This window comes from Loxodonta africana, chromosome X (assembly GCF_030014295.1).
Source record: "Loxodonta africana isolate mLoxAfr1 chromosome X, mLoxAfr1.hap2, whole genome shotgun sequence".
NCBI lineage: Eukaryota > Metazoa > Chordata > Mammalia > Proboscidea > Elephantidae > Loxodonta > Loxodonta africana.
Window position 1 is genome coordinate 154,175,014 of NC_087369.1, and position 288,358 is coordinate 154,463,371.

The 288,358-nt window shown below is 40.0% G+C and overlaps 3 protein-coding genes across 4 annotated transcripts; 1 reads left to right on the forward strand and 2 right to left on the reverse strand.

Annotated features, from left to right (window-relative positions):
• Positions 1 to 108,828: 108,828 nt before the first annotated feature.
• STK26 (serine/threonine kinase 26) lies at positions 108,829 to 132,302 on the forward strand. The gene is made up of 10 exons (XM_010600416.3): positions 108,829 to 108,938; positions 118,378 to 118,434; positions 124,147 to 124,255; positions 124,340 to 124,497; positions 125,344 to 125,529; positions 126,594 to 126,742; positions 128,320 to 128,413; positions 129,356 to 129,418; positions 129,500 to 129,636; positions 130,723 to 132,302. Exons 2-10 carry the CDS (start codon positions 118,399 to 118,401, stop codon positions 130,745 to 130,747), a joined length of 957 nt encoding a protein of 318 aa, XP_010598718.2. The 5' UTR covers positions 108,829 to 108,938; positions 118,378 to 118,398; the 3' UTR covers positions 130,748 to 132,302.
• Positions 132,303 to 133,291: 989 nt separating this feature from the next.
• FRMD7 (FERM domain containing 7) lies at positions 133,292 to 208,794 on the reverse strand. Its single transcript, XM_064278480.1, has 13 exons — positions 208,642 to 208,794; positions 204,268 to 204,372; positions 170,065 to 170,169; positions 169,247 to 169,289; positions 166,815 to 166,893; positions 164,294 to 164,391; positions 146,710 to 146,824; positions 146,047 to 146,194; positions 143,032 to 143,127; positions 138,283 to 138,446; positions 136,651 to 136,719; positions 136,457 to 136,532; positions 133,292 to 135,201 (listed from the first exon to the last, which is right to left on the reverse strand). Exons 1-13 carry the CDS (start codon positions 208,792 to 208,794, stop codon positions 134,116 to 134,118), a joined length of 2,337 nt encoding a protein of 778 aa, XP_064134550.1. The 3' UTR covers positions 133,292 to 134,115.
• A 69,661-nt stretch (positions 208,795 to 278,455) lies between these two features.
• Positions 278,456 to 281,965, reverse strand: RAP2C (RAP2C, member of RAS oncogene family). 2 transcript variants are annotated; one of them, XM_023539946.2, is made up of 3 exons: positions 281,586 to 281,954; positions 281,304 to 281,464; positions 278,456 to 278,768 (listed from the first exon to the last, which is right to left on the reverse strand). In XM_023539946.2, the coding sequence occupies exons 2-3, from the start codon at positions 281,376 to 281,378 to the stop codon at positions 278,490 to 278,492; spliced, it is 354 nt and encodes a 117-aa protein (XP_023395714.1). In that variant the 5' UTR covers positions 281,379 to 281,464; positions 281,586 to 281,954; the 3' UTR covers positions 278,456 to 278,489. The 2 variants fall into 2 exon arrangements, with proteins under 2 accessions (XP_023395714.1, XP_003420889.1); XM_003420841.4 differs by having other exon boundaries at positions 281,304 to 281,965.
• Positions 281,966 to 288,358: the final 6,393 nt, after the last annotated feature.

The following is a 288,358-nucleotide window of genomic DNA, read 5'->3' on the forward strand; positions in this document are numbered from 1 at the left end:
AAAGTCCTACACCCATTCTTGATAAAAACTCTTAATAAAATATGTATAGAAGGGTAATTACTGAACATAATGAAGGGCATCTATACAAAACCAACAGCCAACATCATTCTTAATGGAGAACGGCTGAAAACATTCCCCTTGAGAACAGGAACAAGATAAGAATGCCCTTTACCACCATTCCTATTTAGCATTGTGCTGGAAGTCCTAGCTAAAGCAATAAGGCAAGAAAAAGAAATAAAGGCCATCCAAATTGGTAGGGAAGACATAAAACTGTCCCCATTTGTCGATTATATAATACTCCACATAGAAAACCCGAAAGACTCCATGATTAAACTACTGGAACTAATAGAAAGATTCAGCAGAGTAGCAGGATATAAGATAAGCATACAAAAATCAGTTGGATTCTTAAACTCCAATAAAAAGAATGATGAAAAGGAAATCATGAAACAATACCATATTTAATAACCCATAAAAAATAAAATGTTTGGGAATAAATCTAACCAGAGACATAAAAGACCTATAGAAAGAAAACTACAAAACCCTACTGCAAGAACACAAAAGAAATCTACATAAATGGAAAAATATACCATGCTCATGGATAGGTAAACTCAACATTGTGAAAATGACAATTCTACCCAAAGCAATTTACAAATACAATGCAATTCCAATCCAAATACCAACAACATTCTTTAAGGAGATGGAAAAACTAATCATTAACTTTTATGGAAAGTCAAAAAGCCCTGAATAAGTAAAGCAATATTGAAGAAGAATAAAGTACTTCCAAATTCATTCTATGAAGCCAGCATAACCCTGATACTAAAACCAGGCACAGACACCACACACACACAAATTACAGACCAATATATCTTATGAATGTAGATGCAAAAATTCTCACCAAAATTCTAGCCAATAGAATCCAGCATCATTTCAAAAAAATAATACACCACGACCAAGTACGATTCATAGCAGGAGGGCTTGCAGTGCCTGACGTCAGAACCCACTATAGATCTATGATAGTAGAAACAGCCTGGTAGTGGTACAACAATAGATACATTGACCAATGGAACCAAGTTGAGAACCCAGATGTAAATCCATCCACCTATAGTCACCTGATCCTCGACAAGGGCCCAAAGTCCATCAAATGGGGAAAAGACAGTCTTTTTAACAAATGATGCTGGCAAAACTGGATGTCCATCTGCAAATGAAATGAAACAGGATCCATACTTCACACCATACACAAAAACTAATTTAAAATGGATCAAAGACCTAAATATCAAGCCAAAAATTATAAAGTTCGTAGAAGAAAAAACAGGATCAATGCTAGAGGCCCTAATACAATGCATTAACAGGATACAAACCATAACCAACAACACACACGCTCCAGAGGATAAGCTAGATAACTGGGATCTTCTAAGAATTAAACACTTATGCTCACCATAAAACTTCCCCAAAACATAACATAGTTTATAAAGAATATGTTTTACATTCTACTTTGGTGAGTAGCATCTGGGGTCTGAAAAGCCATCAAGGATACTTCACTGGTCTCACCCCTTCAGGAGCAAAGAAGAATGAAGAAAACTAAAGACACAAGGGAAAGACTAGTCCAAAGGACTAAGGGACCACAACTACCACAGCCTCCACCAGACTGAGTCCAGCACAACTAGATGGAGCCCAGCTACCACCACTGACTGCCCTGACAGGGATCACAATAGAGGGTCCCAGACCAAGCTGGAGAAAAATGTAGAACAAAATTCTAACTCAAAAAGAAAGACCAGGCTTGTTGGCCTGACAGAGACTGGAGAAACCCTGAGACTATGGCCTCCGGACACCCTTTCAGCTCAGTAATGAGATCGCTTCTGAGGTTCACCCTTCAGCCAAAGACTGAATAGGCCCATGGAACAAAACAAGACTAAAGGGGCACACTAGCCCTGGGGCAGGGACTGGAAGGCAGGAGGGAACAGGAAAGCTGGTAATAGGGAACCCAGGGTTGAGACGAGAGAGTGTTGATATGTCATGGGGTTGTTAACCAATTTCATGGAACAACGTGTGTACTGTTTGATGAGAAACTAGTTTGTTTTGTAAACTTTCATCTAAAGTACAATATAAAAAAATAAATAGATAAAAGAATTCACCAAAAGAGTAAAAAGAGAACCTACACACTGGGGAAAAAAAATTGGCTATTACAAATCAGACAAAGGTCTAATCTCTAAAATCTACAGGAAAATACAACACGTCTCAAACAAAAAGACAAATAATCTAATTTAAAAATGGGCAAAGAAAATGAACAGACACTTCACCAAAGTAGACATTCAAGCGGCTACCAGACACATGATGAAATGCTGGAGATCACTAGCCGTTAGAGAAATGCAAATCAAAACCACAATGAGAAACCATCTCACCCTGGCATTACTGGCACTAATCAAAAAAAAAAAAAAACAAACAGAAAATAACAAATGTTGGAGAGGCTGTGGTGAGATCAGAACTCTTATGCACTGCTGGTGGGAATGCAAAATGATACAACCATTTTGGAGAACGATATGGCACTTCCTTAAAAAGCTAGAAATAGAAATAGCATATGATCCAGCAATCCCACTCCTAGGAATACATCCTAGAGAAATAAGAGTCATCACAAGAATAGACATATGCACATCCATGTTCATTGCAGCAGTGTTCACAATAGTAAAAAGATGGAAACAACCCAGGTGCCCACCAACAGATGAATGGATAAACAAACTATGGTACATACACACAGTGGGGTATTACTCAATGATAAAGAACAGTGATGAATCTGTGAAGCATCCCATAACATGGACAAATCTGGAGGGCATCATGCTGAGTGAAATCAGTCAGTCACAATAGGACAAATATTGTATAAGACTACTAGTATATAAATTCACGGAAAGGTTTACACACAAAAAGAAATAATCTTTGATGGCTACAAGGGAGAAGAGCGGTGGGGATGGAAAAACACCAAATAGACAATAGATAAGTGGAAACTTTGGTGAAGGGTAAGACAGTACACAATACTGGGGAAGCCAGCACAACTTGTACAAGGCAAGGTCATAGAGGCTCTATAGACACATCCAAACTCCCTGAGGGACTGAATTGCTGGGCTGAGGGCTGTGGGGACTATGGTCTCTAGGAACATCTAGCTCAGCTCGTATAACATAGTTTATAAAGAAAATGTTCTACATTCTACTTTGGTGAGTAGTGTCTGGGGTCTTAAAAGCTTGTGAGCAGCCATCTAAGATACTGAACTGGTCTCACCCTTTTGGGAGCAAGGGAGGATGAAGAAAACTAAAGATACAAAGGAAAGGTTAGTTCAAAGGAGTAATGGGCCACATCTACCACAGCCTCCACCACATTGAGTCCAGTACAGCTAGAGGGTGCCCTGCTACCACCACCGATCGCTCTGACAGGGATCACAATAGAGGGTCCTGGACAGAGCCGGAGATAAATGTAGAACAAAATTCTAACTCACAAAAAAAGACCAGACTTACTGGCCTGACAGAGACTGTAGAAAACCTCGAGAGTATGGCCCCCAGACACTGTTTTAGATCAGTAATGAAGTCACTCCCGGTGTTCATCCTTCAGCCAAAGATTAGACAGGCCCATAAAACAAAACAAGACAAAAGGGGCACGCCAGCCCAGGGGCAAGGACTAGAAGGCAGGCAGGGACAGGAAAGCTAGTAAATAGGGAAATCAAGGCCAGAGAGTGTTGACATGTCATGGGGTTGTTAACCAATGTCATAAAACAATATGTGTACTAACTGTTCAATGAGAAGCTAGTTTGTTCTGTTAACCTTCATCTAAAGTAAAATAAAAAAGTGTCTTCTCTGACCACAACAGAATGAAACCACAGCCAATAACTGAAGGAAAGCTGAAAAACTCACAAATATGTGGAAATTAAACACACTCTTAAACAATCGATGTGTCAAACCACAAGGAAAATTACAGAATACTTACAGAAGAATGAAAAGGAAAATGACATACCAGAACTCATGCAGCAAAAGCAATGGTCAGAGGGGAATTTATTGCTGTAAACACATGTATCAAAAAAGAAGATCTCAAATAAATAACAACTTAACACCTTAAAGAACTAGAAAAAGAAGAGCAAACCAAACCCAAAGAAGCTGGAGGAAGGAAATAATAAAGGTTACAATAGAGGTAAATGAAATAGAAATTATAAAGACAACAGAGGAAATCAACAAAAATAAATGTTGATTCTTTAAAAACATCAACAACAACAAAAAAAACCTTCATGCAAAACTGCATACCCAACTGCTTATAGCAGCTTTATTCATAACAGCAAAAAATTGGAAACAAAACAAATGTCCTAAAGTGGGTGAGTGGAAGAAAACACTGTGCTACAACTAGGCCATGGAATACTACACAGCTATAAAAGGGACAAGCTATTGATACGCACACCAAGCTATTGATACACACAACATCTTGGATGAGACTCAAATGTATTATGCTGAGTGCAAGAAGCCAGTCTCAAATGATTATATACTTTGTGATTCCATTTATATGAAATTCTGAAAAAGGCAAAAGTATGTTGTTGTTGCTTGCTGTTGAACCAATTCTGACTCATAGTGACCCTATAAGACCCAGTAGAACTGCCCCGTACAGTTTGCAAGGAGCGGCTGGCTGGTGGATTCGAACTGCCGACCTTTTGGTTAGGAGCCTGAGCTCTTAACCACTTCACCACCAGGGCTCCCAGCAAAAGTGTAGGGGTAGAGAATAGATGAATTTTTTTCCAGTGGTTAGGGGTGAAGGAAGAGTGTGAATATAAAGGGATAGTATCGAGGGAGGTTTTTGAAGTATCTTGATCATAGTTGTGGCTACACAAATCTATATATGCATTAAAACTCTTATAACTTTGCACTACAAATGTCAATTTCACTGTATGATAATTCACGAACAAATGTAATTAAATTAAGAAAAACAACAAATAAAAAAGGTCTGTGCCTGGAATATTCTATCTGCAGAAATCAATTTTACTTGGGAAAGCAGTGAATGAGGACCTAGCATGGTCTGAACTATATGCTTCAGTCTTAAAATCAAAACAGGAATAAGAGAAGAATGGAAGACAAATAGGACAGGCTGATTAAGCTAAAGGACAAGAGAAACATCTGTAAGAGAAAGGTTGAGACCTTAGAAGATGGACTAGATATACATGAGGGAGAAAATGGGATGTTTATAAAGGAAAAAGGATAAGCACCCACGTGTAACTAATAAGTCCATAGTGGAAGAGAGATAAATCTTTGCTTTCTAAAGACACAAGGGTTCCCTTCCACCATCTCCCTTCCCTGGGAAAGTGAACTGGTTCTGAGGGGTTGAGCCAGTTTATGGGGAGACCTGGAAGCCTCTGCTGCATGACATCTGCAGGATTGTTATTCAGACTCCCTAGTTGAACCCCAGAGGTTCCTCAAAAATGCTTCCTGGATGAAGAAGTCCCTTTGTTACATCAAAAAAGAAAGAAAACAAACATTTCTTTTGGATGTAGATGGTAGTGATGGTGACAAAATATGGTGAATGTAATTTATATCATTGGGTCGTACACTTAGAAATGGTTACAATGTCAAACTTTTTGTTATATATATTATTGTCGCTGTTAGGTGCCATCGAGTTGGTTCCAACTCATAGCGACCCTATGCACAACAGAACGAAACACTGCCCGGTACTGCGCCATCCTTACAATCGTTGTTATGCTTGAGCTCATTGTTGCAGCCACTGTGTCAGTCCACCTCATTAAGAGTCTTCCTCTTTTCCGCTGACCCTGTATTCTGCCAAGCATGATGTCCTTCTCCAGGGACTGATCCCTCCTGACAACATGTCCAAAGTATGTAAGACGCAGTCTCGCCATACTTGCTTCTAAGGAGCATTCCGGCTGCACTTCTTCCAAGACAGATTTGTTCGCTCTTTTGGCAGTCCATGGTATATTCAATATTTTCCGCCAACACCACAATTCAAAGGCGTCGACTCTTCTTCGGTCTTCCTTATTCATTGTCCAGCTTTCACATGCATATGATGCTTGGGTTTTTTTTTTATGATATTATACGTATATATATATTATACCATTAAAAAAATCTGTTTTATCCAAGCCTATAAAATAAGGAGCCTTGAGGATGCAGTGATTAAGTGCTTGGCTGCTAATTGAAAGGTCAGTGGTTAGAACCCACCAGCCACTCTGTGGGAGAAAGATGTGGCAGTCTGCTTCTGTAAAGATTACAGCCTTGGAAATTCTATGGGGCAGTTCTACCGTGTCCTGTAGAGTTGCTATGAGTAGGAATGGACTCGACGGCAATGGATTTGGGTCATTGCCTCACTTTCTTCTGAATCCTCTATCCAGTCACAGTTTCAAAACCACTTCCATATTTAAGGTACCCGTTAGAGCAGCACCCTGCTCTCTTGGTATCAAATTCTGTCGTGGTCATCTAGTGCTGCTATAACAGAAATACCACAGTGGCTTTAGCAAAGGGAAATTTATTTTCTCAGTCTAGTTTTTTTTAGTAGGCTAGAAGTCCAAATTCAGGGCATCAGCTCCAGGGGAAGGCTTTCTGTCTGTGTCAGCTCTGCAGGAAGGTCCCTGTCATCAATCTTTCCCTGGACTGGTAGCTTCTTCATGCAAGGACCCTGGGTCCAAAGGACACGCTCTGCTCCTGGCACTACTTTCTTGGTGGTATGAGGTCCCCCTCTCTGCTTGCTTCCCTTTCATTTTATCTCTTGTAAGATAAAAGTGTTGCAGGCATACTCCAAGGAAACTCCCTTTGCATTGAATCAGGGATGTGACCTTAGTAAGGGTGCTACATCCTACCCTAATCCAGTTTAACGTAAAATTACAACCACAAAATGGAGGACAACCCCACAATACTGGGAATCATGGCCTAACCAAGTTGAGATATATTTTGGGGAGACACAATTCAACCCATGACAGTTGGTTTTATAAATTTATATTTTTTAAAAAACAGTGAAAGTAGGCTTCTCTCTATTACCACCTGTCAGCTCTTGCATGCCCAAGAACATCCTTCAATGAAATTAATATTCCATAGTTATGGAGACCCTGAGGGTACTGTGAGCTCTGCTACTTTTAGTGTAAGTTATTCTCAATAAATCCTATCACAGCTTCAATGTGTGTTGCTAGCACTGTAGATCAACATGCAACTTACATGACAATAATAAAAAAAAATTGGAAAACACCTTTGAAGAGAATGGCAGTTGTAGAAAGTGATTTCAGAAAATTAGGACTGAATTGAGATAAAAAGGTAGGAGGATTACCATTATATATTCCAAGAATTACTGGGTAAATTTCAAGATGACATGGCATTTGTAAACAGCAAGAAGTATCCTAAAGAATATACTAACAAAATGTATGGAACTAGGGCTCTAAGAAGAGGCACATCAACATGAGCCACATTAAAGGGAATCCAGCCACGGCTGGTCCTTAGTTAAATGTTTTGATGGGGAAATATCTCCTGAGTGAGACTACAGTTTAGGAAGGTGAAAGTAGACAAGATTTCTCTGAATAGTGGATGATTTTGGAAGAACCACAACTTAATGTTTTCATATCTCTCACTAAGGAAGACTTCACAAGACAGAATCTACAGCAGCATGTTAGAAAAACAAATGTCTAAGCCAGAAAGCAAAGTGAAAGTAAAAGGAAGGAAGGCACTCAGCCCCAGCCTCAGCACACAGAGAAAAAGAGGGAAAAGGAAGATGGAACTGTCAGAAACTTAGCTGAGCCTTTCTCAAAGGACTAGCAAGGGTGTTGCAACACTTGAAGCATATTCCACTAGTGCAGAAAAACATATAGCAATTCAAACCCTGGACTTTCAAACTGTGACGTAAAAATAGTACTGCAACTAACATTGTCATGGGAAATTTCTTCCTATTAAGTTTAAAGAACCTTACAATGGTACTCATTTATCTCCTCCTGGCCTTTGTGCTATTGTCATACATTTTACTTCTACATATGTTATAAATCTCATATGATATTGTTATTATTTTGTTTAAGCAGTCAATTATGTTTTAAGGAAATTTAAATAATAAGAAAACAAAAGAATCTTGTATTTACCCACTTAGTTACATTTCTGGTGCTAATCGTTCCTTTGTGTAGACCCATATTTCCACCTGGTATCATTTTTCCTTCTGCCTGAAGGAAATCCTTTAACATTTCTTGTGGTATCAGTTCTGGGTTAGTTCTGATTGATTCTTTTTCTCTCATTAATGGTTTGTATTTTCTTGCTTCTTTGCACACCTGGTAATTTTTTATTGGATGCCAGACATTGTGAATTTCACCTTCTTGAGTGCTGTATATTTTTGTATTCCTATAAATATTCCTGAACTTTGTTCTGGGACACAGTTAAATTACTTGGAAACACTTTGATCTTTTTGGGTTTTGCTTTCATGATGTGTTGGGCGGGTCCAGAGCAGTGTTTAGTCTAGGCCTAAGTCTTGCCCACTATTGAGGTAAGACCCTTCTAAGTACTCTACCCAATGTTCTGTGAATTATGAAGTTTTCTAGTCTGCCTGGTTGGAAACAGGCACTATCTTGGCCCTGTATAAGTGCCAAACACTGTTACTTTTAATTATTTCAGGAGGTTATTTTCATGGTCTCAGTTATTTTTCTCACACACGTCCTGATCTACACTCTACTGAGTACTTGATGGGACCCTCTGGAGACCTGCAGGGTTCTTTCTCTCTGTAGCTCTCCTCTCTCCAGTACTCTACCTTGCAAACTCTAGCCACCTTGGTCTCCCACGACTTTAGGTTCCATTTCTTCATCTCAGGGAGTCCACTAGGCTCCAGTTGTGTTCCCTCTCATGGACCTTCCTGGAAACTCAAGGCAGTGAACTGGGAAAATCATAGGGTTCACCTCACTTTTTTCCTGTCTCTCAGGGATCACTGTCCTTTGTTGACTGATGCCCAGTGTCATGAAAACAATTGCTTCATATATCTTGTTCAGTCTTTCACTTATTTCAGGTAGGAGGGACCCTTTTAGTCCATTTTGGCCAGAAGTGGACATCCCAACTGAGTTTATGTTTACAGGTCATGGAACTCTCATTTCTTTTGACTTTAACTGACAAAAGCAAATGAATTTGACCTCCAATTCTATGTCTTCTAAAGTACTTTTCTTGTACTTTAACAAGCATGTTTACTTTTTAGGCTTTCCTTTTTCCTAGAATCTTCAAAATGAAAGGAGATTTGTACTCCAATTTGGAGCATCTCTACACTGTTTGGTTCTCTATTTGGATGTTTAATCTCATTGCAGAGACTCTGATGAACTATATTGTTTAACATGTGTGGACATATTTTTAGGAGAAATAGAACAAGTAATGATGTTTAAGCTTTGAGGTTATTCATAAGACATATATTTATTAACTATCTACTATTTGCCATGTACTGGAGATAAAGCAGTGAAGAAACGGACAAAAATCCCTGTCCTCATTCTCAAGTAGCTATATTTTGGGAGAAGTGGGCAGAGAATGTTAATACACAAGATAAAGAAGTAAAATATATAGTGAGGTAGATTGTAATAAGTGTAAAGCAGAAATAAGGAATGCAGAAAAACAGTGGTTGCATTTTAGGTATTGTGATCAAGAGATACCTCATCAAGTAGGTGACACTTGAACAAAGATCTAAAGGAGATAAAGTAAGCCATGCTCACAAAACAGTGTGTATAAATTTTTAAATGAGAAATTAACTTGAGCTGTAAGCTTTTACCTAAAGCACAATAAAATAAAAAGAAAGTAAACCATGTAGATATCTGGAAGAAGAGTGTCCCAGTCAGAAGGAATAAGTGCAAAGGCACTGAGGTAAGTAATAGGAAGTTTGAAGAACAGCAAGTTGACTTGTGTGGCTGGACAGGAGTGAGCACGGGAAGGAGCAATAGAAAATGAGGGCCAAGAGGTAACAGGGAATCAGATAATACAGGCCCTCAGGTAGAGAGAGAGCTTTGTCTTTTACTCTGAAAGAGATGGAAAGCCATTGGAGGATTTGAGCAGAGGAGTGACATGACATACTTAAGTTTTAGTAAGATCACTATGGCTGCTATGTGGAGAATAAACTCTGGGGCAGGGTGAAGGGTAAGAGAGAAAGCATAAAGTCCAGTTAAGAGGCTATTGCAATAATCTAGGAGAGAAACGATGGTAGCTTTGACCAGGGTAGAAGCAGTAGAGGTGGCGCAAAATGATTAGAGTATGGATATATTTTGAAGTTGGTGCCAACTGAATTTGCTGGTGAACTGTTTGTAGATTATAATAGAAAATAGGACTCAAGGATAACTCCAAGGTATATAGGGCTTGAGCAACTGAAAGAATGGAGTTTCTATTACTGAGATAGAGAAGTCTAGGAAAAGCAGTTCTTAGGGGACTAGATCAGAAGTTCTAGACATGTTAAGTTTGAGTTGTCACTTAGACATCCAAGTGGAGATATCTAATAGGTGGCTGGATATATGAATCTGGAGTTCTGCAGAGAGGTCTGGGTTGGAGATATAAATGTCAGCATTATCAGTGTGATCAATGGTACTTACAAAAGAGAAGTCCCAGGATGGAGCCCTGTGGAATGACAACGTTTAGGGATCAGGAAGATAAGGCAGAAGTAGCAAAGGAGTTTGAGAAAGAACAACCAGAGGCAGAAGCAAAACAAGTAGAACATAGCATCCTGGAGGCCGAGTGAAGAGAAAGTTCAAGCATTTTGTCAAATGCTGCTGATGGGTCAAATAAGATCAGAACTGAGACTCAATCACTGGATTTGCCAATGAGGAGGTCATTCACCGATGGCTTTGTTAAGTGCAGTTTTGGTGGAGGTGTTAGGGCAAAAGACTGATTGAAAAGGGCTCACAAGAGAACAGAGGAGTGGAATTGGAGATAGAGAATATAGATAAATAATTCTTCTGATAAGAAAAATTGGGCAGTACTTAGAGTTGTTGTTGTTGTTAGGTGCCGTCGAGTCAGTTCTGATGCATAGTGACCCTATGCACAACAGAACGAAACACTGCCCGGTCCTGAGCCATCCTTACAATTGTTGTTATTCTTGAGCTCATTGTTGCAGCCACTGTGTCAATCCACCTCGTTGAGGGTCTTCCTCTTTTCTGCTGACCCTGTATTCTGCCAAACATGATGTCCTTCTCCAGGGACTGATCCCTCCTGATACCATGTCCAAAGTATGTAAGATGCAGTCTCGCCATACTTGCTTCTAAGGAGCATTCCGGCTGCACTTCTTCCAAGACAGATTTGTTCGCTCTTTTGGCAGTCCATGGTATATTCAATATTCTCCGTCAACACCACAATTCAAAGGCGTCGACTCTTCTTCGGTCTTCCTTATTCATTGTCCAGCTTTCACATGCATATGATGTGATTGAAAATACCATGGCTTGGGTAAGGCGCACCTTAGTTTTCAGGGTGATATCTTTGCTCTTCAACACTTTGAAGAGGTCCTTTGCAGAAGATTTACCCAATGTGATGCGTCTTTTGATTTCTTGACTGCTGCTTCCATGGCTGTTGATTGTGAATCCAAGTAAAATGAAATCCTTGACAACTTCAACTTTTTCTCCATTTATCATGATGTTGCTCACTGGTCCACTTGTGAGGATTTTTTTTATGTTGAGGTGCAATCCATACTGAAGGCTGTGGTCTTTGATCTTCATCAGTAAGTGCTTCAAGTCCTCTTCACTTTCAGCAAGCAAAGTTGTGTCATCTGCATAACGCAGGTTGTTAATGAGTCTTCCCCCAATCCTGATGCCCGGTTCTTCTTAATATAGTCCAGCTTCTCTTATTATTTGTTCAGCTTACATATTAAATAGGTATGGTGAAAGAATACAACCCTGACGCACATCTTTCCTGACTTTAAACCAATCAGCAACCCCTTGTTCTGTCCCAACAACTGCCTCTTGATCTATGTAAAGGTTCCTTATGAGCACAATTAAGTGTTCTGGAATTCCCATTCTTCACAGTGTTATCCATAGTTTGTTATGATCCACACAGTCGAATGCCTTTGCATTGTCAATAAAACACAGGTAAACATCCTTCTGGTATTCTCTGCTTTCAGCCAGGATCCATCTGACATCAGCAATGACATCCCTGGTTCCACGTCCTCTTCTGAAACCAGCCTGAATTTCTGGCAGCTTCCTGTTGATATACTGCTGCAGCCACTTTTGAATGATCTTCAGCAAAATTTTGTTTTCCTGTGATATTAATCATATTGTTCTATAATTTCCACATTCGGTTGGATCGCCTTTCATGGGAATAGGCATAAATATGGATCTCTTCCAGTCAGTTGGCTGTCTTCCATATTTCTTGGTATAGACGAGTGAGCACCTCCAGCGCTGCATCTGTTTGTTGAAACATCTCAATTGATATCCCATCAATTCCTGAAGCCTTGTTTTTCACCAATGCCTTCAAAGCAGCTTGGACTTCTTCCTTCAGTACCATCGGTTCCTGATCATATACCACCTCTTGAAATGGTTGAATATCGGCTAAAAAAAAAAAAAAAGCAAGAGGTCACTGAAAAGACAGGAAGGAAAAGACCAAGATGGATGTCAGAGGAGACTCTGAAACTTGCTCTTGAGTGTCAAGCAGCTAAAGCAAAAGGAAGAATTGATGAAGTAAAAGAACTGGACAGAAGATTTCAAAGGGCCTCTCGAGAAGACAAAGTAAAGTATTATGATGACATGTGCAAAGAGCTGGAGGGAAGAACACGCTCGGCATTTCTCAAGCTGAAAGAACTGCAGAAAAAATTCAAGCCTCGAGTTGCAATAGTGAAGGATTCCATGGGGAAAATATTAAACGATGCAGGAAGCATCAAAAGAAGATGAAAGGAATACACAGAGTCATTACACCAAAAAAAGAATTAGTACTTAGAGGGAGGAAGTTAAAAGAAGATTTTTGCTTTGTTATATTTACAGGATAAATGAAATGTTTGAATATGGAAAGCTCCAGTAAAGACAGAAGAATTGATGATGTAGGCGAGAGAGTGAAGAATTGATAGAGTGAAGAGGGGAGGGGATATTGGCTCTAATGTGCAGTGAGAGGGCATTTGCTAGGAGCAGGGGAAGTTCTTTCATAGTAACAGGAAAGAAGGCAAGGTATAACAGGCACAGACGCCAATAGGTGGGTCAATGTACTGAGACGAGCTTACGAAAAATCTTTTCTGAGTGCTTCTATTTTCTCAGGAAAACAGCAGGCAAGACTATCAGCAGAGAGTGAGACTGGAAAGACAATGTTGGAGTTTGAGGAAAGAGGAGAAGGTATGAAATAATTGTCTAGGGGAGTGGAAAAGTGAATGGACTAGTGAAATGTATTATGATTGGCAGCAGCATTAAGAACCCACTTGAGGTCCATTGCCATGAATATAAAGTGAGATAATTCCCCAGGTCTGTGTGTTTTTCTGCAGCCATGTTCACCCAGGTCTCAGGCTTCATATAATTAATGCGAGGTTCTTAAACATTTCAGAGAACTTCAAGAGGCAAAAAAGCTGCATTGCCCACCAGCATTCCCAGTAGGATACCCCACTGAGAAGTATTGGGAGAGTAGCCTCATGAAGGAGAGAACCTCAATAGCTTGTTGATCTTTCCCAAAGGGGAGAGTCATGCCCCGGTTGACCACATACTTAATGGTTAAGAGGGAAAAAATATCCTTCATAAATCCATGTGGGGAGATTTCTTAATCATTTCTGGCCTCTTTCCTCATCTCTTAATCATTGCTCCTCGTTGGAGAAGTAACTTAATTAATTGGTGAACTTGGATGAATAACCTGGGTATCATTGTCTTGGCCTCCTCCTCTCCTCTTTTGGGGATCTGAAAATATCATGACTTGGATCAGGCGCACCTTGGTCCTCAAAGTGACATCTCTGATTTTCAACACTTTAAAGAGGTCTTATGCAGCAGTTTTGCCCAGTGTAATACGTCGTTTGGTTTCTTGACTGCTGCTTCCATGAGTGTTGATTGTGGATCCAAGTCAAATGAAATCCTTGACAACTTCAATTTCTTCTCTGTTTATCATAATGTTGCTTATTGGATCAGTTGTGAAGATTTTTGTGTTCTTTATGTTGAGGTGTAACCTATACTGAAGGTTGTAGTCTTTGATCTTCGTCAGTAAGTGCTTCAAGTCCTCTTCACTTTCAGCAAACAAGGTTGTGTCTTCTGCATAACACAGGTTGCTTATGAGTTGTCCTCCAATCCTGATACCCCGTTCTTCTTCATATAGTCCAGCTTCTTGGAATATTTGCTCAGCATACAGACTGAATACTCATGGTGAAAGGATACAACCCTGACGTACACCTTTCCTGATTTTAAACCACGACGTATCCCCTTGTTCTGTTCGAAAAACTGCCTCTTGGTCTATGTACAGGTTCCTCATGAGCACAATTAAGTGTTCTGGAATTCCCATTTTTTGCAATGTTATCCATAATTTGTTATGATCCACATAGTCGAAGGCCTTTGCATAGTCAATAAAACACAGGTAAACATTTTTCTGGTATTCTCTGCTTTCAGCCAAGATCCATCTGACATCAGCAATAACATCCCTCACTCCACATCCTCTTCTGAATCCAGCTTGAATTCTTGGCAGCTTCCTGTCAAAGTACTGCTGTAACCATTTTTGAATGATCTTTAGCAAAATTTTACTTGCATGTGATAGTAATGATATTGTTTGATAATTTCTGCATTCTGTTGGATCACCTTTCTTTGGAATGGGCATGAATATAGATCTCTTCCAATCAGTTGGCCAGATAGCTGTCTTCCAAATTACTTGACATAGATGAGTGAGCATCTCCAGTGCTGCATCTGTTTGTTGAAACATCTCAACTGGTATTCCGTCAATTCCTGGAGCCTTGTTTTTCATTATGGCCTTCAGTGCAGCTTGGACTTCTTCTTTCAATACCATCGGTTCTTGATCATATGCTACCTTCTGTAATGGTTGAATTTTGACAAATTTTTTTTACACAGTGACTCTGTGTATTCCTTCCATCTTCTTTTGATTCTTCCTGCATCATTCAATATTTTGCCCATAGGATCCTTCAAAATTGTAACTCGAAGCTTGAATTTTTTCTTCAGTTCTTTCAACTTGAGAAATGCCAAGTGTGTTCTTCCCTTTTGGTTTTCTAACTCCAGGTCTTTACACATTTCATTATGATACTTTACTTTGTCTTCATGAGCCACCCTTTGAAATCTTCTGTGTAGCTCTTTACCTTTGTCATTGGCTTTAGCTACTCTACATTCAAGAACAAGTGCCCTATTACCCGTCAGTTTTTCATACTGTGGTGGCTTGCATGTTGCTGTGGTGGAAGCTATGCCACCAATATTTCAAATACAAGCAGGCCCCCCATGGTGGAGGGGTTTTAGTGGAACTTCCAGATTAAGACAGAGTAAGAAGAAAGGCCTCAAAATCTACTTCCAAAAATTAGCCAGTGAAAACCAGATGGATGGCAGAATATTGTCTGAGACTTCAACTTGCTTACCTTGGCTGCCTCATCAGGAGGGACCAATCACTGAAGAAGGACATCATGTTTGGTAAAGTGGAGGGCCAGCTAAGGAAATGGAAATCCTCAATGAGATGGAGTGACACAATGGCCACAACAATGGACTCAAATATACCAATAATCATGACGATGGTGCAAGAGTGGGTAATGTTTCGTTTTGTCATACATGGGGTTGCCATGAGTCAGAGCTGACTTGAGAGCAACTAACAGCAACAACTGCACTGTGAGAGGTGTTTTATTTTATGCTCTTTCATTTAATGAATTATATTTTAGCTCCCATTTCCAGATAAAGAAACTGAGGCTGGGGAATGTAATTGATTTGCTTGGCGTCACACAGCCACCAAGGAACAGAAATGTGAATGAAATCTGTTTATCTGTTTCAAAGCCTGTAAGTTCTACATAGTGTCTCTTTGAAGGAGCCTGAGAATTTAATTGGTGTAACCCTCTTATTTTAAAAATGAGGCAGCTAAGGCCCAGAAAGTGAATCACTTTGTCCAAGATCACAATTTTCACTAACTTTCCTGTGGGTATACACTAGGAAGCAGAATGAGGACCCTGCCAATCCCAGCATGGTCCTATGCAGTAAAAAACTGTGTTGTCCCCTTTAGAGGGCACACATCACCCTCCCTGACCCCTGGGGTAGAGTGGAAAGAACAGCAGTAGCTGGACGCCCAGTGGAAATATTTTTTCACAGCCTTATGATGAGCACTTTCCACATATGACTCACAGGCTGGTATTATTTTCTCATTTTCTGAAAAGAAAAAGACACTGTGTGGCTTGAGTCAAATTGTAACTAGACAGTCCTATTTAAACTAAATTCCAATCTGTGGGCAACCCTGAAAGACCAGGTTATGGAGGTCTAAGCTGGCCTTTTCTCTCAGACTGGGAAAGACAAGAATGAAAATGGAAGAGTGCCCCTTCTCCTTTCTCACCCCATTTGAAGTCAAGCTGTTTCTTTCTAATGCTTGGCACAGACCTTGTCAAAATATTCCTTGGGACTCGTGAGACTCTCTAGACATGGATCAAAGGCATCGATTTTGTGAATCAAGGTCATGAGATTTTTAGGCCACTGGGAAGAACCAGGATGGGTTCCAAACACCAGTGTTGATTAGTATCTATGGATCTGCATAGAAAATTCTAGGATTCCATAGGTATTCAGGGACCAAGAAGATACCACGGTCCCCATTACATTTGATTGTAAATGGAAAGGTGGACTTCATGGAGAGTGAGCCAGTCAGTGATTTAAAAAATGTTTATTGAGTGCCCACTTGGTGCCGTGATCTGGGCTAGTAGGTTCAGGTTGTGTGACAGTGAATACCATAGTTGTGTCCCCATCCTATGGAACTCCCTGTGTGGCATGATCATCACCAGTAAGCAAATTGAGATGACCCCTGCTTTGGAGTATGATGGGAATAAGATGACTGAATTCAACGGAGACAACGCTAGAGAGAAAAAAATGCTGTGCAGAGAAACTGAGGTCAGAGAACATGATCAAGGACTTGATTCAGGCTGAAATGACTGGGGGAAGCAGTGAGCTAGAAATCAGTTCAGAAAGACCTGAGGAGAGGAAGTAGCTGCTGGAGGCAACTCTAGCAGTCTAAGAGGTGTTGGCAGAAGCTTTGGAGGGATACAGCCAAGGGGTTGAGTTTAGTTGCCTGTCTAATCAACAGTCTTGGCCTGAAACTCAAGGGTTATGGCTGAGGCCTAAGAAGAAAGGATGGAGAGTTCACTAAATTGGCTATATGGTAGCAAGAGTTACCAAAGAAAGCCTGAGTCTGCTGGTACTAGACTTGATGTTCCTGAACATTTTTGATTGGAAACTCAAAGTGGACTCCACTTAGAGGCTGCAATAACTTGGGAGAAGAAATGCATCATGATTTGATCCTTCCTCTCTCTGGGATCCAGTTTGCCTATATGTGAAGTGAAAGCAGTCCAGAGCAATGATTCTCAACAGGGATGGTACTACCCACTAGAAGAGGTTTTTCAAATTTATGAGGGCATGTTTTTCTTCCACATAGTTGTACCCAAGCTTTTGTATATAGAAATATTGTTTTATAATAAATTAATTTTCTTTTATTCCTCCTTTATATCACAGGGCATTATATTTTTAAAATAGAATACATGCATGGGTAGGTTGAATCACCTATGATTTCTATTTCAGGATAATGGAAGGGTGTCATGGATTGAATTGTGTCCCCCCCCCAAAATATCTGTCAACTTGACAAGGCCGTGATTCCCAGTATTGTGTGATTGTCCACCATTTTGTCACCTGATATGATTTTCCTATGTGTTGTAAGTCCTACCTCCATGATGTTAATGAGCTCAGCTACTAACCAAAAGTCTGGCAGTTGGAATCCAGTAGCCACTCTTGGAAACCCTGTGGGGAAGTTCTACTCTTTCCTATAGGGTTGCTCTGAGTCTGAATTGACTCAATGGCACACAACAACAATATGATGTTAATGAGGCAAGACTCAATCTACAAGATTAGGTTGTATCTTAAGCCAAACTCTTTTGAGATATAAAAGGGAGACTTGAGCAGAGAGACATGGGAGCCTTCTACCACCAAGAATGCAGAACCAGGAAGGGAGCACGTCCTTTGGATCTAAGGTCCCTGCACTGAGAAGCTCCTAGGATGGGGGAAAATTGATGACAAGGACCTTCCCCCAGCTGACAGAGAGAGAAAGCCTTCCCCGGATCTGGCACTGTGAATTTGGACTTCTAGCCTGCTAAAATGTGAAAGAATAAATTTCTCTGTGTTAAAGCCATCCACTTGTGGTATTTCTGTTACAGCTTTTTTTTTTTTTTTTTACCACTAGATAACTAAGACAAAGTGTTACTTTTTTTTTTTTTAAAATAAAAGAGGCATTCAGCCACGGTCCCCTGATGTTTTGATAGCCCAAGATTGGAACCATTCCCAAAACCAACTCTCCAGACAGGAATTGGCCTGGACTATAAGATAGACAATGATGCTGGTGGGGAGTGAACTTGATGGCTCAAGTAGACACATGAGACTATGTGGGTGACTCCTGTCTGGTGGCCAGATGAGAAGGAAGAGGGGTACAGAAGCTGGTTGAATGGACACAGGGAATACAGGGTAGAGAGGAGGAATGTGCTTTCTCATTAAGGGGAGAGTAGCTGGGAGTGCACGGTGGGGTGTGTATGGCTTTTTGTATGAGAGACTGACTTTATTTGTAAACTTTCACCTAAAGCATAATAAATAAATTAAAAGAAAAAAAGAGGCCTTCAGTTGAGAGCCACTGTACCAGAAGGTTTATAAAAAAAACCCTCTGGTTTTGATAGTTTATGGTTCAAAATCAGTCACAGGGCAAGTGAAACAATGCCCAGTATCAGAAGTATTGGGATGACCTGAGAGTTGAGGACTGCCTTCCTGACACAGATGTACTCAGATTGCCTACACCCTTGGCACTCCACAGCTAAGGTTCACATGCCACTGTTTAAGGGTCAAGGAGTTTCTCTACAAAAGACTACAAAGTTTGGCCTTTGGCCTTTCTTTTTCTCTCCAGTACTAGGCTCTGTCTGCATCACGAGGCTAGAGGGAGGACAAGACTCTTTGCTACTCTAGGCAAGAGAGATGGATAACAGAGGAAATCCATTAAAGGAAGTTCCAGGTGTATCTTCTGACTCCCCTCAGGTTAACTCAGGTCACACTGATTAGGCAGATGTTCTGTTCTACTCATCTAGTTCCATCCCTCCCACCCATGCTGACAGGCTGTTCCTTACTCCTAATTCAGTAGATTCTCCATCTTTTCTTCTTAGGCCCCAGGAATTTCAGGCCAAGATTGTTGATTAGTCAGGCAGCTAAACTCAACTCTCTCTCTCTCTCTCTCTTTCTATATATATATATATTTAAAGGAATTGGCTCATGCAATTGACTGTAAGGGATAAGAAGTACAAAACCTGTAGGCCAGGTGGCAGGATGGAAACTCCAGCAGTCTTGAGTCTGAAATTCATAGGCCAGGCAGGATGGAAACTCTGGCAGGAATTTGTGTTACAGTCTTCAGACAAAACCCCTTCTCTCTGGCAAACCTCAAGTTTTACTCTTAAGGCCTTCAACTGATGGGATGAGGCCCACCTGCATTACTGAGCGTAATCTCCTTTATTTAGAGTCAACTGATTGCAAGTATTAATCACATCAACAAAATATCTTCACAGCAGCATCTAAACTGGTGTTTGACTAAACATTTGGGTACCATAGCCTAGCCAAGTTGACATATAAAATTAACCATCACACATAGTAAGCCCCAAGAAGTGGTTGACATTACTGTTACTATTTCTGCCACACTGCAGCTTTTAGCACTTTTTCGAGGCAATTGTCACCACTCCATTGCTGCTCTTGCTGCCACCACAACTGCTACAGGAGCCCCCAGTGGGAGCATCTCTTCCCTTCAGTGAGTACTGCTCTTTTGGCCACCCTAATGTGGTCTCTTTTCATATGCGTATTCTTCTTTACTAGAAAATGTGCCTTGGCTATTTTGATTTTGTTCTTTTCTTTGCTGTGGAATAATGTTCTAGAAATCAGGCCAAGGGCATATGAGGGTCGCCATCCAAGGTCCCATCAAGTGCATTTCTCAATGCCTCAACTGTTGTCACAGGAAGGAGCCCAAGGACCCCAGTTCACTCCCACTTTCAAGTGAGTTCTTGTCACCTGCTGATGTTGGAATACCTTTGCCTCCCTTCCTTGGTTCACGTTTTTAATCCTGCTATCCTGACAGCCTTCTCTATTTGTCCCAGGAATCCTCTGTGTCCTTATGTAAATAAGACTCCTGGTAGCCTAACCTTCTTGTTGTAAAGTCGCCAAGATAAGCAATTAGATTTTGGCCCCCACTGTGGCCCTTGTCTCAGTAATTTAGATAAAGTAACCCTATGGTTCCTTTCAACAATAATGAACCTCAGCTTTGGGGCTTAATCAGCCTGCAAGCCAGCCAGGCTCATTCTCACCAGTCTGGAGTCTCAAATCAGTGGCAGTGGAGGTGGGGGTGGCAGGGTGGGAATGGGGAGTTGGTGGGAAGGTACAGTTGGATATATGTAGGGGTCCTGGCCCTTGGCAAACAACCAAATCCCAAAAGCAAGTATGACTCTCACATAGCTGTTTAGACACCTGAATGTATACTCTTTCTCCTCCAACCCTTTCTGCCCCTCACGTGAAAGCACATTTTCCCGAACAACCAATGTAAACAAGGGGTCCTGGGAAGTGTTTGTAAGGAGTGTGTGGGGGAAGGGTACTATGGCTTATCCTTTCCACTTTTTGCTAAGGTTAGATACCTGAGAAATTTTTTTATCCGTCAGTATTATTATACCCCCTAAGGCCCAAGAAGATTAAAAACATTTTTTTCAACATTATTTCTCAAGTTTCTTTTCTCACAACTTGAAGAATATCACACTACTGGTAGCCCTCAGGGTATCTGCCAGCTTCCTGCTGGGGCTGATCTGTGATGTTTCAATCATGACAAAGCATGGGGGACAGCGTGCACATGCACAAATGCACACACACACACACACAGGCAAACGCAGACATATGCAAACACACACATAAAACCCAGTATAAGACCATAGGTCGCATGCCTACACCCAAAAGCAGCTTTTTTAAAGCCTTAGAAACTCTCAGACAAAAGAATCTCAAAAGTCCCTTGTATATGTTTGAGATACGCAAATCACCACCATTATTAGGACCTCTCAGGCATGGAATATCACACATATTTGAGCTGAGCATTCTAGAATATAATTTCCCTGTCAATACCAAAAAAAAAAAAAAAAACCAAACCCATTGCCGTCGAATCGATTCCGACTCATAGCGACCATATAGGACAGAGTACAACTGCCCCATACGGTTTCCAATGAGTGCCTGGTGGATTTGAACTGCTGACCTTTTGGTTAGCAGCCGTAGCTCTTAACCACTATGCTACCAGGGTTTCCTTCCCCGTCAACAGAGATATATAAAACCAAAGAGTAGTAAGCTGGGACACACTATGCAAGCATGTGTATATGCATGGGTACACACACACATCCCAAATTATTAGCCAAAGTTTGTCCCAAGAGAACTCAGAAGTGTATGGAAGAATGTTTAAAAATGGAGAATTAAATTTAATGTATATAGTACTTTCATTTTACTTGGATCCACAGTCAACTCCCATGGAAGCAGCAATCAGGAAATCAAACGTATTGCACTGGGTAAACCTGCTGTGAAAGATGTTTTTTAAAGTGTTAAAAAGCAAAGATGTCACTTTGAGGACTAAGGTGCCACTGACCCAAGCCATGGTATTTTCAGTCACCTCATATGCAAAAGGTGGGCAATGAATAAGGAAGACCAAAGAATTGATGCCTTTGAATTGTGGTGGTGTACTTATATCGTACTTGAGTGAGCAGGAGAAGAACAAAACTGTGAAATCAAGACTCCAGGGGTTTTGTAAAATTGGGAAGTCAACAGGAATCTTGAAAAAGATAATGGCAGGAGGTGGGGGAACTGGCTTCCTTTAGTCCACATAAGCCACAGAACAGCACACGCACACCCCGGACATCGTCAACACAAGACTCTGGGCCACTGTGGACTCAGCATTCCCATCTCTAATCATATCATTCTTCCATGCTGTTTCCATCACTCCTCATAGCTACCGAACCAGTTCTTCACCCTCCCTGCAACATCTAATCACTCAGCACCTCCCATTTCATCTGAATAATGACCACATGATTTGGCCAAAGCAGCTTCCCTTCCCAGGTCACATGCTGTGGTTAGCTAATTTAATGGTGCCCTCCTCACTACCTTGGACTCTGTTCTGTTCATGAATTTCAGCTAAGCTCATTCCAACAATTCGAAATCCTGGCTATGGGAACCAGCAGCCCAGCATGATAGTAAAGGGCTCAGACTTTGGAATCAGATAGAACTGGATTTGAAGCCTATTTGTTGGCCCTATGACCTTTGGCAAGTTGGTTAACTTCTCTAAGTCTCAGTTTCCTTTTCTGAAAAATAAGATAACAATAGTACTTAGTTCACAGGGTTGTTGTAAGGATAAATCATATCACCTCTGTGAAGCACCTGGCCTATTGCAAGTATTTAGTAAATGTTAGCCATTATTATTATTATTTGTGCTTCCAGTGTGATGAAACTGTCCAGATGATCCTTATGCAGAAAGCTCCTACTGTTTAAATCTAGAACGTTCCATTTCTACATCCATGGAAGAAGCTTCTTCTTTTTACTCTCAGATTCTAAAGCTATAGATTCATTTCAGCTACTATTCTACTCCCTAAGTCTTCCATAGCTGTACAAATCAATTCCCAAATTTTCCTGGCAATTAGATGCCTGCCCCATGTGGATAGCAAGGTTCGGACCCTTCGTGATAAGTGTAATGAAAAGTAGGCACTGCCTCCTACTAAGACCACATGAAATTGGAGATTGGGGTACTATTAGGAACGAGGACTTCAATGCAGGATAGCCAAAACTAGGGCAAATGTCTACTACACCTGGGAATACAGTGTAGAAACAATTCATATAGACCTTAAGAAGGCAACAACAAAAAAAAACAACCAAAGCTTTAATAAATGTTGGCCAACTTCTCCTTTCCCCCACTCCATCCACACTGAAGAAGAGGAGCCTAAGATGGAGTCAGCACAGTCCAGGACGCTGTATAGGTTCATAGAGCTAGGACTCAAGAGTCTGCCTCTCCCTTGGGATCTCCCCTTGTGGCAGTCTCTCTCGCTCCCATGAGGCTGAACAGGTATTAGCACTGTTTCTCTTTGTCTCCCACCTCTCACTCTTTTGAATTGATTCCTTCCATGGCTTAAGAACAAACAAATCTGTCTTGGAAGAAGTACAACCAGAATGCTGCTTAGAAGCAAGGATGGCGAGACTGCGTCTCACATACTTTGGACACGTTGTCAGGAGAGATCAGTCTCTGGAAAAGGACATCATGCTTGGTAGAATACAGGGTCAGTGGAAAAGAGGAAGACCCTCAACGAGGTGGGTTGACACAGTGGCTGCAACAATGAGCTCAAGCATAACAATGATTGTAAGGATGGCTCAGGACCGGGCAGTGTTTCATTCAGTTGTGCATAGGGTGGCTATGAGTCAGAACTGACTCGATTGCGCCTAACAACAACAATGACTTAAGAAGATAAAATGAGGCCAGGGGTACAGAATAACCGGGACTAGTGGTTCTAGGAATAGGGAAAAACACCCTTGTTCTGATTCCCTGAGACTCTGTTTTTTGTTTTCGACCCTAAAGTAATCCTCAATTGCTAGCTCTTACTATTCTGGTGGCAAGAAAAGGCATGTCAGACAGTGAAGAGCAGACTAAAAGATTAACTTAAGGCAACAGTGTAAGAGAGCCAGAGTCAGAGTCAGGGCCAGAGCCTTGGGCCCAAAGCTTCGCCCACTAGCCCCTGCATTCTGTGGAAGAAAAGCTCGTTCGAGCTTCTCTTGCTATAACAGATACTATTCGAGCTCCACCCATATCCCTTGGACCTTTCCATGTGTTCAGGCTGACTTCCAGCTTCCAATATCTGCATTACTGCTCAAGGGCTCTTCTCCCAGAACTGCAGAGCCCTGTGTTGTCTGTATGTGCAGCAATATAAAAATGCCAGCAGACCAGCACCCTCCTCGCAGCAGTGAGATGTGGCTCATGAGTTGATATGTAAATACTCCAGCTCCCTTGTCCCTTGGGTGGCATAATTATGAAGGGTGTTTTTTACACCATTTTCCAGAGTTTTCTCGTAGGACTAAGTGTCAGTCCTCCACTGTGGTAGCTGGCTTAATATCACACTCTTTATTGACTGCCTTTGTTTCCTTTATAACATCCCCACTCCCTCACAAGTGTTACCTACAATACTCAAGCAAACCACTTTCATTGGAATCCTTGTCTCGGGGCCTGCTTCCTGGAGAACCCAACCTAAGACTTCGTGATTATCCTTGAATCACTTGATAAAGATCCCTGAATAAGATGGAATCTTTTTGAAAGTGTTTTTGTCATTTTGTCTTACAATAATCTATACAATGAACCTTGGGTTCTTAAATCATAACCTAATGAGGACTTACTAGCCAAGTGGGATATGAGAATAACCATAGATCAGAGACAGTGGAATATACCTAAATAATTTTCCCTTGTGAATTTCAATCTTCTAAATGTAAGGGATGTGAAAAATCATCCTTTCACCATGGAGTAGGGATGTTGAGATCAAGGGTCATTTGCACAAATTGACAAATTAGGAGGATTAGGAAAAGATACTCCTAATCGTTGAAAATATAAACTTTCCCCAGATAATCCAAATGAATACTCAAATGCTTGCCAAGTGCTGTTTGAAAAAGTTCTTTGAAAAAATTAGGGATAAAATTTCTGGAACAAGCTGAATACATTTAAAAAGAAAGTATAAATGGAACAATATCCTATGAGCTTCAACAATAGATGAATGACAAGATGAACAACACAAATAATGCTGCCATTTGAAGGCTTACTTAAGTAAAGAGAGTATGCTATATGTTTTATGCACATTATTTTATTTAATCCTTACAATAATTCTTGGAAGGTGCTATTTTTATCCCCATTTTACACATGAGGAAATTGAGGCATAGAAAGGTTGAGTAACACTTCCAGAATCACACAGCTAGTAAGTGGTAGACACAGGATTTGAACTCATGTTTTTCTGACTTCCAAGCTTATGTTCTTTCTACTTGACATCGTTGCTTCTCACTCATACACATTTTTCATTCCTGTATTTTGCTTTTTCTCTTCATGTATGTTTATTACTTTCAATAAAGATCATTTGTTAAATGTAGAACTAAATGTGATTTAATGTTTAAACCTTAAAATAATTTGCAATAATTGTATGTAAATAAAGTCAGCTATGAGAAAAAAAACCTTAGATTATGTGTCTGATCTGGGATTCATAAAATATAGTTGTTATATCCATAATGGGTTGACAGCACATCGTATGTTCAATCAGGTCTGTAGATTCCATACACTTGGCTTTTTGACAGAATCAAATCTGGCATGATTTACACTCTAGGTATGGCTTTTTAGTTTCAAATTGTCACATTCCTGTTCTGGAACCTAGCAGAGAGCCTTGTGCATTGTAGACCCTCAAACAATGATTGTTGTATTGAATTGAGTCCCAAGTTTTCTTCTGAATGATTTCCAGGCCCAAGCCCCTCATTTCGGCTTGAAACTGTAATCAACCCAGTCACCAGGATTTAAGGTAATTACTTCTCTTCTTAAGCCAATGAGGAGAACCTCTTTCCTTGACCCCCCCAACCCCCGCCCCAGCCCTGGACAATTTTCAAGGCGTTCTTCTTCCGGGTCTTGAAGCTTGATTTCTAGGCCCTCAGGTTTTTCTCTCCTCCTATGCTCCTGAGGACTGACAATATAGACTCCTTCCTTAGATGTGCTCCATGCCTTCCTGCTTCTTTGCCTTTGTTCACAGTATTCCCTTGGTCTGGGATGCCCCCCCTCCCCCACGTCTTGGCTTCTGCCTGGCTCTTGTCTCAGATTCCTGAACCTTGCCTGAACCAGGTGCAGATGTAATTCCAGCCCCAGTCTCCAGTCCCTGCTCTCCAGACCAGCTGGGAGTACTTATTTCAGCCTACTGGGGTCTCCAGCCTTGACCTGGCCCCTCAGATCTGGTGGCTGGCCAGTGTGAGCCTGATAAGGAGGCAGAGAGCCCTGAGAGGTCGTCACCAGTCTGTGTCGGCTGGAGATCTGGTTTCCAACATGTGGCTGCAAATATCTAACTTATTTATTCATCCTGCTTTTTGTTTGAATCCTTTGAACACAGCAGGTTCCCCCCAAATGATTTCAGATGGCATGGAAAGAACCCTGCCCTCATCAGTCCCTGAGTGAAGTGGTGAGTCAGGACTGCAAATAGGATGCTGGCCTTCTCTGTGGCTCCACTGCCGGTAGAGATAGGCAGCCCTGGAGTACACCCCCACAGAGACGCAAGGCCTGGGACTGGAGGTGGGAAGATGAGGACATGATTTGTGCCCCTCTAGATATGTGATTCAATTTGAAAGGGAAACTAGACTCTTGGTGAGGGTCCTGTTGACTTCATCAAGGACGGCAGTGATGTGATGTAACAGGGGCCCTGTTACATCTGTGATTATTTAGAAAATCCAGTCAATTGACCAGAACCATGCCAGCCCTCAGCATACATTGTAAACAGTTTTCCCCACTTTCACTTTCTTCTTTTATTGTCTTCAAAAAATTAAGTATACTTTATATGTACTTCCAGAATATAAAAAAAAAATTACTTCTCTGTTTGCCTGAGGTACGTTTTCACCCATGGTTGATGAAAGAAGAGTCTGAGACCCCCTTCTTGCTGTGCTTGCACCTTCAGCTGGAAATTAGAGCTCCAGGTGGTTGCAATCCTAAGACTCCCTGTAAATGCGCTGGCCTAGCCCAGCATAGGGGCTCCTTCCAATTATTGTGCCCTTGCAGAAACACATGTCATCACTTGCCTGGATGCTTGGGTTTTTTAATTGCCTGACCCTGACCATCATCCTTTCCCCTACTCACTCTACTCTTCAGCCCCCTGCAATCCTCATCATGGTCCGTACTTCCACCGATGCTATTTAAAATGACTATAGCTCATATATGACGGTTGCTTTGGGGGCTATAGAAAACATATCTACAAGTAAAATGAAAATTTGCCTGTTGGTTTCTTTCATTTCCAGCATGCTGGCACTTTTATCCAATACAGTCAAATCCCATTTGTTAATGATACATTATTGATTGGGAATACCAAGGGGGCCATGTTCTCTAAAGCATCCTTTCATACAGTAAAGGACAAATCAAATTGAATTAGTTGATTTAGTAACAGTGTCAGCTCTTCCCAGACACCAGTGCCTCCGAGATAACCCCTTCCATTTAAGTAACAGTTCTTATGAAAGTTTAGATCCCTTTGAATAATCTGAGATGTGTGAAATAAGGTTAGTCACAGGATTTCCTGCCACCAGAGCTCACAAACAAACTTTCCTCACTTCCTCTTTTTTAAAGTTCAATTTAGTCTCACTGATCTAGTTGCTTTTGCTTTAGTGGTTAAAGTCTCCACCCTGTTACCAATGGTTAAAAGGGTTGACAGAATCTCAAATGCTCGCTCACACATGCACTCGCTTTCTCGCCTCTCCTCTCCCCCTTCCCTTCTTTCCTTTCTTTCTTCCCCTCCTCCTACCCTACCTCTTTCTCTCTCTCAGATACACCAGAGGCATTATACTGAAACCATGTAAGGATTCAGAAAACTTAGTTGACTCCAATTTTGACTTCTCCCTCTCTCCTCCTAATTTACTTTATTTGTCTTCTGATCTACAGAGTTTATTATCCTTACACCCTAGCCCTTCTCTTGTCACCTTCCCCAGGTGCTTAGGTCCTTAAATTGTCATCCCCCCACAGAGCTCCAAACTCTGAACTTTACTTAGCCTCTGGCAAATTCTATCCCTCTCTACCACCTTTCCCCATTCCACTTACACTTCCTCATAAGATGAATTTTCCTATACCATCCTCCCCTAAGGCCCTAGACTCAGCTAAACTGTGAACTTCTTGAGAGCAGGGATTATGTTTTATTCATATTCCCTAGCACAGTGCCAGAAACCCTAGTGGCACAGTGGTTAAGAGCTACAGCTGCTAACCAAAAGGTCAAAGTTCAAATCCACCAGGTGCTCCTTGGAAACTGTATGGGGGCAGTTCTATTCTGTCCTATAGGGTCTCTATGAGTCAGAATCGACTCGATGGCAATGGGTTAGCACAATGCCAGGCTCTCAATGTTTGTCGAAAGAATGGAGACAAAGCTAACAAATCAGATAAAATGTTACTCCTTCCAGGTAACAATATCTTAGTTCAACTAAAATGTCTGTTTCTACAAGACTATGAAAGATAGACTCTAATGGTGGGAATTTCAGATCTTGAAGCATGGTTTCCCCAAGCTGATATAGCTCAGGTTCCTAAGAAGCTATGTGTGATGGGGTTGGAGATTTCTTTATTCAGAGCTCTAGTTTCCCCATTTACATCAGACTGTCTGAGGCATCCCTAGCATACCATCGCCCTCCACTTTGTCCACTGAGGGCCAGCATAACAAGTAATTTAAACTTATAAATAAACCTCCTTGAAATACATAGAAACTCCAGGCTATGTACTATATGCTACTAAGTTTCTCTCAGGTATAGTTTATGTGACTTACTTGGCATGACTTAAGCCCTGGGTGGATTCTATTCAGGGTCCATCTGCTGGCATTCTTTTCTAATCCGCAGGCTTTTCTTTAGAGTCATGGTGCTTCAGGTTGGTTCACTTTATTTCCATTTTCCAGTCCAGAGTGGAGCTATTATCTTTGGTTCTCATTCTGGTCCCTAGAAGAGTAAGGTTGTCTTTGTTTGAACTCTAGACAGAACACTGCACTTCTGGTGGAATCCATTTTTGACTATGCAGCCTGCAGCTTTATCAACACAACATCCTGACTACACTGCTTCATGAATTTTGCTTTTTTTTAACCTCCCTGGCCCAGATCATTACACAGGCCTTGCTCTCTACAGGAAAAATTTCCTACATTTCTTGTACTTTCCTGTCTTAGGCAGCTTTGCTCAGCCTTATCCATCGCTGGGCATCTAGGATTCTCCATTTTGGATCTTCCTTTTTTCCTTTCTTAGCTCTTCAGCCAACTTCTGTCTTCCAGCCTACATGTTCCTATCATAGCGTATCTGTTCTGTTAGTTTTCTTAAAATGCCTCAATTAATTCTTCATAATGTACCAACTGAGGACTAATTTCACACCTCCTCCCCGCAACCTGATTGAATTGAGGGATCTCTCTTCTACCTAAATAAACAATTTAAGAACAAGGACCATGCATTATACTTTGTGGTGTCCCACACATTGATAAGCACAGGGCTTTACATACATCCAATACTCAATGAAGATTTGTTAATTTGGTTTTCTTGAGTAATACCCCGTTTGGAGCTTGACAATGCAATCTGTGTTTTAAAGACAGTTCTGATTTACTACAACTTTACAGGGAAAATGCTTCAAGACCCATATTTATATTTGAAAACAACTACTTCCAACCCTCTGTCAGGGTGGTTGAGGGGAATGTTCACAATAACGTCCCAGTTAGTTAACTGCTAGTGGAGGATAAAAGTTCTACAGGTTGTGCTATATTCTTAGACAGGGTGCATGTCAGGAGCAAGAAGCCATTGGAGTCACATTGTAAGTACAGATTTGAGCGTAAGTAGAGATTTGACAGTGCTGGCCTGGGAAAGGCAGCCCACAATGGGTAAGTAGAGATTCTGAGTGTAAGTAGAGATTTGGCAGTGCTGACCTGGGAAAGACAGCTCAATGGGCAGCACAAAATGTCCACACTGATTTATTCATACTTTGACTGGTTAATGAAAAGCAAGTGTTCTTCTATATAATGATTAAAGGGGTAATATACCAAGAAGATATATTAAATATTTATGCACCCAATGACAGGGTTGCAAGATACATAAAACAAACCCTATCAGCATTGAAAAGTGAGATAGACAGCTCCACAATAATAGTAGGAGGCTTCAACACACCACTTTCGGTGAAGGACAGGACATCCAGAAAGAAGCTCAATAAAGACACGGAAGATATAAATGCCACAATAAACCAACTTGACCTCGTAGACATATATAGAACACTACACCCAACAGCAACCAAGTATATTTTTTTTCTAGTGCACATGGGACATTCTCTAGAATAGACCACATATTAGGTTATAAAGCAAGCCTTAGCAGAAGTCAAAACATTGAAATATTACAAAGCATCTTCTCTGACCATAAGGCCATAAAAGTGGAAATCAATAACAGAAAAAACAGGGAAAAGAAATCAAACACTTGGGAACTGAACAATACCCTGCTCAAAAAAGACTGGATTATAGAAGACATTAAGGATGAAATAAAGAAATTCATAGAATCCAAGGAGAATGAAAACACTTCCTATCAGAACCTTTGGGACACAGTGAAAGCAGTGCTCAGAGGTCAATTTATATCAATAAATGCACACATACAAAAAGAAGAAAGGGCCCAAATCAAAGAATTATCCCTACAACTTGAACAAATAGGAAGAGAACAACAAAAGAAACCCTCAGGCACCAGAAGAAAACAAAAAGCAAGTGTTCTTTCTTCTCAATGAAAATAGTGGATATGAGTCCCCTTAATGAAGATATACCAACATAACAATATATCCAGGCCAGGTAGAATTCTGCGTTCCAACACTAGGAGGCATTTAGTTTCAGATTCTAAGTACTTTCCTTGAGTTTGTCTCCTGGGGGGTGATATTTCTCCCTAAATAACGCAAAACACCTTCACCTTTAACAGGACTTGGGTTTATTAAGTCTGATTTACAATGAGTACTGTGACAGTTGCCAGATGGCAAATATTCAATTGCTATTGGCCCTTCTTAAGTAATCATGGTTGCTAAAGGAAAGAAGTGCCTTCCCAGTTTCAAATCTTCTTCTGAACTGCTACAGACTTGCAGTCAGTACCACACAATCTCTCAATTACAAAATGTCTAATGTTGGTATTAAGCAATGTGGGTTGCATAATTCTCCTCTTTTCAGTAAGGCTTGAACCTAGTACCTCACTACATGTCATTCAACTGGGCATATAAAAAAAAAACTATAGACAGTAATTAATCAATGCTCTTATGAATGTGATATAATACATAGTTTTTACTCCCTACTATGTTCCTAAACAAGGAGCCCTAGTGACAAAATGGTTAAGCTCTCAGCTTCACCAAAAGGTTGGCAGTTTGAACCAACCAGACGTTCTATAGGAGAAAAGACCTGGAAATATGCTCCAGTAAAGAATACTGCCTAGGAAACCCCATGGGGAAGTTCTACTCTGTCCTATAAGTTTGGTATGAGTCAGAATCAACTCGATGGCATACAACAACATGTTCCAAACACTGTGCTAGGCAAAAAGGCTGGGTATAACTGTTCATAAGAAATATCTTGGGCCCTTAGCTCAGAGTCTGGTGGGTCAGACACACAGGTAAAATGATAATTACGACTTAACTTGTTAAGTGCCATAACTGGAGTTTATATGAAGATCAATGAGAGCACTACCTCAGGGTGAGAAAAACGTTACTGAAGGCATTTGTTATAGGCTGTTACTACATAATAAAGTTGATACCAGTAGGAAGACAATTTCCCAATATAAGGAAAAACATGTATGAAAATCACAGAAACTAGAAAGGCCATAGGATGCTCAGGGAAGAGAGGAGAGCTAATTCTAGCCAAAGCACAGGGTATGTAGGAAGGAGAAGGGAAAGTGATGAGGCAGGGTCATGCTGAGGAATTTGGATTTAATTCTGAAGGTGCTGGAAAACTACCAAAGAGTTTTAAACACTCAGATTTGTATTTTTAAGCAGCCCACTCTAGTAGCAACATTGAGGACAAATTGGAAGATTACAGGCTAACCAATTAGGAGATTATTGTAGCAATACAGATGAAAAGCAAGGGTGGCCTAAGCTATGGTCATAGCAGTAGAGATGGAAAGTTCAATAGTGGGTAGATTTGAGAAGCATTATAGATATGAAAAAACATCACCTCACAACTAGTAGAAGAAAAGGTTGAAAGCAGAGGTCAGACATAAGGATTCTAGATTGGGAGCCCTGGTAGATGAGGATAGTGTTCATCAAGATTGTTGTTGTTGTTAGGTGCTGTTGAGTTGGTTCTGACCCACAGTGAACCTATGAGCGATAGAACAAAACACTGCCCAGTCCTGTGCCACTCTCACAATTGTTGCTATGTTTGAGCCCTCATTAAGATTAGGCAATAGAAAACAAAATAACTGGGACCTCATAAAAGTTAAATACTTATGTTTATCAAAAGACTTTATCAAAAGAGTAAAGGGACAACTTATGGACTGGAAAAAATCCCTGGGAACAATATAAAGGATAAGAGTCTAATATCTAAAATATATAGAAAACTTCTACAACTTAACAACAAAAAGACAAATAACCCAATCAAAACCTGGGCAAAGGACATAAACAGATACTTTACCAAGGAGGATATTCAAATGGTCAACAGACACATGAAAAGATACTCAACATCATTACCCATCAGATAAATGCAAATCGAAACCACACCACAATGAGATACCACTTCACTTCCATTAAGGTGGCTAAGATTAAAATAATAATAATAATAATAATAATAATAATAATAATAATAATAATAATAATAATAACAAGTGTTGGAGGGGATGTGGGTGGACATATTGGGACCCTTATCTATTGTGGTGGGGATGCAAAATGGTACAGCTGTTGTGGAAAACAGTGTGGCGGTTCCTCAAGAAAAAGGTAGAGCTGCCATATGATCCAGCAATTTCTACTGCTAGGTATATAATATAGGGATCTAATAGAAGTGACACAAACAGACGTATGTGCACCTATGTTCATCACAGCACGATTCACAACAGCAAAAAGATGAAAACAACCTAAGTGCCCATCAAGGGATGAAAGGATAAGTAAAAAGTGGTAGATACATACAATGGAATACTACTCAGCGATAAAGAAAAATAAGCTCCTAAAGCATCTTGGAACGTGAATGAACCTGGAGGACATTATGTTGAGTGAAATAAGTCAATCACAGAAAAACAAATATTCTATGTCTCACTTTTTTTTTTATTAACTTTTATTAAGCTTCAAGTGAACGTTTACGAATCCAGTCTGTCACATATAAGTTTGCATACATCTTACTCCGTACTCCCACCTGCTCTTCCCCTATTGAGTCAGCCCTTCCAGTCTCTCCTTTTGTGACAATTTTGCCAGCTTCCCTCTCTCTCTATCCTCCCATCCCCCCTCCAGACAAGAGCTGCCAACACAATCTCAAGTGTCCACCTGATATAATTAGCTCACTCTTCATCAGCATCTCTCCCCCACCCGCTGACCAGTCCCTTTCATGTCTGATGAGTTGTCTTCGGGGATGTTCCTGTCCTGGGCCGACAGAAGGTCTGGGGAGCATGGCCGCCGGGATTCCTCTAGTCTCAGTCAGACCATTAAGTTTGGTCTTTTTATGAGAATTTGGGGTCTGCATCCCACTGATCTCCTGCTCTCTCAGGGGTTCTCTGCTGTGCTCCCTGTCAGGGCAGTCATCGATTGTGGCCGGGCACCAACTAGTTCTTCTGGTCTCAGGATGATGTAGGTCTCTGGTTCATGTGGCCCTTTCTGTCTCTTGGGCTCTTAGTTGTCGTGTGACCTTGGTGTTCTTCATTTTCCTTTGCTCCAGGTGGGTTGAGACCAATTGATGCATCTTAGATGGCCGCTTGTTAGCATTTAAGACCCCAGACGCCACATTTCAAAGTGGGATGCAGAATGTTTTCATAATAGAATTATTTTGCCAATTGACTTAGAAGTCCCCTCAAACCATGTTCCCCAGACCCCCGCCCCTGCTCCGCTGACCTTTGAAGCATTCATTTTATCCCGGAAACTTCTTTGCTTTTGGTCCAGTCCAATTGGGCTGACCTTCCATGTATTGAGTGTTGTCTTTCCCTTCACCCAAAGCAGTTCTTATCTACTGATTAATCAATAAAAAAACCTCTCCCTCCCTCCCTCCCTCCCCCCTTCGTAACCACAAAAGTATGTGTTCTTCTCAGTTTTTACTATTTCTCAAGATCTTATAATAGTGGTCTTATACAATATTTGTCCTTTTGCCTCTGACTAATTTCACCCAGCATAATGCCTTCCAGGTTCCTCCATGTTATGAAATGTTTCACAGATTCATCACTGTTCTTTATCGATGCGTAGTATTCCATTGTGTGAATATACCACAATTTATTTACCCATTCATCCGTTGATGGACACCTTGGTTGCTTCCAGCTTTTTGCTATTGTAAACAGAGCTGCAATAAACATGGGTGTGCATATATCTGTTTGTGTGAAGGCTCTTGTATCTCTAGGGTATATTCCGAGGAGTGGGATTTCTGGGTTGTATGGTAGTTCTATTTCTAACTGTTTAAGATAACGCCAGATAGATTTCCAAAGTGGTTGTACCATTTTACATTCCCACCAGCAGTGTGTAAGAGTTCCAATCTCTCCGCAGCCTCTCCAACATTTATTCTTTTGTGTTTTTTGGATTAATGCCAGCCTTGTTGGTGTGAGATGGAATCTCATCAGAGTTTTAATTTGCATTTCTCTAATGGCTAATGATCGAGAGCATTTTCTCATGTATCTGTTGGCTGCCTGAATATCTTCTTTAGTGAAGTGTGTGTTCATATCCTTTGCCCACTTCTTGATTGGGTTGTTTGTCTTTTTGTGGTTGAGTTTTGACAGAATCATATAGATTTTAGAAATCAGGCGCTGGTCTGAGATGTCATAGCTGAAAATTCTTTCCCAGTCTGTAGGTGGTCTTTTTACTCCTTTGGTGAAGTCTTTAGATGAGCATAGGTGTTTGATTTTTAGGAGCTCCCAGTTATCGGGTTTCTCTTCGTCATTTTTGGTAATGTTTTGTATTCTGTTTATGCCTTGTATTAGGGCTCCTAGGGTTGTCCCTATTTTTTCTTCCATGATCTTTATCGTTTTAGTCTTTATGTTTAGGTCTTTGATCCACTTGGAGTTAGTTTTTGTGCATGGTGTGAGGTATGGGTCCTGTTTCATTCTTTTGCAAATGGATATCCAGTTATGCCAGCACCATTTGTTAAAAAGACTATCTTTTCCCCAATTTACTGACACTGGTCCTTTGTCAAATATCAGCTGCTCATACGTGGATGGATTTATATCTGGGTTCTCAGTTCTGTTCCATTGATCTATGTGCCTGTTGTTGTACCAGTACCAGGCTGTTTTGACTACTGTGGCTGTATAATAGGTTCTGAAATCAGGTAGAGGTCTCACTTTTTTTTAATTGTGCTTTATGTGAAAGTTTACAAATCAAGTCAGTATCTCATACAAAAATTTATATACACCTTGGCACTGGGTTTTCGGTTATATACTCCTGGTTGCTATCCCTCTAATAAGACAGCACACTCCTCCCCTCCACTCTCTAATTTCATGTCTGTTTGGCCGGCTTCTGACCCCCTCTGCCCCTCATCTCTCCTTCAGACAGGAAATACCAGCATAGTCTCATGTGTCTACTTGATCCAAGAAGCTCATTCTTCACCAGTATCATTTTCTATCCCATAGTCCAGTCTGAAGAGTTGGCTTTGGGAATGGTGCCCATCTTCAGCTAACAGCAGGTCTGGGGACCATGACCTCTGGGGTCCTCCTAGTCTCAGTCAGACCATTAAGTCTGGTCTTTTTATGAGAATTTGGGGTCTGCATCCCACTGCTCTCCTGCTCCCTCAGGGGTTCTCTGTGGTGTTCCCTGTCAGGCTAGTCCTTGGCTATAGCCGGGCACCATCTAGTTCTTCTGGTCTCAGGCTGACGTAGTCTCTGGTTTATATGGCCCTTTCTGTCTCTTGCGCTCATAATTACCTTGTGTCTTTGATGGTCTTCATTCTCCTTTGCTCCAGGTGGGTTGAGACCAATTGTTGCATCTTAGATGGTCACTTGCTAGCGTTTAAGACCCCAGATGCCACTTTTCAAAGTGGGATTCAGAGTGTCTTCTTAATAGATTTTATTATGCCAATTGACTTAGATGTCCCCTGAAACCATGGTTCCCAAACCCCCACCCCTGCTACACTGGCCTTCAAAGCCTTCAGTTTATTCAGGAAACTTCTTTGCTTTTAGTTTAGTCCAGTTGCGCTGACCTCTCATGTATTGTGTGTTGTCTTTCCCTTCACCTAAAATAGTTCTTATCTAAGTTTGGTTTACTATCAAATTACTGAATATCCTTCTCCCTCCTTCCTGCCCTCCCCCCTCTCATATCCATTAGGAATATTTTCTTCTCTGTTTAAACTATTTCTTGAGTTCTTATAATAGTGGTCTTATACAGTATTTGTCCTTTTGCAACTGATTTATATCACTCAGCATAATGCCCTCCAGATTCCTCCATGTTATGAAATGTTTCACAGATTCATCGCTGTTCTTTTTCTATGCATAGTATTCCATTGTGTGAATATACCATAATTTATCTATTCATTCATCTCATTGATGGACACCTTGGTTGCTTCCATCTTTTTGCTATTGTAAACAGTGCTGCAATGAACATGGGTGTGCATATATCTGTTCGTGTAAAGGCTCTTATTTCTCTAGGATATATTCCCAGGAGTGGGATTGTTGGACTGTATGGTAGTTCTATTTTGTAAGGAAGTGCCAAATTGATTTCCAAAGTGGTTGTACCATTTTACATTCCTATCAGCAGTGTATAAGTGTTTGAGACTCTCCACAACCTCTCCAACATTTATTATTTTGTGTTTTTTGGATTAATGCCAGCCTTGTTCGAGTGAGATGGAATTTTATCGCAGTTTTGATTTGCATTTCTCTAATGGCTAATGATTGTGAGCGTTTCCTCACGTGTCTGTAAGCTACCTGAATGTCTTCTTTAATGAAGTGCCTGTTCATATATTTTGCCCATTTTTCAATTGGGTTATTTTTCCTTTTGTAGTTGAGTTTTTGCTGTATCATGTAGATTTTAGAGATTAGAAGCTAATCGGAAATGTCATAGCTAAAAACTTTTTCCCAGTCTGTAGGTAATCTTTTCACTCTTTTGGTGAACTATTCAGATGAGCAGAGGTGTTTGATTTTTAGGAGCTCCCAGGTATCTAGTTTTTCTTCTGGATTGTTAGTAATGTTTTGTATACTGTTTTGTATGCCATGTATTAGGGCTCCTAACTTTGTCCCTATTTTTTCTTCCATGATCTTTATCTTTTTAGATTTTATATTTAGGTCTGTGATCCATTTTGAGTTCGTTTTTGTGCATGGTGTGAGGTATGGGTCTTGGTTTATTTTTTTGCAGATGGATATCCAGTTATGCCGGCACCATTTGTTAAAAAGACTGTCTTTTCCCCATTTAACTGATTTGGGGCCTTTGTCAAATATCAAGTGCTCATATGTGGATGGATTTATGTCTGGATTCTCAATTCCGTTCCATTGGTCTACGTATCTGTTGTTATACCAGTACTAGGCTGTTTTGACTACTGTGGCAGTATAATAGGTTCTCAAATTAGGTAGAGGGAGCTCTCCCACTTTGTTGTACTTTTTCAGTAATGCTTTACTTATCCGGGGCCTCTTTCCCTTCCATATGAAGTTGGTGACTTGTGTCTCCATCTCATTAAAAAATGTTGGGATTTAGATCGGAATTGCATTGTATCGATAGATCGCTTTTGGTAGAATACAAATTTTTACAACGTTAAGTCTTCCTATCCATGAGCAAGGTATGTTTTTCCACTTATGTAGATCTCTTTTGGTTTCTTGCAGTAGCGTTTTGTAGTTTTCTTTGTATAGGTCTTTCACATCTCTGGTAAGATTTATTCCTAAGTATTTTATCTTCTTGGGGGCTACTGTAAATGGTATTCATTTGGTGATTTCCTCCTCAATGTTCTTTTTGTTGGTGTAGAGGAATCCAACTGATTTTTGTATGTTTATCTTGTATCCTGATAATCTGCTGAACTCTTCTATTAGTTTCAGTAGTTTTCTTGAGGATTCTTTAGGTTTTTCTGTGTATAAGATCATGTCATCTGCGAATAGAGATACTTGTACTTCTTCCTTACCAATCTGGATGCCCTTTATTTCTTTATCTAGCCTAATTGCTCTGGCTAGGACCTCCAGCACCATGTTGAATAAAAGCGGTGATAAAGGGCATCCTTGTCCAGTTACTGATCTCAAGGGGAATGCTTTCAGACTCTCCATTTAGGATGATGTTGGCTATATGCTTTGTATAAATGCCCTTTAATATGTTGAGAAATTTTCCTTCTATTCCTATTTTGCTGAGAGTTTTTATCATGAATGTCTGTTGAACTTTGTCAAATGCCTATTCTGCATCAATCAATAAAATCATGTGTTTCCTGTCTTTTGTTTTATTTATATGATGGATTACATTAATTGTTTTTCTAATGTTGAACCATCCCTGCATACCTGGTATGAATCCCTCTTGGTCATGGTGAATTATTTTTTTGATATGTCATTGAATTCTATTGGCTAGAATTTTTTTGAGGATTTTTGCATCTAAGTTCATGAGGGATATACGGCTGTAATTTTCTTGTTTTTTGGTGTGTTTACCTGGTTTTGGTATCAGAGATATGCTGGCTTCATAGAATGAGTTTGGTTGTATTCCATCCTTTTCTGTCCTCTGAAATGCCTTTAGTAATACTAGTGTTAACTCTTCTCTGAAAGTTTGGTAGAACTCTGCAGTGAAGCCGTCTGGGCCAGGGTTTGTTGTTGTTGTTGTTGTTGGGAGTTTTTTTTATTTCCTTTTCAATCTCTTCTTTTGTTATGGGTCTATTTAGTTGTTCTACCTCTGTTTGTGTTAGTTTAGGTAGGTAGTGTTTTTCTAGAAAGTCATCCATTTCTTCTAGGTTTTCAAATTTGTTAGAGTAGAATTTTTCATAGTAATCTGATATGATTCTTTTAATTTCAGTTGGGTCTGTTGTAATATCATCCATCTCATTTCTTATTTGGGTTATTTCCTTCCTCGCCTGTTTTTTTTTTTTTTTTTTTGTCATTTTGGCCCTTGGTTTATCAATTTTGTTAATTTTTTGAAAGAACCAGCTTTTGGTCTTGTTAACTCTTTCAATTGTTTTTCTATTTCATTTAATTCTGCTCTAATTTTTATTATTTGCTTTTTTCTAGTGCCTGAGGTTTCTTTTATTGCTCTCCTTCTATTTGTTCAAGTTGTAGGGATAATTCTTTGATTTGGGCCCTTTCTTCTTTTTGGATGTGTGCATTTATTGATATAAATCGACCTGTGAGCACTGCTTTCGCTGTGTCCCAAAGGTTCTGATAGTGTTTTCATTCTCCTTGGATTCTATGAATTTCTTTATTCCATCCTTAATTTCTTCTATAACCCAGTCTTTTCTGAGCAGGGTATTCTTCAGTTTCAAAGTGTTTGATTTCTTTTCCTTGTTTTTTCTGTTACTGATTTCTACTTTTATGGCCTTATGGTCAGAGAAGATGTTTTGTAATATTTCAATGTTTTGGCTTCTGCTAAGGCTTGCTTTATGACCTAATATGTGGTCTATTCTAGAGAATGTTCCATGTGCACTAGAAAAGAAAGTATACTTGACCGCTGTTGGGTGGAGTGTTCTGTATATGTCTATGAGGTCAAATTGGTTTATTGTGGTATTTATATCTTCCGTGTCTTTATTGAGCTTCTTTCTGGATGTCCTGTCCTTCACCGAAAGTGGTGTGTTGAAGTCTCCTACTATTATTGTGGAGCTGTCTATCTCACTTTTCAATGCTGATAGAGTTTGTTTTATGTATCTTGCAACCCTGTCATTGGGTGCATAAATATTTAGTATGGTTATATCCTCCTGGTATATTATCCCTTTAATCATTATATAGTGTCCTTCCTTATCCTTTGGGGTGGTTTTAACTTTAAAATCTATTTTGTCAGAAATTAATATTGCCACTCCTGCTCTTTTTTGATTGTTGTTTGCATGATATAATTTTTTCCATGCTTTGAGTTTTAGTTTGTTTGTGTCTCTAAGCCTAAGGTGTGTCTCCTGTAGGCAGCATATAGATGGATCCTGTTTTGTTATTCATTCTGCCACTCTCTGTCTCTTTATTGGAGCATTTAGTCCATTTACATTCAGCATAATTATGGACAGGTATGAGTTTAGTGATCATTTTTATGTCTTTGTTTTTGTGTTGTTGACAGTTTCTTTTTCCCACTTAATTTTTTGTGCTGAGTAGTTTATCTTTATATATTGTCTTCTTATGCGTTGTTGTTGATTTTTTTTCTGTGGAGCCTCTATTTTTTTCTTGTATTTTATTTTGATGAGTAGGGTTGTTAGTCTTTTTTGTAATTACCTTAATATTTACCCCTATTTTTCTAAGTTTAAACCTAACTTTTATTTTTTTATATCGCCTTGTTGTCCTGTCCATATGGAAGATATATGGCTACATTTCCTAGTCCCTCTTTATTGTTTTAATGTTGCCTTCTTTTACATAATAACATTGCTGTTTTCCTGTTTTGAGCATTTTTAAAATCTTGAACTGTTTTTGTGATTTCTCTGTTTGGTTTGACATCGATTACTCTAGCCAGTGTTCTAATCTTGGGTTGATACCTGATATTATTGATTTTCTAACCGAAGAACTCCCTTTAGTGTTTCTTGTAGTTTTGGTTTGGTTTTTACAAATTCCCTAAACTTCTCTTTATCTGGAAATGTCCTAATTTTACCTTCATATTTGAGAGACAGTTTTGCTGGATATATGATTCGTGGCTGGCAATTTTTCTCTTTCAGTACTTTATATAAGTTATTCCATTGCCTTCTTTCCTGTATGGTTTCTACCGAGTAGTCCAAGCTTATTCTTATTGGCTGTCCTTTGTAGGTGACTTTTAATTTATCCCTAGCTGCTCTTAAAATTCTTCTTCTTTGGTTTTGGCAAGTTTGATTATAACATGTCTTGGTGACTTTCTTTTAAGATCTACCTTATGTGGAGATCGATGAGCATATTGGATAGATGTCTTCTTATCTTTCATGATATCAGGGAAGTTTTCTGCCAACAAATCTTCAACAATTCTCTCTGTATTTTCTGTTATCCCTCCCTGTTCTGGTACTCCAATCACTCATAGGTTATTTCTCCTGATAGAGTTCACATGATTCTTAAGTTTTCTTCATTTTTATAAAAATTCTTTTATCTGATTTTTCTTCAAATATATTGCTGCCAAGTGCTTTATCTTCAAGCTCACCAGTTCTGCCTTCCACTTGCTCAATTCTGCTCCTCTGACTTTCTATTGAGTTGTCTAATTCTGTAATTTTATTGTTAATATTCTGAATTTCTGATTGGTCTCTCTCTATGGACTCTTGCAGCTTTTTAAATTTTTCATTATATTCTTGACTAACCTTTTTAATTTCTTCAATTGCTTTATCTGTGTGTTCCTTGGTTTGTTCTGCATATTCCCTGATCTCCTTCCTGATGTCTTAAAGTGCTCTGCATGTTAATCTTTTGTATTTTGCATCCAGTCATTCCAGGAAGCTATCTTCATCCAGAAGATCCCTGAATTCTTTGTTTTGAGAGCTTGTTGAAGTGATCATGGTCTGCTTCTTTATGAGATTATTACTGACAGTTGTCTTTGGCCATCTGTAAGTTATTCTATTTGTTTATGTTCGCTTACTAAATCCTAGCTTCTTGCTTTGTTTTGTTTTGATATGTCCACATAGGTTGCTTGAGTGAGCTAGCTTTATTATTTTCACCTTTGAAGCTCTAACTCCCTGTCACCAGAAGGCTAGAACTGTTACCAGGTGTTACAGCCTAGGAGTCTATTCACATTCCTTGTATGAATTCAGCTCAGGTGTCCAGGTAGTTGGTCATTAAGTGTGTGGTAAGTCTGTCCTACAGTCTTAGAGGAGCAGGGGGGATTGGTGTAGGTACCGGTATCTGGTTGCAGCAGGAGGTCACACTCTGAGCAAGACAGGGGTCTGACAACCATCTCCCTAGTGTCTGTGAGGAAAGCGTGTCCCTGTTGCCTAGAGCACACAGGTGGGTGAGTTCTTCAGATGGACCTTGGGCACCCAGTGCTTTTTGTTGTAAGGACTGGGAGGTACCAGTTATCCTTGTACCCCTGTCACAGGTGGGTGGGTGACCTGAGTGGAGCCACCAGTCCTTAGGCCTCTGATGTGAGTAGGTAGGGACGCTGTTTAATAGGCAAAGCAGTGTCAAACATCAAACACCCTCCTCTCCACCCCAGAGCTGAAACAGATTGCAGTCTGCCAGCAAGGGCCTATTCTCCTGAATTAGGCCTACACAGGTCCATGCAGAGGGGAAAGCTATTCAAAGTCCGCAGACTGTTTATGCCTAGACAGGAGCCGCTTCTGTCCAAGCTCCCCAGGTTAGTGGAGCTGGCAGATTATCTTTTCCCCCAGATGTGAATTTATTCCTTCTCCAAGGCTGGGACAATGGCTCAGAGAATGCAACCGGACCTATCTCTGGCCCAGGGAAATGGACACCCATTGAAGCCGGCTTCAGGGCTGGGGGCATGGTAAAATATACTCAAGTGCTCAGCTTTTACCGAGAGTGCCATTCTTCTCTGGTTCTGGAGGTGTGAGTAGGCTGTGCAGCTGGCTGTTTCTCCCTGAAGAAACTGCGGCCGAATGTTACCACCATCTGCCGTAGCCACTCCCAGGAATGGTGCCTAAGGGATCCTGGAGATTCAGGTCCAGTAATTCCTCTCTGTTTCTGAACCATCTCTCCCTCCCCCTGCTGCTCAGTCCATTTTCTAACTTTGTCTTGATGTTCAGGGTTTCTAGCTTGTCATAAATGTAATCATTTCACTTGTTTTTTCGGGTTTTTGTTGTAGAAGGGTTCACTGGAACCGTCTGACTTCTCCACCATCTTGGCCCTGCCTCTGTTTGTCTCACTTTTACGAAAAGACGTGAACAAGTAAATATACAGAAACTAATGTTCATTGGTCATTACCCTTGATGGGGTGGGGAAGAAGGGGGTTCACTCTCTCTAAATAGTAGATACTTGCTATTTATGGTGATGAGGGTGCAGTGTACACAACTTGACAAAGGTAAATGATGTCATTAAAAAGTACACACAAAAAAGGATCTGTTGATAATTACTATGGCATATATGGTTTTGAAACAACAGCAAAAACAAAAAAATATATATATGTGGTCAATACAGGGCAAGTCAGCACAACTGGACCAAAGCAAAAGCAAAGAAGATTCCTAGGCACATCCAAACACCTTGAGGGACAGAGTAGCTGGGGTTGGGGCCTGTGGACCATAGTTTTGGGGAACATATAGGTCAATTGGCATAGGAGTTTATAAAGAAAATGTTCTACATTCCACTTTGGGCATCTATGATACATCTATTGGACCCATCCCACTTGGAACAAAGGGGAATGAAGAACCCTAAAGACACAAGGAAAATATAAGCCCAAGAGACAAAAGGGCCACATAAACCAGAGACTCCATCAGCCTGAGACCAGAAGAATTAGATGGTGTCTGGCTATCACCAATGACTGCCCTGACATGGAACCCAACAGAGAGACCTGGACAGAGCAGAAGAAAAATGTGGAACAGGATTCAAATTCACAGACAAAGACCAGACTTAATGGTCTGACAGAGACTATAGGAACACCTGAAACTATGGCCTCCAGATGCTCTATTAACCTGGAACTGAAACCATTCCCAAAGCCCACTTTTCAGACAAAAATTAGACAGGCCAATAAAACAATAAATAATATACATGAGGAAAGTGCTTCTTAGTTCAATCAAATATACAAGACCAAATGGGCAGCTGCTGTCCCAAAGCAGAATAAGAAGGTGGAAAGGGGGAGTGTGCTGTCACATTGTAAGGATTGCAACCAATGTCACAAAACAGTTTACGTATACATTTTTGAACATGAAATTAACTTGAGCTGTATACTTTAACCTAAAGCACAATAAAATAAATAAATACATGTGTGGGTATATATGTGTGTATGTAGGCATATACGTATGTATGTGTGTGTATTTATATAGTTTTTTTTATGCATATATATATGCCTCTATGTTTGTTTTTTTTTTATGTAACACATAGGGAGCATAGTTATGGATATTCTTAGACATGACCAAACACCTTGTGGGTTTGGAATTCTGGTTTGAAGTATCAGGACCATAGCCTCATGGGACATCTTGGTAAATTGGCATAATATGCCATATTTTTATGCAAATAACACACGCCTTCTACATTTAATTGTCAACCGATCCCTGCCCATGTGAAGTATTTTCATAAGCACCAATATGCCAATTTTTCTTTACAATTTGCTATTTAAAATAAATAAATAAATTAGCATAGAGTGCTTATGAAAATACCTTGCAGAGGGATGGGGAGGAAGCAATTGGCAAACAAACACAGACAGTGTGTTATTTGCATAAAAATATGGTAGTTCATAAAGTTATGTTCTACAGCCTAGTTTGGTGAATAGTGTCTGGGGTCTTAAAAACTTACCAGTGGCCATCTGAGATACAACTATTGGCCTCTACTTGTCTGGAGCAAAAGAGAAAGTAGAGAATCAAAGATTCAAAGAAGAAACTAGTCTACAGGACAAATAGTCTACATGAACCATGACCTCATCTACCTTGAGATCAGAAGAACTAGATGATGCTGACTGTTCTGATCAGGGCCACAATGCATAGACCCTGACAGAATCAGAAAAAATGTGGAACAGAACCTCAAATTCCTAAAAAAATAAAACAAAAAACCTACTGGACTGGTTGAGACTGAAGGACTTCCCGAGACTATCGCCCTGAGATATTCTTCAAACCTTGAACCAAAACTAACCCCTGAGGTCACCTTGTAGCTAAATAACAAATTGGCTGAAAAAATAATGAATATCACCCGTAAGTACTGTGCTCCTTTAAAAAATCACCTATATGAGACCAAATGGTCAATAATTACTTTTACACAAAGTTAAGAATGTAAGGGGACAGGGAAACTAGATTAATGAAAATGGAACAATCAGAATGTAAATGAGAATGTTTATGCATTGTGAAGAATGTAACCAATGTCACTGAAAAACTCGTGTAGAAATTGCTGAATGGGAACCTAAACTGCACCTTCACCAAAATACACAACAAAATATTATTTAAAAAAAATTGGAGCGAGAGCTAAAATGTTCATCGCTTATCAGCTATGAGGTTTGGGGCAAGTCTTTTCACCCCTCGAATCTCAGTTTCCTCACAAATACCTACAACTTAACTCACAGCTCTGTTGTGGGAATTCAATGAGATCATGCGTGCAGGCATTGCTTTATGTGATTGGAGGTGTGTGTTGTATATAACAAATGTTAATCATTATTCTGTTAACTTGGAAACTCACATTGCTTGAATCTAGAGGAGCCAGACCATGACCTTGTTCCTTAGGACAATTTTCTGACACCGTGTCTCTCATAATTAAAGAAAACGTTGCTTGTGCAGGGCAAGTAGGCAGAAGGGATTATTCAAGTCATAATGACGAGTCAAGATGACAAGTCAATCACCCACACTCTCCAGCCCGCTCCCCTATGCTGCCAAGCAGGAAATGGCTGTCAGAAGTTATTGTGCAGGTGACAGTTAACAGCCATACTTTAACATTCCATCAAACCTTGTGCTTTGGCCTGCTTTTAGTCACATGGGTAAGGACTCATTGTTTATGTCCTTAAAAAGCAACAGTTGTAACTCAGTGCTTTGAGATTTGTTTATACTTGCTAATCAGTGGATTCTGAACAACAACAACAAAAAAATGTCCTCAGGTCCAAGGAGGACACAAACACAAATGTCATGTTCTCTGAAGGGTCAATAAAAATTCCACATAAATAACCATAAACATGACCTTTGAATTGGTCATCAGTGATGTCCTGCCAACTATACACATTTGATTAGACCTCACCTTCCCAAACTATGGTTTTCAGGTGTCCATAGGAACAAAGGGACCCTTCCATCCTCATGCATTTCTTGTGTATTTCTTTTTTGTTATTTTAGCCAGGTTTATTTCTTTCCAACATCAAAGAAATTTATTGGAGTGTTTATTTTAAGATGGCATAAATCTGACTCTACTAAGGCAGTCTTCCACCCAGTCATTTGAGAATTATATTTACTAGAGAATAAGCGACTTTAAATTTTTATTTCTATAAATTTATATTTCTTTTTATCTATATAAGAATAGCTAACATTTCTTGCCCCCTTACTATGTACCAGGCTAAGTGCTTCACATGAACTATCCCATTTAATTCTCAAGACAGCCCTGCGGAATAGGTATTATTATTACCCTATTTTAAAGTTCAGCAAACCAAGGCTCAGAGAGATGAAGAAACATGCTTAAGGCTGCACAGTTAGAGAGTGGCAGAGCTAGAATTTGAGCTGAGGTCTGTCTGATGCCACATTTTGGTTTCTTAACCATTACGTGATGCTGTTGATGTAAGCCCATTTCATGTGTTCTCATTGCTGCTGGCTCAAAGCAAAACAGGGATATATGAGAAGCTTGTCTCCTGGTACTGTTGTGCTTCTCTCTTCTAGGAACAGCCCTACTTCATCCCCATGTATCCATTCCTTTATAGTGTCCTCTCATGAGCCAGGATCCCATTTAAGTGTCTTCTTTGAGAATATAAAACTTTGTACTTCATTATCTTCCCGTTAAAATATACCAGTCAGGCGTCTTCCATAAGGTACCTCTTTTAGTTAAGTGTTAGGTGGAATGGATCTGATAAATTAATTCATACCTAGGTACTAATGATTGATAATGATTTATTACTCCTTTCAGGTGTATTTTCATATTCACAATGGACTCCTGCCTTAAACCAAAATAAACAGGAAAAAATCTGAAAAGTTTAAGTCAAGGTTCTTCCTGGTGCTGCCACATAGGCAACTTGCAATACCGTTTGCAAGAAGGTTGAGCCTGATGCTCAGCACATCTCTGTGACCACTTACTATTTACCAGGCTAGACGAGGTACACCTAAAGAAAATTCCAACTTTCAGTTCCAGAGAATGAATTTGTTAAGTATGAAATATTTTAATCAGTATGGTGAAACATTTCATTATTCATTTGAGAATGCAGAAATGAATAAGTGGCAATACTACATGATTTATCTAAAGTTACATTAGTGATTGTTACCTAAGTCATGGGTAGAGATGAAACTAGCATTATTAGACTAGAATTGTGTAATTAGAAAACTACTATAAAAAGAGATACTAATGGAGCATTATTTAGGGTCCCAAAAGTGCCAATTTGAAGACCCATACTGTCTGTTTGTGTAGAAGATTGTTACTAAACATTTCTTCATATTACTGCATATACATAAACCTATACAACATTTTTTGTTGTTTTGTTTTGGCTATAGCATCATGGATCTATCACGATATTTGCATTTTCAAGTAACAGGGATGGAATCATGGTATAGATTTATCCATATTCTCTCATCCAGGTCCAGTTGGGACTTGAAATTGTAAAAGAGTTGACTGAGGTTAGGGTTACAGGCTACGTCCATGAAACTGAACGAGGCTAACTGAAACAAATGAAAATTGAACCACCAACTTTGACCTCAGTAATTGCATGCTCTAAACAACTGAGATGTACCAGCCTCAGAATAATACTTAACAAATTCATTCTCTGGAACCGAAAGTTGGAATTTTCTTTAGGTGTACCTCATCTATTCAACCAAATAGGTCCCATAGATACTTAATTTTTAATATACCCACCTCATACTATGTACCATTTACCACACGTAAAAGGTATACTCTCTCTTCAAATATAGAGATGAAATAATACCTAATCATAAAGTTCTTGTAAAAAAATTATATAATAGCTATAAAAACATTCTAAAGCAAAATACAAATGTAATAGATCAAGATTATTGTCATAATCAGAAGAAACTACCTGATGGTGCAATGATTAAGTGCTCCGCTGCTAACTGAAAGGCTGGCAGTTTGAACCAGCAGCTCCACAGAAGACCTGGCGATCTGCTCCTGTAAAGATTACAGCCTAGGAAAGCCTAGGAGCAGATCTACACTGTTACATGGGGTCGCTATGAGTCGGAATTAACTTGATGGCACCCAAAAACAGCAACATCTTCTAGAAAACCAGAATCATTCATATATATAGTATCACTGTGATATATATATATATAATAACAATCAGATACATAGGAATTAAAAGTGTTAAGAAGGGGAGTATCATGATCAGCTCTGTGTTTTAAGAAATATTACTCTGGCAACAGTGTGGACAATGGATTGGCAGGGATGGAGGTATGGAGGAGTGAGATGGGGGGAGGAAGAGACACTGGTGGCAGGAAGTCCAGTTATTAGGATACTACTGCAAATAGGGAAACCCTGGTGGCATAGCGGTTAAGTGCTGCAGCTGTGAACCAAAGGGTCAGCAGTTCAAATCCACCAGGTCCTCCTTGGAAACTCTGGTGGACAGTTCTACTCTGTCCTATAGGGTCACTATGAGTCGGAATCAACTAGACGGCACTGGGTTTTTGTTTTTTTTTTTGGTACTGCAAATAGCTCAGGCAAGAGATGATGGCTTCAAAAGACATGGAGGTAGAATCAACAAGCCTTGGCAATCAATCAGATGGAAGGGCTGTTGCAGGGAGGTGGATATGAAGGACAAGAAGAAACAAACAGTAATTCTTCAAATCTGAGAAGTAAGAACTACTAATAGTATAGACGATAAATCCATCACTTTTTTTCCCCATGTGATTTAAACAGTATAGAAATTCAGTTGGCTCTTCCGTATGTAGTGATTAGGCAATCAAATTCTTTCCATTTGCTTTCTGTTCCTTCTGAGAGCAGTATCAAGGAGTCACAAAGCTATTTGAGTCTGAGTTCTGCTCCCAGGATTGTCTATACTGGGCAGTGGTGCTTTCTATACGGTCTGTGTGAAAGTATTAGGTCCCAGACACCAGATTGATCCCAGTGGGGTACTCGCCCATGGCTGCTAACAGCAGTGTAGCCAAGTGAGGAATCTGAGTATTGGCCAAAAAGGACTGCAAAAAGTTCAAGTTGGAGAGGTAATACCAAGTGCCAGCCAGGGCCTAGGGTGAGGCAAAGCGGGAAAAGGAAAAATGAGTCATGAGGTCAGAAATTGGAACAGACTGAGGAAGAGTTAGAAATTGGAGTATGAGATAAGCTGGGATGAATGGTTCAGGATAGAAGCCATGAATTCTGAAAGAATGAGGGAGGCCCGTTTTCATGTAGTGTGGGCAGGTTAATACAGGCAAATACCTGATAGCTAAATGGCACTGAACAGGCCCAGACACCCTACATGGAATCCCTAAGCCAAAGTATCTCTGCTTTGAGAGCCTAAGAAACTTACATTCTTATAATCATAGAAGATTTTCATATTTGTGTTTCGGTTTCTTAAGATTTGCAGTATAAATATATATTCTCATTAATAAATTATTTTTGAAACTCATGGGGTAGATGACTTTTAATCCAGAAGTCTAAATACAAGGCTATCTAACTTTTCTCATTCTGTTGGGTTACTATTTTCAAAGACAAATCCCCTAATTTATAAACACAGACAGCTTCATTAAACTGTGTTTAACAGGTAGCAGAGGCTTAGTTACTGACAACTGCCAGGCGGTACCTTGGAACACAGCCATTGGTTTTCAAATTTGCTGAAACATGATTCAGCGCATGGAGAACATATTTTACATCAAGAGATATGTCTAATTTGGGGCAACTTTTTTCTCAGGTTGCCATAATCTGTGGCTTGCTGCTCTAGGTTCTCCAAGGAGTTCGTACTGGCCTTGTGGTTGACAAAAAAAAGTAAAATAGGGGAGTGGGAAAAGTGCAAAAAGAAAATATAGTGAATCCGTCCCCCACCCCCAAAATATAGTATTAGTGAGAAAGGGATAAGAAGTTCAAGCGAGGGAAAACCCAAGTTTGGAAAGCCTCAGTAATCACAGCTGTCTCTGAGTCTTTCCTGTCTGAGTTTTGACTTTTGTTCTGCTCTAAGGCCTCTCTCCAGCCTTCCAGCTGGGGCAGTCACTGCTACCACCACCATCCCTAGTTTCCCGCAACCTCTGATTGTCCTAGTTCTCCTGGTCCAGGTATGGACAGCTCCCTTTGTTCTCTCAAAACAAAGCTGGCATTTTCCAAGTGGACTTTTACTAAGAAGGAAAGAGAAGAAAAAAGCAAGGAAAGAAAACAAATGCATGTTCCAGATGCCTGGAACAGGATAGGACTACAGCCCCGGGATTTTTTTTTTTATCTTAATGCAGTGGCTCTCAAAGTGGGGTCCCTAGACCAGAAGCATCAGCATCAGCTGGGAACTCATTAGAAATGCAAATTATCAGGCCCCTACTTAGACCTACTGAATCAGAAACTTTTGAAGTGGGGCCCAGCCATCTGGCTTTTGACACACCCTCCTCCAGGTGATTCGGATGCACATGCAAGTTTGAGAACCACTATTCTAAGGAAATTGCATCCCAGCCCTGGGTAGCCTTGACTGGCTCAGCCTGCAGAGCACACAGCCTCCTCTTTCTTTCCTTGCACCAACCATGTTTGGTTCTGTTTGCCTGTGGCCTAGTCACCACTGGCTAGCTCTACTTTTGGGCCTGTGGACTCCATGTTCTGGGCTAACATAAATCAAAAAACCAAGCCTGTTGCCCTCAATCAATTCCAACTCATGGCAACCCCATGTGTATCAGAGAGGGAACTGCATTCCATAGTGTTTTCAATGGCTGTAATCTTAGGAAGGAGCCCTGATGGTGCAGTGATTAAGAGCTTGGCTGCTGAACCAAACAGTCGGCAGTTCAATTCCACCAGCCACTCCTTAGAAACCCTACGGAGCAGTTCTGCTCTCTCCTGTAGGGTCACTACGAGTTGGAACCGACTGGACAGCAACAGCTTTGGTTTGGTTTGGTTTTAATCCTATGCAAGTAGATTGCCAGGCTTTTTCTTCCATGGTACTTTTGGTGGATTTGAATTACCAACCTTTTGGTTAGTAGCTGAGCACAAACTATTTGCACCACCCAGGCACCTGTCTGGGCAAGCATATGCACCAAGTATTACTGCTACTAACAATTCCAGTAGGTTCCACATCTCTTGCCCAATTCCCATGTGCTCTGCACTGCACTAATCACTTTTAAGGTTTCAAACCAGTTTGTTCTGGTTCAAACCCCTGCTGAGAATTTGCATTTCTAACAAGTCCCCAGGTGATGCTAATGCTGCTGGTTAGGGACCAATTCTGAGAACCACTAGTAGAATACCAAAAAAACAAAAAACCCATTGCCATCAAGCTGATTCCGACTCATAGCGACCCTATAGTACAGAGTAGAACCACCCCATAGGGTTTCCAAGGAGTGCCTGGTGGATTCAAACTGCCAACTTTTTGGTTAGCAGCCAAATGCTTAACCACTGCACCACCAGGGCTCCACTAGTAGAGTAGTGGTTCTTGTAATTTATTATACTTAAGAATCACCTAGGGATCTTGTTAAAATGTAGATACTGATTCAGTATATCTGAGGTGGAAATGCAAATTCTCAGCAGAGGTTCAAACCAGAACGACTGGTTCAAAGCCCTGAGCACATGGCAGCCACTGTTTCATGTAATCCTCACAACAGGTTGCTGAGGTAGGCATTGCTATCCCCATTTTCCAAGTGAGGAAGTGTAGACTAAGAAAAGGTGACTTGCCCAAGAAACACCAGGAGTTAAGGGGCAGAGTCAGGATTCATACCTAGGTTTCTGTGACTTCGAAACCCATGCTGATAACCTTGATTCCATACTGCCCCTATACAGCTACATGGCTTTTGTGCTGGACACCATTGTCCTGAGAGCTTCTTTTTCTTTTTTAGCTTTAACAAAGAGAATTTTATTTTCTCATAGTCTGGGAAGCTAGAAGTCTGAATTCAGGGTGCCAGCTCCAGGGGGAGGCTTTCTCTCTCCGTCAGCTCTGGGGGAAGGTCCTTACCATCAGTCTAGGAACTTCTGGGGCACAGGGATTATGGGTCCAAAGGACTTGTTCTACTCCCAGTGGTGCTTCCTTGGTGGTAGGAGGTCCCATCCAACTCTCTGCTCGCTTCTCTTCTATATCTCAGAAGAGATTGACTTAAAACAAAACCTAATCCTGTAGATTGGGTCCTGACTCATTAATATAACTGCCACTAATCTCATCTCATTAACATCATAGAGACAGGATTCACAACACATAGGAAAATCACATCAGATGACAAAATGGTGGACAATCACACAACACTGGGAATCATGGCCTAGCCAAGTTGACTTACATTTTTGGGGGACACAATTCAATCCATAACAGTACATGAGATGAAGTCTGGGAGCTTCTTTAATTGCATGTCAACTTCCTGTCTTGGCTAGCTGACTCTTCTCCTTTTGTACAGGCCCTTCCACATAATATTCCAGGACAATTTACTTAACCTCACTGAGCTTCCGTTCCCTTGTCTGTAAAATAGGAGTTATAATCCTTACTTCAAGGAGCTCTGGTGGTGCAATGGTTAAGCACTCAGCTAATTGAAAGGTTGACTGTTCGAACCCTCCCAGTGGCTCCATGGGAAAAGACCTGGGAATGTGCTCCAGTAAAGTTATCGCCTAGAAACCCCCATGGGGGCAGTTCTACTCTGTCACATGGGGCCGCTATGAGTCAAAAATCAACTCAATGGCTTCTAACAAAAACAACAATCCTTACCTCAGAAAGGTGGCTGTGAGGATCAAATGTTAATGTATGTGGAAGTGTTAAAACTGTAATAGAAATGAAAGGTATTATCTCCATTTTATGGTTGAGGAAACAAGTTCAGAATGGTTACCTGACTTAGACAAAAACAGTTTGGCTTTCTACCTAATGTTTTCTGAGGGTGTGAGAAGGCCTCTCTCTACTCCCAAAGTATCTCCATTTACAACTAGAAATGGGGAGCCACAATTTAATAAGTATTAATGTAGTCTCTATTAAGATGAAAATGTTCTCAGGCCAGTATAACAAAAAGTGCAGAACACAGATACATTTTGATCCAGGGAGGTAAGAATCAGGGCACTGCCTGGAGGAGTACTGGATTAGATGCTATTGCAGAGATGGGCTTTGGGCAGCCAAAGAGAACAGGGTCAAGGTGAGGTGTATGAGGGGAGAACAGAGACTCTGCTATGAGAAGGAAGTAGGTGAGTTCAAAGGATTGCCCGCATCACCATTTTGTTTATGGCCCAACTATCCATATTATTGTTTAAAATCATTTAGTCCTATTTCTTTTTAAAAACAATTTTTTCAATGGGAGTCTAATATACTTACAGAACAATCATATCTTTTCACTTGTCCCCTTCCCCTTCTCCTACTTCTCAGCAATCCATTTTTTAACATTTTTCTTTTCATACTTCCTCCCCACAGATAAGGCTAGTTCTCTGTGAACTAGATGTTCATTCCCAGTCTTTCTTCCATTCTCTGTTACTTTTTCATGGTATGCTCAGAGAACATACAGTGTTTCAATTAGAATAGAGGTCATCGAGCCAACGGAAGGTGCTGGTGCATTTTGTGCAAACCAGCAGTGGTACATCAGTAAGACTGAAGACGCTCCGAGCAACCCCGGACGGGCCTATCCTTGGGTTTTGTGAGGACTGAGAAGGTGCTATGTAAGTTTTCATGGCGGGGGAGGGGGCATCCAGTTTAAGGTTTTACACAGGGATTCTCTTTCCAGCTAATTTCCTGCATTGCCTTGCATGAAAATGTATTTTCTATGAAATGTAATTTCTCAAAGAAATATGGGCATGAAATAACCCGAAATCAATGCTCACTAAATGATGGCCACTAAAGGGAAAATCCTCTGGTGGTTGGTTGCCTTTGTGGCAATCCATTGCTCTGTAGGTTATTTTTAAAGAAAAGACTCCATTTCCAGAGAGTATAAAGCTCTGCTGTAAATAGGATTCTGTGTAATTTAGGTTAACAATTAAAAGAGATTCAAGCATAGTATAAATTACAACCATCTTGGAATACTCACAAGGAATTCACAGGCTGTTCTTCTACTTATGTCATAATTAAAAAAGGAAGAGCCACACTGGGCCAAATTTCTGGTCCATCCAGCCCAGAATTTTTATAGGGGGACTCAGAGACATGTTGGCAGCGGGAGTAGAGCAGTTGTGGCTGTTCTGCTTAATGATAACCTCAAAGGTTAAAGACACTTAAGATTCTCTTGGGAAGATACCTTGGTTTTATCTTCCACAAATGTGGTCTAAATTCTTCTTGAATCTCTTTACAGCTCAACTTGTACTGCTACTTGAGGTGGTGAGTTCTATAGGTTTTACTGGCCACTGTGCAAAGTCTTGCTTCTTTTTGTTTATCTTGGATTTGACATTTTTGGGTTTTAAGATCTGTGCTGAGTTTAAGCAAGTAAATAGCTTTGATCACTATTTACTCTGTCCACACCCTTTATGATTGCTTTTATAATGAGGATAATTGCTTAAACCTGTGCAGGGCACAGAACGAGTACTAAATAAATGATGATTATTATTGGTTGTAGGATTCGTTTTAACTTTGGTCGTTGCCTCTGTCTTTGTCTTTTTTAGGGTTAAAGAATCCTAATTTTTTTTTTACTCTCTCTCAGTATAGCTGCTCATTTCTTCATTTTCTACACCACCTTCAGCTCCATTTTACCTTTCTTGATTTGTGGCTTCTAGAATTAAATACTATATTCCAGATATAGCTGCACCCAGGATTTTGTGTGTGTGTGTTTTACGTGAAAGTTTACAGTGCAAATTATTTTCTCATTAAAAAATGTATACACAAATTGTTTGGTGACATTGGTTGCAGCCTCCACAGTGTATCAGCACCCTCTGCCTTTCCCTTTGCGCCCCGAGTTCCCAGTGTCCATTTGTCCAGATTTCCTGTCCCTTCCTGCCTTCTCATCGCTGCTTTTGGGCAGGTGTTGCCCATTAGGTCTCGTATACTTGATTGAACTAAGAAGCACATTCCTCACGCGTGTTATTGTTGGTTTTATAGTTGGTTTTATAGACTTGTCTGATCTTTGGCTGAACGGTGAACTTTGGGAATGGCTTTAGTTCTGAGTTAGCAGGGTGTCCAGGGGCCATAGTTTTGGAGCCTCTCCAGTTTCTGTCAGACCAAAAAGTCTAGTCTTTTTGGGTGAATTTGAATTTTGTTCAACATTTTTCCCCCACTGTGTCCAGAACCGACTACTGCAATCCCTGTTAGAGTGGTCAGTTGTGGTAGCTGGGCACCATTTATTTCTTCTGGGCCCAGGCTGGTGGAGGCTGTGGATCATGTGGTTTTAGTCCTTTGGACTGATATTTTCCTTGTGTCTTTGATTTTCTTCATTCTCCTTTGCTGTGAACGTGATGGGACCAATAGACGTATTTAAGATGGCTGCTCGCCAGCTTTTAAGGCCCCAGATGATACCAAAGTAGGATGTAGAACATTTTCTTTATGATCTATGTTATGCCAATTGACCTAGATGTCCCCTGAGACCATAGTCCCCAGCCCTTAGCTCCAGTAACTCTGTCCCTTAAGGTGTTTGGATGTGTTTAAGAAGTTTCTATGGCTTTGCTTTGGCCAAGATGTGCTGACTTCCCCAATATTGTGTGTTGTCTTTCCTTTCACCAAAGTTGACACTTGCCTACTATCTAGTTAGTGATTTCCCCTCCTCATCCCTCCCCTCCCTCGTAACCATCAAAGATCGTTTTTTTCTGTACGTAAACCTTTTCTTGAGTTTTTATAATTGTGGTCTTGTACAATATTTGTCCTTTTGTGATTGACTTATTTCATTCAGCATGATGCCCTCCAGATTCATTAATGTTGTGAGATGTTTTGCGGATTCATCATTGTTCTTTATCCCTGGGTTCCATTATATGTATGTACCATAATTTGTTTATCCATTTGGCTGTTGATGGTTACTTAGGTTATTTCCATCTTTTTGCTATTGTGAATAATGCTGCGATAAGCGTGGGTATGCATAGGTGTATTCATGTCACGGCTCTTATTTCTCTAGGATGCACCCAGTTATTTCTTTTTTTCAAAAATAAGATAATGTGTTATTTTGTTCCTAGTCTGTTTTCTATCAATGCACAGCATTTTGTTGCCTTTCTGGCCAAAATGGCACAGTGAGCTAAAATTGTTCCAGAAATAATCTACAACTCCTAGATCCCTTTCCAGGGTCATACGTAACAACAGAGCTTATTATTACATTTGTATAGTTTGTATATTTTTCTGTAAATGCTTTACCTTGCTGAGATGATCTATTGTTCCCTTCCTGCCTGCTCCCCCAGTTTTGAGAGATTTGCTTGCCATTTAACCTTATGTCAGCCTGGTATTTCACTACTGAGAAGAGCTTAATGGCAGCTACAAACACTGAAGTACCACTGTATATACCTTCTTTTCTTTATACCACTTATAACACTTAACTAAGCATGAGACCATGCAAACATTAATGCTAACACTTCATCCAGAGAAGCACCCACTTTTGCCTATCCTCTATTTTATATTGTAAGTTAGCTCTCCTCCTATGACAAAATGTTTCCCCAAGTCTCATAGGGACTCATTTACCAACAACAAAAAGTCAACAGTATGGAGGCTTGTCAAAACGTTTTTCAAATGTCTATGTAAATCCTGTTCCCTGGTTCCTCCTTGTCCATATGTTATTTACTCTCTTAAGGAACACTAGTAGATTAGTCAGACATGATTTTCCCTCACAAAAACCCTGCTGCCTTCCCTCTGAAAGGTCATGTTTGACTGTGACTCTAGATTTATTATTTGGCTATAAAACAATGGTTCCAGATGTCCCGATTTTACTTTTTAAGAATTTTTTTCATTGAATCCTTAAATGTTGGTGCTGGAAAAAGCCTTAGAGATGGTGTAATTCTTATCATTTTATAATGAGGAAACTGAGGCCTAAAAGGGTTTCTGCCAAATTCATTTTTCATCTATTAGTCTTTTAACAATTTGAGTTTAATTTGGATTGTGCTGAAATGTTTGGGCATACGATGTCTCTGATGTCTCAAATGGAATGTATGTTTCTTACCATGGGACAGACCATAGATACAGTTTATGGAAGAAAAATGCTTTTAAGAACTCTAAGGTTTTTTAAAAATAATCTTGTTACTTTTAACTTTATTGTCATATGCTTTATCTTATACGCTTCCTTTATTTTATTATTCTTATCAAGAATTCTGCCCCCAACAAGGTCATGGAAGCTTCATAGACACATCCAAACTCCCTGAGGGACCGAATTACTGGGCTGAGGGGCTGGGGACCATGTTCGCTGGGGACATCTAGCTCAATTGGCATAACATAGTTTATAAAGAAAATGTTCTATATCCCACTTTGGTAAGTAGTGTCTAGGGTCTTAAAAGCTTGTGAGCAGCCATCTAAGATAGACCACTGGTTCCACCTCATCTAGAGGAAGGGAAAATGAAGAAAACCAGAGACACAAGGGAAACATTAGTCCAAAAGGACTAATGGACCACAACTACCACAGCTTCCACCAGACTGAGTCCAGCACAACTAGATGGCGCGCAGCTACTACCACCAACTGCTCTGACAGGGATTACAACAGAGGGTCCCAGATAGAGCTGGAGATAAATGTAGAACAAAATTCTAACTCACAAAAAAAGACCAGACTTACTGGTCTGACGGAGACTGGAGAAATCCCAAGAATATGGCCCCCAGATACCCTTTTAACTCAGTACTGAAGTCACTCCTGAGGTTCACCCTTCAGCCAAAGGTTAGACAGGACTGCCCATAAAACAAAAAGAGACTAAGTGGGCACACCAACCTAGGGGCAAGGATGAGAAGGCAGGAGAGGGGCAGGAAAGCTGATAATGGGAACCCAAGGTTGAGGAGGGAGAGTGTTGACATACCATAGGGTTGGCAACCAATGTCACAAAAAAACATGTGTATTAATTGTTTAATGAGAAACTAATTTGCTCTGTAAACCTTCATCTAAAGCACAATTTTTTAAAAAAACATTCTGCCCCCCCCAAAATAACTGCTTTTTTATTATTATTGTTAAAATCATATTGTCAAGCTTATACAGTTTTTACTACATGCCAGGCACTGTTCTATGCACTTTATATATGTCCTCATTTAGAGTTCAAAGATAGATAATAAGAATCTATGGTTGTTGTTGTATGCCATTGAGCCTATTCTGACTCATTATAGTGACTCCATGTGACAGAGTAGAACCACCCCATAGGGTTTCCTAGGCTGTAATCTTTACGGAATCAGATCACCAGGTCTTTTCTCCAATGCAGCTGCTGGAGGGTTCAAACTTCCAACCTTTTGGTTAGCATCTGAGTGCTTAACAATTGCTCCACCAGGGCTCCTTAAATATGAATCTACAAAGTTCGAAGACTAAGAAGTGGCTATCTTTGGGCTGAGGGAGGTACTGACTGGATGAGGGCATCAGGATGACTTCTGGGGTCCAGGTAATGTTCCGTTTCTTGATTTGGGTACTGGATACATGACTGTGTTAACTTTGTGAAAATTCATTGAGCTTTTGTACTTGTGATTTGTGCAGTTTTTGGTTTTGTACTTGTGATTTGTGCAGTTTTTGGTGTATGTATGTCATACTTTAATAAAAGCTTAAGGAAAAAAACAACACTCAAGCCCTTAAATCAACTTGAGTAGGAAGTTAATTTCATTACCCCCATTTGACAGATGAGGAAACTAAGGTAAAGAGAAACTAAATACCTTGCTGTAAAGTCACAACACTAACATATAGACAAAACTGGGATTTGAACCTAAGTTGTCTGATTATGCAAGTGATCCACATTCATGTGGATAATAACAAATTATGGATAACATTGTGAAGAATCAGAATTCCAGAACACTTAATTGTGCTCATGAGGAACTACACATATCAAGAGGCAGTCTTTGGAAAAAAACAAGAATACTGCATGGTTTAAAGTCAGGAAAGGTGTATGTCCGGGTTGTATTCTTTCACCATACCTATTTAATCTGTATGCTGAACAAATAATCCTAGAAACAGGACTATATGAAGAAGAGCAGGGCATCAGGATTGAAGGAAGACTCATTAACAACCTGCGTTATGCAGATGACACAACCTTGCTTGCTGAAAGTGAAGAGGACTTGAAGCACTTTGTAATGAAGATCAAAGACCACAGCCTTCAGTATGGATTGCACCTCAACATAAAGAAAACAAAAATCCTCACAACTGGACCAGTGAGCAACATCATGATAAATGGAGAAAAGATTGAAGTTGCCAAGGATTTCATTTTACTTGGATCCACAATCAACTCCCGTGGAAACAGGAGTCAGGAAATCAAATGACATATTGCACTGGGCAAATCTGCTACAAAAGACCTCTTTAAAGTGTTGAGAAGTCAAAATGTCACCTTGAAGACTAAGGTGCACCTGACCTAAGTCATGGTGTTTTCAATTGCCTCATATACATCTGAAAGCTGGACAATGAATAAGGAAGACCAAAGAAGAATTGATGCCTTTGAATTATGGTGTTGGTGAAGAATATTGAACATTCCATGGACTGGCAGAAAAATGAACAAGTCTGTCTTGGGAGAAGTACAGCCAGAATGTTCCTTAGAAGCAAGGATGGCAAGATTACATGTCACATACTTTGGACTTGTTATCGGGAGGGATCAGTCTCCAGAGAAGGACATCATGCTTGGTAAAGTAGAGGGTCAGGGAAAAAGAGAAAGACTCTCAATGAGATGGATTGACACAGTGGCTACAACAATGGGCTCAAGCATAATAACGATCATGAGGATGGCACAGGGCTGGACGGTATTTTATTCTCCTGTACATAGGGTTGTTATGAGTCAGAACAGACTCAACGGCACCTAACAACAGCAAGTCTAACTCCACAGTCCATGTTCTTAACTAGTACACCATACACCACCTCTCAGAATTATTTTTTTTCAGCAGCAAATTTATTTGCATTCTAATCTTAGGATGACTTTGTATTTGGCCCTAAGTGCATTTACTTTTGTTTTCCTATCATATATCAGCACCCCCTGCTCCAATGAGTGTGCACGTGTGCACGAACACACACACACGCACTTAGAGGATAAAAAAAAACAACACTTTAATGGCATCATTTCCCTGACCATGCCATATCTTTTTAAGTCTCCGTGTCCTTCAGAGATGTCCATGTTGAACTGGGACCCATCTTCCCCATGAAATGAACGTCTATAAACCCCAACCAGAAACGCTAAGAACATTCTCTGTAAAATAAATAAGCTATCCTAAAAATTCTTGCGACTAATCTCTAAGAGCAGAAATCATACTGTAGTCTTTTGTTCTAACCTAAGCATTTTAGGGATTCAGAAAATCAGAGAAGGAAGGAAAACATTTTAGGTACTCCGGATTCCAATGGACTCTACCCCTGGTTGCTGTGTAACTTCTGGGCAAATCAAAATGCTTTCGTAAATGAGGGTCAGATTTTCAAAGATTCATGACGACTGCTGAAGGTAGTGGAGACTTAGAGGAAGGGGCGACTGAAGAGGAGAAAGGACTATCACCATTTGTGAAGGGTCTATTCTGAGCCAGATATCCTCACAACCACTATTTGAAATAGCTATTAATCCCCATTTTGCTGATGAGGAAAATGAGGCTCAGAGGTCAAGTTCACATAGCTAATAAATTCTACATGGCTCCAAAACCCACGATTTTTCTATTAAATCACATTACCTTCTAGGAAGTAGATTCCCTGTTTCCTGTTTTAGAGTAAAAATATCAAACGAAAGAACAGAAAATTATATGAGTAAATATATTTTTTCTTTTCAAACACCTTTTACTTAAAAAAGCTCTTACTCTTTATAAATAACACAAAACTTCTCTGGAAACGAAGAGAAAGATATTTTGGAATCTTGATCAGTTAATTCCACTCTTTAGTCATTATAGTGAATCACACTCTTTAAACTCTCCTTGGAAAGCACTGAAGGAAAAATTAGTTTAAAAATGTTATAGATCTTATCACTTTTAGAACAAAAATTCTCACTAAAAATACTGTGATCAACTGATATTAACAGTTAGAGCAAATAAAAATAAATCCAAGCTTATCATAGAACTCTGATCCTGCCCATGACATTTATCCATTAGTCATGATTTTTTCAATATTTTACATGTAGGTAATGAAATGCTTTACCCTCCATTCCTTACAATCAGTATAATAGTTAAAAGCAGGAATGCTGATGCTATACTCTCTGGGTTCAAATTCTAGCTCTACCCTTTAATAACTGTATGATCTCGGCTTGTAGGGTTGACATATTTAGCAAATAAAAATACAGGATAGCCAGCTAAATTTGAATTTCAGTTAAACATAAGTTTTTTTTAATGTAAGAATGCCTTGAGCAAATTGATTACTTATTTATATGAAATTTTAATTTAACTGGGCTTTCTGTATTTTATCTGGCAACCCTTACCTTGGATGAGTTACTTCTCTGTGCTTCAGTTTCATTATCTGTAAAATGGGAATAGCAATAATAATAATAGTAACTAGCTCATGGAGTTGTGGTGAGGATTAAATGGGAACATACTTTATAAATGATAACTATTATAATCAGCTAATTCCTCTATTTACATAAGTAAAAGTTTGGCTTGGACTTCTGCTTTAAAAAGGCAAATGGAAGAATTACTTTATACCTCATTAACTATGTACAGAACCAAAGTAGATAAGTGATACTGGAGTGTATTGTTATGTATACTCATTTTGAATACCTTACGTTTTTACTAGGAAACATTTTCAATAACCCAGTATCCTATAACCCAGACACAGTTTCTTCTGGTATTGTTCATATCAATGACATTTCCATACAGAAATAGCTTTTTTATCTTTTTAGAGTCTGGAAAAAAGAAAAAAATTCTGTTTTTTTTTAAGCATATATTTCCATCCTTTACAGCATAATAAGCACCCATTCTCTAGATTTGCATAACAGGAACCTGTATATTGTCAGATGCAAAAGTAACATTCAAATTTAAGAGCTGGTATATTTCAGTTTCTTGTAACACCTGAGTAAACCCCAAACACATAATAAAATGCATTGTCAAAACATTTAAAATATAATCTATTTTTATCTGCTTTCATGATCGCAGATTGTAAATGTCTACCACAATTTTCACAATTTATATGACAAGCATGATTTATCTATGTTAATTTCATCTTGGCATTTAGCCATTTGAATGCTTCCCTTCACATATGGTAAACTATAGGGATGTGTGAAATTTCATAAAAGGTCAATGGCACAGAAAGAATGGAAGAACCAGAACGGTATGAATGATTCTGAAAAACTGGAGAAATATTAACTAAAGTTGTTATGCACTTTGACAGCAGGCAAATATCATGGCTTTGCCAATAATCTGTGCTTTAGATTGCAATAAATTGTTCCTGTTTTTCTTTCCATTGTAGAAGACACTAACTTGGCTTCATGACACCAGGCATGCATGTCATCTCCCACCTCATTTTCTTTTGCGTGTAGGAGGGGAAATATAATACAAACTGTTCTGGCACACAATAATCTATTTTACAGTTTCATGCAAGAAAACCATTCCAGAAAACCTGGCACCATAGCATTCAGATCTCTCCACATCATTTCTGTCTCTTATTCCATTCCTTTCTTTACTGTCATTATCATTCATTCAAAGGGCAATATATGTATGCAGGAACGCAACAGAAATATTTAGTAGTACAATCTTACGGACATGAGATTACTAATCATTACTTTGAAGAAAATGGTACACTTTCTGCAAGCAGATATGATGTCAGTAGGCACAGGCAGCATTTGACTGGCCTACAACATAGGACAATTATTCAAGAAGTCATTTCCTAAATGGAAGTGGAGAGTTCCAAATTGGTTTCTATTTTTTCTATCCTTCATTGACACCTTCCCATGAGGTAACAAAGGATTTCTCTCTGCAATTCCCAAATCTATATTTACAATCTGACCTCTTGCTATTTTCAGCTGCCTTCTGGATGGCCTATGGGCTTTTCAAACTCAGTGTGCCAAAACTGAACTCCTTATCTCTTCTCCAAACCTGGTCTTCCTCCTATAGTCCCTGGCTCAATTGCAGACATCAGCATTTACCAAGTTCCCTAAGCTAGATGTCTCCGGCATTTTAACCCTCTCCCTCTGGTCCTGTCCATAACCAATCAATTGAGTGCAGTTGATTCTACCTCCAAATTGTTTCTGAAATCTATTCGCTCCTTTTCATTCTCACAGCCATTAAGTTACTTCAGTCACTTTCCTGTACTTTTATAATGGCCTCCTAAACCAAAACCCGTTGCCATCGAGTAGTTTCTGACTCATAGCGACTCTATAGGACAGAGTGGAACTGCCCCATAGGGTTTCCAAGGCTGTAATCGTTACGGAAGCAGACTGCCACATCTTTCTTCCGTGGAGTGACTGGTGCACTCGAACTGCTGATCTTCCGGTTAGCAGCCGAGTGCTTTAACCACTGTGCCACCAGGGACCCTTGCCTCCTAATGACCTCTTAATGTGTCCCTCTGCTTCCATTCTCTCCCATATGCAATCTATCCTTTATGCACTAAGTGGTGTTTTCTTTTGAAAATACAAATCTGGATCAAATTTTCTCTTTCTAAAACCCCTAAGGACTCTGAGAAGCCTATGGGATCAAGCCCAAACTCCTTAGCATGGCCTACAAGGCTCACAGTCTGGCTCTAACTTATCCTTCCAGCCTCATTCCTGAGATGCCTCATGTGCTCTTTGTTCCTGCTGTTAAAACAAACTATTAGCTAGTCCTCAAAAAAAAAGAATAATCTGTCATTTCTCTAAGCTAGTGGTTCTAAACCAAGAGTACACATCACAATCACCTGGGGAGTATTTTTTGAAAATAAACAAGAAATAAACTTTCTCTACCTCAGACCTATAGAATCAGAATTTCTGGAAGTGGAGTCCAGATTCTGTATTTTAATCAGCTCATTGTGGGGTAGGGGATGTACATGCCTGGTTTAGGCATTTGTTCACGCTGTTCCCTCTGTCCAGGTTCATTCTCTACCTGGCTAGCTCCTACTCATTCTTGAAGGCCCAGCTCAAATGCTACCTCCTCTGGGAAGCCTTCCAGGATCTACACAGAACAAATTATTTGCTGTTGCCTATTGCTGTAGCAATTTTTTATAATCTTACTATAATCATTTATTCCTTTGAAATGCTCCTGGTTTTTTATGGAGTCCTCCTATGAGACAGCAAACAAACTCCTTCTATTTCTTTGTATTCCCAGCACTTAGCACAGTGTTTGCCATGTGCTTATGAAATATGTGAGAAAGTAAAGGGAAGAGAAAGAAGAGGAAAAAGGGAAAGACGGCATGGCCTAGACTGCATCTGGGGCCAAAGAGAAAGTATAGTAAGGCATACTGCCTTCTATTTCTCAGCAAAAAGTCCCTGTGACAGTCTACAGTTGGACCCTTGTGGTGGACCTCATGGTATAACAAACTGAATTTTAACTAATCTTAAAATATTGATTTGGTACAGGAAAAAAAATGAGTAGGATGGGGGCTTTGCTTATCTACAATGTTGAGTTTCTGCCACAGAAACGTCTGGTAGTTCCTGATAACGGTGCTGCGAGGGGTGCCTGTTATTCTCTGACCCTGCTCATGTTCTCTTGAGTACAGCAGTAACAAGACTATGGAAGCTTTTACCACAGGGTGACAGAACTTCCACTAAGCAAGTTGAAGGGTGGTAATTTTACACAACCGCCTTTCTTAGAGGTCCTGGCAACAACTTCCTTTTCCTCAGTGTGAGCTGATGGCATAGTCACTTCCTATTTGGTCTCAACTGCCAGTTTTTTTCCTGTTTTTAACTGCCACCTTTGACTAGAACTGTTTTCTTGAGAAGCCTACAAATTAAAGAACAAGTGGTCAATTGAATACATTTTAAAAAGTTGATTCAGAGGGGGAAAAAAATCAGCCAAAATGGGTGCTTAGCATCATTTCATGGTAAAACATGAAGCATTCCCCTATGACTAAAAAAATACACACTGGAGAGCATAAAGAAGTTACCTGACCTCATTACAAAGAGCCCAGTCTCCCAAAGGATCTCTTCTAAGAAACTCCCCTCTCTTCATGTACCCATATGGCAACACGAAACTGTCATTCCAGGATGACTGGTGCAGCCAGCAGTGGTTCTCACTTCACTGAGGGGACCCAGAATGAGCACAGGCAGGCTTCTGAGGGCCTTCATCTTGAGGCCCAGGCATCTAAGGTCTACCGGGTGATTCAGTAAGGGAGAGTTTAGGCAGGCAGCAAAAGTAGAACAAAGAAGGGAGCTCTTAACAGCCCACCTTCTGACTATTACCTCTACATATCAATGAAGCTGTCAGGACCACCTTTACCTCTCTCAGTTCTGTAACTGGTTGGTGAAGGCAACAAGTTGTGACCTCGATTCTTTTGATACCTGAGTGCTAATATTTCAAAGTGAGTAAGCATATATGTAAAGAAATGTAAGAAGCAGGAAACCGCTTAAGCAGTATCTGCTTCCACCCACCTCCTCTCTTGCTCTAGTCCCCTCAGTAGTATCAGGAAGCAAAGCACCAGAAAATTCAGCTGCGCTGTTTTAGATATTATAGGTTTTGTTTTAACTGATACTATGTTTATGTAGATGACACAATCTTGCTTGCTGAAAGTAAAGAGGACTTGAAGCACTTACTGATGAAGATCAGTATGGATCATACCTCGACATAAAGAAAACAAAATCCCTCACAACTGGACCAATAAGCAACATCGTGGTAAGTGGGGAAAAATTGAAGTTGTCAAGGATTTCATTTTACTTGGAGCCACAATCAACATCTACGGAAGCAACATTCAAGAAATTAAAAGATGCATTGCATTGGGGAAACCTGCTGCAAAAGACCTCTTTAAAGTGTTAAAAAGCAAAGATGTCACTCTGAGTACTAAGGTGCGCCTGACCTAAACCATGATATTTTCAATCGCCTCATATGCATGTGAAAGACAATTAATAAGGAAGACCAAAGAAGAATTGACACCTTTGAATTGTGGTGTCTGCAAAGACTCTTGAAATATACTATGGTCTGCCAGAAGCATGAACAAGTCTGTCTTGGACGAAGTACAGCCAGAATGTTCCTTAGCAGCGAGGATGGTGAGACTTCTCTCACATACTTTGGACATGCTATCAGGAGGGGCATCATGCTTAGTAAAGTAGAGGGACAGCAAAAAACAGGAAGACCCTCAACGAGATGGATTGACACAATTGCTGTAATAAAGGACCCAAGCATAGCAACAGTTGTGAGGATGGTGCAGGACTGGGCAGTGACTTATTCTGTTGTAGATAGGGTTGCTATGAGTCAGAACAGACCCAATGGCACCTAACAACAACATATAGATTATTGTGCAAGCCCCAAAAAGTGCAAGGTTATTTATCAATTACACAGGTTTAATGTTCCTTGGCCAAGAATTGACCCAATAGATTTTTTTTTTCAGGATGCTTTGCTGGAATAATAACAAGGATAAAATACGTGCAAGAACTGTTACATCATGGTTTCCAATTTGATACCCACAGAGAATAAAGAGGAGATTTGAGGTATCACATATGCTTATACACACACACACACACACACACACACACGCACACACACACATATATATATTTGAAGCCCTGTGGCACAGTAGTTAAGCGCTCGTCTGCTAACTGAAAGGTTGGTGATTTGAACCCACCAGCCGCTCCGTGGGAGAAAAGAGCTGGCGATCTGCTCCTGTAAGATTACCCAAAGCCAAACCTATTGCCATCCAATAGATTCCAACTCATAGCGGCCCTATAGGACAGAGTAGATCTGCCCTGTAGGGTGCTTCCACATCTTCTGGTAGATTTGAATCATCCACCCTTCAGTTAGCAGCCGAGTGTTTAACCACTGTGCCACCAGAACTCTGTAACCTCGTAAAGATTACAGCCTAGGAAACCTATGGGGTAATTCTATTCTGTAACACATAGGGTTGGTATGAGTAGGAATCTACTCAAGGGCAGTGGGTATATACATATATATACCTCTGCATGTAGTACTTACAAACATCAGTACAGAGTCTAGAAATCTGAATCAAAATATTCCTACATTTGGTGGTGAGCTCCTAGAATTACCCGGATAATTTCCTTCAATTTCAAATATTCAGATAATTGGAAGAAATTAAGATGGTTATATCAATTAGCCATTATACTTTATACATTTACATATTTAAACATGGGCTCAAAATGTGAAAGTCCAAAATGTAGAACCCTACCTTTAAATTTTGTAAAATGGATTAAGAGGTCAAATTTAATTTGATGAGGTATCATATTGGAAGGTTCATAGGTACATTACAGTATGTTCAGTGATTATAAATTTGTTTTTAAAATCAAATCATTACTTTTTTCTTAAAGTAATTCTCTATTCAATATTATTTTTTCATTAAGTAGTATTCACTTTGTGGGGACCAATGAACAATGGTTTAGTACGAAGGTAACATCAGAATACTGCTTTGTTTCCAGTGCCCATTAATGAGGTCCAATATCTTGTGGGTCTTTTTTTTTTTTTTTTTTGGCCCCAGACACCACATTGAACTGAAATCCTCAGGGGACAATTCTGTTTATTGGCTGGCAACCCCTAATGCATAGAGTGTAGAGTAGGGTTTCTCAAACTCAACACCATTGACATTTTGGGTCAGTTAATCCTTTTTGTGGGGGAGGCTGTCCTATGCATTGTATTTAGCAGCATCCCTGATCTCTGCCCACTAGATGCCAGTAGCATCCCTGCCTCCCAAGTGACAATCAAAAATGTCTCCAAACAAACAAAAAAAAAAACAAAAAATCTTTTGCTGTTGAGTTGATTCCATCTCATAGTGACCTTATAGGACAGAGTAGAACTGCCCCATAGGGTTTCCAAGGAGTGGCTCGTGGATTCGAACTGTCAGCCTTTTGGTTAATAGCTGTAGTTTTTAACCACTAGGACTCCAAAAACATCTCCAGACATTGCCAAATGTCCCCTGGGGGCAAAATCTCCTCTGGTTGAGAATCATGGCCCAAATGGGTTACCTCACTGTTGCCCACATTAAAGTATGACCATTTCCGTCCATCTACACTTTAGCTATGAACCAGCCCATTCAATAAATATTTATGAACATGGGTAAAGTTAAATATTTAATATTGAGGGTATGACAAATGTCTGGAAATTGAAACCACAAATGCTAAATTTAAATCATTGAGTTTTGTTGGGCTCAGGGACACCAACTTGGAATTCACTGACTTTACTTAATCTGTGCATAATCTTACTTTAGTTATATGGTTAATTAAGTATCAGATGTGGGACACTGTTACCCTCTATAGGGCTACATGAGAGCAAATAGTGTGGTGTCCCCCTCAAACAGCTTTGTGTATCAAACTGTGGGAATACATTGTAATATATTATTAGACTCAGGGCTGACATTTTCAAGTAAAATACTGGAGTGTGCTTTTTTAGGGGGGGGGTAACAAAAGCATGCTTGAATTTTTTGTCTTTTATTTAAATTAAGAATTTGAGTAGTAATGCAGTCCAAGGGGGAAAAAGTTCCTGGAGCTCATAAAATCTGAATTGTTTTCAAATGTTGACACCGTTACCAAGAGTATATATAAAATATATATATATGTATATATATATATATAAAATATATAAAATAGCAAAAGCATAAGCAAACCCACAGGGAACCCTACGTAAAAACTCAAGTGATTTCTATTAATAGTAACAACCACAGATGGTTTATTTAATAGCAGTAGGCCTAAATAAAGGCGAACATTTTACTAAGGTCTCCAAAGCAGTGGCTTTTAGGAAATGTCTCCATAGTCCAGATCCCAAATTCATCATCCTTTCATTCTACCTGAATAATTCCAGTGTAAGAGAAGTTTACTTTGTTCTCAATGGCTTAACAGCTCTGTTGGGCAGACAAAACAAATGAGATACCTGAAATAAGAAGGCAGAATTACACTGTGAGTACTGCATCTATGTTACCTTTGCACTAAACCATGGACATACAATAGGAGGAGTTGAAAGGAGGGCTTGGAACACCTAGGAAGGCTCAGTGGAAATGAGACTTGGGATGAGTCTTAAAGGGTGGGGCTTGATTCATACCCTCCCTACTCAAAGTCTGGTGTGAGGACCGGCAGTATAGGCACCACCTGTGGTTGGTGCTGTGAGTCGGAATTGACTACTCAAAGGCAAAGCGTTTGGTTTTGGGTTTGGAAGCTTGTTAGCAATGCAGAATCTTGGGCCCACCCCAGACTCGCTGAATCAAAATGTGCATTTTTTAAAAAGAACCCCTGATGATTTTTTTCTATGCACATTAAAGTTTGGATGATCCTGCAGGTTTCTGGGCAGTCTGGCATTGTCAAGTGTGAGCTGGGCTGGTGGGAAAAGGAGACTGGAGTGGGGTGCACCGCCAGGTTAGAAGTAGTGATGGCCTGGCAGTGAGGAACCAAGAGTAAGGGAAAGTAATTATATAATTTACCGTCCCTCTAAGTGGACACAAACCATAGAGGTAGTAGTAAGCTTATCACCCATCACAAGGACCTGGGTTTGAATTCCCAGTTGTACCACTTCTTAACTGCGTGATATTGGGGACAAATTATTTTCTCATGTTGAGCCTTTTCCTTCTTCTGTAAAATGGGTGGTGGTGCAGGGAAACCGGTCCTACCTCAGAGGACCCATGTACAGATCCATAAGGTAATGCATATAAAGCACTTAGTCCCTGGCACAAAGAAAATGGCATCCATTAATATGAATAATACTGATGATATTAATAATAATATGCTATCCTTTGAGAAGGATTTAAAAAAATAAGAGAAACATTTACTGTGTGTCTTCTGGAGCTTCCCCCCCCCCCCTGCAAAGTAGGGAACTTCATCCTCAATTTAAACTGGCGCTTGACTAATACTTTTCTTTTTTTTAAATGTAATTACCCTCTACTGTGTTCCCAAGGGAGCTCTGGTAGCACAGTGGTTAGGAAGCTCGGCTGCTAACCAAAAGGTAGGTGGGCAGTTCGAATCCACCAGCCACTCCGTGTTCCCAAAGGTGCCTTCATAATGATATTCCTGTCATAGTTGTTACTATCATTGTTACTGTTGCTATTTTTGTTAGGAACCCCTCAAAAGAGCTTATCTCCCCCCTGGAGTGGAACTTAAAATGGGGCAGGGGCGGGGAGACAGTTGCCTAAACCACTACTGTGTGGATGCTGAATTCAAGAGTATGTCCTGCCAATGATCCGATCTCATTTCCCACGCCTCTGATATCCTCATTCATTTCTCTGTTGATGTCCCATCTGTTTTCCAATTTCCCTCTCTCTTGCACGTGCAGAACTTGTGGTGAACAGAAGCCCCAGCCAGGCAGTCCTCCACTAACTACTTGCCGAGTCAGAAGGGTGGCTTCAGGTTTAAGTCCCCTGAAGCATGTCTAGGGGCGGGGAATCCGGCAAGCAGGAGAGTGGCGACAGACACGCCCAGGGGCGCGGCCCCAAGCTGGGGTACCGGACGGCGGGAGGGTGCCGGAGTCTAAGGCTTGGCGGCTCCCTGTCGCCCTACCCTCGGCCAGGTCAGGGAGCTTAGAGACGTCTACCACTCCTCAAATTGCAACTCCAGAAATCGCGGGGGCTGCGGGGGCCCCAGCCTCGCCAGCCAGCCCGCCTGCAACGTGGCCGCGTCCGGGACGCTGTCGGACCCCGGAGTCTCCCAAACTCTCCCATTCTCTCTCCAGGCCGGACAAGGTCCCAGGTCGTGCCGTTCCCGGCTTCTCCTCTCCGCGCGTCGCCAGAGCCGCCCCCCGCCCCGGCTTCAGCAGGGCGCCCCGAGCCCCCCCGTCGCCGGCCGGCTGCGGGCCGGGGGCCGGGCTACCGGGGGAACCTCCCTCGCCCGCCTCCCAGGCTGGCCGCGCGAGCGGGTGGCTGGGCCGCCTCCACCTCCTCTTCCTAAAGCGGCGAGGCGCCGAAGAGCCGCATCACTCGAGCCCAGGTCCCAGCCACCGCCACACACAGCGGCCTGCGTACAGGAGGAGGAGCAGCAGCAGCGGCGGCGGCGGCGGCCCCAGCCGCGGGCGGGCGCCAGAAAGGTAGACTGAGTCCGGGAGCCGTCCGCGCACCTCCCGCCCCGGCTGTGCGCCCCCAGCCCAGTGACCCCACTTGTGTGTGTCCTTTCAGGCCCTGGTCGAAAAGCCTGGGAAGGCTGCCCAACTACCCCCGGGGGAGGAGCCATTCGGAGCCCCAGGAGCCGCGGCCCCAAGAACAGTGCGGAGCAGCCGTCGCCTCCATGGCCCACTCACCGGTGGCTGTCCAAGTGCCTGGGATGCAGGTGAGAACACCCAGGCCGCTGCCGCCGCCCACGTAACTGCCCCGAAGTCTGGGGTGCACTCCGCACCGGGCACCGGCGACCAGAGGCGGCCCTGGGGCTCCCCTGATGGCAGGGCCGGCGCTGGGGCCAGGTGACGGGAGAGTCCGGCTCGAGGTGTTTCCTGGCGTCTGGGCTAGGTGGTGCTCTGCGCTGGGAAGGCGGGGAGGGACTGGGGCGCGCGACCAGATGGGGATGGGGGGATAAAAATAGTGGGGGACACCTGCACCTACGGGGCGGTCCGTGGTTAGGGACTGGGGAGTGGGGGCTTAACCCAGGAGAGAGAGAGGCGCCTCGGAATTTGTGGGCTAAAACGTGTGTCTTGCCCTCCCCCGAGTTGGGGCGGGGCATGACAGAGGTGACGGTGGCGTCGGCACTGAATTGGGCTCTTCCTGTGTGTGTAGAGTGAGGTGACTTCTATTCCCCTTTTGGTGTTGCTTCTTCGGGGAGAAGTTGCATTTAGCTGTCCCACCTGGTCCAGCCCTTAGTGTGGTGTGAGACCTGCTGGGTCCTATTCAGAGTCGTCTAGGTGATGGCTCCCCAGCCCCCTCCCCCTGCCTTTCCACAAGATGACTGTTGAATGTGGTTATAGGAAGCTTTTTGTCCTGGACAGGCGACCACTGCGTGGGACCCAACTTTTTACTGCAGGTCTACCAGGCCCCTCCCCCAACTGTATTTTCATTTTATTAAAGAAGGAAAGGTTAGGTCGAGAAACTTTTTAGGCGGTTATGTTTTTACATCGGTGCATTTCAGACTATCTAACTCTACTGTCTTTTTCAACCATTCTTTGCATTTTATTTTTCCCCCTTTTTTTTTTTTTTTTTTTTTTGCCAGATAGCCTAAACAACCCATTTAGAAATAGGTCAGAGGCTATATACATTGAGGCCTCAGTTGCTTCTAAAAATGTGAAAGCAAACCTTTTTTTTTTTTCAAGTTCGGGGAAAAAAAATTTTGGAGTAGTAAATAGACAGCTTATGTTTCTAGTAGAAATCAAAGCATTGTGGATTCAGGGCCTCAATTTGCTTGTTGATGCATGGAATTCATCTTTTTCTAGCTGTTGTTCTCATTTTATGCACGGTCACCAAAAAAAAAAAAAGATTTTATAAGTCCTTCCAAAGAAAAGGTCGTCTGTGTTGGCTATATACCTAAGGTAGAACTGCCATGTGCCCCAAGCATCAGGTCTTTCAGCTGTATTTTAGGGCAAGTCTGCACTGAGTCCCAGAAGTTGGTGTGCATTTAATAAACAAGAGAGAAAGAAAGAAGAAAAGGAAATGGGAAATATTCGGGCTTTTTAAAGGTTAATCCATTCAAGCTTGACAAAATGCCTCAAACTTTCTTCTTCTCAGCCTGTCTTCCCCCTCTTTTCCCCCTTCCACTCCATTCATTCAGTGCTGCCTTTGACTGTAGCAAGAGAATTAGTAGTTTGCAATACTAAGTACAGTTTTGTTTTGCCTGATCTGGAAGAAAGTGCGAAAATCTTCCCACCTTTCTCTCCTCTCCATTCTGAGGGGAGTAGAAAGTTACAGATGTGAAGTTTGTCTCTGAGAGTCTCCATGCTTCTCTCTTCATTGCATGCACATGCCTGCATGCGTGTGTGTGCGTGTGTGTGCGTGTATGTGTGTGTGCACGTGTGTGAATCTGCAGAGTATTGCCTCCTGTTCATCAAGTTTGTGATTAAAGGGAACTCTGTGTGCTGAGGAGAAAATGGTTTCTGGTCTTTATTTGATTTGTCTTGACTTTATTTGATTTATATGGTTTCTGGTCTTTATTTGATTTGTCTTGACTTTAATTTACATGGTTTAGGACCTGCTGGCTGTTCAGCATTTCTTATTGCTATCTGCCTTGTTTAATTATCTCAGTTGCCTATCACTTGAAGTACTAAATCTTAATTATGGTGGTTTCCAATGTGAATCACATATTTTAAATTACAAATTCTGCGTCTCACTTTTTGCCCTCCAAACATTGTGATTACTTTGTCCAACTTAACTTAGGTAGGGCAATCATCTCAATATTAAGCAAGAAGAGAGGATTATTTGCCATTGTCTTAATGACATGATAAATTCTTAACTTCTTATTTACATTTATTTCTAGATGTGGTTGGTAAGCACTTGGTGGAACACACAAAGGTTTTGCATAGTTAAATCATACAGTACCCTAAAAATAAATTAGACGACATTCAATGTAATTCTTAGCCTAGACTACTCTTACTATTCTTTTCTGCAAAAATATAGCAGGTGAGATGCAGAAATATATTACGAGCTTGTAAAAGTCTCCTAGAGTTTTGTGAGTTAGGAGCAACTTTTAGACCTTTAGAGTAGCAGGAAAACTTGAGTTTGCCATGTGTTCTTGAAATTAATGTATAGTATTTCCACAAATCAGGGTGAAGTGGTTGACCAGCCTATAACTTTTTAACAGTTTATTTTAGAGAATTATGAAGATTGGTGGAAAAAATGATTTTTCCAGAAACAAAAACAGAATTACTTTATCCACAGTGTTTTTCTCCCTCTGAGGAGAGACGTGAAGTAGAAACCAAGCTACCTGTTCTATCACTTAAGACTTCCAGCATTCCTTACTTTCAAACAAAGAAATTTCTGTTGCCACTGGTTTAAAATAGAAAAGAAACTTGGAGTGATGAAAGAAAACTCGGGATTTAGTCCAGTTCAAACTCTTCCTTATGAATTAGTTATTCAAACCCATATTGTTGATATTTCTTAATATTGTGGTAATGAATGTTTTTGCCATATTACGCCAGATGTTGAGGGTATGATTTTTTTTTGTTGTTCTTAATTTTTGCTTACTTCTTTAGTGTGTAACTAAAGGAATTTTCCATACCAGGAACTGAACTCTTGAAAAATATTTAAAGCACCACTTAAAAAAAAAATAAACCAATAAACCTGTTTCTTTCCACTCAAATATTTACTCTTTAATGATTTAAAACATGTTTTTCCTTTGAAGTTTTAGGTTATAAATCATACTTAAGATATCTCCCTTTAGAATCTACATTAATATTTATGCACGGATATTCTAGATTGGGAAACCCTGGTGGCCTAGTGGTTAATTGCTGCTGCTGCGAACCAAAGGGTTGCCAGTTTGAATCCGCCAGGTGTTCTTGGAGACTCTATGGGCCAGTTCTACTCTGTCCTATAGGGTCACTATGAGTCGGAATCAACTCGACCGCACTGGGTTTGGTTTGGTTTGGTATTCTAAATTGACTTTTAAAAAACCTTTCATATAGTTAGAATAAAGTTACATATTGAATTCATTTTGAGCACTGAACATTATTATGTATTATGCTTTATGCTATGCCTATTGTTTAACTTCAAATGCGCCAGGCGCTCCTTGGAAACTCTATGGGGCAGTTCTACTCTGTCCTATAGGGTCGCTAGGAGTCGGAATCGACTCGACAGCACTGGGTTTTTGTTTTTTTTATTGTTTAACAGTTTTCAAAAATTCATGCTAAAGAGTTTAAAAATAAGCCTTCATGTATCTTCAAATATGATCAAAGTGGTACATTTTAAAAATGGTCGTTATTTGAGATGTGAAAAGGACATGAAGTTTAAGGATCAATCAACACTTTATTGAGGACTTTTATCTAAGAGATGGAAACATCACCTTGCATTGGTGAACCTAAGTACTGGGTTTTGGAAAGGACACAGAAGTATACTACATGATCTCTGCCCTTAAAGATTTTAAAATTTTGTTGGGGAGGTAAAACTAATGCATAATGCAAAATCTATGACATTTACTATAAGTATAATAAAGTTTATAACTGTTAGGGGTTGAAGGCTTCCAGAAGGTAAGACTTGAGCTGGACCCAAAGGATGGTTAGAATCCAGATTGAGGAGAACATTGCCAAGCAGGAAAATATTCTAAGCAAAGGTATAAAGTATAAAAGCAGGGAAGTGCACACGCACACGTGCACACGCAGGTGTGCGTGCACACACACACTCACACTGAGAGGAGGATAAATAAGATCACTTGGGTTTTAGTGAAAAATTCACCTGGGGAAATAATAGGAGATAAGATAGGAAAACTGGATTGGTTCTTGATTATAGTGGTCCTTGAATGCTAAGAAAGGATTTTGGCCTTTAAACATTTCTGAGCAAGGGACGCTTAATGAACAAAGTTATATACAGTAAGAGTAATCTCAAGATTGGATGCGTGAATAAACTGGAGGGTTGAAAGAAGTAAGGCAGTTTGATCTCCAGAGGCTATTTCAATGGGACGATCATAGCTCTCCCGATGTTATGGACCTTGCATTGCCTTCTATAGGCATAGTACTGTGAAGAAAAAAGAAATTACCAGACTTAATAATTAGCTGGTCACAGAAGGAGGAGTAAGAGCCTTTGTGGTGTTGAAAATGGGGAACTGGGAGAATTATGGCATATCTGAAATTGGAAAGTCAGAGCGAAAAGCCAGATATGGTAGGAAGGAAATGATTTCCATTCTAGACTTGTGAAGTTTGAGGCAACAATGGGATGACAAAGTAGAAATGTCCAACAAGCATTTGGAGATATAGAACTGGAATGTTAGGCACTCATCAGATGTTTACTGAGTGAGCATCTACTCTATCCGAGGGACTTTACTTGAAAGTAAAGTACAGGAGCCACCAAGGAGGGAGAGGTTCATAATGCCAGAGAGACTATGTGGAAGTGAGGACCCTCATGAGACAGAAAGCATAGGTGGAAGATAAGCTTGTAAGAAAAAGGTGGCTTTAAGATGCATGGGAAGATGAGAAAATGTGTCAAGATAAATTAACTGGGGGAGTTCTTTATTTAACTCTCATTGTGAAATGTAAATTGGTAAAGGAATTCAGTTTGATGCCAAAATCCAGTATGGGGCACTTATCTCCCTTATATCTTCTAAAGGGACTAATCAAATTTGCAACCTTAGAGGTGAAAACTGTTGCATTGATGAACCCAAAGCTTTGTTTTTATTCATGAGTGGTTGATACAGAGATGTTGAATCTGCTAATTATAATGGCAGAAGACCAGCAGAACAGAATTAATCAAAGCCAAAAAAAAAAAAAAACTGAGAGAGTTGGAGGTAGTTGAAAGGTTTGGGATTAGGGGGTGGGCTGTAGGGAGAGTAAACAGGAATTGAGCATGGTAGCACATGTGCTTTGAACAGTAATGACGGCCTAGAAATGACACTTGAGTATAAGGTCTAGCACGTAACTCCCTTGTTTGAGTCATAGGAAATGAGAGAATATAATTTAGCTGGTACTTAGGAATCGTTGAACATTGTGATATTGTTTCCTTTTTTTACTTTGCCTTTCATTTATTCAGTGACCTTGAGCAAATTATCTGCAAAATGAGAACTAATAAAAGCTGCATTTCCTTTACCTCAATGAGATGTTATTAGGATGAATTAACTATCATCTGTGGGGTATATTTTGAGCTCTTTTATAAAAGGTGTTATATATGGGCAGTTCATCCTGCAAAACAATGCTAGGTTAATCATGTGAAAACACTGCCATTATCTCATCTTTCTCCTGCTTGGTAACCTACATTTTTCTAATGAAACCCAATTACCCACCCCACCTGCCCCCCCCCCTACAATTAGATCCAACCATGGCAGTTACAATTCAGCAATCATTGGTTGACCAAATTCTACCTTGACTTTCAAGGTCTCCGTCCTGCCTTCTCCATGAACTTCCTCTGAATGTTGCAGGCTATAGAGAGCTCCCTTTTCCAAGCGCCTATTATGTCTCTTGTCAGTAGCAGACAGCCCAGTCCTTGATTTATATGCTGCCTGTGATTTTCTCTGTGTATATTATGTATGCTATTCTTATCTCCCAACTAGGTTGTAAATTGCCTTTTTGTGCATTTTATTAATGCAATAAAAATTAATTTTATTGTTGTTGAGAATATACACAACAAAACATATTCTGATTCAACAATTTCTACATGTACAATTCAGTAACACTGAGTACATTCTTCAAGTTGTGTGGCCATTCTCACCCTTCTTTTCTGAGTTGTTCCTTCCCCACTGACATAAGTTCACTGCCCCCTAAGGTTCCTATCTAATCTTTCAAGTCACTGTTATCACTTTGATCCCATATAGATAGTTGTTAAAAGAGCATAATGCTCAAGACAGACATTTTTACTAACTAAGCTAAAGTATTGTTTGGTTTTAAGAAGACTTCAGGGGATATATATATATATTTAATTTTTATGGTGCTTTAAGTGAAAATTTACGAATCAAGTCGATCTCTCATACAAAAATTTATATACACCTTGCTATATACTCCTAATTGCTCTCCCCCTAATGAGACAGCACACTCCTTCCCTCCACTCTCTCTTTTTGTGTCCATTCGGCCAGCTTCTGACCCCCTCTGCCCTCTCATCTCCCCTCCAGACAGGAGATGCCAACATAGTCTCATGTGTCTACTTGATCCAAGAATCTCATTCTTCACAAATATCATTTTCTATCCCACTGTCCAGTCCAATCCCTGTCTGAAGAGTGGGCTTTGGGAATGGTTCCTGTCTTGGGCTAACAGAAGGTCTGGGGACCGTGACCTCCGGGGCTCTTCTAGTCTCAGTCAGACCATTAAGTCTGATCTTTTTACGAGAACTTGGGGTCTGCATCCCACTGCTCTCCTACTCCCTCAGGGGTTCTCTGTTGTGTTCCCTGTCAGGGCAGTCTTTGGTTGTAGCCAGACACCATCTAGTTCTTCTGGTCTCAGGCTGATGTGGTCTCTGGTTTATGTGGCCCTTTCTGTCTCTTGGGTTCATAATTACCTTGTGTCTTTGGTGTTCTTCATTCTCCTTCCGTCCAGGTCAGTTGAGACGAATTGATGCATCTTAGATGGCCGCTGGCTAGCATTTAAGAACCCAGGTACCATTCTCCAAAGTGGGATGCAGAATGTTTTCTTAATAGTTTTTATTATCCCAATTGAGTTAGATGTCCTTCAGGGGATTTTGGTTTACGGTTTAAAGATTACCTCAGGGCAGTTGTTTCAGGGGTTCATCCAACCCTCTTGGTTCTAGAAAGTCTGGAGCCCATAAGAATTTGAAATTCTGTTTTGCAATGTTGTTGTATATTTCTTGAAGAAAGGGACCCTGTCTTTTCTTTATACCATTAGGTGTAAATTACATTAAAAAGTGTTGGTTAATGAGCTTACTATAGACCAGACTTCTCTAATTTTTTCAATTCGCATCCTTAAAGAAAAGTATGTCATATAAACATGAACTCTTGTGTATCATGAAGGCTAATTTATGTGTGTTCAGTGTTCTTTCTATACTTATTTAAATGATCTTAATGCATTATATATGTCTAGCAAAATATACTTGTAATTAATCAGCTGTTCCTCCACGGAAACTTTCATTTTTTGCCTTCTAAGGCCTTCGAGAGAAAAATGAGCCTCATCAATTTCCTAGTAACCAGTACTGATTTTAGACAAATTTGTGTCTTTGGGAGAAATAACCTCCTCTCTTTTCCGTCTTCCTTCCTTCTAGTTCTAGTTTCCCATGACTCTTCAGGGTTCTCTCCCTGGTGATTAAGACATACTTCTTGTCCCTTTTTTCTGCCTGCCCCAAACAGACAAATAAATAAAACAAACTTACTTCCCTGTCCCAACTGTCAGTTTAGAAAGAATCTGGTCATTTCACTCATTTTAAAAATTTGACTAATGGTACAGGGTATGGCCTGTCCCATGGATGTTGACATTTCACAGGGAATAATGCCTTAGAGAAATGGAAACCTAGTAGTAGAATTTCAGACATCTTGATAATAGTTATTGACTGAGTTGTGTCTTTCTTCTGGAAGAGTGATAGTTTTACTAGTTTTATTCATTGTCAGGAAAAAGAGTTTGGAGACCAAAGGTTAACATTGTTATTGGATGTGATGCAACAAACCCATTGTCATTTTTCATAATTAAGACCCAAAGAATTTCCACCACAGGTACATATGAAACAATGCATCTAAAGGAATGCCATGTAGTAACCAGCCTTAAAAAGAACAAAAAATCAACAAAATACATAGAACCAAAATTTTGACTCCATCTTATGTACAGTTCTTGTTTAGTTATCTGTTTTAGATGGTAGGGACCACATCGCTGAATGAATGTTTGTGTAGAAATTCAACACTTGTTAACAATAATAACTAATTCCACTCAATAATACTATGAAATAAGAAGAATGATTCTGTAGGAAAATAGCCTTAGAATTTGGATTTAAAAATAACCTGGCAGCACATTGCTAGCCAGCTCTACCCATAATCCTCTTTGCTGTCTCTTCCCAAACCCCACATGACTCAGGTGAAACACCTGAGGTGCATTTTCAGAGAAATCTGGAAATCTATGTGTAGATTTACTAGAAAAAAAAATGTAGACAGCTTGGCTGAAAGAGTTGAAAATATTCTAATTATGTTTTTTTAAGTGCCCACTTTTACCCTTTTTGCTCAAGTAACTTCAAAAAAGTGCAGCTAAGGAAATACAAAGCATGGTGTTTTTTGTCTTTTTCTCATGAAACAAGTTTGCAGAAAAACTTTTCAACTTTTCTTCGTGATCCTTGTAACACAGATTGTGTGTTTTTAGTCTTACGTTTGTTTCTTTCTTCCCCTTTCTTATGTTAAAAAAAATAGCAGGTACAAGAAATCTGTAAAAACATTATTCATTTAAAATGCAAAGAGCCAAAGAAAAGTGGAATTCAAATCAGCCAATGTTGGAGTTTTCAATATGTTTATTACAGAGCAATGGGGTATCTAGCTGAAAAATATCAGCTTTGAATTATAGAAACAGCTTGCCAGTATCTTAATTTTTACTGGATTTCAAATACATACCTCACTAGATGTGTTAGAAAATTTCTAAGCATCCTAGTGAATTACTCAGCCAGGTTTCAGTAGTGCCTGGTAACACAATCCTAGGAGTAAATTTTTGGCAGGTGGAAGAAATACTTCAAGGACATCTAGAAGCATCCAGAATTTTCTTTGAAAATACATTTTTATTTCCTCTGTTAGTGCCTTTTTATCCCCCTCCCCACCTTGCCCTCTGCAGCCCTCACTTTCCATTAAAACATTGACTTTGGGCCATATCACTTTACAGTATGTTATATTAGGCTAGGGCTGAACTGCGTGATGCAGCATAGAATACATAACAGAGCAGTGGGTGGTGGGGGACGGATGGGCAACAGACAATCAGGTGGGGCATAAGTTGCTATTAATGCAAGACAGTTTTGGAGATCTGAGCCAATAGAAACCATAAGGTCATAATTTCTTCCCCAAAACCTCTGTCTCATCATTATTGCTACCCACTAGATCTGGGAAAGTTTCTAGACTCCCTGGTCTCAATTTCCGGCTGCCTTTCTTAACTTTAAGCAGAAGCACAAAAGAAACCAATCAGCTAAGCAGGCACACATGCTACTAAGTGTGGTGATATAAAATAGAACTTTGACCTCTTGTGGTTAAGGACACTAGAGCTAGTGTGTCTGGCAGCTTCAAGGAAAGAAGCATGTTTCAAACGTGTGCTTTCTAAGTACTACTGACCCTATGAGAAGAACAGTTAGCAAACTCATTCATTAGGGTCGTGTCTGCTTCTCTAGTTCAAATCCTTTGTTTGAACTTAGCTCTGAGTCTTCTATGTGCCTGTCAGTTAATGGTGATACATTGGACTTTCCCAAGTTGGACACTGGTGACTCAGATTTAATATTTTTACACACTTAGTCTTCATGAAACGAATGATTAGCAGCAAAGATTGGAAGGCCTACTTTGTATAGGACATAGTGCTTGATGCCATCTGTGAGATACAAAAAGTAAAAGAGAGTCCTGACCTCAGGAATTTCATACTCTAACTGGAGAGATTAGACACCTACACATTTAGAAATCTAACACTGCAGAGCAATAATGATGAATCCCAAATGAGGAGGTAACTGATAATAGAAAGCATGTTGTTAGAGGCATTCCTAGGAGGACTGGAATAAGGAAAGGAAAGACATTTATATAGTACACTTTATGCTAAACAAAAAAAAAAAACATGCTGCCATTGAGTAGATTCTGACTCATAGCGACCCTATAGGATAGAGTAGAACTACCCCATAGGGTTTCCAAGAGGTGCCGATGAATTCAAACTGCTGACCTTTTGGTTAGCAGCCTGATCTCTTAAGCACTACACTACCAGGGCTCCACCCTTTATGCTAGGCACTCTATATATATGTTTTTTCATTTAATCCTTACAACAAGCTTGTTATGGTTGTTAGTTGCCATCGACCCCATGTGCAACAGAACAAAACATTGCCCAGTGCTGTGCCATCTTCATCGTGGTTGGTATGTTTGGAAGAGGACTTGGTATCGTGGAGGCTTGTGTGCAGAGCTTGGTATGTTGGCCTTTCAAAAGCCCTATGGATCAGGACAACAACCTTAGAAGGCATCATTTTATACATGATGAAAATGAGACTTAGAGAGATTGTGATGTGTTTAAAATAAAAAAAAGACAAAAGTAAGACTAGGACTGAGATCCAAATTCTCTTCCAAAACTCTCACTTTTGCCACTGCATTAGGTGGCTTCCTGGCAGGGGAGTATTACCAGCAGAGGTGACCTTCCACAGACCCTTAAAGGAGAGATGGGATTAGGATGGTTAGGAGAGCATTTCTGGTGGAAGATGGACAGGAGAAAAGGCACAAAGGTGCACACACAAGTGTCCTTATACAACAGAGGATTGAAGTGGGTGCAAATTGACATGAACTATGTAAAGGACAGATTTTAAAAGGCCCTGAATGCCAGACTGAGGCATTTATTCTTAAACTCAGTCCACAATAAGGAGTTTTTCAACTGAAGAGTGAAATAATGGAAGCCATGTTTTTTTGTTTTAGTTTTTTGAAAGATTGCATCAGGCTTTCAAACCAAAGGGCTGAGCTGGAGATAAGGGGAGTCTGGATATAGTAGACTGATATTGTAATAGTCCAGGCTTTAGTTGATAGGAGTTTGAACTAGAACAGTGATTCTCAAACTCGTGCATGCATCAGAACCACATGGCTTGTCCAAACACAAATTACTGGGCCTCACCCTCACAATTTATGATTCAGTAGGTCTGGGGTGGTGCCTAAGAATTTGCATTTCTAACAAATTCCCAGGAGGCGCTGATGCTGCTGGTCTGAAGACCACACTTTGAGAACCACTCATGGAAGATTTTTAACAGGACTTAGTGACTAATTAAGGGTGTCAGTGGTAGTTCGTTGGTAGAATTCTCGCCTTCCCTGTTAGAGACCCAGGTTTGATTCCTGCCCAACGCACCTCATGCTCATGGAGGCTTGTGTACAGAGCTTCCAGACTAAGATGGACTAGGAAGAAAGGCCTGGTGCTCTACTTCCAAAAATCAACCTGTGAAAACCATATGGATCACAACAGTCCCATGCTGTTGTGCATGGGGTCACCATGAGTCAGGGGCTGATTGAAGGGCATCTAATGACAACAACAAAGAATAATTGAACATGGAATGAGGAAAAACATGAGGGAGAGGGAAGAGTCAAAGATATGATTGAGTTTGGGAGAAGACAGGCTCATTTTTATATATGCTGAATTTGGAGTATTGGCCATACATCTAAGCAGAAGCAATTAGAACATTGACCTGGAAAGTGATAGCAGGAGGAGGGAGCAGTGGTTAAGGAGTGAAGATGGAGACTGGAGACTCCTATATGGATGAGAGCCCTGGTGGTACAGTGGTTAAGGGTTAGGTTGCTAACCAAAAGGTCGGCAGTTCAAATTCACCGGGTGCTCCTTGGAAACCCTATGGGGCAATTCTACTCTGTCCTATAGGGTCACTATGAGTTGGAATTGCCTCCAGGGCAATAGGTTTTTGTTTTTATAGATGTATTTAGAAGATGAAATTGTGAGAGATTCACAAAATATACTTCCTGCACAATGTACAAGGTCCTTCCAAGAACCTCTGATTATCAGCTGAACTCAACTTTGTGTTAAGTTCTACAGCTTCCAAAATCTCTCCGTCATCCATGACTTTTTTTTTCCTTGATTGAGTTGGGTTCACAACTCAAGACAGCAAATCTTCACCCATTATTATATATTTATCTTTGACCTATTTATGCTGTAAGCGCATCAGTGTTTATTGATTGATTTAATATTTTAACTTTGTTATATCTACTTTTAAACTTCTCTGTTTGTATGAGCCCCTTAGCAAGTTCTTGCAGATAGAAATTTTGTATGGAATTCTGTTACAGTGCTCTGTGTGGTTAGGCATATGCTGTAGTAAATGGCTCGTTAAATGCTTTTACTTTCAAATGCAAATATTTTATTAAGAACATGAAGTCTGTTTATGCTCATAGTTGTGAAAATGCAACTTGACTAAAGTGAAATAAAATGCCAGCATCCTAAATGCCAGAAAGAGGTGATGTTTCCCCCAAAGCTAGAAAATTTCAGACTTTTTCTAATTTTGATACATCTCACCCATTTCATTGTCCAGAATACCTTCCTCTCCCGGTATTGCTCCCCCACACCCAAAAAAAACTATTCTCAATTGACATTCCAAAGCCAACTTGTGTTTACGTATATAAATTCCTGGAGGAGAGGAGAAGCTACTTCTGAATCATTAAGGAAAAACCAAACCACTTCTTGAATGGCCTCTCTGACTCTAGCCTCTTCTCCCTAAAGTATTCTCTATATGTGTCAGATTAATATATTACCACGTGCCAACAGGTACCATGTAGGAAACCTTAAAGCCTAGTTCAAACAAAGGTTTGGGTCCAAAAAAATAAAAGAAGCAAATAGGGTATATTTAATGAATTTCCCAACACCAAACAATGTGAGCAAACTTGATTGCATACCTCTTTCACCAGCCCTTGGACCTACATCACCTTTCAGTTTCTGAAATGAACATACAACCAACAAAAACCAAACTATCCTTCAGAATCAAAGATTTGCCATCATTGAGGATTTTCAAAAGCATGAGTTATGGACAGTTTTAGAAATATACCTCCAAAAATACTTTAAGCAGTATTTAGTCATCATTAGAATAAATCCATAGAGTCCCTGGGTAACTTTTTGTCCCTCTGGGGAATAAAATTTGTTTGGATTAAAAATTCTGATATGTTTACATTATACCTCATACCCCTTATGTGGTAGCTATCCCTTTTTCCAGCAAAGTTTACTTAACTGTGACTGAGTTTTTCATTATTCTGGATGAAAGGTTAATTTTTTCTTGGGGGAAATAGATATATAGATACATAGATAATGTGGGTGTATATTTTTTATACATATACACATATGCATACACAATGTATATTGTGCATGGAGTATATTTTATACTTGAAAACACTTTTAACGCATTCAAGAAAATGAAGTGCAACATAAAAAGTAGTGTTTTTAATCAACTGTGCCAATTGTAGACACCTAACTATTTTTAAAAGAAACGCTGGTGGTGCAGTGGTTGAGCACACGTCTCCTAACTAAAAGGTCAGCAGTTTGAACCCACCAGTGGCCCCACAGGAGAAAAGCCCTGGAGATATGTTCCCATAAAGATTATAGCCTAGGGAATCCCCGCAGGGCAATTCTGTTCTGTCCTATTAGGTCACTACGAGTCAGAATTGACTTGATGGTACATAAGAACAATTTTTAAAAAGTAGAAAAGAGCATTGTGGAAATAAAAATGGCATAAAGATGGGATGTTCACTAAGTTCAGAATCAGAAAAATAAGATTCAACAATGTTGTTTAAGAAGGTTTACATATAAAAAAAATTGAGTAAAATTGTATTATGATATCCATAGATTTAATAAATATTTTGACTGTGAAAGCGATACAGAAAATACATAGACTTCTTTAAAAAATATATATACCTCATTTAAAAATATTTACTCTGTATTTACTGAGGAAAAATATTTACTCTAAGGTATTATTATTTTTTATTTTTTGTCTAAAGACATAATAGGGTTATCAAGATTGTACACATGTTGCATTTTTATCATGGCTAGTTCTTGCTGCCTTAAATATTTAAACTTATTATTCTTGAAGAAATTGGACTCACAGCAGTCTCTTCCATACAGGGTCCAGATCATGAGAAATGACTTTCGATGAAATTCAATACCTGTGTTAAGCTGTTTTAGTGAATTAGAATTAAATTGAACATTACATAGGATTATATTTTTTCAAAATTTCAATTCTCTGCTCAATTTCTCTTGTAGAATAGTCTAACAGCGAATCATTGCATCAAAGGAAGTACTTGTGATAAATAGAAATCTGTTGACCTCTTAGTAATATCAGAGGCAAGTATAGAAACGTCTTCTAGTTAACAGAAAGGAGATAGGGAACGGAGGGGACCGAGCATTGGATTCTGTCTCAGTGACAAAGAAAATCTTGTACCTGGAGAGCTGCCTTTTCTTCCTCTTTCTTTCTCTCTTTAACTATTTATCTCTTCAGGAAAAACGGTGACTGTCACTGAAAGATCATTATTGCTCTGTCACAAGCTCCCCAAAGGGCACATAAAATGAAAATGTGGGATTTGACTAGTTAAATAATGAATCAATTTTGAGGTTTTATCATAGGTGACACCTCCATGGTCGTCCTTTTGGACTGTGATTTCTGGTAATAGCAAGTGAAAAAAAAAAGTATTACTGCTGTGGCTATAGATGTTCCATCTGCTCCGGTTCAGGCATCGTCTTTGGAGGCTGCAGTGGAAAGCCTGCCTGGGGAAGGTAGAATTTCATAATACCAGAGGATTACTGCTGCCTCAGGAGCAGACAGAAAATGTAGGTGAGAGAAAAGGTGTCGGGCTCTGGAAGAACAGAGAGACAGTATTTTCAAGGAAATGGAAGAGTAGTTCTTTGCTTTGAAGATAGAGAATTCTCTCTCTTTTTTTTTTAATAGAATGGGAAATTTCTCTACTTTCTGCAGAGAGGAGAAAAAGCTAACAGAACAGGAAATTGGGGAGGTAATGGTAATTCATTTCTTTCTTGTTGCGTATGACTTCTCCGATAAAAGATGTATTTAAATAATTAATGTATTATGGCAAGGAAATGTCTGTAAAGAGTCTTTTTGGTTGGTAGAATGCTTGTGAAAGATCGGGGGGAAGAACTGACATCATTAGGGCGGTGATTTCAGCTGCTTTTCTATTTAAGATGTGCAATTTTGGCGACGTCTGTTCTGGGCCAATAAATTGTTTCTTGACACTTAGAGTCATTTTGGGTGGCCTTTTGTTCCTCTGTAGCCAAAATGAATACTTTTCATTAACAAGGAAAAATGCCGGGATATCACTGGATTATATTTGGCTAATTTGGACTGTTATTTTTGGGGGAGAGGAGCCTAAGGAGAACGAGTCTCGCTTTCAAATGACTGGACTTGATATCATTGTTACTTTTCCAGCAGGTTCTGGCCTTAAGGTCTCCCTCAGGGAATGATTAAAACAGTTCTTTGGATCTGTCGAGTAGCATCTCAGATATACTTTAAAATAAGTTTGCCAAATGACTTTCTTGAGCCACTTGATTTATGTTTTGGCTGGGATTAAGACTTTTAAGCAGTAGTAATAGTCCAATCACTTTTTTTCTAAGTACACTGTGGATACTGAATACTGTATTATTTCTAATGCTGACTTTTAACTTTCTGATAGTTTCAAAGATATGAATTTCCTCATACTTAAACAAAAAAACTAAAAACAATAGCACTGTTATCTGCCCAGCAATTCCAGCCCTCCCTCTGCATTCCAGTACACAGCTAGAGATAGTACTCTCCTATTGTCAACCCACATAACTGGGCTCTTCTCTGGGAGAGTCAACCTGTATAACTAGAAGTGTTTTAACTTGATTACTGTTTCTTTTTTTTTTTATGACAGTAAGTCATGCAGTTATAGTATAGAGGTGATCCTGATTGAAAGATAAAGCATAGTTTTGAACTTTTTTTTTTAAAAAAACTCCTTTAACTGAAAAGATCATCTGTTCGTTGTGAAAGACTATTCCTGGTTAATATGACCAAGCAGCTCCAGAGCTTAAGAACTGAATTTATTTTTTTTCTTGGTAGAACACGAAATTGTTTCTTTCCTCTTAACTGCTAGAATGAAGAGGGCAATGTTGCCTGTTCCATTGTACTCTGATCTAATGCTTCATGCATCTTCTCAAATGTAAGGTGAAGGGATTGCATAGGTGACCCTTAAGGTCTAAAACTGAGTTTTGGAGGTTTTACTCATGAGCCTGGACTGGGTTATTGTTTATAAAAGATAAGGCACACACGACTATTTATATACAGAAAGGCTCAGGTACCCATTCCAAGCAAATTTTGAATTCATTTTCTACTGAGGATATTAATGGGTAATTTTCTACTAAGAGGTTGTTGTTAGCTGGCGTAGAGTCTACTCCAATGCATGGTGACCCCACGCACAACAGAACGAAATACTGCCCAGCCCTACACCAGTGAGGCTATAATATTTGGCTTATGCTTTGGACAAAAAGAAGCTCCTTAAATTTTGGATTTTAAATCCTCCCTAGTTTTTTTAGTATATATTTTGGAATGCCTGCATTTTGGGTAATAATAATGACCCACCTTCTTTCAGTAGTAAAACAGTACTATTGTTGATCTAGAGGAGCCCTGGTGGCACAGTAGTTAAGCACTCATCTGCTAACTGAAAAGTTGGTGGTTTGAACCCATCAGCCGCTCCATGGGAGAAAGATGTGGCAGTCCGCTTCCGTAAAGATTTACAGCCTTGGAAACCCTATGGGGCAGTTCTACTCAGTCCTATAGAGTTGATCTGAGTCGGAATCGACTCGATGGCAATGGATTTGTTTGTTTTTGTGGATCTAACACAGCCTTTCTCAACCAGGATTCTTCTTCTGAAGCACTGAACATAGAAAATTATTTCAGTGGCTGTTTTCCCAATTCTCCCAAGAATGACACATAACTAAGACCATTCTAGATACCTAGAGAGGAGTTAACTTATCATATACAGAGGATTCCTTAGGGCAGGGGGCAGGGACAGCCTAAGGGCCAATTCCTGGCTGCACCTGTTTTTGTGAGACTTGTGAGCAAAAATATTAAGAATTGTTTAAAAAAAGAACATGCAGTTGTGTGGTGCTTGGGGTCTTAAAAGCTTGCAATTCACCTAAATAACAAAAAGTGTTCAAAAAGTAAATAAATGCAAAACTAGACCTTCATATATGCTTGCATATGGATAAAATATTTCTAGAAAAGACACATAGGAAATGCATAGTGATTACCTATGGAGAGAAAAACTGGTGGCTGGGAACAGAGACTGGGTGCCAGGGGTAATATATATTCCCATGTATACATTTTGCTTTTGGAATGAAATAAATTTTTTTAATTAAAAAAATACAATTAAAACAAAACATTGGTTTAAAAAAAAGTAAAGCTTTCAAGTGGCCATCCAAGTCACAACAATTGGTCTCTATTGACCTGAAGCAACAAAGGAAGAAGAGTCAGGAACAGAAGGAGGATATGGAACATGTGGCTAACTGCCTCCATGAATAACTGCCTCCTTTGCATGAGACCAGAAGAACTGGATGGTGCCTGGCTACCACTACTGAACATTTTGATCAAAGATTCTTTAGAAGATTCCTGATCAAAATACAGAACAGAATTTCAAATTCTCATGGACTCCAGATTTTATGGAGCCATGGAGGCTGGATGAACCCCTGAAACTATTGCCCTGAGATAATCTTTAAACCTTAAACCAAAAATATCTCCTGAAGTCTTCTTAAAACCCAATAGTTTAGCTTAACTAGTGAAAAAGTCTGCGTTGAGCATTGTGCTCTTTTAAGAACTATCTATAGGAGATCAGATGGACAACAGCGACTTGCAAGATTAGATAGGAATCTTAGGGGGCAGAGAGTTTATGTTAATGGGGGAGGAACAACTGAGAAAAGGAGGGTGAGAATGGTTGCACAACTTGAAGAATGTAATCAGCGTCACTAACTGGTACATGTAGAAACTTGAATTGGTGTATGTTTTGCTGTGTATATTCTCAACAACAACAACAAAATATAAAAAAAAAGAATATAGAACAGAAATCACAGGCTGTGTCTAGCCTGAAAGGCCTCAAATATTTAATATCTGGGCCCTTGGGGGAAAAGTTTGCTGACCCCTGCAAGGGATCCTGTTCAGAAAGGCCAGTCTAAGGAAAGGAAGCATTTTATAGTATTTTCTCTAAGGTTGGGATACAGTATGAGAATAGAAAGATTTTTCTTATTACTAAGGTTACTGACTTGTATTATGGGCCCATTAATTATAATGTTTCATTCAAGGAAATATTCAAGATTATATTAGACAGGTTTATTTTTTATTTCCTAGATATAAATTTTAACCACTGAATTATATGGAAAGCTGTACTTTTCTGTAGTTGGTAATAATAATGAATGACAAATTATATGTGTGTGGGTTTGTGTGTACAGATACATTTGAATATTTTTCTTAGTTTCTAGAGCAAGAAAATAAAAGTGGGAAAATTTTATAAAGAAATATGAGAGAAGATATGAACAGCATTAATTGCTTTTATCAATATTTTAAATTAAATGGCCATATCTATTAGAGAAGGAAAGTGAATAGCGAGTGTTAAGTGTCAGATATAATCACATTTGTTTCCTTCTTGTACTGAGTAAGTGTCTTTCACCCTACAATTAACATCTCAGGTACTCTGTCAGCAGTAAGGAGAATAGTACTTAATCAAAAATGCATTAACATTATTAGATCATAGCATATGAAATAATCAGGCTCTACCAAATGCCACTTAACTACTTGATTTAGTGGGGGAGATGCCATTGGCCATAAAACATGTATTGGTAAATCACAAAATAATCGGGGGAAAAAGATCAGTAGGCATTATTTGTAGTTTGCTGCAAATGTCCTTTATGTCTCTATGCCATTAACCTTAGAGTTCTATCAGCGATTTTTTGGAAAAATGGCAGGTATCAGCCCCTTCTTTTATCATGCCATTCTGGCCTTTGTCACAAAGTAGAGTCGAGGCTCCGTGCAGACATGATGGAGCTACCTGAAACCCAGCCTTTTATTGTCACTCATCTGCTGGCAGTTTTCAGTGGCTGCCTACTAGCTTTACCAGAAATTCCGAGGGAAGATGAGTCAAGCCAGGCTGAGATGGTCAGGAAACTCATCACTGAGTAGATGAGCTGGCTTTAAGACTTGGTGGAAAAAAGGGAAAGAGAGTAACCCTGGGAGAGAAATAAAATTAACCAGGGCAAGAAGGGACAGCGGGAGTTCGAAGGTTATATTTTTCAAAATGGTTTATGGGTCTTTTTGGGGTGGGCAGTGAGGATTTGTTTGGTGAATGGTACTTTCTCTCGGGTTAGGACTGTAAAATGATAGGGTACAAGTCAGCTCAAGTTGTAGATCACAGATCTCTTTGGGTAGCATGCTGTTCAAAGCATTTTAATTAGTTTGAATTGCTCCCCAAGCTTATTTTGGCTGTGGCAATTCAAGAACAAATTAGGGAACTTTGTCATTTGTCTTCATACTGAGGTCGCTTGCCCACCTCACTCCCCCACCCAACTAGAAATCACTCATAAAAAAAAAAGAAAAACCAAGTATTTTATAAGGACCACTTCCAGTTCTAAAATATTATGACCCTTTAAAATTCCTAAACAGACTACAAATGTTTTGGAGGAAAAATGACCGATTTTGTAATTTTATTCAAATTCAGTGCTCGATGTTGATTATCCTAATTAGAGACTCACAGTTTTGTTAAATTGCTTGCTAAATAGACAAGGACTATAAATTGCAACTAATAAAATGCTTTGTATTCACACTGGTATATATTATCCTATTCACATTTGTGTCAGGAAAATGAAAGCAGCCTTTTGTTTATAATGGTACTTATTAAAAATTAAAAGATTTAGCACATTGGAATAAATATCCTATAATTTCAGCAGTGTTTCCTACTTTATTTAAACATTTGATTTGTCAAACTTTGTGCTTTGGTAACATGAACAGATCTCAGCACTGTGAGCACAGATCAATGGGGTAGAGACTGGTGGATCTGTCATCTGTTGGGTTAGGGAATATGATACTCACAAGTGCTATTGGCAATGGGCAGAGATGGGTAGAGATAAGTTTGAGAAATTTCAGTTCAGGAAAAGTTGGTTAACTTGGAGAGATTAATTCACAGCAAAACGTTGAAGAGTTCTCTAATCTGGAATTCTTATAGATAACGGAAATGTTTACAATATTTAGGGCTAATTTTTATGAATAAATGGTGCTCCATGTGCAAGGGAAAGTGAATAAGGAGAATAAAAACATCATCAGTGAGAACACTGAAATCCAGGCCTTGTCTTATTTATGTAAGCTACCTGCTTATATATGTTGGGGGCATCATGGTGTTTAGCACAGAGCTTTTATGCTCATTTGTAGTAATTCTTTGGTTTTCAGATATGGGCTATCTCTCTCTCTCTCTCACACACACACACACACACACCATTTTACTTGGTTTCTGAGCATATTCTTATTTATTAATAAACTGCTCCAAAAAAGTTGATAGGGTATATAAAAACTAACAATGAGCGTTCTTTAGTCCCTGCATACACGCACACACAGGTTTATATGCACTCTGATGATATTTTTCACTTTGGGGAAATGAGAAGTAGATTGTTGGAAACCTTAGAGTCTATTCTTTTAGATTATCCTATAATCTTCTCTCCTTTCTTAATGTTTATCAAAATTAAAATTGATTGCTATAGACGCTATTAGGCACCAGTATCATTTTCTTGGGATCATCGAATGTTAAAGCTGGCAGGACCCAAGAGATAATTTTCCTTAGTTCTAAGATTTCGTTGAGTAATTCCTTGCAATACGGTTTGATTCAATTTGTTCAGAGTATAGATTTGATTAAAGAGGAAAAATGTTAGAGGGAAATTATTCTGCAGCCACTTTCTCATTAAGAATGAAAAGGTAAGTCTGTGTAAAATCCCACTTTTTCAATCAGTGTTAATTTTCTAAAAGAGCTCATGGTGTTAATAATTTAGTGCTGTGCTTACAAGCTTCAAACCTATTGATTTTAATTGGAGTTCTGCCTCTAATAGGAAGATAGGCAGTGCGCAAATCAATTTCATATTAATCCAATGCATTTTAATACGTGTTCTGAAGATTCGCCATAACATTACCCATGATAGTTCGATATTTGCTATAAGGGACCACTGCCTTAGATTCTATCCAAAGGTGTTTATTTCTGAAAGTACTAGAATGACATCCTTTTACTTTACCTCTAATATGGATAGCATTCGAGTGAGGCTCTCGGTGTCCATCAGTTGAAAGTACCCTGTGTGGATTTCATTAAATAATGGCCTGAATAAATTAGGATACCTGTTGTATCATTGATGTATTAGCAGATTCTTAGCCTTCCTCTCATTGTATGGCCTTTCCCCCCTTTCCAAATGAATATTTTATAGTCAGGGCTTGTTATCAGTCCCAGGCCTCATTTATGTAACATCTTTTCTAGTCGGTAATAATCCGTTTAATTTTAACATTATTGCTTATGGTTAAACCAAACCCCTGATTGAATTTTGTATTTCTATATGTATTTAGCCCAACTAAATTCAAAGAAGTGTACGGCAGAGTGATACTTAGACTCCGTGGCTCTTTGAGGCCTCTAATCTTTGCATTAGAATATGAAATCACCCTAGACTCTCCAGGACATACAGTAGCCATGTGGCTCTAGTTAATAGTGATTGCAAATGTGGCTCCAGGCTCAGATTTGTATACGCCACTGATATGTACACTTGTTATGTGGCCACTTCCAACTCTTCCATTCGGTATTCGGTATAGCTCCATAGTATTTCAAGAGCTGCTACTTTGCAACTTGAAAAGCTCTCCAGCAGAAAGCAAAAAAATTCCAAGTTGTCACTTTGGAAAGTTTTTATTATGTTAATCTCATGTGTAAATAGGGATTGATTTAGAATTTCATACCTATTTTAACATCATTTAGCTTATTGAATATAATCCCCCTTGCACCAAAAGTCAGAAATCAAACTGCAGAAGAAAGGATAACCTCGTGCCAAAGATGTCATCTTAGGAAGTAAACACACTGCAAACATCTGAGGGCTACAGTGTACAAAGCACTGTAGTAAAAATCCCCATCCTTAAAGGAGTTTACAGTCAAAAATAGAAAAGTCATGGCAATGAAAGAGAATACAAGGATAATAAAATTTGTACTCTAATGGAGGCACAAGCAAAGAGCTGTGGGAGGGCAGAAGGTAAAGCAATGGATTCCTCTGAGGGGTTGGAAAGATTGTATTTTTTTTTCAATTAAATTTGCTGGGATTTTCAGAAATGGAGGAGAGGCAGGGTATTGTAGATTGAGAGAATAGCCTGAGTCAAAGCCTTAGAAGTGAGAGAGTCTTTCCCAATGGGAGCATTGCATTTACGTTTGGGTGTCTAAGCTACTACCCACTGACGCATTGAACTTAAGATATGGTAAGCTATCCATGAAATTTTCCCGCTGGGCACTTAGTTTTGTTGCATGTTGAAGGTCTATTTATGCTCTACCAGGTGCTCCTTGGAAACCCTATGGGGCAGTTCTACTGTGTCCTATAGGGTCGCTATGAGTCAAAATCAACTCGACGCCAACGGGTTTGGTTTTTGGTTTTTTTCTGAGTGAACTTACAATTAAAGGAGAGAAAGACTAATAGACTAAGATCCTGTGTGAGCTGAACTCCTGGCTCATCTTGACTTCCTTTGGGCAGTCTCTCATACACAATGGGGCATGGTCAGTGTAAGGACTGAGAAGTCAGTCTGGACAGGGACTCACTCTGATACTCTTTATTCATCCTTGGCTTCTGGGTCTGTCTTGTTGTAGTGTCAGAGAGTTGGAACTTAAATGCAGTTTACCAGTGATTCTGAAACTCTTAATGGAATAATGAGATACCATATGCTTTTCATTTAAGCCATTGCGTACCACTATAGGGTTGGCCTGTGGCCAGTGCCAGTTCATCCTTTACCTTAATGATGGCTTCAATACTAGGGTTGGCAACTGTGAGCGGTGAGGTAGGGGTGGGGGAGGAGAGGGGCTGGCTTCCAGTATTTCATAGATTCACAGCATGTCAGAACAATAAGGAATTTAGAGATCATTGAGTCCACCTCTTTCATTATGCAGATGCTAAAGCTGATATTTAATTGCTGATTTCTTGTAATTTCCAGGATAAGGAAATTAAGCCAATTTTGCCTGACCTATCTGCTCTCCCTACCCCTCTAATACTGATGAAAAACCAGATCTCCTTCCAGGTTTCCTTTGGAATGATTTTCAGGTCAGAGAGAAATGACCTAAATGATGCAACGGAATTTACATCCCCAAATCAAACAATGTATTGCAATGGGCAAACCTGCTGCACAAGACCTCTTTAAAGTGATAAAAAGCAAAGATGTCAACTTGAGGACTAAGGTGCACTTGACCCAAGCCCATGGTATTTTCAGTCGCCTCATATGCATGCGAAAGATGGACAATGAATAAGAAAGACCGAAGAAGAACCAATGCCTTTGAATTACGGTGTTGGTGAAGAATATTGAATATACCATGGACTGCAAGAAGAATTAACAAATCTGTCTTGGAAGAAGTACAGCCAGAATGCTCCTTAGGAGCAAGGATGGCGAGACTTTGCCTCCTGTGCTTTGGACATGTTATCAGAAGGAAAAAGTCCCTGGAGAAGGACATCATGCTTGGGAAAATAGAGGGTCAGTGAAAAAGAAGAAGACCCTCAATGAGATGGGTTGACACAGTGGCTGCAACAATGGGCTCAAGCATAGCAACAATTGTGAGCATGGAGCAGGAACAGGCAGTGTTTCATTCTATTGTACCTGGGGTCCCTGTGAGTCAGAACCAAATCAACAGCACCAAACAATAACAACAACATTTATTATAATAGCCATGACTTTTAGTTTATTGAGAGAAGAATGTGATTGTTTGCAGAATATTCTCTCCTCCTTTGTTGTTATTACAAGCATAATGTCCTTCTCCAGGGACTGGCCCCTCCTGATAACACATTCAAAGTATGTGAGACGAAGGCTCGCCATCCTTACTTCCAAGGAGCACTCTGGCTGCACTTCTCCCAAAACAGACTTGTTCATTTTTCTGCCAGTCCATGGAATGTTCAATATTCTTCACCAACACCGTAATTTAAAGACATCAATTCTTCTTCAGTCTTCCTTATTCATTGTACAGCTTTCCCATGCATATGAGGTGATTGAAAATATCATGATGGCTTGGGTCAGGTGCAGCTTAGTCCTCAAAGTAATATCTTTGCCTTTCAACACTTTAAAGAGGTCCTTTGCAGCAGATTTGCCCAATGCAATATGTTGTTTGATTTTTTGACTGCTGCTTCCGTGGATGTTGATTGTGGATCCAAGTAAAATGAAATCCTTGACAACTTCAGTCTCTTCTCCGTTTATCATGACTTTGCTCATTGGTCCAGTTGTGAGGATTTTTGTTTTCTTTATGTTGAGGTGCAATCCATACTGAAGGCTGTGGTCTTTGATCTTCACCAGTAAGTGCTTCAAGTCCTCTTCACTTTCAGCAAGCAAGGTTGTGTCATCTGCATAAACAGGTTGTTAATGAGTCTTCCTCCAATCCTGATGCTGCATTCTTCTTCATGTAGTCCAACTTCTCAGATTATTTGCTCAGCATACAGATTGAATAAGTATGGTGAAAGGATACAACCCTGACACATGCCTTTCCTGATTTTAAACCATGAAGTATCCCCTCGTCCTGTTCGAACGACTGCCTCTTGCTCTAAGTACGGGTTCCTCATGAGCACAAGTAAGTGTTCTGGAATTCCCATTCTTTGCAATGTTATCCATAATTTGTTATGATCCACACATTCGAATGTCTTTGCATAGTCAATAAAACACAGGTAAACATCTTTCTGGTATTCTCTACTTTCAACCAAGACCTGTCTCACATCAGCAAATGATATCCCTCATTGCACATCCTCTTCTGAATCTGGCGTGAATTTCTGGCAGTTCTCTGTCAAGGTACTGCTGCAATTGTTTTTGAATTATCTTCATCAGAATTTTACTTGGGTGTGATATTAATGATCTCATTTAATAATTTCCACATTCTGTTGAATCACCTTTCTTTGGAATGGGCATAAATATGGATCTCTTCCAGTTGGTTGGCCAGGTAGCTGTCTTCCAAATTTTTTGGCATAGATGGGTGAGCACCTCCAGCACTGCATCAGTTTGTTGGAACATCTCAATTGATATTTCATCAATTCCTGGAGCCTTGCATTGCCAATGTCTTCAGTGCAGCTTGGATTTCTTCTTTCTTCTTTTTTTTTTTTTAAATATTTTTAAATAATTTTTATTGTGCTTTAAGTGAAAGTTTACAAATCAAGTCAGTCCGTCACATGTAAGCTTATATACACCTTACTACATACTCCCATTTACTCTCCCCCTAATGAGTCAGCCCGCTCCCTTCATCCAGTCTCTCCTTTCGTGACCCTTTTGCCAGTTTCTAACCCTCTCTACCCTCCCATCTCCTCTCCAGACAGGAGATGCCAATACAGTCTCCAGTGTCCACCTGATACAAGTAGCTCACTCTTCATCAGCATCTCTCTCCAGCCCATTGCCCAGTCCCTTCCATGTCTGATGAGTAGTCTTTAGGAATGGTTCCTGTCCTGGGCCAACAGAAGGTTTGGGGACCATGACGGATTTCTTCTTTCAATACCATTGGTTCTTGATCACATGCTACCTTCTGAAATGGTTGAACATTGACCAGTTCTTTTTTGGTACAGTGACTTTGTGTATTTCTTGCATCTTCTTTTGATGTTTCCTCCGTTGTGCAATATTTTGCCCATAGAGCCCTTCAAAATTGCAACTCAAGGCTTGAAATTTTTCTTCATTTCTTTCAAGCTTAAGAAATGCCGACTATATTCTTCCCTTTTCGTTTTCTAACTCCAGGTCTTTGCACTTTTTATTACAATACTTTGTCTTGAACTGCCCTTTGAAAATTTGTGTTCAGCTCTTTTACTTCATCATCTCCATTTGCTTTAGGTACTCTACATTCAAGGGCAAGTTTTAGAGTCTTTTCTGATGTCCTTTTTGGGTTTTTCTGACCTCTTGCTTTCTTCATGTATGCTGTCCTTGATGTCATTCCACAACTAGTCTGGTCTTCAGTCATTAGTGTTCAGTGCATCAAATCTGTTCTTGATATAATTTCTAAATTCATGTGGGATATACTCAAGCTCATATTTTAGCTCTTGTGGACTTGTTCTAATTTTCATCATCTTCAACCTGAACTTGCATATGAGAAATTGATGGTCTGTTCTGTAGTTGCCCCGTGACCTTGTTCTAACTGATGATGTTGAGCTTTTCCATCATTTTTTTCCACAGATGTAGTGGATTTGATTCATGTGTTTTCTTCCTGGTGAGATCCACGTGTATAGTTGCCAGGTATGTTGTTGAAAAAAAGGTATTTGCAATGAAGAAGTCATCAGTCTTGCAAAATTCTACCATTTGATCTTCAGCATCGTTTCTATCACCAAGGGCATGTTTTCTAACTACAGGTCTTTTTTGTTTGTTTGTTTCCAACTTTCACATTCCAATCTCTAGGAATTATCAATGCATTTTGATCGCATGTTTGATCAACTTCAGACTGCAGAAGTTGGTTAAAATCTTCAATTTCTTCATCTTTGGCATTAGTGATTGATGGGCAAATTTGAATGATAGTCATATAAGTGGTCTTCCTTGTAGGCATATGGATATTATCCTATCACTGACAGTGTTGTACTTCAGGATAGATCTTGAAATGTTCTTTTTTGACAATTAATGCAATGCCATTCCTCTTCAATTTGTCATTCTTGTCATAATAGACCATATGGTTGATTCAAAATGGCCAACACCAGACCATTTTAGCTCCCTAATGCCTAGAATGTTGATCTTTATGTGTGCCATTTCATTTTTGATGACTTCCAATTTTCTTAGATTCATAACTCATACATTCCACATTCCAATTATTAATGGATGTGTGCAACTGTTTCTTCTCATTTTGAGTCTTGCCACTTCAGCAAATGAAGGTCCTGAAAGCTTGACTCCATCCACATCATTGAGGTCGACTCTACTTTGAGGAGGAAGCTCTTCCCCAGTTGTGTTTTGAGTGCCTTCCAACCTGAGGGTCTCATCTTCTGGCACTTTATTAGACAATGTTCTGCTATATCCATAAGGTTTTCACTGCCCAGTTATTTTAGAAGTAGATCATCAGGTCCTTCTTCCCAGTCTGTCTTAGTCTGGAAGCTCTGCTGAAACTTGCCCACCATGGGCACCCCTGCTGGTATTTGAAATACCTGTGGCATAGCTTCGAGCATCAGAGCAACACGCAAGCCACCACAGTACAACAAACTGACAGATGCTTGGTGGTCCTTCCCCTTTAATGTAATTAAAAGGTTTAAGGGAACTTCAGATTCCAAAGAGTTAGTAATATAGATAAAATTAGTTATTTCCTTTAAGAAACCTTAGGTCTGAAGGGAAACCCTAGTGGCATAGTGGTTAAGTGCTACAGCTGTTAACCAAAATGTTGGCAGTTCAAATCCACCAGGCACTCCTTAGAGACCCTATAGGGCAGTTCTACTCTGTCCTGTAAGGTCACTATGAGTCAGAATTGACCCGTCGGCAAGGGATTTGGGGTTTTTTGGTTTTGGTTTAGATCCAAAGATGATTTACCTAGCTGAACAAAATAATCTGACTTTTCTACTCTTGATTAAAACGCGGGAATTTAAAGTCATCCATATCTGGGGAATGGAGCTAACAAAAGTGATGCCTGTTGTGACTTTGGTTTTTACTAGAGGATTTCTTACGTGGGAGAAATTATGGTTATATTTCTTCTAATTCTTCCTTTATTTCCTTTTTCTTTTACAGTATGCAGTAAAGTGACAATAGAATCAAACGAATGTCTCTTTGTTCTTTACCAAACCAAACCTGTCACCATCAAGTTGTTTCTGACTCATAGCGACCATATAGAACAAAGTGGAACTTACCCATAGGGTTTGCAAAGCTGTAATCTTTACAGAAGCATACTGCGATATCTTTTTCCTGAGGAGTGGCTGGTGGGTTCGAACTGCTGACCTTTTAGTTAGCAGCTGAGCGCTTTAACCACTGCTCCATCAGGTCTTCTCCCAATATAGTACTACAATGTTACTATTATAACATATAGTAATATGGTATTACTATGAAAAACAAAAAAACCAAAAGCATTGCCATCGAGTCAATTCCAACTCATAGCGACCCTACAGGACAAGTAGAACTGTGCGATAGTGTTTCCAAGGTGTGGCTGGTGGATTTGAACTGCCAACCTTCCAGTTAGTAGCCAAGCACTTAAGCACTGCACCACCAGGGCTCCTTCCCTTTCTTCTTTACCTGATTGTAAATGGAACTGTCTTACACACGTAAGTAATGAACTGCATTCTTCACATCCCAGAGTGTGTCCCACTTGCTTCGTTGTTCTTTTGCTCTGATCCTTGCTTGGGTTAAGAGAAGAATGCAAGTTAGGAGGCGGAAGAAGCTCTTCTCCTGTCTTGAGTAGGAGGAATTAAGATGAAGGAATATTATCAATTATTCTTTTGTTCTTAAAGATGAAGTCGACTCAAGATTATTAATCAGGAGCAATTCCTCAAACTGCTATGTTATTCATTCAGCTATGTCAAAACCTTTTGTAATAATTTCAGCGAAGTTACCCTTTACTAAAATATTTGCATTCTAAGTATTTGTGCTAATGAGGCACGTTTAAAAATAGAAATAATAAAATGAAGCGGAGATGAAAAATACTTATGAATTTAATTTTATTTCTGCCTTATGAGCACATTTTTCTTGTTGCTATGCAGAACACTGCTGAAAGTTTAAACTGTTTCCATAAGAGTACAGAATAATACTGGGTGAGACATTTGACTTCATGCTTTGCTAGTAAGACCCAGGCTGCAGTGCCGCTCCTTCATCTATCTTGAAACTGGATGAGTAAAGTCAGGGACTCGACTGTGAGTTGATAAAATGCTGTCTGGTGACCACAAGGAAGCCCGGGGTGGTTGTAACTACATTTCTGACTACATTTTATGTATCTCGTTTTATGTACATAAAAATCTGACAATTTGACTTCTACTTTATGTTGGAAAGATGAGTTATAGTAACCTTTGAGAGAGATGTAAAAGTATATGAGTACTCCATACAAATTGGTAAACCAAGAACATTTTCTTTATGCAGTTAGATAAATATTTTGAGCTCTCATAAACATGGAAATACAAACTCAAATGACTGACCACCTAAAGAAATTTGACCTCTAGCCCAATTCTTCATGTTTAACAGGAAACATATACAGACATACTTAATTTTTATCTTAGTTCTAAGTTTGTCATATATAACATATATTGAAGCTAAGTATTTTACCACAGAAATATAAATCACAGAGGTCTCTTAAGAACCCCATAAGATTTTATCAGATACTTGTAATATGAACCTGGGGTTGTGCAAAGTAGAGAAATTCTCTGCTAACATCACATTCTTAAAAAGTTATGAAAAATTTATGGGGAGTTTGTTTTATCCTTCTCATTATTAAAGTAATACGAGCACTCACACAGTAGTTTGAACAATTGCATGCCCTACATGAAACCTAGCAGAAAATTAACAATAAGCACTAAATGTTGTTTTTATTCTTGCACAGTTTCATCAATTTGAGGGTCTTTTTTTTACAAGCAGACCTGAAAACCTTAGTGTTAAGGGTTACTGAAGTCTATAATAAATCACTGATAAAGCTGGAATTGGAGCTGTTGGCTTCCTGACATTGGATCCTATGGGAATTGTGATATGGAATACCACCACGGCCTTGCCTCCCACACTCTAGAGGCCAGCCCATTTCTAGTCCAGTTAGTGCCATGGGAAAAAAATGGGCTGAGTATAGGAACCTTGCCAGAAAGTCAAGATTACTTACAGTCATTTCTCTTTAAGATTATCGTATGAACTATTTGGTAGTTGTGTGTGTGTCTGTCAATCAGTTGCATAGTGGTTCAAGAAGTGTAAGAAATTATATCATTCAGAGAACAGGAAACTCCTGTTTAAGGTTTTGGAATTATTTAGATATATGGATATTATAGACATTAGACAATTGTGTGATGTGTTCCTGATGAAAATGAATTTTTACTTTATAGCAAAGGAGAGTATAGTTTAAGTCACAAATAGTAGCCAAACTGTAGTGAAAGAACCTTAGACTTACGAGGCAGGGTTCAAGTGTAACACTTTGCCACTGACTACATTATGTCCTTGAACAATTCATGAACTCTCTAGGCTACAGTTTTCTTCCTGTAAAAATAAATTGTGGATCAGATGTTTGCTAAGTTCCTGTGTAACCCAAAGATTCTATGATTCTTTTAATTCCAGGATTTCTGTTTTCCTTCTTAACTTCTCCCTATGCCTACCATCCTTTTGACATGGATGGACTTAAGTTTTATAGCTTCCATTGGGTGGTATTAGCCTAGGACACAGTAGGCATGGTTGTTGCTGATGGTGGTGGTGAAGAGTTGGATTAAGTGACCTATATGTTTCCTTCCAGCTTTAAAAGCCTTTACTACTATAGTTCTGTCCAGGGAGAAGTCAATTGTGCTTGGATCATATCTGTTATTGTTGTTGTTAGTTGTCGTTGAGTCAGTTCCAACTCGTGGTGACTCTATTTGTGCAGAGTAGAACTTCTCCATAGGATTTTCGAGGCTGTGACCTTTCGGAAGCAGATTGCCAGGCCTGTCTTCTGAGGTGCCTCTGTGTAGGTTCAAGTGCTTAGCCATTTGCACCACCCAGGGACTCCAAGGTTCATATCTGGCACTTTAAAAGATAGCGTCCTGTGATCCTGAACTCAAGCAGTGCTAAGAAGTATGTGGTTGTTGATTTTAAATCTTATTTTTTTTCTTCTGGCAGTAATTTCACTAGGAATATTTTCTTTTTTTCTTCTGGCAGTATCTTCACTAGGAAATACTCAACAAACTTTTTAGGCAATAGTAGTCATAGGGCAAATGCGAAATCTTAATATAGGCGATCGTACTAAAACAGTAATTTAAGGCTCATGAAACCACAAGAGAATGACTTTTATTTATATGTACTCTGCTTATTAGATAACAGGTAATAGTAGTAATCCAGAAAAGTATTTCATCTTTGGAAAAAAACCCAAAAAACCTGTTGCTATCGAGTCGATTCTGACTTATAGCAAACCTGTAGGACAGAGCAGAACTGCCCCATAAGGTTTCCAAGGCTGTCATGTTTACAGAAGCAGACTGCCACATCTTTGTCCCGTGGAGTGGCTGGTGGTGGGTCCGAACTGCCGATTTTTCGGTTAGCAGCTGACCACTTAACCACTGCACCACCAGGGCTCCTTTCATCTCTAGCTTGGAAGAGTTAATCTGCACAATTTAAATAGGTAGCTGACTAGGTGTAGCTCTCGTTAGTTTTTAGTACATTTTGTTAGGCTAAAGTTTTTAGTTACTGCCTGCGATTAATTGTAAGGATAGCCTGGGTTCACTACTGGTCACTCCTGCTACTTCTACTTGAGGATTTGAAGGGGGTAGGAAGTCTTCCTTTCTAAGCCTTGATACCAATAGCACATTCTTTGCTAATCATTTCCTGCATACCCTCCTTATCAGTGAGTAGGCAAAAACACTGGCTAGTCCTTGAAAAGTGTAAAAGTATCTTATAGCTGAAAGCATTCATAGTACGGACTTTATAGGACAGGGAGGAAGGTACAAAACATAATCTGAGTTTAGCCTTGCTCAGCTTGATTCCAATTCTTGAAGGTTCTTTCAGGCCACCTGCGCTCAACGCTTCCTGGTCAAATTCTCTGAGAAGTCTACCTTCTCTTCCCTAAATCTATTATGCTTTCATTCTCAGTCCCAGACAAGTGGTCTTATTTAGCTCCCCCAGATTCAAAGAAATTAGATTCTGTGTCTTTGGGTATTTCTCACCTTTGGCTCTCCAGGTCTTCATTCTGGTAGAATCCCAAAGTTAATTCTAACTCTTCCTGCAGTCTTCTTATTTCTCCTGATCACTTATTCTTTTTTTTTTTAAAGTATTTTCTTGCTATTGTTGAGAATATACACAGCAAAACATACACCAATTCAACAGTTTCTAGATGTACCATCTAGTGGTACATCCTACCCCTGGTAACCACTAATAAACTTTGTTCTCTATACATTTGCCTTTTCTTGTCTTTTTATATAAGTGAGATCATACAATATTTGTCTTTCTATGATTGACTTATTTCACTCAGCATAATGCCCCCTCAACAAGTTGGACTCCTTTTCTATTAACTGACTAGATCTAAAATTTTACTCTTTGTCAGTGTTGGATGTTACCTTAAAACTCTGTCACCAGTCACAATATACCCTACTATTACATGGACTATATTGGGTAAAAAGATGTTCAAGAACACATACACGGAGTTGCTTGTGTTTTGGTAAAGATTATGTTTCTAGTCTTATTTAAGGTTAAATAGTAATTCTAGACATGAATACTTAGAAGAAGTACTAAAGGCTTAAATTTTTAAGTACTGGTTTTTTTGGGGTTATATATTTTTTATGTATATAGGAAATCCTGGTGGCATAGTGGTTAAGAGCTACAGTTGTTAACCAAAAGGTCAGCAGTTTGAATCCACCAAGTGCTCCTTGGAAACCCTATGGGGCAGTTCTACTCTGTCCTCTAGGGTTGCTATGAGTTGGAATTGGCAACAGGTTTTTTTTGGGGAGGGGAGCGGGGGGATGATATGTATATATACCAAAGTTCTCTTGGTTTTGTTTTAATCTCCAAGTTGTTCATGTCTAGTGTACAGGGTTAGAAGAGAGCTGTGTGCTTGCCTAAGAAAAAGAGGGTAATTAGTTTCCTTTTAATCCTGGATACAAATTTCAGATCTGTCTGGTCAGTGGTTCCCAAAGGCTGATCTCAACACTGATACCAAAACGACTGTGTAAGAATCATTTGGTGTGCTTTAAAAAAAAAATGCTGATTTTTGGGCTTCAATCTCAGAGATTCTCAATCAGTAGGTTTGGAGTGGGGCCTAGGTATGTACATCTTTTTAAAAAAAACTGTATAGGTAATTTCAATGTGCAGCCAGGATTGGCAAGCACTAGAGAACCTTTAAGAGTTCTTCTAGCCCTCTGTTTCTATGAGTGAGTAGGCAAGAGGCCTTCTCCCATCTGCTGCTGATTTTCCACAGGCAACGGGCAAGATGACCGCTTTTCATTTTTTCCTTTGGGGCTTCCAAAGAGTATTCCCATACTGATTAGTAGTAGTCGTTGTTGTTGCTTAATGGTATTAATACCTTCTGTCTATGACTTACTGGATTCCTGGTGGGCTGGTGGTTAAGCATTAGGCTGCTAACCCAAAAGGTCAGCAGTTCAAATCCACCAAGCACTCCTTGGAAACCCTATGAGGCAGTTCTACTTTGTCCTTTAGGGTCGCTATGAGTCAGAACCAGCTCGATGGCACCTAACAACAAGAACATGCAAGGGCTGGGTTGGGCCTATGACTTAAATTTGTAACAGTCTACTTACAGTTGAAGTCTCCAAATCCATACCAAAGGACCAGTAAAGAAGGTCCAGGAATAATGTGAATGCCCTAAGGTGGATCTCAGAGGCTTTCATTTTCATAAATCCATTTTTGCAGGGCATATACAAATCATACACCATTTGTTGTAAATTAATATGAGGTTAATTTAGCGGTTCCTACTATTTGCTACAGAATTTAGAGCTCCTTTCTGGGCTACTGCTTCCAGAAGGCAATGCAAACACAGATGCAATAGTAACCGTTAATTATGCATAAAAAGGTTTAGAAATTTTAATATTCGTAAAAGAATATTTGATTTAGGTATGTAGAGAGCTGACTTGATTTTCTTCGAGAGCTGTCTTGATTTTCTTCCAGGCTCTGAAGAGTAGTGTGAATGATTGAGCAAACCAGTTTCTTTATACAGATGGTCTTTTAATTGCATTCTTTGGGATTTTTACAAGTTATTTACTTGAATTTTGCCCTTTCCCTAAAAAAAAGAAAGGAAATCTGTCTTAATAACTACTTAGGATACCTTGATTTAATAAGCCAGTGAGATGGTGAACAGGAAATTAGATCTTTGGGATTATCTGTGAAAGATTTGGAGTCTCTGGGTGGTACAAATGGTTAACATGCTCAGCTCCTAACAGGAAGGCTGAAGGTTCAAATCCATTTGTAGATGCCTTGAAGAAAGGCCTGGCAATCTACTTCCGAAAAATCAGCCATTGAAAACTATGGAGCACCGTTCTACGCTGAGACACATGGAGTTACTATGAGTCAGAATCGACTAAATGGCAACTGTTTTGTTTTTTAAATCAGGGATATAAAACAAAACAAAATCCATTGCTGTTGAGTCAGTTCTGATGCATAGCGACCCTATGGGACAGACTAGAACTTCCCCAGAGAGTTAGGAATTGATAAATAGGACAGGGACCTGTATCCCTCAGGGAGATGAGGAGTGGGAAGTGCAAACGTTTCTGTCTCCAACTTGGTATTCCTTGATTGAAAATCTTTAACTATATTGATGAGTTGGGATTCACTTCAGAGCTTCTTTAAAACGCAAAATGTGACTTGGTTTTTAAGTCTTTGATCTACACACTTTCAGGAACTCGTTTAGTACAGAAAGCAAGGAACAGCTTTATCCCCCCTGGAGCTGATTGTTTTAGTCATAGCCTTTTAAAACACTAATTAGGAAGATTGGGATTTAATCTTTGTTTTTTGCAACAGATGATTTTTTTTCTTTTAATTTTTTTATTGTGCTTTAGGTGAAAATACAACTGACAATTCTTGTTATAAGTTAATGAATATACTTCTCAATCCAGAATGTGTTATCCATTTCTGTTTTAGAAAGTACATATATATTTTTAACAGTGACTTATTTCCAAATTTTAGACTAGCTTTGCAGCTGCATCAGGACAACTGAAAGATTATTTCTTTTTATTTTTCAAAGCCCACTGAATTTAGGAAGTTATAGGGAGGCAAACCCATCACTAAGATATTTGGTGGGTATTTTTGCCACAAGGTACTAGAAAGGCAACAACCATCACCAGAAGTAGAAAGAGGTAACTGTGAGTTAACCACTGTGTAATAGTAATCAGCATGAAGTACAATGTCATGGTAAGAGAGAGAATGCCAAGGAAATTAATAATGATGGTACTCAAGTTTTTGAGAATGTATTATAACAAAATATGAGCGTTAAAGAGGCATTTGCAACCTACTGGAAGTCTAAACTAGTTTTAAATGGATATATGGGAAACTCAAGATATATTTACTCCGTGTGGGACTAGAGGTGGGTAGGAATACACAAGTAGCTTGCAACATCAGAGACTGCTACGTGGAAAGGGCATCTTTCAGAAAAGAACAAAATCCAATCAAGGAGAATGGGGAAGCTTATAACGTAAGCAGGTCGTGTGCAAACTGTACTTTAAGCAGACTGAAAAAAGAAAAATTGGTGAAATTCTTTAAAAGCAGTCATAAGTCTTCAAGTTACCTCAAAAGGAGGCAGCTCACTGGAGTAGCAGTGGATCTATTTGGTAATCATGGCACCAAGAACTTGATCAGAGACAAATAATAAATTTTAATGGCCTATTTGTCTAGTAAAGGAAGATACCTTTGTTGTTGTTAGGTGCCGTCAAGTCAGTTCCAACTCATAGCGACCCTATAGGGCAGAGTAGAACTGCCCCACAGGGTTTCCAAGGAGCTGCTGGTGGATTCGAACTGCTGACCATTTGGTTAGTGGCTGAGCTCTTAACCACTACACCACCAGGGTCCAAGGAAGATATTAGGAATGTGCTAACTCTATAATTATCTCTTGAAACTGATGGCTAAGTAAAATGGTGGTAAATGAACAGATATTCTAGGCCTGATTGGCAAATTAAATATAGACAGCTCACCAGAGCTAGATAGAATCCTCCTATATTTTGAAGGTACTCAAAGTAAAATTTTAGATATAAACTAATAAAGCACTTAAGTATAATTTATTAAACTGTCTTTTCGGTGGGGGAGGGAGACTCAATCCTGAGTTTCTACTTGGTCAGTAGTGTATCTTCAATATGAGTTAACGTAAAGATATAAAGATTGTTTCGTCCAAGTGAAATTTTAATTCAAAATTGTATATTACAACATAAAGGATATAGTTTCTGAATCAGAAAAGAATATCAAATGTATAAATCTAAGTCATGCCTGTACATTTGTTAACCTAGAAACCTATGCTTGAGTTCAGGTTTTATCGCAGCAAAGTGTCGACTTCTGTATTCTCACTGTGAGATGAGTTGTGAAAGGAATTGTGACAAAGGAATAATAGCGTCTTATTTCAGCCTTGGACTAGACCAGTACGTGCCGATAGGATCCTGAGTTTTTGTTTCTGTTTTTTTTTTTTTTTCCTTAAGTTTAAATTCTTGAATCTATTGTGTTCTGTGTCGTTTGGATGGTGGTTTGGAAGTATATGGGGAATGATTGAGATGTGTGAGTTGGGGAATAAATTACCACAAACTAGGTGGCTTTAAAACAGATATTTATTCTCTCACAGTTATGGAGGCCAGAAGTCTGAAATCAAGGTGTCAGCACGGTTGGTTCCCTCGGAGGCTCTCAGAGTCCATTCCATACCTGTCTCCTAGCTTCGGGCGATGGTTGCTGGCAATCCTTGGTATTCCTTGGCTTGTAGGTGCATCACTCCAGCCTCTGCCTCTGACTTCTCCCCTATATGCGTCTCTACCTCAAATCTCTCTCTGCCTTTCTCTTATATGAACACCTACCATTGGACTTTGGCACAATACTTAAGTGCTCAGTTGCTAACTGAACAGTAGGCGGTTCGAACCCACCAGCCTCTCTGTGGGAGAAAAATGTGGCAGTCTGCTTTCGTAAAGATTACAGCCTCGGAAACCCTAGGAGGCAGTTCTGCTTTGTCCTACATGGTTGCTGTACATTAGAATCGACTCAGCGGCAGTGGGTTTGGGTTTGGATCATTGGATTTAGGGCCCCCCCAGAAAATCTAGGATGATCTCATCTCGAGATCCTAACTTAATTACCTCTGCAAAGGCCCTTTTCCCAAATAAGGTCACATTCAGAACTTTGTGGGGGTTAGGATTTGGGCATATCTTTTGGGGGGCCACTATTCAACCCACTACACTTAATTTAGCTGTTCTCTCACCATTGCTACCCTTCTATTAAAGTGTAAACTGAATATGACCAGCTGCTGATTCTAAGAAGTGCTTGATCCTTTGGCAGGGAGCTCAGACAACATTTGCTGTATGGGATTGTTTGTGGTAGGAAGATCAGCTAATCCCAGTTAGTGTGAATGATTCAATAGAATATAGACTAGTGGATCATTGAGGATTACAATTGTTCTAACAAAGCACATGCGGCAAGTCAAAGGACTTCTTTTTATGCTTTTAAAAAATGTGTTACTGTCTTATGTGATTTATTTTTCTTCATTTAAAAACATTTGATTCAAAGCACTTGTCTTTTTTTTTTCCCTCTTTATCTCTTTTCCCCCTTAGAATAATATAGCCGATCCAGAAGAACTGTTCACAAAATTAGAGCGCATTGGGAAAGGCTCCTTTGGAGAAGTTTTCAAAGGCATTGATAACCGTACCCAGCAAGTGGTTGCTATTAAAATCATAGACCTAGAGGAAGCCGAAGATGAAATTGAAGACATTCAGCAAGAGATAACTGTTTTGAGTCAGTGTGACAGCTCATACGTAACGAAATACTATGGGTCATATTTAAAGGTAATATGTGTGCTATATTATTTAAGTCATAAGGTATTTTCATTATAAGTTTAACGTATTATTATTTCTTTTGTTTCTTTTTAACTTAATGTTTTTTTTAATTCATTTTTTTTTGAAAGGTAATGTCTTAAATTAAGATTTGGCAGCCTTTGTCCCCCAGGCAGACCCCAGCTCCATTTATAGTGCCAAATAGACTGTTGTTACATTTAGCAGCTGTATCCTGAGTGCATCCCAGTTCTCAGCTGCACCCTTTTTCCACACCTCAACTTTTGGTGGGATGAAGGAGCAGAAATGCAGCTGGACCTTCAGATGTATCCTTTGTCAGGAAAGAGCTATACCCCTGGGCTTTCACACATGACTCTCCATGGTTCTGCCTGTCTCAACCTCAGAACTGATGGAAAACGTAAGCATATCGCTTACTTACTTCATTGAGTTACGGGTGGTTATTTACATACCTGTCTTTCCCGCCAGGTTGTGAGCTCTTTGATGGCGGAGATTTTTGCTTAACCGTTCTTGATTTTTGTATCACTTAGCACAGGACCTGGCACATCTTAAGCTCATGATAAATATTTGCTGAGATGAAATTAAATGGAATAATATCTGCCCCCACCCCCCCCAAAAAAAAATAAGTTGAATTTTTACTGGTTCCAGGATCATGGAGTTAGCAGACACCTAAAGTTCCAGCAGATGGAGATGTTACTGCACAATAGAAAACTCTTTAGTTAGTAAAACCCAAGAGTTCTTGGGTTCCAGAGTTAAAAGTCAGGATTTGTGTCTATTGAAATGTGAAGTATAAATAGCTGAAAAACATCTAGCTTAGGCTAGAGTTTAACTTCTCTTAAAATTAAAATTGTTATCTCTGTGTTGAATTTTTTTTAAAAAACACAGTATTAGTTAGATCTTTGTCTTTCAGGGATTATAAGAAGAAGGTTATTTTTCCCTCCTTTTTTTTTTTTTTGTTTGCTTGTTTGTTTTTTTCTTGTTCAGCTATCCGTAGGCCAAAAGGGATATATATATAACTCATTAAGCTGTTGACATACATAAAAATTAATGCCATCTTTTTAAGCTCTGCAGACCAAATAAACCCTAGGGTAGTTATTGATCTACATCTGTATTAGTTAATCCTGATACAGAAATTCATCATCAGTTACACTGCCTTTTTTTTACTAAAGCCTGATTTATGCCACATTATTATTTACATTATGTTGTTACATGAATTAGATGAATGTGGATTGAATGCAGAGTAGAATGAATCATTAAACAGCCAGTATGTGCCATACAAGGAGCCCTCATGGTGTAGTGGTTAAGCACTTGGCTGCTAACCAAAAGATCGGGGGTTCAAATTCACCAGCCATTCTGTGGAAGAAAGATGAGGCAGTCTGCTTCCGTAAAGATTACAGCCTTGGAAACCCTATGGGGCAGTTCTACTCAGTCCTGTACAGCCGCGGTAAGTTGGAATTGACTGGATGGCAATGGGAAAAAATGTGTCATACACTGTACTAGGTCCTAGAGAAATAAAAATGAGTAACTTACTCTTGCCTTCAAGGAGCTAACTGTCCAGAGGTACACTAAAATGGTGTGAATTTTATGATTAAAGTGTATGCAAGGTATGGTTGGCGCACAAATAAGCAAGTAGTTATTTTTGTCCTTTTCTTCAGGGATAGAGTGAAGAAAAGGCTCCAGGAGGTGATAATGCCGATAATTTCTATCCACTTTCAGCATTTACATCTAAGTGTTAGCTGTTACTATATTTTACTATACATATAATTATTTGGTTCTTTGTGGCATAATTTAGCTTTCATATTCTTTCCTTAAAAGCTAATTTAAGAAATCAGATTCTTTTTTAGAAATTCTATGAGTGATCACTCAGTCTAAATAGTTCTAGGTTCCCCTCCTAATTCCCTTAGCAGGCTTGGTTGTAGGCAGTCCTAGGAATTCGTTGCGGGGAGTGTTTGTGTATGTGTGTGTTTGCGTTTGCTAATTCTGGTTAACTCTTTCTGGATTGGATCCTGGTAATTCCAGACCCACTCTAGAGCAAACCTGAACCCTTGCTATTTTTAGGCAGCTGTAACAGATAAGCTATTTTTGGTGACTGACTTAAAATATTAATTAAGGCCTATTTAAAATCGGCTATCTCATATTTTTTTTATCTCATATTATATTGAAAATGGGTACTGAAATGGTGTTGACTGTGTTTTATTGGTTCCTCATAGCCTTTGTTTATTCACATTCAGTACTCTCATGGACAATGAGTTCTAGCGCTGTTTAAATTTTTTATTCCTAAGATTTCAAGTTTTTTTTTAATTCTTCTCAAAGCCTAATACAGTAGTATACCTGTACTAGTCACCCAGTAAATAGTGTTTAAATACACAAATACCCACCCAGTGCCATCAAGTCGATCCCGACTAAACTTATCTGTTCATTTTATCCAAATCTTGATTGTGGAATGTTCTCAGACCAATCAGTGATATAAAACCATCATTCAAGATGTCTTTTTAAAGGACTACGTTCAATTATTCTCATTTCCTTTGTTATGTTGTTGTTAGATGCTGTCAAGTCGGTTCTGACTCATAGCTACCCTAAGTACAACAGAACAAAACACGGCCCGGTCCTGTACTATCGTCACCATCTTTGCTATGTATGAGCCCGTTGTAGCCGCTGTGTCAATCCATCTCTCTGAGGGTCTTCCTCTTTTGCACTGTCCCTCTACTTTACCAAGCATGATGTCCTTCTCCAGTGACTGGTCCCTTTTGATAACATGTCCACTCTGGCTGTACTTCTTCCAAGACTGCTTTGAAGAACATGTTGCTTCATGATAAAATCATAGAAATTCACAGCTGGAAGATATTATTTGTAGCCTGAATCTGTTTACATTAAAGTAAATTAATGTGTGTGTGTGTATGTGTGTGTGAGTGAGCAAGTAACTTCCTTTCTCGGCTCCTCAGGTTCTTCATCTATAAATGGAGATAATAATTCCTTCCTTTCAAAGGCACTGGGAAACTTAAAAGAGAAAATGTATATAAACACAGTATCTGGCACATAGCAGGCATGCAATATTACAGTGAAACCCCTGAGAGCCAGAACTCAAAGGGACTGCCTTGTTTTTCCGGGTCTTAAAAGTTTCCCACCTTTGATAGGGTGCAGTCTTACCCCTTTCCTTTGCTCTCTATTAGTGGAAAATATTTGAGTTTTCCTCCTCTGACGGGTTTCCACCTTACACAAGTTCTGGCTTTTGCAGGTTGTATGTATCTAGGTATGTAATTTCTATACAGATGTATGTGTGTACACACAGAGACAGAGAAATATCCTTCTACGATTCTAATTGATTTATGATTTTATTTATATTATCTAATCATTCTTTCTAGGCTGACCAACTTCTTGTTTTCCATTTATATTATAGTGTGTCTATTTGGGCTTGCATTTAAAAAAAATTAACATCACATAAAATATAACAGGGTTCTGTTTAGTGCAGTTGACATAACACAAGGCCACATCCTCTTAGTACCATCACGGGAACTGCATTCTTCATTTCAAATGGCATTGGGGGATTTTGGGAGTCCAGTTAACTGAGTCAAATAGGATATGGATTTTTCTCAGGTTGTCCCTATACAGGATATTGTACATAACCAAGACCTCACTGTAAGTGGGAGAAAAAAGTTATTACATTTGAGAGAAAATTGCATGCTCTCTGAAACTGTACGCAGTTGTAGTAATTTCCTTGAGACATGCAAAAATGTAGTAGGTATTCATTTTGACTGAGCTTACTGTATAACTTCATTCTTAAAAACAAGGGTAAAAGCCAAACAAACACATCAATATGACCACAGTGTTTTCCTTTCATTTTAGTTCACTGCAGATTTTCTTGACAGACAAAGTTAGTCTTTATGAAGAGTGCTAAAATAAGCAAGCTCTTCCCTTCTGATCTCATAATATTGGAAGAATCTTTTATAATCTTTAAATATTTTTCTAGTTCAATGTAAATCTTAAAGTGAAGCTCGCTCTCGCGTTGAATAGAATTTGAATCATGCCTTTATTTGCTGCTGAAAATTGCCATTAGATTTCTGTTTTTGTTAAGGAAATATCTTCCCCCTACATACCACAACCACCAGCAATATTTATAAAAATAAAAAAGGAAAGAACTGAATGATTGAAGTAAAATATTCCAGAACAGTTTGTATAGTTTTGTGGCCTTCTCATTATTTTTCTCTGAAATTTTGTGCGTTATGTGTGTGTGTATGCACGCTTACTTCCAGGGTATGATGAATATCTCTGGAATATTCTTTTTTTGTTTTTAATTATTTTGGAACTTACAAAACTTGAGGGAAATGTTTTCTCTCTTTTTAACAATCTTCTTATCTCAAAATAAGAATGCCTTTAAGTTTAATGTAACACACCTCTAGGACACCTCACGTAAGACTAAATTCAACAGGCATTTGTTGAGTGCCTACTATATGTACTCCTCTCATTCTGCATATTAGTTCTGGTCAATCTCATCCCCTCCTATGCTTACAAATTCTAAATTCATGTCTCTGGTTCTAGCCTCTCTCCTCAGTTCCAGACATATATTTCCAACTTGCCTAATACCAAAAAACCAACCAAACCCACTGACATTGAGTCAATTCTGACTCATAGTGAGCGACCCTATAGGACAGAGTAGAACTGCCCCATAGGGTTTCCAAGGAGCACCTGGTGGATTTGAACTGCCAATCTTTTGGTTAGGAGCCATAGCTCTTAAGCACTGCACCACCCAGCACTCCAACTTGCCTAATATAACCCTGTTACCTGTAGGGACATCAAGTGCAATGACCCTAAGATTGGACAGGTAGCATTTGAACTAGGTCTTGAGTATGATTTGGGGGCTGGGATGTGAGGGTGAGGAATGGATAAGGCATTCCAGAGTAGGAGTAAAATGGTTCGGAGGTGATAAAGTATCTGCCATGTTCTGGGCAAAATGATCTCTATTGTTCCTTTCAGTACTGTAAAATTTTACATGTAGGTTTTTGTGGTCAGTGTTATAATTGGTTATTAGATTCCCAGATCAGTGGCCAAAATCTATTTAATTCAACATGTACTTAATATATAGTACGAATAATGCTCTTTCAAACACATATAACAAGCACCTTACATTTTTTTTTCCAGTAGACAAATGAATTCCAAGTTCCCATTTGGAACAAAAGCAGCATTTCTACTCCCTTGGGCCAAGTGTCTGCTTTAGCAGCAAACATTGTGGTTCAAAGGCCTTATCACCATTGGGTGACTCCTGGACATCAGTAATTTGTTAACACTAGGCTCCTATTTCTCCCCAGTTAGCAGTAGGACTCGAGATATTACTTTCTGTCATTATTATTGTTAGCTGCTGAAGAGTCGGCCCCAAACTCATGGTGACCCCATACACAATGGGATTGAACTGTTGAGATCCATAGGATTTTCAGTGACTGATTTTTCAGAAGTAGGTCTCCAGGCCATTCTTCCTAGTCTGTCTAAGCCTGAATGCTCCCTTGAAACCTGTTGAACATCATAGCAACACACAGGCCTCCACTGACAGATGGGTGGTGGCTGTGCTTGAGACTCGTTGGCTGGGAATTGGTCTCTTGCATGGAAGGCAAGAATCCTACCACTGAGCCAGTATTCTGTATTTGGGAATAAAGAACAATTTCCTAATACCCAGCTCCCCCACCCCCACACCCCATGTTGATGAAGGGCTTTAAACTTACTCTTTCAACCCATTGTTCATATAAGTGTGTTCTTATATAAGTGGAGTTTTACCTTCAGGGACGTGTTATGTTTAAATGTGATGGGTATATGATTATAGTTTACAGTCACTTGGCTCTTTTGGAATTGTGAGCCAGTATGTACATATCATCTTAGCCTTTTAAGATATTTAAAAAAAACAAACCAAACATACTTATTGCATTCTCCCGCACTAAAGTCTTTTACCAGAAATCAAAGGTTGAAGTTGTAGTCCCCCAAAAGAATAGAGTCATAGTGTCTAGGTTTTTTTTTTTTTTTTTACTTTGTTTTGTTTGGTTGGTATTTTAATTCAGTCATTGAGACCTGCTGTGGACAAGGAGTCAGTAAGAAGAGCCTCTGTGGATCCAATTTCCTAAAGCAGGGAGGAGCCCTGCCAGCTCACCATTCCCACCTTTCTCACTGTCTTAGTCATCTAGTGCTACTGTAACAGAAATACCACAAGTGGATGGCTTTAACAAAGAGAAGCTTATTCTCACAGTCCAGTAGGCTAGAAATCTGAATTCAGGGCACCAACTCTAGGGGAAGGTTTTCTCTCTCTGTCGGCTCTGGAGAAAGGTCCTCATCATCTGCCTTCCCTTGTGGGAGCATCTCAGCGCAGGAACCTCAAGTCCAAAGGATGTGCTCTGCTCCCAGTGCTGTTTTCTTGGTGGTTTGAGGTTTCCATATCTCTCTGCTCACTTCTCTCTTTTATATCTCAAAAGAGATTGGCTCAAGACACTATCTAATCTGGTAGACCATATCAATATAAAAAAAACTGCCACTAATCCATCTTATTACATCACAGTGATGGAATTTACAACATATTGGCAAATCACATCAGATGATAAAGTGGTAGACAATCATAAAAGGGAATCATGACCTAACCAAGTTGACAGATATTTTAGGGGGACACAATTCAATCTGTGACACCCACTCAGGCCTTGCTTCAGTCCCATGCCTGCATAGCAATCTTCTGAATGTCCAGACCTATGGCCATCCCCCAGTGAGGTTTGCCTCCGCGAGTGGCAGTCAGAAGGAGGCAGCCAGAGAAGCTATCAGGTACCTCTGGTCCCCTCCCTGTTACAGAGGAGTCCTAGTTCTGCTGAACAGCTCACTTGCTGGTTGGTGTCGATGTTAGCTGCCATCAAGTTGGCTCTCAACTCATGGCAACCCCATGTACAACGGGATCAGACTATTGTAATCCATACAGTTTTCACTGGTTGATTTTCAGAAGTAGATCGCCAGGCCTTTCTTCCTAGTTTGTCTTAGTCTGGAAGCTCCACTGAAATCTGTTCAGCGTCATAACAACACAAAAGCTTCCAGCGAGATGGGTAGTGGCAGTGCATGAGGCACATTGGCCAGGAATCATACTCAGGTCTCCTGTATGGAAGACGAGAATTCTACCACTGAGCTACCACTGCCCCCTGACTTGCTAGTAGGAAGCCTTATTCTCAGATTTGGAAGTTGCTTCATTGTCATTTTAATAACTCAGCAGTATATACTGTGTCGTAAAGTCACATTGCAAGCTTTCTATGAATACTTTTTAGTAAGAAACAGACGGATAGTAAGTTTCCATTTTGAATTGGTGCAAAAAGAAAAAAAAGGACTTACACTGTTTTTAACTTGGAAAACAAGTGCTTTCATTCATGCAGAACTGCAAAACAGCTAAATATGTATTATTATTTTAAATGTCAGGTAAAGAAATGGGAATCATTCTGAAGTCATAAGCCAGTGAAGATGAAGTATTAGTAGGCTGTGTGATTTTAATTCTAGCCTCTAGATACAGTATGGAGCCCTGGTGACCGCAGTGGTTAAGAGCTCGGCTGCTAACCAAAAGGTCAGCACTGTGAATCCACCAGCTGCTCCTTGGAAACAGTATAGGGCAGTTCGACTCTGTCCTGTAAGGCCTCTATGAGGCAGAATCGATTCGACAGCAACAGGTTTGAGTTTTTGGAGGCACAGTATAGCACTTGTTAGACACAGACATGTGGCAAAAGAAAAAAATTCTCATGCTCTAAACCGTTGTGAAAAAAGTATAAAGATGCCTCAGATCCCCAGTTCTCAGGTTCTGGATGCCAAATTTCTATACATAAATATAAGCTACATGAACTGCTCTTAGAACTCCCTTTCCCTCCCTACTGTTGTGGGGGACTTATTTCCTCTCTTTCCTACTGTAATCACTGCTGCTAACAAGGATTCTCAGCTCCAGGTGCCATCTTTCTTTCTTGAGTTCAGGCCCGCCTGCTATGGCAGGACAAGGTGGATGTGAAGATTATTGGAGAGAGGGTAGGGGAAACATTGCATCTTTTCTGACACAGTCACCATAGTGTCAACATCAAGAAAGAAGGGAGGGATGTTTTTATCTTAATTTGACTCATCCTGTCCTCTCAGTGCCTGTCCCGAGGCTGATTCTTCAACTCTGTACTCTTACCTAAGCACTCCTCATCACATCACTAGAGTCCATTCTCTGCCTTGATAAATCCCCAGCCCCATGGAGATACTTAGGGATTTTGAATGGAACTTCTGAGGTCTTCCCAGGGATTTTAGGGTTTGTAGGGCTACCAGCAGTAGCATGAGATCAGCCTCCTACAGCTGGGACTGTAAAAGTAAGAAATGTATTCCTGGCATTGCAGTTGAAGCACAACACTGCATGTATTTTTCCCATAGAAACGTTGTGGTATAAATAGTAGTTAGTTTCTCTGGTGCTCTTCATGCTGTACTACAGATACATTTGCATTAAATTCTCTTTTAGGGCGACTACTCCAGGAGCCTAGACATCATTATGGGAAAATACTTTCTTTTTAAAATTCTCAACATCTTACTTAGAAATGAACTTCTGGAACACAGTCCATTCACAACTTGTCGGCTGCCAGTATAGTAAAAGCACACGTAACACTTCCAGTCAACTCCGTGGTCCCACAAGACATTCAGAGAATACTACTCATGAAATGGTATAGGACAATAGAGCTGAAATAAAACAAGGGTTTAATGGTTTATTTCAATTTTTAACTGATAAAACTGAATGGTGTGTGTGTGTGTATACATTTGTTTTGGAATACATATATATGTGTTCTCTGTGAGTTCCATTTCCTCTTGTATAACTCACAGTAAAGTTAATTCTACCTGGAGTTATCATAGTAATCACATACTTTTAAAGCTACACATTCCCTTTTTCTTACCCGTTTATCCCAAAGGGAAAAAAACCCAATATTATTTCTAGGTTCTGTATATAAAAAAAAAAAATGCCCATTAACTATGGCTGGTAAAAATTATGCACTACATTATAACAAATAAAGGCCAATAACTGAAATAAGAAATATATCCAGTGTCCTCAAACTCTAAAATCCTGTAGGAAGTACCCAGAAGCCCCATTCAAAATTTCTGCACATCTCCATTTACCTCCTTATTCTTTAATGTAACTGTCTTTTCAATATCACCATTCGAGGTAATCATTTAAAGATACAGTTTGTTTTTCTGGGTTTTTAAAAAATTGCTAATATTTCAACAGCTCTTCTTTGTTATATTTTTATCATAGGACAAATAATTAGTTTGGGGAACCAAGGTTCAGAAGTTGCTTTTTGGTCATTCTGGGTTCTAAACAATTGATTATAAACAAATATTTTAGTATCAGTGCATTGGTATATCCAATTTTATAACAATATGTTATTTGTTTCAGATTTATAATTAAATTGTTTCATGGCTTTTACAGGGTTCAAAGTTATGGATAATAATGGAATACCTGGGTGGTGGTTCGGCACTGGATCTTGTAAGTATTTTTAAATAATCACACACGCATCCATTCAAACTTTAACTTTTTTCTTTTAATCGAAGTATGCAATGGCTTTAGGGCAAGCTATAGGGTCACTATGAGTTGGAATTGACTCAACAACAAGGGGTGACTGGTCGTTTTAGTTAATATGTTCAAATTAAACTCTCTCTTCAGGACCACTACTCTTATGTAGACCCAGCTGTATTGCAGGATTGAGCATGGTGCTGACATGCCAAGTATGTAAGAAATGCAAGTAGCTTTATAAAATGAAGCCCCTAAATTAGGAGTATGTATGTGACAATTGCTGTCAGTTTAGAGTTTGACTTGGCAAGCTTATCTCTGAATAGACTGTTTCTTCTTAGATTAAAAAAAAAAATGTTTGGTGCAGGTAGCTGTCCCCAAGTGCTGCTTGGCTTCTAAGTAGGCCTACAGACCCAGTGGAGTCCTCTCTGCCCCTCTGTAGGTCATCTGGCAACATGACAGCATCTTTGGTTATCACAAGGACTTAAATGGGCTACTGCCATTTTAGTGAGCAGGGACCAGGATGCTAAACACCCTTCAGTGGGCAGGAAAAGGTCCACCTAACAAAACAGTCACACACAAAATGCCTTTGAGAAACACTGTTTTCCCCTCAAGTTTAGTGTGGACGTATCAATTTTTTTTTCTCTTTAAAATCTTTATTGATGTGACAGCATATCATGTTAGAGATAACTTTGTGTAGTAGAAAGATGACTGTGATGACCTATGGGAGTTCAGGGTTATAAGGCTGGCTCTACTTATGATTACATCTGTATCTAAGAACCAGACACACAAACTCCCTGGTCTTGGTGTCCTATAAAACAAAGAAGTTGTGCCAAGTTATTTCTAAGTTCTCTTCCATCTTTAACATTAGGTGACTTAGAGTTCATTGGCATGCTTCTGCCTTTGAAATTATAGAGAATACTCTAAGAAGAAAGTCTTTAATGATTAAGATCATCAAGTAATATTTTAATTCCTTTTTTTTAAGCAGGGATGAATTTTTCTACTTGAAAGTGATTGATTTTTTTAAAAAAGGTTTTAACCCTGATTGCCAATGACTCAAAGTTTCAAATAGTCCTATGAATAGAAATGACCATTAGAGATTTTCTTCCCATTAGGCAAAACCAAACTTAAACCATTCTAAAGAAATTGTAGTTAACCTTGCTGGAGAGCCTTATCTACTTCTAGGAATTCATCTCGGTTTTAATCAATTTCAAGTTAGGTAATCCTTCCTGGAGTCTAATCTAATTCTTACATCCTAAAGCTCGAGTTTATTTTTTTCTTACTTTCTCCTCTCTAGTGAGAGAACACCACTGCTGTTTATATAATAATCTTTCATGCCTATGAAGTCAGACCTCGTTCTCCTCTTGAAATTAAATGATCTTATTTCTATTTGTCTTGTCACGTAGTCTTATTATACAACAGTTTGTTCATTAACTCCAACGAGAACCCTCTCAATTGTCCCATGATCTCTCTTCCATGTTTTAAATATCAGGAGCTATCTTAGTTATCTAGTGCTGCTATAACAAAAATGCCACAGATGGGTGGCTTTAACAAACAGAATTTATTTTCTCACAGTTTAGGAGACTGTAAGTCTGAATTCAGGGTGCCAGCTCTAGGGGAAGGCTTTCTCTCTCTGTCGGCTCTGGAAGAAGGTCCTTGCCTCTTCTGAGCTTCTGCTCCTGGGCTGTCTTCTTGTGGATTGACACCTGTCTTCACTCATCTCTCTCTCTCTCTCTGATTACTCATTTAACCTCTTTTTATATCTCTAAAGAGATTGACTCAAGATACACATTACACTAATCCTGTCTCATTAACATAACGAAGACTACCCATTCCCAAGTGGGCTTGTAACCACAGGTATAGAGGTTAGGACTTACAACACATATATGGGGGGGCATAATTCAATCCTTAATAAGAGACCTTTCCAAATATATCACAGTTACTTCCTCTGGTCCCCCAACATGCTCTCGACATCTCTCACCATTTTGTAGACATTTGCAAAACTAGTCCACTTCGTTCCTCAGGATCACTGATGACAATGTTAAGCATTGCACACTGGCCCAACCTTAACTAACACAACCTATATCCTCCAATAGTGGTTTGGTCAGTTTTATGAAATCTGCCTGTAAAATGATTGTGCATTCTTCATCTCATAGCGCCATTCTGATCTGTGCCTAGTAAAATACCAATTAGTATAAATTTAACCGATTTACAATGTTGTTAGAACTGTATTTGCCAAGAATCAAGAAACCTAGGTACTAGTCTTGGTTTTGCCACTCACTTCCTGACTAATATTTGGCAAGCCATTTAACCTCTTTGTGCCTTAGTTTTCTCAAATGTAAAATGAAGAAATAGGATTTGTACTCTCCCTAGTTTTGTTTTTCTAGCTCTAAAATTCAATAATATTGCAACTTAATTATAAACCTCACTTAACTGTAGTTTATAGACAGTAAAGCAAAGGACGAGAAAATGTGCCATTCCTTCTCTATGTATAGCCCTCTACAAAAGAATGCTATCATTTAGGGAGCCTAAGAAAGGATTTGGAAACCCTGGTGGTGTAGTGGTTAAGTGCTATGCCTGCTAACTAAAGGGTCAGCAGTTCAAACCCACCAGGTGCTCCTTGGAAACTCTATGGGGCAGTTCTACTCTGTCCTATAGGGTCGCTATGAGTTTGAATTGACCTGACGGCAATGGATTTTTTAAGAAAAGATTAGACTTAGTGGAGGGCCCTGCGACTGGAAATAAGAGAAAACAAGAAGGATGTTGAACAGAGTGTTTATGACCTTAAGCTGGTATCCAACTAATGGAATTACATGAGATTATGAACTTGTAACTTATGTCTATTATACAGTCTGTATGTCAAGATTGGGTGTGTTATTTTATTGAATTTTTTATACTCCATTTCTTTCCAAAAAGAATTGCAGTAACTTTCAAAAAAACACATATAATAAGGTGAATGGAATTAAACATGAGCACCAAGAAAAAAATGTTGGAAACAATATGCTAACATAAGAGAAGGCATGGCATAGTGTAACATAACCACGTGGCTGGAAGTTAAAGGAGTATGGGGAAAATGCACAGACCCACAAGTGTACAATCTTTGGATGAGCTTATCCTCAGTTGACAACAGCAGTAAATTACACAAGGCTAGGACACTGGCTGTGTACCTGTTAGGGACATGGCAAGGTCTTCAGTCATTGAAGAGAAGTTCAATTAGGCACTCCAAGGTTGCATTGGAAATAAAAAACAAAGCTCTGTTTCATCTCCTCTACCTTCCTTCTCATCTCAACTCCCTATTTTTTCCTTTTCTAATCATTACTATCATGTCTAAGGAAACATTCTGATCATAGGTTTGGGACAGTCTTCTGGCTAACAGATAATGAACCAGATAAAACCACCAGCTCCACCACCCAATGTCCATTTCCCTGCCACAGTTTCTTCTTTCATCCTCCAGCCTCTAGCACCCAGTTAATTGAGATTTTACTTTTACAGCATTTTAACCTGACCCTAAATATAGCAGATAAGCTAATGTGTCTTTAACTTTAACCTAGCCTAACCAGTTACCATTTAATCAACTCTGACTTATGGTGACCGACCCCATGTGTGTCAGAGTAGAACTGTGCACCAAAGGGTTTTCAATGGCTGATTTTTCTGAAGTAGATCAGCAGGTCTTTCTTCCAAAACATCTCTGGGTAGACCTGATCCTCCAACCTTTTCTTTAGCAGCTAAGTGTGTAAACAGTTTGCCCCAGTTTTTGTTTGCTTTTACTTAATTTTTTTTTTAATTCTGTGTCAGGTGGTACATTGACTCATCCAGGTCACTTTTAGAAGTCCTTCAGAAATGATAGCCACATGGACCTTGGTCAATTTCTTAAGTTGTTGTTAGTTGCCACTGAGTTGATTCCAATTCATAGTCGCCTCATGTGTGACAGAGTAGAACTGTGCTCTATAGGCTATGACCCTTCCAAAGCAGATTGCCAGGCATGTCTTCTGAGGTACCTCTGGGTGGGTTCGAACTGCCAACACTTTGGCTAGTAGAACAGCAAGTGTATATATATGTATATGTATATGCATATGCATATGTATATGTATATGTATATGTATATGCATATGCATATGCATATGTATATATAAACTTACTGCCGTCGAGTCAATTCCAACTCATAGCGACCCTACAGGACAGAGTAGAACTGCCTGATAGAGTTTCCAAGGAGCACCCGGTGGATTCAAACTGCCAACCTCTTGGTTAGCAGCCATAGCGCTTAACCACTACGCCACCAGGGTCCAGCCACCATTTTATGATCAGTGATACTGAGTACCAATCTTAAATAGTATAACATTTGTCCTTTAACTATTTGGTAGCACTTGAGTATTTCATTGCTACTAATCATTAAAATAATGTGCCATTTTCACCTTTTAGAATGACTTTAATCACAACTGTTTAAATAGAAACATTTGCGGGTGGAAGTGGGTAGATTTGAAAGTAAATAGATAATATTACCTAGGAAAGGGACCTATTGAACTACAGAAGTCTCTGGAGTATACTATATACACAGCCCACAGTTAATACTAAATGGTGAGGCCAAAATATGGGTTCTATTTTAAGCTGTTAAATTTCCACATGAGAGTGTCCTTTATTCAGCATAAATATGGCATTCATGTAAGATGAAATGCACAAGGTGCCAAAGAGCTGTGAATCCCTCCCAGTGTGTGGCAGAGCCGGCCTAGCATTTGATTTTCACTACGTCTTCCCTCCTACCGGCAAACAGAACTCTCCCTCAGCTCTGACTAGATTCCCACCCTTTCCTGTAATAATATTGTACAGTCCAGTGTTTGTGTTTTATGAGGTACCAGAATTTTAAAAGAACCATGTATTTTCAAGAGAGATTTTCAGATATTCCATTACAAATTCTCCTGAAACCTAATCATTGCTTTCCTTGTATTCCAGTTGGAACGATTGGCTTTGGTGCAGGGATGGGGAAAGAAAGAGAAATGTGTTACATGTATTTGAAAAACCTTATCCCTCCACGGTTTGATCTTTTTTTTTTTCCTCTTTTTTTTTTTTGTCAACAATGAAAGTCTGAACAGTGTAATTATTATATTCCTGGCTAAACTTTAAATTTGAGTCTCCAAAAGGTTCTGTGCTTTGCCATATTATTGAAAGATGTAAATGCTGAGAATTGTGCTACAGCTGATTCATATGATCAAGTTGGGTTGCTGCAAAATGTTACGTACTGTCTGATCTAAGCATCAGTTTAGTGTAAATATTTCATAACTTTTTTTTACAGAAAATGCCAAAATTGAAGTAGTTGGTTTCCTTTTTTCCCGTCTGAAAACAAAAAGAAAAGCATAGCTTGTTCTGTCATCCTTTAAGCATGTTTGTTGACTCTTTCATGTAAAATTTATATTCAGGAACCTCAGAATTTGAAGCTAGCTTTTTGTTTTTATAGGTAAAAGTGCTTATATTTTCTGTCAAGATTAAATGTAATCATTTAAAAACCTATTCAGCCCTTGGCTTAACTCTTTTGCTCTCTTCCTCCACAATTTAGACATTTTTTCCTCATTTGTTTAATAAACAGAACTACTTCATATATTTAAGTGATTCCATTATTCAAAGATAATATCAATTTTGAATTGTATTTTTTCCACACTTTTATGTACCTGTGTGTGTGTGTGTTTTTCCCCCAAGCTGCGAGCTGGTCCGTTTGATGAGTTCCAGATTGCTACCATGCTAAAGGAAATTTTGAAAGGTCTGGACTATCTGCATTCCGAAAAGAAAATTCACCGGGACATAAAAGGTATACAAAAGTCTTATATGAACCAGAGAAAAATAGATGCATTCTGAGGAAGCTGAGTTTTACCATTCCTTTTGTTCCTCCTAGCTGCCAATGTCTTGCTCTCAGAACAAGGAGATGTTAAACTTGCTGACTTTGGAGTTGCTGGCCAGCTGACAGATACACAAATTAAAAGAAATACCTTTGTAGGAACTCCATTTTGGATGGCTCCTGAAGTTATTCAGCAGTCGGCTTATGACTCAAAAGTAAGGGGTTACCAGAGCAAACTGTTTTGTTTGTAATAATAATATTTAAGTGCTGCACTATCCTATTTAATAAACTGCCTTGGTTTTCATTTCTTTTCAAGCGTCAAACTCTGCTGCTTAAATTTCCTTGATGCTAGTAACATTTGAGGTCTATTCCCTTCAATGGCTTTCCATCCCACTTAGAATAAAATCCAAGGTATCCTTACTATGATATATAAGGCTGTCCATGATTGGGCCCTTAGCTACCTCTCCAGCCTCATCTTTTACCACTCTCCTCTGAACTCTGTCAGCTCCGGCCACAGTGGCTTCGTTGTTGTTCCTCAAGCATACCAAGTACACTCCGGCCTCAGGACCTTTGCACTTGCTCTTTCGTCTGTTTTGAATAACCTTCCTTGCAATATGGTCTCTATTTAAATATTACCCAAAGAGAAAAGCTCTCCTGGCCATCCTGTATAAATATGCAATGCCTTAGCCCCGTTAGTCATTGTTCTCTTGCCCTGCTTTATTATTTTCTTCATAGAATTTAGCACCCATCTGTCATTGTATTATTGATTTATTTATCTGTCCCCCCTACTAGAATGCAAGCCCCTTGAGAGGAGGGATTTTTGTCTGTCTTATTCACAGCTTGAATCCTTACTGCCTAGGATGATGCCTGGCACATAGTAAGGAATTCAATAATTGTCTTTATTTTTCAGTAAATGAAGTCTATTAGTCAAAATGTATTAACACCACATTTCTTGAGACACATTGATACTGTATGACCATTCAATTCCACAGGCTGTTTGTTTGAACAGTGTGTTGCAGTGGAGTCTTGAGATGATATTTCTTTTCTTTCTCTTACCTTAGGCTGACATTTGGTCATTGGGAATTACTGCTATTGAACTAGCCAAAGGAGAGCCACCTAACTCCGACATGCATCCAATGAGAGTTCTGTTTCTTATTCCAAAGAACAATCCTCCAACTCTTGTTGGAGACTTTACTAAATCCTTTAAGGAGTTCATTGATGCTTGCTTGAACAAAGATCCATCATTTGTGAGTATATATTGCTATTACTACTATTTGTTTTCTGTTAATAGATCTACATACAGCGAAGGTGGCTTTCCCTACAGTGGGGGGTACAATGCATGTGAAAATTGTCAACGGTCCATCCAGGAACCTGGTTCTTCCTTCTGTATTGCTAATTCTATTCAATTCTTAACCAGACCCGTAGTTCCTTTTCTCCTTCACCTGCACCTTTTTCTTGGTCCCCACCTTCCTCTTTATTTTATTGATCATTTCCTATTTCAAGGGGAAAGAAGTTTAAGAAGAATAACTTATCTTAGATGATGTCCATTTTTAAAGTATATGTGTAAATCTTCACAATGTTTTTTATTAGACTATATTTTTGTTTTTCATGAGAAGTTGTTTAACTACTTTTCTTTAATGTTTAGAAATTCCAGCATGAAGTCATATAATTTTTCTAAAGTGTAGGGGGTTCCTCTCATTTTTTTTTTGATGAATTTGAGTACAGTTGTTTCACTTTTTAAAAAGAAAGTTGCCTAAAAATAAATAAATAAATAATGTTGCCTTATGGCTTCTGGAGACTAGAAATATACAAGAATTGTCTAAGCTTGATATAACTATTTTTTAAGTTCATAATGAACATTCTGTTATTAATAAAATACTGGGGGGATATACCCTACAGAATTGGTATTTTGTATTGATGCTTGATGGAGAACCATTGTGTAGATTTCATCAGTTTTTCAATTTACAATAAATGTAATCAAAGTATCTTAAAGCTCTATTTTGAAATGTTTTTAAATTTTTACTTTACTGTATAATCCTGCCATGTGTTTCTCTGATTTTGAGAAGACCCTGCCTGCTGATTTGCTGATAGGGAGACCGTGTCTTGCCTATTGGGCTTAACAGATGGGTACCAAAGTAGTGGATTTAATTTGGTTGTTTGAACCACTTTAAAACTAGAATCAGCTATTATGCTACAGTATTTTAGTTGTCCTCATGACCACACCTTTCAGCTCAATAATTTAAATGATTTCTTACCACCCCTTGCAATCATCAAGAGCCTAGCAACATTCATATACTCTTTTTTTCCTTAGCGTCCTACTGCTAAAGAACTTCTGAAACACAAATTCATTGTAAAAAATTCAAAGAAGACTTCTTATTTGACTGAACTGATAGATCGATTTAAGAGATGGAAAGCAGAAGGACACAGTGATGATGAATCGGATTCTGAGGGCTCGGATTCGTATGTTCAAATTATTTAGTTTTTATGTAGGCAGCTCATGTTAATATTGCTTACCTTTAGCTATTATCCAGTATGCTTGCTCTAGCATAAAATATAAACCCTATTCTAAGGTTTTGCCTAAGTGACTATGAATATCTTTTAAAATCAGAGTTTGTGGAGTACAATGAATTTGGAAGCATGTTTTTTCTTGGAAGTGAATAGCTCTGGTTTTAAGTGGTCTTGGTGTAACCCCTAGTGGATACTTGAGTATATTACAAAATTTGGGAACAGGATTAGATTAAAGAAGCTATTTCAGTTTGCTCAAAGTAATAATGGGCAATGTCTTCTCATACTTTTGTGGCATCCGGCACAATTCCTCTGCAGAAGTGACCTCCAGGTCTTTTCCTACCTCTTGGCCACATACCAAATCATCACCAGATTGGTACATTTAAATATTCTTTTGTATATGATCTTTACTCCCACAAAAATAAGTTAGTGTTTTGTAATTGCAGCATTTACATTAACAGTTCAGCGTCTAAGACCTTAACTTAATTTAGACTAAGAAAGTCTGTAGGCTACACCAGAATTTACTCCTCCAAAGGCAACACCAAATTTCTTTAGATAATATTCTCAGATTCCTGCATCAGTACGAAATTGTCAGACTCAAAATACTTGAAGGCAGGAAGTGCAAACAAGCCTGTACACCAATGTTCATTGCAGAACTATTCACAATAACAAAAGGTAGAAACAACCAAAATGTCTGTCAACACATGAATGGATAAACAAAATGTGGTGTATGCATACAATGGAATATTATTCAGCCATAAAGAGAAATGAAGTCCAGGTGCATGCCACAGCATGGATGAACCTTGAAAACATCATGCTGAGTGAAATAAGTCAGTCACAAAGGAACAAATACTATATGATCTCACTTATTTGAAATAGGCAAATATATTGAAACCAAAGCTTATTAGTGGTTACCAGGGGTGGGAAGGAGACGAAAAAGGGGGGTTACTATTTAGGGGCACAGACATTCTGTTAATGGCGACAAAATAAGTTGGAAAAGGATGGTAATAATGGTTGTACAACATGAAGAGTGTAATCAATATCACTGAATTATACACATAAAAAAGTGTTGAATTAGCAAATATATGTACCACACTTTTTAAAAAATTACCCAGATTTTGAAGGGGATAAAAAAAATACCAGAGCATTTTTATACCCTGTTCCAGTGGTGGCTGGCCTTTGCCACCCATGAGAGTCACCCATGGAGCTATGAAAAAAAATCGCAAGCCCCACTACTGGAGATGCTGATTCAGTCAGCTGGAGGAGGTCAGGGAAGAGGTCAGGGAGCAAGCATCTATATGTTAAGAGGTCACCACAGGTGATTCTGATGTACACTTAGAGTTGAGAACCGCTGCTACCCCTTACTAAAAGTAATATCTACCTGAAACTGAGACCTGGTGCTTTTACTGTACTGTGCTTTTTTTTAAGCAGCAGGTCAATTATCTCTTCAGCTTCTGGCTGTGGTGATTTGGTATTTTCATCAAGATGAATTATTTACCAACTTATCAAGGTATCTTTGGCAATCTGTTTAGGGAATCCACCAGCAGGGAAAGCAATACTCATCCTGAATGGAGCTTTACTACGGTGCGGAAGAAGCCTGATCCAAAGAAACTACAGAATGGGGCGGTAAGTACATGGAGATGACCGCTGCCTCTTGAGAGACTTTCTCAAGCTCTGTAGTGAGATTATGATGGCCAAAAATGTTAGCATTTAATACTCCTAAATGCCTGTCTATGTCACTGTGGTGGATACTATGCTTCATTTGTGCTTAGTTTTGAGCTAATTAAGAAAAGGTAATAGAAGTCATTTTAAGTGGCCATTGGTACCTTTTTCTCTGAAGTTCACGTAGAGATACATAAACACAGTGGATTTACTGCTCTCTGTTGAAGCCCTGGTGGCACAGTAATTAGGAGCTCAGCTGCTAACCAAAAGGTCAGCAGTTCGAATCCATCAGCCGCTCCTTGGAAACCCTGTGGGGCAGTTCTACTCTGTCCTATAGGGTTACTATGAGTCAGAATTGACTCAACAGCAACGGGTTTGGTCAGTTTTGGTATTGTAATCATGAGGCATTGGTGGTTCAGTGGAAGAATTCTCATCTTCCGTGTGGGGGACTGGGGTTCAATTCCTGATCAGTGCACCTCTTGCACAGCCACCACCCATCTGTCAGTGGAAACTGAGTGTTGCTATGATGCTGAACAGATTTCAGCGGAGCTTCCAGACTAAGATGGACTAGGAAGAAAGGCCTGGCCATCTACTTCTAAAAATCAGCCAATGAAAATTTTATGGGGATGATACAGGGCTGGGCAGCATTTTGTTCCTTTGTGCATGGGGTTGTCATGACTTGACAGCAGCTAACAACAACAACAACATTGTAATCCTAGAGGTGACAGACTATCTGGTTATGGGTGGGAATTAGTGATGAGAAGAAGCATTGGGACTTGTGTTTTACCAGCTCATTTGGGGGAATGGAGGGAATTAAATTAGTGTACATTTGGTATAAAAGAACTAAGAAAAACCTGAATGACTATTTTCTTTTTCATGTGCATAATCTATATTATTTATTCAAAGGAGCAAGATTTTGTGCAAACCCTGAGCTGTTTGTCTATGTTAATCACACCTGTGTTTGCTGAGGTAAGTGCAGGTTTATTAGCTTTGGACATTTATATTAAGTAGTATAGTATTTTGAATGTTATGGCTATTGATCTTTTTCAGCTTAAACAGCAGGATGAAAACAATGCTAGCAGGAATCAGGCTATTGAAGAACTCGAGAAAAGTATTGCAGTGGCGGAAGCTGCCTGTCCCGGCATCACAGATAAAATGGTGAAGAAACTAATTGAAAAATTTCAAAAGTAAGCTTAAGATGTCATTTAAAAAATTTTCTTGACATTTTCTGTTGAATGTTAATTTATGATGGAATTGCCTTGATTCAATCATTTATTTATTGTTTTGAACAAAGCCACTTTTTATTAATAGTATGCTTGAAAGCTGTTTTGTTACCCATCTTAAACGTTAGTTTTTGTAATTAATATCTTCAGGCATTTCAGGGTAGTTTTCCACTGAACGAAAAGGCCTGTTTATTTTCCTTTTCCCTGCTAGCTGGGAGCATAGACAAAAGGCGATTGAGCATATTCTTATTTGCACCCTTGTAAATACCATCTAGGAATATCCTTACTTGGGCCCTTGTAAGCACCACCTAGGAATGCTTTCTTTCTTGCCACTACCCTCGTCATTTGAAGAAACACCACTATTCACATAGCTTCCAGTGCTAAAGATCCCAAGTTCGACTCCCGTATGAAAAGTTAAGGAAAGAATTTTAGCTGGAGGAATCCATTGCAGACTATATAGAAGGCCTTTATGTTTGAATTCAGTTTCTATATTGCCTCTTGGAACTATTAGATAGTTTAACCTTGTTCACATTCAAAAAAGTTATTTTTAATTAAAAAATTATTTTTAAACAAGACTTTTTATGCATATGCGCACGTACGTATAACTCCTTAGCTCAAGCTAACTATTATAAAGTGATACTAATTTTAGCCTTAACCCCATTGTATCTCTTTTTGCATTTCTCTATATTTGTGATGTCACTGGGATCAAGTTGAAACAACCTATATAGCCTGTAAAAGCACGTACTTTCACAGATCTTTCTATCTGATAGATCCTACCTGTACTTATAAACGAAAGCCCCTCTTAAAATCCCTTTGATTTTAATGGAAAACGCCTCTGTTTTCCAGTTGTAAACAAATCATTTGGAAGTTGCCAGATCAGACTCAGAAGGGATTTTTGAAACTTGTTTATATTTTAACATCTACATGATAAGAGTCAATAGAATATATCCAGTTTGTCGAGTCAGTTCCTTCTTTGCAGAGTTCATACAGATGAGAAATATGAACATGCATACTATTACATTGATTTAAATTTTTTCATTAATTTTATAGGTGTTCGGCAGATGAATCCCCCTAAGAAACAGCTTGTTTTTGGCTGGTGTTTCGTACGGGCCCAGAGAAACCCACCAAAGCGACTTCAAGCTTAACAGTGCTTAACTCCTGAGCTCCATGTGCCTTTTGGATCTTTGTAACATATTGGTGATTGAAGATTTAGAACAACCTATTCAACTATTTTGGGATGGTGTCTATCATTTTATATTTTGGAGAGATTTTTTTGTAAGGAGGAACTTTTAATACTATAGTTTCATCTGTACTCTAGTGAACGTTGAGATCCAGTTTTGCTTTTAGGTATCATTATTACTTAAGTTACTAGAATGAATACCTTTCATGTTTTGACCTTTAGTTAACTGTACACTCACAAAACATACAGGTCTTTCAAAGTCATCCAAAATTCAACTTTTGGAAATTACCGAGCATCAAAAAGCTTTTTTTTGTTTTTTACACAATCGTATACTAAAAACTACTGTTGGTGGGGAGGTGGAAATAAATCGTATCTTCTTAAAACAGAAGGTTTCAATAAGCCCCTGGAAATGAAAGCTGGAAAAGTATTGATTCTTCTACCAAGTTGGTATGATGTTCCAGGCAGCTCAATGATTATCACATTTGAGAGCCCTGTATTTGAGGCATTTGCAGACAACATGTAGCAAGAGAGAGAGCCTAAAAAAGCTGATATGAATATAACTTACACCAGCATATTTTTTACCATAAATTGTTCTATGAACTATTTATACATTTTTGTTTTTCATACTTAACAATACATAAGCATCATTTATTCATTTTTGAAAGGGTATTTAAATGAGCATTTTCTAGTTCATATGAAAACCATAGTAAGTATGGAATGATTTCTGTCTATTCAAAGGTAAGTTAGACTGTACAGTTAATTTTCAGTTCTATTTATGATACTGTTAAGTGGGTAATACCTTTTTCTTCTAAACTCAGTATATATATTATGCCTAAGTTTTGAATTAGGGCTATATTTCTGCAGTTGTAGAATTATTAATATTAACTAGTTTTAATACTTAATGTTTTAATGTTTGGATCTGCACAATTTAGTTTTTGCACAAAAGTCTTTTTTTATCTGAATCATTGCCAATTATTAGAATGAAGATGTTCTTCGAGTAAAGAATATAGTTTTTTGCCCAAGTGGCCATTACCTTCTCTTTCTTTAAAATAATGCAAAACACTTGCGAAAGATGTTGTGATGTCTATGCCAATAAAATGATTTTCATTGGTGCCTATACTGTAACAATCATTTTAAATGCATTGTATTTTGAAGTAAACGGTTCCGTTAAAATTTTCACCTGCTATGTAACTGAAAGTCAGTTGCGATTTATAATCTGTGGTGATCTGGAAATAATTTTGCAATTCGTATGGTGAATTAAATGAATATTTTTGTAAAAGTAAAAGCAACAAATTTATAAATCGATTGTTTGAAACTTTAGGCTACAACTGCATCACAGGGACAAATTGTGTGGCTCATTGCCCATTATAGCTATTAATCCTGTAAACTGTTTCTAGGTAAAGCGTATTCCACTGTTTTGGGGGTTTTCAAAATAAATATTTAAATTTCATGGTTCTCAATGTTTGTTTTCTTGAGGGGGAGTGCGGTGTGGTATTTAAATTGTTTCCTTTTTTATTTTCTCCTTTGCCCTTTAATTTATTGTTGGAACATTCAGTTGAAAACTGGAAGATATTCTTCACATTATATTAAGCATTGTTTATAACTAAAGTGAACATCTGCCCCAATTTCACCCTCCTGTCCTGGCAAAATTAGTAATAGAGTCCTCTTTCACTCAAAAATATCCTGGGTTGGACAATAAATTATATGGTCATCCTAATTAGAGCTTTATTAGGATATCATATACAGATCTGAGCCCTATAGTTCACTGTAGAATATATAAACTAGCAAAGATTTCCAGAAATTGAGATGAGAAATAGCATATAGAATAAAGGAATTTGAGTTTTTCCTGGGGAAACGGTTGAAGGTGAACTTAATGTGATACTAGATATGAGGGCAGGAGCAAAAAAGAAAGCACTAGAATGTGGGAAAAGAATGGAATGAGGTACATTAAAGGGAATTTTCAGATGTAAGGACTAGGAGAGTAAGGAAATTATTTCATCCATCTTTTCACCATTAAGTTATATATAAAAATAACTTGCCTATATAATTGCATCATTTCTTTGAAGTTAGTACTTAACGTTGTCTTGTAAATATACTGAAAACTAAAATCAATAAATTCTCAAATAGAATGCTATAACTTCCTGGAGCAATAGTAGAGAAATTTTCAATGGGTCAAGAACAGAATTCTGGTTCATTAACTCAGCTTGATTTCAGCACTATCCTTTTTATACATTTATACATTTTCACCTGTCTGCCTCCTTTTCTTTGTTCTGTAACTGTCTCTTCCCTTAGTCATAGGCCAGAACCAATCATTTCTGAAATTGATTGAAACAAAAGGAAAATCATTTTTTAAATAAATGGATTTTCTCTCACTTTTTATTAAAATAACATTCATCTCATTTCCTAGCTTACATACATGCAACAAGATCTGGCAAAATATATATATCTGGCAGGACAGATTAGATAAACCAGCCTGTTAACTTTTATCTTTCACTACATATAGTAGGTAATCAGGAATAGAGAAGTTATCAGTCAAACATCATAATATCTTCATCGGGCATAGAACTGACTTTAGAAATTGATTTAAGTTATTAACTTCCTAGGTTTAGAATTCTGCCAAGTCCTGGATTAATTCTCAACGTGTGTTCTGTTGAGAATATTTATCCCACCACCTTGTTCCTGAGGCTATAGGAGGGCCATGCTCCCCTTATATATATATATGTTATAAAAATTGAAGTCCTTAACATATAACAAGACCAGTTTTAATGGGCCCACACGGATAGTGATGACTGAAATCTTGAGTCGAAGTATGGTTTTAAGAACAGAACGATCAACACAGTCAATATCTACTGAATCACTAAATGATATTAGAACCCAATTCCATACGTCAACTCATTTTTTCGCCATTTTTCAGGGTTGAAGAGCCTGAGCTTCGTTTATTATGTCTCTGTGAGGAAATGTGTAATGGCAATGACAAATCCCCACCTCACCCTTCCATGGTGCTGGTAGGGAGAGAGCATGTTCCAGAGTCCGTTCAGAGGGGCTAGAAGAGTGGCGCTCTAGCAATGGTAGCTTCTGAGGAATGGGGCTATAGCTGGTTCTTGATAAGCTAGGTATCCAAAATTAGAAGATTCCTTTAATGCTAATGAGTAGTAACTAAGAAAATGGTTTATGCAAAGAGGTTCCTTTTTGTTTGTTTGTTTGTTTTGAACCTAAGGTGGTCATATGGAACTGGCCCAGAAACATTCATAGAGTTTACAATTTTAAGCTAAAAAGTAATTGCATGGTTTTAGCAAAGTCCTGTCTTCAGCAGTTGATGCATTGAAAGAAGCATCTTCATCTTCTTCATCAAGCTGTAAGCTACCAGAAGACAAGCGGATTCTGGCCGTGGGTGACTTCGTCCCTTTACCATACAAAGAGTAATAGTCTGGATTAAGAATCTCTGATTCAGAATCACTGGATTCACTAGCTACATACCTGTCTGCTGCACCCTGCCCCACTAGAGCCGTTGGAAACTCCTGCTCTGCAAACATGTATGTTAACAGGTCAGCTTTACGACTCAGAGCAGGGCAAGGCCCTAAAGGTCTAAATTCTGACCCAAAAGGAAAACGAATAGTTTTCATGTCTGAATGGCTCTGGGACCGTTTAGGGGTTTGCCCTTGAATGTTATATGCAAATGCATCTACTAAGGTTGGATCTTCATCTTCTAGATCTACATTGATGTTGCTCCTACCACTAGTCCTGGCCATAGCTTCTTGGAGCTCTTGAAAGTCTTGCTGAAAGCTCTTCATTCTAATATTCCTGGGACTTCTTTTAGCTGGTTTCATTACAGAGGGCTGTAGGCAGCTGTCTGGCCTTTCCCTTTCTTCTGCCATGATTGGAGACCGTCTGGGCACCTGGGGTGGCCTGTCCACGTAAAAAAAGACTTGGGGAGGCATAATATCAACTTGCTGACTAGTACAGGGAATATAGGGCACATCTGTGTAAGTTAGCTGCCTTGCTGGACTCACTTTGCTTGTGAGGCCGGAAGATGTACTCATGTGATTGTTAGCAAACTTACAGCTTGTTTGGAAGGAGCTTAGAGGACTCCTCTCCTCAAAGAAGTCAGTGTCAGGATCAGGGTCAGTGTTAAAGACAGGGTCTGTATACATAAAATGGAAAGAGGAACTGCTCTGGGACTGATGCAATGATATGGGATCTGCCTCTGGTTTGGACCGTTCCAGCTTGGCTGCAAACGTCACCTCCACTGCAGAGTTCCTCCTCCTACTGTCTAGCACCGGCTCAGATGCGTGCACTCCATTTGCATTTCGGTAACACCCACTGCCATAGGCTAGTCTCAAATCTTCTACCTAGAGAGAAAGGTCACATTAGTGAAAGAAGCAAAAGGCATTTGGTTGGGGAGGGGGCCCCTAAATTAGCTTTGAATTTTGACAAGACAGTCGTTCACAGAGTCATTTCAATCCATGTTCTATTCCACGGTTTATATATTTATATGGTGGTGTAGTGGTTAAGAGCTATGTCTGCTAACCAAAAGATCAGCTGTTCAAATCCACCAGGCGCTCCTTGGAAACTCTGTGGGGCAGTTCTATTCTGTCATGTAGGGTGGCTATGAGTCGGAATCGATTCGATGGCAATGGGTTTTATATTCTACACAGGTATTTTTTTTTATGTATGTATATAAAGGACAATAACTTGTACCATATCCCAATTCATGTGTTAGAAAGCACACATGACACTACTTCTCAATGCCATCCCATTCCCAAATTCAGAATTCTCTGTGTACTTCAAGCAGTATGGTTTAGTAGTTATATCAGTGAACCAGTAGGCAGAAGACCTGGATTCTAGTCCTGCCCTGCCTTTAACTTGCTGTGTGGACTCAGGCAAGTCTCCTAACCTCCCTGGTCCAGCCTCCTCCCTATTTGCTATAAAAAGGTGGTGAGGGGGGCTATAAATGGCAGGAGGAGTAGCATATAGTAGACGGTTCCTTCCAGCATTATACCTCTATCATGCCTTTCATATAAAAACTTCCTTTGACTTCAACAAAGGCATGAGAGTTTATGGGACCTATATTAATATGTGTTTTGTTTCGTATTAGGGAGAGGAAAAGAAAAAAATTTTAACATGGCTCACACTATAAAATTCAAATGAAGCCATTATCTCACAGATTCATGGGAACAGTACTTTGCTCTTAAGTTGAATTATAAAATTGCACAGCAAAAACACTTTAAAACCTTAACCAAAGACCTTCTATCTGCTAAGCCTTAAGATTTGCATAGGTAAAAAAGCAGAGGTGCTAGTTTGAAAAATACGGTGCCATAGAAATTCACTTGGATCTGCATTTTGCAAGGTATTAGCAATACAGTTTGCAATTTGAAGATGTGCCAGATTCTTCCAGTCTATAAGGTTCACAGCAGTGGTGGTTTACTAAATGGTCTTCTATTGGCCAGAAAGACTAAGCTGACAGACCTCCCCAGGAGGCTAACTTACTCAAACAGAGTAACCTTTTTACACCCTGGGAGATTCTGGCAGAATCAATTCTTGGAAGCATTTAGAATGTGGATGCATTACATTTACCTAAAAGAGTAGGAATTTCAGAAACCTTACTTGTTTTGACACATCTGAGAGGAGGTCTGGCGAGGACCTGCACTGTCGTTCATGGTACTGAGATGGGTAATGTTTCCTGAAATCCCCAAACAGAGTAGTCATTGAAATGGTCTTCATGTGAATCCCAGGATACATACCAATCCCAAAATTCAACTTAAAATCAGCATGAGAGAGAGAAAGACAAAAGCGTGTACCTTTCAAATGGCAAGCTCTTCAACTTCCCTTTTTTCCCATATTCCAAAAGTTGTCTTTGGGTTCTTCCACTATTATAAGGAGAGAAAAGTCATATTAATGCTAGTTATTTTTTTATAAGCCAATAGGCTACTAGCACTTGAAAACCGCATTTATTGTTGAAAGCAAAAGAATCAGAATGAATGACATACGTCGTGAATCTTTGACCACCATATTGATGATAAAAACCTGTAAAACCAGTTGCTGTGGAGTCAGTTCCAACTCACGGCAACCCGATGTGTGTCAGAATAGAACTGTGCTCCACAGGGCTTTCAGTGGCTGAGTTTTCAGAAGTAGACTGCCAGACCTTTCTTCTGCGGCACCTCTGGGTGCATTTGAATCTCTAAACTTTAGGTTGGCAATGAGCATGTTAACTGTTTGCACCACCCACGGACTCCACACTAATGATAATGCCCACTTATCCGAGTATCAGATGTAGGGCAACTTTAACTACCCAGAACTCAGAACATTTTTTTTAAAGCCTCTAAACAGGGCTATATAACCATTTGAGTCTGGGCTTGAAAACGAATATTTTCCTTTAAAGGCTTCCCCTCTACAGCCAAATCAGAACCAGTTGACTCTTAACTTCACGCACAATTTCTACTGAGGTTATTTATCTGGTTCCCCAATGCATGGTAGAAGAAAGGCAGCTAACGCTAGAAGGGAGTTCTCCCAACATGTATACACTAGCAAAGAAAGCCAGCTGACTGCTGGGAGAAACACAGAGCCAAAAAAAGAAATCACAAAAATAATAAAACCCAGAAGTCTAGGCCATTTGTCACTGAGGTTCAGGGCCTGACATGCCTCCCCAACCCCACCCAGAGGCCATCACTGCACTACAGCTGCCTGCTGAGGATAAGAAGTGATGTTTAGAATAGGTCATTAAGAAAAGGGCAAAGTATGCTTCATATCATCTGTTTAAGAAGGCAGGGATTTATAGAATCCACTTTTGGAGAGATTCCATAAAAAATATGTAAGTTTTTACAATCCCAATTCTTAATGGAGCAGGCTTCCACGATGTGAAAAAAAAAATCCCTTATGTGGAAGCATTGAATTAGAATTTTTAATTTCAGCTAAGGGTTTTGAAAGTTTCTTCCAAAGACAGCCTAAGCCTGTGTGTTCAAATAAAAGCATCTTAATTTGAGCTCCTGTCCATTCCTCCAAGGTGTTACCTGTAGTGAGGAGCTTCTAGTGCAATATTGCTCAATCTTTTTAATCCTTTACCCCTACAATGCTTTCTCACACCATTCTAACCACCTCCAAAAGGATGTTGTTGAGCTAGCCTTTCCCTGGTTTGCATATAAGTTACCTATAAGGAGAACAGTAAGTTCATTGAATATGTTTTCTCAAGCTTCATATGCCCCCCATCCTCGCAGAAATTCTGATCCAACCCCCTAGGTGGGGTACCTCTCTCCCTGCCTCCCAGTTGGAAAACATTGACTTAATATGTCACACATGGAATGAGTAGTAAAGGGTATCACCTTTCAAGTGATTGCAATGGATTCTTTATTGCTTCTAGAATTTGAGCTCCCCTTATTGCCTTCCATGTTATTGAATCTGTGCATGTAATTTGCCTACGTGCAATATTTAATTACCTATAGCGGAAACTGGAACCCTTGCTGCAGAGTAGGGTTTTGGGCTTTGATTTGGGCTCTTCAGAAAGTCTGAAGAAAGCATGGTACTCCACACAAGTCTTCCAGAAAGCCTTGCAGGCATCTCGGCTGGCCATGGTGAACTCCAAGGTGTCCTTGCACAACACCTGTATAAACCAATTTCCATTAAAGCACAACATCCTTCAAGAATATCAAAGACCTTCAAATCCCCAAACCTTCCAAACTATTGGTCCAGGGGCCTATACAGCTGGGCTTCTGATTTTTCACTTGGCTCCCTGTAGGCTTCACACCTACCGACGCCAAATGATTGGCAGCCTTCCGAGGAACAGACAGGGCCACTGTCCACAAACAGAGGCTTCTGTGAGAAGTAAATCTTGATTTGCACACTTGCCTCACCTCAAACCCTTTTTTACTGGGAAGATTTTCCTGAAGTTGTAAATTAGGTTAAAATGAACATCAAAGGGCATCCTTTGAAGACGACAGGAAGTTATAAATGACCAAGAGGAAAGGGGGTTGGATTTCCTTACAGAGGGTAGGGTTTACAGGATGATTGCATGTATGTGAGTATTTCTTTTTAATATACTAGCTAGAGACACATTCTTTTTTTATATGCTGCCTTATTCTATGATGGTCTGTATTGCTTATTTAGTCAGTTTGCCGTACTGTGGGGGCTTGTGTTTTGCTGTGATGCTGGAAGGTATGCCACTGGTATTCAAACACCAGCAGGGTCACCCATGGAGGACAGGTTTCAGCTGAGCTTCCAGACTAAGACAGACTAGGAAGAAGGACCCGGCAGTCTACTTCTGAAAAGCATTAGCCAATGAAAGCCTTATGAATAGCAGTGGAACATTGTCTGATATAGTGCTGGAAGATGAGCCCCCCAGGTTGGAAGGCATTCAAAAGACGACTGGAGAAGAGCTGCTTCCTCAAAGTAGAGTCAACCTTAATGACGTGGATGGAGTAAAGCCTTCGGGACCTTCATTTGCTGATGTGGCGCGACTCAAAATGAGAAGAAACAGCTGCAAACTTCCGTTAATAATCAGAAACTGAAATGTAAGAAGTATGAATCTAGGAAAATTGGAAATCGTCAAAGATGAAATGGAACGCATAAAGATTGATACCCTAGGCATTAGTGAGATGAAATGGACTGGTATTGGTCATTTTGAATCAAGCAATCATATGGTCTACTATGCCAGGAGTGACAATGTGAAGAGGAATGGTGTTGCATTCATCATCAAAAAGAACATTTCAAGATCTCTTCTGAAATACAACGCTGTCAGTGATAGGATAATATCCATACACCTGCAAGGAAGACCAGTTAATACCACTGTTATTCATATTTATGCACCAACCACTAAGGCCAAAGATGAAGAAATTGAAGACTTCTACCAACTTCTGCAGTCTGAAATTGATAAACATGCAATAAGGATGCACTGATAATTACTAGCGATTGGAAATCAAAAGTTGGAAACAAAGAAGAAGGATCAGTACTCAGAAAATACGGCCTTGGTGAAACAATGCTGGAGATCACATGATTTAATTTTGCAAGACCAATGACTTGTCTGTTGTAAATACCTTTTTTCGCCACGTGACTATATACGTGGACCTCACCATATGGAATACACAGGAATCAAATTGACTACATCTGTGGAAAGATACAATAGAGAAACTGGATATCATCAGTCAGAATAAGGGCGGGGGGCAGCTGCAGAACAGATCAGCAATTGCTTATATGTGAGTTCAAGTTGAAGCTGAAGAAAATTAGAACAAGTCTATGAGAACCAAAGTATGACCTTGAGTATATCCCTGAATTTAGAGACTATCTCAAGAATAGATTGGATGCATTGAACACTAATGATGGAAGACTAGAAGAGTTGTGGAATAACTTTGACATTATCCATGAAGAAAGCAAGAGGTCATTAAAAAGACAGGAGAGAAAGAAAAGACCTAAATGGATGTCAGAAGAGACTCTGAAACTTGCTCTTGAACGTCAAGTAGCCAAAGCAAAAGGAAAAAGTGATGATGTTAAAGAGCTTAACAGAAGATTTCAAAGGGTGGTTTGAGAAGACAAAGTATTATGATGACATGTGCAAAGAGCTGGAGATAGAAAACCAAAAGGGAAAAACACGCTCAGCGTTTCTCAAGCTGAAAGAACTGAAGAAAAAATTCAAGACTCAAGTTCCAACATTGAAGGATTCTACAGGGAAAATATTAAACAGCACAGGAAGCATCGAAAGAAGATGGAAGGAATACACGGAGTCACTATACCAAAAAGAATTGGTGGACGTTCAACGATTTCAGGAGGTAACATATGATCAGGAACCGATGGAACTGAAGAAAGAAGTCCAAGCTGCACTGAAGGCATTGGTGAAGAACAAGGCTCCAGGAATTGACGGAATACCAATTGAGATGTTTCAACAAACGGATACAACGCTTGAAGTGCTTACTCTCTATGCCAAGAAATTTGGAAGACAGCTACCTGGCCAACTCACTGGAAGACATCCATATTTACGCTTATCCCCAAGAAAGGTGATCCAACCGAATGGGAAAATTATCAAACAATACCATTTAATATCACAGGCAAGCAAAATTTTGCTGAAGATCATTCAGAAGTGGCTGCAGCACTATATTCACAGGGAACTGCCAGAAATTCAGGCTGGTTTCAGAAGAGGACCTGGAACCAGGGCTATCATCGCTGATGTCAGATGGATCCTGGCTGAAAGCGGAGAATACCAGAAGGATGTTGACCGGTGTTTTATTGACTATGCAAAGGCATTTGACTGTGTGGATCATAACAAATTATGGATAACATTGCAGAGAATGAGAAGTCTGGAACACTTAATTGTGCTCATGAGGAATCTGTGCATGGATCAAGAGGCAGTCATTTGAACATAACAAGGGGATACTACATGGTTTAAAGTCAGGAAAGGTATGGATCAGGGTTGTATTCTTTCACCATACCTATTCAATCTGTATGCTGAGCAAATAATCTGAGAAGCTGGACTCTATGAAGAAGAATGGGGCATCAGGAGTGGAAGAAGACTCATTAACAACCTGCGTTATGCAGATGATACAACTTTGCTTGCTGAAAGTGAAGAGAACTTGAAGCACTTACCAATGAAGATCAAAGACCACAGCCTTCAGTATGGATTGCGCCTCAACATAAAGAAAACAAAAATCCCCACAACTGGACCAATAAGCAACACCATGATAAATGGAGAAAAGACTGAGGTTGTCAAGGATTTCATTTTACTTGGATCCACAATCAACACCCATGGAAGTAGCAGTCAAGAAATCAAAAGACACATTGCATTAGGCAAATCGGCTGCAAGAGATCTCTTTACACTGTTAAAAACCTAGGATGTCACCCTGAGGACTAAGATGTGCCTGACCCAAGCCAGGATGTTTTCAATCACCTTATATGCAACGGGAAAGCTGGACAATGAATAAGAAAGACTGAAGAAGAATCGACGCCTTTGAATTGTGGTGTTGGTGAAGGATATTGAATATACCATGGACTGCCAAAAGAACGAACAAATCTGTGTTGGAAGAAGTTAACAACCGGAATGCTCCTTGGAAGCAAGGATGGCGAGACTGCATCTCACATACTTTGTACATGTTGTCAGGAGGGATTAGTCCCTGGGGAAGGACATCATGCTTGGTAGAGGGTCAGAAAAAAAGAGGAAGACCCTTAGCAAGATGGATTGACACAGTGGATGCAACAATGGGCTGAAGCATAACAACAATTTTTAGGATGGCACAGGACCGGGCTATGTTTCATTCTGTTGTGCATAAGGTAGCTATGAGTCAGAACTGACTCAACGGCACCTAACAACAGTCTATGTTAGGGGAACTCGGCCTTCCAGGCCTAAAGCTCAGGTTTCCCCCATCACCTGACTCACTGCATATCCTCATTAGCCCAAAGCAACGTAGCACGCTTGCAGCTCTGTTTTCAGCAGCACCGCCAACCCACTCTGCAGGTCCCCCTATCTCTCGTTCTTTTTGGAATACCTGCCTGCAGCTCCAGACCTCTCCGTGAGCTTCCCATTGGATATAATCTCCCAAACTGCTCAAATGAACACTTTTATAGAAGGCTAAGATCCAAAGGATGATGCCTCAAATTGCTGGATTTTCTGTAGGTCAAAAATTAGTTGATCTCCATTTTTCATTTCCCATATGGTCATAAAAGAGCACCCTTTCCAGTGCCTTTGTCTCACCCTGTACAACGCAGCCTTGTCCAACAACTGCTTCCTTTGCTTATGTGTATACCCCTCACACACACACACACACACACACACACACATCCCATTTGATTTTGGCACATAGTAGGTGTTCAATAATTTTTGCTTAAGGAGAGAGGGTGAATATATTTTAGAAAAGACAGCAGATACTGTCAAATGAACAAGTCCACACTCCTAGATCTGGTTACTCCCATTTTGGTCATTAAATCCCTGAAAAAAACGTTTTCCAAATAGATTTGCCTTACACCCCAGTCACCCCATTTTCCAATTGCTTCGTTAATTCTGAACTGCCAGTTGGCTTTCTTAAGTGTTTTTCCTTTAGTAAAAATATGACCGAAGCTCTGGTTTATTTATGTAGAAGCAAAAGAGGGAGCGCATCACCCCTAAGGGCCAGCCAGCTTTCACCACTTGCATTCAAACCATTTGCAGAAACTACCAAGAAATTCCCAAGTGCATAGAAAGAAAAAGAATTCATTAGAAAACTACTTACCAAGATGTTGGCGTGAAGCTTGATAAGAAAATGCTTTCTCTTAAAGCTCAACTTGCGGATTTTAGCCCAGTTGAAAGTATTGATCTTTGTATTTCCCTATAATGAAACACAAAGCAGATTTCAGGATGAATGTCAGCAAAAGCTGGTCTGACAAGACAGTACAAACGTGATAGAAAATGCACTTCATGAATGGGACCATCCGTGACCTATCTCATGGGCAGGCTGATCCTGTCACACACTAGGTAGAAGCTATGGCCAAAGACCACTGTGGTGGCTTGAGTGTTGCTATGATGCTGGAAGCTATGCCATCGGTATTTTAAATACCAGTAGGGTCACCCAATGATTCACAAGTTTTAGCAGCACTTCCAGACTAAGATGGACTAGGAAGAAAAGCCTGGCAATCTACTTCCAGAAATTCCAAAACCCGTGGCCGTCAAGTCAATTCCGACTCATAGCAACTCTATAGGACAGAGTAGAGCTACCCCATAGGGTTTCCAAGGAGCGGCTGGTAGATTCGAACTGTTGACATCTTGGTTAGCTACTGAGCTCTTAGCCACCGCACTACCAGGGCTCCCTTCCAATAATTAGTCAGCCAGTGAAAAATGTATGGATTGTGACAGAATATTGTCTGACTTGCTTGCTTTAAACTCATCATCAGAAAGGATAAATTGCTGGAGGGGGCATCATGTTTGGTGAAGTAGAGGGCCAGCAAAAGTGGGGGAGACCCTCTGTGAGATGAATTGGCACAATAACTGTAACAATTGTCTTGAATATGCTGGTCATTGTGAGAATGACACAGGACACAGCAATGTTTCATTTTGTTGTACATAAGGTCTCCATGAGTTGGAGTTGACTCGATGACAGCTATCTACCTATCTATGGCCAAAGAAGGCATTCCAGGTGGGACGCAAGGCTGCTCTGCATTGCAAGCAAGAAGGGTATGCCTGAGAAAGGTTTCTACCCAGGGCAGGGAGATCACAGAAGGAAAAGACTACTGCAATAGATTCTCTAATCTCACCCCCTTCCCAGATTTCCAGATTCAACTGCTAAAAAAAAGTCCTATATATCATGCCACTCCATTTACTCAAACATCTTCAATAGCTCCCCACTCCCTGTATCATCAAGTCTAAACTCTTTGGGCTGTCTTTCCCAAACCCTCTATAACCCTGTCCCTTCTATACTGAGTATACAAACGTTTCTCCCACTGCTCCTGGAAAAACACCCTTCCATCCAACTTTACACTTTCCCTCCTGTAGGTCTTCTCATTCTCCTTACCCAGAATGCCTTCTACATAGTCAAGTCTTTTTGCCCACTCTGGTAGCACCTCCCCTAAGATATTCTAATTACTGGAGCCTACCGTCATTTCTAACTCCCCTAAACTCCCTTGGTTCTCCTGCTCTGGCCAAATAACTAAAGTTTTGTTGTTTATTGAAAAGGTAATCCACTCACATGATCCAAAAATCAAAGGTTTATAAAAAGATATATTGAGAAGTCTCACTCCCACCACTGTCACTCCTACCTCTGTCCCTGTCTACCTATTCCCCACAGGTAACCACATTCATTAGTTTATTGTGTAGACTTGTCATACAACTCTAAGTAAATATGAGATTAGCTCCTGTTTACTTACTGTTCAGTACTATTCACAATTTCTCCGGTCTCTCCAAATAAATTGTGAGCATCCTGGTAACAGAAGCCATGTCTCATGCTTAATGTTAGTTTCTTGACTATGTCATACTTCATCCATCCTAGGGTTTCTTAATCTTTGTGCCTTTTCTCTGGAACACTCTCTTCCACCATCCAACACCATCCCCTTGGCTTGGATAACTCCTGCTTAATTCCTCAGGTCTTAGCTTAAATATTAAGCCCTTCTCACATGCGTTTCCATAGTACTAGATACTTCCTCCTCTAGCATAAAGCACATTACGATTATTTGTAATTACTTGTTTAATTGTCTATCTTCCCCTGTTAGAATGCAAGCTCCATAAAATCAGTGAACATTTTTATTTATCTCTATATTTCTAGTGCCTGGCACAGAGTGGATGCACAATAGACATATTGATAAAAGAATGAATGAATACATGACTGCTAACTGTAAATATACTAAAAACCATTGAAACATACAATTAAAAGAGGTGAACTTTATGGTATGCAAATTATATCAATAAAGCTTTTTTAATAAAAAGAAAGAATGAATAATATGATGAAGAGCACAAATATGTATTATTTGATTGGATTTGGGGTAGCTGCAGCAGATTACTCTAAGACCAGCTGTATTGTTCCCAACTGTCCACAGAAGTATTCTCACTGAAGGAGATCACAACCAACACGTTGCCCTTGTCCCCTAGCCTCCTCTTCTTCTTCCATGTAGTATAAAATGACAAGGATCAAGGGTTAGAATGGAGTGGGTGACAAGTCTCTCTTGGGAACAGGTAATGCCTGTGATCCATTTGGTCTTTGGCCCATCAATGTGACTCTCTTGCTGAAAAGTTTACAGCCAAATAAATGAGATCAAACTCAATTGGCCCAGTATGTACCTCACCTGATTTGTAACTTACGTCAGTCCTCTAATTTGGCCTTGGGGGTCAGTGGGTCTGAGGTCACCCCTTTTTCTCTCATAAGTGAAATCAACAACTGAATTAGAATACCACATGTTGGACCCCTCAAGTGGATTTGGACAAGGTGAAAGTATTTGTTGTAACAGCATAAGTTTTTAGGATGCCCAAATCCATATTGTTGTTTAGTGTCTAGAAGTTTCAAGGAGTCTCTTGACTTCATCTCCCCACCATGTTGGCCTGATCTAATCTGTGATCTCCTCAGAATCAAAACTTTCAATTGCAGACTGCAAATGGAAACAAAGCACATTGAGGGAAGAAAACTTTCCAAAGCATTTTCAAGCATTAGGTCCCTTTCTGGCTGGTGGTAAGGCTGAGGGGTGGGGTCACCTTGGGAACAAACACCCGGGTTTGAGCAAAGATAATCCCCTAAGCTGAAAGCTTCAAAGGAAAGAGTTATTACCCGTAACACCAATACGCCCATGTGAGCAACAGCCAGGTGGATCTGCATTCCTTCACCATCACTGGCAGGGTGAGGCCTGATGCCATACATATCCTGCTTTCTCGCAATGTCCAGTAGGAGAATGTCAGATTCAGCTGGGCTCCTACCACTGCAAGGGGAAAGAATTTATGAGCCTAATAAATCCAACAAAAATGACGCCTCTATCCTGAGAGTTCCAATGGAGCTCAGCATTTTCTTGAGCCTGAAGCTTCTCAGACTTAAAGGCTTGGTTTGAAGAGTATGTCCTCAGCGTTAGTGCTCCCTAGAATTCTTACCTTCCGTGTGGAGATCCAGGTTCAATTCTTGGCCAATGAACCTCATATGTAGCCACCACCCTTCCGTCTGTGGTTTTGTGGTGCTACAATGCTGAACAAAGTTTCAGCAGAGCTTCCAGACAAACATGGACCAGGTAGAAAGGCCTGGCTATTTACGTCTGAAAATCAGCAAATGAAAACCCTATGGATCACAAAAGTCCAATTCACAACTGATCATGGGGGGTGGTGCAGGACTAGGCAGCATTTCATTTCATTGTGCATGGGGTTGCCAGGAGTTAGGGGCCAACTTGATTGTAGCTAACAGCAACAGCAACAACTGGTGGAATCAGGTGCCAATTAAAGTACTTACATGTGTTTCTGATGAAAGTGCAGGATCTTGCTCTCTAAACAGTCTTGGTTTGGTAAGTACCGGGTTTGTGCCAGATGTTTCCTATCTGTTTCTTCATGAAAGTCTCCCAGTTCTGCTGCATGACAGAAAAATGACATTTTTCACATTACCATTGAAGAGTTAAGCAATGGATCACCCAGCAGACCCTCTGACCTCCTCCAAATAGCCTTTCCTTTGTAGCCAGTGCACCCCCAGGCCCGCCATCCCATGCTCTATGCATATTTATTACGTCTCTATAGGGGAGAAATAACTCTTTTCCAAATCAGAAGTAGTGGGTTGCTATGAAGTGTCACTGTAAGTCACAGGCACAGCATAGGTCTTAAAGGCTTCAGGATCACAGCTGAATATTTTGTTAGGATTTTCTTCCCCCAGATTCTGTTTATGATCTTCCCTACTTCCAGTTAGCCTGTGACCCTCCCTCCATCCTGATCGTACATTATCAAGAAAGGGGCAACATAAACGCCAACTACAATGCAAGCCAGTCACAGCCAATTCATCACTCTATACAATGAGAATCTAGTAAAACTCCAGTTATCTGGAAACCCCAGGAGATGAGTCATTCTGGAAAGTTGGATTTTCCAAATAGCTGGTAATTTATCACTGATGGCAATTTATTCTTTTCTAGGTGTCCCCAGTTTACCATTGCAAACATCTATTGTTAGCACTATGCCTTCAGAGGCAATTGAGGGATTTAGGATTATCTGTCCGACAGTAAATGGCCTCAGGTTGTTTCGCCTTTTGAATTCTTGTATCTTCTTATAGTTTTTATGCCTCTTCCCTCTGTGTCAGATTGATGTGAATTACTTCTTTGTCATTGACTTCCCTTGAAGAGCTCTCCACTTTGTTTTAAATTATGACTTTCAATCTACCATAAGATGAGAACCCAGATATTCAAACCTATTAGTACTGTATGTACTATAAGAGTAAATAGACTCTCCGTGGAACCCAGTAGTGCTCTCCTATTGAGTAAAATACATGGGCATTGGGACACCTAGTTTGAGTGCTGGAAGGTTTTTCATCTTGGTTTTCCATTGTGTTTTAGACAGGTGACAGGCTCATTTTCAGACAGGTGAGGTGTGACTATATGTATACTTCAAAATCACAGTCACCAGGAGTGGGTGGGTAGGGGAAAGGGGGAAGTTATTGCTTAAAGGTGATGAAAAAACTTGGAAATGGATAGTGGTGATGTTTTGGACAACATGGTGAATGTAACTGATGTCACTGAAGAGTACGTGTAAATATGGTTGAAATAACAAATGTTTTGTTATATATAACCACAAAAAAAAAGCTAAGAACAAAAAGAAGCTAAGTATGCATACAGCTAAGGGTGCTTCAAGAGAGGTAGTAAGATATGAGGCTGAAAAGCAGCATAGCGTCAGATGGAATTTGGCAGTCATGCTTAGGAGGCCATCCTTGAGTTCACAGGCAAAAAGTATCAATTCCTAAACAATTTTAAAGCAGAGGAAAAATGCAGGAAAACAGATTTGAGAAAGATCCCTCCAGGAAAAATATGGAAGACTCATTCATCCATTTATCAGATATTTGTTGAACATCTACTATGTACCAGGCAAAGCTCCAAACAGCTGGGGATACAGCGTAGACCTAAACAAACCAAAACCCCTGCCATCACAGAGCTTACATCTGAGTGAGGAAAGACAGACAATAAGAAAATAAATGAGTAAAGCATATTTTGTCACAGGTAATAAGTCCTATGAAGAATATTACAGCAGAAAGAAGGATTGGAATGAAATGGGGAAGAAATGTGATTTTAAATAGAGTGGGTCAGGAAGACCTCACTGAGAAGGTGACATCTACACCTCAGCAAATAATCTGAGGAGCTGGTCTATATGAAGAAGAACATGGCATCAGAAGTGGAGGAAGACTCATTAACAACCTGTGATATGCAGATGACACAACCTTGCTTGCTGAAAGCTAAGAGGATTCGAAGTACTTACTAATGAAGATCAAAGACTACAGCCTTCAGTATGGATTACACCTCAACATAAAGAAAATAAGAATCCTCACATTTGGACCAATAAGCAACATCGTGATAAAAACCTGAAACCAAACTCGTTGCCTTTGAGCCAATTCCGATTAATAGAGGCCCTATAGGACAGATTAGAACTGTCCCATTGGGTTTCTAAGGCTGTAAATCTTTACAGAAACAAACTGCCACATCTTCCACCTGCATAAGGGCTAATGGGTTCAAACCACCAACCTTTCGGTTAGCAGCTGAGCACTTAACTGCTGAGCTACCAAGGCTCCTCAGCATCATGATAAAAGGGAGAAAAGATTGAAGGTGTCAAGGATTTCATTTTACTTGGATCCACGATCAACATCCATGAAAGCAGCAGTCAAGAAATCAAATGACATATTGCATTGGGCAAATCTCCTGCAAAAGACCTCTTTAAAGTGTTAAAAGCAAAGATGTCACTTTGAGGACTAAGGTGCACCTGACCCACGCCATGGTATTGTCAGTCGCCTCATGCAAAAGCTGGACTATGAAGATGGAAGTCTGAAGAAGAATTGACACCTTTGAATTATGGTGTTGGCAAAGAATATTGAATATATCATGGACTGCCAGAAGAATTAACAAATCTATCTTGGAAAAAGTACAGTTAGAATGTTCCTTAGAAGCAAGGATGGTGAGACTTCGTCTCACATACTTTGGACATGTTATCAGGAGGGACCAGTCCCTGGAGAAGGACATCAAATGGAGGTCAGTGACAAAGAGAAAGACCCTCAGCGAGGTAGACTGACACAGTGGCTGCAACAATGGGCTCAAGCATAGCAATGATTATAAGGATGGCATAGAACTGGGCAGTGTTTTGTTGCTGTACATAGGGTCACTATGAGTCGGAACCAACTCAACTGCACCTAACAACAAAAGCACATTCTAGTTAAAAACCAAACCAAACCTTTTGCAATTGAGTTAATCTTGACTCATAGCAAACCTAGAACTGCTCCATAGGGTTTCCAAGGAGTGGCTAGTAGATTCGACCTTTTGGTTAGAAGCTGAGCTCTTAACCACTGTACCACCAGGGCTTCACATCCTAGTTAGTTGGTCTAATAATGTATTCAGTGCTTCTACTCTACCTCCTAGTCATTGCATAGTGCCTGGGATCTTAAAAGCTTACAAGCAGCCATTCAAGGCACAAGAATTGGTCTCTATTCCACTGGAGCAACAGAGGAAGAAGGAGAGTCAGGGGTAAGAAGAGGAAATGGAATATGAGGCTAAGTGCGTCCATGAACAACTGCCTCCTTTGCCATGAGACCAGAAAAACTAGATGGTGCCAAGCTACCATTACTGAACATTTTCATCAAAGATTCCATAGAAGAATCCTAATCAAAATGGAAAAAATGCAGAACAGACTTTCAAAAATCTCATGGACTTTCTGGAGCCATGGAGGCTGGATGAACCCCTGAAACTATTGCCCTGAGATAATCTTTAAACCTTAAAGAAAAAATATCCCCTGAAGTCTTCTTAAAATGAAACAATTGTTTAGCTTACCTGGTAAAGAATATCTACTTGGAGCATTAGGTTTTTTGTTTTTTGTTTTTTACTGTGGTTTAAGTGAAAGTTTACAAATCAAGTCAGTCTCTCACACAGAAACTTATATACACCTTGCTACTCTCAATTGCTCTCCCTCTAATGAGACAACCCGCTCCCTCCCTCCACTCTCTCTTTTCGTGTCCATTTCCCCAGCTTCTAAACCCCTCTGCCCTCTCATCTCCCCTCCAGGCAGGAGATGCCAACATAGTCTCAAGTGTCCACCTGATCCAAGAAGCTCACTCCTCACCAGCATCCCTCTCCAACACATTGTCCAGTCCAATCCCTGTCTGAAGAGTTGGCTTTGGGAATGGTTCCTGTTCTGGGCCAACAGAAGGTCTGGGGGCCATGACCACCGGGGTCCTTCTAGTATCAGTCTGACCATTAAGTCTGGTCTTTTTATGAGAATTTGGGGTCTGCATCCCACTGCCGTCCTGCTCCCTCAGGGGTTCTCTGTTGTGTTCCCTGTCAGGGCAGTCACCGGTTGTAGCCAGGCACCATCTAGTTCTTCTGGTCTCAGGATGATGTAGTCTCTGGTTCATGTGGCCCTTTCTGTCTCTTGGGCTCATAATCACCTTGTGTCCTTGGTGTTCTTCATTCTCCTTTGATCCAGGTGGGTTGAGACCAATTGATGCATATTAGATGGCTGCTTGCTAGCATTTAAGACTCCAGACGCCTCTCACCAAAGTGGAATGCAGAATGTTTTCTTAATAGATTTTATTATGCCAATTGACTTAGATGTCCCCTGAAACCGTGGTCCCCAGACCCCTGCCCCTGCTACGCTGGCCTTTGAAGCATTCAGTTTATTCAGGAAACTTCTTTGCTTTTGGTTTAGTCCAATTGTGCTGACCTCCCCTGTATTGTATGCTGTCTTTCCCTTCACCTAAAGTAGTTCTTATCTACTATCTAATTAGTGGATGCCCCTCTCCCACCCTCCCTCCCTCCCCCCTCTCGTAACTACAAAAGAATGTGTTCTTCTCAGTTTAAACTATTTCTCAAGATCTTATAATAGTGGTCTTATACAATATTTGTCCTTTTGCAACTGACTAATTTCACTCAGCATAATGCCTTCCAGGCTCCTCCACGTTATGAAATGTTTCACAGATTCATCACTGTTCTTTATCGACGCGTAGTATTCCATTGTGCAAATATACCATAATTTATCTATCCATTCGTCCGTTGATGGACGCCTTGGTTGCTTCCACCTTTCTGCTATTGTAAACAGTGCTGCAATGAACATGGGTGTGCATATATCTGTTCGTGTAAAGGCTCTTATTTCTCTAGGATATATTCCAAGGAGTGGGATTGCTGGATCGTATGGTAGTTCTATTTCTAGCTTTTTAAGGAAACGCCAAATTGATTTCCAAAGTAGTTGTAGCATTTGACATTCCCACCAGCAGTGTATAAGTGTTCCAATCTTTCCATAGCCTCTCCAACATTTATTATTTTGTGTTTTTTGGATTAATACCAGCCTTGTTGGAGTGAGATGAAATCTCATTGTAGTTTTGATTTCCATTTCCCTAATGGCTAATGATCGTGAGCATTTCCTCACGCATCTGTTAGCTACCTGAATGTCTTCTTTAGTGAAGTGTCTGTTCATATCTTTGAGCATTATGTTCTTTTAAGATTTATCTGTATGAGATCAAATTGACAACAGCAACTTGAAAGATTAGACAAGAACCTGAGGGGACAGTGAGTCTATGAACAACTCAAAAAAGGAGGGTGAAAATGGTTACACAACTCGAAGACTAATCATTGTGACTGAATTGTACATGTAGAAACGAATCGGTGTATGTTTTGCTACGTATATTCTCAACAAAAAATAAAATAAGATGAATTATATATATTAAAAAAAGGTGGCATGTGAGCAAAATGTAAATGTAATTATCTGGAGAATGACCTAGAGACAGAAAACATTTAATGGCAACAGCCCTGACGGAGTAACTAGCGTGTTCAAGGAAAAGCAAAAAGAATAGCATAGCTGGAAAAGAGTGGTAACAGGGAGAGCAGTTGGAAATGAAGTACCAGAGGTAATTAATAGGGGGCCTGTGATAGCTGGAAAATGCCCCTACTAAGATGTCCACATCCTTGTATCTAAAAAAAAATAAAAAAAAATTTTCTAGAACCTATGAATGTTATCTTATATGGAAAATTAACTTAGGAAATACGAGTAAATTAAGGATATTGAGATGAGGATATTACCCTGGATTATCTGGGTGGATTCTAAATCCAGCCATGTTGTTGTTGTTAGGTGCCGTCAAGTCGTTTCCGGCTCATAGCAACCCTATGCACAACAGAACGAAACACTGCCCAGTCCTGCGCCATCCTCACAATCATTGTTATGCTTGAGCCCATCGTTGCAACCTCTGTGTCAATCCACCTCATTGAGGGTCTTCCTCTTTTCCGCTGACCCTGTACTTCACCAAGCATGATGTCCTTCTCCAGGGACTGATCCCTCCTGACAACATGTCCAAAGTGTGTAAGATGTAGTCTCACCATCATATGTGTCCGTATTAGGGCGAGGCACAGGGAGATTTGAAACAGACACACAGAGGAGGAGGTGGTACAAAAATGGTGGCAGAGATTAGAGTGATGCGGCCACGAGTCAAGGAATACCAGCAGCCACCAAAAACTGGAAAAGGCTAAGAATGAACTTTCTCCTAGAGCCTCTAACACTGATTTTAGACTTTTGGTTTCCAGAACTGTGAGAGAATAAATTTTTGTTGTTTATTTTTAAATCACATTATATTTAAAATCTCCATATAAAAACTTCCTTTAAGATGAAACAATGGCTGTTTTCCTTATTTTATTACCAATACTGATAAAAGTACCAAAAAAAAAAAAAAAACCAAACCCATTGCCGTCAATTCGATTCCGACTCATAGCTACCCTATAGAATGGAGTAGAACTGCCCCATAGGGTTTACAAAGAGCGCCAGTGGATTCAAACTGCCGACCTTTTGGTAAGCAGCCATAGCTCTTAGCCACTATACCACCAGGGTTTCCGATAAATATACAAATCCTATCAAAACACAATCAGGCCAAGATGGCTTCATCAATTAATTATATCAAATATTTAATCCTTCATAAACTCTTTCAGAAAATAGAAGAAGAGGGAATACTTCCCAACTCATCCTATGAGGCCAGTATTATCCTGACACCAAAGCCAGAGAAACATATCCCAAGAAAAGAAAACCACAGATCGATATCCTTCATGAATATAAAGACAAAAATCCTCAACAAAATACTAGTAAACCAAATCCAACACTATATTAAAAAGACTATACCAGATTTACCCCAGGAATGTGAGGTCAGTGCAACATATGAAAATCAAAAAAAAAAAAAGAAAAAATGTAATACACTATAAAGGACCAAAAAACACACAATCATAGATGTGATGTAGAAAAAGCATTGGGAAAAAATCTAACACCCATTAATGATAAAAACTCTCAACAAACTAGGAACAGAAGGAAATTTCCAAAAAGAATTCACAATGAAAAGGAAGAATTAAAACTTTGCTTGCAATCAACATGATCCTGAATGTAGGAAATCCTAAGGAATGCCTCCCACACTAAAAAATACTAAAACTGATAAATGAGTTCAACAAAAGGTAGCAGGCTATAAGATCAAAATGTTACTGTGTACTGTTGAGTCGATTTCAACACATAGCAACCCATAGGACATAATAGAACTGCCCCATAGGCTTTCCTAGGCTATAATCTTTATGGAAACAAATGGCCAAGTCTTTTCCCCCAAAAAGCCACTGGTGGGTTCGAACTGCCGACCTTTCGGATAGCAGCTGAACACTTAATCACTGTGCCACCAAAGCTCCTTTTAAGATGAATGTGCAAACAGTAATTGTATTTGCATATAGTAGGATTGAAAAATCCAAGAATGAAATTAAGAACACAATTCTATTTACAAGAGCATCAAAAATAATAGAATACTTAGGGATAAATTTTAGCAAAAGATGTACAAGGCATGTACACTGAACACTACAAAACATTGCTCAGAGATTTTTTTTTTATTTAAATAAATGGAGGGACATTTCATGTTCATGAATTGTTGTTGTTGTTAGGTGCCGTTAAGTCAGTTCCAACTCATAGTGACCCTGTGTACAACAGAACGGAACACTGCCCTGTCCTGCACCATCTTCATGATCGTTGTTATGCTTGAGCTCATCGTCACGCCCACCATGTCAATCCATCTCATTGATGGTCTTCCTCTTTTTCACCCTCACTTTACCAAGCATGATATCATGCTCTAGAGACCGATTCCTCCTGATAATATGTCCTCGCCTCTAAGGAGCATTCTGATTGTACTACTTCCATGACAGATTTGTTCATTCCTTTGGCAGTCCATGGTATATTCATATTCTTCGCCAACACCATAATTCAAAAGTGTCAATCCCTCTTTGGTCTTCCTTATTCATTGTCCATGGATCAGAAGACTAAACATTGTTAAAATGGCAATTCTTCTGAAACTTATCTATAAATTCAATGCAATCCCCATCATAATCCCAGCAAGCTTTTTTTTTTTTTGTGAAATTGACAAATGATTCTCAAATTTATATGGAAATGAGCAGGACCCAGAATAAACCAAAACAATTATGAAAATGAACAAAGTTGGGGTATGTCTTAGTTACCTAATACTGCTATAACAGAAATACCACAAATGGATGGCTTCAACAAACAGAAGTTTATTCTTTCACAGTCCAGTAGGCTGCAAGTCCAAATGCAGGGCGTTGGCATCAGGGGAAGGTTGTCTTAGTCATTTAGTGCTGCTGTAACCGAAATACCACAAGTGGATGGCTTTAACAAAGAGAAATTTATTTTCTCATAGTTTAGTAGGCTACAAGTCCAAATTTAGGGCATCAGCTCCAGAAGAAGACTTTCTCTGTTGGTTCTGGAGGAAGGTCTTTGTCATCAACCATTCCCTGGTCTAGGAACTTCTCAGCGCAGGAACCTCGGGTCCAAAGGATGTGCTCTGCTCCCAGCACTGCTCTCCTGGTGGAATGCAGTCCTCCTGTCTCTCTGCTTGCTTCTCTTTTTTATATCTCAAAAGAGATTGACTCAAGACACAACCTAATCTTGTAGATTGAGTCCTGCCTCATTAACGTAACTGCTAATAATCCCAACTTATTAACATCATAGAGATAGGACTTACAACACATAGGAAAATCACATCAGATGACAAAACGGTGGACAATCACACAATACTGGGAATCTTAGCCTAGCCAAATTGACACACAGTTTTGGGGGACACAATTCAATCCATAACAGAATACATACACTTCCCCATTTCAAAACTTAATACAAAATTACAGTAATCAAGACAGTGTTCTAATGATATAAGGATTAGACAAATAGATCAATGAAACATAACTGAGAGTTCAGAATAAGCACTTTCATTTATGGTCAATATGACACAAAGGTGCCAAGACAACCCAATGGGGAAATAGTAGTTTTCAAGGAATGGTGCTGGGACAATTGGATATCCATAGGCAAAAGAATGAAGTTGGACTCTTACCTCACACCATACACCATACGAAAAATTCACTCAAAATGGATCATAGACCTAATGTAAAATGTAAGCCTATAAAAGTTCTAGAAGAAAACTTAGGAGAAAATCTTTGTGATCTTGGATCAAGAAAGAGTTCTTAGATACAACACCAAAAGCATGATCCATTAAAAAAAATTGAGAAATTGGTCTTCAGCAAAATTAACATTTTTTGCTCTGCAAGAGACACTATTAAGAAAATGGAAAGACAAGCCATAGATTGGAGGAAAATATCTGCAAACTACATATCTGATAAAGTAATTGTAACCAGAATCCATAAAAATATCTTAAAATTCAGTAATAAGACAACCACCCATTTAAAAATAGATTTGAATCAGCATATCACCAAACAAAACATATGAATGACTAATGAACGCATGAAAAGGTACTCAACATCATTATTCATTAAAAAATACTAAAAATAATCACAATGAAATACCTCTTCACACCAACTAGAATGGCCATAAAAAATAAAAATAAACCAGGTAATACTAAGTGTTGGTAAACAAGTGGGGAAATTGAACTCTCATCCATTTCTGATGGGATTGTAAAATGGTGCAACCAATTTGGAAAACAGTTCAGCAGTTTCTTAAACAGTTAAACATAAATGTACCACATGACCCAGCAATTTTGCTCCTAGGAATCTATCCAAGAGGAGTGAAAACACGTATCCACACAAAGACTTGTATGCCAATGTTAATAGCAGCATTATTCATAATAGTCAGAACTGGAAATAATCCAAACCGGATAAACAAAATGTGGTACAGTGAAATGTGTGAAAGCCAGAACTTGGTGGCACTGCCTTGTTTTTCCAGGTCTCGAAAGTTTTCCACCTTTGACAGGATGCAGTCTTACACTTTTCTATCCCTCATTTTAGGGGAAAATATTTACATTTTCCTTCTCTGACAGGTTTCACCTTACACCTTTCCAGCTTTCGCAGGTTTTACTGTATAGCCATAAAATGGAATACTGGTCAGCAATAGAGAGGAATGAACTGCTGTGATACATGCTAGAACATGCACGAATTTCAAAAACATTACACTAAGTGAAATAAGGCAGATGCGAAAGACCACATATTTTATGAAATGTCCAGAACAGGCAAATCTATAGAAACAGAAAGTAAATTAGTGTTTGCCTGGGGCTAAGTGTGGCAACAAGAAGTGACTGCAAATGGGCACCATGGATTTCTTTTGACGTGATGAAATTGTTCTGAAACTGGATTGTGGTCATGGTTGCATAACTGTAAATACACTAAAAATCATTGTGTCGTACACTTAAAATGGATGAATTGTATAGTGTGTAAATTATAGTTCAACAGAGCTGTTTTCTTTTTAATCATACGTGCACGCACACACACACACACCACTCAATCTTTCTATTTATTAAGTGCAATGGCCTCATGTACACCCTAAGGAAGAAATAAGAACACCTAAGACTGTGTTTGTTTTCCTCTCCATGCAAGAGGATGACAATCTAGGAAGATAACCATGACATACACATGGGTGACCCACTAAAACCCACTGCCGTCGAGTCGATTCCAACTCATAGTGACTCTATAGGACAGAGTAGAACTGCCCCATAGAGTTTCCAAGGAGCGCCTGGGGGATTTGAACTGCCAACCTCTTGGTTAGCAGCCGTAGCACTTAACCTCTACGCCACCAGGGTTTCCATACATGTGGGTAAGTATCACCAATTAGAGAAGGTAGCAAGTGTATGGGCACCTTCCCTACCATCTACCACCTGCTCCAAACTACCATACTCTCCCTCTCCTGCAATAACCCCTTATCTGGTCTCCCCACTTCCACCGTTTCCTCCTAAGGTCTATTCTCACCATAGCAGCCATCGTGATCCTATTAAAACCTAAAAAAAACCTCAGCGCCATTGAGTCAATTCCAACTCATAGCGACCCTATAGGACAGGGTAGAACTGCCCCGTAGAGTTTCCAAGGAGCACCTGGCAGATTCGAACTGCCAACCCTTTGGTTAGCAGCCATAGCACTTAACCATTATGCCACCAGGGTTTCCTTGTATTATTAAAACCTAATTCAGATCATTTCACTCATCTGCTTAAAATGCTCCAGTGACTTCCCATCTCATTTAGAGTAATGTTTCAGGTCTTTAATATGGCTTTCAAGGCCTTCCGTGATTACTCCCTCCATTCTCACTCAGCTCCAACCCTCACGTTGTTGTCGTTGTTGTGTGCTGTTGTTGTTTTGTTGTTCAGTGCCATCAAGTTGGTTCTGACTCATAACGACCCTATGCACAACAGAATGAAACACTGCCCGATCCTGCGCCATCCTTACAATAGTTGTTATGCTTGAGCTCGTTGTTGCAGCCACTGCGTCAATCCATCTCGTTGAGGGTCTTCTTCTTTTCCGTTGACCCTGTACTCTGCCAAGCGTGATGTCCTTCTCCAGGGACTGATCCTTCCTGACAACACATCCAAAGTGTGTAAGATGCAGTCTCGCCATCCTTGCCTCTAAGGAACATTCTGGCTGTACTTCCTCTAAGACGGATTTGTTTGTTCTTTTGGCAGTCCATGGTATATTCAATATTCTCTGCCAACACCACAATTCAAAGGCATCAACTCTTCTTCAGTCTTCCTTATTCATTGTCCAGCTTTCACATGCATATGACATGATTGAAAATACCATGATTTGGGTCAGGCGCACCTTAGTCTTCAGGGTGACACCTTTGCTCTTCAACACTTTGAAGAGGTCCTTTGCAGCAGATTTGCCCAATGCAATGTGTCTTTTGATATCTTGACTGCTGCTTCCATGGCTGTTGATTGTGGATCCAAGTAGAATGAAATCCTTGACAACCTCAATCTTCGTTTATCATGATGTTGCTCATTGGTCCAGTTGTGAGGATTTTTGTTTTCTTTATGATGAGGTGTAATCCACACTGAAGGCTGTGGTCTTTGATCTTCATTAGTAAGTGCTTCAGGTCCTCCTCACTTATAGCAAGCAAGGTTGTGTCATCTGCATAACGGAGGTTGTTAATGAGTCTTTCTCCCATCCTGATGCCCCGTTCTTCATATAGTCCAGCTTCTCGGATTATTTGTTCAGCATACAGATTAAATAGGTATGGTGAAAGAATACAACCCTGACACACCTTTCCTGACTTTAAACCATGCAGTATCCTCTTGTTCTGTCCGAACAACTGCCTCTTGATTTATGTAAAGGTCCCTCAGGAGCACAATTAAGTGTTCTGGAATTCCCATTCTTTGCAGTCTTATCCATAGTTTGTTATGATCCACACAGTCAAATGCCTTTGCATAGTCAATAAAACACAGGTAAACATCCTTCTGGTATTCTCTGCTTTCAGCCAGGATCCATCTGACATCAGCAATGATATCCCTGGTTCCACATCCTCTTCTGAAACCAGCCTGAATTTCTGGCAGTTCTCTGTCGATATACTGCTGCAGCCGTTTTTGAATGATCTTCAGCAGAATTTTGCTTGCGTGTGATATTAATGATATTGTTCTATAATTTCCACATTCGGTTGGATCACCTTTCTTGGGAATAGGCATAAATATGGATCTTTTCCAGTCAGTTGGCCAGGAAGCTGTCTTCCATATTTCTTGGTATAGATGAGTGAGCACCTCCAGCGCTGCATCTGTTTGTTGAAACATCTCAATTGATATTCCGTCAATTCCTGGAGCAGCTTGGACTTCTTCCTTCAGTACCATCGGTTCCTGATCATATGCCACCTCTTGAAATGGTTGAATATCAACTAATTATTTTGGGTATAATGACTCTGTGTATTCCTTCCATCTTCTTTTGATGCTTCCTGCATTGTTTAATATTTTCCCCATGGAATTCTTCACTATTGCAACTCAAGGCTTGAATTTTTTCTTCAGTTATTTCAACTTGAGAAATGCCGAGCATGTTCTTCCCTTTTGGTTTTCCATCTCCAGCTCTTTGCACATGTCATAATACTTTACTTTGTCTTCTCGAGAGGCCCTTTGAAATCTTCTGTTCAGTTCTTTTACTTCATCAATTCTTCCTTTTGCTTTAGCTGCTCGATGCTCGAGAACAAGTTTCAGAGTCTCCTCTGACATCATCTCGGTCTTTTCTTTCTTTCCTGTCCTTTCAGTGACCTCTTGCTTTCTTCATGGATGATGTCCTTGATGTCATTCCACAACTCGTCTGGTCTTCGGTCACTAGTGTCCAATGCGTCAAATCTGTTCTTCAGATGGTCTCTAAATTCAGGTGGGATATACTCAAGGTCATATTTTGGTTCTTGTGGACTTGCTCTGATTTCTTCAATTTCAGCTTGAACTTGCACAGGAGCAATTGATGGTCTTTTCCACAGCCAGTCCCTGGCCTTGTTCTGACTGATGATATTGAGCTTTCCCATTGTCTCTTTCCACAGACGTAGTCAATTTGATTTCTGTGTGTTCCATCTGGCAAGGTCCATGTGTACAGTCGCCATTTACGTTGGTGAAAGAAGGTATTTGCAATGAAGAAGTCATTGGTCTTGCAAAATTCTATCATTCGATCTCCGGCATTGTTTCTACCACCAAGGCCATATTTTCCAACTACTGATTCTTCTTCTGTGTTTCCAACTTTTGCATTCCAGTCGCCAGTAATTATCAATGCATCTTGATTGCACGTTCGATCAATTTCAGACTGCAGCAGCTGATAAAAATCTTTTATTTCTTCGTCTTTGGCCCTAGTGGTTGGTGCGTAAATTTGAATAATACTTGTATTAACTGGTCTTCCTTGTAGGCGTATGGATATTATCCTATCACTGACAGCGTTGTACTTCAGGATAGATCTTGAAATGTTCTTTTTGACGATGAATGCAACACCATTCCTCTTCGAGTTGTCATTCCCAGCATAGTAGACTATATGATTGTCTGATTCAAAATGGCCAATACCAGTCCATTTCAGCTCACTGATGCCTAGGATATTGATGTTTATGCGTTCCATTTCATTTTTGACGATTTCCAATTTTCCTAGATTCATACTTCTTACATTCCAGGTTCCGATTATTAATGGATGTTTGCAGCTGTTTCTTCTCATTTTGAGTCGTGCCACATCAGCAAATGAAGGTCCTGAAAGCTTTACTCCATCCACGTCATTAAGATCCACTCTACTTTAAGAAAGCAGCTCTTCCCCAGTCATCTTTTGAGTGCCTTCCAACCTGGGGGGCTCATCTTCCAGCACTGTATCAGACAGTGTCCTGCTGCTATTCGTAAGGTTTTCACTGGCTAATGCTTTTCAGAAGTAGACTGCCGGGTCCTCCTTCCTAGTCTGTCTTAGTCTGGAAACTCAGCTGAAACCTGTCCTCCATGGGTGACCCTGCTGGTATGTGAGTACCGGTGGCATAGCTTCCAGCATCACAGCAACACACAAGCCCCCACAGTATGACAAACTGACAGACACGTTTTGTGTGCAGTAGAGTGAATTCCAGCTCATAGCGACCCTATAGGACAGAGTAGAACTGCCCGATAGGGTTTCCAAGGGGCGCCTGGTAAATTTGAACTGCTGACCTTTTGGTTAGCAGCTGAACTCTTAACCACTGCACCACCAGGGCCCCTGCTCAACTCCATCCTGCCACAAAAGCCTTCTTGATGTTTCTCAAGCACCTCAGGCACGCTCCCACCTCAGGGTCTTTGCATTAGATGTCCTCTCTGCTTGGAACCCTCTTCCACCAGATATCTGCATGGATTGTTCTCTGACCTCCTCCAAGTCTTTGTTCAATTGCCACCTTCATGGTGAAGCCTACCCGGACTACCTTATTTAAACATTCCGTACCCACCCCCAGCATTCCTCATCTTCTTTCCATGCTTTATTTTTCTCCCTAGCAGTTATCACCTTCTAACATACAATATAATTTATTTACTTACTTTAGTTATTGTCTGCCTCTCCTCCACTGCCATAGTGTGAGCTCCATGAGGTCAAGGATTTTCATCTGTTCTGTTCATTGTTGTATCACCAGGGCCTAGAATAGTATTTGGCCTGTGGTAGGTGCTCAACAAATTTTTGTTGAATGAATGATGAAGAGTTACTAAGAGAGTTCATAAGAGGTAGATATCGTTTGGAATGTGCAAATTGTTTTTGTGAGGGAATATCTGGCTAGGAAGGAGCCCTGCTGGCACAGTGGTTAAGCACTTGGTTTGTTAACTGAAAGATCAGTGGTTCAAACCTACCAGCCGCTCGCTCCTGGGAAGAAAGATGTGGCAGTCTGCTTCTGTAAAGATTACAGCCTTGGAAACCCTATGGGGTAGTTCTATTCTGCCCTACAGGCTCACTATGAGTCAGAATTGACTCAAAGGCAATGTGTTTGGTTTAGTACTATATACACAAATAAAATTACTGTGTTTATATTGACCTTAAAAGGAGACTTGGTGGCACCATGGTTAAAGCACTCGGCTGCCAACTGAAAGGTCAGCAGTTGGAATTCATCAGCTGCTCTGCAGGAGAAGATATGGCAATCTGCTTCTGTAAAGATTACAGCCTTGGAAACCCTATGGGGCAGCTCTATTCTGTCCTATAGGGTCACTATGAGTTGGAATCGATTCAACTGCAACAGGTAATGGTATCTGGCTAGAGCAGAGAGGTGTGTAAGAGAGACTTAAGTAGATGAGAAGGCTAGAATATGCAGGTCTTTGAATGCCTGGGCCGTAGCGGGCATACAAAGAATATTATTGAGTGAATGAATAAATGAAGAAACGAATGAGGAGTCTGGTTACATTCTGCACATTACCTTGGAATCCAGTGACATAGAGTCTGGTATGAACCACTTGTAAAGAACTAACTCATTGAAACTTTAGGTAATTATCCTGAACCATCATCCAAACCAAATTATTTATATCAACACCACCCTCATTCTCTACCTCCAAACTGCAATATATTGAATTTCCACGTATTGACAAACAAAATACCCTCTAGAAAAGCTAAAGTGCATTGTGGTATGCCAGAAATAACCACTAAAGAATGTCCAAATTCTTAATGCTGAAGAGTTAAGAATGCGATTGGGCTCCTCCCTCAGAGGCTGCCTGGGGACTCCAAAGTCCCTAAACTGCCTGCCTCAACAGGCTGTTAGCAGCTTGTGGAGAGGGTTAAATCTGTCAACACTGCTCTTTCTATCTGCCTTGCCCCCTACCCCCTCCTTCCAGTGCAAAGCACAATACCTGACATGTGATTAGTGTCCTTAGCATTCAAGGCTTTTCAAAATGATGCTTCATTTTCAACATCTCTCCTAAACAGACCCTATCCTTGAGCTATACTGGGTCACTTAAACTTCTTGTTGTCCCCCTACCATCTTCTTCATTCTGTTATCTCTGCCTATCACTACTTATCAAATTCCTATGTGTCCCTTCAAGGCCAAGTACAAAAGTCACCTCCTCCATAAGCCTTCCCTGATTACTATTGTTCTCACTCCCTACTACCCTCCTGAGATCCTGGTGTTCTCATCATCTGTCCCAGCCAGGAAGCTCTTAGTGTACACTGATTTAGATACTGTCCTTACTTAAGCACTTGATTCTTGGAGTTTCCAATGAAATCAGAAATGTACCATTTCTGGACTGTCGGCAAGGTAAGGGGTAGAGGTCAAAAACGAACTTATGATTCTGCAGGACTAGTAAGGAATAGCCTATCCTTGGGAGGCTTTTCTAGGAGAGAGAGGAACTCCAGCCACCCCCAGAAGAGAGAGACACTATCTCCCGCAGCCTTGGCCCTGTTCTTAGAGCTGCAGGAGTGGTCTAGCCCAGAGTCACCCCCTCCCTGGCAGGCCCCTGCTGTTCCCCAGGCCTCCTTCTCCCTACCTCCTCTATTATGCAGTCTAGTACGACTTGGTTGAACGTACAGTCTAGCACAATGACTGGGCGTGGGGAACTATAATAGAAGCCTGGGGCCTTTTTCCGTTTCAGCCTCTCTCCACCTGCCATGCCCTGTGCTTTGTTCTCTGGAACCGTGATAAAGAGCAACACAGAAATCACATCCAACGTGACAGCGTGCTGCAGAGGGCACACATCAGGATTTATCCTGGGGCAAGCAGGGGGTGCGGGGGCCTGCCTGGCAAAGTCCATGCCTGAATTAGTCCAAATCAGCCCCCAGACAGCAAACCCAGAGCAGTGGGAGGGGAAGGTTGGACAGAGGAGCATGAAAATCAACACTTTCTTTTAATCTACACAACCACTCTGTGAGAAGGTATTCTTGTCACTATTTTAAAGGTAAAAAAACTCAGGCTCAGAAAGGGGAGAGAACTTAACCAGCTGAAAGGTGATAGAGACAGGTTTCAAACCCAAATCTCAGTGACTGCAATGGCCAGCTTCTTTCTGCTGGACCATTCTGTTTCTCTATATCTTATTCAGGCTTTCTCTCCCCTGTAAGTCCTAACATGGGGATGGGCATGCTGGGGTGCTCAGTTCCTTTGCTTGGTTCTCTACCTGGCTAACAGCCCCAAAGCAAAATTTTACTACTTACATTGTAAGATGTGAGACACCATCAACGCTGTACAGTTGTCACTGCATGGAAGCTTTCCTAGAGCCAAATCCTTCTTTATTTGAAGAGTGAAAAGATACCTGCAAAGCAGTTGGGAAAAACTTCTTGAGAAAGAAACAGCAACAAGAAAGATGCATTTCCCCTCTCCCAGATCCACGCTGGTTAAAGAAAGAGAGGACGGTCCCAGTCTGTGAGATGCCTTTTTGGGGGTGGTGAGTAATGCATAGACTTTGCTTCAGTCCCAAACCAGCCCCAGACCACAACTCGACTGATCCAGCACTTTGGCAGGCCTGACAACCATTAGGAGTCACCCAGGCCAAATCCCCCCTGCCAACTTGAGGGAGTTGGCCACGTAGCAAAGCCACATACCCAGCTAGAGAGAAAAGGAGATTCGGCAAGAATAAATCTGCCCAGGAGGCCAGTACTGCACTGTTTACAAAATACTTTCAAATACTCATTGACATAATAAGTTTCAAGGCTGACAGGACAGGGACAAACACCTCATTTACAACTATGGAAAGAGAGAGGTTGGGGGATTTTGACTAGACCGTATCACCCAAAGATAGTTAAATTATGGCTGGAACTCAGGTCTGCCACTGAATCCAGGCTACCCCTTGTCCAAAGATTGTGTTTCAGAAATCAAGGACGTGAGGCTATGTTTCTGCCTATGTTTTTCTTTTTTGCCTGGACCACCCTCTCTATATGGCCAGAGCCCAGCAGGATGTTTTGCACAGAGTAGGTATGTAATTTATTTTTCCTGGATAGAACTAAGCCCTTCTCACCAAAGGCTCATCAGGGAACAATAAAATGAAGGTGGGTATCCAGGGTTTTGCCAAACAGATAGCATTTGCCCCACAATTTGAAGCCTTTGTCAAAGGAGAACCAACTTCTGCAAAGATGTGTATAACAAAGACTCCTGCTGACTGCTTTCTCCCATGTTCTAAAATTGGTTCCAATATTTTATATTACACATTTATTGACTATCTACTTTGTGCATTGTCTAGTATAAGATGTGATTTATCTAAACAAAGTTCTATCTGGATGTTTTTTGATTTTTACCATTTAAGCCTGGAAGGTAGTGTGGTGAATCAAAATTAATTGCAGGTGATAGATAGACATCCAGATTAGAAAAAACAGGTAAATTAGTAGGTGATTATTCAATTTACAAAAGCATTTATCATTATAATCCTACAAATTGTGAGCTCCCCTAATGCATTAGAAATGATTCAATTAGAGAAATTATGTTTGCACAGCATTCTCAGAAACCCATGACTTAGCCCCAAACAAAGCATCCTTGTAAAGTCAACTACAGTTAAATATTCTTAAATGGACCAGAGGGAGGGGAAAAAATAAAGGAAGCCTAGCCTTTGCCCATTTTCAAATATAGATGTATATGAGAATTATCAGCCTCAACTGCTAAAGGGAAAGTGAATTTCCTTTTACTCCTAGCAAGAAAGAAACTTGTCATTTGACATATGCCTTGCTGTTAAGAAGGCAGCTGCCTGCTAGAAATACCAAATCCTTGCTCTGAACAGCTGATGAATCATTTATCATCACATTGATTTTCTCTTTCTTTTTTTTTTTTTTGTGAAAGTTTATCTCCATCAAAATTGGTCACAATTTGAAACTCCTCCGAAATGGGTTAGCAAATGCAAACTGATATAGGTACTAAGGTATCAAGTTAACTGGGAAAGCAGCCTACAACTCACAAATGGAGAGAGAGAGAGAAAGTAAAGGAAGGTTTGTGAAAAAGTAGCTTCTGCAAAGGCTCCTCAGAAAAGAAATCCCACTGAACAAAAAGGATGAAGACGAAATGTTGGGGGCAAGATTTCAGGAAGAGTAACTGCCAACTTCCTGTGATCTTAGACAAGTCACTTTAGCTCCCAGGGCATGTTTCCTCATCTGTAAACCAAGAGAGCTGGACTAGATTATCTCTTAGATTCCTTCCAAGTGTTTAAGAGTTTAAGTCTAGAAAGCAGAGGAAGGTTTTGGGGAGTGTTAGGCTGACTATATTTTTGCAGAAGTAGGTTGGCATTATAATTTTTTAGGGCCTTATTCATAACTATTTGTCATCATATACAGCAGGTTTCGTCTGGGGCTGTTTCTGCGTTACATCCATATACACCCATTGTTTGCAATATCTGTGGAAATCGGCTGACATCATACCTGTGTAGTCAAGCTGCCTCTGACTGATACACAAATGCAGTGAAGGCAAGCACGCTTATTGTTGCAGTAGTCAATGGCATAACCCCCAAGCAGGCACCCAGGCTGACTACCACTTCCAGACTCCACCCATCCTCCTCCCTGCTGTCCCCACCCTTTGGCAGATTAGCATCTGGGAGACCAGCCAGGCTCTCCCTCTCTCCAGCTCTTCATCATCTCCCAGAGAGTGACGTAAAGCCAAAACTTTCAAAGAGACTTATAAGCCCTTCCCTGCTGAACAGAGAACAATGGCTCTTAAGTAACATCATGCGGCAGACACACAGGTAAGTAAGTACGCTACCTTGTCAGCTCTTCCCGCAGGTGTCCAGGATCCACTGGGAAAAATTTCACCATAAATTTGAAAACAACCTCCTTAGGATCTTAAAACACAATTATCTCCGTAAGTTTTATTTTAATATCCATCACAACAGTTACAGGTCTTTATACACACACATATCCCCCTCTCCTCCTCCCCATGACTCCCTCCCACAAACTTTTCTTTTAAATTTCAATTTTTCACACATAAAAGGTATTGCTATTTCTGGATTGTGTCTGTATGTGGATAACAATTCTCCCTCTCTCCTTTTGAGTTTGTTTTTGTAAAGATGTGCCCCTTTGGGGGCCTACTATGTCCTCTCCTAAGAAGTGTCCCATTTAGAAAAATATACCACTTGCTACATGGAATTCTGCATCCCTGGTTGACAGAAGGGCCAGCTCCAGCTGGGGCAGGTGAATATCACCTGTCCTAAGGGTCTCGTAGGGTCTTAAGGATCTGTAGGGTCACTATAAGTCAGAATTGACTCAATGGCAATGAGCTTGGGTTTGGTTTGAAGGATCTCATAAAGGGAACTAGAAACAGGATGAACTGATGCCTCCATATTTCATAAAATCTAGTATATTAAGAAAACGCATCTGCCTACCTCCACATCTACTTGCATTAGAAAATAAGAACCTTTTTGCATCAAAAGCAAACACCTGCATGCATAATTAACACCATTTGTTCAATAAATATTTGTCGAGTGCCTGTTATGTGCTCAGCAGAGCACTGAGCAGGCCCTGTGAGTAAAACGAAGACTAAGGGTTCATAGGCTGGTGGAAGAGACAGACAGCTACACAGACAATTTCACAACCACAAAGGCAGTTGGCTGTAAGCACTGCGTACTGTGGAAGCACAGAGGGACAAAAGTTTGGAGGAGTTTAAGGAAGGCATCCCGAGGGAGGGGTTGCCAGATCTAGCACAGGATCCCTACTTAAATTAAAGAGCCCTGGTGGCACGATGATTAAGTGCTCATCTGCTAACCAAAAGGTCAGCGGTTCAAACCCACCAGCCCCTCTGCGGGAAAGAAGACCTGGCGGTCTGCTCCCATAAAGATTTCAGCCTAGGAAACCTTAGGGGGCAGTTCTACTCTGCCCTATAGTTTCGCTACGAGTTGGAATCAACTTGAAGGCATGCAACAACAACAACGGTTAAATTAGAATTTCAGATAAACAACAATTGCATGGGATGTACTTGTACTAAAAAGGGTACTCTTTGTTTATCTGAAACTCAATTTAGTTGAGCGTCCTATATTTTCTCCTACAATCTTACAGCTGAAATTAATTTTGTCAAAGTCAGGAGAAGTAGGGAGACAAAGTGGTCAGTGGCAGAGATAAAACTAGAAAGGTAGTCAGAGTCCAGGGCTTCATGTATCATGCTAATAAATTTAGATTTTGGTCTAAGGGTAATAGGGAGCCATGGAAGGGTTTTAAGCAGGAAAGCGATATGGCCAGGTTTGTATATTCAGTGAATCCATCTGAGAGTGGTATAGATGATGGATTGTTGCGGGTCAGTTAAGAATTTGTTGGAATAACGATATGACAAATGATGGGCATGCGGTGGGAACAGACAGAACCCAGGGAAGCACCAACATGTAAAGAGCAGGTGGAGGAAAAGAAAGCAGCAAAAGAGACACTAAAACAGGGTTTCTCAAAGTGTGGATTGCAATCCCCCTGCATCAGAAACACTTGCAGAATTTATTAAAAATGCAGGTTGCTCGTTCCTTCACAAAGGTTCCTAGGTGGCGCAAATGGTTAAATGCTTGGCTGCTAATCAATAGGTTGGAGGTTGAAGTCCACCCAGAGGAACCTCAGAAAAAAGGCCTGGTGATCTACTTTTGAAAGGTCACAGCCATGGAAACCCCATAGAGTGCAGTTCTACTCTGCATCAGAATCGACTTGAGGCCCAAGAATTTGCATTTTAGCAATAAATCCAGGTGATCCTAATACGCAATGAAGTTTGAGAACCACCACACTAGGTTGCGATATGCTAGGGGAAAATATTTCCTACATAGTAGGCACTCAAATATGAACTGAAGTGAATGGACGAAGCCTGTGACAAGATACAAGAAAACAGCTTCAGGCCGAAGGTGAATGACATTGCAGATTGACACCAAGGATGTGTGAAGATTTGCAGTGCAAAGCGGGAGATATATTCATAGAACCGACCCACAAAGTGCTATAATCACCAGGGTTCTTCAAATTTACTCAAAGACCCAGCTGCACGATTTCCTTCATCTCAGGCAAAATTAAAAGGATTTTTTAAATTACTAAATTTCCTGGATTTATGAAGGCTTGAAATAATACTTCAAAGCCCTTCTCTCCCGTTATGTTAAGGTGAGGAATCGTGTGGTATAGCTGAAATATTTTCAAGTTGTAACCGGGAACTATATTCCTTGAATGATTTTCCATACTTACTTTTTACTTGCTTTGTTATGGGCTTCAGAAGTTCCAACCAAACCTGTAATAACAGTAACGAAAAAATTGGTAGAACACGGTATTGAGTGCAGCGTTTTCTCTTTGTTTTTAGTAACAGAAAAAGGTCGACACGAAATAAATAACAGAAATCTAAAGACTTCTAAAGCTAGTTAGAAACAGCAGCGTCAAAGAGATGACGTACCTTCACCACACTCAATCTGCCGCTTGTATTTTCATGATGACAGTGAACATTGTTGATCTACAAACACTTTGTTGTTGACATTTAAATTGGTGCTCCCCTGTCTCAGTAGGATGGCAGGGGTGTCACATACAAGGCTCATTAGTTGCTACAAAGGCTAGTGAAGGCATTTGGCCCCACATTTGAATCCTACACCTCCCAAATGCCAGCTTAAAGGCCTTTCCAGAAAGGTGCCCAGATTACAGACATGGCAAGGCAGGAACCTTTGGGAGGAATCTGGAGCTGAGAGGGGGAAAATGAGATTCCCCTGGATATACTTTGCTGAAGTTAGTAGTCTTAATTCTGGGGGTTAAGGTTCAGCCTCTGGAAAGTCAAACTAGATAGAGCATAGGTCATGGCTCACAGAGTGACAAAATAGGAGCATGGGGCAGAAGAGTTTGGCTAACTTGTATGACCCTTCATAAACGGGAGGAGGGATATTTACTCAATCCGATCATTTGCAAGGGTGTAAATGCTTTTTCCTTCTTTAATCAGGTGTTTGAGCCCTACATACCTGGCCACAGACCCCACTGAGAAGCAATTTCGAGACACAAAGAACCCTGTCATGAAACCAACTTACTTTATTTCCAGAATGGCTGCAGAATTCTAATCCAAAATATTCCTTTTCAGCAAGATTTAAATGGCTGCAACTCAGGTTAAACAGCGCCTTTCCAGATGACTTTTGCTACACAAAACAAAGAGATCATAGCACAGTTTTCATTCCTGCTTTTGTTAGTGCAGTATGGAATAAAGGGTAGAAGCAAGCAAGACTCTCGGTCAGCACTGGTTCCTTTAAGCGCCGTTTGGAAGACCTCCTAAATGCTGTTGGGTTTTCCAGGTAGATACACCCATGTACCTATCTACAGATTGTTTTAGGGACACCCCTAAAAGAGCGTCACACTAATGACAAATCCTCCAGGGAAAAGACAGTCTTTCACTTAACTATGGCTAGGTCTGCAAATCTACCCTTTCATCTGAATTCTCTAGTCAATTCGTCCCACAGACAATTTGAATGATTTCCGCCAAACTGACAGGTAGTTTAATCAAGATGCAAATCTGACCCTATCACTCCCCTGTTTAGAATCCTTCAGTGGCTCCCCACCGGATAAAGTCTATAGGCCTTAGTCCAGAAGCGGGGCCCTCCCTCTCTCCCTCACGGAGGCCCTGCCTGCTCCAGTACCCTCTCTTGCTACTCCCTGCCTGATACCTTCCGCTGGAATAATAATGGCAGCCTGCTCATAGTTCCCCACACATATCTACTCATTTGGTGCCCCCATGCCTTTGCTCATAGTCGTTCCTTCTACACAGACCTCCCTTCCCACCTATCTTTGGTTTGGCCTATTCCTACTCAGCTCAGATGTCATCTCCCTGGGAATGCTTTCCCTGATCCCTATCAGCAGCCAGCAGCGGGTTGAACCAAGGGCAGGCCCCCCCTCATGCTCCCACATACCCTGGCTTACCTCAAACATGGCACTTCTTAAATCGGATATCTATCTTCCCCATTAGACTGGATTCCTTCAGAGCAGGAACCTTGCTTTCTTTTTCTTGTTACTCACCAGGTCTAACTCAGAGCCGGGCACATAGTAGGGGCTTTTGAACGTGTGTGTTCATCCAACATGAATTTACTCCTATGAACTCCTTGAGTCAATTTCATGTGGCAGCTTTGCCCACCAAATCTGTATATGGCATACTCCTTCCACCACATTAAAAAAAAAAAAAACAGTGCCATCCAGTCGATTCTGACTCATAGCGACCCTATAGGACAAAGTAGAACCGCCCCCCATAGAGTTTCCAAGGAGCACCTGGTGGATTTGAACTGCCAACCCTTTGGTTAGCAGCCGTAGCTCTTAACCATTGTGCCACCAGGGTTTCGGTCCACCACATAAGGCGCCACATATTTGTTTTCTTTGTAAAGCCCATGCATAGTGAGCATAAAATAACCCCTTTCTTAAGCTTCTGAGAAGAGGGGCTTTGAAGAGCTCTCTGATAATCTCTTTGCACTGAGTGTAGCTGTGGCTCATCTTCAGCAGCCACCACTGCTGAGCCCGAGGGTTACTGTTGGCAGGGAGGCTTGTGACGGGAAAATTGGGCCCTGGCTGATAGGCGCAAGGACATGCTGCTGAAAACCCCTAGTTAAAGCCGAGTCACACAGTGCCTAGGGTGCTGCAATGGGAGCCAGATGCAGGGAAATATAGTTGGAAGTCACCAACCCTTAGAATTACCAGCAACCTTGAGAGGTCAGAGAGTCCATTCACCCCCCCTACCCCACCCCCACCCCCACCCCCACCCCCACCCTCTTCCTCAAGGCTGCACCACACAGAACAGAGCTCACATCTGGGATTTAATAGCTTCCAGGAAGGTGGCCCCCCGCACCCCCTTCCCCTGCCAACCAAAAATACCCCCCTCTCTGCCTGGATTTCTCTGCACATCGTCCAAAGCTCCACCAACGCGAGATTCACGGGGTTAACCAGGGTCCCATTTTTAAATGCAGATAGACTGCAAAGGGTGGAACCTATTGCATCTCTAGCACCTGGACAGAGAGTTGCCTTCCTGAGAGAAGGGGGGTTTGGTTTTATGTGGGAAGTCACACTGGAACTGGGGCCTAGGAAAAGGGGTCAGCTGGAGGAGGGTGGGAGGAAGCAAAGGGCACTGGGGGGGGGCAGCCCAGTGGGGAGAAGGGAGAGGGCGTTTTTTGCCTATGTGGCAAACTTGCCTAGGGCAAGTGCTGCCACAGACCATTCCAGAAGGATGAAATCGCTCCTATTTTTAAAATCCTCCACACAAGGAGCTGCCACGGAATTTTTATTATGGAAAAATTTTTTTTTTCTAAAGAGAAGAGATATGACATCAATACTTTTTCCAACACAAAAGAAACATTTCAGTCCTGAGGACAAAATTCCATCACAGACTCCAGTTTCTTTGCAAACAATTTAAGAAACTCAAGGTTTTCCTTTTTCCTCCTCATTTTTTATCCTTAGTTTCCATTGGAGCACTTAATCCTCCCCATCAACGCTGCCACATTCCATGCGTTTGTATATTTGTTTCTACAGCCACAAAGGATATATAGCTGTTCCTGTAAGCCTTCCAATCAAGGCTTCCTTTTTGTTCCCTTTCCTAAGATCCCATCCCAAGTTTATAAGAATAATCCCTGATTTGTCCATCAATGAACGTGTTGCCAGCTGGCTCTAAAAGCCGTTGGCATTTTAGCATTTGGAGGTCAGGTGCTCACGTGGCTCAACTATCCAAACCCCACCCTCCCGCCCCCCAGAAGCGTTTCTGTTCAATCCTCTATAGTGTATGTTGATCTTGGCCAGCCAGCCACGTGGAATGTATTGCATAATAGGTAAAATCTTGGTTCCGTCTCAGCTTGAAGCCTTTATTTTTTTTCTACCATTATGATCCAAATCCTCAATTTTTATATTATGATTGTCCCATAACATCTCCTTATATACAATCAACTCCTATTTTCTCTTTTCTGGACTTTTGATTCTCTTTACAATTGCTTGCTCTTCTTTTAAACTGAACCCATTGCTGTCCAGTGGATTAAGATTCACAGTGACCCTATAGGACAAATTAAAACTGCCCCACAGGATTTCCAAAGCTGTAATCTTTATGGAAGCAGACTGTCACATCTTTCTCCCACGGAGTGGCTGATGGGTTCAAACAGCTGACCTTTTGATTAGCAGCCCAGCGCTTAACTACTGCACAACCAGCGTTCCCTTGTTTAAACTGACACGGTCAAAATTTTAATCAAGCTTCTTGTTGCTGTTGTTAGCTGCTGTCAGGTCAGCACTAACCCTAAACCTAAACCTAGTCCTAATCCTAACCCTAAAGCTAATCTTATCCCTGACCCTAACCCTACTGATGGCACCCAACTCATGGTGACCCCATGTACAACGGAAGGAACCACTGCCTAGTATTACACCATCCCCATGATCAGTTGTGAATTGGACTGTTGTGATCAATAGGGTTTTTCAGAAGTAGATCGCAAGACCTTTCTTTCTAGTCTGTTTTAGCCTGGAAGCTCTGCTGAAATCTGTTCAGCCTCATAGCAACACGCAAGCCCCCAATGACAGACAGGTAGTAGCTGTGCATGAGGTACAATTGCCATAATCAACCTGGGTTTCTTACTTGGGAGTGGAGAATTTTACCACTGAACCACCAATGCCCCCCAGAATGCCCCCCAGTCAAGTTCCTTAGTAGATCTAAATTCTTTACTACTAGTTTTTTTTTAGTTCTACTCTGTCCTATAGGGTCGCTATGAGTCGGAATCGACTCGACAGCAGTGGTTTAGTGATTTAGTCCTCCCACCCAAGGAAAAATGGGACTCTAATCCTGAACCTTGTCTTGCCGTCACCTCCCTTGGATTACAGTACAACAGTGTCTTATTACTTTAAACAAAGCGGTCAGAACTTGTATTTATAATCTCTAATTTACAAACTGGGTCATAACCATTGGACACTGATTTTGGGGAGTTCCAAATTCATCTGCTGATGGAATCAATATCTAAGGTAGTTAATTCTAAAAACCAATCTACCAAATTTTCTATATGCCTAGAGCTGTCATATATCAATTTGTTTAAACAAACCCAGATTTTAATCCTCCTTTACCCATTTACTAACGGGATGAATTGGGGCAAACCATTTAACTCACAGATTGACCTGCCTTTTCCATGTACCTGAAGACAGAAACCATATGTTCGAATACATTAGCTCCCCTTTATCCAAGGTTTTGCTTTCTGTGGTTTCAGTTACCCACGGTCAACTGAAGTCTGAAAATGTTAAATGAGTAGTGCGATGAAATCTTGCTCCTTCCTGCTCTGCCCTGAGAGGGGACCATATTCACATAACTTTTGTTACAGTATATTGTTATAACTGTTCTATTTTATTATTGTTGTTGTTAATCTCTTACAGTGCCTAATTTATAAATTAAACCTTATCATAGGTATGTACTTACAGGTCAAAAAGTAGTATATATAGGGTTTGGTACTATCCTCAGTTTCAGGCATCCACAGGGGATCTTGGAGGGTATCCCCCGAGGATGAGGTGGACTACTGTACCTAGTATCAAGCACAGTGCCTGGTAAAAGAGTGAATAGTCAGTAAATGTTTATTGAATGAATAGACAAATAGATCAAAACTTGATTCATATACATTAGTACAATAATCCTTTCAGGAGGGAGAACTAATTAGTTACTATGTGACCTTGGGCAAATAACTGAACTTTTCTGATTCTCGATTTACTCATTCACAAAATGGAGTAATAGTGGTGGTATCACACAGGGTTGTAGTGAAGATTAAACAAGATATTGTACAACAAGGCCTTAGTATAGTGCCTGGCACATCAGATGACTCAAGCAATGCACATGTATAGACAAACGCGTAGAAAAGAGTCTGGAAGGATACATGCCAAACTGTTAACAGCAGTTATTCCTGGTGAGGGGGTAGATTAAGGGGGACTTTCACCTTTGACTCTGTATACATCTGGATTGTTCGTGTGTGTCATGTGTGTTTTTAATGAGCAAGAACAGCAGAAACTCTTAACCAACTTTCAGTCAGTAATGTACAGATAATGTTCTCCAAAAAATAAACCAAACCTTTTGCTATCAAGTCAATTCCGACTCATAGCAACCCTATAGGAAAGAGTAGAACTGCCTCATGCAGTTTCCATGGAGCGCCTGGTAGATTCGAACTGCTGACTTTTTTGTTAGCAGCCGAGCTCTCAACCACTGCACCACCAGGGCTCCAGAATGCTCTCCATCCCCCCTTTAAAACAGTGGCAGATGCCCATGTCATGACGAAGTCTCATGGCTAGTAAGCTACTCCCTTCAACATGAACTGAGTTCCATCCATGCTTACTCACAATTACTTTCCTGAACATATTTTTGGCAGTTCTTCTTGTTATTGTAATTACACAATTTAATTAAATATAAATGTATATCAAGAGAACTATGAGCACTAAAAGCAAGAGTTGTTTCTATGAAAACTAAGTTGAATGCTTTGTAAAGACTCAATAAGAGGAATCCCCAAAAACACGTGCTGTCAAATTAGTTTTGAGTACGACAGCGATAAAACATTGGAAGAGAGTAGATGTCAAAATCTGGGAGGATTCCGAACAGGCAGTCCCTGGGTTAGGAACGTCTGACTTATGGACAACTCATACCTGCCCTTTAACCCCACCCACCCAGTGCCCTCGATTAATGTTATGTAAATTTGCCCTCACTTTGAAACGACTGAACCAATCCCTACTCGGAACAAATTCTTTATCACAATCACCTCCACTTGCTGCACATAAAGCTTTAAAAAAAAAATCACTGAAAAGGTTTTTTGCACTAAAAAAAAGACAGACAAACGAACCCACTGCCATCTACACCACCAGGGCTTCTCCTTGCACTAAAGTAAGACTAAATAAGAACCGTATGCACCTGTTCTGATTTACCTACAAATTCGACTTAAAGACACAGTTAAGGACAGATCTCCTTTTAACTGTTTCAGTCATGGCCAACAGGAACAAAGGCAGTGTACATGTTGCATACCAACCAAATCTCTGTTGGCTTTTGACCAGAGTAGGAAACAGGCAGCAGTGTCTTCACTCAAACATGGCGGCAGACTGTGCCGCTTTGAATGTGTGTGGCTCTCCACAGTCCTGCCAATAATCCAATCTCCTGTATCAGGAAACTTTCAGGAACCAATAACCTAATCTCCCACATTGGGGAACTTTCAGGAGCACAAGATATTTGGTTGCTACACAATGCATACACTGCCCTTGTTTCTGTCAGCCATGACTGAGCTGCTTTGACCCAGTTTGAAGCCCTGGTCTACATTCCTGTTCCACGTTAAATAAACCAATACTGGAAGTCATAGATGATTCATTATTGTTGTTAGGTGCCGTCGAGTCGATTCTGACTCATAGCGACCCTATGCACAACAGAACAAAACACTGCCCGGTCCTGCGCCATCCCTACAATTGTTGTGATGCTTGAGCTCATTGTTGCAGCCACTGTGTCAATCCACCTCATTGAGGGTCTTCCTCTTTTCCGCTGACCCTGTACTCTGCCAAGCATGATGTCCTTCTCCAGGGACTGATCCCTCCTGACAACATGTCCAAAGTATGTAAGATGCAGTCTCACCATCCTTGCTTCTAAGGAGCATTCTGGTTGTACTTCTTCCAAGACAGATCTGTTCATTCTTTTGGCAGTCCATGGTACTTTCGATATTCTTTGCCAACACCACAATTCAAAGGTGTCAATTCTTCTTCAGTCTTCCTTATTCATTGTCCAGCTTTCACATGCATTATGCATTATCAGTATGCTTTATGGAAGAAAAAAAGGGTGCGCCAATAAAAGGGAGCACTCAAAGGAAAGGCCTCAACCCTTCATCAAAAGATTGACAGATGAATATAAATATGTATGTTTTAAGGTAAAATAAAAAGTTTAAGGTGTTTGTGTATGCTTGTGTGTGTGTGCATGTGTATGATTTATTATGATTGCTGTTCTAGCAAATTTTATCAATTAACTGACCAACTACTACCTTAACCACATTAGATAAGAAAGATTCTAATGTATCAATGTACTGACTGTGCAATTTTAAAAAATGCAGACTATACAATTAAAGTTTCAAAAAAGAGAGAACCCTCGAGGGTACAAGAGAGCAGTGGGATGCAGACCCCAAATTCTCATAAAAAGACCAGACTTAATGGTCTGACTGAGACTAGAAGGAACCCAGTGGTCATGGCACCCAGAGCTTCTGTTAGCCCAAGACAGGAACCATTCCCGAGGCCAACTCATCAGACAGGGTTTGGACTGGACAATGGGTTGGAGAGGGATGCTGGTGAAGAACGAGCTTCTTGGATCAGGTGGACACTGGAGACTATGTTGGCATCTCCTGCCTGGAGGGGAGGTGAGAGGGTAGAGGGGGTTAGAAGCTGGAAAAATGGACACGAAAAGAGAGAGTGGAAGGAGAGAGCGGGCTGTCTCTTTAGGGGGAGAGCAATTAGGAGTATATAGCAAGGCGTATATAAATTTTTGTATGAGAGACTGACTTGATTTGTAAAGTTTCACTTAAAGCATAGTAAAAATTAAAAAAATAAAGTTTCAAAAAAGGATAGACTAGAACAAAATATAGGATATTATTAACAGGAGCATTTGTTAAAAAAAATTTTTTTCCTTATACTTTTTCTATTTCCAAAGAAACATAACAGACATTGGAAAATTTTTAAAGCATAGTGCCATACAAGGAGCCTTATAGACGCTTCTCCTGTTTCCAATGCTGATGTTAACATTCAAAATATTTCTCATGCTCCTCTCAGGAAATCGTTCTTCAAATCACAGATGATAATCACTCATTCTCCTGACTTTATGGTTATGCCTCATTTTTTATCCCAAAATATGATCCAGCTTGATAGACAACTTTAGTTACCATATTTGCTCTTTATGACTTTTGACTTTTTCCAAACACTAAATCCACTCTGAAATAATGAAGATTTATGAGGCATTTGGAAAGAATGTGCCTGGTTACAGAAGGCCAAAAAGGAGTTCCAAGAATGTGCTGACCGCCAGCAATAAATATGGGAAGGCAGCACATCATGGCAGTTAAGAATGTGGGCTCCAGAGCCAGACACACCTGGCCCCTCTACCCACTAGAGAAGTGATCTTGGAAAGGTTACTTAGTCTCTCTGAGCCTCAATTTAATTGTAAGCCAGATACAAAAGGTCACATGATACCGTTTATATGAAATGTCCAGAATAGGTAAATCCACACAGATGGAAAGTAGATTAGTGGTTGCCAGAGGTGGAGGGTAGGGAAGAGGGAGAGAATGAGGAGTGACTGCTAACGGGTACGGGATTTTGTTTTGGGTGATGAAATGTTCTGGAATTAGATAGTAGTGATGGTGGCACAGTTGTGTGAATGTACTTAATACCACTGAATTAATCACTTTAAAAGGATGAATTTTATGAGTATAATACCTTATTCGTAAGCATCTATCGAGAATCCGATAGTGAACATGTAGTGAGAATATCCACGTAAAATACTTTGCACAGTGTCTAGGCCATAGGAAGAGCCCAGTAAATGTTGACTATTTGTAGGGTGACTATATAATTTATTGGAGCCCTGGTGGCATAGTGGTTAAGTGCTACGGCTGCTAGCCAGAAGGTCGGCAGTTCAAATCCTCCAGCCGCTCTTTGGAAACCCTATAGGGCAGTTCCACTCTGTCCTACAGGGTAGCCATGAGTCAGAATTGACTTGACGGCAACGGGTTATGTAATTTATTGTCAATCTGGGACACTTTTGATGGGTGACAGAGGGCACTAGTAATAACTATGTCATCACTACAGGTGTAAACCAGGACCGTCCTGGACAAATCCACAAGTGTGGTCACCTAGCTATTATAATTTGAATCATCCAAAGGATCTGCTCTGACAGGGGCAGTATTTACTTGACTGTTAAAGTTCTAGAGTCCCTGGGTGGTGCAAATGGTTAACGTGCTCAGCTACTAACAGAAAGTTTAGAGGTTCAAGTCCACTAAGAGGTTTCTCGACAGAAAGACCTGGTGATCTACTTCCGAAAGATCACAGCCATTGAAAACCCTATGGAGCAGTTCTGCTCTGACACACACAGGGTCACCGTGAGTCAGCATTGACTCGACAATAGCTGGTTTCATTGGTTGATTCAAGTTCTGGAACATTAAAGATCACGTTTATAGCTTATTAGTTCCCATCATAGAAACCAGTGCAGGTTGATCATCCTTCCAGTGGCAAGTGAATGAGTTGCTTTTCAGTCTTGTTAATGCTCTGCTTCAACATAGTTCATGGGTAGGACTCAGCCATATAGTCACAGAAAGACTGGAACAGAGAACTGCTTCATCAGTCTTAACCTTGTCATTACTAAAACTTTAAAAATTAAAAAAAAAAAAAAACTCTAGCATTTTTCCCCTGCATTCTTTATTCTCTTTCTCCAATTCTTCTTTTCTCATTGTAATTTTCATCAGTCCAAACTCTGGGCTTACTTTTTTTTTTTTGTCTTTTTTTAAAAATGTAGTTTAGTTTTTATTGTTATTCATGATAATATACACAGCATCACATACACCAGTTCAACAGTTTCTACATGTACACATCAGTGACAATGCTTACATTCTTCAAGTTGTGCAACCATTCTCGCCCTCCTTTTCCAAATTGTTCTTCCCCATTAACACAAACTCACTGCCCCTTAAGTTTCCTATCCTTTCGAGTTGCTGTTGTCCATTTAATCCCGTATAGATAATTCTTTTAAAACAGGCTTACTTTGGATGTACTAGTCTTTGTCCTTTTTATATGCCTTTATCATTGCGTGACCCTTTCCACTTTCCCTTCAATTCGACACACATTAATGAGTACTTGCTCTGTGCCAGTTACTTTCCTAGGCTCCAGGAACACAGAGGTGAAAAGACACAGGCATTACCACCAAGGAATACGTAGTCTGGGAGGCAAGGCGGGTGCACCAATGGGTGATAACAGTAGTTTGGGATAAGTGCCATTGTGGGGGCATGTATGCAGAGGGTTAAGGGAGATCACATTCAATGGGCATCTTAACCCAGAAAGATGGGTAAGAGGGTAGAACAAAGGCTCCCTAAAGGGAGGGGACACGTACTCTGAGACACGAAGCAAGGGTTGGGCGTTAGCATGGTGAAGAGTACGAAAGAGAGAAGAGTGGAAGGGGCAAAGGAGATTAGAAAATCTGGGGTGCAATGTACACCAATGATCATTGTAGCATTATTCACCATAGCCAAAAAGTGGAAACAACCCAAGCCTCCATCAACAACTGAATGGATTAAAAAAATATGGTACATACATGCAATGGAATATTATTCAGCCATGAAGAGAAATGAAGTCCTGATACATGCTACAACATGGGTGAACCTTGAAAACATTATGCTAAGGGAAGTAAGTCAGACACAAAAGGACAAATATTGTTTGATACACTTAGATGAAATGTCTAGAATATGCAAACGGAGTTCCCTAGCGGTGCAAACAGTGAACACGTTCGCCTGCTAACCAAAAGAGTAAAGGTTCAAGTCCACCCAGAGGCGCCTCAGAAGAAAGATTTGGTGATCTACTTCCAAAAAATCAAACGTTGAAAATTCTATGGAGCACAGTTCTAATCTGACACACACGGGGTGTGTGTCAGAATCGACTTGAAGGTAACCAGTTTTAAAATAGACAAATGAATAGAAACAAAAGTTTACTATTGGTTACCAAGGGTAGGTAGGAGGGGGAGATGGGAAGGTATTACTTAAGGGGCACCAAGTTCTCTGTTAAGGGTGATAAAAAATTTTGGTATAGTGGTGATCGTTGCATAGCATAGTGAATGTAATTGATGTCACTGAATTGTACACGGAAAAATGGTTGAAATGGCGAATGTTTTGTTATATGTGTTTCACCACAATAGAAAGGAAGAAAGAGGGAGGGAGCAACGGAGGGCAGGAAAGAGAGGGAAGGAAGGAAGGAAGGAAGGAAGGAAGGAAGGAAGGAAGGAAGGAAGGAAGGAAGGAAGAAAGGAAGGAAGGAAGGAAGGAAGGAAGGAAGGAAGGAAGGAAGGAAGGAAGGAAGGAAGGAAGGAAGGAAGGAAGGAAGGAAGGAAGGAAGGAAGGAAGGAAGGAAGGAAGGAAGGAAGGAAGAGGGAGAGAGAGAAAGAAAAAATGACAGCCTAGTGTGAACAATGAAACTGCAGTTTGGTGTGGCTAAAGGAGAAAGTGAACTATAGTAGCTGGAAAAGCAGGCAGGAGCCATAGCAGAAAAGGTTTTACGTGCCCTGTGAAGCCACATGTCTGATGGCAGCAGGGGCAGGGGGTGGCAGGGGGGATATGGAGAGGTCAGGAAGCTGAAGGATTTTAAGCAGAGGATTGGTAGGGTCAGAGTTGTGTGTTAGAAAAACCATCCTGGCAGTAGTTGGGACAAAAAAAAAAAAAAGGACAGAGCTTCCCAAACTGCGACGTGCATATGAATCACCTGGAGATCTGATTGAAATGCAGATTCAGATTCAACAAGTGTGGGCTTAGGCCTGAGATTCTGCACTTCTAACAAGCTCCCAGGGGAGAGTACTACTGCTGGTTTGTGGACTACACTTCAAAGAAGAAGGATGTAAGGGATGTGTGGAGGAGGGGAGCAAGGCAGGTAACAGACAGGTAGTTGGGGCTGCTCCAGTAGTTCAGGTAGGAGAAGATCACCGCCTGGAGTAAGGCCGTGGTAGTGGGACTAGAAAGAGGTGAGATGTGAGACTTATCTCTGTGGTGGGTGCAATTGGGCTTGGGCATTGACTGAGGTAAGGGAGGGTGAGTCTTGCCTATCCTAGTATTCTTTCTGTAAACCTTAGAGGCTTGCTCTGTTTTTGCCTTCTGTCAGGGTAAGAGTTGGCATACACCATGGCTGAGCTGAGCCTACATTTTAGTCTTTTATTCACCTTTATGCATCTCTTTGCTTATCCGTGACATTGCTTTCTTTATCAGTGGGTCCACAGGCCACATGTACAGCAAGGACCTAGCCAAGCAGCATGCCTCACTCCTCCATCCCTTTGTGACTAAATTCTGTTCACACCCACCTATCTGAGAGTGGGGTTGCTTGGAGCATTCCTCAACAATGTCTGCACATATTTAAGCTCCTCCTTTGGCACTCCCTACCCTTTGCACAGGTCTGAAAAGAAAATCGCAATCTTGTCATATCAAAAGCTTTCTGCTGACATGCCCTTATAAAATATCCTTTTGACAACCCCACGGTCGATGTATTCACTGATTCTGTTTAAAGTCACCTACCTGGCATTCTCTCTCTGGCCTTTTATGGTACACCTGAGCGTTTCCTTGTGTATCAGCCCTCTTGCAGCTTACCCCCATCACCCACTCTGGCATGGTCCCAGAATCACTTCCATCTTCAATCTGTGCATCTGTGAATCTCAGTGGAGACCATTGTGAACTAGTTCTTTCTGGCTGCCCTTCCTTCTGGCTAATTCCCATCTCTCCTTTTACTCTTCAAATTCTAAACTCCAGATGGTATTGTGGAACCAAGAACCAAGCAGAGTACTCTAGTGAAAGGATCTAACTTGTACCAAGTAGAACAGGAAGTCTGGAGGTATTTCTGCATTTTGGTACCATACGGTGCAGTTTCCAGGCTAAGTGTGTTTTCAATGACCTGATTCCATTCTAAGGAGCCCTGGTGGAGCAGTGGTTAAGTGCTAGGCTGCTAAATGACAAGTTTGGCAGTTCGAACCCACCAGCTGCTCCACAGGAGAAAGATGTGGCAGTCTGCTTCCGTAAAGATTTACCGCCTTGGAAGCCCGATGGAGCTGTTCTACTTTGTCCTATCTGGTCGCTATGAGTCAGAGTCCACTGACAGCAATGGGTAGGATTCATTTCGGCCATGGGGTGAAATCTTGGCCTGCTTCTTGATCTAGATTTCTTCACCTCAATCCAGCTGTCTATGTATAAGCAGCAATAGGCCATCACCTCATTTGTGGGGAGCTCTGACCCCTCCTCAGGCATGCCATTTCTCCTTTGCTATCATCCACAGGCTACGTGCAAGAATCTCAGAACTCTGTGGAGTAAACCCTGGAACTGCTCCTTTTTAAGGGCCATTTCATTTTTCATTAAAAATACAAATATAACAATGGGTATTGGTGATGGTTGTACAACATGATTAATGTAATTGGTGTCACTAACTGTACACATGAAAAACGTTGCATTGGCAAATGTGTTATATTTATTTTTACAGCAATAAAAATATAAATATCCTGGCATTGCCAAAAAAAGGCACAATCTTGTGCATTGGCCATTACAGTCAGATGCAAAAGGCTTTCAAAGAAAGAAGCTGACCATAACTGGAAAGGTTGCACTCTGTAAACTACTTGGGGAACTAGAAAAGGGAGTTCTTTCAGGCTAGGGCATAAGAAATTCATTGGCCAAGCTGCAACTCTTCTGAGGTTCAACTCCTGGTAAAAAGAAAACTGCTGAGAGTGGTGAGCGGCTAATTGCCAGGTAGCAGCAGTTCATTCCAAAATGGAGCCCTCTCTGCAGGCAGTCTAGTCTTTTAGCATCTGGTGTAGAGCAAAGTGCAGTTAGACACATCAAAGAACAAAAAGTAGGAAGTCAGTGGAGGCCCTTTCCCCACAGCCCATAGGCCTCAGCAATAAACCCTGGAGGAAAGCAGAGTTTAACTGGGTACTTAAGATTTCCTGGTGAGGGCAAGACGAGAGAACAACCCTTATATTTGCTTGTGCACATGTGAAATTCACACCAAATTAAAACAGGTTTTTATTTTATTTCTGAAGACATAAAGCAGTGCAAAGTGCTGCACATGTGAGAGATGGAAGGCTTAAAATTGCTTAGGATTAACTGCTCAGAAAGATTGCTGGCCCCATGGCTGTCCTAGGACGAGTCTGGGAGAATGACACAGAGCCACTGCCAGACCACGGCCTCCCCTGACTGTGGCCATGTTGACTCTGACTAAACCAAGTTAGGAGGGGAAGTCTGGAATTCAGATAGCTCGTCTAGTACCTGATAGATGATACTTCCTGGCAGATACTTTTTAAAGCTATAAGGGGATGATAATGTGTCATTGCCTGAGAACCTATGCAGGCCCGGTAGTGACCTGGACAGGTTGCATCTCCGTGCTGTTTGCTGGAGTAGCTGGATGGAGTCTAAGTCTCTCACTGCTCAGAGGTACCCTTCATACCAAGAAAAAAAAAATAGAAGAAAGAAACAAGATTACCACCCTAATAGCAATCGTGCCCCCACTCCTGGGAGGCTGAAATTACCATGCCTATATTGGAAAGACTGTTGAAAAGTGACAGTGTAATAATAGCATTCTCAAGACAGTGCTCCCAAGTCTTGTCGAAATTACTAGCTACTCTGGGTAATTAAAACAATTATAATTGTTTGTTTCCAAGTAATGCTCTAGCACTAAATCCATGTGGTGTGCATGATGCACACAACCAGATTCCAAAGGGTCACTGGAATTTGCTTTTATACTTGAAGTTGATAAAACATGCTATATAAATCTAGGAATCCTGGGTAGGACACAGCAGAGACCATTAGATATGATGTCATCTGGGCCTCTCATTTTACAAGCAGGCAGATTTAGGTCCCGAGCAAGGAAGATACTTGCCCAAGGCCTTTCAGTAGGTGAATAGCAGAACTGGGACTGGAACCCAGGTCTTCTGGGCTCTAGGAATGGGCTCATTTCGTTACACCAGGCTGCCCTTCAATGTAAAGGGAAAACTAAGATCGAGGTGTAAGAAGGATGAGAAAGAAAGAGATAAAGAAACACCTAAAACTTGTTCCTTGAATTCACTCTTTCCTTTCATATTCACTCCATTTTTTCTTAACATTATCATCTTTCCTTACCTTTTTAGTATAGCTTGACTCAATTTTCTCTCCTTCTGCTTATTCTTCTAAGGTCTCCCTCCCTTTTGCTTCCCTTTTCTCCCTTGTTCTCAGGTCCTGCTGCTTCTTTCCTAGATTCAGCTTTACTCCATTTACAAAGATTGCTCAGCAGGCTGTCCGTGGGGCTGTGAGCAGGTTGGAAACCACTCTGTTCTGATAGGTTGTGAGTTCCACAGAAACTCTCTAAAGAAACCTTAAGAAATAATGCCTTTTTAAAACATGTACTTAATAAGGGGCCATGAAACCCAACACATTAGCATTACTGTGGGGAATCTATGTAGACTGAACAGAAAATATATGAATTAAACATTTTCTGGACTTGGCTATAAAATACTTGGGTATAATTAGAGAATCACAGACAAATGTTTTAAGTTATATTGCACACCTTAATGACAGATACTCCATATTAAACTAGCCTTGGGGTAGGGGAATGGCAGAGGTTCCCAAACCTGGGGCCAGTCTGAGACTAAGCCACGCTGAGAAGAATATGTAACTCCTCTACTTTGAGTTGTAGAGCCTAGGTGTCACCCCAAGGCCCAAATGTATGAGTTAGCACTCAGGACTTGGATGCAACATGCTGGGATAGGCTAGGAAGAAATGAGCAGAAAGCTACCAGCAGACCCAGGAGTTAAGTTGTACTGGGGAACCACAGAATAGGCAAATCCTTGCGAAGCACCCGCTGTGTGCATAACATATATGGGGATCAGACAAAAGAAGAGCAGAGCTAAGTAGAGCCTAGACAGTTGCCATTCTCGGTGCAGTGGTACCAAAGAGCAGGAACCCAAGGGAAGACTTTAGGTAGACAAGGATCAGGAACTCAGGCAGGTGTCTGGGTAGAGAAAGAGTAATAAAATGCCAGGCCGTAATTGACTGCTGCAAGGGTGGAACTTGGCAAGAAGACAAGTCACTTTTGAGGCAGAGGCTCCTAATAGCCTTCCTGCCTCAGGGCAAAACTGGTACCTTAGTGTAGTCCACAGTGCCAATAAGCAAGCACACCTGGCTAATGTGGGGGTGTGAATGGGTGAAGGAATGAGACACTTGGTGACACAGAGATTAGCTTGAGTGATAGCTCACATGACCTCTCATTTTGTTAATCAGTTAGAAGCCCTTAGATGTTCATTAAAGTTTTGAAATTTTCATACCCAGCTTCTAAATATGAGCAGACATAAGCTCATTACAGAAAAATTAGAAAATTCTAACGCGCAAAAAGAAGGAAATAAAAATCGAGTATAATCCGAGCAGCCAAATGTTAACCTTTTGGTGTATACATTAAAATATCACTTTCTTAGGAATCCCTACACTCTACATAGGCATGCCCATTCCATTTAGTTTGGAATAACTTCGCAAGGATTTGCCTATTCTGTGGTTCCCCAGTACAACTTAACTCCTGGGTCTGCTGGCAGCTTTCTGCTCATTTCTTCCTAGCCTATCCCAGTATGTTGCATCCAAGTCCTGAGTGCTAACTCATACATTTGGGCCTTGGGGTGACACCTAGGCTCTACAACTCAAAGCAGAGGAGTTACATATTCTTCTCAGTGTGGCTTAGTCTCAGACTGGCCCCAGGTTTGGGAACCTCTGCCATTCCCCTACCCCAAGGCTAGTTTAATATGGAGTATCTGTCATTAAGGTGTGCAATATAACTTAAAACATTTGTCTGTGATTCTCTAATTATACCCAAGTATAGCCAAGTCCAGAAAATGTTTAATTCATATATTTCTTTTAAATGCTACACATCTAAAACTCTACAAAAAAGAAAGAGAAAGAATGTTTTAACTTGCAAAATGTAGAATTGTGGGGAATCTGGGAAGGGCGTAGTAGCAGGATTTGTAACTTATCATCAGCCTTTAGTGGAAGACTGGATCCCAAGAGATACTAACCTTTGTGTCTTAAAATTAGTTGCACACTCCCAATGCAAGCTTTTCCAGTATTTTTCTCCTTTAATTGCTTAGGTGGAATTATTTGTGCAGAAGGACCTAGTTAAGCTGACTCATTGCTATTTATAAATCAAAACCAAAGATATTCCTCTCCTCTGAATGTTGAATTTGACATTTGCTTGTCCCAATTTAGGAGACTCTAATCCACATTCCAACAAATGCAGAAACGAACAAACATGTTCACAGTGGCATCCACAGAGAGACTTGGGTTATTAGGAGTAGAGGTGACCTCTTCTTTATTGAGGGAACCTGAGGCAGGGCATTTCTCATCCCTGGTAACCCCATTTCAAACAATGAGTGAGGGCTTAGTGTGACCACAAATTTTACTTGGGTGCAAGGCTGGTCCAGGGAAAAATTGTTACTGTAATCCATGAAATGTTAGGTCCATAGCTCTCCTGATTTAAGACTTGACTTCCTAGAATGTTTTATCAGCTGACATTTTATCAGCTAAATCGTTAGTGCAGGGATTAGCCGCCTGGCTCCTGAGAGCAAGAATAGAATTAACTTTTTCATTGAGTCAACAAATATTTATTGAGCATCTACTATGTCTCAGGTTAAGTACTAGTTATACAACAGACAGACTTGGCCTTCATGGAATTAACAGAGCTCACTGTGTCTTCTGAACTCTTGATCTCATGCACTGAGCCCCTTAAGAACAACCTGTCCTTTTCTGCCTTCTGCAATTCCCAGACTTCATACACCTTATCTTCTAACCCTGTCCATTTCTCTGAACTAGATTTTTTGTCCTTCTCCTCCATGAAATCTCCCTGACAGCTCTTGCAGGTCCTGCATCCCCCAGATCAGTTCTGTCCCACAACTGCTGATGCTGTTTTCTACACCGCGCCTCTAACATACACAAGAGTAACCTGCTTAAGATGTGACATGCCGAAACAACTCCATTACAGCACAATGGCTTTCAAAGAAGAAAAACCCTTAAAGACAACCCACACTGGCCAATTCAAATCCTATTTCTACCGCTTATTAGCCCTGTGACTTTGGTCAAGTTGCTTCACCTCTCTGCCCAGTTTGCTCATATGCCAAATGAAAGTATTGATAGCATCTATTTCACTGAGAAGGAGCTTTGGTGGCACAATGGTTAAGCGCTCGGCTGCTAACCTAAAGATCAGTGATTCAAACTCACCAGCAGCTTTTCGGGAAAAAGACTTGGCAATCTACTCCTGTAAAGATTACAGCCTAGGAAACCCTATGGGACAGTTCTATTTTGTCCAACAGGGTTGCTATGAGTCGGAATCACTCAACAGCACACAACACTTCCCTGATAATTTCAATGGGATAATATATGTAAAACAGTGTCTGGCACATAATAAACACTCCTATAACATATATCAACTACTATCATTACTACTTGGAAACCCTGGTGGCGTAGTGGCTAAGTGCTACAGCTGCTAACCAAGAGGCTGGCAGTTCAAATCCGCCAGGTGCTCCTTGGAAACTCCACGGGGCAGTTCTACTCTGTCCTATAACGGTCGCTATGAGTTGGAATCAACGCGATGGCAGTGGGGTTTTATCATTACTATTTAGATTGGAAAGGAATTGATCAGTAATGAGGGTTAATGAGCAATGGGGGCTGATATTTTGGGGCAGGTGCCTGGAACCTCTTCATATCACATGATGTGACTGTGAGCAGCTTGAAAATCTGGCCCCGCCATTTTGAGAGGAGTCCCTTATTTTGATTGCTTTTGCAGGAAATGGAGCTCTGGTGGCATAGTGGCTAAGAGCTCGGCTGTTAATCAAAAGATCGGCGGTTCGAATCCACCAGCCGCTCCTTGGAAACCGTATGGGGCAGTTCTGTTCTGTCCTACAGGGTCGCAATGAGTTGGAAACTCGACGGCACCTAACAACAACAACAATGCAGGAAATGGACCTGTATATACCGAGCTTCCTTGATTTTTTTTAAGGAAGTTTCTTTTATTTCTTTTTTGTCTTATTCCAAAAAATACATGCTCATTTTTAAAAATTAGGGAGGAAAGGAAACAGAAAAACAAGAAGTAAAGTGCTCATAATCTCACCCATCAAGAAGCAACCAGTCTGAGGACCTTGTTGTTGTTGTTAATTGCTGTTGAGTCAGCTCTGACTCACGATGACCTTATGTATAAGAGAACAAAATGTCGCAGGGTCCTGCACCATCTATGCGATCACTGGTATGTTCAAGTTCATTGTTGTAGCTGTTGTGTAGTACCTTTCAACCTAGGGAACTCAGCACTATATTGTACAATATTCTGTTGTGATCCATAGGGTTTTTATTAATTTTTAGAAGCAGATCACCAGGACTTTCTTTCTCATCTATCTTATTCTGGAAGTTCCACTGAAACCTGTCCACCATGAGTGACCCTGCTGGTATTTAAAATACCTGTGGCATAGCTTCCTAGCTTATAGCATCATAGCAACATGCAAGCCACCACCATACAACAAACTGACAGATAGTGTCACGGTAGTATACATACCCATGTGTGTTTCTGATTCTTCCACTAGACCATGAGCTTCTTGAGGCTGAGGACTATTCTTATTTATCTTTGTATCCTCAAGACCCAATGCAGTGCACGGAAGCAGTGAGGGCTCATAAAAACTTATGAAGTGATGGATGAATGAAAGAACATAATAACACCCTATTTCACACACTTATTAACTAACAATTGTACGAAATAATGTAAATGGAAATTCCTGGAACATAGGTCAGGAAATGGTATCCATAGTATGAAAGGCAATTGACAGTTAACTTTGTGACAGCTCTCTTGCAATCATTTAAAATGTTCTGAGTGTGAAGTTCTTGGCTTAAGTCTGTTGAAAGGTGAATTTCATCATCATAGAAGGAATCTCAGAGGACAAAGGACCTCTTGTCTAAGACAGTTAAACCCTGCAATTACTGGTGAGGCGCTATGCCTAAGTGCTTCCAGGGTCTGGGGTCAGCTCACCCAGACAGACCACCCCACTCTGGCCCCACACCTTGGATCCAGAAGAGAAGGAAGAAGTGGGTAAAGAGGAAGAGAAGGAATAAAAAAAAATGGGCTGGAAAAAGATTCTGTGGGGGTAATAATTGTAGCTTTGGCACAGCAGCTGTGTTTAGAACCTGACAAGCTATACATCGGCAAGTTCCACAACCCCCAGAGAAGTGCCCCCCGGAATGCCTGTCACCTTGCATTCTTCCTGAGCTTTGCAGCCTTCTGCTGCTCTTCCCCTTGGTGCCTTGCCCGAACACCTCATTGGCCAACTCTGTGCTACCTCATGGGGTGGAAATGAACTGTTCAGGGTGGATCACCCAGCAGTAGAACTGGTCTAACAGAACGTTTTTCCAGTTCTGACAGTCTGGCACAAAGCTGCTTAGTGGCACTGAGTCTCCCAAAGGCCAGCACTGCTCTCTGGTGCTGGGATGGCTCCAGTCCCTTTTGGGAAATGCCTGGGCCAGTCCAGCCACCTCCCAGGTGGTTCTGCCCCTCAGGCCATACCCTTTTGACCCCCAAGGCTTTGCCCATGGACTCAGACAGTCTGAAGAATTTCTCATTCTCTTAGTTCTAGCTGACAACTTCACTGTCTTAAAGCCCAAGTTAGGACTAAGCTCTTGGTAATATATTTGTATCTGTGACAGGTCAGACAATGATGCAAATACACAGGGTATCTATCTGGTATTTAAAAAGAAAGAGAGAGACTCCTATAGAATTCAGAAAAATCTTGCCTTTTAGCAAGTTTCACTGGGAGAGAAGCTCTGCAGGAAGGAGCTCTAGCCGCTGGGTAGGGAGCCCCAGGCTGAGGAGCAGGCGGGGCCTGCACTGTGATGAAAGGTGAAGGGGTGGCAAGGCCCCAACGAACTGAAACGCTTCACAGAGATTCCCACGAGTGTAGACTTGAACAAACACCCAAACGCCACCCACCCAGCTCCAGAGCCAGTTCCCCAACTCCCTCCCTCAGTGCCTCAAATCTTCTTGGGTTCCGGTTCCCTTTTCCTCCTCTTTCCATCTGTGAGGATTGGGAGAAAAGGGGCAGGCCAGGGGTGGGAAGACTTGAGCCCAGGCCTCTTGATTCAGCTCGAGCATCAGAAGGGCAGCCTGGCAGCCAGGTGACAGCACATGTGGTGCCCCAGAGGGGTGCGATGGGCAGCACCCAAACCACACTTGGCTCACTGCTGCTCAGCCTGGCCCCACACCAGATGGGGCACAAGCACTTTCTTTCTTTTTCAGTTCAATTTATTCTGCAAATCAACAATTCTAAGGATATGAAGGCAGAACAACCTCAATAGTTTAAACAAAGGCATTCACCAGGCAGCATGGGCCCCTGAGATGACAAATAAATTCCTGGCAAAGAAACAGCCAACACTGGCAAGACTGGGATCTTATGATGCCGGGATGATTTTTCTGACTGAGTTTTGAAGCTCCTTCACTTGGAATTTTTTGTACAGGTGTGGGGGTGGTGGTGAACTGATCTGGTCAGTCTGTCCGCCAGTCTGTCAACAAACATTGATTGAGCACCAAGTGTGAGGCAGGCTGCCCTAGACCAGAGGAACACCGGGAAGCTTCTCTTGCATATACAGGATTCACCCTCGAGTCACATAAGTCTACTGCCTGACCAATGACCAGCTAGGGTTTTGAAGTTAAACAGACTAGGGCTTGAACCTCACCTCATGCATTAACGTAAATAGCAATATGACCTTGGATAAATCCAACTCCCTGAGGCTCAGTTTACATGCCTGTAAAATGGAGATAAAAATAATATTTCAGGCCTCACTGGCTTGGAATATTGCTGCTTGGACATAAGTATTAGGATGTATGTTCACTATCTAAAATTAGAGCCAAATTCCAACAGGGCATCAATGTAACAAATGCTTCTATAACCCTTAGAATGTACCAAGAGTCCCGCAGTGATACGATGGTTAAACGCTTGGCTGCTAACTGAAGGAACCTCAGAAAAAAGGCCTGTCAACCTACTTCTGAAGAATCAGCCGTTGAAAATGCTATAGAGCAGAGTTTTAATCTGTCACATATGGGGTCGCCATGAGTTGGAATTGACTCATCGGCAATTGATTTATTGGTAGTATGTGCCTGGCACTGTTCTAATTATTTTTCATTTATTAACTCATCTATCCTTTTTAACAACTTTATCACCAGGCCTCTATCTTCCAGGGTGCCTCTGAGTAAACTCGAACCTCCTTATACTAACAATCTTATGGCGGAGGTGCTAATATTATCCCCATTTTACAGACGAGAACACCTGAAGCACGGAGAGGTTATGTAACAACCCTAGATTTAAAAAAAAAACGAACTCATTGCCCCCAAGTCCATTCCGATTCATGGCGACCCTATAGGACATAGTAGAACAGCCCCATGGAGTTTCCAAGGAGCACCAAGGTGGATTCAAAATGCCGACCTTTTCGTTAGCAGCATACCTCTTAATCACTACGCCTCCAGGGCTTCCACGCTCTGGATCCTAGATACCAAAACCAAAACCACTGCCCCCCAGTGGATTCTGACTCATAGCGACCCTATAGGGTAGAGTAGAACTGCCCCATAGAGTTTCCAAGGAGTGCCTGGCGGGCTCGAACTGCTGAGCTTTGGGTTCTCAGCCATAACACTTAACCACTAGGCCACCAGAGCTTCCGGATCCTAGATAGTGATACTCAATTGCTTGATTTTGTGAGGATTTACACGTGACATAGTTCATGCAAAATACATCTGCAACTGCCAATAAATACTATTGATGACTATTACTCAGTAATATTGTTGTTAATATTATTAACTGTGCTAGTATTACTAGCCCCACGTGTCTGTCAGTTTGTCCTATTCTGATGGTTTGCGTGTTGCTATGATGTTGGAAGCTATGCCACATTTCAGTATCAGCAGGCTCACCTATGGGGGACAGGTTTCAGCAGAGCTTCCAGACTAAGACAGACTAGGAAGAAGGACCTGGTGGTCTACTTCTGAAAAAATTTGCCACTGAAAACCTTAGGAATAGCAACAGAACACTGTCTGATATAATGCCAGAAAATGAGCCCCTCAGGTTGGAAGGCACTCAAAATAGGGGAAGAGCTGCCTCCTCAAAGTAGAGTCGACCTTAATAACGTGGATGGAGTAAAGCTTCCGGGACCTTCACTTGCTGATGTGGCACGACTTAAACTGAGAAGAAATAGCTGCAAACATCCATTAATAATCGGAACATGGAATGTATGAAGAATGAATCTAGGAAAACTGGAAATCATCAAAAATGAAATGGAACTCATAAAGATTGATATTATAGGCATTAGTGAGCGGAAATGGACTGGTATTGGTCATTTTGAATCAGACAGTCTTATGGTCTACTATGCCACGAATGACAACTTGAAGAGGAATGGTGTTGCATTCATCATCAAAAAGAACATTTCAAGATCTAACCTGAAATACAGCGCTGCCAGTGTTAGGATAATATCCATATGCCTACAAGGAGGACTAGTTAATACAAATATTATTCAAATTTATGCACCAACCACTAAGGCCAAGAATGAAGAAATTGAAGATTTTTACCAACTGTTGCAGTCTAAAATTGATCAAACATGCAATCAGGATGCACTGATAATTACTGGTGATTGGAATGAGAAAGTTGGAAACAAAGAAAATATGGCCTTGATGGTAGAAAAAATACTGGAGATTGCATGATAGAATTTTGCATGACCAACGACTTCTTCATTGTAAACACCTTTTTTCAACAACATAAACAGCAATTATACACATGGACCTCTCCAGATGGAATACACAGGAATCAAATTGACTACATCTGTGGATAGAGAGGGTAGAAAAGCTCAATATCATCAGTCAGAACAAAGCCAGGGGCCGACTACAGAGCATACTATCAATTGCTCATATGCAACTTCAAGTTGAAGCTGAAGAAAATTAGAATAAATCCACGAGAGCCAAAGTATGACCTTGAGTATATTCCACCTGAATTTAGAGACTACCTCAAGAATAGATTTGACACATTGAACACTAATAACCAAAGAACAGACGAAGGACATCATACAAGAAGTCATTAAAAAGACAGGAAAGAAAGAAAAGACCAAAATGGATGTCAGAGGAGACTCTGAAACTTGCTCTTCAATGTCCAGTAGCCAAAGCTAACGAAAGAAATGATGAAGTAAAAGAGCTGAACAGAAGATTTAAAAGGATGGCTCAAGAAGACAAAGTAAAGTATTATAAATGCAATGTACAAAGATCAGCTTCTCGGATTATTTGCTCAGCATACAGACTGAATAAATATGATGAAAGGATAAAACCCTGAAGCACACCTTTCTTGATTTTAAAACATGCAGTATCCCCTTGCTCTGTTCTTGGTCTATGTACAGGTTCCCCATGAGCACAATTAAATGTCCTGAAATTCCCATTCTTTCCAGTGTTATCCATAATTTGCTATGATCCACATGGTCGAATGCCTTTGCATACTCAATAAAACACAGGTAAGCATCTTTCTGGTATTCTCTGCTTTCAGCCAGGATCCATCTCACATCAGCAATGATATCCCTCATTTTGCATCTTCTTCTGAATTCAGCTTGAATTTCTGGCAGTCCCCTGTTGATGTATTGCTGCAATTGCTTTTGAATTATCTTCAGCAAAATTCTACTTGAATGTGATATTAATGGTGTTGTTTGATACTTTCCACATTCTTTTGGGTCACCTTTCTTTGGAATGGGCACAAACATGGATTTCCTCCTGTTGATTGGCCAGGTAGCTGTCTTCCAAATTTCTTGGCATAGACAAATGAGTGCTTCCAGCATTGCATCCATTTGTTGAAACATCTCCATTGGTATTTCATCAATCTCAAGAATAGATTTGATGCATTGAACATTAATGACTGAAGACTGGACTTGTGGGATGACATCAAGGACATAATACATGAAGAAAGAAAAAGTTCATTAAAAAGGCAAAAAAAGGATGTCAGAAGAGACCCTGAAAATTGCTTTTTAATGTACAGTAGCTAAAGTGAATGAAAGAAATGATGATGCAAAAGAGCTGAAGAGATTTCAAAGGGCAGCTGGAGAAGACAGAGGAAAGTATTACAATGAAATGTGCAATGACCTGGATTAGAAAACCAAAAGGGAAGAACATGCTCAGCATTTCTCAAGCTGAAAGAACTGAAGGAAAAATTCAAACCTCAAGTTGCAATATTGAAGGATTCTATGGGCAAAAAAAATCGAAGGACTCAGGAAGCATCAAAAGAAGATGGAAGAAATACACACAGTCACTGTACCTCATGTGGCAAACTCATGTGGTAAAAAAAAAAAAAAAAAAAATTTTTTTTTTATTATTTCCCCACTTTAGTAATGAGGACTCAGGCTCAGAGAGAGGAGGTGACTCACTTGAAGTCCCACACCTTAAAATTGTTGGAGCTGGGACTAGAGCTCAAGTCTGCCCAACTCCTGATGCATTTCTCTTTCTACAATCCGATCTACAAATCCAAAACAAAACTCATCATCCTCACCCCTTCTGCCACCCCACCAAAAAAAAAAAAAAACTTGCTCCTCCTATTCGGTTCTCTATCTTGGTGAATGAGGCCAATATCCAAACAGTTACCCAAGCCAGAAACAGAAAAGTCATGTAGATTCCTTTCTCACTCATCTCCCATATCCAGACAGGCATCAAATTCTTGCAGAAAGCCTACCTCATTGGCATCTGTTATATCCATCTAAGTCCAGTCCCCTAAGTTCAGTCCCCTAGTAGGCTGAAATATTGATGTTTAGACATATATGTGAAGACATACGTTGACTATACAAAATTGGAGCCATTGAACTTGATGGTATTATCCAGATTCTACCTGGTATTCCTAACACTTAGAATACATATTTCATTAAACATTGGTGGAGTAAATGAATGAATAAGAGAATGCTAAAGTCCCCACTTTGAGCTGCTTACACCCTTCAAAGGTTCTCCATTACTTTAAAGATAAAGCCCAAATATCTTCATATAGAATATAAATAAAAATAAATCTCATTGCCTTTGAGTCAATTTTGACTCATGATTGACCCTGTGTGTTACAGAGTAAACTGCTGAGTTCCATAGGATTTTCTTGGCTGTAATCTTTACGGAAGCATAGCGTACATGGCCCTAATGATCTAGCTGCTGCCTACCTCTTCATCAGCCTAATTTCCAGACACTCCCCATCTTCCAGAAAACCTGCTGGCCTAGTGGTTAAGTGCCACAGCTGCTAACCAAGAGGTCGGCAGTTCAAATCCACCAGGTGCTCCTTGGAAACTCTATGGGGCAGTTCTACTCTGTCCTATAGGGTCGCTATGAGTCGGAATCAACTCCACGGCACTGGATTTGGTTTTGGTTTGGCCCCATCTTCTTTCCAACGCTCCCTTCTTTACTCAGAATGACCTTTTTATTCTTTGAAAAGGCTATATTCACTTTCATACATTGGCCTTCACTCTTTCTTTTGTGTACTCCACTGCACCACCACCTTCCCCCCGCCCCATACCCTAGCTCCCACTCTTCACCTCCTTAGCTTCTACTCAGCAACATAAATGGTTTACTGTTTGGGGAGTTTTCCAGACATTCCAAGTCTAAGTTTTTAGAGGTGACAGAGCTAAGACTCAGACAGGCTAAGTGACTTGTCCAAGGCCACACAGCTTGTAAGCAAGAGAATCAGATTTAAACCCCAGCCTATGGGATTCGAAATACACATTATCTCATTTACATTACTCCTCACAACAGCTCCAAGAGGTAGGGGTTAAGTGACTGGCTCAAGATTACACAGCTAAAATGGTGCCGTTTTTATAGCCCTGAATTCAGGTACTTTCTGCTACACCACAGCTGTTTGATCTTATTGGAGTTGGAATGGCCTCACCTCATGAAGGGGAGAAAGGTTATCCATTTCTCTACTGAAAAAGTACAAAAGATTCCTCACCATTATAAATTGAAAAACCAGCTCCTGTACAAACACCCCAAAGGTAAAAATACCACCACCAGTGAAAAATCCTTGGGCAATTCTTTGCTTTGCTATTAAGCTTGAATAGTGCTGAGCCCTGGCACAGACTCGTTTCTGCCCCGTTCAGTAAATGAAACCTGGTGGGCTTTATGATGGGCTCCCAAAGGAATTGAGTGAGCTGACTCACTGTATGTTTTCGTTGGGTGAGCCACTGGGTTCCCATTGCACTAGCCAATATGGTCACTGAGGAATTCGGAAAATGCTAAGGTTGTTTCAACCCCTTCTTTTGACTTTAGGCTCCAGAAACCATCAAAGGGAAATATGATTTTGGAAATTCACAAACAACAGCTGTTCTCCCCCTCCACCATGTTTCTACCAAGACAGAACAGCAGGCACAGGGATCTCAGACGGGAGAACTGTGCCAAATATGGTGATGGGAGTCCTGTTTTGAAAAGCTCTCCATCTAAAACTGAAATAAACAACTCAGGATCCCTTCCAAAGGTATTCATCACTGCAGAGTGTGTGTGTGTGTGTGTGTGTGTGTGTGTGTGTGTGTGTGTGTGTGTGTGTGTATTGGGGGAGAGATACAGAGTCAAGCTAGAAACCTGACCTTCTCTATTCCATCGAAGATCTCAGGGAGCCTTAACGTTGCTTATCTCCACCTTTTCCAGTACAAATAATTCCTAGACCCTGTGTTGAAGAAGCAAAACTGAATTTATACTAAAACCTGTAATGAATTTATTCTTATTGAGGTGAAATTCATATAACATAAAATTATCCATTTTAATGTGTACAATTCAATGGTATTTAGGACATTCACAATGCAACTACCATCTCTATCAAATCTCAAAAACTTTTCATCACTCCAAAAAAAAACCTTGTACTCATTAGCAGTCACTCCTCTCCACCCTCTCTCCCCAGCTTCTGGAAACCACCAATCTGCTTTCTGTCTCTTTGGATTTACCTATTCTGGACATTTCAAACAAATGTAACCATACAATATGTGACCTTTTGTACCCGGCTTCTTTCACTTAGCATAATATTTTCAAGGTTCATCCATGTTGTAGCATGTGTCAGTACTTCATTTCTTTTTATGGCCAAAAAATATTCCAATGGATATATGTACCATATTTTGTTTATCCCTTCATCTGTTGATGGTCATTGGGTTGCTTCTACCTTGCAATTAATTTTTACATCTTCAGCTTACTTTATTTCTCTTCCTGCCCCCACTACCATCATTCTACATAGTCCTCCTTGATTATCTAAGGACATGCTGTCCATAGTAAGAGCAACGACAGGGATGATATTGATATTTGGCAATGATGAGTTTCATGAAATAAATATGAGAGCTTCAAAAACAGGAGGAGCCTTTCACTAAATTCATTTTCTTCGTTGGATTATACTTTCGTAAGCATATGCCTGCAATTCTGAAGTCCCATATCTATTCCCCACTCCCACCCCCAAACGCTCTTGGAAATTCAGAAAGGCAAAGGTTGACTAATGTCCATAGAGAGTTAAACTATAAAATCAACACATAGTGCCTTGGAGCACAGATACACATTTAAAGAAAAAAAAAGTTACGCTGGAGTTAAAGCTAATTTATGGCAACCCATGCATCTCAAAGTAGAATTGTGTTCCATAGGGTTTTCAGTGGCTGATTTTTCAGAAGTAGATCACCAGGTTTTTTTCTGTGGCACCTCTGGGTAGACTCCAACCTTCAAGCTTTTGGTTAGCAGTCAAGTGCTTTAACTTATTTGCATCACCCAGGGACTCCTTAGATATGCAGCTGAGCTCTTAACCACTGTGCCACCAGGGCTCCTTAGATATGCATAGAAATTCTAAACAGCAGGATGGCCCTGGTCCAGCCACTTTTCACAGTAATCTAACTGAAAGTATTAACAAATCAAAGACAGAGTTTGTCAATCACAAAAGGTATTCACCAACTGCTATGGATTGAATTGTGTCCCCCCAAAAAATGTATGTCAACATCACTAGTCCATGATTCCCAATATCGTGCGACTGTCCACCATTTTGTCATCTACTGTGATTTTCCTATGTGTTGTAAACCCTACGTCTATGATGTTAATGTGGTGGGATTAGCAGTAGGTATGTTAATGAGGCAGGACTCTATCTACAAGATTAGGTTGTGTTTTAAGTCAATCTCTTTTGAGATATAAAAGATAGAAGCGAGCAGAGAGACAGGGGGACCTCATACAACCAAGAAAGCAGTGCCAGGAGCAGAGGGTGTCTTTGGACCCAGGGTTCCTGCACTGAGAAGCTCCTGGGTCAGGGGACGACTGATGACAAGGACCTTCCACCAGAGCCGACAAAGGAAGAGAGAATCTTCCCCTAGTGCTAGTACCCTGAATTCAGACTTCTAGTCTCTTAGACTGTGAGAGAATAAAATTCTTTCCGTTAAAGTCATCCAAAAGAAAAAACCCAAACCCTTTGCCATGTAGTGGATTCCGACTCATAGTGACTATAAGACAGAGTAGAACTGCCCCACAAGGTTTCCAAGGAGCAGCTGGTGGATTTGAATTGCCAACCTTTTGGTTAGCAGCTATAGCTCGCCATAGCTCTTAACTACTGCACCATCTCATTTATGTTATAGCAGCACTAGATAACTAAGACACCAGCTACACAATGAGAGAAAAAGGAGTCACTGAAGCCAAAGTTGGTAGTGCCAGGTCAGCACTGCCCAGGCCAGAGTGTGCCCTTGCTCAAGGACTTTGCCTACACATATGATTGCATGTGAGGTGCCCAGAACAGGGCCTGGGGAATATTGTTGTCAGGTGCCATCCAGTGAGTTCCAACGTATAGTGGCCTTATGTACAACAGAATGAAACACTTCCCTGTTCTGCACCATCTTCACAATCATTGCAGTGTTTGAGCCGATGGTTACAGCCACCGTGTCAATCCATCTCGTTGAGGATCTTCCTCTTTTTCGCTGACCCTCTACTTTAGCAAGCATGATGTCCTTCTCTAGCGACTGGTCCCTCATTATAACATGTTAGAAATACTTGAGATGAAGTCTCTCCATTCTTGCTTCTGAGGAGCATTCTGGCTATAGTTTTTCCAAGACAGACTTGTTCATTCTTCTGGCAGTCTATGGTATATTCAATATTCTTCACTAACATTATAATTCAAAGGCATCAATTCTTCAGTCTTCCTTCCTTGTCTAGCCTTCACATGCATATGAGGCAATTGAAAACACCATGGCTTGGGTCAGACTTAGTCCTAAAAGTGGCACCTTTGCTTTTTAACACTTTAAAGAGGTCTTTTGCAGCAGATTGCTCAACGCAATGCGTCATTTGATTTCTTCGTGGCTGCTTCCATGGGCGTTGATTGTAGATCCAAGTAAAATGAAATCCTTGACAACTTCAATCTTGTCTATGTTTATCAAGATTTTGCTTATTGTGAGGATTTTTGTTTTCTTTATGTTGAGGTGTAATCCATACTGAAGGCTGTAGTCTTTGATCTTCATCTGTAAGTGCTTCAAGTCCTCTTAGCTTTCAGCAAGCAAGGTTGTAACATCTGCATATTACAGGTTGTTAATGAGTCTTCCTCCAACCCTGATGCCCTGTTCTTCTTCATATAGTCCAGCTTCTAGGATTATTTGCTCAGCACACAGATTGAATAAATATGATGAAAGGATACAACCCTGAAGCTCACCTTTCCTGATTTTAAACCATGCAGTATTCCCTTGTTCTGTTCTAATAACTGCCTCTTGGTCTATGTACAGGTCTCTCATGAGCACAATTAAGTGTTCCAGGATTCCCATTCTCTACAATGTTATCCATAATTTGTCATGACCCACACAAATGTCTTTGTATAGTCAATAAAAAAAAATAGGTAAACATCTTTCTGGTATTCTCTGCTTTCAGCCAAGATCCATCTGACGTCAGCAGTGATAGCCTTGGTTCCACATCCTCTTCTGAATCCGGCTTGAATTTCTGGCAGTTCCCTGTCAATGAACTGCTGCAACTGCTTTTGAAAGATCTTCAGCAAAATTTTACTTGTGTGTGATACTAATGATATTGTTCAATAACTTCTGCATTCTGTTGGATCACCTTTCTTTGGAACGGACACAAATATGGATCTTTTCCAGGTGGTTGGCCAGGTAGCTACCTTCCAAATATCTTGGCATAGTTGAGTGAGCACCCCCAGCATTTGTTTGTTGAGACATCTCAATTGGTATTCTGTCAATTCCTGGAGCCTCACTTTTCATCATGCCCTCAGTACAGCTTGGACTTCTTCCTTCGGTACCACTGGTTCTTGATCATGTGCTACCTCCTGAAATGGTTGAACGTGGACCAATACTTTTTGGTACAATGGCTCTGTGTATCCCTTCCATCTTCTTTTGATGCTTCCTGTGTTGTTCAATATAATATGTTGTATTACGTTCCATGGAGTGGTTAAGCGTTTGGCTGCTATACAAAATGTCAGTAGTTCAAAATTGCCAGCCGCTCCTCAGAAACCCTATGGTGCAGTTCTACTCTTTCCTATATAGGGTTACTACGAGTCAGAATAGACTCGATGGCAGTGAGTTTTTAATATGTTCTGTACACATATGGAACATATGAGATCCTGAGTAATGATTTTTTTTGAGTCCCTGGATGATGCAAATGATTAATGTCCTTGGCTGCTAACCAAAAGGTTGGAGCTTCGAGTCCACCCAGAGGCATATCATAAGAAAGGACTAAGGATCTACTTCTGAAAACTCAGCTATTGAAAACCCTATGGAGCACAGGTCTACTCTAACATTGAATCACCATAAGTTGAAACCGACTCCATGGCAACTGGTTAATGATTTGTTAACTAAATGACTAAGTGAATGAGTGAGTGACCAAAAGGTCTCAATGACAGGGGTTTTGTAGAGATCATTGGCCATCAAATATTAGGATTATCTATCTTATATCTCATTTTTCTCAGTCTGAACCTTCTGATACCATTTGGTACCAGATGTACCTGATAAGAGGGCCCCAGTATTCCCTATCCCACTGTAAATGGGGAGACTGGCATTCTGATTTTAAACATCAGTCTCTGAACTTGGTTCTTGTGTAGTGCTGACAAATCAGACTTCTGAATCTCTAGGCCTGGGCCGGGTCTCAGGTGCTAGCAAATTCACCAAGATAATGCAACCGAGTTTGGAAGAAGAGCTCTAGCTGTCAATTAGCCTTCCTTAGGTGACACTGCTGTGTCTAATCCTGTGTCCTTTTCAAATTTCTACAACTGTACTTTCTGTAATGTGCACAGCAGTGCCCAAGAGTCCACTAGTATTCCCCCATGCAACCAATTATTTTCCTGAATCTTATCTTGAAGAAGGATTCTCTCTCAGGCTGATTCATGGCTTTTGGGACTTTAGGCAAGTTTGGTGTCAAAAGTCCTTCTGTGAGGCTTCCCTCAGCTACTAACGAATTCTCTTCATTGTGGATAAAAGCATTCTTTTATCCTGTTTAGGATGTTAGTGCCAAAAAAAGGAGGGCATATACGGTGACCTAGCTACCATCATCAAAGGCTCACTGCAAGTCAAATTCGATGCCCTTTGAGGGCAACAGAAAATATATAATTTTCATGAGCAATATTTCAGAAGGATTAGAATGCTGGCAGATCAGTTCTCTGAACACAAGTAGACCTGGAGTAGTGGATAGAATTCTGGATTGGAAGACCTAGCTCTGTACTTATATGTCATGTGATCCTGTACAGTCACTTAACCCCCCTGAACCCCCAACTCTTAATCTGCAAGAAGGAAAATTAATCTTTTGTCTGCTTTCACTCACAGGGTGGAATGGAAGATCAAACGAACTAACGGATGTGCAATTGCTTTGTAAAGTTTAAAGTGCAGTCCACCACGACTCACTACTACTGCTATCAACATCATCACCATCTCCATCATCATCAGTCTATTATTGTTTAGGAGAGAAGATATTGTTGGCTGACCGGATGTTAAACTTCTGTTTCCTTAGGACAAAGCTGCTCATGGGACTGCAGCCAGTGCTGTTGCCAGTCTCAGTAACACCATGATTGCTACTTACAGCCCAGTCTTCCACAGAGCAAAAGGGATCTGATGCTTTGAAACCCGAATTGCTGGGTATCAAATCTCTCCCATTATCTTCCCAAGGAATGCAATGTGTTGCAGCTTGAAAGAGACACCCTAACTTGAAGCCAAATCACACTGGCTTCAAGTTACTGGAATCGGCTTCTTAGAAGGTGAATTTTGTGAAGCCCTGGTACTGTGCCCCTCCACTTAATTGGGTCTGAATTTGAACTGCACATTCAGAAAGCTCTTCTGTCACTTTTTGTCAAAGATTTCTCTTTGAGTTGCTTGAAATATCTATTAAAAACCTAGCCTAGAGCAGAGTCTTTTGAATACCCAATTCACTAATTCAGGTACTGGAGCACTGTGTGCATACACTACCAGCCTGCAAATGGATAAACTACTCAAAAGACACTTTCCACCCCTTAAATATAGTTCCAAGAAAGAATAGGAAATGCCTCATACCTCTAATGGAAGCTATTTGCCACAAAAACAAATCATTCAGGTCTGTGGACCTAGAAATGCCTTTTGCACATAAAAGTGAAAGGAAGAGACAGCAAAACGACAGCCAAAGCCATGAAGTCATCACCCTCAAAGCACATGATTCAAGTAAAAATGAAACGTTCATTTCAAAAATGGGTTACCCACACACCCAACATCACAGCTGAGCTCCAGTAGTTGTCAGTTTATGTATAAAAGAAAATAACCAACATTTTGTATGAATTTCAAAGAAAATGAACTATTTGTTCTTTGTTAGCAGCTAATATAAATATCAGAGCAAATAGCATTTTTTGTTCCAATAAAGCTGTAGAGCATTTCAAAATGCTCACACATAAATCCTGACATCAAAATGTACATATCTTAAGGTACCAGAAGATGAGCTCCAAATGATATGCTTAATACATTTGTTCTTTCTTGAAGAGATGAGGTATAATCGTACGCAATCATCTTGTAGCTAGGAATTATATTAAGAACCCTGAACTATAAGCACTAAATCAAGCTAAATGGTCTCTTATCCTATTTTCCCCTTTCATACTTGTCATTACTTCCCGAAGTTCTCCTTACAACTGCATAATTCTACCCCCAACCCTGTAGATTTTCTTCAGAAAAGGAGAGTAGCTTTTCTCCTTTCCCTCAGAGCCACAATTTTCTCCCACAAATGTTCATGGGAGACTCACAGACAAATAATTTCAATGAACAATAATCCCTTATGGGATTAGGAGAGCTAAGTTATTGCTACTATGACTTTTTACAAATATTCAGCATATCTTAAAAATTTACTTTTATTTTCCCTTGAGAAAAGTGAACCTGTTCTAGAAGAAAGGTTAATGAGAAAACATAAGCCCCAATGTGATATTAAATAGAGATTTCTTTTTCCAAAGCTAAAAACGACAGTCCTCCTTCATTCAGTCCTAAAGAAGACATAACATTGCCAGCAAATGGGCTGTCCACAAATGACCATTATTGAATGAATAATAAAGGAATAATAGCAATGTGATTTCCACTTACATCAACCACAAAAATCTTCTGGGAATCATCCAAAAACTGCACTTTTAAGTGTAGCATTCTTGGAGAGGCCGTTGGGCTGCGAGCAGGCTCAGAGTGCTGTGGGTGCTGCGTGCGACAGGAAGGGGGTTTTCTCAAGGAATTTCACTCTCAGCTGGATGCAGTGCGCTCGGGCCCCCCACCCCCACCCAGGCACCCCACCCGCAGCAGGGCACACTTCTGTTTGCTTCAAGTGATGCACACTCAATGGCGTTTGTGCTGCCAAATTGTGGTGATCAATAGCATCTGGGCAGTCTCCTATTTGGCCAATGTCAAATCCAACTGGACTCTCTCTGCTGCTCTTAAACTCAGTTCCTTTCTTCAAAGACAAATGAAAAAAGAGAAAGCATTTGTAACCCCTGGGGATTTGCTTTAGTTCACAAGAGCACAATTTCGGAATCCCAGATGATGCTTTGATGAACAGATATTCTCAGAAGTAAAAGGATTAGCATTATTAGTCTCATATTGTACTAGAAATTCCATGGCCAAGCTAGGAAGAGATATATATATGTATTTAATTTTTTAAATTTACATGATTCAGAAACCAAAACCATATAAAAAGAAAAATGCAGAAAAGCCTCACTTCCACTTCTGCCCCCTCCACACTGTCCTTCCCCCCTCCATTGCACCCTGTCAGTAACCATTTTTATTAGTCTGTTTTGTTTGTTTAGTCTTCAGTGTGCCCTTTCACAAATACTGTACAAGGAAATACGAATGTATTTTCTCATATGTAGGCGGTATGCTATTACACTGTTTTGTGCCTTCTTTTTCTTACTTCATGTATCATGGATTTCTCTTTAGCAGTACATGGAGAGCTTCCTTATTCCTTTTCACAGCTGCATAATTTTACATTGTGTAGATGAACCACAGTTTACTCTACCATTCCCCTAGTGATGATCATAGGTTGTTTTCAAGTTTTTGTCATTATGAACAAGACTGAAGTGAATATCTTTGTTCATATGTCATTTTATATGTCTGCAGGTATATTTATAGGATAGATTTCCAGAGGTGGAATTGCTGGTCAGTGGTAATGCACTGATAATATTGATAGCTATTTCTAGGTTTCCCTACGTAAGGGTTGTACCAGTTTAAAGTCCCATTGGCGATGTATGAGAGTAACTGTTTTCTCCACAAGCTCGTAAATAGAGTGTGGCATTAAACTTTTGGATTTTTGCCAACCTGATAGGTAAGACATAGAATCTCGGTGTAGTCATAAATTTGATTTTTTCATATTATGAGTGGGGCTAAGCATCTTTTTTCACATATTTAAGGTGTTAACTGAAAGGTGGGTGGTTCACTACGGGGCAGTTCTACTCTGTCCTATAGGGTCTCTAAGAGTTGAAATCAACTCGGCAGCAAACAACAACAACTTCATATTATTACATCTCATCAGGAGACATATGTCTGATTCATTTTCAGTGATGCTAGGATTGATCAATGGGTTTAGGTGATGAACGTTGAAGTACTTGAAAGTATTCCTCCCATAGGTTTTATTTCTTGTGAGTTCACTCTGAGGTATTTAATCTTTTTGGTTGCTTTTGTAAATGGAGGTCTTCTCTTCCATTATATCTTCTAACTGGTAGTTGTTTGTGTATATGAAGCGTACTGGTTTTTTACATATTTTTATATTTTGCTACTATGCTGAATTTTCTTAAATATTTGTAGTAGTTCATTTGATTCTTGGGTTTTCATGTGTAAGACAATTATTTGTGAATAAAGATGGTTTTAATCTCTTCCTTTCCAATTCTTACAACACTAATTTCATCCAATTGGGTTGGCTAATACCTCCAATGAAATGCTAAATTGTAGTGGCAATAATGGGCATATTTTCTTTCTCCTGACTTTAGTGAGAATGTTTCCAGTGTTTCCCCATTAAGTAAAACACTGAAGGAGACATTTTTTTAAAGTATATTTCAACCTGATTAGGCAAAAAGCCAAAAACACCACGCTTTGTCTATATTGAACCAACTTATTCTGTCATTAAATAAATAGGCTGGTAAAATTAGACCAATGAAATGCTGTCATCTGATGGACAAGGGTGCATACCTTTGCTAATATTTTGACAGCTCATAGCACAGTCTCCACAACTATTCCAACAGGTAAGGCAGCTGCAAGCCTGGAGGAAAAAGCAGTAGCTCTGGTGACCAAAGAGTCCATAATCTTACAGCCAATGTGACCTGGGACAGGTCACTTTAGCTCTCTGTGCCTCAGTTTCCCGATTTATAAAGTATAGGTGCCTATTCTAACTCATAAGGTTGTCATGAGAGATAAAAGTTCTAGATATGTAAAACCATATGTTTCTGTGTCTGGTATACAGTAGGCACTCAATATATGTTTGCCAAATAGGGAAATATCAAGAAAAGAAATACATATAAATCACTTTTTTTTTTACTGAGATTTAAAATGGTAAATGAAGAATTTCTCTTTTTCCACCTAGATTTTATTTCTTGAGTTATTATTGGCAAAATTTTACTAACAGACTGTGATCCAAAACAGGAAACTGTCTTAAAGGAAATTTTCATATTCTACTTTAAAGTAAAAATCCAAAGTTGAGCTCACCCTTGGAAAAATTAGCCTGGCCAGTCTGTCTCCACTTAGTCCCTCCACACATAGTGAAGTGGAGAAAGAGAGAGAGCTAGGCAGGAGGCCAGAGTAGGAGCGAAAGGAGATTGGGCAATGGATTTTTGGGTTTGTGAGCTAAATAGAAGTAGAAGAGCGTGTCTACATAGCCTCTACCATTGTCATTTTATAATAAAAAAAAACTTAAACCAAAACCAAAAAAAGTCCCACACAATTGTTTTTACCTAACATCCAAAAGAATGATCTGTTGTGTGATTTAAGTAATAGAAGTTACAACCTCTGGCCAAAATTATAGCCCCGATTCCTAGAATCTCATTAAAAAAATAGTAGTACTTTATTCCTTAGGGGCTGTTGAACTGATCATCTTCATGTGTCCCTTATTAAAGTGCCAATAGTCTTGTATACAAGTCACCTTTATTAACAATAGATTTAATAGAATGATAGAGCTGAAAGGACCTTTCTTAAATGTATTGAGTTAGTAATTTTATACCCTCCTCATGAAAAAAAAAATTTTTTTTTCTTCATGAAAATAGTTTTTTCTGATTATATAAATAATAATTTTTAAAAGTTTAAGAACACAGAAACATAAAGAAGGAAATAAGGTCACTTGAAATTATTTCTATTAACCATTAACATACTAGTGACCATCTTCTAAATATGCATATGTATGTGTGTGTATTTATATACACATAAAAATGCATATATATATAATACATGTACTACCTGCTGTTTCATTATGGATGCCAACCCCCATGTCCCGCCTACCTCCCTAAGTAAGTCATATTAATAATGATATGAGTCTTTCCAAACTCCATTCTATTCACGGGACCCTATGCTTCTGTGGGGATACCTGCCAAGTAGGGAGGTAGACAGGGAGCATAAGTGATTTGGGCAGCAGTCCTCCCACCTATGCTTCTACTGGACCAGCCCAGATTTTATTTTATTTTTCTAAATATTAGACTCTTATATAAAAATTTTTTTGTGGTAAAAATATATATAACAAAACAGGAAAACTTTTTTTATAAAGAATATTTTTAATTTTGAAAACCACCAATTACTTCTGATCTTGTCCAACCTTCCTCATTTCAGAGGTAAAGAATCTAAGAGAAAGAGATTTGTTCAAGTTAATTTAGCTAGTTAGTAGAAGATTGAGGTGCTAAAATGTCAATCATTTTTTTCCCAGAACTTACTTTCTTCCTCTAATTCATCATGCCCTGTCATGTCTCCAAGAATTGTGTGTATTTTTAAAAACATTGCTGGTCTATGAAAAATCTAAAGCTAACGTAATGCTTAATGGTAAAAGACTGGATTCTTTCCCCTTAGATGAAAAAAATAAATAAAAAGGAATGCTTGTCTGATCTCACTTCTTCTATTCAACTTTGCACAAGAGGTCCTAGCCAGTGCAATAAGGCAAGAAAAAGAAATAAAAGCATATAGATTGGAAAGAAAGAAGTACAATTGCTTAATTTGCAAATGAGATAATTGTATATATAATAATTCTAGGAAGTATACAAAAAACTATGAGAAATAACCGAATTTATCAAGACCAAAGGATAAAAAGTCAGGGCAGGGCTTTTGGCATGACGGATGAGGCTGACAAATCGTCTCAAAAAAGCAACTATAAAGTTGTACAAGATGGAAAAATACAACCATTTCAGCATTCTGGAATCCACCAAAGGCACAAAACAAGCTGATAAATATTCATTTATGAAAACTACAGAGCTTCATATATGAATAGCATGAGTCTGTTGTTTTTACCTGAGGCTGCTCATATCCAGCACCTTCCCCTAGCTCTGTAAGAGGGGTAGTAAAACCAATGTGGGGCAAGATGTGAAAAGCAGTAGCTTTGATGTCACAGCTGAAGGGGCTCACTTGATTGGGAGCATCGTCAGTGAAAGGGGCATACTCCATAGCAAGTGAACAGGGAGGGCCAGTGACTCCATTAGCCTGAGGTTGTGGGCCTGTTTTGGGCAAGGCCAGGAATGTTACAAGACGTTTTGGGGGGTGACATAGACATAGGGTGTTTGATACTTTTCCCACGTATTCTGGGTTGATGTGAGAATGTGCACATATGCAGCAAAGAATGGAGCAGGCTTAAGCCACCCACACATTCCTGGCTGATAGAGATTGCACACACACCCAGAGGAGTCATGAGAAAACCTGGTAACAAGCAAAAGCTGGGAAGACTTGAAAACAACCTGAAATTTGAGTGCATTTCCCAGCCCACACACAAATCCATCAGCAAAGAGAGGAAGTTTCCCTGGCTTGAGGCATTTGAACACAACCTCTGATCAATATTTGGCTGATTGGTAACCTATGCAGACCCAGTGATGACCCCTAAGGAATCATGTTTAAAAATAAAAACAAAGAAAAAAAAAGTAGAGACATTGGTGGCTGCACATTGTTAGGGGGTAAATTTCAAAGATTTGGTACAGGCAACTTCCTAAAGAAACAAACAAAAAAAAAAGCAAAACAAACAACAACCCTTGAGGAAAAAAAAGTCAGAAACCAGAAGTGCTAAAATATATTACCTAAAATGTTTGGCATTAAACAAAAAAGTTATGAGACTTACAAAGGAAGAAGAAAGTGTGACTTATACTCAGAGGGGAAAAAAAACAGCCAATAGAAACTGTCTCTGAGTGTCTCCAGATATTGAAATTGGCAGACAAGGGCTTCAAAGAAAAAATATGTTTAAAGAACTAATGGAAATCATGTTTAAAAAATTAAAGGAAAATATGATTACGATGACACAGAGAATAGAGAATCACAACAAGAATATATGATTTATACAAAAAATCACATGGAAATTCTGAAGATGGAGAGTATAACTGAAATGAAAATTCACTCTAGGGGCTCAAGAGTAGACTTAAGTTGGAAGAAGAATCAGTGAACTTGAAGACAGAACAATAGAGAAGAACAAGTTTGAAAAACAGAAAAAAAGCAAAAAACAAAGAAAAATGAACAGAGCCTTAGAGACTTGTGAAACACCACCATGTGTACAAACATACGCATAATGGGAGTCCCAGAAGGAGAGAAGAAAAGGACTTAAAAAATATTTAAAGAAATAATGATCGAAAAATCCCCAAGTATGATTTAAAAAATTAATCTACACATTCAGGAAGCTCAATGAACCCCAACAGGACAAAAACAAAGAGATCCATACCTATAAGCCTTGTAAGCAAAATGCCAAAAGCCAAGGATAAAACTTTAAAAGTAGCAAGAGAAAACGGCTCATCAGGTATATAAGACAATATAATTAATGGCTGACTTTACATCAGAAATGAGGGAGATACAGAGGCAATGGAATGACATATTCATAATGTGTGTCTGTGTCTGTGTGTGTGTGTAGGGGGCATATATCAAGCAAGGATTCCATGTCCAAGAAAACGATCCTTCAAAAATGAAGAGAAAATAAAGAGATTCTCAGATTAAGAAAAAAAAAGAAAACAGGGAGAACGTGTTGGTAGCAGACCTGCTTTACAGTAAATACTAATCTTTCAGGCTGAGACAGTGGATGGTAATTTGAATCCCCAGGAAAAAATGAAGAGCTCTATAAATGATAATTAATTTGCTAGATATTATTGTTTCTTTAAATATACTTCTTCTCTTAACTTTTTTCAAATTTATTTTATTTGTTGTTGTTGAGAATATATATAACAGAACATATACAAATTCAACAATTTCTACATGTACAATTCAGTGACATTGATTATATTCTTCAAATTGTGCGAATATTCTCACCCTCCTTTTCCCAATTGTTCCTCCTCCATTATCATAAACTCACTGCCCTCCAAGTTTCTTACCTAATATTTTGAGTTGCTGTTGTCAGTTTGATCCCATTTAGAGAGTTTTTTAAAAACCACAATGCTCAGGGCAGAAATTCTTTACTAGTTAAGCTGAACTATTATTTGGTCTTAAGAGGACTTCAGGGACTATTTTTGGTTTGAGATTTAAAGACAATCTCAGGGTAATAGTTTCAGGGGTAAAGCAAGACTCAGTCACTCCAGGAAAATCTGGATTCCATGAGAATTTAACATTCTGTCCTTCATTTTTCCCCTTTCAATCAGGATTCTTCTAGCGCACATGGAACATTCTCTAGAATAGACCACATATTAGGTCATAAAACAAACCTTTGCAGAATCCAAAACATCGAAATATTACAAAGCATCTTCTCAGACCACAAGGCCATAAAAGTGGAAATCAATAACAGAAAAGTTAGGGAAAAGAAATCAAATACTTGGAAATTGAGCAATAACCTGCTGAAAAAGACTGGGTTACAGAAGACATTAAGGGGGGAATAAAGAAATTCATAGAATGCAATGAGAATGAAAATACTTCCTATCAAAACCTCTGGGACACAGAAAAAGCAGCACTCAGAGGTCAATTTATATCGATAAATGCACAGGTACAAAAAGAAGAAAGAGCCAAAATCAGGGAACTGTCCCTACAACTTGAACAAATAGAAAGCGAGCAACAAAAGAATCCATCAGGCACCAGAAGAAAACAAATAATAAAAATTAGAGCTGAACTAAATGAATTAGAGAACAGAAAAACAATTGAAAGAAGTAAAAAAGCCAAAAGCTGATTCTTCGAAAAATTTAACAACATTGATAAACCATTGGCCAGACTGACTAAAGAAATACAGGAAAGGAAACAAATAACCCGAATAAGAAACGAGATGGGCCACATCACAACAGACCCAACTGAAATTAAAAGAATCATATCAGATTATTACGAAAAATTGTACTCTAACAAATTTGCAAACCTAGAAGAAATGGATGAATTCCTAGAAAAACACTACCTACCTAAACTAACACAATCAGAAGTAGAACAACTAAACACACCCATAACAAAAAAAGAGATTGAAATGGTAATCAAAAAACTCCCAATAAAAAAAAAAGCCCGGCCCCGGATGGCTTTACTGCAGAGTTCTACCAAACTTTCAGAGAAGAGTTAACACCACTACTACTAAAGGTATTTCAAAGCATAGAAAATGGCGGAATACTACCTAACTCATTCTATGAAGCCACCATCTCCCTGATACCAAAACCAGGTAAAGACATCACAAAAAAAGAAAATTACAGACCTATATCCCTCATGAACATAGATGCAAAAATCCTCAACAAAATTCTAGCCAATAGAATTCAACAACACATCAAAAAAATAATCCACCACGACCAAGTGGGATTTATACCAGGTATGCAAGGCTGGTTTAATATTAGAAAAACCATTAATGTAATCCACCATATAAATAAAACAAAAGACAAAAACCACATGATCTTATCAATTGACTCAGAAAAGGCATTTGACAAAGTCCAACACCCATTCATGATAAAAACTCTCAGCAAAATAGGAATTGAAGGAAAATTCCTCAACATAATAAAGGGCATCTATGCAAAGCCAACAGCCAACATCACTCTAAATGGAGAGAGCCTGAAAGCATTTCCCCTGAGAACGGGAACCAGACAAGGATGCCCTTTATCACTGCTCTTATTCAACATTGTGCTAGAGGTCCTAGCCAGAGCAATTTGGCTAGACAAAGAAATAAAGGGTATCCGGATTGGCAAGGAGGGGTAAAATTATCTCTATTTGCAGATGACATGATCCTATACACAGAAAACCCTAAGGAATCCTCCAGAAAACTACTGAAACTAGTAGAAGAGTTTGGCAGAGTCTCAGGTTATAAGATAAACATACAAAAATCACTTGGATTCCTCTACATCAACAAAAAGAACATCGAAGAGGAAATCACCAAATCAATACCATTCACAGTAGCCCCCAAGAAGATAAAATACTTTGGAATAAATCTTACTAAAGATATAAAAGACCTATACAAAGAAAACTACAAAGTACTACTACAAGAAACTAAAAAGGACCTACTTAAGTGCAAAAACATACCTTGCTCATGGATAGGAAGACTTAACATAGTAAAAATGTCTATTCTACCAAAAGCCATCTATACATACAATGCACTTCCGATCCAAATGCCAATGACATTTTTTAAGGTGATGGAGAAACAAATCACCAACTTCATATGGAAGGGAAAAAAGCCTCGGAAAAGTAAAGCATTACTGAAAAAGAAGAAGAAAGTGGGAAGCCTCACTCTACCTGATTTTAGAACCTATTATACAGCCACAGTAGTCAAAACAGCCTGGTACTGGTACAATAACAGGCACATAGACCAATGGAACAGAATTGAGAACCCAGATATAAATCCATCCACATATGAGCAGCTGATATTTGACAAAGGCCCAGTGTCAGTTAATTGGGAAAAAGATAGTCTTTTTAACAAATGGTGCTGGCATAACTGGATATCCATTTGCAAAAAAATGAAACAGGACCCATACCTCACACCATGCACAAAAACTAACTCCAAGTGGATCAAAGACCTAAACATAAAGACTAAAACGATAAAGATCATGGAAGAAAAAATAGGGACAACCTTAGGAGCCCTAATACAAGGCATAAACAGAATACAAAACATTACTAAAAATGACGAAGAGAAACCAGATAACTGGGAGCTCCTAAAAATCAAACATCTATGCTCATCTAAAGACTTCACCAAAAGAGTAAAAAGACCACCTACAGACTGGGAAAGAATTTTCAGCTATGACATCTCCGACCAGCGCCTGATCTCTAAAATCTATATGATTCTGTCAAAACTCAACCACAAAAAGACAAACAACCCAATGAAGAAGTGGGCAAAGGATATGAACATGCACTTCACAAAAGAAGATATTCAGGCAGCTAACAGATACGTGAGAAAATGCTCATGATCATTAGCCATTGTAAAAAGAAAATTAGAGAAATGCAAATTAAAACTACGATGAGATTCCATCTCACTCCAACAAGGCTGGCGTTAATCCAAAAAACACAAAATAATAAATGTTGGAGAGGCTGCGGAGAGATTGGAACTCTTATACACTGCTGGTGGGAATGTAAAATGGTACAACCACTTTGGAAATCTATCTGGTGTTTTCTTAAAAAGTTAGAAATAGAACTACCAGAAATCCCACTCCTCGGAATATACCCTGAGAAATAAGAGCCTTTACACTAACAGGTATATGCACACCGATGTTTATTGCAGCACTGTTTACAATAGCAAAAAGCTGGATGCAACGAAGGTGTCCATCAACAGATGAATGGGTAAATAAATTGTGGTATATTCACACAATGGAATACTACGCATCGATAAAGAACAGTGACGAATCCGTGAAACATTTCATGACATGGAGGAACCTGGAAGGCATTATGCTGAGTGAAATTAGTCAGAGGCAAAAGGACAAATATTGTATAAGACCACTATTATAAGATCTTGAGAAATAGTATAAACTGAGAAGAACACATACTTTTGTGGTTATGAGGTGGGGAGGGAGGGAGGGTAGGAGAGGGTTATTTACTGATTAGTTAGTAGATAAGAACTGCTTTAGGTGAAGGGAAGAACAATACTCAATACACGGAAGGTCAGCTCAACTGGACTGGACCAAAAGCAAAGAAGTTTCTGGGATAAACTGAATGCTTCAAAGGTCAGCGGAGCAAGGGCGGGGGTTTGGGGACTATGGCTTAAGGGGACTTCTAAGTCAGTTGGCAAAATAATTCTATTATGAGAACATTCTGCATCCCACTTTGAAATGTGGCGTCTGGGGTCTTAAATGCTAACAAGCGGCCATCTAAGATGCATCAATTGGTCTCAACCCACCTGGATCAAAGGAGAATGAAGAACACCAAGGTCACACAATAACTATGAGCCCAAGAGACAGAAGAGGCCACATGAACCAGAGACTTACATCATCCTGAGACCGGAAGAACTAGTTGGTGCCCGGCCCCAACCGATGACTGCCCTGACAGGGAGCACAACAGAGAACCCCTGAGGGAGCAGGAGATCAGTGGGATGCAGACCCCAAATTCTCTTAAAAGACCAGACTTAATGGTCTGACTGAGACTAGAAGAATCCTGGTGGTCATGGTCCCCAAACCTTCTGTTGGCTCAGGACAGGAACCATTCCCGAAGACAACTCATCAGACATGGAAGGGACTGGACAATGGGTTGGAGAGAGATGCTGATGAAGAGTGAGCTACTTGTATCAGGTGGACACTTGAGACTGTGTTGGCATCTCCTGTCTGGAGGGGAGATAGGAGGGTAGAGAGGGTTAGAAACTGGCAAAATTGTCACGAAAGGAGAGACTGGAAGTGCTGACTCATTATGGGGAGATTAAGTGGGAGAATGGAGTAAGGTGTATATAAGCTTATATGTGACAGACTGACTTGATTTGTAAACGTTCACTTAAAGCTCAATAAAAAGTATTTTTTTTAAAAAAGAGCACTGTACTGCAGAAACAGTTACAGATACTTCCTAGACATAACTAAACACCTTGTAGGATTGGTTTACTGGGTCTCAAGGCTTAGGACCATAGTCTCAGGGAACAACTCGGTCAATTGGCATAACATAGTTCATAAAGATATTGTTCTACATCCTAATTTGGTGAGTAGTGCCTAGGGTATTAAAAGCTTGTAAGCGGCCATCTAAGATACAACTATTTGTCTCTACTCATCTGGCGCAAAAGAGAAAGAAGGAAACCAAAGACTCAGAGAAGAAACTACTCTACAGAACTAATAGCTCACACTAACCATGGCTTCATCTATCCTGAGGCCAGAAGAACTAGGTGGTGCCTGGGCACTACTAACAACCGTTCTAGCCAGGGACACAATAGATGGTCCTGGATAGAATGGAGGAAATATGTAAACAAACTTCAAATTTCTAAAAAAGCCCAGACTTACTGGACCAGTATTGACGAGAGGATCCCCTGAAATTATTGCCCTGAGGTAACCTTTAAATTTGGAACTGAAACCACTCCCAGAAGCCACCTTTCAGCCAAATAATAGATTGGCTTATAAAATAAACAATATCACCTGTGAGTACTGTGCTCCTTTAAATAATCTTCTATATGATTATTCTATATGAGACCAAACGGTCGATATTTACCCTAAAGCAAAGAAGGGACTGTAAGGGGTGGGGGGGGGGGAGGCAAGGAAGCTAGATTAATGGACAGAACAACCAGAATGGAAATAAGAAGAACGCTGACATATTGTGAAAAATATAATCAATGTACTGAACAATATGTATACTTAAACCTACTGCTGTCGAGTCAATTCCAACTCAGAACAATATGTATAGAAAATGTTAAATGGGAATGTAATTTGTTGTGTAAACTTTCACCAAAAAACAAAAAGAACATAGTACTCGCAAGTGATATTGTTTATTTTATGAGCCAATCTTTTAACTGAAAGGTGACCTCTGGAAGTGGTTTCAGTTCCAAGTTTAAAGGGTATCTCAAGATGACAGTCTCAGGGATTCCTCTAGTCTCTATCAGTCCAGTAAGTCGAGCCTTTTTAAGACAATTTGAATTCTGCTTCACATTTTTCTCTCATTCTATCATATCCCTGGTTTTAGAAGATCGGTAGTGGAAGCTGGGCACCATCTAGTTCTTCTGGTCTCTGGATAGATAAGGCAGTGATTTGTGTGGGCTTTTAGTCCTGTAGTTTCTTCTTTGAGTCTTTGGTTTCCTTCTTTCTCTTGCACTCCAGATGAGTAGAGATCAATAGTTGTATTTTAAGTGGCTGTTCATAAGCTTTTAAGACCCTTGTCAAAAATCAGTGAACTGTAGATGTGTGGCTGAATTTCTGGACTCTCAATTCTATTCCATTGGTCTATGTGTCTATTGTTATACCGGTACCAGGTTGTTTTGATTACTGTACCTATATAATATTTTTTTTAAATCAGAGAGTGTGAATCCTCCTACTTCATTCTTCTCCTTCAACATTGCTTTAGCTATTCAAGGCCTCTTGCCATTCCATGTTAAGTTGAGGATTGGTTTTTCCATTTCTGTAAAGGAGGCTATTGAAATTTTGATTGGGATTGCACTGAATCTATAGATTGCTTTGGGTAGTAGTGACACCTTAACAATATTGTCTTCCAATCCATGAACATGGAACATCTTCTCTTAACTTCTTAAAATGACATACAGTTGTATAAACCAATAAGAAAATATTGGAATACAGTTATATATTTTACCTGAATTAAGTTCATATTATTCTGACATATACTGTGATAGACTAAGACACACATTGTAAACTCCAGAGTAAGCATTAATAAAAATAAAACAAAATAATAGAGTAAAACACAGAAATAGATGAATTAAAATGATACACTAAAAAGATTTATTTAACATCAGAGGAGCAAAATAGGAATACACAAAATGAGACAAATAGAAAACATATAACAAAATGGCAGACATAAATAAAACCACGTCAATAACTGCATTAATGTACATGATATAAACACCCCACTCAAAAGGCATAAATTGTCAGACTGGATAAACAAAAGTTTAAGATACAACTATATCATGTCTAGAGAGACACACCTTAGATTCAAATACATATATACGTTGAAAGAAAGTGATAGAAAAAGACATACCATGCAAGCACAAACCATAAAAGAATGGAAGTGGTTATATTAATATCAGACAAAATAGAGTTTAAGACAAGAAATGTTACTAGAGAGACATTTTATAATGATAAAAAGCCCAATTCAATAAAAAGATACAGAAAATTCCAAAGTGCACTGGAGATACAATATACACATGTAATGAAATATTATTCAGTCATAAAAAGGAAAAAGTACTGATAAGTGCTGTCACATGGATAAAACATGAAAACACCATACTGAGTGAAATAAGCCAGACACAAAAGGACAAATATTATATGATTCCATTTACATGAAATATCAGAATAGGTGAAACTATAGAGACAGAGAGTAAATTAGAAGTAACCATGGGGGATGGGGGGAATGGGGAGTTATTCCTTAATTGGCACAAAATTTCTATATTGGCTGATGAAAATATTTTGGTAGTAGATAGTGTTGATGGTTGCACAACATTGTGAATGTAATTAATACCACTGAATTGTACACTTAAAAACAGTTAAAATGACAAATTTAATGTTACATGTTTACCACAATAACAAAAAGAGGTCAAAGCAAAGCAAAACACAACAAACAAGAACAAAAGATTATGAGGGAATATTATAAACAAATTTACACCAATGAATTAGACAACTTAGATGAAATGGACAAATTCATAGAAAGATACAAATTACTGAATGGAGAAAAAATTGAAAATCTGAATATACTTACAACTACTAAAAAATACGACAAAGAAAACCCCAGGTCAGATAGATTCAATGATGAATTCTATTAAACAATTAAGAATGAAATACATAAACCTGTGAGAGCCGGAACTCGAAGAGACTGCCTTGTTTTTCTAGGTCTCACAGGTTTTCTGCCTTTGAGAGGGTGCAGTCTTCACACTTTTCTGTCCCTTCTTTTAGTGGAAAATATTTGAGTTTTCCTTCTCTGACAAGTTTCCACCCTACACAGATTCTGGTTTTTGCAGGTTTTTCTTTAATAGCAAATCCCTTACAAATTATTTCAGAAAATAAAGAAACTTACTCTAAAAAGCCAGTGTAATTCTGATACAAAAGCAAAGAAATCATAAGAAATGAACTCCAGACCAATATCCCTTTGAACAGAGAGGCAAAAAAAAAAAAATCTTAGTAAAATATTAGTGTAATATGGGAGGAGGAGGAGGAGGAAGAGGAGTGTCAGAAACTGACTTCATGGGGGATAATGCAAATCATGATCAGCCCAAGGTTGATCCCTATGAGGTAAAGGTCAGACATGCCTCCATCCTCCAACGTTTTTACCAATTCTGACACTAGCTGTCCTCCCCATGGCACTCTCTACTTCTGGGTTTGATAATCTGTTGCAATACCCACACAGAACTCACAGACCATACCTACAGTTAAGCGGTTTACTAAGCAAGTAACAGGGTACAACTCAGGATCAGGACGAGGAAGCACACAGGCAAAGTCTGGAAGGCTCCTCTGAAGAGGAGAGCACATCCCTCCCTTCTTCAGTGCAGGACAGTTCTCTCAGCTGTCCTTGACCGTGCAAGCAAGCAGGCCTTCCTCTCTGCCGTGCACACACCCTCTCAACTGTGCAGGCCTTGTCTGAGCACCCTCAGAATGGTCCTCCTCTTGGCCCCCTCAGAACAGGCTTCTTTTCAGCCCCCTCAGGACAGGCTTCTCTCAGCCCCCTCAGGATAGGATCCTCTTGGCCCCCTAAGGACAAGCTCCTCTTGGTCCTGCCATCTGTCACCACTGACTCTGCTGCAGGACCCCTCTGGGTCTGTCACTCTCTTCAGTGTCATAGCCTTTGACCTGTGTTAAAGCTCTTCTAGGAGGTTCCTTGACTTCTTTCTCTTTGCTTCTTCTCTCTTGCCTTTTTTTCCTTTCTGCTGCTCCCTGCTTCCTGTGTGGGGTTGGCTGCATATATACACAAACTCCTTGTCAATTTCAAGGAATGGCCCTCCCATCATGGCCATGAACTGACCAATCCCCTCTCAGTAGGCCACAGACACTTCATTTGCATAAAAAAACCTATTGCTGTCGATTCCGACTCATAGCGACCCTATAGAACAGAGTAGAACTGCCCCATAAAGTTTCCAAGGAGCGTCTGGTAGATTTGAACTGCCGACATTTTGGTTAGCAGCCAAACTCTTAACTACTACACCACTAGGGTTTCATAGTAGGCTATAGTAACTTCATTTATATAATCTATAGTCACTTCATTTGCATAGTATATTGACAAATCCCTGCAACCAAACCTGTTGCCGTCAAGTTGATTCCAACTCATACCGACCCTACAGAACAGAGTAGAGCTGCCCCATAAGGTTTCCAAAGAGCAGCTGGTGGATTCAAACTGCCGACTTTTTGGTTAGCAGCTAAATGCTTGATCAACTTTCAAGGTGCATATCAATCACAAGGCAAGCTGCAGCTCAGGACCAGACAAAAAGCATCAAACCACAAGTTGTTTATAGCTTACTCAAGAAATTTCAGTGAACCTGGACAGAAGTAACAAACTGTCTGGGTTAGAAAACTAGGGCAAAGATAACTCCTCAGGGCTTAGGGGAAAAATCTCTCAAGCTGTTTTCCCAAAGAACCAAGGCAAAAGGCCACATAAAGGAACTTATTTTTCACATCATGATCAAGTGGTATTTTTCCTAGCAATGCAAGATTTGTTTAACATCTGGAAATCATTTAATGCAATTAATACACTATGTGTGGTTGGCAAAATAATTACACTCCCTCTCAAAGATGTCCTAGAACTTGTCAATATGTTATATGACATGTCAAAAGAAAATAAGTGTTGCAGATGAAATTAAGGTTGCTGATCTGCTGGCCATAACATAGGAAGATTATGCTGGATTATCCAGGTAGGCCCAAAGAAATTCCGAACATCTCTAAAGGTGGAAGAACAAGGCAAGAGAGAAAGAGTCAGTCTGATGATTTGTGAGAAAGACTGGGTCTGCTCTTGCTGGGTTTGATGATGGAGGAAAGAGTATATGAGCCAATGAATTCAAGTAGCCTCTGTTGTAGTTGTGTGCCGTCGAGTAGATTCCAGCTCTTAGTAACCCTATAGGACAGAGTAGAACTGCCCCATAGGGTTTTCCAGGTGGAAATCTTTACAGAAGCAATTGCCAGATCTTTCTCCACAGAGCTACTGGTAGGTTCAAACCACCAACCTTTTGATTTGCAGCTGAACACTTAACCACTGCGCCAGAAGGTACTAAAGGCAAGGAAATGGATTCTCCCTTATAATGTGCAAGAAGAAATGCAACACTGCCACATCTTGATTTTAGCCTAATGAAACCTGTGTTGGATTTTTAATGTATAGAACTGTAAGTTAATACAGTTTGGTTGTTTCAATGCACTAAGTTTATGATAATTTGTTAACAGCAAAAGAAAACGTAATACGCCATAAGAATACAAAAAAGGATACAAAAAAATATGATTATTCCAATAGATACAGAAAAAACTAACACCCATTCATAATAAAAACTTTCAACATGCTAGTAATAGAAAGGTTGTTCTTTAATGTGTTGAAGGGCATTTATAAAAAACCTATGACAGTGAAATAATAAATATTTTCCTCCCTAAGGTCAGGAAGAAGGCAAATATCCACTCTCACTACTGCTATTCAACATTGTACTAGAGGTTCCATTCAGTGCAATAAACCAAAAAAAGAAAGAAAGAAAAGAAATTAAAAGTATCCAGATTGGAAAGGAAGAAATAAAACTGTCTTCATTCACAGATGACATAATTATCTATGTAGAAAATCCTTAGAAATTCACACCCACACACATACACACACACACACAAACTACCAGGCATAATAAGTTTAACAAGTTTGTAGGATACAAGAATGTTATACAAAAATAAATTTATTGGGGGCCAAGATGGCGGAAGAGACAGACACATCCTGTGAGCCCTCTTACAACAAAAACCGGAAAAACCAAGTGAAACGAGTGTATTTATGACAAGCTAGGAGCCCTGAACATCAAAGGCAAAGTTAGAAAATGAACCGAGCAGCAGGCAGAGGAAGAGATGGTTCAGAAGAGGAGAAGGGTTACTGGACCTGAATCACCAGGGTCCCTCAGAAACCATTCCCGGGAGCAGCTGTGGCAGACTGATACTAGCGTTCAGTTGCAGTTTCCTCAGGGAGAATCAGCCAGCCACACAGCCTACTCACACCTCTGGAACCAGAGAAGAACGGCGCTTGAGGCAAAAGCTAAGAACTTGCGTATATTTTATCGTGCCCCCCTGCCCCCAAGCAGGCTTTAGTGGCTGTTGATTTCCCTGGGCCTGAGATAGGCTCTATTGAGCATCTAGAGCCATCCTCTCAGCCTTGGAGAAGGAAAAAATTTGCAGTTGGGGGAAAAGATAATTTGCCACCTCCACTAACCTGGGGAGCTCAAGAGAGAAGCGGCTCTTGTCCAGCATAAATGGTCTGTGGACTTTGAGTACTTTCCCCCCCTGCATGGACCTGTGTGGGCCTATTTCAGGAGAATAGCCTCTCGTTGCAGACTGCAAACCGTTTCAGCTGTGCAGTGGAGAGGTGGGTGTTTGATGTTTGACACCACTTTGCCTATTAAACAGGGTCCTCACCTACCCACATCAGGGGCCTAACTACTGGTGGCTCCACTCAGGTACCCAGCCACCCAAGACAGGGGTCCAAGGATAACAGGTACCTCCCAGTCCCTACAACCAAAACCTTTGGGTACCCATGGTCCGTCTGCAGAACCCACCCACCTGTGTGCTCTAGGAAAGAGGGACACGCTTTCCTCAGAGACACGTGGGATGACTCTCAGCCCCCTGCCTTGTTCAGAGCGTGAAACCCTGCTGCAACCAGATACCGGTACCTACACTAATCACCCCTGCCCCTCGAAGACTGTAGGACAGAGCCTGTACCACAACTTGATGGCCAACTACCTGGACACCTGAGCTGAATCCATACAAGAGAATGAATGGACTCCTAGACTGATATACCTGATAACAGCTTTTAGCCCTCTGGGAACAGGACGTCGGAGCTCCAAAGGTGAAAATAATCAAGCTAGCTCAACCAAGCAACCCATCTGGGTATATCAAAACAAAACAAAGCAAGAAGCTACGACACAGTAAGCAAGCATAAGCTAATACGATAACTTATAGATGGCTCAGAGACAGCAGTCAATATCAAATCACATAAAGAAACAGACCATGATCACTTCAACAAGCTCTCAAAACAAAGAATCAAGGGATCTTCTAGATGAAAGTGCCTTCCTGGAATTACTGGACACAGAATACGAAAGATTAATATACAGAACCCTTCAAGACATCAGGAAGGAAATCAGGCAATATGCAGAACAAGCCAAAGAACACACAGATAAAGCAGTTGAACAAATTAAAAAGGTTATTCAGGAACATAATGAAAAATTTAATAAGCTGGAAAAATCCACAGACAGCAATCAGAAATTCAGAAGATTAACAATAAAATTACAGAAGTAGACAACTCAATAGAAAGTCAGAGGAGCAGAAGTAAGGCAGAATTAGTGAACTTGAAGATAAAGCACTTGACACCAACATATTTGAAGAAAAATCAGATAAAAGAATTTTTAAAAAAGGAAGAAACCTTAAGAATCATGTGGGACTCGATCAAGAGAAATAACCTACGAGTGATTGGAGTACCAGAACAGGGAGGGATAAGAGAAAATACAGAGAGAATTGTTGAAGATTTGTTGACAGAAAACTTCCCCACTATTGTGAAAGATGAGAAGATATCTATTCAAGATGCTCATCAAACTCTACATAAGGTAGATTTTAAAATAAAGTCACCAAGGCATATTATAATCAAACTTGCCAAAACAAAAGATAAAGAGGGAATTATTTTAAGAGCAGCTAGGGATAAACGAAAAGTCACCTACAAAAGAGAGTCAATAAGAATAAGCTCAGACTACTTGGAAGAAACCATGCAGGCAAGAAGGCAATGGGATGACTTATATAAAGAACTGAAGAAAAAAAATTGCCAGCCAAGAATCATATCTCCAGCAAAACTGTCTCTCAAATAAGAAGGTGAAATTAGGACATTTCCAGATAAACAGAAGTTTAGGGAATTCGTAAAAACCAAACCAAAACTACAAGAAATACTAAAGGGAGTTCTTTGGTTAGAAAATCAGTAATATCAGGCATCAACCCAAGACTAGAACACTGGACAGAACAATCAGATCTTAACGCAAACAGGGAAATCACAAAAATAAATCAGGTTAAAAAACCCTCAAAAGAGGGAAACAGCAATGTTATTATGTAAAAGAAGACAACGTTAAAACAATAAAGAGGGATTAAGAAATGTAGTAATAGATCTTTCATATGGAGAGGAAGACAAGGCAATATAAACATCATAGATCTTTCATATGGAGAGGAAGACAAGGCGATATAAACAAATAAAAGTTAGGTTTAAACTTAGAAAAATAGGGTTAATATTAAGGTAACCACAAAGGAGACAAACTATCCTGCTCATCAAAATAAAATACAAGAAAAAAGTAGAGACTCAGCAGAAACAAAATCAACAACAACAAACAGAAGGAAAAGACAATATATAAAGATAAACTACTCAGCACAAAAAATTAAGTGGGGAAAAGAAACTGTCAACAACACACACAAAAAGACATCAAAATGATGGCGCTAAATTCATACCTATCTATAATTACACTGAATGTAAATGGACTAAATGCACCAATAAAGAGACAGAGTGGCAGGATGGATAAAAAAACATGATCTGTCTATATGCTGCCTACAAGAGACACACTTTAGATACACAAACAAACTAAAACTCAAAGGATAGAAAAAATATATCAAGCAAACAACAATCAAAAAAGAACAGGAGTGGCAATATTAATTTCTGACAAAATAGACTTTAAAGTTAAATCTACCACAAAGGATAAAATGATTAAAGGGACAATATACCATGAAGGTATAACCATATTAAATATTTATGCACCCAATGACAGGGCTGCCAGATACATAAAACAAACTCAATCAGCATTGAAAAGTGAGATAGGCAGCTCCACAATTATACTAGGAGACTGCAACACACCACTTTCAGTGAAGGGCAGGACATCCAGACAGAAGCTTAACAAAGACACGGAAGATCTAAATGACAGAAACAAACAAATTGACCTCACAGACATATATAGAACACTCCACCCAACAGCAGCCAACTATACTGTCTTTTTTAGTGCACATGGAACATTCTCTAGAATAGACCACATATTAGGGCATAAAGCAAGCCTTAGCAGAATCCAAAACGTTGAAATATTACAAAGCATATTCTCTGACCATGAGGCAATAAAAGTAGAAAGCAAATAACAGAAAAATCAGGGAAAAGAAATCAAACACTTGGAAACTGGACAATACTTGCTCAAAAATGACTGGGCTATAGAAGACATTAAGGATGGAATAAAGAAATTTGTAGAATCTAATAAGAATGAAAACACTTCCTATCAGAACCTTTGGGACACAGCAAAAGCAGTGCTCAGAGGTCAATTTATAGCAATAAATGCACACATCCAAAAAGAAGAAAGGGCCAAAATCAAAGAATTATCCCTACAACTTGAACAAATAGAAAGAGAGCAACAAAAGAAATCCTCTGGCATCAGAAAATAATAAAAATTAGAGCAGAATTAAATGAAATAGAAAACAGAAAAACAATTGAAAGAATTAACAAGACCAAAAGCTAGTTCTCTGAAAAAATTAACAAAATTGATAAACCTTTGGCCAACTGACAAAAGAAAAACAGGGGAGGAAGCACATAACCCAAATAAGAAATGAGGATGGGTGATATTACAACAGACCCAACTGAAATTAAAAGAATCATATCAGATTACTATGAAAAATTCTACTCTAACAAATTTGAAACGTAGAAGAAATGGATGAATTCCGAGAAACACACTACCTACCTAAACTAACACAAACAGAGGTAGAACAATTAATAGACCCATAACAAAAAAAGAGATTGAAAAGGTAATCAAAAAACTCCCAACAACAACAACAAAAAAAAAAGCCCTGGCCCAGGGGGCTTCACTACAGAGTTCTATCAAACTTTCAGAGAAGAGTTAACACCACTACTGCTAAAGGTATTTCAGAGCATAGAAAAGGACGGAATACTAACAAACTCATTCTATGAAGCCACCGTATCCCTGATACCAAAACCAGGGAAAGACACCACAAAAAAAGAAAATTAGAGACCTATATCCCTCATGAACTTAGATGCAAAAATCCTCAACAAAATTCTAGCCAATAGAATTCAACAACATATAAAAAAAATAATTCACCATGACCAAGTAAGATTCATAACAGGTATACAGGGATGGTTCAACATTAGAAAAACAATGTAATCCATCATCTAAATAAAACAAAAGACAAGAATCACATGATTTTATCAATTGATGCAGAAAAGGCATTCAACAGAGTTCAACACCCATCCATGATAAAAACTCTCAGCAAAATAGGAAATTGAAGGAAAATTCCTCAACATAATAAAAGGCATTTATACAAAGCCAATAGCCAATATCATCCTAAATGGAGAGAGCCTGAAAGCACTCCCATTGAGAACGGGAACCAGACAAGGATGCCCTTTATCACCACTCTTATTCAACATAGTGCTGGAGGTCCTAGCCAGAGCAATTAGGCTAGACAAAGAAATAAAGGGCATCCAGATTGGCAAGGAAGAAGTACAAGTATCTCTATTTGCAGATGACATGATCTTATATACAGAAAACCCTAAGGAATCCTCAAGAAAACTACTGAAAGTAATAGAAGAGTTCAGCAGAGTATCAGGATACAAGATAAACACACAAATATCAGTTGGATTCCTCTACACCAACAAAAAGAACTTCAAAGAGGAAATCACCAAGTCAATACCATTTACAGTAGCGCCCAAGAAGATAAAATACTTAGGAATAATTCTTACCAGAGATGTAAAGGCTTATACAAAGAAAACTACAAAACACTACTGCAAGAAAACAAAAGAGATGTACATAAGTGGAAAAATATACAGAATTAACATTGTAAAAATGTCTATTCTACCTAAAGCGATCTATAGATACAACGCAATTCTGATCCAAATTCCAGTGGTATTTTTTAATGAGATGGAGAAACAAATCACCAACTTCATATAGACGTGAAAGAGGCCCTGAATAAGTAAATCATTACCGAAAAAGAAGAACAAAGTGGGAGGCCTCACTCTGCCTGATTTTAGAACCTATTATACTGCCACAGTAGTCAAAACAGCCTGGTACTGGTTCAACAGATACATAAACCAATGGAAGAGAATTGAGAATCCAGGCACAAATCCATCCACATATGAGCAGGTGATATTTGACAAAGTCCCAAAGTCAGTTAAATGGGGAAAAGACAGTCTTTTTAACAAACTGTGCTGGCATAATTTGACATCCATCTGCAAAAAAATGAAACAAAACTCATACCTCACACCATGCACAAAAACAAACTCAAAATGGATCAAAGACCTAAATATAAAAATCGATAAAGAACAGTGACTAATCTGTGAAACATTTCATAACGTGGAGGAATCTGGAAGGCATTATGCTGAGTGAAATTAGTTGCAAAAGGACAAATATTGTGTAAGACCACTATTATAAGAACTCGAGAAATAGTTTAAACAGAGAAGAAAATATTCTTTGAAGGTTATGGCAGGGGAGAGGGATGGAGGGAGGGAGAGGGGTGTTCACGATAGTAGATAAGAGCTATTTTAGGTGAAGGGAAAGACAACACACAGTACAGGAAAGGTCAGCACAACTGGACTAAACCAGAAGCAAAGAAGTTTCCTGAATAAAGTGAATGCTTCGAAGGCCAGTGTAGCAGGGGTAGGGGTTTGAGGACCCTGGTTTCAGGGAACATCTAAGTCAATTGGCATAATGAAATCTATTAAGAAAACGTTCTGCATCCCACTTTGGAGAGTGGTGTCTGGTGTCTTAAACGCTAGCAAGCAGCTATCTAAGATGCGTCTATTGGTCTCAACCCACCTGGAGCAAAGGAGAATGAAGAACACTAAAGACACAAGGTAATTAAGGGCCACATAAGCCGGAGACAACATCAGCCTGAGACCAGAAGAACTAGATGGTGCCGGGCTACAACCAAAGACTGCCCTGGCAGGGAACACAACAGAGAACCCCTGAGGGAGCAGGAGAGCAATAGGATGCAGATCCCAAATTGTAGTAGAAAGACTAGACTTAACGGTCTGAGTGAGACTAGAAGCACCCCGGTGGTCATGGCCACCAGGCCTTCTGTTAGCCCAAGACAGGAACCATTCCCAAAGCCAGGTCTTCAGACAGGGATTGGACTGGACAATGAGATAGAAAATGATACTGATGAAGAATGAGCTTCTTGGGTCAAGTAGGCACATGAGACTATGTTGGCATCTCCTGTCTGGAGGGTAGATGAGAGGGTAGAGGGGATCAGAAGCTGGCCCAATGGACACGAAAAGAGAGAGTGGAGGGAAGGAGTGTACTGTCTCTTTAGAGGGAGAGCAACTAGAAGCATATCATACAAACCGAAACCAAACCCAGTGCTGTCGAGTCAATTCCAACTCATAGCGACCCTATAGGACAGAGTAGAACTGCCCCATAGAGTTTCCAAGGAGTGCCTGGCAGATTCGAACTGCCGACCCTTTGGCCAGCAGCCATAGCACTCACCCACTACGCCGCCAGGGTTTCCATAGGAGTATATAGCAAGGTGTATATAAGTTTTTGTATGAGAGACTGGGTCTTGATTTGTAAACTTTCACTTAAAAAAAAGCACAATAAAAATTAAAAAATTACTTCTATATACTAGTAGCCAAAAATTTGAAAGTAAAATTAAGAAAAAATTGCATTAAATGTAGCATAAATACTTAGAAATAAACAACAAATGACAAGCATGATTTCTACAGTGAAAACTATACAACATTGTTGAGAGGAATTAAATAAGATCTAAATAAATGGAAAGACATTTCACATTCATGGATTGGAAGACATAATAATGTCAAGGTGGCAATTCTCCACAAATGGATCTGTAGATTCAATGCAGTTGATAGCAAAACCCCAGAAAACCATTTGCAAAAATCGACAAGGTGATCTTAACATTTCTATAATAACGTAAAGGACCTAGAATAGACAAAACAATTTTGTAAAATAACAAATTGGCAGGACTTACATTACCTGATTTCAAAACTTACTATTAGGGTACCGTGATCCAGACAGTATAGTATTCACATAAGGATAGGCATATAGATTAAGGGAACAGAACTGAGAATTCAAAATCAAACCTTTACATTTGCAGTCAATTGATTTTTTGAACAAGGTACCTACACAATTCAATGGGGGAAAGGTTAGTGTTTTCAGCGAATGGTGCTGGAATGACTGGACATTTATATGAAAAAGAAATGAACGTTGACCCTTACCTCACACCATATGCAAAAATTAACATAAAAACTAATACCATGAAACTTCTTGAATAAAACACAGAGGGAAATCTTCATTACTTATGGCTAGCCTAAGATTTCTTAGACAAGTCACAAAAAGCATAAATCATTCAAGAAAAACTATAGATTTCATTAAAATTTAAAACTTGTTTAAAAGACATCATTTAGAACTCTTATAACTAAATAAGAAGAAGATAAATCAGAACTCTCACACATTTCCAGTACATCCCATACATTGGAATGTGAAAGATGCAATCACTTAAAAAAATTCAGGAGTTTTTATATAAGGTCAAACATATACATACTATATAGCCAAGAAATCCCAATTCTATTTACACAAAAGAAATTATTTCCACAGAAAGATTTGTACATGGATGTACGTAGCAGCTTTATTCATAATAGCTCCAAACTAGAAAAAAGCCAAATGACCATGACCAAGTGAATGGATAAACAAATTGTATTACCATGGAATATTGCTCAATAACGAAAGTGCGTGAACTGCTGACATAAGCGACAGTGTGAATGAAACTCAAAATCATTATTCTGAGTGAAAGAAGCTGATACAAAAGAATGCATGCTGTACGGGTGCATCTATGTGAAAATTTAGACAATACTAGTCTAATCTCTAGGTTGCCTGGGGCCTGCAGTGTGAGGTACTGACCACAACGGGGCACAAGAGGACTTTTTTGAAGTGAGGAAAATATACTGTATCTTGATTGTGTTGGTGGCTATTTTTGTCAAAACTCATCAAACTGTACTTTTAGGATTGGTACATTTTCTGTATGCAAATTATACCTCAATAAAGTTGATTTTTTTTAATTGCTAGAAAAGAAGGTAGATGTTTAAATTGTTCAGCATCCTTGTTGATGATCTACTCTCAACTCCCTTATTTGTCTCTATTTGAAAACTGTAGTCAAGAAATTTTGAATTTTTAACAAAAAATATATCGAATCGAATGGAACACATGTGAAATTCAGAGAAAGAGACACCATTTTCTAGCCAAAGTCAATTGCGGACAATACACTAGCCCAGGAATCAAGAAACTTGTTGAATCAGCTAGGATGCCTTTGGTTGCAAGCAACAGAAAGCCCAACTCAAACTGACTTAAGCAACAAAGGGTATTTATTGGCTCTTGTGGGTTGGTGTTAACCTGAAAAGTCCGGAGGTATATAGATGTCAAGCAATATTTGATCAAGTGTCTCAGGCAGCACAAATCTAGTTTCTCTCTTCATATCTTGCTTGGCTCTTTTTCCATGGTGTTGGTGCCATTTTTGGTAAACTCTCCAATCATATTTCCAAGGTGATTGCCAGCAGCACATGGGACTAAAGGCTTTGTCAGTCACATCCAGCAGAGAATGGAGTATTTATTTCCCCTAATATTTTAAACAAAGTTGTGCTTTGGGCCCTTATTTGTCTGAATTGGGTTATGTGTTCATCTCTGAACCAATCACTGGAAGCAAGGACATGACATGTACTGAGTGACTTGGGCCAATCAGGACCCACCCCAAATGCATAGCTGGATCCCTTTTGGTAGATGGTAGAGATCAATAGATGTTCGAGAGGCAACCAATAAATACACACAGTGTCTGAGTTCTAGTCCTAGTACTATCACTTGCCAACTGGTTGACTTTTGATAGGTTGCTTTTCAAGCCTGTTTCCTTACCTTTAAATTCGGGAAGCCCTGGGTAGCAAACATTGTCAGTGCCCTCTGCCCAGATTCCCTCAGATACCCTTTTCTTATTTTTGTGTGCCCACCTTCCCAGTTTCTGGGTGCTTTGCTTTTAATGGCCAGCACCTGCAACTCTCTTAAGAGCACTGCTCTTGGGTGAAGGAAGCCACTTTTCCTAAAAGTGCAGGAAGCAAAAGCCTGGGAGTTTACATCCTTCTTTTTAGGGCAACCCTTAGCCAATGACTGTCTGATACAGAGTATAAGAGTACAGCTCTGATACATTATTTACATTCCAGAGCTTCGGCAGAATAAGGCTGAGGCTGTAACTTAGCCTGAAATTGTGCCCTTTTTTGACTTTTTCCCTTTCTGTATCCCACTTTTCCAACTCCCTTACCTAATTGTCCCGGGTCTGCTTATGGGGAACTCAACCTAAGACACCCTGGCTGCTTACCTCACAGGTAGTTGTCAAGGTAACTCAAGAAAAAGGAAGTGGTAACCCTTGCTAGGTCATGGGCCCTTTCATGACCATCCTTTCTGCTTTCCTCTTCAAGGATAAGATCTACATAGAACTAACTCTAATAATCATAACTACTATGTATTGAGCTCTTACCATATTCAGGAGCTTGGAATATGTTATCACATTTAACCCTCACAAAATCTTCCTGAAGTAGGAATTCTTATTATCACTGCCATTTTGGTGGTTAGGAAATGGAGGTCCAGAAAAAATCAGTATCTGGCAAATGGCAGGTCACACTGTCATGACTTCAATGTCCAGCTCTTGACCACTACACTATACTGCCTTGAGCTCTTTGCTCACCTTTCATCCAGGGAACTTAGGAATCCTGGTTATTCCCCTGTGCGTGCATCCGAATTTCATCACCTAAAATACATCTCCATTAGATCCTAACACTTGCTCCTGATCAGGTCTCTGAATTCTGTGGTATTCACCCTAGACCCTTGCTTTGGAACTTCGGTATAGAACAGTTGATCTTCAAATGATTGTTCCGGGACTTTTGGAGAAAGAAGGGAGCGAGGGTGAGCTTTCGTAGAGTGCTCACTACGTGCCAGGTACTTTGCTAATAATCAGTTCATTTAATTTCCACACGAACTTCTGATGTGAATACTATTTTTATCAGAGAAGAAATGAGGATCATTTTTGCAGATGGGGAAACTGGGACTAGAGAGATATTTACTCAAGGTCACCTAACCAATAATTGGCAAACCTGGAAATTGGGGCCTGTCGACTCCAAAGTTTGTATTTGTTCTTTGCCATCAGGCTGCCTATTAACTTAAATTGTCCAAATTTCAAATTTGACTTATTGGCTACGGAGCTAAATGCGTTGCCTCTCTTCTTGCTGACACACTATTGTTGAAAAGGGTGTTTACTTAATTGTGGTGCATATTTGTTTTGCACCAGGTGCTCAGTCTGATTTTTGCAAGCTGTGTCCTTTGTCCAGAGGTGTTTGAGAAAGCAAGAAAGGAGTGATGAGATCAACATCACTCTCCCTGGTGCCTCTTTGCTGCCTGCACAACCAATCTCCCATTACACGCCTGACCTGGCTAGAGGGACAGCCAGAGAGATGACCAAGCAGAGGATGACCAAGGAGGGCTTGATTTTCCTGCCAAGGTGAAGTTCTTCTCACACCGACACCATGTCACTCAATTTCCTCCAGGGTTTTAATTAGGGAAGAGGCAGTATTATTTTCTTGAGTACCTATTATGTGCCAACCTTCTTCATATGCTATATTCATCCTTCATTCATTCAGAAATTTCTGTCAAGTCCTGTTAACTTCAGGAATATTTGTAGACACTGGGGATACAGCAGTGAACAAAACGGGCAAAATATCTGTTGTCCTAGAGCTTACATCCCAGCAGGAACAAAATAAAACCCTGCTTATCTCCCTCCAGCTCAGGCCCTAGCTTCAACCCCTGCATTTTTGCTTTTATCTATTTAATATTATTGGGATTAGAAGTGAAAAGTCATTTGAAAACAGGACTCTGCTGCCTAGAAAAGAAAAAGTTTGAGAAAGGCCACTCCAAACAAATGAGATAATTAGATCTAAAAGAAATCCAGAATTCAAACATAATCTTTTGGAACCGTAAGAAACTTTTTGTTGGACACTAAATAAACACTTTTTCCGAGACCATCTTTCTAAGTATGAATCAGTTCTGAGTACGGACTTTTGGCTTAGACAGCCGTGAAGAGATTTGAACTCTTTTATTGTCCAAATTGCAGCAAGCCCCAAATAAAATATTGTATTTTAAAATCAGCAAGTGAGGATGTTAATTGCAGTAAAATTACTCTCATTTAATTTTGATTGCAACCTCATCAGGTAGGTACTATGATCATCCCCATTTTACAGATAAGGGAGCTAAAACTTGGAAAGGTTACTTGCTGCCAGGGAGCAGAAGAAGCAGGGCTTGAGTGGAAGTCTATCTGGGTTTCACCCACACAGCCAGTACCTGGAAAAGCTGGGATTTACATCTAGATCTGCTGAACTCCAAAGCCCAGACATTGTTTGCTTGAGCAGATACTCTTTTAGGACTGAACATGCCTGCCTTTCTGCTCCTTGCATGCTTACTAATGAAAGGTAGTGTTTAAGAGACTTCCATCATAGTTTGGTGAAGAAAGAGCAAATGCAGTGTGGATCCCACAGTATGTGTCTTGCCTGAGCTGCCCAGGGGGGTCATATGCCCTGAGGAACCTGAGATTGACCATGCCAGGGAGGGCCTGCATTTGAAGGAAGGCAGATCCCAGGGGCGAAATTTCATTCAGTTATGAAGGATAGGGCAGCAATTTATTAGCTCCTTTCCACTCCTGGAAACTTCCCTGTGGTCCCTGCAGAAGCAATCCAGGTTCACAGAGGTGCAATGAGACTCCTTAGGAGAAGGGGAGTGGGAGCCACATTGTGCTGCTGAGAAAAGACACCAAACAGTATGTATCCAGCTGGCTGTGTGTGCCAAGATTTCAGCTTAGCAGCATGAAGCATAGCACATCCTCCCTTACTTGCCCCCAAGTCTGACTTCCTTAAATACCAAGGCCAAAGTCAGTCTACACCTAAAGTATTCAGCAAGTCACGGATGCCCTCAATTGGCAAAACACAGCCAGGTCTTTGAGAGCAGATACAGTGAAGTCCACCAGATGGTGATGTTTCCAAACAAGGTGATGTGGAGCGTGACTTAGAGCCGCCTGGGAGGTCTGAAACGTTTACGAGGCCAAACTCAAAGAACACTTCAGATATTGCTCAAAAGTCAAAGGGCACCGCTAAATTCCACGAAGACGATAGGTCTTTGCAGAGGAAAAGAACAACTTGGCTGTTTGGGACCAGGAATCAATCATTTGTTCTCTAGACAAGGAAACTTTAGCCTGCTGGAGTCTAAGCCCATCCTCCTCCAGGGCCCCTGTACTTTATGTCTTGGAGAAAGCGATCCATGACTAAAAATTAGGGCTGATGTCAGAGATTTCAGCAAGAAAGCAAGTTCCAGCGTCTGTCCTGGGATCAGCCCAGATGAGGCCCCATGTCCCACAAGATCTATATCAGTGGTTGGCAAACTTTCAGAAAGGGCAGGCCACAGCTTTATTTAGCCCCTCTAATTTAAGGTTGTGCATGCCAGGAATACATTGGAGCATTTGAGGTCTCTTGACTCAACCCTTCACATATGGACAGCAAATATGATTTCTTAAGTGTTCAAGGACCTTCTTTTAAAATTCAACTGCAAAGGCCATATGGCCAGCTTCGTGCGATCCCTGCCTTGATTTTTCTTTGCAGAATAGCCTCATGAAAGTCTTAACCTGCCTTGAGAAAGTGTAGCTCCCAGCAGTCCCCTTCCCCATGCCTGTGTCACTCTGTTCTGCAATTGCGTGGAGGATTAGAGGATTTGTTTCCTAAGGCCAAGCCCCTGACATTCTCCTTTCTCTGGCTCTCCTTCCCCTGGCCCTCCAGGCCCTTATCTCTCAACTGTGGAGCACACGCAGTTCTTCCCTGTAGGCAGCCTCAATTCCTGCTAGGAATGTTGTCCAGCAGGCTGGGCATCCCAACCCAGTCAGACCACCAAAGCAATGAGTTCTCTCACCCTCCTCCTCTCTCTCAGGCTTCCTTAGGCTAATTTTACTCATTCCCCATGCCACTGCCTAAATGTCACTGTTGTAAAGACGTCTTGTCTGAATCCCTAGACTAGAATAGGTTTCCCTCTTATGCAGGCTCGTAGCCCCTTTGTAGCACTAATCACAATTATAAATTAAAAATTGTTTACATATGGTTGAAGAACATTTATCAGAAGTTGCATACACAATTTTCGTGTATATCCCATTGGCCAGAACTTAATCACAGTGTGGGAAGAATTTTGTCGGGGTAGATGAGTTGTAAGAAGGGCAATGTAGACAGAGGGAAGAGCAGCAGCAAAGGCATGGAGATTGAAAACAGCAGAATGTGTTCCCAGATCAACGAGTTTAACTGGAGCTTAAGATCCAAGTTAGGGAGCAGTGAAAGATGAGACTGAAATGGAAGGTTGAAGTCATTTGGGGAAGGCTTTGCATATTAGAACAAAGAGTTTGTATTTAATTTGGTGGTCAAAGGGGAGTAACTGAAGGCTTTTGTTCAGAGCAGTAATAAATTCTGGATACTACTACAGGAATAGCATTTTTGAGCAGGGGAGGAATAGATCTGAGGACAGCAAAAATGTGTAGTTTGCAGTAGAGCAAACAGAGACACAGTAAGGCTACTGTAAGACTTAAAGCAAATGGTAACATAGACCTGAATCAAGCAGAGGTACTGGGGGTGGAGAGACAAAGGCAAATACAAGGCACATTGGAGAGTTGGAATCTACTGAAATTTACTGTTGAATAAAAAAAAAAATTTTTTTTTTTTTTTTCAATAAGGTGAAGGGTGAATGGAGGATGTGTCAAAGATGACCCTGAGGTTTCAAATTTAAGTGGCTGGAATAAAATCAAACTGTTCGTTTAAACAGGGAATATAAGAAAAGATGACAGGTTGGGAGTGGGGCACAGAAAGGAGATGGTGAGCTCTGTTTTGGGCGTGTTGAGTTTGAAACATCTTTGGTATACCTACATGGAGATATGTTTCAGAAAGTAAGATAAAAGGGTCTAGAGCCCAGAACAGTGGGCTAGACTACAGATATAAAAAGATATATTAGATAGACCTATTTTTCTTTTTCTTTTTCTTTCTTTCTTTCTTTCTCTTTCTTTCTTTCTTTCTTTCTCTTTCTTTCTTTCTTTCTTTCTTTCTTTCTTTCTTTCTTTCTTTCTTTCTTTCTTTCTTTCTTTCTTTCTTTCTTTCTTTCTTTCTTTCTTTCTTTCTTTCTTTCTTTCTTTCTTTCTTTCTTTCTTTCTTTCTTTCTTTCTTTCTTTCTTTTTCTTTCTTTCTTTCTTTCTTTCTTTCTTTCTTTCGTTCTTTCTTTCGTTCTTTCTTTCTTTCTTTCTTTCTTTCTTTCTCTCTCTCTCTCTCTCTCTCTTTCTTTCTCTCTCTCTCTTTCTTTCTTTCTCTCTCTCTCTCTCTCCCTCTCCCTCTCTCTCTCTCTCTCCCTCTCCCTCTCTCCCTCTCTCTCTCCCTCTCCCTCTCTCCCTCTCTCTCTCTTTCTTTCTTTCTCTCTCTTTCTTTCTTTCTCTCTCTCTTTCCTTCCTTCCTTCTTTCTTTCCTTCTTTCCTTCCTTCCTTCCTTCCTTTCTTTTCTTTCTTTCTTTCCTCCTTCCTTCCTTCCTTCCTTCCTTCCTTCCTTCCTTCCTTCCTTCCTTCCTTCCTTCCTTCCTTCCTTCCTTCCTTCCTTCCTTCCTTCCTCTTTCTTTCTTTTTGTCTATCTTTCTTTCTTGCTTGCTTGCTTTCTTTTCTCTCTCTTTTTCTTTCTTTCTTTTCTTCCTTACTTCCTTTCTTTCTTTCTCCCTTCCTTTCCTTCTCATTGCTGTTAAAATATATGCACTAAAACATTTGCCAACATAACTTGCACATTTATAATTTAATGACATTGATTATATTTTTCATGTTTGCCACCATTATAGCTATCCTTTTCCAATACATTCCACAACCTTTAACATAAATTATGTTACCCCCCCTAAGAAAAGCTCCCCCATTTCCCCTCCATCCCAACCCCAGTAGCTACTAATAATCCCTGGTTTTCAAGGACTCCATTACCCTGAGGCCAGAAGAACTAGATGGTGCCCGGCTACCACCGATGACCATCCTGACAGGGAACACAACAGAGAGGGCCGGATGGAGTGCGAGAAAAGTGCGGAGCAGAACTCATATTCATGTAAAAAGAACAGACTTAATGATCTGACTGAGAGTGGAGGAACCCCTGAAACTATGGCCCCGGACCCTCTGCTAACCCAGAATTAAAACCATTCCCAATGCCCACTCTTCAGACAAAGATTAGACTGGACTATAAGAAATAAAATGATACTTATGAGGAGTGTGCTTCTTAGTTCAATCAGATACGTGAGACCAAACAGGCAGCTCCTGCCCGGAGGCAGGATGAAAAGGCAGGAAGGGACAGGAACTGGCTGAACAGACACAAGAAACCCAGGGTGGAAAGGGGGAGGGTGTTGTCACACTTTAGGGATTGTAAATAATGTCACATAACAAGAAGGTTGAGGTGCTGATTATAGACCACACTTTTGAGTGTTTGGTGCCCTGAAAGCATGGCATGTCAGGGCTGGAAGGGCCCTTAGAAATCTCACCTAATCCCCAACTAAATAATATTAGGAACAAAATCTGTGTCCAGAGAGGGAAATCAAACCCATTCCGCCCTGTTACTAACCAAAGGAGCAGCCTTTCCTTGGCCTCATAGGAGCCTATGTGAACAGAACTTGCGAAGTACCCCTCAATCCCATTTACCAATACAGGAAATATTTCCAAAGTTTCAAAATCTGACACCAGGTAACAAATTATCAGGCCTCCCTGAGGAGATACAATATCCCCCTCTGAGGATACCTAGAGATAGAGGTGTCCCAATTAGACAGAGTTTGTCCCAAGGCAGACAGAATATGTGGTGCCCACTTGTTAGGTGCTGTCATGTCGGTTCTGACTCATAGCAACCCTACGTACAACAGAAGGAAACACTGCTCACTAGGTCCTGAAAACTAGAATGTGCGTCTATTGGCTTCTTTGACTCACCATGAGGCACACTCTGATCAGTCCACAGATATCAGGGATGTAGTCAAGGATGGAGGCCTCTGTGAGTTTCTAGAAAGCACCTCCAGCTACTTTCTTTGGAGGACTAGAAACCAGGCAAGAGCTTTGTACTTTCCAAAAAAAAAAATCCAGTGCCGTCGAGTCGATTCCGACTCATAGCGACCCTATAGGACAGAGTAGAACTGCCCACTTTGTACTTTACACGTGTTCATTTCTGAGAAATTGCACAGGAGAGAATCAGGCTTCAAGGCCCAGAAGACTCTGATAGGCCATTCAACTACAGGTGAAAGAAGAAGGCTACACTCAAGGAAAGAACAATGTAACTTAAAAAAAAAATTAAAATGTTTTTTAAAGTGTTCCACTCATCTGATTTTTTTAAATTAAGTAGAGGAAGCATTAAGCCCTTATTCAACAAATTCAACAACAGCAACAAAAATGCCTTAGCTTTTTGTTTTAAGGTCAGTCAGGGAGAGAGAAAAAGGTGAAGGGAAGAAAGTGCAATGGGGGTGTAGGAGTAGCGAATTGCAAAGTGAGGGAAAAGACCAGCAATCCCCTATGGGGAATGGAAGCAGAAAGATGGAGATGGGGGCGGGGGAAGACAGGTATAGAGAAAGAATGAGGTATTGGTGATTCAGTGGTAGAATTCGAGCCTTCTATGTGGGAGACTTGGGTTCAGTTCTCAACCAGTGCACCTCATGGGCAGCCACCACCTGTCTGTCAGTGGAGGCTTGTGTGTTGCTATGAGGCTAAACAGGTTTCAATGGAACTTCCAGTCTAAGCCAAACTAGAAAGAAAGGCCTGACGATCTACTTCTGCTAATCCACCAGTGAAAATCTTGTGGATCACAACAGTCCAATATGCAACCAGTCATGGGGATGGCACGGGACCAGGCAGTGTTCCCTGTCACTGTACGTACGGCTGCCATGAGTTGGGGGCCGACTTGATGGCAGCTAACAACAATAGGGAAAGAGGAGACTGGAGAGAACTGGAACTGTAGAAGGTCTGTGGAGAGGGTAGCTAAAGATAAAATGTCCCAAACTTAGCAAAGATGTATCAGAGTAATCACTTGACCTTTGAAATGCTCACTAGCTCTGCAACAATTCAGGAATCATCCTTTCTCCACTGGGAACATATTTTCAAACCTCAAAGATTATTTTTTAAATAAAGGGTTTTTTGCCCTTGGAATTCTGAAGGTTTTACAAAGAATGTCTTAGGTTGTAGAAATTTCCTTTAGAATCTTAGAGGTGTCAATTTACTAGCTTTAACCTTAAACTATTCATTCCCAAAAAGTTTATTTCCCCTTTGATTAATTTGTGGTTGCCACTATTTATTATCCCTCCAAGGACACTACCTAGACTAAAAATCTGGATTTGATTTATCTGGATTTGATTTATAAAGAACACTCAAAAAAAAAAAAAAAAGTAAATTTTGATTTCCAGTTCAAACTTTAAGAACTATGGAGCTTGACTCAGAAAACAAAGATAATCTGAAAACCTTGCAATGGCATCAGACTTTAAGGATTCTTCACAGCAAGTCAATTCTTCTATCAAGTAACAAAAGGCTTTGGTCTGAAAGGGATCTTTACAGTAACTCTCCTCAACCAGGAAAAAAAAAAAACAGTTGCCATCGAGTGCACTCTGACTCATGGCTACCCCATGTATGTCAGAGTAGAACTGTGCTCCACAAGGTTTTCAATGGCTGATTTTTTGGAAGTAGATATCCAGGCCTTTCTTCTGAGGCACCTTGGGTAGACTTGAATCTCCAACCTTCCCCTTAGCAGGTGAGCTCATTAACCATTTTGTCTTAGTCGTCTAGTGCTGCCATAACAGAAATACCACAAGTGGATGGCTTTAAACAAAGAGAAATTTGTTCCCTCACAGTCTAGTAGGTTACAAGCCCCAATTCAAGGCGTTGGCTCCAGGGGAAGGCTTTCTTTCTCTGTTGCCTCTGGAGGAAGGTCCTTGTCCTCAATCTTGCCATGGTTGAGGAACTTCTTAGGCGCAGGGGCCCTGGGTCCAAAGGACACACTCTGCTCCTGGTGCTGCTTTCTTGGTGGTATAAGGTCCCCAACTGTCTGCTTGCTTCCCTTTCCTTTTATGTCTTGAGATACAAAAGGCTGCAGGCTCCACCCCAGGGAAACTCCCTTTACCTTGGACCAGGGAGGTGACTTGAGTAAAAAGAAAGGATGGTGTTATAATCCCACCCTAATCCTCTCAACATAAAATTACAATCACAAAATGGAGGACAACCACAGAATACTGGGAATCATGGCCTAACCAAGTTAATACACACATTTTGGGGGGGACATAATTCAATCCATGACACATTTGCATCACCCAGAGACTCCTTAACCTCCTCCCTTAAAAAAACAAAAACCAAACCTGGCACCCTTGTGTTGATTTCAATTCATGGTGATCCCATGTGTTTCAGAGCACAGCTGTGCTCCTTAGGGTTTTCAATGTCTGTGAGCCAGAATCGACTCGATGGCAACTGTTTTTTGTTTTTTTGGTATGATCTTTCAGAAGTAGATCACCAGACCTTTCTTCCGTAGCACCATGAGTAGATTTGGACTGCCAATGTTTTGGTAAGTAGCCAAGAGCAAACCATTTGTGCCACCCAGGAATTCCTTCTTGTTGTTAAGTGCTGTCAAGTCGGGTTCCAACTCATAGTAACTGTATGTGCAACAGAGTGAAACACTGCCTGGTCCTGTGTCATCCTCACAATCATTACACTTGAGCCCATTGTGGCAGCCACTGTGTCAACCCATCTCATTGAAAGTCTTCGTTTTTTTTCACTGACCCTCTACTTTACCAAGCATGGTGTCCTTCTCCAGGACTGGTCCTTCTATGATAACATGTCCAAAGTATGTAAGACGGAGTCTTGCCATCTTTTGGTTTGATCCACTTCTCCCCCAAAGCATGAATCATATCAAACTACTTATAGGACCCCCATGTGCATTATTGTTTTCTGCTTTTACTTAAACTTCTCCCCCTTCCTGGAATTTTGCCCCCCTTTCCCATCCCTCATTACTTAGAAAAGGCTCAATGCAGGACCTCCTGTCTAAAGATGAAATGAGAAGAGAAGTGAACCTGTATGAGAGATTACTCCTGGGGAAGGTCCCAGCAGCCACTCTGTTGGTCAGATGGCTGCTTTGCATCTGGACCCTGAAGTACAGTGACTCAGGAGCTGCAGGGTAAAGACAATTTCTGTGGTGGACTCTTCTGGATGTGTGTCCGTTCCAGAGGAGGCTGCAAGGCTGCCTGCCAAGTTCTCAGGCTGGATCTCTGCTGGCAGGGTGACAGTTCCTCCATGCCCTGGCTGCCAGCATTGTTAAGGTTCCTGTTAGGGGTTCCAGTTCTGTCACAGTTTCACAGACAGCTTGACTGTCTGTCAGTGGAGGCTAGAGTTTTGCTATGATGCTAAACAGATTTCAGCACAGCTTCCACAATAAGACAGACTAGGAAGAAAGGCCTGGTGATCTACTTCTGAAAACCAGCCACTGAACACCCTTATGGATCACAACAGAATATTATCTGATATCCTTCTGAAAGATGAGCCCCCTAGGGTGAAAGGCACTCAAAACACCCAGCGGCCACAACAACGGATTTGAGCATACCAACTGTTGTGAAGACTGTGCAATGTTTCATTTTGTTATACTTAAGGTCACCAAGAGGCGGAGTCAACTCCATGGCAACTAACAACAAGTGTTTGGTAAGGGAAATACATGGTCTGTAGAGTGTGGGGAGGGGGCTGTGCAATGAAGATGAAGAGGTCCTGACCCATTGCCGTCCAGTCGATTCCGACTCAGTGACCTATAGGACAGAGTAGAACTGCTCCATAGGGTTTCCAAGGAGCAGCTGTTAGATTCAAACTGCCAACCTTAACCACTGTGCCACCAGGGCTCCAATGAAGATGTTGGTGAAGCTAAATCACGTAGAGCCTTTTCAGCTGTTCATTCAACAAACGCTGATGGAGAATTTACTGTGTGCCAGCTGTGGTTCTGAGCACTGGGGATACAGCAGCAAATTAAACAGACAAAACTTTCTGCTCTTGTGAAGCTTATATTCTAGTGGAAGGAGACACATGATAAGCCAACTAAATAAGTATATTATATAGCATGTCACATGGTTTTAAGTAGTGCGGAGGAAAACAAAGCAGGGAAGGGGATTGAGAGTACTGGTGGGGCAGGAGTAGTGGAAGGGGGTCGGATAATTGCAATTTTGAGTAGGGTGGTCAGGGAAAGCCTCACTGGTAAGATGACAATTGATTTCCTTCATTGAAGGAAGTGAGGGAATGAGCCATGCTGATATGCGGGGAGGGGCAGGGAAGGGTTATTCTAAGCAGAGGGAAAAACAAGCATAAAGGCCCTGAGGAATAGGTGAGAATGAACAGGTATACCTAGCTGGTACTGAGAAAGGTGAGGCAATAAAAGATATAAGGCCAGTATGTAATAGGAAGTCATTTCCCTTTTAGGCCTGTAGGCCATTGTAAGGACTTTGAGTTGTATTCTATTCTGAATATAATAGAAAGCCATTGTAGGGTTTTGAGAAGAATGGCAAGGTCTAGCTTATGTTTTTAAAGAATCATCATGGCTGTTATGTTGCAAATAGACTGTGGGGCTGGAGGGCAAGGGTAGTGGGAGGGAGACTGGTTAGGAGTCTATTGCAGTAAACCAGGTGAGAGGTGATGATGGTTTTAGGCTCTGGGGGTAGCAGACTAGGTGGTTTGGAGAATAAGCCTACAGGATTTACATACAACTGAGATTTTATGAAGGAGCTGAATAAGGAAAGAGAGCATTCAAAGATAACCATCCAAGCCATATTAGGGAGTTTGGAATTTATCACGAAGGTGATAGGGTTGCACTAAAGGAATTTAAAGAGGAAAAAATATACTGATTTACATTTTAAATATCCCTCTAGACATTGTATGCAATATGAATTGGGGGAGGTCAATTTTGAATACAGAGAGGCCAGTTAGGAGGCTATTACAGTAGTCTAGGCAAGAGGTGGAAGACTAACCTAGTGGCAAGGGAGATGAAGAGAAACTGATGGATATATGAAAAAACCAAACCCACTGCCATCTAGTCGATTCTGACTCATAGCGACCCTATAGGACAGAGTAGAACTGTCCCATAGAGTTTCCAAGGAGTGCCTGGTGGATTCGAACTGCCAACCTTTTGGTTAGCAGCTACAGCACTTAACCACTATGCCACCAAGGTTTCCATAGAGTACATACCAAACCAAAAAATCAAACCCAGTGCCGTCGAGTCGATTCCAACTCATAGCGACCCTATAGGACAGAGTAGAACTGCCCCATAGAGTTTTCAAGGAGCGCTTGGTGGATTTGAACTGCCGACCCTTTGGTTAGCAGCTGTAGCACTTAACCACTACACCACCAGGGTTTCCATAGAGTACATAGTGGAGGTAAAATTGACAGGCCTAACTGATGAATTGGATATGAGAGGGAAAGAGGAGAATCAAGAATGACTCAAGTTTTTGGCTTCAGCAACTGGGTGGTGCCATTAACTGAGATGGGGAAGATTGGAAGACTGACACGTTTGGGGTGGGAGGAGAAAGTCAAAAAGTTCTAGTTTAGCAAGGAAAAATTTTTAATTCTGTTAGATATCCAAGTGGAGATGTTATGTGGGTAATTGGATATATAACTTTGAAGCTCAGAGGATAGAGCTCCACCTCTGAAGTTTTTCATTCTGAGACTCCCCTTCCTAACCACCGTCTCCCATCCCTTCTCCTGTCTCCTCCTAATCAGCCAGTTTTGCCCTTTCGTGAAGACTTCAATTCCCATCCTCCCTCTTCATTCTCTAAGTCTGATAGCCAGCTTCTGGCTTCAGTATTTTTCTCCCTAGCCCAAACTCAGTGGTCTGCTTTGTCAAAAATTGCAGTTGAAATGTCCTCTACTTCTAAATTTCTGCCATATCTGCCTTGCAAATCCTCAATCCTGGACAACACAGTCACTTTTTTCTTTCTTTCTGTTTCTATCCCCTTTAGTACTTCATATCTTGGAGTCCAAAGATGGACTTCATGGGGTTCATGACCCCTCTGAACTGTATAACAAGACTCCACGCCTCTGAGGCAAGTTATGTACAGGCAGCTTGCAGTAGTAGGCTCAGCTGAAATTACACAGTGAAATTTTATGGAGGTACCAATTGCTGGAGAAGGACATCTTATTTGGTAAAGTGGAGGGCCAGCGAAGACAAGGGAAATCTTCAATAAGGGACTGACACAATGGCTGAAACAATGGACTCAAACATACCAATGATCTTGAACATGGTGCTGGACCAGAATTTGAAGCGATGGAAACCACAGAAGCAATTCCCCACACTCTTGAATCCTCCACACTGTTCAGAGACCTGAACAGATATGTCTGCCTCTGTGGTTCTCAGAGTTCAGGTTTCCAGCTAAAAGTTTACAGAACTATGATCATTTAAACAAAAATTAAATAGCTGCTTCCCATACCATGAAAAAAAAAGTCTCCATGGAAGTATGTATGTGCACTTATTTGAACAGATGATCCACTGTATTTCTCACATTTCCAAAATGACATAGGACGTAAAAAAGTTTGAGAACTACTGCATAAATTGATACTGTTGTTGTGGTTTTCATATGCTGTTGAGTTGGTTCCAACTCATAGCGACCCTATGTAGAACAGAACAAAACTCTGCCTGGTCCTGCACCATCCTCACAATCGTTATGCTTGAGCCCATTGTTGTAGCCACTGTATCAATCCATCTTGCTGTGAGTCTTCCTATTTTTTCCTGACTCTCTACCAAGCACAATTGATACTGGAGAATAAAAAAAACAAGCAAATAAAAAACAGTAAAGATTAGCCCCATTGTAAATTTATGTTATTCAAGCTCAGTTGGTTCCCAGTGTTATTTACTGATGCTTTTTACTCTTTATCCGTGTTAAGAGTTCAGAGATTGGAGAAATTTGGGGTAAAAATACTCACAAAATTATTTTTTGGGTTGATTCTTCTACTTACAGATGAATTTGGGTTGATTCTTCTACTTACAGATGCTTCTCAAGGCATATTGGATATTCAGTGAGGCACAGTTGAACAGAAAGAGCATGGAATCCGAAGACCCAAGTTCTAATTCCTTCTCTGCCTAAAACTAGTGGTGTGTCTTTGGGCAAGTCACCTAACCATCTCTAAGCCTCAGTTTTCTTATCTGTAACTGAAGATAATAATACCTCACAAAGTTTGCATAAGGGTCAAAATTGTAACCAATGCATATGAAAGCATTTTGTGCATATCTAAACTACAAACCATGAGTTGAATGTAAGAAATGGTTGAATTTTCAAAGGTGTGGCATTTCCTCTTTTGAAATAAATTGAGAGAAAGGGTCAACAGGGCAAAGGCCTGGAAGCAATACAAACTGGACAGAGAATTCACGATAGCAATTGATTCAATGTGCTTTGCTGTAAACATACTTCTGGAAATATTTTTAGTATCTTCAGCTGTAAATCTCCAGGCACTAAATTGAGCCAAACAGGGAGGGGTTCTCCTTGGGTGGAATGATAAAATCCAGGATGTGTCTTTTTGGCCCTTCTTATCCATCCCCACCTCCACACCCCATCCCTGCCCCCAATGTCCACTACCAGCAGTCAGAATAGATCTCACTCTCCAGAAATGTGGGAACAGCCTTAGGGCAGAAGGGGCTGAAAGAAGGCAAGCAATCACTCCTCCCGATTTCCCCTCCCTTTGCCCGTTGCCAAAAAGAAGTTATATCTCCACCTGGTCCTCTCCCTCCCTGTCAACTTCCTTTTTTCCAGGGAGCTTTGTGGTTTCTTAAGGAGCTCTTGAAGACCAATAATCTTTCCAGACCCCAAAGAAGGAATTTTTTCGTGGTGTCATTCCAAGAACTGTGACAAGTAGTGTGTGGAAGCAATGCCTTCTCAGCACATCTAAAATCTTGTCCAATGTTTGCTGTCTTCGTCTTCCTGCTCTAAAGATCAGCCTTGGGGACAGAGAAGAGAGCTACAGGTCTTAAAAATACTAGTTAAGTCTTCTCTCCCCAGAATCTGGGGTCACCAGAGTGGTTTGCTTAGCTAAGGGATAAATACTGAAGCACCACGGGCTTCTTGTTGAGATGTCATAGTTGATAATGCTTCAAAAATATATAACCATACATAAGTTCTGCCACCGATCAGATGTCTTCAAGATCCTGGTGTAGCGCAGTGGTGCTCAACGCAGGTTGCAGACTGGAATCTACTGGGATGAAGAGAGCTTGGAATCAAATGAGGCCCAGCTTCTGAGAGTATCATTCATTTGACCAGAGAATGTGGGATAGGTGGGGTAAAGGAACAGCATAAAGATTCGCCAGGAAGCACAGTTCAGCAGGTCCTCAAATTACTAAATATAGAGTTACCATGTCATTGTTGTTGTTGTTGTTGGGTACCATCAAATCAGTTCTAACACATGGCAACCCTATGTACAACAGAACAAACACTGTCCAGATGTGTGCTGTCCTCACAATCATTGCTATGTTTGAGCCCACTGTTGCAGCCGCTGTGTCAATCCATCTCATTGAGGGTCTTCCTCTTTTTTTGCTGACCCTGTACTCTACCAAGCATGATGTCCTTCTCCAGGGACTGGCCGCTCCCAAGAACATATCCAAAGTACATGAAATGAAGTCTCACCATCTTCACTTCTAAGGAGCATTCTGTCTGTACTTCTTCCAAGGCTTTTTTGTTCTTCTGCCGGTCCGTGGTATATACAATATTCTTCGTCAATGCCATAATTCAAATGCAGCAGTTCTTCTTCAGTTCTCCTTATTCATTACCCAACATTTTTATGCATACAACCAAAAACTAAACTCTTTGACGTCGAGTCGATTTTGACTCATCGCAACCATATAGGACAGAGTAGAACTTCCCCACAAGGCTTCCAAGGAGCATCTGGTGGATTCAAACTGCCAACCTTTTGGTCAGTAGCCAAAAGCTTTATCCACTATGCCACCAGGGCTTCTCTGCATGCATATGAGGCAACTGAAAATACCCTGGCTTGGGTCAGGCACAACTTAGTCCTCAAAGTGACATCTTTGCTTTTAGACACTTTAAAGAGGCATTTTGCAGTAAATTTGCCCGATGCAATGCGTCTTTTGATTTCTTTTGCTGCTTCCATGGGTGTTGATTGTGGATTCACGCAAAATGAAACCCTCAACAACTTCAATCTTTTCTCCATTTATTAAAATGTTGTTTATTGATCCAGTTGTGAGGATTTTAGTTTTCTTTATGTTGAGGTGTAATCCATACTGAAGGCTGTGGTCTTTGATCTTCATCAGTATGTGCTTCCGGTCCTCTTCACTTTCAGCAAGCAAAGTTGCGTCATCTGCATATCACAGGTTATTAGGGAATCTTCCTCCAAACTTGATGTCCCGTTCTTCTTCATATAGTCCAACTTCTTGAATTACTTGCTCAGCATACAAATTGAATAAGTATGGTAAAAGGATACAACCCTGATGCACACCTTTCCTGACTTTAAAAAAAAAAAGCCACAGAGAATTCCCTTGTTCTGTTCAAACAACTGCCTCTTGGTCTATGTACAAGTTCCTCATGATCACAATTAAGTGTCCTGGAATTCCCATTCTTCGCAATATTATCCATAATTTGTTATGATCCACACAGTTGAATGCCTTTGCATAGCCAATGAAACACAGGTAAACATCTTTCTGGTATTCTCTGCTTTCAGCCAAGATCCATCTGACATCAGCGATGATAGCCCTCATTCTATGTCCTCTTCTGAATCTGGCTTGAATTCCTGCAATTCCCTGTCAATGTACTGCTGCAATCGTTTTTGAATGATCTTCAGCAAAATTTTACTTTCATGTGGTATTAATGATTTGTCTGATATTTTCCACATTCTGTTGGATCACCTTTCTTTGGGATGGGCACAAATATGGATCTCTTCCAGTTGGTTGGCCAGGTAGCTGTCTTCCAAGTTTCTCGACATAGACAAGCGAGCACTTCCAGTGCTGCATTCATTTGTTGAAACATCTCAGTTGATATTCCATCAATTCCTGGAGCCTTGTTTTTCACCAATGCCTTCATTTCAGCTGGAATTTCTTCCTTCAACATCATCAATTCTTGATTATATGCTCCCTCCTGAAATGGCTGAATATCAACCAATTGTTTTTGGTACAGTGACTCTGTGTATTTCTTCCATCTTCTTTTGATGCTTCCTGCATCGTTCGATATGTTGCCCATAGAATCCTTCGATATTGCAACTCTAGGCTTGACATTTTTCTTCAGTTCTTTCAGCTTGAGAAATGCCAAGTGTGTTCTTCCCTTTTGGCTTTATAACTCCAGGTCTTTGCACATTTAACTATACTACTTTATTTTGTCTTCTCAAACTGCCCTTTGAAATCTTTTGTTCAGCTCTTTTACTTCATTATTTCTTCCATTCTCTCCAGCCACTCTATTTTCAAGAGCAAGTTTCAGAGTCTCTTCTGACATCCATTTTGATCTTTTCTTTCTTTCCTGTCTTTTTAATGACCTCTTGCTTTCTTTATGTATGATGTCATTCGACAACTCATCTGGTCTTCAGTTATTAGTATTCAGTGTATCAAATCTATTCTTGAGATGGTCCCTAAATTCAGGTAAGATATACTCAAGGTTATACTTTGGCTCTTCTGGACTTGTTCAAATTTTCTTCAGTTTCAACTTGAACTTGCACACGAGCAATTGATGGTCTGTTCCACAGTTGGCCCCTGGCCTTGATGAAGAAATTGAAGATTTTTACCAGCTTCTGCAGTCTGAAATTGATCAAACGTGCAATCAAGAGGCATTGATAATTACTGGTTATCAGAATGCAAAGGTTGGAAGTGAAGAAGGATTAGGTGTTGTAAAAGATGGCCTTGATGATACAAATGACGCTAGAGATCACATGATAAAATTTTTCAAGACCAATGACCTATTCGTTAGAAACACCTTTTTTCAACCAAGTGAACGATGACTATACATGTGGACCTTGCCAGATGGAATATGCAGGAATCAAATCGTGTACATCTGTGGAAAGTGATGATGGAGAAGCTCAATATCATCAGTCATAGAGTTACCATAACAAAAACCCATTGCCACCAAGTTGATTCTCACTCATAGTGACCCTATTAGATGAGAGTTACCTTATGACACAGCAATTCCACTCCTAAGAATATGCAGAAGAGACTTGAAAGCAGGGATTCAGGTACTTGAAGACCAATGTTCATTGCAGCATTATTCACAATAGCCAAAAGGTGGAAACAACCCAAATGTCTATCAGCAGATGAATGGATAAACAAAATATAGTAAATACAAATGGAAAATTATTGGGCCATAAAAAGAAATGAAGTTCTGAAACATGCTAAGACTTAGATGAATCTTGAAAACATTATGCTGAGTAAAAGAAGCCAGTCACAAAAGTCCACATATTATACAATTCCATTCATATGAAATATCCAGAATATGGAAATCTATAGACACAAAAAGTAGATTAGTTGTTGCTTAGGAAGGAGCCCTGGTGCACAGTGGTTAAGCACTTAGCTCTTAACTGAAAAGTTGGCAGTTCGAGCCCACCAGACCCTTGTTCCGTGGAAGAAAGATGTGTCAGTCTGCTTCTGTGATGTTTACAGCCTTGGAAATACTATGGGGCAGTTGTACCCTGCCCTATATGGTTACTATGAGTCAGAATCTAATCCTGGACAACCGAAACAATGTGCTGCTTAGGGCTGGGCAGTTGATGCGGGGGGAATAGGGAGGTTGATAGCTAAAAGATATTGAGTTTCTTTTTGAAGTGATTACAATGTTCTAAAATTGACTGTAGTGATTGTTGCACTATTCTGTAAAAAAAAAAAAATTCTGTAAATATACTAAATACCATTGAATACACTATAAATGGGTGAACCGTATGGTAATAATCAATAAAGCTGTTAACAAAAGAAAGAATAAAAGAAAATTCACCAAACTGTGATTTTTAGTGTGTAGCCAGGATGCGAACCACTGAAATAGTAGGAGGAATGTGACACTTGAAGTTAGACAGACTGGAACAAAACGACTATGTCATTAGGTGACCCAGCTGTGTCTCCCTCAGCCTCATTTCTGTCATCTGGAGAATGAGGATAATAATTCCTGTCTCATGGGCTTGTTGGGAAGATTTAGTGAGGAAAACAAATGAAAGTATGTGTAGAGTCTGGCACTTAGCAAGGCTGGCACTCTATTAAAGGAAGCTATTGCCATCACTATTTCTCTTTTTTGCCTGAAGGCTCACAAGGACAGCATTAGAAATATCAGTTCTCACTGTACTTGCTGGGAGAAGGTGATCAGGAGAGTAGAAGGGATCAGGCCAAATGCATTATCTGAACGTAGACTCAATAAATGTCCTTTGTGCTCTTAATAATTTTTTTGGCCCCATCACAAAGCCCACATTCCTCCCATGAGTAAGACTGCAGCGTCACTGTTCACTAAGGAGATGTGATTGTTTCCTTTTTGCCTTTAAGGTTTATGGAAAACCAAACACAGGCTTATGGTGGGATCTACTGGTGTTCCCTTGCCTTTCATAATATATTTGCCATCAAATTCTGTCAACCCTAGTGCTGTAATATGCCTCTCAAATCCACCCATGTATATGCATTTCCACTGCCACTGCCCTAGACCAGGCCTCCAAATGATTGCAACATCCTCTTTAACTAATCTCCCTGCCTCCACCCTCTCTCTCCTCCAACTCATTCTCCACACTGAAGCCAGAGTGATCTTCGTAAAATACTAATCCAATATTTTTCTCATTGTAAAGACATTTCAGTGGCTTAAAACCTTTCAATGGTTTTGCTTGCTCTTAAAGTCCTACCTTTGCTTAACTGTCTAGCCTTATCTCTTGCTACTTCCTGCCTCATAAACATCTTTTGAAATTTTCCATTTCTTTCCAGCTCCATTCTCTGAGTCTAGTCCACCACTATCTTTAATCTGGCCTCTATCACAGTTTGATAGCAAATCTCCCTGCTTTCAGCCATGTCCCCTTTCAATCTGCCTTCCAGTAGCAGCCAGTGTCACTCCTTCACTTAAAACCCTTTTATACCTCCCAATTTCCCTAAAGATAAAGATCAAGCTTCTTAACAAAGCCATAAGACCTTCCATGATCTTACCCCTGATGACTTTTCCCCTTTGTGCTTACTACACTGCAGACCTCTGAACTAAGACAGTTGTCCATATATATCAATTTTTCCTATCCCTGGACCTTTGCAAATATTCTTCCTTTCTCTTGGAATTTCCTGCCTCTATTCTTGCATGTCTGAGTCCTCTACATCCTTCAAGGCTCCGTTTAAATGACGCTTCATCCAGGACCTCTGCTCCAACTTCCCCAAGCAGTGCTTTCTGGCTTTTTAGAAACCTCATTATACTTTGTCTTTATCTTCCTCACACCACTTTACTAGTTGATTTATCCTGATGTCTAGTATGATCTATCTACCTCAACTGTAATATTGTTGAAATTTAATCACAAGTTCCTAACTAAGGCTCAAACAAGAAAGCAAAGAGCCCAGGCAATACCTGGAGGTGGTTGGATGGGGAGGGCTATGCAAGTTTGAAGGGCAATGGCCTTGGAGATATAAACTCCTTGGATACTGAAATGGATTAGAATCATCCCTGCTAGGTAGTACTCCATATGATTTTGACCTAGGGAGCTAAGTCAAAAGGAGAAGAGCTGTCACAGAGCTAAGAAATGGAATCAAGACCCTTGGCAAGGGACTAGATCTAACCAATGAGAAATGTGTTAGAAAGGTGTGCTGGGTGTATACCTCTGTATGTGCATGTGTGTAAGTAAATGCACACATGAGTGCTTACTGTATGTAAGTATGATCGAGTACATACGTGTGGATTTAAATGTGTGAGTGTGTAGATCTGCATGAATAAACATGTATGTACATGTGTATAATTATGAATCTATTAAATGTGGGTATGTATGTGTGTATAGTTGGGGGATAGGGAGGGTCTCAGCTTGAGCCTAAGCTGTGTCAGTTGCTGGTGTTCACACGTCTGGGCATGGCTGGGAAACTGGTGGGGCAGGCCGGTCAGAAATATATTTGTATTGAAGGACTAAGGAGCCTCTTGGGAGATAATTTATCACAGGGAAAGAAAGAGTCAGGTATACAAACTTGGCCTAGGAAAAAAAAAGCCTAGGAAGAAAACTTTATTTACTAGAGGGGAGGGGCATTTCTGAGTAGAGCATAGCGGTTGTCACTTGAATTTGTCTCCAGGCCTAGCCCCATGGATTCAGTGTCTGAGCTTAATGGACATGCAGGAAGGTGTAATCAATAAAAACAAAAAGAGCTGTTTTACAAAAGCATTTTTGTCATTAGGGCACAGGCATGACTACTTTGGGACTCCACTAATTTATTCATTTATTCAGTCAAGAACTATTTATCTAACACCTGCTCTATACCAGATATTGGGCCTTAGGTGTTGGGGCTATAACAGTGAATGATGCAGACACTGCTTACATTTGAATGTAGTCTAAAAAGGAGAGAAGCATTTTCTGCTACATCATACCAAACACCGTATACTTAACCATCTGTAGGCAGAGGTGCAGCTATTCTATGCTGTATCTTTGTAGGAATTAGAAAATGACACCCACTTTATGCAGCCCCAAAGCTTGCTGAGGGGAAAATATCCTCTCTGGGCAGGTGAATTAGAAATAGGAGTTCTCCCCACTCCCTGGGGAAAATTCAGCCCATAGGCAGACTGCATGGCATGGGAACACAAGCTGGATTTCAGACTCTCTCGTCCCCTCAGCCAGGCATCTCTAGCGCAGTGTGTACACTGCACAGCTGTACATGATGGCTTTGACTACAAGTCTCCACGGTGTCAATGCTGCTCTGGGCATAAGACAGTGATGTCCAGCACTAATTTTGGTAGCATCTAGAGGTGCTATGGAAGAAAAACCTGACAATCTACTTCTGAAGTATCAGTCATTGAAAACTCTATGGAACACAGTTTTACTCTGACACAAATGGGATCACCCAGCGTCAGAATTGACTCATTGACAACTGGTTTAGCAGAAGCTACTACAAGAAGTTATTACCCAATAGAAGTAGCCGTGGTCCCTAGAGTCTGTGGCAGAAGCTAGTGGTGGCAGCTGGTATCCAGCGGATGTGGCAGAGTACTTTCCAAATGTAGTATTACACAGCATAAGTGTCAGCTATGCCCAGAAAATATGGTGGTGCTTAAATGACAGGAGAGTACCCAGAGAATATAAACTGGAGCAGGAAAATAGGAAAAAGAAAACACAAATCTATGTGGACTTATTCATGAGCATATATGAGATTCTCCCTGAAAACATCCGGAGAAAAAAATTTATGCTGATAGGATCCTTTAGGGGCTGAAAAAAGAGGCAAGAACACACACACACACACACAAGTGCACTTACCAGGGGCTTCTGTTTACTTTTCTTATAAAGGATAGAGCCCAAGATTTGTAGCCATAGCTTTTGTGCCTCTCAAAGAGGAGGGGTAGTTTTCCTTGGAGTAAAAGAAAATCCCTTGAGGTAGGTACAAAGGGTTTTCTTCACTATTGCTTGGACTACTGAATTCAGGTCCATAGGACTCAAAGTGCTATTGACAGCAACATAAGGATCTCTTTACAGCTAGAGTCTTAAGACTTTTCTTAAATTTGTGTGAGTTCATTGTATAGTAAGACACAAACCAAAAAAACCAAACATACTGTCGTCAAGTCAATTCTGACTCAGTGACCCTCCACGACAGAGTAGAACTGTCCCTATAGGGTTTCCAAGGCCGTAAATCTTTATAGGAGCAGACTGAGCAATTGCTACAAGTAGTCACAAACATTCCTAATGTGTTGCTTTAACAAATTTTTTCCAATTATAAAAGAAATATATGTTAGCTTGAAGAATATGGAAAATTAAAAAAGTCATAAAGAATGAAATAAAAATTAGTCAAAATCCTATCACCCAGCTATATACATGGAAATATATCAAAATGTTAATGGGTTTGTTGATTTCAGTGTATATGTACACACACACAGATAATACATATTAGAATGACGCTGCTAAACACAGTTTTGTGGCCTGATTTTATCACTTAACCCTATATCAAGAGCATTTCCCCATGGCCTTATATATTTAATAAAAATATATTTGTTGATAAATGGTTTCATAATGTCCTATTGTATGATATACCATTTTGCTATTATAAATAATATTACAATAAATATCTTTACATATACATGTTCCTGAGCATTTTCTGTTATTTTTACTATGTAATATATAAAAAAAACTTTTAGTTTTTTTTATATATTACTTATTGTGCTTTAAGAGAAACTTTACAAAACAAGTCAGTCTCTCATACGAAAACTTACACACACCTTGCTACGTAACCCTAGCTGCTCTCCCCCAATGAGACAGCACACTCCTCCTCTCCACCCTGTATTCCCCATGTCCATTCATCCAGCTCCTGTCCACTTCTGCCTTCTCATCTCACCTACAGACAGGAGCTGCCCACATAGTCCCATGTGACTTTACTACATATTCTTGAAAGTACAACTATTTAGTCAAGATTATGAACATTTAAAAGATTCCAGATACATAGGAGGAGAGTAAGTGGGAGTATGGAGTAGGGTGTATATACGCTTATACGTGACAGACTGACTTGATTTGTAAACGTTCACTTAAAGCTCAATAAAAATTATTTAAAAAAAAGAGATAGAAGGAAAGGGAAACAAGCAGAGAGTGGGGGACCTCATGACACCAAGAAAGCAGCAGGAGCAGAGCTTGTTCTTTGGACCTGAGGTTCCTGCTCTGAGATGCTCCTAGACCAAGGGAAGACTGATAACAAGGACCTTCCTCCAGAGCTGACAAAAAGAGAAAGCCTTCTCCTGGAGCTGGCACCCTGAATTCAGACTTCTAGGCTACTGGACTGTGAGAGAATAAATGTCTCTTTGTTAAAGCCATCCACTTGTGGTATTTCTGCTATAGCAGCACTAGATGACTAACACAAAATGTAACTAAAGTGTTTTGAAAGAACAGATTCTGGTCTAAATGGGCAAGACGGTGCCATAAGAAACATAAGTTCCGTGGAATGGTAGGCTTACGTGGCCTGGACAGTTGGGGCTGTTCCAAGAAAGGTCTCCAGACACCAAGAAGATAAGTTACATGTTTTCTTTAAATAAGATTAAAACAACCTATTGATAGTGGCGAGGCGCTGATAATGTTTGAAGATGAGTATGATGATACTTCACCATACCATGTTTGAAGTTGATCATTTTGCCATAAATCGCTTTTATTTAAAATGAAAAAAAAAAGATTCCAGATACATATTACCAAAAGCCCTTTTTAAAAACTGAACCAACTTAAATTCAATGCACAATCCTATCAGTAGTGTGTGAGTACTCTTTTCACCACATGCTTGCTAACAGTGAGGATTACCTTTTTTATAAACATCTTTGTTAATTTCAAGGTGCCCTGGTGGCGCAATATTGGGGTGCTTGGCTGTTAACGGAAAGGTCAGCAGTTTGAACCTACTAGCCGCTCTGTGGGAGAAAGAAGTGGCAGTCTGCTTCTGTAAAGATTTATAGCCTTGGGAACTCTACAGGGCAGTTCTACTCTATCCTATAGGGTTGTTATGAGTCAGAACTGACTGGACGGCAAAGGTTTGGTCTGGTTTATGTTAATTTCACTAGTAGTAAAATATATATTTAGTTTCAGATAATATGGCTGTCTAGGTATTTGAACAGATTCTGCAAACGAGCAAACAATTAAAAACTGATGAATTATAGATAGACATATATATATATAACATACCGTTTTTGTATATGTGGGTTTTAAATACACATTATATAGGCATATATATAATATAGCTAATCATAAAGGTAATAAGATAGTAAGAAATTATCAGATCTAAATCTAAATGAAAGCAGTAAACCAGAGAAGTTGTACACTGAAGCTGATTTTGCCCCAAGGACTTATGCCAAAGTAGTCCAACTTGAGCTTTGTTTTTTGTGACTTCTCCAGACACAGGAGATAGAATATAAAGCTAAGGGTCAAGGTGAGGAGTGTAATTAGGAGCCATTGCCCCCATAAATCGAGTTTCCCAAAGGGCTACATCATCAGCATAAAGATGAACCAGAAGTAAACACACATCCTCAGGAAAATGTAAGGAATGTTGTGTTGTTGCTATCTCAGCTTCTGTGTGTATGTGTCTGTATGGGGTGGGGGTGACCATATCCAAGAAGTTGTAACCATAATTCATCTCTTCTGTGCATTTATTGCCCCAAAAATACAAAACTTCAAAACATGAATTTAGCCCAATGTCATCCAAGGAAAGTAGTGCCCGCAGGCACCTGGCAGAAGTAAACATAAATCCTCCCTGGGGAAACGCATCCTTATCCAAGGCCACAAATAATTTTCCAAGGACCATGATCATTCAAGAGCCAAACATAACTATACACACAATGAAACAAGACACCATGAGTGGGAACCAACAGAAACAACAGACAAGAACAGCTCTATAAAAACTTTAGAGATTGAGATTATCAGACACAAATTTTAAAATAACTCTGGTTAATATGCTTAAAGAAATAAAAGACAAGATTTAAAATATCTCCAGTGAAGATAAAACTATTAAAATATCTAGTAGATATGAAAAAGAACCAAATAGGACTTTTGGAAATTAACCAGAAAACAATAATTGTGATAAAAAACCTCAATAGATGTGTTTAACAACAGATTAAAAATTTATTATCATTGAAGGAGAGACAGATTGATAGCTGAGTTTTCAACAGCAACAATAGGAACCCAGAAGACCCTGAAGTGATTAATGTTTTAAGAGGAAATAACTGTCAACCTATAATTCTATACCCAATGAAATTATCTTTCAATAATGAGGATGAAATACAACTTTCAAACACTCAGAGTCTCTGCCAGCAGCAGACCCACAATAAAGGAAATTCTAAAGGATGTACTCCATTCAGGCAGAAGAAATATGATTGTATATGGAAGGTCTGAATTACAAAAAGGCATGATGTGCAAAGGAAATGATAAATATGTGGGGATAAGGAAACATTGACTGTATAAAATTACAATATCACATGGAGTTATTTATTGAATTTTTTTAAATTGAGTTTTAAGTGAAAGTTTACAGTTCAAGTTAATTTATCATAGAAAAATTTATACACACATTGTTATGTGACCCTAGTTGCTCTCCCTATAATGTGACAGCACACTCCTTCTTTCCACCCTGGATTTCCATTCAACCAGCTCCTGCCCCTTTCTGCCTTCTCATCTCCCCTCCAGAGAGGAGCTGCCCATTTAGTCTCATGTATCTACTTTAGCTAAGAAGCATTCTCCTCATGAGTATCATTTTATGTCTTAGAGTCCAGTCTAATCTTTGCCTGAAGAGTTGGCTTTGGGAATGGCTTCAGTTCTCCAGGGGTCATGTCTTCTAGAGTCTCTCCAGTCTCAGTCAGACCATTAAGTCTTGTCTTTTTACTAGAATTTGAATTCTACACCCTACTTTTCTCCTGCTCCATCAGGGACTCTCTGTTGTGTTCCCTGTCAGGGCAGTCATTGGTGGTAGCCAGGCACCATCTAGTTCTTCTGGTCTCAGGCTGATGGAGTCTCTGGTTTATATGGCCCTTTCTGTCTCTTGGGCTAATATTTTCCTTGTGTCTTTGATTTTCTTCATTCTTCTTTGTTCCAGGTGGGTTGGGAAAAATAGATGCATCTTAGATGACCGCTTGCTAGCTTTTAAGACCCTAGACTCCACTCACCAAAATGGAATGCAGAACATTCTCTTAATAAACTTTGTTGTGTCAATTGACCTAGATGTCCCCTGAAACTTATGTAGAGTTTTTTTTTAAGAAAGAGTTGAAATATACAATTAAAATATGTCTCACTTGTTTTACTTACAATTTTTTTTCTTTTTAAGCTTGATTTTTTAAAAAAATATCTAGCCATTTATATAGCTTTTTCTATTACTTTTTTCCTTTTCCAATTTTCTTTTGAGGTTTTACATTTTTCTTCTTTATATGTATGAGTTTCTTTTATATATTAAACCCATTAACTCCTTGTCTAGCATATTTGTTACAATTATTTTCCAAGGGTTTTTTTTTTAATCTAATTAAATCTCAAAGTCTTATCTTTGGTTATTTCCTCCATTGCATTTAAACTTAAAACTATTTTCCTTATTGAGGTATCTGATGACTAGTCCTCTTATTTTTATCCATAGTTTTTGGTTTAGTTTTTCACATTTTTCTTTTTTCCTATCTTGGTTTTCTCTGAACTACTGTAAACAGAACCTTTTTTTTTAATCTATTTATTGTGCTTTAGGTGGCATAGTGGTTAAGTGCTACAGCTGCTAAACACTAGGTCGGCAGTTCAAATCCGCCAGGCGCTCCTTGGGAACCCTATGAGGCTGTTCTACTCTGTTCTATAGGGTCACTATGAGTTGGAATTGATTTGACAGCAATGGATTTTTTAGGTGAAAGTTTACAAATCAAGTCACCTTGCTATGCACTCCCAGCTGCTCACCTCCTAATGATACAGTACACTTCTCCTCTCTACCATGTATTCCCCGTGTCCATTCAACCAGCTCCTGTCTGCCTCTTCTGTCTCACCTCACCACCAGACAGGAGTTGCCCACATATCACATTTTCCTTGAATTTATATTGATGTAAGTTCTGGAATTAAATTCTAAAAGACTGTCCACTCAATTAATGAGCTTTCCCAGCATCATTTGTTGCATAATTTTTCACTTCCCCACATGGCTTTTAATACCTTCTTGTAATATATTAAGTTGTTATACCAACAAGGGATCTTTTCTGGAATGATCCTTGTGTTTCATTGATTTGTCTGCTTTTTCTTACAGTTGTAAGAATCTCTGATTAAATTACTATAGTTTCGTAGTATATTTTCATAAATGCTAAGGTTAATGCTTGTACTTCCTATTACTCTTCTTTTTACAAATAATTTGAAAACACGAGTGAACAGTAAATTGTTTTCCAGAAGTACATTGATTGATTTGACCTCGAGGCCATATGGTTTAATTTTAATAGTTCATCACGATGGGATACAAGGTAATTAACATTCCTTCACAGAGTATGACAGAACTAGAAAAAAAATCATTTTTAATTTACATGTTTTAGTATACCAGAAGAACCTAAGATGGGGGGAGAAATGGCCTTTCCTTCATATACCAAATTTAGGATCTTTATTAGCTACAGGAGAAACAAGCCCTCTGTGGTGAAGGTTGTTCTCGATCCTGATGGTGGCAATTGCTGATGCTTAGATGTGGAGGAAGGCCCTGATGTGCCTAAATGCAAAATTGCAGGTATAAGGAAGCTCTGTCTTTTGTGAGTCAAAAGAGGCCTTTTAGGAGGAGGTGCCTTGTCTTGTCTGTGGTATATTTCTATAATGTAAATCACTGAGTCTCCTAATAAGACACACATAGAGAACAATACACAATAGGATGAAATCCTGTGCTAGACAGTACAGATGCATACTATAGGGTGACTGTCCTCTAAAGGGTGAGTGATTTCTACATTTGGTTTGGTAGCACTGCTATGTATCATTTTCTAATAACAAATAAACATATCAGAACTGAATTCTTTGGATATATTCAATGGATATATTTGTTTTTAATGCCTCCATGAAAACTTAATAAGGAGCTGAAGCCCTTAATTTTGCTTACACCAATGAGAGATGCTTAGGTGCTGATGGGTACACCTAAATAAAAAATGGGAAAATGCCCATTCACTCAGTAATAGACTAAGAAGCATCTTGGTCAGGGGAGGGCACAATTTAAAGGTACTATTTTTATGGGTTGGGAATCAGAAAGTGTGATGTTAGCTTTGCTTGACTTTGGCTAAATCCTCAGTTGAGGCTGATGGAAGAAGGCAAGTCTTCATGCTACCATTCTGATCACTGCCATCAGGCAAAGAACGAAAGGCAGAGAGGACTAGAAATTGGACTTGGCTGACTTTTGTACTTTGGGTGTGGATATGGTATTGATATAAATTGGGAAGCTGACATCCACTCTCCTTAAATATAAACAGTGATTGAATCTGCTTTAAAAGTGCCACTCCATGAATGGGCAGAAGAGAGAGGCTTGACTTTGGAGGTCATCATAGAACCTACCTTCCCACTTGATGTCCTTAGGCACGTGCAGTTGAACATGCCCCAGAGTGAAATCATCCCCCCACACTCACCTACCCCAACAACCTCCTCCTGCTGTATGCTATAGCTGTAACAGTATCACTGTCCACTCAGTTGAGTTCAGTTCAACAAAGCTCTATTGGATCATCTGCTTTGTGCTAGGTACTAAATAACTAGTAAATGAGACATAATCCTTTCCCTTTCAGAGCTCACCTTGTAGAGAAAGCAGACAGACAAGCAATTTCAAAGCATGAGTAAGGAGATAGGCAAAAAAGGAGAGGAAAGAGGTTCCAGATGGAACAAAAAGCATGAGCAAAGATATGAAAGTATATGCAAGGAAATAAAAAGTCATTCAGTATTAAAGGGGAAGATATGAAGGCAGCTATGGTGGGAAACAGGGCTGAACAAGTTGGCAAGGGCGAGATCATGCGAAGAAGTTTACACCAAACCTGATAGCGATAAAGAGCCATTGAGACGCCTTAGACTGGGGAGAATTCGGATTATATTTACTTTTGTAAAATATCACTCTGGCTGCTTTGTAAAGGAAGGATTAGAGTGGCTCAAGAGTGGAAGCAAGGAAACCTATTTAGAAACTAGATTATTTTGGACTACTCAGTTACTCAAGCTAGAAACTTTCTACTTCCCCCTCTTCATCACAACCAACAATCACATCAAATCTTGTCAGTTCTACTGTTAAAATTCGTTTAATCACTGAGCATTTATTGAACCTTTCTATGTGTCCAATGGTGTGCTAGGTGAAAAAGAATCCACTTCTCTCTCTCCTAAGAGAAGCTAATTGCCTTGTGGGGAGAGGAGGCTTGTTAACAGACAGTTTTGAAATCACGGGATAAGTATTCGCCAGGTACTATTCAAGGAGGAAGTGGTGGGGGAAGGAAGAGGGTTTGTGAAAGACAGAGACAGGCAGAGAGAGAGAGACTATCTCTATCTAAGGGAAATGAGAGAGAGATCAGGGAAGGATCCATGGAGATGAGGTATGAGTTATGTCATGAAGGATGAGTAAGAGTTCCCTAGAAGGAGGAGGTTGGCGAGAGGGTATTGCTCGTGATGGGAATAGCTCATGCAAAGACATGGAAGTGGGAATGCATAGGGTTTGTCCAGGAAATCACCAAGAGGCTTGGAGTCTCTGCGACTGGAGCTATGTGTTATTTCCTAATAGCAAATAAACAAGTACAGCAGAACCTGAATTCTTTGTCAAAGACAACGGATACACTTGTTTGTAATTCCTCCACGGAAGACTTATGAGACTTACGAGAGGAAGTATAGAAGATGAGGTTAGAGACATAGGCCAAGTGCGGAATGTAAAAGCCCTTGCCTGATGCAGTAGAATCTAGACAGTCATTTTTAAGCACAAGAATATGATTTGATCACATTTGTGGCTTGAGTTCATATCTCAGGCTACTTTAATCTATGCCCATCTCTTCATTCTCCCAGACTTGACCCTATTGAGGCTCTTGTTCTTTTTCATCTGTATGGTTGTAGTGGTCTCCTAACAGATATCTCTGCTGCAGGCAAAACCCTTCCAATCAGTGCTCCAATCTACTCCTGCTGTTCTCCTGCTGCAGCCTACCAGTGGCTCCTCACCACAGCCAGGAGAAATCCTCCAATGTTCAGCCTGGCATGCAAGACCCTCACATTCCTGCTGCTCTCTAGCCTCACCTCTCATCTCTCCTCCCCACTCTTATTCCAGTGGCCCCTTTTGCTATCCCTGCTAACTCTAGGTTTCCCAAACCAGCCAGGCACATTCAAGGCTGCATGCCTTTTCTCACTCTCCCCTCCCAAAGTTTATCTGAAATGCCCTTACTGCAAATTTCTCCTTAGCCTTCAAGAATCAACTCACAAGGGAAGTTTCTCTGACCTCTCCTTGACTCCCCCTCCCCCCTCCCAGGAAGAACAAATCCCTTCCCTTCACTGGGCTCCCTGGCATCTGGTACATGCTGATATTAGCGCATACATCACATTACCTCATAATTATTGCTTGCAAGTCTGTCTCCCCGGCTAGAATGTAAGCTCCACGAGAGGATGGGGCCATAGCGCATTCCTCTTACAAACTCAGCTCACAACACAGTGCCTGGCACATCCTTAGAAGCTCAGAGAATGTTAAATGAAGGCACTGATCTTCTTGTCCCTTTTTCATCTAGAATAGTTATCTTCCTCACCAGGCAACTATTTATTGTCAAAAGGAGGTCATTCTTTATTGGGCTAGGTTTCCATTCCTAGGTCCCTGCAACTATTCTTTTTAGCCAGCTAGAGAGCAAAGGGCCTAGGGTTGGGTAGCTCAGGTTTTTCTCGGGTTTAAGAGTGAGGGCTTTGAGGGTCTGTGAGTAGTTGGTGCTAATCCTCAATCTCTGTGTCAGCAGGAACTCAAGCCCCTGCCATAGACTCAGCTTGAAAACAAGCAGAATAATAAAGGTTTGTGTCTGCCCTTTAAATGGTCATTCATTCTATCCACTTCGGTGTATTTGGGACTTGAGTAAAGGACCTGAAGCATTCTTTGAGATATCTTGAGGCCTGGCATAATGTCTACACTTTAGCTTGGATGTTTCTAAGGATAGCTACACATATGTCCAAAGAGGGACCACAGGGATACCAAGAAAACTCTGTCTATTCGTATCCATGTTACCTGAGGCTTCCTATTAAATAGAGTAAAAGTGAATCCCCAAACTAGAATTTTTTTAAGGGTCAAACCCCTCAGGGATCCTTATATTTCCCAGTTGTAGATTTGACACTTGTCTACTTTTAAGCTCCAAGAAAAGTTCAGCATGGGCTCCAGTCCACTCCACCCATCCCTACCATACAGACACACACAACCTTTAAAGCTTACAGCAGCTGGTAGGAGCTTCAAACTACTAAGTCCAGGGCATTCCCCGGGGCTTACAGCATGGGTGAGAAAGTATCTAGAGCCTCAGGAGCCAATTCCTGGATGGCTTTCTGGGGCATGTGGGAGTCTCTGGTTACATGGCAGACTGTAGATCGCTGATAAGGAAGCACATACATGACATTTTGGGGGTAGCCTTAGGTTGATTTGAGGCCAACCTGAAAATGTCTCCAACTATTGCTGTCAAAGGACCTGGAGACTGGGGCTTGGGGCTTGGAGGAGGCAGAGTAAAAAATCTTACTTCCAATAGCTTTATTATTCATAAAACTTTCTAAGATTCATTGAGAAAAAAAGACAGGTGGCAGAATAGGAGTTTAGTTACATGGGGTAGAAGTTAGTTGGTAGGTGTCATGTGGGAATGGGGGCAGGGATGAAGAAAAGGCAGAGGGGTTGGCTGTAGTGTGTAGGTGGGGAATGAATTGAGGTTTTGCTGGGAGAATTGGAAGTATTGCTTCATTAAAGGAGAAATATTTCAGAAGTTTTGGGGTCCCAATAGGAACATTTCTCTGGCTTGCCTACAAATGAGTGGGGACAGGTCTAGGTCAGTTTTGGAATCTACTAGATAGGAAACCCAGGTATGGCAAAGAAAACCCCATTCTTGATTGCATTCTTCTCCACAGTCTTGGAGGATTTAATCTTAGACTCAAAGTCCTCCAGTCTGTATTCACAGTGGACCTGCATGAATCATCTCTTTACGGTATACATTTTCCTTGGAAGTGAATTCAGAAACAACTATTTCTATTAAAAACAAACAAAAAGCAAAACAAACAAGCAAAAAACAACTCAATACCATAGACAGTGAAGGAAGATGAGGGAGAAAAGGCATTTCCCATGCTACCTAAATACTATAAAAGACCAGTAGGAAATGGTAGGGTTAGCATTTTCTAAAGAGAAAACAATAATTTGCCTTACTGATTCTGTGAATGTAATTTCACAAAATATTTGTTGTGCACTGTCATGATTGAATTATGTCCCTCCAAAAAATGTGTTTATCGACTTGGTTTAGCCATGATTCCCAGTATTGTGTGGTTGTCCTCCATTTTATGATTGTAGTTTTATGTTGAGAGGATTAGGGTGGGATTATAACACCACCCTTACTCAGGTCACCTCCCTGATCCAAGGTAAAGGGGTTTTCCCTGGGGTGTGGCCTGCACCACCTTTTATCTCAAAAAGATAAAAGGAAACGGAAGCAAGCAGAGAGTTGGGGACCTCATACCACCAAGAAAACAGTGCTGGGAGCAGAGCGCGTCCTTTGGTCCCAAGGTCCTTGCATGGAGAAGGTCTTAGTCCCTGGTGGAAGACTGATGAGAAGGCTGACAGAGAGTGAAAGCCTTCCCCTGGAGCTGACACCCTGAATTTGGACTTTTAGGCTGCTTTACTGTGAAGAAATAGATTTGTTAAACCCATCCACTTGTGGCATTTGTCATAGCAGCACTAGATGACTAAGACAGGCACCCATAAAATACATTGGAGTCCCTGAGTGGGCCAAATGGGTAAGCACTTGGCTACTAACTACAAAGTTGGAGATTTTAGTTCACCTAGAGGTGCCTCAGAAGAAAGGCCTGGCAATCTACTTCCACAACATCAGTCATTGAAAACCCTATGGGGCACAGTTCTACTCTGAAACACATGGGTCTCTGTGAATCAGAATGAAGGCAACTGGTTTGGGCTTTTGTTTTTGTTTTGCATAATCACTAGTCACAGATAAACACAGAGGATGAAGAGGTGACTAAGCAAAGTCCCTGTCTTTAATAAACTCAAAGTCTATGGGTGAAAACACTTAGATTGGAATACAATGGCAAGCCCATTGAGTTTGGGAGTGGGATAGCCTGGCCCACCGAGAATAATGCCCCTAAGCACAGGAGCATGGCTTTTTCCTGACAAAGGATGTGTCTGGGATCATCTGCACTGCTGGTCCTCCATTCAAACTAAGTTCAGGGGTAGAAAAAGGGTGCAGCTGAGCTCCACAGTGGATTCAGGATACAGCTGCTAAATCTAACTACAGCTCTTTGGCACTGCTAACTGGGCTGGATTCTGCCTGGAGGCCAAAGACTGCCAAATCCAGATTTAAGACATTGCCTTTCGAAAGAAAAATAGCTATAATGAAAAATAATGAAAATAGCTTATGTCTTACATAAACTCTTAGCAGTATAACACACACGCTACCTTTAAATGGGACCTCTAGTATTTTTGCAACATATGGATTGTCACACTGACTTAAAACAGCTATTTCTTGCTGTGTGTCTTATATCTTCTGTTTCCACAAGCTTTATAAATTTAATAGCATCCAATTGACTCCATTCAATGATGAATTTCTTTTAAAACTTCTCTGAAAAAACCTTTCTTCCCTCATCCATTGTTGATGGGATTGTAAAATGGTACAGCCACTGTGGAAAAGACTTTGGTGGTTCCTCAAAAAGTTAAACAGAATCACCAATATGCTCCAGCAATTCCATTCCTAAGCATACACCCAAAAGAATTGGAAGCAGGGATTCAGGTACCTGTACACCGATGTTCATTGCAGCATTATACACAATAGCCAAAAGGTGGAAACAACCCAAGTGTCCATCGACAGATGAATGGATCAATTGTGGTATATATGTACAATGGAATGTTACCCAGTCGTAAAGAGATAGGAAGTTATGATACATGCTACATGGACTAACTTTGAAAACATTATGCTGAGTGAAATAAGTCAGACACAAAAGGCCAACTACTGTGTGATCCCACTTATATGAAATAACCAGAAGAGGCAAATGCATAGAGACCAAAGTTTATTAGCATTTCAGGGGGTGGGTGGGGAGAGGAAATGTATAGTATTGCTTAAAGGGTAGAGTTTTTAAGGGTGATGAAAAATTTAGAAATGAATAATGGTGCATGTTGCATAACATGGTGAATGTAATTGTCATTGAATTTTACATGCAAAAATGGCTGAAGTGATAATTTTTTTTGATGTTTCACCACAATAAATTTTTTAAATTTGGCTATCGAAGATTAGATACCAGTATTATTAACATTTAGCCAAAGTTCAAATATATGTAAAGTTTATCCACGTATTTAAAATCAATTTAAAGGTTTCACCAGAAAAAAATTAAAATCTGATGACTGCTCAGTTTGAATATGAGACAACTCGTGTTAATCTATGACATAATACATTTTTATTCTTTTCTCACTCTTATTGCTTTTCCTTGTGAGTCAACAGTCTTGATCCATTCTATACTTTGCTTATGTTACTGTGAATATTTAAATGCTGTATCAGAATTTAAAACTTTCTAACCTTACTTATATTTGGTTCTTCCTCATCAAATAGATAAGTAAATGAAGTATTGTTTTATATGGAATGAAATGATAATCATTCTTAAACAATGATAATAACCAATAACAGAACTCTGAACTCAAAGGTAGTATCAGACATATTTTATCTATATTTGTCTTCTTTTGACATTGAATTGTTAATTTGTCACATTAATGTAAGCTTTTCTATCATGTTCTCTAGCGTTGTTTTCATAATAATCTTGGGCCTTCTGCTAAGTAAATGTCAGTAAATGATGCCCGTCCCCCTAAAAGAGAAACTTTCACATTTTAATCATTCGACGTTGCCTTTAGGAACTTCAGTCACAACTTTTCTGAGCCTTGTTTTCATTAACTATAAAATGGGGACAATAAAGTCCAAAACACCAGAGAGCTGTAAGGTTTAAATGAAGTAAATATACATGAAAGCAGGAGCTATTTGAAAACTGTAGGTGATTTAAATCTGAACCATAAGTCACACAACTTGTATCTTGACCCCAAGATGCTATATCCTGGAAGATCTTCTTCCAGGATAAGAGTAACATGAAGAGGACAGAGAAGAAGAGATGAAGGTGATCTCCCTGTGACAGAGTCCTCTACTGCTGTCTAAGGCTGATGTGGCTTATCGGGTTAGTCCCCCTTAGCTCTCACACTGCTCCATCTTCTCACCTTCTCATTCTTTCTCTGTTATTCCCTTGGTTAAAAATTTGACCTTGCTGGATGAAGGCATACTACTCTTTCAGTGGAAAGGGGCGGGAAGGGGCTGAAGTCATAAATGCTTTCACTGTAGAAAAGGGTTTTTGGGCTTCAAGGACAGGATCTAGGACCAGCACATATGGGGTGTTTGGAGCCCAGCTAAAGACCAATAATCAATGGTAATAAACAATTAAATAATATTTTCTATATGTTATGACACAGGTATGTAAACCTGACCATTCATTTACAAAAATTTAAAAAACATCCAGTCCACATGCATTTTGACTCCTAGGACTGTCCAACTTCCAATCAAAGACTGATTATGACATGGTTTTAAAACACTTTGGTTAAAAAATCTGTTCAGTTGAATAATTTAAAAATACTGAGTTAAGCAGTGGATTGAAGTGATTAGCAAAAATTTCCACTGGTAAAACGAAGTGGTAACTTAATTGTGTTACCCACCACCCACTGCCGTCGAGTCGATTCCTTAGGTGTTCTTAATCCATTAAATATGCAATTATATCGCTTAATATTGCCTGGACTCTCCTACACATACACAATCCCCAGCCAACGAATTTGCAATTGGGCCACTTTCTGCTTATGGGAAAAGTCATATACATTATTCTTTTTCTACCCATTATCTATAACTTCTAATTTATTTATAAGTTATGCAAATACCCTAAATGTTACAACACTTTAGAACATATCTCATTGCCCTCCACCCCCACATATGCCAGGACTGTGACTATGGAAACAAGTGAACATTTTTCAACTTCTTTTTAAACATGTACTGTAATACACATTATCATTTTGATAAAAACGAATGATTTCAGCTACACGAAAGAGATTTAGAAGTTAGCAAACCTAGTACAAGAAGTAATACACCAAATAAGTTAAAAAAAAAAAAACAACCTCAGTAATACAGATGTCTATTTTATTAAAAAAGTTACAAACAGGTGGACTGCAGGGTTGTCTTACAAAATGACAAGAATGTAATCTATCGGAAAACTGTACTTTTACAAATTTGTATAGGTCATTGTTCCATGTTTGTACTTGTTATTCCGGATTTTACCTTTCACTGCTAAAGTTACAGTACATCAGATCCATGAACAGGTTACAGGATTTGATTTGCAGAGCCCTACTGCAGTGATTTGAACAACTCCTAAAAAGGTGCCATAGTAAAGACAAGACATATATTGCATTTAATATTGATTTATTATCCTAATAAGCAACCTGACATGCAATCTACTGAGGAAGCTAAAATAACTTTTGGTCCCTTTTCTTAAAATGTGCTGGAGAAACCACTTTTAAATCACTTTCCCCTGATTCCTGTCATCCTAAGCGAATTCAAGTTAAATTTGCTGCTGAGGTCAATGACAATGAACAGTGTAATGTCTTTTGCAAGAGAGAGAGTGAGAGAGAAAACTACCCATAGGAAAGAAATACTGTATTAAAAAAAATCAATAATCTGCAGAAAATTTAAATCATCATGAATTATTTGATTCCTTTATAATTTCACACAAGCTAATAATGATGAACCACAATCACTTAACCTACTTTGAATTGAGTGTTTGGTTTTAAGTTTGGTATGAAGGTGCAAACGTAAATTGGGTACTCATTTCAAGCAGTTTATTAACAAGGAACAATGTTTCAATTGTCTCCACCGTTACAGTCTCAACATAAAATTCAAAATCGAAAAACGTGATTTTACTTTAAGGGAATTTGATCAGGAATCAAATGCAACACGATTAAAAAAAAGGAAATTAAAGTTTAATCGATTCCTATTCAATAATTAATGGTCATGCTGACCAATAAATCACATGAATGTAGATATCATTTTATTGGAACATCACACACAATACAAATTTAAAATTGCCACACCCTTCCATAAACCATCACTGCATATATTAGAGCTTTCCTTGACAAAGTTATTGAGCTATTATTATAGATCAAAAGTATAGTTTTGGTTTTTTGTTTATTTTGTTTTATTTAGAAGCATGTTCAAATAACTAAAGCTGGGCTCCTAAAATCGAGAACTTTGGTGCAGTAGGTGAGCTGCAGTTACTAACTTCTGCAAATTAAAAGCACACAACTAAAACCAAAGAGAAACCCAACAACAAAATACTGTCAAACTTACAAAATTTTAAAATCATTGCTAGAAAAAGCGCCTGTTGTCATGATGTTAAAACTGAACCAAAAGACTACTCTTTATAAGTTTCCCTTCTGCTTCTATACCTGTGTTACTGTTAAAATGTTCAAGTATTCAGACAAAATGTGCTGATTAGGTAAACAACATGGAAGGCAATGGCTATTAGAAGCACATTTGCAAAAAAACAAACAAACAAAAACGCCCAGAGACGGGTGCTATTCTCCCTCCTGTTACACAGATTTTGTCTCTACTACGAACATGCTTCTTGAGAAATTACTAAAAAGCAATTGTGATAGTGCAAGAAAATGTTAACAAATATTGCTTTAAACTATTATTCAGAAAGACAAATATTAAGAACTAGAAAGTGTATATGATTTTATTTGAATTCAATTTACATGTGCAGAGGTCTACTAGATGTCAATTACAAGCCTGACAGGCAAAGCTGAGCTATCTCTGTTTAGGTATACAATGAATTTACCATGGATACAATATCCCTTTTCAAAGGCATTGCTAAGTAGGTCATAACTAAATTTAGAACTTCACAGAAAGGAAAATGTTACTGCTGCAATTCAATGCTGTAAATGAGATTAAAACATGTGAAAACCTAATGGAATTGAATGCTTAACTCTTCAGCTAAATGCTCTACAGTCTATTTCAAATATCAATGGTAATCCTTAGTACATGGTAATTACAAAAACACATCACAAACTACGCTTGGCAAAAAGGGATACTGCATCCATACAGGCAAAATGTGATCTTTAGTTTCTTTTTACAACACTGCCACACGTAAACAAAGTCTCAAAGTATTCACCAACCATTTAAAGAGAAAGATTTTACAAATAGAATGAAGCACTGGTGCGAGGTAATATACAGAAGTAACCATTTGTTTAAGGCTCAATTTTGTCTCCATTATAACTTTTCTTTTAAAAGGCATTGAGTAGGTAATACTGAGTTTGAGTATTTAATAAATACAAGTTGAGAAACTGATTAAAGAAATCAATTAAAATATTAAAAATTAATCTTGCATATTAGCCATCAATAAGAACTTAAAAAGCTATAAAAGGACTGATTGATAAAGAACAGAGTTTAAACATATGGTAAACGTGCTAAGCATTCCCGTTTAAGGTCGATGGATCTTGAAGGCCAAAGACCTTATGCACTTAATTAGATGTATGGCAACATGCTGTAATAGAGACAGGTTTACCAAGGCTCAGTTCTGCAACCCAGGTTGTAAAGTTCTCCAAAGCAGCATATGTGCAAATTTCCTCTGAGTTTTATCTGCAATTAAGATAAAAATGCCATAAAAATATAGAAACCATGGATTACAGTTTAAAATAGCATGACTGCCAACAGATCTATTTACATACAGTGGTACCAGAATAAAGAATTTAGGGTGGAATTTCCCTGTGTTCCCCATCAGTTTAAGAAAAAAAGTAATTTTGTGTATTCCTGAAAAGCCACTAAAAATTAGAGACATAGTAATGATGCTTTACATATAATACCATACAGTGTGCACGGATGTGCGTGCGTGTGCGCAACTACTCTGGTTTTTCATAATGTTGTTATACTTTATACTTCTATTATACTTTCATACAATAACAAAAATGTCCCTAATGGTTTAAAAGATCCTACAGCATAGAACTTGTGGCAAACGTTACTTCTACTTTGAACTTGATCTTTTCTTATTTTTAACTGGAAATGACATTAGAATTAAATGCATATTAATTATGAGCTAACTGAACAATATGCTAGACTTTTTCAAAATTCAAGTTTTTTAAAATCTAAAATAAGAAAATATGATTCACTTCTAGACCTAGATACTGAGCACCTAACTTGGTGCCCCAGCTTGGGCTAAAGGCTTGGTGACAGCAGCAGTTCACATTTCCCACTCTGCTCTGCTCTGCTCTCCTTTTGGACATCCTCCCAACCACAGGAACTTCTATGCTTGGGATTCCTCAGTCTCTGCTCTTTACAGCTGATAGATTTGCTCTCTTCTAGTTAATGCTGGGAGGGGAGTATCTGTCAGTCAGATGCAACATTCTCCACCTGTGCTGAGGTCACCAGTCGCTTCTAGAGGAGGTTACATTTACAGGACTTGCTTTTTAATGTAAAAGATTAAAAAAAAATTAAATAAAGCCAGAAACAAAGAGTAGAACAACAACTATGAAAGAATGTCAAGTGAAACCAATTGAAGATAATGCTAAGGATTCTACCAACGTTTATAAATGTATACTTTTAATTTCATCTACAGCTATATTTCTATTAGTGTTCAAAGAACCTAAGAAAACATTTCATTAGCAGCTATGTCATTAAATGATTCCTTTCAAAAAAAGCCCCTCCTCTTATTATTACTGAAATCCTGTCACCTAAATGTATTAGGAAAATGGAACAAAATTTTGCCTTCTTTAGAAACTATTAAGAAAACATTTTTCTTCCAATTAAGACTTTTCTTCTTTTTGCATTAAAGGAAAATGTTAATGGGAACACGTGTTATGTAAGCTTGGGAAAGTTCAGTTTCCTTATCATTAAAATGGGGATAAAAAGACTTTCCTTCTAAGACTGTTGTAAATATCACATAATATGTGAAAATACCTTATAAAGTATAAGGGCCACACAAATGTCAGGTATTGTTTACATCTCTCAACTATGTTGTACATTTCTAGAGGATCAGGGTTGTGTCTTTGCTATCCAGACTAAGGACCTTTATATTTTTTAGCTTAGTGTGAATTTCTGTACCTACTTGTACACGGCATTATTTCATTATATATACATACTGTTCGTTGTGAAGACTTCAGTAATTCAGACTAGACTTCCCTCAATTAATCTGAATTGGTAAGATTGCTATAAATTTTAATCCATATTTTTCAAAATAAACAATTATGAACAGTTTGAAATTTTAAAATATGTTTAAGATATGTTTATGCCTCTTAAATAATGAAGACTTGTAATACGCAATGGTTTAATATTTTGAGATATTTCCTGAAATCAAATTGAGAAAGTAAAGTTGTTCTGATTTATTTCTAGCTGAAATAAACAAGACAATCCAGCTCACTGACCATAATCTACCTGAAATAAAAGGTGCTAGTCATCAGTTTCCATCCCCCAAAAACCTGGTTAATATTTAGTCAATTCACATTCCACAGGATGACAACAGTCCAGTGAAATCAAGAGATATAGATAAACCCTGGGTCAGACTCAACAGTATTAATATTAGGCATATCTTTAAACAAAGTATTAATACTGGCTACTTTGCAAGAAAGTAATAAATTATAATTCTCTTTAGTAATAAATCCCGAAGCAAAAGCTTGCATTAAGCATAAGGGACTGTCTCTTTCACATCCGAATTTCATGGAAAGTGAAATGTAAACGTTATTGCTCCACACTGTGACAGCAAAATGTTCAGTGCACTAACACTCATTCATTTAAAATATATCCCAGAAGTTGTAAAGGCAGCTGGTTAAACTAGTACACTTTCGAAGTCCCAGGATATCACATGCAGACACACGTTGCAAACGTATAGCTTGCTGCTTTCGAGTCAGAACACAAGTTATTTTGTCTTCACTCTCAAGTTTCCAGCAAGACACCCAACAAATCTTAATTCTGGAACCTTCAACTGAAACTCTTGCTTAACTGTTTGGGTTCACGTTTTCACTTTTTGTGAATAAGATTTTATAGTGGGAGAATTATTAAAAAAAAAAAAAAGGCGGGGACAGTTCAAATCATTTGCTCAGGAAATTATGGGACAGGGTCTCCCAAGTGGAATAAATTGGTACATGAGAGTACCAAACACAGAACTGAAAGAACAAAGATCATTATTGATGTCAGCCTGAAGAAAAACGGAGATTCTTAATTCAAGACTAGCACATCATTTTACATGGCAGCAGAATGCCTGGGACATTAACAAAGGCTCCGGAAAGGCTTAGCAGTTTATGAATGTCTTTTTTAGCCTCGCTTGGCTTTGCTATTTCTAAATACAATGGAATTTACTAGCATTCTCTCTCTCTCTCTCTCTCTGTAAAGCAAATATAAATATGCACTCTTAATTGCCTATAGTCTTTTTGCCAGTTTTTAGATATATGATCTGCTGAGGATTTAACCTATGGACTTGTTTTTTTAAGTGAATTTCCCTTCACATTTTTTTTACGTGGCATCTTCATATCCCAGTTAAATATTAGTTATGTGAGTATAGGAAACCCTGGTGACATAGTGGTTAAGTGCTACGGCTGCTAACCAAAAGGTCAGGAGTTCGAATCTGCCAGGTGCTCCTTGGAAACTCTACGGGGCAGTTCCACTCTGTCCTGTAGGGTTGCTATGAGTCGGAATCGACTCGATGGCAACAGGTATGTGAGTGTAACACCAGGCTGAAATTCTGTTGATAGAGGTAGTTTTTGTTAAACATCTTGCTTGTTTCTCTATCCTAATTTGCATAATGGTCAGGAAGCCTATGGGGTGGGGACGGGATGACTAGGTCATTAAAAGGGCTCACCTGTCACCCACTAAAGCATCTGGTGTGGAATCCTTGACAGAAGTGGAACCACGCTTTAAGGAGAGTGTGTGTACCCTAAAAGTTTATGATGAACCCAGGGTAGAAGGGAAGGGCTAAGCTATTTTTCTCATGTCCTAGGCTTTCCGAAGCCTCCAAAAGGGTCAATCAGTTTAATGAGCTCAATTCTGAGATTTTAAACAGTATGACCATGTCCACTGATAATATCCCAACTGCTGGTTTTGAATTAGATCAGGTAGAGTATGGCTGCTCTCAACTCTAAATTGCTTTTTCTGAATCTGATATTCCTAAGACTGTGGCTAATCAAAGGAATTTGGGAGTATGTTTTTGGTAGGCTAAGTTTTTCCAATAGTTGACAGGACTTAAGTTTTTCTTAGTGATAGTATCTTCTGAATTTTAGAATTCCACTGAAAAGTAATCCCACAAGGAGAATCTTTCCTGTAGTATGGCTAGAACACTTCCTCGGTGGCAATGCTCCAACTCCATGATGCAATTTTTGTTAATTCTACTGATGGCTCATTCTAAGCCAGAGAAGTAATGGCGTAAAACTGAATGGCTCATATGCATTTCATTCTGCAATAAAAACCTAATCTTGAGGTTAAAAGGAAGCAATTAAAGAGGGAGTAGATATACAAAGAGTCATTCTAATCACCAGGGCACATCCACACCCAGAGCAGATCTAACTAGGTACCTAATTCGCTCTGAACAGTCCCAAACCGTGAACCTGGTGGGGGTCACTGAAGGTCTGAGAGAATGAGGGGTGGCAGAAAAGGCAAAGCAGCTCTGCTCTTCTTTCTCCCCAGGTCCACTGTAGACCTTTATGGTACACACTACCCCAGGGCATGCTTCCCGCTCCACTCAAGGACTCCATGCCCCAGGCTCCACTTTGCCTCACCATGTGCAGTGGGTGACAGATGAGCATTTTAAATATGCTGTCTTCCCTACTAAAACCGATAGGCAAAATAGGGCAGGGAACAACAACAACAAAAAAGAGGAGGTAGCTAACAAAACTGTAACTTCTTGCAATCGAATTCCACCCCAGTCCTTTACTGATATGATTAATATTTAACTTGGATATGAAAATGTCAGCATTTTAAAGTACGATGTAATTTTGTTTGAGGATCTCCCCCTCACATTCGCTAAATCCCCAGCATATCCTATCTAAGTAAACACTGGACAAAAAGATTAGAAACAATTCTGACTCCACATTTTTATTTATTTAAAAAAAAAAAACCTTGAAAATGCTAATCAATTCCATTGTGTTTAGAAACAGTAAGTCCAGCTAGACTAAAATGACATTCATAGATGGTGAAGCCTTTCAGAAGCCTTTGTTAATGTCCCAGGCATTCTGCTGCCATGTGAAATGATGTGCTAGTCTTGAATCAAGAATCTCCCTATTTCTTCAGGCTGACATCAATAATGAACTGGGGCTGACATAAATAATGACCTTTGTTCTTTCAGCTGGATGCCTGGTGTTTGGTACTCTTATGCACCGTTTACTCTAGTTGGGAGAATCCATTTCGTAATACACTGAGAAAAATGCTATAAAATCTCACAGAAGACCTTCAAAGTGTAGTGAAGGACATCCTTTTTACTCCTGTTTTCTGTTTTCTTTTTTTATAGCTGGACTGAGATATAGGAATCCTGGAAAAATAATCTTTAAAAAATTCTATTTGCCAAAAGAGTGTACCAAACTGTCACATTTAAGGGGTAAGTTTTCTGCACTTCCTCCCTTCCTTTCAACAGAATATTTTGGGATATTAGTTTGCTCCTCCTTGGTATTCCTTTTGTTTGGAATCCACCCCCACCCCTCTAATCCTACTCATTCCTCAAGGCCTGACTCAAATGCTAGAGTCCCCAATACCATTAACTCAAGGGTTCTCATCCAGGGGCGATGTTGCCCCCCCAGCAGATATTTGCATGTCTGGAGATATCTTTGGATGCTACCACTCTGGGGGGGGTGGGCAGTGCTACTGGCATCTAGTGGGAAGAGGCCAGTGCTGCTAAACATCCTACAAGGCACAGGACAGCCCTCCACAACAAAGAATGATCTAGTCCAAAATGCCAATGATGCCCAGGTTGAGAAACCCTGCTCTAACCAGATGTAGTCTTTCCTCTCCCCAAACCCCTACAGCACTGTTTTATTTCTTTTATAATACTATTAGATTATTAACAAAATATTAATTCTTCTCGACAACAGTATGCTGACACAGCCAACTGCCAATTATTGACACCAATACCGATGAGCTATGATGTAGTTAATACGGCCAAAACAGGGCTACAGCACTGACCTAGGTTTTTATTATACTGCTGATGCACAGTAAAAGAAGTCCTTCAAAGCATTTGATGGCAGGCTCCTCAGGTCAGTAAGGAAACCAGGCATGAGGGCAGGGCAGAAAGAATCTGGCCATGCTTCCAAACTTACACTAAGATAACTGGCAGTGGCAGGGTAAAGGGTGAGGAAACAATTCTGGGAGCCACGCAGATAAACAGATGTTGGGCAAAAGAATGGAGACCCAAATTGAAGGGTGGTAAGAAATAAATGTGAGGAATTATCAGGACTTCTTCGAGCATTAATAAATTTTCCCTATCAACTAAGAGCAATGAGTTACCAATTAATGAGCACAGCCTTTCTGACTTCGTTGAGTCTTATTATTTCTAACTTGGACAAGGCACTCTTCTAAATTTTAAGGAAGATCATTTCTCAAATTACCTTTACCTGTCAAAGTTTGAGGTTCAATCTAGATGTGGAACTGTAGAGACTGCACAGCCCCATGGCTCAAGCTACAGGATTCAAAATCCTATGGGCCTAATTTTTAGGTAAATAGTGAGCAAGCACAACTACAAACTTCACTGGCCTCGGATTCCAGATTCCCATACACATCTGTTCAATCTTATTTGACTGATGTCAGGAAGAGAAGACAAGAAACTGCGCATTGCGTGCTTTGTTCTAAAAGACCTTGGCCGGGGAATTCCCTTTAATATTATCAGAAATTCAAGCTGATTAGATATTTTATTTCAAGGTCCACACTTTCATTTGTGTATTCTGCTTACAAAAAATAAAACACAACTCGGGCAATTTGTCCCATTGCTAAAGAAATAAGCAACGATTGATATTAAAATATTTTCTGATTCTACATTTAAAAAAAAGTAAGACTTCAGCACCAAGAAAAAAACCAAAACCAAACCCACTGCCGTTGGGTAGAATTCTGACTCACGGTGACCCCAGGAGACAGGATAGAACTGCCACACAGGGACTCCAAGGCTGTAAGTCTCTACGGAAGCAGACGGCCACATCTTTCTCCCACGGAGTGGCTGGCGGGTTCAAACTGCCAACCTTTCAGTTAGCAGCCGAGTGCTTAACCACTGCACGACCAGGCCTCCTAATACTTAAGCACAGTTGACTGAAAATATAAAGATAAAAAAAGAAAGCTATGTACTCATTCCTGTAGGTAACCAAATGGATTATGAATAAACTCAGGAATTTGGAAAAAGAAAGGTTAAAAAAAAGCTTTAGAAATTATCCATTTATCAATTTGAGACAGTTGGCCCTCTACATGATGAGATCAGTTTTATTCAGTTCACTTCCTATAGCTGTGTACACTAATGATGGAAAGAAAACTGGGAACATTTTGTGGGAGTTGGTTAATTTTTTTATAAAGATGATAAGACTTAAACATGTACGCTTTTGTCATCTGCGCAGTTAAAAAGTCTCAGAGAAATAGAACACAATGGTATGATATAATCACCACCGAACTTGTTCAAACTTGAAGCTGGCTTATAATTTAAGAAGCAAGATTACGGAAGCAAGAACTTGGGACTCGATCAGCTACACACACCAGTCTCTACCTCAAAAGGGCTATACTACAAATGCGATGCAGTTAACAACATATATGCCAGTCTAGAGCCTGAACTGTGGCTTTGTGAGGCAACAGATGCAGCTAGCCATTAAAAAAACAACAACAAAAAGAGATTTCATCATATTCTGGTATGCTAAAAGGCTGATGAGTGAAAGCATTTTGAATAAAGCACTGTTGCCACCCTTCATTTTCAAAGATGACACTACCTGACAGGAGACCCGAGTCTGCAAAGATAAATTAGGGACTGTCAGTCGTTTCTCCAGGGAGCACATATACAGCCAGGCCTTTGATTAGGAATCATCACTGCAATCTGAAATGCCTGTTGCCATTTGCAACACTGCCTCCTAGACTTGAGGTCAACTTTGGCTCAAAAAGATCAGTTCTGTTCCTGATATGGTCAGGTTAGTCCGGCATTTGCTGTCGTTTCTCAGCCATCTACGCTGTTGGGTGTTTTACCTTATTTATCTAAGTGTTACTGGCTGCGTGATACTATCTGCCCAATTACAATTGAGATTAAAAGATCACGATATGAATCAAAGAATCTCATTTTCAATGCTCAGTTAAGTTTTACAAAACCTGGCTTTTTCAAAAACTCATTCACTTAAGAGTTTTGTGAAGTTATTTAACTCAATGAAAGGTCTGAGGTTTTTGTTATTTGCTCTCGTGAACTCTGTTATTTATTAAAATGAATAAAAATGTTTCCTGTGCTTGGGGTGGTCCCTTCTAACGAACCACAGGTAATTTAACCAGATTCTCATTTGGGCCATATATTCAAGGTGCACCATGGCAGTATAATTTGTTATTACTATCAGAGGTCACTTAAATCCCTCAAGTGCGAGGCACAGATGAACTTGATTAAATAAGCATTCTGTTAAATCAAACACTCGGGTGATTAATAAATTGAAGATTTCAATTACAGCAGCTCTCCAATCCAGGATATAAAAGCCTAGAAAACAAAACTAGTCATCTTCTGAAATTATTACTGAATGCTGTCCTGTGCATTTTGGATGGTAAATCAACAAGACAGGGAAAGGTGTACCATCATTTAACTAAGTCAAAGAAATGTTATCGATAAAGCAGAGAGGTAAGAACAGCAAATCACTTTGAAAAAGATCAATCTTGGTGATGGGAATAGAGGCAATTCCTTGCCTTCCTTTTGTTTACATGGAGTTTTGGCATTTTCTGTATTGAGTGTTGACGACTTTTGTGCTAAGGAAAATGTTGATTAATACTAACCCATCTTTTTGTTATATCTGATCAAAAACAGAGCACTACTTGGCTCACAGCATTCCAGTAACCACTAACCTGCTCGGTATGGCCATGATTGAGGTTATCTTTTTTACTGGACAACGCAGGTTGTACAACACTGATCTTGCTTCTCGGGCAGGGATGAATAGTTCATTTGCCTGACGATCTCAGCAAAAAGTTCATCCACCATTGATTTACTTTTTGCCGATGTCTCCATGAAAGGGCAGCCCCATTCTTGAGCCAGAGCTCTGCCTTCTGAAGACATAACCTCTCTTTCTGGTTCCAGATCCACTTTATTTCCTACTAGGATTAGTGGGACTTTTTCGTATCTCTTCACTCTGACAATCTGATCTCTCATTGGCTTGATATCCTATTCAAACAATCAAAGAGAAAAAAAAATTATGCTATTTGCATAACTATAACAGAAATAATAAAATATCACAGAAAAATCTCCCTCAGTGATGTCTTATAAAACTGAATCCAAAATAAAATCACACACCCAAAGAGAGAAAACGTCATTTTCTCCATTGAACTAGATCACTTCTACGGGCCCTACCTGCTGGGTTTCTGTAAAGAATAATAGAAAACATAGGTTGCACATTAACCTTAAAATAATATAATCATTTCTTTCCCCCAGTCTATTCTAGTTGAGAAAGTAAGTCCTCCAAATATGCTGTTTGGCCATCTCCTTAAACCTGCCTGTGTGTCATCACGCCTTGTAACACCTGTTATCCTAGCACAGGACTGTAGCATGTATGCGTTCCTAGCCATTGAGTAAGAGCGCTGGAGACAAAGTGTTTTAGGTGGGAACAGCAACACTTTCGAATGTCAGAAGACTAAACCTAAAAAGACCTGAAATGTTTAATTTTAAACTTAATGGTACCCTTAATCCCAATAAAATCCAACACCTCCAAACACAACTAAGTACACTAGAAACTACGTAACAGTGAGCAACTCCCGTTAGCAACTCCCGGGAAGGCCAAGGAACAGGGAGTCAGGGTAGGAAGAAGTCACATTATTCTTTGCGTATTTTTGCTTTTGCTACTGGAATGTTTGTCCATGTGTATTGGATTTTCTCATTTAAAAACCAGTGAATGAGACACATAATAAAAAGAACCTTATCAATTCCCTAGTAGCATCAACGTTGGGAGGGAAAATGATTGATTTCAGACAATATTATAGATTTAATCCTAACATTACAAATTGTTTTTGATTTTTCATAACTTAAAAGGTTTGACTTAAATATAAACCATGTGTTCAATTTGGGTAGCTACAGTAAACACAATATTCACATGTGGGATGAAGGAAAAAATAGGACTGTGAAAATTTAGGGACAAAAAATAGTTATTTAATATTTGCAACAATGTTATTTGGGTATCAGTTCAGTCTTCCAGGTTAAGCTTCTTTTCCCTGTGACCTTACAAAAAAAGTGAAACACAAATTCAGCTGAGAATCCAAAGTTATGCCATGTGGGCTCAAAAAAGTTAAACTCTCTGTTGAAACGATGGCACAGTTTTCCACTCCCTATTTATGTTTGTAAGAGAAGTGGATATAATGGAAATCTTATTAAAAACCCTTCAAGAGAATTCCAGCCTCAAGAGAGTCAGCTAATAGAATAAAAAATCTCCTGAGGATCCTTTTGAAAGAAAATGCCTGTCAAATAGCACCTTTAGTACTTTGGTACTTTCTGGGGAAAATGCTTTTATGATACAATTGCTTTGGAATTTAAGCCTACATAGAATGAACTTTAGTTTGGTCGTAATAGCTCTGATTCATTTACACAGAACTTAACATTTTTTTAAAAAAATCTGAAGTTGCTATATTAGTTAGGTTACTGGAAAAGTTCACTCTAGTACTTTAAATTTAAAATACTAAAGACAGTGAAATTAGCAAATTGTACTGTATTGGCTAAAGCACGTAATGTGTCTTAAGTAAACACCATTAAGTGCATACCTTTAAATGCAACACACGCACGTACACATACACGTATCTCTATTTCCTAAGTCAATGAAGGTCAATACAATGGGTCAATATGACGTTATTTATTTTCAAGGAATAAACAACAACATTTATTGCATCTCTTAAAATAATGTTAACCCTTCAGTCTGTCTCCCAGTGAAGAGCAGGACAGATTTTCCTATGAAATTGGACCACATCCAGTTTGGCCACCCAGCTAGGGTGAGAAATCTGCACTTGTTCCGTGTTTTCAGATCCACATATTTTCTATAAATATAGTCAATGTTTCCAGAAGCAATTTGGACCAACTGCAGAAAAGGAGAGTCATTCTTGCTGTTGTGTTGGTTATTAATTCTGGATACTAGTCTTTTCAATTAGTAACTTCCGTTTGTACCAAACACCCAAGTAAGTAAGCAAAATGCCTAGAAGGCAGGTCTCTGGTTCTTTATCTTGCAGCACTAAGATTTACGAACCTAACTGAGAAACTTGGGTGAGCACAGAGAGGGGGCAGGAGGAAAAGCAGACGCAGAGGTCTTATCTGTGCAACAGATAATGGGCGCCAAGTAATTTGCTTTTCAATGTGTTCTATTTACCCGAGATTATCTGTAATATAATGTGTTTTTTTGAGCACATTAATCGATACTTGTTGAATCGAAAACAAGCAACTTCAGGTTATATTCTGAAAGGTGAAATATACGCAGACTGACATTTCTTTTTTCACGTTTCTTTGACTGAAAAATAACTTTAATATATTTGTTGACAGTTGTTACTTCAGTACTTTCTATAGAAACAACCCGATACTTATCCCTGCGAGCAGTCACCTCCAAAATGCCCAAGTCTAACTTTGAAAAGCAAAACTCAGTCATTAACTTACAGTTCAAGCTTATCAGAAGTCGAGATAGGATTACCACACCCCCTTCTAAGAAATTACAAGATTTAGTTTGGTTACCTGAAAAGACTGCTGATTAACCAGACTATAAACCAGGATGAAACCTTGGCCGTTTTTGATGTAGAGATCTCTCATGGAGGCAAACTGCTCAGTTCCTGCGGTGTCCAGAATTTCCAGCACGGACGGGGAAGAGTCCACTTCGATCTCTTTGCGGTAGAAATCTTCAATGGTGGGGTCATATTTCTCAATGAAAGTCCCGGTGACAAACTGCACAGTCAGGGCAGATTTGCCAACCCCTCCGCTCCCTAACACCACTACCTTGTATTCCCTCATGAGTCTCACCTTCACCAACTCCTACCAGAGGGGGGGAAACAGCACCCCGCTAGCTGCAGCGAGGCAATGCGGAAGGTGGGCGGAAATCTGCGAACTGGCGCGGAGAGTGCAGCGCAGCCGAGGGCCCAACGGGGAAGAAGAGGAAGTTGAAGGCGGGGGAGGGGAAGAGCCCAACGTCGGGGTGGGTGGGGATGGGAGGGCAATGCCCTTCCTATAGGAGCTGGAGCCCAGGCAGGGGGCGTCCCAGCAAGGGACGGGGCGGGGGCGCCGAAAGGGGACCCCGTGGGAAGCGGCCGCCCGGCACCCCTCCCCCGCCCTGCACACAAAGGGGCCCAGGGACCCCGCTTCCTGCTGGCGCTGCCGAGCCGCCCGGGCCTGCGGCCGCCGCTCCTGTCACTGCCGCCCGGGCGGGTCTCCGGGCTCCGGCTCCCGCGGTGTCGTCCGGCCTGCGAGGGGGGAGAGGAGCGCACGTTACCCGCTTGACCCCCGTCGGCGTCCCCCAGCGCCCACCCACCCCTAGCGGACCGCCGCCGCCAACGCCGCCGCCAACGCCACGGTCGCTTACCCTGCCGTCCGCGCCCGCCCGCCCGCCCGCCCGCCCGGGAGGCTCCGTCACGCCAAGGCCATGGCTAGCGGCCGGCTCCTCGGTGTCACGGTCGCCCCGGCGTTCCTGCTGCCGCCGAGGGAAGGGCGGGGGCCGTCCGGTGGCGGCGGCCGCAGGGACTCCGGGCTAAGCCGCCGCTTTTTCTCACCGACCCCCCCCCCACCCCCACCACCCCCCCAGAGCACACCCGGAAGGGTTTCCCTGACACACTGGCTGAGGCGCCCCAGCTCCCCAAGACTGGCCGCGATCACTTCCGGTGGGGAAAGTCCCACCTCTCAGGGGCGAGCCGGGCGGCGCTGGGGCCGCGCCCTGCCGGGCCAGCGGCTGGGGACTGGGTGGCAGAGTGCCTGCGACCAGGACGAAGGGCCGCTCCCAAGCACCTCCGGCGCCCCTTTTCGCCCGCCCCGCTCCCCTAGACAGCTGGTGCCGCCCTCCACGTCCAGCCGCCCCTGGCCGGCCTGGGGACTTGAGCTGCCCCTCGGCCAGAGGCGACCGCCAGCGAATAATACGACGACCAGCAGAACGTCACCCATCCCCGGACTAGACGTTGCAGGGGAAATAAAAGAGCCCAGAAACTTTATTTTCTTTGCTGTATTTCTCCACTTGCTATTTTGCTAAGAAATTCCTACAAACTCCGCTTAGGTTTCGCTCTTGCTCTGATTTCATACGTGGAGTGTGACTGAGCCGTGCCTGGCAAATAATTAAACAAACACAGTACTTTTATCATCTAACAAATCTGCCTTGACTCCACCAGTAAATACCAAAGTCACTCCTTTTTCTTATCACAAGACTGGAAAACAACAGCATTAGAAACACACTTGTGGTACTCTGTCTCTTTGATTGTAACTACTACGGAACGGAAAAGGTAACTAATACTCAGGGAGGAGTTGATTGGAAATTATTTAGGCCTGCCGACTAATCTCTTTTCATCTTTGTTTATCTGCAAGCATAGCCATTGATATGCCTGGCTCTTGCACTTTAAAGTTTGTTTTCATAGCCATTCGTCACAGTCATTGAAATGCAAAAGCGAAGAATGACTCTAGTGTAAACACTAAGTTTCCATTGTTAGGTAAAATCGTTACTTCTTACATACCTTTCACTGTGCTAGTTTTCTATTTGTAAACTTTGTGTCAGATCACAGGGCACCAGGGCCAGAGAGGTAGATGATATTTGAGGGGTAACACTCGTTTTGATTCAAGCATGCACCCAGAAGGAACTTGAGAAAGCCAGTGGCCAGCCTAGTTAGTTACATTAACTCCAAATTCCCTTACTTGCAAGCCCAGGTTGCCAGACTGTATAAAAAGAGATTCATTACCAAACCCAAATTGTTAAACATTAGGAAACAGGCAAATCCAAGTAGTGTTAAGTCCTACTGTGTTTACCCTGAGGATTCCCCAATGTCACTTACAGTATCAAAGGACAGTTTAGTTCAAGTTCTCCTCCGTCCAAGGCTGGTGCAATCTCTCCAGTGAAGTACCCAGCTCTGGTTCCAGCTGGCCTGCTCCTGCCTAATATCTGAGGCACTGCCCTCTGCTGGAAGAAGTCTGGGCTATGAATTATGAGTCTCCCCATAGGTCACTGCTCCTTCCACACGTGCCGCTGCCTGATTTGGAGCTCTGCTGCCCATCTCCCTGTCTAGCTGTCTCCAGACTGTCTGGTGAAATCTACAGCCCTTCAGCAGCCCTGCTGGTAACTGAGTCTGGAAATTCCTCTTCTGATCCAACCAGTGTTGAGTAATCATAGCAAGTCTCTGCTCTATACTAAACTATCAAAACAGGGAACTCCAGAACAGGCCATCCCACCTGTTGGCAGGTCTTCTATTTCTGAATGTGTTGGCTGTGTTTTGGAGACAGCTCTTTGTTTCTCCACACAGCAAACCTTATCCCTCCCCTTAGTACGGAGTTCTTTTGGTTCACCCTCATCAACTACAGGGTAGACAACAATCAGTCAGCCTGAAGAGCCTTCTAAATTTCCCTAGGAAGGACACTCATTACAGCACTGTCTAGGAAAGCAAACAATTGCAAGTAATGTATATGTCCTTCAATTAAAAAAAAAACCGAGTTGCCATCAGGTCGATTCTGACTCATGGTGACCCCGTGTGTTACAGAGTAGAACCACATCATAGGGTTTTCCTGGCTGTAATCTTTATGGAAGCAGGTTGCCAGGCCCTTCTTCTGTGGTGTCACTGGGCACGTTCAAACCGCCAACCTTTAGGTTAGTAGTCGAGTGCAAACCATTCAATAGATGATTTAAAAACCATACACCCAGAGAAGTAAAGCAGTATAGAAGAAGAAGAACAAAGTGGGAGGCCTCACAATACGTGATCTTAGAACCTATTATACCACCACAGTAGTCAAAACAGCGTGGCACTGATACAACAGATACATAGACCAGTGGAAAAGAATTGAGAACCCAGACATAAATCCATCGGTCAGCTGAAATATGACAAAAGGCCAAAGCCATTAAATGGGGAAAAGACAATGGTGCTGGCATAACTGGATGTCCATTTGCAAAAAAAAAAAAAAAATGAAACAGGATTTATTACCTCTCACCATACACAAAAACTAACTTAAAATGGATCAAAGACCTAAATATAAAACCTACAACAATAAAGATCATGGAAGAAAAAATAGGGACAATGTTCCCAGTACCCAGTGCCGTGGCCCTGATACATGGCACAAATGTAATACAAACCATAGCCAACAATGCACAAACACCAGAAGATAAACTTGATAATTGGGAGCTCCCCAAAATTAAACAATTATGCTCATCAAAAGACTTCACCAAAAGAATAAAAACAAAACCTACAGATTCGGAAAAAATTTTTTGGCTACAACACATTTGACAAGGGACTAATCTCTAAAATCTACAAAATACTTCAACACCTCAACAACAAGACAAATAATCCCATCAAAAAAATGGGCAAAGAATATAAACAGACACTTCACTAAAGAAGACACTAAGGTGGCTAACAGACAAATGAAGAAATTGCCCAAGATCATTAACCATTAGAGAAATGCAAATCAAAACTATGATGAAATACCATCTCACTCCAACAAGGCTAGCATTAATCCAAAAAACACAAAATAATAAATGTTGGAGAGGTTGTGGGAAGATAGGGATGCTTATGCACTGCTGGTGGGGTTGTAAAATGTTACAACCACCATGGCAAATGATATGGCACCTTTTTAGAAAACTAGAAATAGAAATACCATACGATCCAGCAATCCCACTCCTAAGAATATATCCTAAAGAAATAAGAGTCGTCACATGAATAGACATATGCACACCCGTGTTCACAATAGCAAAAAGTTGGAAACAACCTAAGTGCCCATCAACAGATGGATGGATGAACAAACTGTGGTACATACACACAATGGAATACTACGCAATGATAAAGAACAATGATGAATCTGTGAAACATCTCACAACAAGGATGAACCTGGAGGGCATTATACTGAGTGAAATAAATCAATCACAAAAGGGCAAATAATGACTGAGGCCACTATTATAAAAACTCAAGAAAAGATTTACACACAGAAAAAAAATTCTTTGATGGTTACGAGGGAGGGGAGGGGCATGAAGGGGAAATCACTAGATAAAAATAGCAGACGGGTATTAACTTTGCTGAAAAGAAAGACAGCACACAATATAGGGAAAGTCAGCACAACTTAACTAAAGCAAAGCCATAGAAGCTTCCTAGACACATCCAAACACCTTGAGAGACTGAGTTGCCTGGGCTAAGGGCTTGGGACCATGGTCTTGGGAGACATCCAGGTCAACTGGCACAACATAGTTCATAAAGAAAATGTTCTAGATTTTACTATGGTGAATAGCGTCTGGGATCTTAAAAGCTTTCAAGTGGCCATCTAAGATATGTCTATCGGTGCCATCCCAACTGGAGCAAAGGAGAATGAAGAAAACCAAAGACAAAAGGAAAAAAACTATCCCAAAGATTAAAGGATCACATGAACCACAACCTCCACCAGCCTGAACCTGGAAGAACTAGATAGTGCCCAGATACTGCCACTGACTGCTCTGACAGGGATTACAATACAGAGTCTTGGACAGAGCAGGAGAAAAATGTAGAACAAAATTCAAATTCATAAAAAGAGACCAGACATACCAGTCTAACAGAGACTGGAGGAGCCCCTGAGACTACGGCCCCCAGACACTCTGCTAACTCAGAACTGAAGTCACTCCCAAAGTTCACCTTTCAGCCAAAGATTAGACAGGCCTATAGGGTCGCTATGAGTCGGAATCGACTCGACGGCACTGGGTTTGGTTTTTGGGTTTGGTTATAAAACAAACACTAACACATGTGAGGAGCATGCTTCTTAGTTCAGTCCAATATAGAAGACCAAATGGGCAACTCCCGCCGAAAAGCAAGATAAGAAGGTAGGAAAGGACAGGAAAACAGGATGAATGGGCATGGGGAAGCCAGGGTGGAAAGGGGGAGAGTATTGTCACATTGTGGGGATTGTAATCAATGTCCCAAAACAATTTGTATATAAACTTTTGAATGAGAAACTAATTTGCACTGTAAACTTCCATCTAAAAGCACGTTAAAATTAAAATAGATAAATAATATATAAAGGAACATTCACAAAATGAAATACTACACAGCTATTAAAAAGAGAAAAGCAGATTTGTTAGGTTGGCAGTTCAAATCCACCAGGTGCTCTTTGGAAACTCTATGGGACAGTTCTACTCTGTCCTGTAGGGTCACTATGAGTCGGAATAGACTCGACTGCAGTGGGTAATATGAAAAGATACCCAAGGTCTATTGTAAGGCTGAAAAAGTAAGTTAATGAACAAATGTATGCCTGCTACCATTTATGTAAAATGTGTGAGTGTGTGCACAATCATTATATGGCCCTTAGAATCTGAACGAAGTAGTTAATTACAGGTGAGTGGTATTATGGAAGGACTGCATAACATTTTAACTTTTAAACGGTGATCAGGTCTTATTGGAAAAAAGGCAACAAATATAATTTTTATAACATTTTAGAAAGGAAACAAAAGAAAGTTGTTAATCGACGCTTCCTCGAAAAACAATACCCTAACTGTCTAGGGGTCTATCCAATTTAAAGAAACTCCTTACCCCTGCTCTTCCCTCCCCGAATATCTCTATACTTACAAAAGTATTTTCACATACATTAGACTCCGGTTGTTCGTTAGTTTACTTTCATGAGGCAATGGAAGTATAAAAACTAATTAGAGGCCTATGACCTGGCAGGTGAGAGCCCAAACCAAAAAAACCAAACCCATTGCCTTTGATTCGATTCCAACTCATAGTGACCCTATAGGGCAGAGTAGAACTGCCCTACAGGGTTTCCAAGGAGCAGCTGGTGGATTTGAACTGCAGACCTTTTGGTTAGCAGTCTGAGCTCTTAACCACCACACCACCAGGACCCCATAGTTGAGAGCCAGAGCTCTAAAATGAGACAGGCAGGGATTTAAATCGCAGCTTCCCCACCTCCTCACTGGGTGACCTCCAACAAGTCACTTCACGGGTCTGAGCCTCAAACTCCTGACCTTTAAAATGGGGATAATGATTTAGTGTGAGAATATGGTTAGGTATTCTATGCACCGTGCTTAGTACAGTCCCTCGCACATTATGAACCCTTAATAAATGCTAGCTATTTGTTCTTGTATTTAAAAGATTTAATAAAATGTTACCGTGTTTTTCTTTTTCAGAACATAGGGAGGAAAACAAACAAAAAACCCAAATACCTCCAAATGGCGTAAAAATAATTCAGTTACTCTTTCCAAAAGTAATTTTTGTTAACAGCTCCTTGTGTTTTCTTTCAGGAAAGAAAAAAATTAAGTTTTTCTATATGCCAGACCTGGCGATCTTCTCCGGTAAAGAGTTAGAGCCTGAGAAACGCTATGGGGCGGTTCTGCTCTGTCCTTTAGGTTCCCTATGAGTTGGAACCGACTAGATGGCACACAACAACAACAACGTATTTATCAATCTGCCTTCTATATGTATCTTTTAAAGTTACTACAAAAGTAATCACACTATACATTCCATTCTTCATCTTGTTTACTTACTGTATCTTAGTGATTTTTCCATTTCAGAACACATAGATTTACTTAATTTGTCTTACTGGCTGTACAATAAATTAACCAGTTCCTTATTGAAGGACACTGGTTGCTTGTAGTTCTTTACAAT

Bases quoted from the DNA above. Each gene is read 5' to 3' on its own strand.
- STK26 (XM_010600416.3), top strand. From the start codon at position 118,399: ATGGAATACCTGGGTGGTGGTTCGGCACTGGATCTT. The intron at 124,256-124,339 runs GTATACAAAAGT...TGTTCCTCCTAG, and splicing joins AATTCACCGGGACATAAAAG to CTGCCAATGTCTTGCTCTCA. The intron at 128,414-129,355 runs GTAAGTACATGG...ATTTATTCAAAG, and splicing joins AGAAACTACAGAATGGGGCG to GAGCAAGATTTTGTGCAAAC.
- FRMD7 (XM_064278480.1), bottom strand. From the start codon at position 208,794: ATGGAGTATGCCCCTTTCACTGACGATGCTCCCAATCAAGTGAGCCCC. The intron at 204,373-208,641 runs GTAAAAACAACA...TGTCGCACGCAG, and splicing joins CTGGATATGAGCAGCCTCAG to CACCCACAGCACTCTGAGCC. The intron at 166,894-169,246 runs GTAAGTATGGAA...TTGTGTTTTAAG, and splicing joins CATAACAAAGCAAGTAAAAA to ATCCTAAGGAGGTTGTTTTC.
- RAP2C (XM_003420841.4), bottom strand. From the start codon at position 281,576: ATGAGGGAATACAAGGTAGTGGTGTTAGGGAGCGGAGGGGTTGGCAAA. The intron at 278,769-281,303 runs GTAACCAAACTA...TTGTTTGAATAG, and splicing joins TTAATCAGCAGTCTTTTCAG to GATATCAAGCCAATGAGAGA.